Source organism: Telmatherina bonti, assembly GCF_933228915.1.
Source record: "Telmatherina bonti genome assembly, chromosome: 22".
Classification (NCBI taxonomy): Eukaryota; Metazoa; Chordata; class Actinopteri; order Atheriniformes; family Telmatherinidae; genus Telmatherina; species Telmatherina bonti.
The window spans coordinates 2128832-2365831 of NC_136631.1; the positions used below are offsets into that span (position 1 = coordinate 2128832).

General features: G+C 44.8%; 5 protein-coding genes and 1 long non-coding RNA gene across 6 annotated transcripts; 3 read left to right on the forward strand and 3 right to left on the reverse strand.

The window, feature by feature from the left end:
• Window positions 1-31585: 31585 nt before the first annotated feature.
• On the forward strand, window positions 31586-35369 carry gabrg1 (gamma-aminobutyric acid type A receptor subunit gamma1; the record flags this gene model as incomplete). Its single annotated transcript, XM_079261763.1, has 6 exons — window positions 31586-31713; window positions 31902-31984; window positions 33596-33733; window positions 33818-33970; window positions 34812-35011; window positions 35088-35369. 6 exons carry the CDS (start codon window positions 31586-31588, stop codon window positions 35367-35369), a joined length of 984 nt encoding a protein of 327 aa, XP_079117889.1.
• Window positions 35370-55259: 19890 nt separating this feature from the next.
• LOC306772480 (glucosamine-6-phosphate deaminase 2) lies at window positions 55260-62567 on the reverse strand. Its single transcript, XM_079261968.1, has 6 exons — window positions 62354-62567; window positions 62187-62288; window positions 60117-60299; window positions 59473-59657; window positions 59203-59377; window positions 55260-55511 (listed from the first exon to the last, which is right to left on the reverse strand). Exons 1-6 carry the CDS (start codon window positions 62475-62477, stop codon window positions 55453-55455), a joined length of 828 nt encoding a protein of 275 aa, XP_079118094.1. The 5' UTR covers window positions 62478-62567; the 3' UTR covers window positions 55260-55452.
• A 1386-nt stretch (window positions 62568-63953) lies between these two features.
• LOC306772750 lies at window positions 63954-72822 on the reverse strand. Its single transcript, XR_013771780.1, has 2 exons — window positions 72616-72822; window positions 63954-64268 (listed from the first exon to the last, which is right to left on the reverse strand). It is a non-coding gene; the product is annotated as an uncharacterized lncRNA (long non-coding RNA).
• A 276-nt stretch (window positions 72823-73098) lies between these two features.
• rrh (retinal pigment epithelium-derived rhodopsin homolog) lies at window positions 73099-143576 on the forward strand (the record flags this gene model as incomplete). Its single annotated transcript, XM_079262299.1, has 7 exons — window positions 73099-73190; window positions 126596-126786; window positions 138718-138817; window positions 141581-141734; window positions 141801-141969; window positions 143210-143388; window positions 143471-143576. The coding sequence occupies exons 2-7, from the start codon at window positions 126634-126636 to the stop codon at window positions 143574-143576; spliced, it is 861 nt and encodes a 286-aa protein (XP_079118425.1). The 5' UTR covers window positions 73099-73190; window positions 126596-126633.
• A 1171-nt stretch (window positions 143577-144747) lies between these two features.
• enpep (glutamyl aminopeptidase) lies at window positions 144748-194836 on the reverse strand (the record flags this gene model as incomplete). The annotated part of the gene is made up of 20 exons (XM_079262784.1): window positions 144748-144989; window positions 145090-145171; window positions 159670-159810; window positions 160074-160247; window positions 169649-169753; window positions 169825-169898; window positions 170463-170613; window positions 170686-170741; window positions 170900-171036; window positions 175687-175769; window positions 176275-176435; window positions 179405-179470; window positions 179558-179623; window positions 179693-179827; window positions 180025-180138; window positions 184141-184295; window positions 191980-192100; window positions 192193-192327; window positions 192784-192925; window positions 194223-194836. 20 exons carry the CDS (start codon window positions 194834-194836, stop codon window positions 144825-144827), a joined length of 2877 nt encoding a protein of 958 aa, XP_079118910.1. The 3' UTR covers window positions 144748-144824.
• Window positions 194837-212526: 17690 nt separating this feature from the next.
• On the forward strand, window positions 212527-225416 carry hhipl1 (HHIP-like 1). Its single transcript, XM_079262468.1, has 9 exons — window positions 212527-212894; window positions 217145-217791; window positions 217869-218012; window positions 218082-218410; window positions 222576-222702; window positions 223688-223833; window positions 223910-223991; window positions 224661-224743; window positions 224834-225416. The coding sequence occupies exons 1-9, from the start codon at window positions 212604-212606 to the stop codon at window positions 225400-225402; spliced, it is 2418 nt and encodes an 805-aa protein (XP_079118594.1). The 5' UTR covers window positions 212527-212603; the 3' UTR covers window positions 225403-225416.
• The last annotated feature ends 11584 nt before the right edge of the window (window positions 225417-237000 follow it).

The window sequence follows — 237000 nt, forward strand, 5'->3', positions numbered from 1 at the left end:
CACCAGGACTTCTGCAGATAACAGACCAGATGACTACATGCTGTATGATCCTGTTCACCAGGACTTCTGCAGATAACAGACCAGATGACTACATGCTGTATGGTCCTGTTCACCAGGACTTCTGCAGATAACAGACCAGATGACTACATGCTGTATGATCCTGTTCACCAGGACTTCTGCAGATAACAGACCAGATGACTACATGCTGTATGGTCTGTTCACCAGGACTTCTGCAGATAACAGACCAGATGACTACATGCTGTATGGTCCTGTTCACCAGGACTTCTGCAGATAACAGACCAGATGACTACATGCTGTAGATCCTGTTCACCAGGACTTCTGCAGATAACAGACCAGATGACTACATGCTGTATGATCCTGTTCACCAGGACTTCTGCAGATAACAGACCAGATGACTACATGCTGTATGGTCCTGTTCACCAGGACTTCTGCAGATATCAGACCAGATGACCACATGCTGTATGGTCCTGTTCACCAGGACTTCTGCAGATAACAGACCAGATGACTACATGCTGTATGATCCTGTTCACCAGGACTTCTGCAGATAACAGACCAGATGACTACATGCTGTCTGGTCCTGTTCACCAGGACTTCTGCAGATAACAGACCAGATGACTACATGCTGTATGGTCCTGTTCACCAGGACTTCTGCAGATAACAGACCAGATGACCACATGCTGTATGGTCCTGTTCACCAGGACTTCTGCAGATAACAGACCAGATGACCACATGCTGTATGGTCCTGTTCACCAGGACTTCTGCAGATAACAGACCAGATGACTACATGCTGTATGGTCCTGTTCACCAGGACTTCTGTAGATAACAGACCAGATGACTACATGCTGTATGGTCCTGTTCACCAGGACTTCTGCAGATAACAGACCAGATGACCACATGCTGTATGATCCTGTTCACCAGGACTTCTGCAGATAACAGACCAGATGACCACATGCTGTATGGTCCTGTTCACCAGACTTCTGCAGATAACAGACCAGATGACTACATGCTGTATGGTCCTGTTCACCAGGACTTCTGCAGATAACAGACCAGATGACCACATGCTGTATGGTCCTGTTCACCAGGACTTCTGCAGATAACAGACCAGATGACTACATGCTGTATGGTCCTGTTCACCAGGACTTCTGCAGATAACAGACCAGATGACTACATGCTGTATGGTCCTGTTCACCAGGACTTCTGCAGATAACAGACCAGATGACTACATGCTGTATGGTCCTGTTCACCAGGACTTCTGCAGATAACAGACCAGATGACTACATGCTGTATGGTCCTGTTCACCAGGACTTCTGCAGATAACAGACCAGATGACTACATGCTGTATGGTCCTGTTCACCAGGACTTCTGCAGATAACAGACCAGATGACCACATGCTGTATGATCCTGTTCACCAGGACTTCTGTAGATACAGACCAGATGACTACATGCTGTATGGGTCCTGTTCACCAGGACTTCTGCAGATAACAGACCAGATGACTACATGCTGTATGATCCTGTTCACCAGGACCTTCTGTAGATAACAGACCAGATGACTACATGCTGTATGGTCCTGTTCACCAGGACTTCTGCAGATAACAGACCAGATGACTACATGCTGTATGGTCCTGTTCACCAGGACTTCTGCAGATAACAGACCAGATGACTCACATGCTGTATGGTCCTGTTCACCAGGACTTCTGCAGATAACAGACCAGATGACCACATGCTGTATGGTCCTGTTCACCAGGACTTCTGCAGATAACAGACCAGATGACCACATGCTGTATGGTCCTGTTCACCAGGACTTCTGCAGATAACAGACCAGATGACTACATGCTGTATGGTCCTGTTCACCAGGACTTCTGCAGATAACAGACCAGATGACCACATGCTGTATGGTCCTGTTCACCAGGACTTCTGCAGATAACAGACCAGATGACCTACATGCTGTATGGTCCTGTTCACCAGGACTTCTGTAGATAACAGACCAGATGACTACATGCTGTATGATCCTGTTCACCAGGACTTCTGCAGATAACAGACCAGATGACTACATGCTGTATGTCCTGTTCACCAGGACTTCTGCAGATAACAGACCAGATGACTACATGCTGTATGGTCCTGTTCACCAGGACTTCTGTAGATAACAGACCAGATGACTACATGCTGTATGGTCCTGTTCACCAGGACTTCTGCAGATAACAGACCAGATGACTACATGCTGTATGTCCTGTTCACCAGGACTTCTGCAGATAACAGACCAGATGACTACATGCTGTATGGTCCTGTTCACCAGGACTTCTGCAGATAACAGACCAGATGACACATGCTGTATGGTCCTGTTTCACCAGGACTTCTGCAGATAACAGACCAGATGACTACATGCTGTATGGTCCTGTTCACCAGGACTTCTGCAGATAACAGACCAGATGACTACATGCTGTATGGTCCTGTTCACCAGGACTTCTGTAGATAACAGACCAGATGACCACATGCTGTATGGTCCTGTTCACCAGGACTTCTGCAGATAACAGACCAGATGACTACATGCTGTATGGTCCTGTTCACCAGGACTTCTGCTGATAACAGACCAGATGACTACATGCTGTATGGTCCTGTTCACCAGGACTTCTGTAGATAACAGACCAGATGACTACATGCTGTATGGTCCTGTTCACCAGGACTTCTGCAGATAACAGACCAGATGACTACATGCTGTATGGTCCTGTTCACCAGGACTTCTGCAGATAACAGACCAGATGACTACATGCTGTATGGTCCTGTTCACCAGGACTTCTGCAGATAACAGACCAGATGACTACATGCTGTATGATCCTGTTCACCAGGACTTCTGCAGATAACAGACCAGATGACTACATGCTGTATGGTCCTGTTCACCAGGACTTCTGCAGATAACAGACCAGATGACTACATGCTGTATGGTCCTGTTCACCAGGACTTCTGCAGATAACAGACCAGATGACTACATGCTGTATGATCCTGTTCACCAGGACTTCTGCAGATAACAGACCAGATGACTACATGCTGTATGATCCTGTTCACCAGGACTTCTGCAGATAACAGACCAGATGACTACATGCTGTATGGTCCTGTTCACCAGGACTTCTGAGATAACAGACCAGATGACTACATGCTGTATGATCCTGTTCACCAGGACTTCTGCAGATAACAGACCAGATGACTACATGCTGTATGATCCCTGTTCACCAGGACTTCTGTAGATAACAGACCAGATGACCACATGCTGTATGATCCTGTTCACCAGGACTTCTGTAGATAACAGACCAGATGACTACATGCTGTATGGTCCTGTTCACCAGGACTTCTGTAGATAACAGACCAGATGACTACATGCTGTATGGTCCTGTTCACCAGGACTTCTGTAGATAACAGACCAGATGACTACATGCTGTATGGTCCTGTTCACCAGGACTTCTGTAGATAACAGACCAGATGACTACATGCTGTATGGTCCTGTTCACCAGGACTTCTGCAGATAACAGACCAGATGACTACATGCTGTATGGTCCTGTTCACCAGGACTTCTGTAGATAACAGACCAGATGACTACATGCTGTATGGTCCTGTTCACCAGGACTTCTGCAGATAACAGACCAGATGACTACATGCTGTATGGTCCTGTTCACCAGGACTTCTGCAGATAACAGACCAGATGACTACATGCTGTATGGTCCTGTTCACCAGGACTTCTGCAGATAACAGACCAGATGACTACATGCTGTATGGTCCTGTTCACCAGGACTTCTGCAGATAACAGACCAATGACTACATGCTGTATGGTCCTGTTCACCAGGACTTCTGCAGATAACAGACCAGATGACTACATGCTGTATGGTCCTGTTCACCAGGACTTCTGCAGATAACAGACCAGATGACTACATGCTGTATGATCCTGTTCACCAGGACTTCTGCAGATAACAGACCAGATGACTACATGCTGTATGGTCCTGTTCACCAGGACTTCTGCAGATAACAGACAGATGACCACATGCTGTATGATCCTGTTCACCAGGACTTCTGCAGATAACAGACCAGATGACACATGCTGTATGTCCTGTTCACCAGGACTTCTGCAGATAACAGACCAGATGACACATGCTGTATGATCCTGTTCACCAGGACTTCTGCAGATAACAGACCAGATGACCTACATGCTGTATGATCCTGTTCACCAGGACTTCTGAGATAACAGACCAGATGACTACATGCTGTATGATCCTGTTCACCAGGACTTCTGTAGATAACAGACCAGATGACTACATGCTGTATGTCCTGTTCACCAGGACTTCTGCAGATAACAGACCAGATGACTACATGCTGTATGGTCCTGTTCACCAGGACTTCTGCAGATAACAGACCAGATGACTACATGCTGTATGATCCTGTTCACCAGGACTTCTGCAGATAACAGACCAGATGACTACATGCTGTATGATCCTGTTCACCAGGACTTCTGCAGATAACAGACCAGATGACTACATGCTGTATGGTCCTGTTCACCAGGACTTCTGCAGATAACAGACCAGATGACTACATGCTGTAGGTCCTGTTCACCAGGACTTCTGCAGATAACAGACCAGATGACTACATGCTGTATGGTCCTGTTCACCAGGACTTCTGCAGATAACAGACCAGATGACTACATGCTGTATGGTCCTGTTCACCAGGACTTCTGCAGATAACAGACCAGATGACTACATGCTGTATGGTCCTGTTCACCAGGACTTCTGCAGATAACAGACCAGATGACTACATGCTGTATGTCCTGTTCACCAGGACTTCTGCAGATAACAGACCAGATGACTACATGCTGTATGGTCCTGTTCACCAGGACTTCTGCAGATACAGACCAGATGACTACATGCTGTATGGTCCTGTTCACCAGGACTTCTGCAGATACAGACCAGATGACACATGCTGTATGGTCCTGTTCACCAGGACTTCTGCAGATAACAGACCAGATGACTACATGCTGTATGGTCCTGTTCACCAGACTTCTGCAGATAACAGACCAGATGACTACATGCTGTATGGTCCTGTTCACCAGGACTTCTGCAGATAACAGACCAGATGACTACATGCTGTATGGTCCTGTTCACCAGGACTTCTGCAGATAACAGACCAGATGACTACATGCTGTATGTCCTGTCACCAGGACTTCTGTAGATATCAGACCAGATGACTACATGCTGTATGGTCCTGTTCACCAGGACTTCTGCAGATAACAGACCAGATGACTACATGCTGTATGGTCCTGTTCACCAGGACTTCTGCAGATAACAGACCAGATGACTACATGCTGTATGGTCCTGTTCACCAGGACTTCTGCAGATAACAGACCAGATGACTACATGCTGTATGGTCCTGTTCACCAGGACTTCTGTAGATAACAGACCAGATGACTACATGCTGTATGGTCCTGTTCACCAGGACTTCTGCAGATAACAGACCAGATGACTACATGCTGTATGGTCCTGTTCACCAGGACTTCTGCAGATAACAGACCAGATGACTACATGCTGTATGGTCCTGTTCACCAGGACTTCTGCAGATAACAGACCAGATGACTACATGCTGTATGAGTCCTGTTCACCAGGACTTCTGCAGATACAGACAGATGACCACATGCTGTATGGTCCTGTTCACCAGGACTTCTGCAGATAACAGACCAGATGACTACATGCTGTATGGGTCCTGTTCACCAGGACTTCTGCAGATAACAGACCAGATGACTACATGCTGTATGTTCCTGTTCACCAGGACTTCTGCAGATAACAGACCAGATGACTACATGCTGTATGGTCCTGTTCACCAGGACTTCTGCAGATAACAGACCAGATGACCACATGCTGTATGTCCTGTTCACCAGACTTCTGCAGATAACAGACCAGATGACTACATGCTGTATGGTCCTGTTCACCAGGACTTCTGCAGATAACAGACCAGATGACTCACATGCTGTATGGTCCTGTTTCACCAGGACTTCTGCAGATAACAGACCAGATGACCACATGCTGTATGATCCTGTTCACCAGGACTTCTGCAGATAACAGACCAGATGACTACATGCTGTATGGTCCTGTTCACCAGGACTTCTGCAGATACAGACCAGATGACTACATGCTGTATGGTCCTGTTCACCAGGACTTCTGCAGATAACAGACCAGATGACTACATGCTGTATGGTCCTGTTCACCAGGACTTCTGCAGATAACAGACCAGATGACTACATGCTGTATGGTCCTGTTCACCAGGACTTCTGCAGATAACAGACCAGATGACTACATGCTGTATGGTCCTGTTCACCAGGACTTCTGCAGATAACAGACCAATGACTACATGCTGTATGGTCCTGTTCACCAGGACTTCTGCAGATAACAGACCAGATGACTACATGCTGTATGGTCCTGTTCACCAGGACTTCTGCAGATAACAGACCAGATGACTACATGCTGTATGTCCTGTCACCAGGACTTCTGCAGATAACAGACCAGATGACTACATGCTGTATGGTCCTGTTCACCAGGACTTCTGCAGATAACAGACCAGATGACTACATGCTGTATGGTCCTGTTCACCAGGACTTCTGCAGATAACAGACCAGATGACTACATGCTGTATGGTCCTGTTCACCAGGACTTCTGCAGATAACAGACCAGATGACCTACATGCTGTATGGTCCTGTTCACCAGGACTTCTGCAGATAACAGACCAGATGACTACATGCTGTATGGTCCTGTTCACAGGACTTCTGCAGATAACAACCAGATGACTACATGCTGTATGGTCCTGTTCACCAGGACTTCTGCAGATAACAGACCAGATGACTACATGCTGTATGATCCTGTTCACCAGGACTTCTGCAGATAACAGACCAGATGACTACATGCTGTATGATCCTGTTCACCAGGACTTCTGCAGATAACAGACCAGATGACTACATGCTGTATGGTCCTGTTCACCAGGACTTCTGCAGATAACAGACCAGATGACCACATGCTGTATGGTCCTGTTCACCAGGACTTCTGCAGATAACAGACCAGATGACACATGCTGTATGGTCCTGTTCACCAGGACTTCTGCAGATAACAGACCAGATGACTACATGCTGTATGGTCCTGTTCACCAGGACTTCTGCAGATAACAGACCAGATGACCACATGCTGTATGGTCCTGTTCACCAGGACTTCTGCAGATAACAGACCAGATGACAACATGCTGTATGGTCCTGTTCACCAGGACTTCTGCAGATAACAGACCAGATGACCACATGCTGTATGGTCCTGTTCACCAGGACTTCTGCAGATAACAGACCAGATGACCACATGCTGTATGGTCCTGTTCACCAGGACTTCTGCAGATAACAGACCAATGACTACAGCTGTATGGTCCTGTTCACCAGGACTTCTGCAGATAACAGACCAGATGACCACATGCTGTATGTCCTGTTCACCAGACTTCTGCAGATAACAGACCAGATGACTACATGCTGTATGATCCTGTTCACCAGGACTTCTGCAGATAACAGACCAGATGACTACATGCTGTATGATCCTGTTCACCAGGACTTCTGCAGATAACAGACCAGATGACTACATGCTGTATGGTCCTGTTCACCAGGACTTCTGCAGATAACAGACCAGATGACCACATGCTGTATGGTCCTGTTCACCAGGACTTCTGCAGATAACAGACCAGATGACTACATGCTGTATGGTCCTGTTCACCAGGACTTCTGTAGATAACAGACCAGATGACTACATGCTGTATGGTCCTGTTCACCAGGACTTCTGCAGATAACAGACCAGATGACTACATGCTGTATGATCCTGTTCACCAGGACTTCTGCAGATAACAGACCAGATGACTACATGCTGTATGGTCCTGTTCACCAGGACTTCTGCAGATAACAGACCAGATGACTACATGCTGTATGATCCTGTTCACCAGGACTTCTGCAGATAACAGACCAGATGACTACATGCTGTATGGTCCTGTTCACCAGGACTTCTGCAGATAACAGACCAGATGACTACATGCTGTATGGTCCTGTTCACCAGGACTTCTGCAGATAACAGACCAGATGACTACATGCTGTATGGTCCTGTTCACCAGGACTTCTGCAGATAACAGACCAGATGACTACATGCTGTATGGTCCTGTTCACCAGGACTTCTGTAGATAACAGACCAGATGACTACATGCTGTATGGTCCTGTTCACCAGGACTTCTGCAGATAACAGACCAGATGACTACATGCTGTATGGTCCTGTTCACCAGGACTTCTGCAGATAACAGACCAGATGACTACATGCTGTATGGTCCTGTTCACCAGGACTTCTGCAGATAACAGACCAGATGACTACATGCTGTATGGTCCTGTTCACCAGGACTTCTGCAGATATCAGACCAGATGACTACATGCTGTATGGTCCTGTTCACCAGGACTTCTGCAGATAACAGACCAGATGACCACATGCTGTATGGTCCTGTTCACCAGGACTTCTGCAGATAACAGACCAGATGACTACATGCTGTATGGTCCTGTTCACCAGGACTTCTGCAGATAACAGACCAGATGACTACATGCTGTATGATCCTGTTCACCAGGACTTCTGCAGATAACAGACCAGATGACTACATGCTGTATGTCCTGTTCACCAGGACTTCTGCAGATAACAGACCAGATGACTACATGCTGTATGGTCCTGTTCACCAGGACTTCTGCAGATAACAGACCAGATGACTACATGCTGTATGATCCTGTTCACCAGGACTTCTGCAGATAACAGACCAGATGACCACATGCTGTATGTCCTGTTCACCAGGACTTCTGCAGATAACAGACCAGATGACTACATGCTGTATGTCCTGTTCACCAGGACTTCTGTAGATAACAGACCAGATGACTACATGCTGTATGATCCGTTCACCAGGACTTCTGTAGATAACAGACCAGAATGACTACATGCTGTATGATCCTGTTCACCAGGACTTCTGTAGATAACAGACCAGATGACCACATGCTGTATGATCCTGTTCACCAGGACTTCTGTAGATAACAGACCAGATGACTACATGCTGTATGTATCCTGTTCACCAGGACTTCTGTAGATAACAGACCAGATGACCTACATGCTGTATGGTCCTGTTCACCAGGACTTCTGCAGATAACAGACCAGATGACTACATGCTGTATGATCCTGTTCACCAGGACTTCTGCAGATAACAGACCAGATGACCACATGCTGTATGGTCCTGTTCACCAGGACTTCTGTAGATAACAGACCAGATGACTACATGCTGTATGGTCCTGTTCACCAGGACTTCTGCAGATAACAGACCAGATGACCACATGCTGTATGGTCCTGTTCACCAGGACTTCTGCAGATAACAGACCAGATGACTACATGCTGTATGATCCTGTTCACCAGGACTTCTGCAGATAACAGACCAGATGACTACATGCTGTATGGTCCTGTTCACCAGGACTTCTGCAGATAACAGACCAGATGACTACATGCTGTATGGTCCTGTTCACCAGGACTTCTGCAGATAACAGACCAGATGACTACATGCTGTATGGTCCTGTTCACCAGGACTTCTGCAGATAACAGACCAGATGACTGCATGCTGTATGGTCCTGTTCACCAGGACTTCTGCAGATAACAGACCAGATGACTACATGCTGTATGATCCTGTTCACCAGGACTTCTGCAGATAACAGACCAGATGACTACATGCTGTATGGTCCTGTTCACCAGGACTTCTGCAGATAACAGACCAGATGACTACATGCTGTATGATCCTGTTCACCAGGACTTCTGCAGATAACAGACCAGATGACCACATGCTGTATGGTCCTGTTCACCAGGACTTCTGCAGATAACAGACCAGATGACCACATGCTGTATGGTCCTGTTCACCAGGACTTCTGCAGATAACAGACCAGATGACTACATGCTGTATGGTCCTGTTCACCAGGACTTCTGCAGATAACAGACCAGATGACTACATGCTGTATGGTCCTGTTCACCAGGACTTCTGCAGATATCAGACCAGATGACTACATGCTGTATGGTCCTGTTCACCAGGACTTCTGCAGATAACAGACCAGATGACTACATGCTGTATGATCCTGTTCACCAGGACTTCTGCAGATAACAGACCAGATGACCACATGCTGTATGGTCCTGTTCACCAGGACTTCTGCAGATAACAGACCAGATGACTACATGCTGTATGGTCCTGTTCACCAGGACTTCTGCAGATAACAGACCAGATGACTACATGCTGTATGGTCCTGTTCACCAGGACTTCTGCAGATAACAGACCAGATGACTACATGCTGTATGGTCCTGTTCACCAGGACTTCTGCAGATAACAGACCAGATGACTACATGCTGTATGATCCTGTTCACCAGGACTTCTGCAGATAACAGACCAGATGACTACATGCTGTATGGTCCTGTTCACCAGGACTTCTGCAGATAACAGACCAGATGACTACATGCTGTATGATCCTGTTCACCAGGACTTCTGCAGATAACAGACCAGATGACTACATGCTGTATGGTCCTGTTCACCAGGACTTCTGCAGATAACAGACCAGATGACTACATGCTGTATGGTCCTGTTCACCAGGACTTCTGCAGATAACAGACCAGATGACTACATGCTGTATGGTCCTGTTCACCAGGACTTCTGCAGATAACAGACCAGATGACTACATGCTGTATGGTCCTGTTCACCAGACTTCTGCAGATAACAGACCAGATGACTACATGCTGTATGATCCTGTTCACCAGGACTTCTGCAGATAACAGACCAGATGGACTACATGCTGTATGGTCCTGTTCACCAGGACTTCTGCAGATAACAGACCAGATGACTACATGCTGTATGGTCCTGTTCACCAGGACTTCTGCAGATAACAGACCAGATGACCACATGCTGTATGGTCCTGTTCACCAGACTTCTGCAGATAACAGACCAGATGACCACATGCTGTATGGTCCTGTTCACCAGGACTTCTGCAGATAACAGACCAGATGACTACATGCTGTATGATCCTGTTCACCAGGACTTCTGCAGATAACAGACCAGATGACTACATGCTGTATGGTCCTGTTCACCAGGACTTCTGCAGATAACAGACCAGATGACCACATGCTGTATGGTCCTGTTCACCAGGACTTCTGCAGATAACAGACCAGATGACTACATGCTGTATGGTCCTGTTCACCAGGACTTCTGCAGATACAGACCAGATGACTACATGCTGTATGGTCCTGTTCACCAGGACTTCTGCAGATAACAGACCAGATGACCACATGCTGTATGATCCTGTTCACCAGGACTTCTGCAGATAACAGACCAGATGACCACATGCTGTATGGTCCTGTTCACCAGGACTTCTGCAGATAACAGACCAGATGACCACATGCTGTATGATCCTGTTCACCAGGACTTCTGTAGATAACAGACCAGATGACTACATGCTGTATGGTCCTGTTCACCAGGACTTCTGCAGATAACAGACAGATGACTACATGCTGTATGGTCCTGTTCACCAGGACTTCTGTAGATAACAGACCAAATGACTACATGCTGTATGGTCCTGTTCACCAGGACTTCTGCAGATAACAGACCAGATGACTACATGCTGTATGGTCCTGTTCACCAGGACTTCTGCAGATAACAGACCAGATGACTACATGCTGTATGGTCCTGTTCACCAGGACTTCTGCAGATAACAGACCAGATGACTACATGCTGTATGGTCCTGTTCACCAGGACTTCTGTAGATAACAGACCAGATGACTACATGCTGTATGGTCCTGTTCACCAGGACTTCTGCAGATACAGACCAGATGACTACATGCTGTATGGTCCTGTTCACCAGGACTTCTGTAGATAACAGACCAGATGACTACATGCTGTATGGTCCTGTTCACCAGGACTTCTGTAGATAACAGACCAGATGACTACATGCTGTATGGTCCTGTTCACCAGGACTTCTGTAGATAACAGACAGATGACTACATGCTGTATGGTCCTGTTCACCAGGACTTCTGCAGATAACAGACCAGATGACTACATGCTGTATGGTCCTGTTCACCAGGACTTCTGTAGATAACAGACCAGATGACTACATGCTGTATGGTCCTGTTCACCAGGACTTCTGCAGATAACAGACCAGATGACTACATGCTGTATGGTCCTGTTCACCAGGACTTCTGTAGATAACAGACCAGATGACTACATGCTGTATGGTCCTGTTCACCAGGACTTCTGCAGATAACAGACCAGATGACTACATGCTGTATGGTCCTGTTCACCAGGACTTCTGCAGATAACAGACCACATGACTACATGCTGTATGGTCCTGTTCACCAGGACTTCTGCAGATATCAGACCAGATGACTACATGCTGTATGGTCCTGTTCACCAGGACTTCTGCAGATAACAGACCAGATGACCACATGCTGTATGATCCTGTTCACCAGGACTTCTGCAGATAACAGACCAGATGACTACATGCTGTATGGTCCTGTTCACCAGGACTTCTGTAGATAACAGACCAGATGACCACATGCTGTATGATCCTGTTCACCAGGACTTCTGCAGATAACAGACCAGATGACCACATGCTGTATGATCCTGTTCACCAGGACTTCTGCAGATAACAGACCAGATGACCACATGCTGTATGATCCTGTTCACCAGGACTTCTGCAGATAACAGACCAGATGACCACATGCTGTATGATCCTGTTCACCAGGACTTCTGTAGATAACAGACCAGATGACTACATGCTGTATGGTCCTGTTCACCAGGACTTCTGCAGATAACAGACCAGATGACTACATGCTGTATGGTCCTGTTCACCAGGACTTCTGCAGATAACAGACCAGATGACTACATGCTGTATGGTCCTGTTCACCAGGACTTCTGCAGATAACAGACCAGATGACTACATGCTGTATGGTCCTGTTCACCAGGACTTCTGCAGATAACAGACCAGATGACTACATGCTGTATGGTCCTGTTCACCAGGACTTCTGCAGATAACAGACCAGATGACTACATGCTGTATGGTCCTGTTCACCAGGACTTCTGTAGATAACAGACCAGATGACCACATGCTGTATGGTCCTGTTCACCAGGACTTCTGCAGATAACAGACCAGATGACCACATGCTGTATGGTCCTGTTCACCAGGACTTCTGCAGATAACAGACCAGATGACTACATGCTGTATGGTCCTGTTCACCAGGACTTCTGCAGATAACAGACCAGATGACTACATGCTGTATGGTCCTGTTCACCAGGACTTCTGCAGATAACAGACCAGATGACTACATGCTGTATGGTCCTGTTCACCAGGACTTCTGCAGATAACAGACCAGATGACTACATGCTGTATGGTCCTGTTCACCAGGACTTCTGCAGATAACAGACCAGATGACTACATGCTGTATGGTCCTGTTCACCAGGACTTCTGTAGATAACAGACCAGATGACTACATGCTGTATGGTCCTGTTCACCAGGACTTCTGCAGATAACAGACCAGATGACCACATGCTGTATGGTCCTGTTCACCAGGACTTCTGCAGATAACAGACCAGATGACTACATGCTGTATGGTCCTGTTCACCAGGACTTCTGCAGATAACAGACCAGATGACTACATGCTGTATGATCCTGTTCACCAGGACTTCTGCAGATATCAGACCAGATGACTACATGCTGTATGGTCCTGTTCACCAGGACTTCTGTAGATAACAGACCAGATGACTACATGCTGTATGGTCCTGTTCACCAGGACTTCTGTAGATAACAGACCAGATGACTACATGCTGTATGGTCCTGTTCACCAGGACTTCTGCAGATAACAGACCAGATGACCACATGCTGTATGGTCCTGTTCACCAGGACTTCTGTAGATAACAGACCAGATGACTACATGCTGTATGGTCCTGTTCACCAGGACTTCTGCAGATAACAGACCAGATGACTACATGCTGTATGATCCTGTTCACCAGGACTTCTGCAGATAACAGACCAGATGACTACATGCTGTATGGTCCTGTTCACCAGGACTTCTGTAGATAACAGACCAGATGACTACATGCTGTATGGTCCTGTTCACCAGGACTTCTGTAGATAACAGACCAGATGACTACATGCTGTATGGTCCTGTTCACCAGGACTTCTGCAGATAACAGACCAGATGACCACATGCTGTATGGTCCTGTTCACCAGGACTTCTGTAGATAACAGACCAGATGACTACATGCTGTATGGTCCTGTTCACCAGGACTTCTGCAGATAACAGACCAGATGACTACATGCTGTATGATCCTGTTCACCAGGACTTCTGCAGATATCAGACCAGATGACTACATGCTGTATGGTCCTGTTCACCAGGACTTCTGCAGATAACAGACCAGATGACTACATGCTGTATGGTCCTGTTCACCAGGACTTCTGCAGATAACAGACCAGATGACTACATGCTGTATGGTCCTGTTCACCAGGACTTCTGTAGATAACAGACCAGATGACTACATGCTGTATGATCCTGTTCACCAGGACTTCTGCAGATAACAGACCAGATGACTACATGCTGTATGGTCCTGTTCACCAGGACTTCTGCAGATAACAGACCAGATGACCACATGCTGTATGGTCCTGTTCACCAGGACTTCTGTAGATAACAGACCAGATGACTACATGCTGTATGATCCTGTTCACCAGGACTTCTGCAGATAACAGACCAGATGACCACATGCTGTATGATCCTGTTCACCAGGACTTCTGCAGATAACAGACCAGATGACCACATGCTGTATGGTCCTGTTCACCAGGACTTCTGTAGATAACAGACCAGATGACTACATGCTGTATGATCCTGTTCACCAGGACTTCTGTAGATAACAGACCAGATGACCACATGCTGTATGGTCCTGTTCACCAGGACTTCTGCAGATAACAGACCAGATGACTACATGCTGTATGGTCCTGTTCACCAGGACTTCTGCAGATAACAGACCAGATGACTACATGCTGTATGGTCCTGTTCACCAGGACTTCTGTAGATAACAGACCAGATGACTACATGCTGTATGATCCTGTTCACCAGGACTTCTGCAGATAACAGACCAGATGACTACATGCTGTATGATCCTGTTCACCAGGACTTCTGCAGATAACAGACCAGATGACTACATGCTGTATGGTCCTGTTCACCAGGACTTCTGCAGATAACAGACCAGATGACTACATGCTGTATGGTCCTGTTCACCAGGACTTCTGTAGATAACAGACCAGATGACTACATGCTGTATGATCCTGTTCACCAGGACTTCTGCAGATATCAGACCAGATGACCACATGCTGTATGATCCTGTTCACCAGGACTTCTGCAGATAACAGACCAGATGACTACATGCTGTATGGTCCTGTTCACCAGGACTTCTGTAGATAACAGACCAGATGACCACATGCTGTATGGTCCTGTTCACCAGGACTTCTGCAGATAACAGACCAGATGACTACATGCTGTATGATCCTGTTCACCAGGACTTCTGCAGATAACAGACCAGATGACTACATGCTGTATGGTCCTGTTCACCAGGACTTCTGCAGATAACAGACCAGATGACTACATGCTGTATGGTCCTGTTCACCAGGACTTCTGCAGATAACAGACCAGATGACTACATGCTGTATGGTCCTGTTCACCAGGACTTCTGCAGATAACAGACCAGATGACTACATGCTGTATGGTCCTGTTCACCAGGACTTCTGCAGATAACAGACCAGATGACTACATGCTGTATGGTCCTGTTCACCAGGACTTCTGCAGATATCAGACCAGATGACTACATGCTGTATGGTCCTGTTCACCAGGACTTCTGTAGATAACAGACCAGATGACTACATGCTGTATGGTCCTGTTCACCAGGACTTCTGTAGATATCAGACCAGATGACTACATGCTGTATGGTCCTGTTCACCAGGACTTCTGCAGATAACAGACCAGATGACTACATGCTGTATGGTCCTGTTCACCAGGACTTCTGCAGATATCAGACCAGATGACTACATGCTGTATGATCCTGTTCACCAGTGCAGAACTTCTGGCTGTGCAGAGATTTATCAACATGGCTCAGATGTACGATCCCAGCTTCTGCCTCTCTCTGCATGCTTGGTCACTTTGGTGATGTTAACATGGAAATGAACACTGCAGGTGTCGTCCTGACCGCCTTGTGTATCGCAAAGAAAACTATTCTCATGAATTATTCAGTTTAGAAATCTCCTTTCAGACCACATCGCTGATGAGACGATGTCTGCCTCCTCTAAACATCAGCTGGACAAACTGTGTTTTCTCTGGTCCCCTGTACTCAGCTCCATCACTTAGTGGGGGGGGGGACCTTGTTGCACCCTGAGGTTGGGAGATGGGGGGGGGGGGGGGGGGATCTCTGATGTCTGTGGTAGCCTCCTGGGTGGGGATCTTGGCTGCCCTGCTGCTGGCGGGGCTGTGTCTCCTGTCCTGGGGGGGCTTGGGTGGGTCAGCGGTTGGAGTTGCCTCGCGGCGGCGGGGTGAGGTCGCTGGAAGGGGGGGGGGATTGGCGGGTTGCCGTGCCGCTGCGGGGTGGACTGGGTGGGGGTCCCGAGCGCCGGTGCCCGGGGCTGTCCCCTGTCTCCCGTGGGGGGAGGGTCGGCGTGCACCGGGAGGGCTGGGCTGAACTTGCTGCTGTTGTGGTGGGGGGCCCGTGCCCTGGTGCTTGGTTGTGGCCCTGGGACCAAGGGAGAGGGTGGTCTCAGCATGGGGGGTAGGAGTGTGTGTATGGGGGAGTGTGAGGGTGTATTAGTGTGGGGGGGTAGGAGTGTGTGTATGGGGGAGTGTGAGGGTGTATTAGTGTGTGGGGGGGTAGGAGTGTGTGTATGGGGGAGTGTGAGGGTGTATTAGTGTGGGGGGGTAGGAGTGTGTGTATGGGGGAGTGTGAGGGTGTATTAGTGTGGGGGGGGGTAGGAGTGTGTGTATGGGGGAGTGTGAGGGTGTATTAGTGTGGGGGGGTAGGAGTGTGTGTATGGGGGAGTGTGAGGGTGTATTAGTGTGGGGGGGGGTAGGAGTGTGTGTATGGGGGAGTGTGAGGGTGTATTAGTGTGGGGGGGTAGGAGTGTGTGTATGGGGGAGTGTGAGGGTGTATTAGTGTGTGGGGGGGTAGGAGTGTGTGTATGGGGGAGTGTGAGGGTGTATTAGTGTGGGGGGGGTAGGAGTGTGTGTATGGGGGAGTGTGAGGGTGTATTAGTGTGTGGGGGGGTAGGAGTGTGTGTATGGGGGAGTGTGAGGGTGTATTAGTGTGGGGGGGGTAGGAGTGTGTGTATGGGGGAGTGTGAGGGTGTATTAGTGTGTGGGGGGGTAGGGGTGTGTGTATGGGGGAGTGTGAGGGTGTATTAGTGTGGGGGGGTAGGAGTGTGTGTATGGGGGAGTGTGAGGGTGTATTAGTGTGGGGGGGGTAGGAGTGTGTGTATGGGGGAGTGTGAGGGTGTATTAGTGTGTGGGGGGGTAGGAGTGTGTGTATGGGGGAGTGTGAGGGTGTATTAGTGTGGGGGGGGTAGGAGTGTGTGTATGGGGGAGTGTGAGGGTGTATTAGTGTGTGGGGGGGTAGGAGTGTGTGTATGGGGGAGTGTGAGGGTGTATTAGTGTGGGGGGGTAGGAGTGTGTGTATGGGGGAGTGTGAGGGTGTATTAGTGTGTGGGGGGGTAGGGGTGTGTGTATGGGGGAGTGTGAGGGTGTATTAGTGTGTGGGGGGGTAGGAGTGTGTGTATGGGGGAGTGTGAGGGTGTATTAGTGTGTGGGGGGGTAGGGGTGTGTGTATGGGGGAGTGTGAGGGTGTATTAGTGTGTGGGGGGGTAGGAGTGTGTGTATGGGGGAGTGTGAGGGTGTATTAGTGTGGGGGGGGTAGGAGTGTGTGTATGGGGGAGTGTGAGGGTGTATTAGTGTGTGGGGGGGTAGGAGTGTGTGTATGGGGGAGTGTGAGGGTGTATTAGTGTGGGGGGGGTAGGAGTGTGTGTATGGGGGAGTGTGAGGGTGTATTAGTGTGGGGGGGGTAGGAGTGTGTGTATGGGGGAGTGTGAGGGTGTATTAGTGTGTGGGGGGGTAGGAGTGTGTGTATGGGGGAGTGTGAGGGTGTATTAGTGTGGGGGGGGTAGGAGTGTGTGTATGGGGGAGTGTGAGGGTGTATTAGTGTGTGGGGGGGTAGGAGTGTGTGTATGGGGGAGTGTGAGGGTGTATTAGTGTGGGGGGGGTAGGAGTGTGTGTATGGGGGAGTGTGAGGGTGTATTAGTGTGTGGGGGGGTAGGAGTGTGTGTATGGGGGAGTGTGAGGGTGTATTAGTGTGGGGGGGGTAGGAGTGTGTGTATGGGGGAGTGTGAGGGTGTATTAGTGTGTGGGGGGGTAGGAGTGTGTGTATGGGGGAGTGTGAGGGTGTATTAGTGTGTGGGGGGGTAGGAGTGTGTGTATGGGGGAGTGTGAGGGTGTATTAGTGTGGGGGGGGGTAGGAGTGTGTGTATGGGGGAGTGTGAGGGTGTATTAGTGTGGGGGGGGTAGGAGTGTGTGTATGGGGGAGTGTGAGGGTGTATTAGTGTGGGGGGGGGTAGGAGTGTGTGTATGGGGGAGTGTGAGGGTGTATTAGTGTGTGGGGGGGGTAGGGGTGTGTGTATGGGGGAGTGTGAGGGTGTATTAGTGTGGGGGGGGTAGGAGTGTGTGTATGGGGGAGTGTGAGGGTGTATTAGTGTGTGGGGGGGGTAGGAGTGTGTGTATGGGGGAGTGTGAGGGTGTATTAGTGTGGGGGGGGTAGGAGTGTGTATGGGGGAGTGTGAGGGTGTATTAGTGTGTGGGGGGGTAGGAGTGTGTGTATGGGGGAGTGTGAGGGTGTATTAGTGTGGGGGGGGGGTAGGAGTGTGTGTATGGGGGAGTGTGAGGGTGTATTAGTGTGTGGGGGGGGTAGGAGTGTGTGTATGGGGTATGGGGAGTGTGAGGGTGTATTAGTGTGGGGGGGGTAGGAGTGTGTGTATGGGGGAGTGTGAGGGTGTATTAGTGTGGGGGGGGTAGGAGTGTGTGTATGGGGGAGTGTGAGGGTGTATTAGTGTGGGGGGGGTAGGAGTGTGTGTATGGGGGAGTGTGAGGGTGTATTAGTGTGGGGGGGGTAGGAGTGTGTGTATGGGGGAGTGTGAGGGTGTATTAGTGTGGGGGGGGTAGGAGTGTGTGTATGGGGGAGTGTGAGGGTGTATTAGTGTGTGGGGGGGTAGGAGTGTGTGTATGGGGGAGTGTGAGGGTGTATTAGTGTGGGGGGGGTAGGAGTGTGTGTATGGGGGAGTGTGAGGGTGTATTAGTGTGTGGGGGGGTAGGAGTGTGTGTATGGGGGAGTGTGAGGGTGTATTAGTGTGGGGGGGGTAGGAGTGTGTGTATGGGGGAGTGTGAGGGTGTATTAGTGTGGGGGGGGTAGGAGTGTGTGTATGGGGGAGTGTGAGGGTGTATTAGTGTGGGGGGGGTAGGAGTGTGTGTATGGGGGAGTGTGAGGGTGTATTAGTGTGGGGGGGTAGGAGTGTGTGTATGGGGGAGTGTGAGGGTGTATTAGTGTGGGGGGGGTAGGAGTGTGTGTATGGGGGAGTGTGAGGGTGTATTAGTGTGGGGGGGGGTAGGAGTGTGTGTATGGGGGAGTGTGAGGGTGTATTAGTGTGGGGGGGGTAGGAGTGTGTGTATGGGGGAGTGTGAGGGTGTATTAGTGTGGGGGGGGGTAGGAGTGTGTGTATGGGGGAGTGTGAGGGTGTATTAGTGTGGGGGGGTAGGAGTGTGTGTATGGGGGAGTGTGAGGGTGTATTAGTGTGGGGGGGGTAGGAGTGTGTGTATGGGGGAGTGTGAGGGTGTATTAGTGTGGGGGGGTAGGAGTGTGTGTATGGGGGAGTGTGAGGGTGTATTAGTGTGGGGGGGGTAGGAGTGTGTGTATGGGGGAGTGTGAGGGTGTATTAGTGTGGGGGGGGTAGGAGGTGTGTGTATGGGGGAGTGTGAGGGTGTATTAGTAGTGTGGGGGGGGGTAGGAGTGTGTGTATGGGGGAGTGTGAGGGTGTATTAGTGTGGGGGGGGTAGGAGTGTGTGTATGGGGGAGTGTGAGGGTGTATTAGTGTGGGGGGGGTAGGAGTGTGTGTATGGGGGAGTGTGAGGGTGTATTTAGTGTGGGGGGGTAGGAGTGTGTGTATGGGGGAGTGTGAGGGTGTATTAGTGTGGGGGGGTAGGAGTGTGTGTATGGGGGAGTGTGAGGGTGTATTAGTGTGGGGGGGTAGGAGTGTGTGTATGGGGGAGTGTGAGGGTGTATTAGTGTGGGGGGGGTAGGAGTGTGTGTATGGGGGAGTGTGAGGGTGTATTAGTGTGGGGGGGGGTAGGAGTGTGTGTATGGGGGAGTGTGAGGGTGTATTAGTGTGGGGGGGGTAGGAGTGTGTGTATGGGGGAGTGTGAGGGTGTATTAGTGTGTGGGGGGGGTAGGAGTGTGTGTATGGGGGAGTGTGAGGGTGTATTAGTGTGGGGGGGGTAGGAGTGTGTGTATGGGGGAGTGTGAGGGTGTATTAGTGTGGGGGGGTAGGAGTGTGTGTATGGGGGAGTGTGAGGGGTATTAGTGTGGGGGGGGTAGGAGTGTGTGTATGGGGGAGTGTGAGGGTGTATTAGTGTGTGGGGGGGGTAGGAGTGTGTGTATGGGGGAGTGTGAGGGTGTATTAGTGTGGGGGGGGGGTAGGAGTGTGTGTATGGGGGAGTGTGAGGGTGTATTAGTGTGGGGGGGGGTGTGGGTGTGTGTGGGAGTGTGAGGGTGTATTAGTGTGGGGGGGGTAGGAGTGTGTGTATGGGGGAGTGTGAGGGTGTATTAGTGTGGGGGGTAGGAGTGTGTGTATGGGGGAGTGTGAGGGTGTATTAGTGTGGGGGGGTAGGAGTGTGTGTATGGGGGAGTGTGAGGGTGTATTAGTGTGGGGGGGGTAGGAGTGTGTGTATGGGGGAGTGTGAGGGTGTATTAGTGTGGGGGGGTAGGAGTGTGTGTATGGGGGAGTGTGAGGGTGTATTAGTGTGGGGGGGTAGGAGTGTGTGTATGGGGGAGTGTGAGGGTGTATTAGTGTGTGGGGGGGTAGGAGTGTGTGTATGGGGGAGTGTGAGGGTGTATTAGTGTGTGGGGGGGTAGGAGTGTGTGTATGGGGGAGTGTGAGGGTGTATTAGTGTGGGGGGGGTAGGAGTGTGTGTATGGGGGAGTGTGAGGGTGTATTAGTGTGGGGGGGTAGGAGTGTGTGTATGGGGGAGTGTGAGGGTGTATTTGTGTGGGGGGGGGGGGGTAGGAGTGTGTGTATGGGGGAGTGTGAGGGTGTATTAGTGTGGGGGGGTAGGAGTGTGTGTATGGGGGAGTGTGAGGGTGTATTAGTGTGTGGGGGGGTAGGAGTGTGTGTATGGGGGAGTGTGAGGGTGTATTAGTGTGGGGGGGGGTAGGAGTGTGTGTATGGGGGAGTGTGAGGGTGTATTAGTGTGGGGGGGGGGGTAGGAGTGTGTGTATGGGGGAGTGTGAGGGTGTATTAGTGTGGGGGGGGGTAGGAGTGTGTGTATGGGGGAGTGTGAGGGTGTATTAGTGTGGGGGGGTAGGAGTGTGTGTATGGGGGAGTGTGAGGGTGTATTAGTGTGTGGGGGGGGGTAGGAGTGTGTGTATGGGGGAGTGTGAGGGTGTATTAGTGTGGGGGGGGTAGGAGTGTGTGTATGGGGGAGTGTGAGGGTGTATTAGTGTGGGGGGGGGGGTAGGAGTGTGTGTATGGGGGAGTGTGAGGGTGTATTAGTGTGGGGGGGGGTAGGAGTGTGTGTATGGGGGAGTGTCAGGGTGTATTAGTGTGGGGGGGGGGGTAGGAGTGTGTGTATGGGGGAGTGTGAGGGTGTATTAGTGTGGGGGGGGTAGGGGTGTGTGTATGGGGGAGTGTGAGGGTGTATTAGTGTGGGGGGGGGTAGGAGTGTGTGTATGGGGGAGTGTCAGGGTGTATTAGTGTGGGGGGGGGGTAGGAGTGTGTGTATGGGGGAGTGTGAGGGTGTATTAGTGTGGGGGGGTAGGGGTGTGTGTATGGGGGAGTGTGAGGGTGTATTAGTGTGGGGGGGGTAGGGGTGTGTGTATGGGGGAGTGTGAGGGTGTATTAGTGTGGGGGGGGTAGGAGTGTGTGTATGGGGGAGTGTGAGGGTGTATTAGTGTGGGGGGGTAGGAGTGTGTGTATGGGGGAGTGTGAGGGTGTATTAGTGTGGGGGGGTAGGAGTGTGTGTATGGGGGAGTGTGAGGGTGTATTAGTGTGGGGGGGGTAGGAGTGTGTGTATGGGGGAGTGTGAGGGTGTATTAGTGTGGGGGGGTAGGAGTGTGTGTATGGGGGAGTGTGAGGGTGTATTAGTGTGTGGGGGGGTAGGAGTGTGTGTATGGGGGAGTGTGAGGGTGTATTAGTGTGTGGGGGGGTAGGAGTGTGTGTATGGGGGAGTGTGAGGGTGTATTAGTGTGGGGGGGGTAGGAGTGTGTGTATGGGGGAGTGTGAGGGTTTATTAGTGTGGGGGGGGGTAGGGGTGTGTGTATGGGGGAGTGTGAGGGTGTATTAGTGTGGGGGGGGTAGGAGTGTGTGTATGGGGGAGTGTGAGGGTGTATTAGTGTGGGGGGGGTAGGAGTGTGTGTATGGGGGAGTGTGAGGGTGTATTAGTGTGGGGGGGGTAGGGGTGTGTGTATGGGGGAGTGTGAGGGTGTATTAGTGTGGGGGGGGTAGGAGTGTGTGTATGGGGGCTTTGTTCTGGGGTCTCCGTCCGCCTCTCCTTCCCTGCCTTCCCGCCCCCTTTGCGTGTGGTTGGTACCGCCGGTGGCGGCTCCCTGGTCTGGCTTGCTGGGAGCTCTGGTTGTTAGGGCGGCTACCCCGGTTTGTCCTGGTCCTTCCAGGCCCCGGAGATGGGGGGCGTGCCTAGTGCCGCTGGCGGCCCATCTTCTGGAGGAAGAACCCACTTCCCTCTGGACAAAAATCCCCGGTCCCTTCTCCTTCCCCGCTCTCCATCACACACAGGTAGGGCGTTGGGCGGTGTGCACGGTGCGCGGGTGGTGAGAAAGGCCATCTAGGTGGTCCTGATCACTGCACCCAGTATCTGCTCACCTCTTAGTTTTAATCACATTTAGTCACCACAACACAAAACACTGACGACTCATGGTCAAGTTTTGGGGGGCGGGACATGCAGTGTACGGTGGGTGGGGCCGCTTAGGCGGTTCCTCCCCCGACACGGTGCGATTACCCCGCTTAATTTTAATTGCAATTAACAGACTTCACAATCATTCATTGGTGGGGAGGGAGGGGCATCGGGGTCCTATCATGCCCCCCATTTCCGGGTACTTGCCGGAGGGGTTCGGGCGGGGGGGAAGGGGGTGGTGTCCGACAGACCTGGGCCCCCGGCTGGCTTGGCTGGGAGTGGGCGCTGCTGGCCCTGAGGGGGTGCTGGTCGGCTGCATCTGTGGGGGATGGGGGGGGGGGGCACTGGGGGTGGTGGGCGGTGGCCATGGGGGCCTTTGTCGGGGCCTGCCTGCCCTCTGTCCCCATGGGGCGTCGCACTCGGGGCATGTTGGGAAGGAGAGAGGAGGGCGACTGTGAGCGAACGGGTGAAGTTGTGTGTGTTTATGGGTGGGGGGGGGGGGGGGGGGGTGCCGGGGAGGGGAGAAATAAGGGGGAAATAATTCAGGTAAGTGGGTGGGCAATGGGACGCAGATGAGGATGGGTGGGGTTAGGGAAGGGGCGTGTTAGGGGGGACACAATGAGATGGATGTGTGTATGATGTAGTGTGTAAAAGGAATATGAGGCCAGATGGAAGGGGCGTTGGGGGGGTGTATGTGTGTAGAGTGGAGTATGTGATGGGGGGTGTGTGTAGAGTGGAGTATGTGATGGGGGGTGTGTGGGTGTAGAGTGGAGTATGTGATGGGGGGGGTGTATGTGTGTAGAGTGGAGTATGTGATGGGGGGGGTGTGGGTGTGTAGAGTGGAGTATGTGATGGGGGGGGTGTATGTGTGTAGAGTGGAGTATGTGATGGGGGGTGTGTATGTGTGTAGAGTGGAGTATGTGATGGGGGTGTGTATGTGTGTAGAGTGGAGTATGTGATGGGGGGTGTGTATGTGTGTAGAGTGGAGTATGTGATGGGGGTGTGTATGTGTGTAGAGTGGAGTATGTGATGGGGGGGTGTGGGTGTGTAGAGTGGAGTATGTGATGGTGGTGTGTATGTGTGTAGAGTGGAGTATGTGATGGGGGTGTGTATGTGTGTAGAGTGGAGTATGTGATGGGGGGTGTGGGTGTGTAGAGTGGAGTATGTGATGGGGGGTGTGTGGGTGTGTAGAGTGGAGTATGTGATGGGGGTGTGTGGGTGTGTAGAGTGGAGTATGTGATGGGGGGTGTGTATGTGTGTAGAGTGGAGTATGTGATGGGGGGGTGTGGGTGTGTAGAGTGGAGTATGTGATGGGGGTGTGTGGGTGTGTAGAGTGGAGTATGTGATGGGGGGTGTGTATGTGTGTAGAGTGGAGTATGTGATGGGGGGTGTGTATGTGTGTAGAGTGGAGTATGTGATGGGGGGTGTGTATGTGTGTAGAGTGGAGTATGTGATGGGGGGGTGTATGTGTGTAGAGTGGAGTATGTGATGGGGGGGTGTGTATGTGTGTAGAGTGGAGTATGTGATGGGGGGGTGTATGTGTGTAGAGTGGAGTATGTGATGGGGGGGTGTGTATGTGTGTAGAGTGGAGTATGTGATGGGAGGGTGTATGTGTGTAGAGTGGAGTATGTGATGGGGGGGTGTGTATGTGTGTAGAGTGGAGTATGTGATGGGGGGGTGTGTATGTGTGTAGAGTGGAGTATGTGATGGGGGGGTGTATGTGTGTAGAGTGGAGTATGTGATGGGGGGGGGTGTATGTGTGTAGAGTGGAGTATGTGATGGGGGGGTGTGTATGTGTGTAGAGTGGAGTATGTGATGGGAGGGTGTATGTGTGTAGAGTGGAGTATGTGATGGGGGGGTGTGTATGTGTGTAGAGTGGAGTATGTGATGGGGGGTGTGTGGGTGTATAGAGGTGGAGCGAGGTGGAGGGATGGGGTCGGAGTGTGGGCATGTATAGGGGGCCAGTGTATAAGGGGAACGGGGGTAAAGCAGAAGTGTGTGTGGATGGGGGCTGAGTAGGGGGCGTGTGATGAGTGTGAGGGTGTGTCGAGGGGAGCGTGTGAGGTGGGGTGTTATGGGGTGTGTGTGTGAATGGGGAGGGGGGCAGAGGAGCGAGATGGGGTGTCTGTAAGCAACAGGATAGTGTATGGATGTGTGTATAAATAAGTGGGTGTGTATGTGTGCTTATATACACACATATGTCTGTAGGTTGTTCTCTTTTTCAATCTTTTTTTTCCTTTCTTTCTACAAGGTGTTTTCTGTTTTCTCTTCTTTTCAATTCTCTTTCTGTCCCTCTTCTGTCCTCTCCGGTCCGGTCCAGCAGTACACACGTTGTAATACAAACGATTATGCAAAATAAATAGAAAAATAAAATTAAAATCCAGAATATCAGGGGGAGCATTATATCTATGATGCTTCCCAGCAGAATTCAGCATCCAGAAAATCCATTTTGCCTTCTTAAATGCTGGACAAGACAAGAAAAAAAAAGTAATGCAGACTCTGCGCCGGTCTGTCGTGGTGAAGAAGGAGCTGAGCCAGAAGGTGAAGCTCTCGATTTACCAGTCGATCTACGTTCCTACCCTCACCTATGGTCATGAGCTGTGGGTCGTGACCGAAAGAAGGAGATCTCGTATACAGGCGGCTGAAATGAGTTTCCTCCGCAGGGTGGCCGGGCTCTCCCTTAGAGATAGGGTGAGGAGCTCGGTCATCTGGGAGGAGATCAGAGTAGAGCCGCTGCTCCTCCGCATCGAGAGGAACCAGTTGAGGTGGCTCGGGCATCTGGTCAGGATGCCTCCTGGACCTCCCTGGTGAGGTGTTCCAGGCACGTCCCTCTGGGAGGAGACCCCGGGGAAGACCCAGGACACACTGGAGGGATTATATCTCTCAGCTGGCCTGGGAACGCCTCGGGATCCCCCCGCAGAGTTGGCAAATGTGGCTGGGGAGAGGGAAGTCTGGGCTTCCCTGCTTAGGCTGCTGCCCCCGCGACCCGACCCTGGATAGACGGCATGAAGATGAAGATAGTACACGTGTAATTGGCATGTGTAATGAGTGAGAACTTTATTTTGAGTTTAACCCCTTAACAGCCACCCCCCAAAATGCCAAACACACCTGAAAAAGACATACCGTAATTAAATTAGATGCTGTTCTTGAACCCTTTGGAGTAGATTCAAAAGCATGGTCTCTTTATAAAGAAAACACTCTACAGTTTTACCCTGAGCTTTCAGATGGATTGTAACTGCAAGCAGCATAAAGTTATTGAAGTTGGAACACAAGGAAATTTCAGGTTTTTTTCAGTTGTCTGAGTTTCTCTTCTACTGTGTCAACATGCTGCTCATGGAGAGATGGAGATATGGACTGGAAAATCAGATGGAGCTGTAGCCTGAAGCCTTTCCTATGACCAGTTAAAATCTGGTGACAATAACAGCCACAATTATTATTCTATGAGGGCTTTACTGTAAGTATGTTCATGCGCTCCTCAAATAAGTACTCCAACTTCAATAAGCTCTAACTCCAGAACACTTCAACATACAGTCATCAATGAGACTCTAATGAAAGGTGGCATCAAGAGGAATCTTGTTATATATTCATATATATTATCAGTATTATTGAAATTCACCAGGTGATGCATAAACACACTAAAAGCTTATTTTTTCTACGGTGCATTATAATAAAAGAGTCAGAATAAGTTTTAAGGTCATCATTTTTATATATGTAAACAATATAATGTTATGTAAACAAAATGTAATAATAAAAACACCAGAACACAATACAATTTACATATTTACATTAGATTTGAACTATTGTCTGATAAAGAGTGTTTGTAAAAGTAAAGTAAAAAGCAGGAGAGCAGAATATGTAGCTGTTATGATGAGCAGGGGTCCTGGTGGTCTGAAGGGCAGGAATGTAGTCTTCCTCTGGAAGGAGCTGGTCCTTCTTCATCTGAAGAGCTGCTGGGTTTCCATCACAATCACATGACAGACTAATAAAGACAAACAAGAAGTTTTTATCCCACATTAGTCCTGCGACTGTAATAAGTGTATGTTCTAACAGACACGCATCGCTGCACGCATGCACACACAGAGTATGGAAGCGGTCCACACACACGCAGATAAATCAGCAGCAGCTTATTTTCTTTCTATTTATGAACAAATGTTTCCAACTGGAGGGAAATAGAGGTGTTGAACCGCTGCGTCTCTTTCATCGCTGCTCTTTCTGCTTCACGCACACTCGGACTGAACGACATGGCTGTCTCATGTAGGCTACTATATCATTCACAAATGGAGCCAGTTTGTGCTCGGTGCCTCCCATCTCCACCCCTTGATGGTCTGGTCCCGCCTCATTGCCTGAGCAAGTGGCTCGATAAGATATCAAAAAGTGTTGGAGATAGACACCATCCCTGTCTTGTTGACCTCTCTAATTTAATCCGACCAGTCAGATTCACCTTCACTCTTGTTGTCGGCTCTTCATACAGTGATTGAATACTTTTGACAGAGTCCTCATTAAAACCAAACTTTCTTAAAACCTGATACAGGTAAGTCCATCTCCCACTGTCCAAAGCTTCTCGGCGTCCATACTCACTAATAGAACACTCTCATTCTTCTTTTTGGCCTCTACTATGTGTAATGTTTTCCTTATGTTATCCTGTGTCCTCTTATAAAACCTGTCTGCTCCTCCTCTATAATTTCAGGCTTAAATGCCTCAAATCTTTTAGAGATTATGGATGTATACATTAGGTGGTAGCTACTGCACAGCTCCTTACCCTTGCCTTCTTTAGGGATTATAGAGATTATTATCTTTCCAGGATGGAGGAATTTTTCCTTCCTTCATGTTTAAATGAAGCCAACATGAGTGGACTTAGCTAGTTTTTAAATACCTTATAAAATTCCAATGGGAACCCGTCGCTACCTGCTGATTTGTTATATTTTGTTCTACTTATCTCATCTAGCATCTGTTTTTCTGTGATGTCTGGGTTTAACATTCTTTTCTGGTGTTCCCTGATTGTTGGTAAGTCCAGATTTTCTAGGAATGTCTCAGTTTTGTCTTCATCTACTGCATCTGGTGTCATGATTTGGGTTTTTCCCTTTGCTTTGTTTTCGGGCTTCCTGTTTTATTTTGTAGTTTTTCCTGTTTAGTTCCCTTGGTTCTTGTTTAGCTTCATAGATTTCCTATTGGTTTAGTTCACCTGGGTTCATTTAGTTAATGTGTTTCACCTGTGTCTCGTTTTGTTCTGTGTATTTATGTCCCTCAGTTTCATTCCTTGGTTGCTGGATCATTTTGTTACTTAGTTCGTTGTGTTAGTTCCTTGAGTTTGTCCTCCAAGTTCCTGGTTAAAATAAATTAGTCTTGAACCTGCATCCCTGTTCCGTCGTCTCTGCGTTTGGGTCCACTCCTTCACCATCTCCACCGCCCGCCGTGACATCTGGTTGTGCACATAGTGTCTTATAATACTCTCTCCACTGGTTGACCAACTACTTCACTATTTTGGACGTTTTTAATTTCATGAATGGTGTTTGATACTTGCTGGTTGTGGATCTTTGTGGCCAGTAGTTTATTTGCTTTGGATCCCCTTCATTGTAAGTCTGCTTCACAAACCTGCCTTTCCTCTCCACCTCTGTCAGTGAGATCAATCCTTCCTCTGGTTCCTTTAACTTTTTAAGTGTCTCTGGGTCGTTATTATATTTTAATGCTGTCTCTCTAATTCCTTTAGTTTAATGTTCAAATTGTGATACTGTTCCTGTTTGTTTTCCTTTATGAATGCTGCTTGTGCAGTTAGTTTCAGTGCGTCCCAAAGAATGGCGGGGTCCACTTCACCAGTATCATTTTCTTCTTCGTACCTGATCATGTCTTCCACTACTTTTTCATTATTCAATATGCTGACATTCAACCTCCAGGTGGTGTTCCTCTTCTCACTAGTCAGGTGAAATATATTGCACTATGGTCAGACAGATCTATTACACCTATTCTACAGTCCCCTACCCTGTGTACGTCTTCTTTTGCTATTGAGTAGTAGTCTATTCTAGAATAGTTTGAGTGTGGATGAGAATAATGTGTGTAGTCCCTGTATGTTCCTCCAAATTCCTAGATTTTTTTAGTTGATAGATCAGATACCTTTAGATGTGGGGTCCGAGTCTTTTTTCTACCTGTTGTGTCCAGATCATAGTTTAATATCACATTAAAATCCCTCAAACAAATAAACATTCCTTCCATTTCTGTCACACAGATAAACAGGGCTTCCAAGAATTTCTACTTGCTGTCAGGCGGTGCATGAACACTTCTTAGTGTGACCATTTGTCCCTCCATTTTCCCCTAGACCACCACATACCTTCCCTCTTTGTCATACTTTTCCTGCCACCCCTCTCCTACGACGGCTGGAATGAGCGATGGAATCCATGACTGTATCTGGACCTTTTCATTTTTTCATGTTCTTGAGATGACGTGAGTTTCTTGTAAGAAAATGACCTGCATGTCCTCTTTTCTACATTTTGTTAACATTTTCCCCCTTTTGACTGGGTTATTTATCCCATTGATATTTAATGACACCATTTTAATACACCCATGTAGCATCATATTTTACTTTAGCATTTTTTCTAATTTCTCCCATGTAACAAAAAGAAATAAGTTGAACATCAGCAACGGCTGAACTAAACAAGTAAACAAAGTAACTATGAACATGGTCTTCCAAGGCATTTGAGGGTACCGAAACTAACCCCCTTTTCCCTACTGGTGGGTGGGAGGAGAATCCCCTCCTGGTGAGCCCCCCCCCCCCCCAGTAGCAGAGAGCTCCTTGTCGGGTGTCCAGCATTTTTAATATATCCAGGGCTCCCGGTCAAAGCCTTTCCACAGTATCATTTTTAGATTTTCACCATTCTTCATTATGTGTGCGTCACATGTGCTATAATGGACACCTCATCCTCCACCTTTCTTAAGAGGAGTAAGGGAAAAAAACTTCAACATTACTGGGATTCTCAACAGAACAGGTTCATCTTCACCATATTTGACTTTGAGGAATGTGCAATTAAGATTTTTCATCGTGTTTATGTCTTACTCACCAACTGGGTGTTCAGTGTCAATCTAGAGTATGACGTTATAATAGAATAATATGGTAAAGTGTTTCTTCCCATTACTAATCAGTCCTGCATCGGCGTGTCGCTCCTCTCGCCTTTATTTGCCCGCTCTGGTCTATTTGCGCGCTGCTTCCAGTCTCTACATTGCTGTCGGCTCCTCGTCTCCTGGCTCCGGCTCCTGCCATCCTCTCTGTCGCATCGTCCCGGCTGCGTCTCGTGCACTGTGGTAAACCTGAGCTCCTTCAGGCCAATGGATGTGTCCATCAGAGAGTGGAACCGGATTCTCTTTAGCACCGCATATTTCTGCCGTTTGGCTGCCACTTCGGCTGCATAATCCTGATCCAAAGTCACTCTCTGTCCCTCTGCTTTCACCTCTTGTTTCCATGCCAACCTGAGGATGCTCTGTTTGATCTCGTATCTCAGAAAGTTCACAATAATCTCCCTTGGAGGCTTCAGGACTAAGGCTCTGTGTGCCCTTTGTATTTCCAGCTTAACATCCTCCGTCAGTCCAAGCTCGGTGTGAATAAGTTTATCTACATGTTTTTTTTGACTGGATGTTGTATTTTCAGTGTTTTCTTTTCTTTTCTTTTGATTAAGTGTTGATGTGACCGACATGTGTAGGTTGTTGGAAAGTTATGAAAATATGGAACAAAGTGCATCTTGTATTGATTCAATCCAGGATGCAATATTTGTCTTTTCCTTATATAGGCTGGTATGAATTGGCCTTCATGATGTTTTCCTCTCTGTCTGTAAAGCGTCTTGAGATGGCCTTGCCGTGATTTGACGCTATATAAATAAAGTTGAGTTGAGAGTTGTCTGTCAATTAAAGAACGATTCCGAATTTTACGGGACGGATGGAGACCCTAACTCTAATATCAGCATCTAATGGCTGTAACATCAGTAGCTAACAGCTCTAACATCAAGAAATATCATTTCCATCTGACCTTCTAGCAGTTAGCTTTTACACAATAGCATAGTCAGGTGATATTAACTTCTGTTAGCCAACAGACACCAGGTGTAGTGATGATCTGGTGATGACGCTAGCTGGGATTGCTAATGTGAATGTGGTACATGTCTCAGATGTGTACTGAATTATCTGTGCATTAATAGCTCCTGTCGACGTCATTCCTGCAGGAATACACCATCGACATCTTCTTTGCTCAGACGTGGTACGATAGCCGACTGAAGTTCAACAGCACAATGAAGCTACTCATGCTTAACAGCAACATGGTAGGAAAAATCTGGATCCCTGACACCTTCTTCAGGAATTCCCGGAAATCTGATGCTCACTGGATCACAACTCCCAACCGTCTCCTGCGGCTGTGGGGCAATGGTAGAGTCATGTACACGCTGAGGTAGGACTGTACCACATGCTCATTTAAACATTAACTTTGTTGTTTGTGCAGCTTTATTATTTTAGTACTGTTCTCTGAGCTGATCCCACCAGAGCATGAAGCCCTGGTTTGTTCCTACAGAGAGGACAGGAAGTGCATTGTCTACCTTCACACTTGATTTTTCTCTGTCACCATTCTGTTTCTATCAGGCTGACTATAAATGCGGAGTGCTACCTTAAGCTGCATAACTTTCCTATGGATGAGCACTCGTGTCCACTGGAGTTTTCAAGCTGTAGGTGGTCTAATCTACGCCCCAGCCCCACCCCCACCCCACCCCACACTCCTCATTTCTGAACCTGCCATCTCGACTTAAGCTTCCGTCTTTTGCCCAGAAAGAACAGCTTCTTTGTGGGCTAGCATAGCCTATATTCTTTCTCCTCACCGAAGGCTCATCAGCTTGTGGCTGTACCGATCTGTCAACTGCTCCACCAGCAGAAAGATGAGGTCATCCAGTCCCATTTTCTCTGACAGACTTTATGAATTATGCACCTCTATCAGTTTGATTCATGCTGTCTGCGTCATCCTTCATTCGTCTTCCATTGTGCTTTTTGCCTCCCACTGCAGTGGAAAACAGACCATTACAGGGAGGTGAGGACATGAAGCTGTGCTGTCGAACAAAATGTCATCAAATGAGCAGATATTTTTAGTGAAAAATCTTCTAAATGAGTTTTCTCCCTAGAAATTAGTCATTTTCTTGTCCTTTCAAACATATTCTGAGAATCAGAAGAGATTTTGTTGACCCATAACAACATGGCTACCAAGGTTCCCACAAACTTAAAGAAAACAGTTTTATTTGTCTGAAGTCTGAAGGGCAAAGACTCCAGCACCCAATGATGCCATTTATCACCAAGTATGACATCATGGATGGGCTGCACGGTGACATGGTGGTTAGCACTGTGGCCTCAAGCAAGAAGGTCACTGGTTCGATCCTCAGCTGGGGCGAGGTTTGGACAGTGGCCTTTCTGTGTGGAGTTTGCACGTTCTCCCCTTGTATGCGTGGGTTCTCTCATATTTCCTCCCACAGTCCAAAGACATGCATGTTAGGTTAATTGGTTACTCTAAATTGCCCAGGAGTGGTTGTGGCCCTGGGATGGACTGCCAAGGTGTACCCTGCCTTTTACCCAAAGACTGCAGGGATTCATTGGACCAAGCAGTTGGGATGATGACTGAATGACATCATGGAGGTGTGGCCACGCCCACAAATGCAGCCAAACCTCTACTACGTAGCTGAAGCATTTCTAATTATTTTGTTTTTCCATCTCTGTAATGAGCAGAATATCTGCCATCAGACTTTTGCTCATTTGAGGACATTTTCTGGGGATGTCCAGCTGTGTCACATCTGGTTGATGTCCTCATTGTCATGCTGTGACCCGCAGGCACAGACTGTGTAAATGTGGATGTATTGTTTGGTGCTCCAAATAACCTCTGTTTATAAATTAGAAGTGATCTGTTTGGACGATCATCTGCAATGTAACATAGTTAGCTTGATGCTAATGGTCACTACATTTCTAGACAACAAGTGGTCTCTTGGATAGATTTAAACAAGGATGCCAGAATAAAAAACTTTAACTAGACCAGAGTATGGACTCAGAGTCCCTCCAGAGACCAGTTGTCCATCCAAACAGCCACATAATGACTGATAAAACCCAGCTAAATCTCATTAATATGAGCGAATGGAGATTCATGAAGCCCCAAATGAAACCTGTGTGGAAGGATTTCCTACTGTCAGACTGATGGGAAAAGAGGATGCAAACACAACATTTACAGCTACATCCTGACCTGCTGGTACATGTTGAAGATATCAGGGAGACCCATCATTGACCCTGTCTGTACTGGGCTGCAGATGGTTATCCCAAGAATGAGATCATGTATCGGTGGCAGAGGCGGGCGGTGGAGGTGGCCGACCAACGCTACTGGAGACTCTACCAGTTTGCCTTCGTAGGGATGAGGAACACCTCAGATGTGGCCCACACCCAGTCAGGTTAGAGAACCTTGTCCTTCCTCCGTCACAGAAATGACAACATCTCTGCACGTCATGTGTTTCTGTGCTGCGTTTAACTTTCAGGGGAGTACGTGATCATGACCATCTTTTTCGACCTGAGTCGGAGGATGGGCTACTTCACCATCCAGACCTATATCCCCTGCAGCATGATCGTAGTCTTGTCCTGGGTCTCCTTCTGGATTAATAAGGATGCCGTCCCAGCTCGCACCTCTCTCGGTTTGATCTTTTATCCCTTCTTTGCAACAACTTTCCACCTGACTCCCCATTTACATTACTGCTCTACAGTCCAGGTCCAGCATGACTATTGTGGGCTACTGTAGTAACCCAAAGGAGTTATATCACCATCTTTTACTCTCAAATAATCTTTTTAAAGTTAATAAATATTTAAGATGTATTCTGATAGACACATTTCTAATCATCACATCACACTTCTGTTAGTAAATCTTGCAGTTTTCTGTCCAAAGTCAACGTGAGCCTAACCCTAACCCAACGCCGGTAAATCCATTAGAGCCGATAGATCCAGTAGATCCAGTAGATCCAGTAGATCCATTAGAGCCGATAGATCTGGTAGATCCAGTAGATCCGGTGGATCCAGTAGATCCAGTAGATCCAGTAGATCCATTAGAGCCGATAGATCTGGTAGATCCAGTAGATCCGGTGGATCCATTAGATCCAGTAGATCCAGTAGATCCAGTAGATCCGGTGGATCCAGTAGATCCAGTAGATCCGGTGGATCCAGTAGATCCATACATATAAAAGCAGTTTGTTGTGATTTACATGACAAAGACAAACTATTTAAAACAGAATTAAAATGTGTGTAAAAGTCTTCATAAAATCATGATAAAATATGTTGAGTCGCAGCAAGTTTCAGCGGATGGAGGTCCACCTCTCAGTCCAGCTGGTCCAGATCTATGGACCAGGTTTGACCCAAACATAGCCCACATATGTTGTTAGAGGTATTCCTCCATTCACACCATGGACTAGACTCACAACTTTGCGTGTTGTGTATCTTGTGAGATGCAGAAATGCAGGTGTTTAAAAGTTTCTCTGCTTCCAGGTATCACTACCGTGCTCACCATGACGACCCTGAGCACCATCTCCAGGAAGTCACTACCGAAGGTTTCTTACATCACCGCCATGGACCTGTTTGTCTCGGTCTGCTTTATCTTCACCTTCGCTGCTCTCATGGAGTACGGCACTCTGCACTACTTCACCAGCAACCGGCAGACCAAGAAGGGAAAGTCCAACGCCGCCGCTGTGCAGGTAACCGCCGTCCCTTCCCCCGTCTGCTTCCCGCTGTCTCTGCGGGAAAATAACCGTCTTCCCTCTGCAGCAGAAGGCTCCCAGCATGGTGAACATCCGACCCGGAACGTCGCTGCTGCAGATGAACAACATCGTTCCCTACCACGAGGATGACGACTACGCTTACGACTGCTTGGACGGAAAAGACTGCGCCAGCTTCTTCTGCTGCTTTGACGACTGCCGTTCGGGTGCTTGGCGAGAAAACCGGATGCACGTTCGAGTTTCCAAGATTGATTCTTACTCTCGAATCTTCTTCCCCACTGCGTTTGGCCTTTTCAACCTGGTTTACTGGATCGGCTATCTGTATTTATAGAAGCATGGAGAGCAAACGAAGCCCAAGTTTGATGTCTGCAAACAGCTGCAGTCAAAAAGTGAAACGTCCACACAAAGTAAACTCCAGCTGCACACGGGAGACACCGCCATGTTTACTCCGCCGCCGTGCTACAGATGTTGTCCAACAGCTGGAGCAGATCCACACCCGCGTTAACAGCACACAACCGGATGTTTAACCTTTCTGTCACATTTTAAATAAAAACTTTCCGTTTCTCCATCTGACGTCAAACTCAGCATGAACAGTTTAAACTGACGTCCAGACGTACGTCGTCGCGGCGACAGTTTCCCTCCGTTTGACTCGTCCTGCAGAAAGACGCCGCGTCTACGCATCAACGTCATTTCAACTTCATGTCATCGTTGAGAAACATCCTTCAGATGCTGTCCTCGCCGTGTTCATCCAGGTGTTCATCCAGATGTTTCATCCAGATGTTTCATCCAGAGGTTTCATCCAGATGTTTCATCCAGAGGTTCATCCAGAGGTTTCATCCAGATGTTTCATCCAGAGGTTCATCCAGAGGTTCATCCAGATGTTTCATCCAGGTGTTCATCCAGAGGTTAATCCAGATGTTTCATCCAGAGGTTCATCCAGAGGTTCATCCAGAGGTTTCATCCAGAGGTTCATCCAGATGTTTCATCCAGAGGTTCATCCAGAGGTTTCATCCAGAGTTTCATCCAGAGGTTCATCCAGAGTTTCATCCAGAGGTTCATCCAGATGTTTCATCCAGAGGTTCATCCAGAGGTTTCATCCAGAGGTTTCATCCAGAGGGTCATCCAGAGTTTCATCCAGAGTTTCATCCAGATGGTTCATCCAGAGGTTCATCCAGATGGTTCATCCAGAGGTTCATCCAGATGTTTCATCCAGAGGTTCATCCAGAGGGTCATCCAGAGGTTCATCCAGATGGTTCATCCAGATGTTTCATCCAGAGGTTCATCCAGATGTTTCATCCAGAGGTTCATCCAGATGGTTCATCCAGAGGTTCATCCAGATGTTTCATCCAGAGGTTCATCCAGAGGGTCATCCAGAGGTTCATCCAGATGGTTCATCCAGATGGTTCATCCAGAGGTTCATCCAGATGTTTCATCCAGAGGTTCATCCAGATGTTTCATCCAGATGTTTCATCCAGAGGTTCATCCAGATGTTTCATCCAGATGTTTCATCCAGAGGTTCATCCAGAGGTTCATCCAGATGTTTCATCCAGAGGTTCATCCAGATGTTTCATCCAGAGGTTTCATCCAGAGGGTCATCCAGAGGTTTCATCCAGAGGGTCATCCAGAGTTTCATCCAGATGGTTCATCCAGAGGTTCATCCAGATGTTTCATCCAGAGGTTCATCCAGAGGTTCATCCAGAGGTTTCATCCAGAGGTTTCATCCAGAGGTTCATCCAGAGGTTTCATCCAGAGGTTCATCCAGATGTTTCATCCAGAGGTTCATCCAGAGTTTCATCCAGAGTTTCATCCAGATGGTTCATCCAGAGGTTCATCCAGAGGTTTCATCCAGAGGTTTCATCCAGAGGTTCATCCAGAGGTTTCATCCAGAGTTTCATCCAGAGGTTTCATCCAGAGGTTTCATCCAGAGGTTTCATCCAGAGGTTTCATCCAGAGGTTTCATCCAGAGGTTCATCCAGAGGTTTCATCCAGAGGTTCATCCAGAGGTTCATCCAGAGGTTTCATCCAGAGGTTCATCCAGAGGTTTCATCCAGAGGTTTCATCCAGAGGTTCATCCAGAGGTTTCATCCAGAGGTTCATCCAGAGGTTCATCCAGAGGTTTCATCCAGAGGTTCATCCAGAGGTTTCATCCAGATGTTTCATCCAGATGTTTCATCCAGAGGTTCATCCAGAGGTTCATCCAGAGGTTCATCCAGATGTTTCATCCAGATGTTTCATCCAGATGTTTCATCCAGAGGTTCATCCAGAGGTTCATCCAGATGTTTCATCCAGATGTTTCATCCAGATGTTTCATCCAGATGTTTCATCCAGATGTTTCATCCAGATGTTTCATCCAGATGTTTCATCCAGAGGTTCATCCAGAGGTTCATCCAGATGTTTCATCCAGAGGTTCATCCAGAGGTTCATCCAGATGTTTCATCCAGAGGTTCATCCGGAGGTTTCATCCAGAGGTTCATCCGGAGGTTTCATCCAGAGGTTCATCCGGAGGTTTCATCCAGATGTTTCTCACGGAGGTTCATCCAGATGTTTCTCACGGAGGTTCATCCAGATGTTTCATCCAGAGGTTCATCCAGATGTTTCATCCAGAGGTTCATCCAGATGTTTCATCCAGAGGTTCATCCAGATGTTTCATCCAGAGGTTCATCCAGATGTTTCATCCAGAGGTTCATCCAGATGTTTCACCCAGAGGTTCATCCAGATGTTTCATCCAGATGTTTCATCCAGAGGTTCATCCAGATGTTTCATCCAGATGTTTCATCCAGAGGTTCATCCAGAGGTTTCATCCAGAGGTTCATCCAGATGTTTCATCCAGAGGTTCATCCAGAGGTTCATCCAGAGGTTCATCCAGAGGTTCATCCAGAGGTTCATCCAGAGGTTCATCCAGATGTTTCATCCAGAGGTTCATCCAGAGGTTTAATCCAGAGGTTCATCCAGAGGTTCATCCAGAGGTTCATCTGATGTTCATCAGAGGTTCATCCAGAGGTTCATCCAGAGGTTCATCCAGATGTTTCATCCAGAGGTTCATCCAGAGGTTCATCCAGATGTTTCATCCAGAGGTTCATCCAGATGTTTCATCCAGAGGTTCATCCAGATGTTTCATCCAGAGGTTCATCCAGATGTTTCATCCAGAGGTTCATCCAGATGTTTCATCCAGAGGTTCATCCAGATGTTTCATCCAGAGGTTCATCCAGAGGTTCATCCAGATGTTTCATCCAGAGGTTCATCCAGATGTTTCATCCAGAGGTTCATCCAGATGTTTCATCCAGAGGTTCATCCAGATGTTTCATCCAGAGGTTCATCCAGATGTTTCATCCAGAGGTTCATCCAGACGTTCATCCAGATGTTTCATCCAGACGTTCATCCAGAGGTTCATCCAGAGGTTCATCCAGATGTTCATCCAGAGGTTCATCCAGATGTTCATCCAGAGTTCCACAGAGGTTCATCCAGATGTTTCACACAGATGTTCATCCAGATGTTTCACCCAGAGGTTCATCCAGATGGTTCATCCAGAGGTTCATCCAGATGGTTCATCCAGAGGTTTCATCCAGAGGTTCATCCAGAGGTTTCATCCAGAGGTTCATCCAGAGGTTTCATCCAGAGGTTCATCCAGAGGTTTCATCCAGATGTTTCACGCAGAGGTTCATCCAGATGTTTCACGCAGAGGTTCATCCAGATGTTTCACGCAGAGGTTCATCCAGATGTTTCACGCAGAGGTTCATCCAGATGTTTCTCACGCAGAGGTTCATCCAGAGGTTCATCCAGAGGTTCATCCAGATGTTTCATCCAGAGGTTCATCCAGATGTTTCATCCAGAGGTTCATCCAGATGTTTCATCCAGAGGTTTCATCCAGAGTTTCATCCAGAGGTTTCATCCAGAGGTTCATCCAGAGTTTCATCCAGAGGTTCATCCAGAGTTTCATCCAGAGGTTCATCCAGAGGTTCATCCAGATGTTTCATCCAGAGGTTTCATCCAGAGGTTCATCCAGAGGTTCATCCAGAGGTTCATCCAGATGGTTCATCCAGAGGTTCATCCAGATGGTTCATCCAGAGGTTCATCCAGATGGTTCATCCAGAGGTTCATCCAGAGGTTCATCCAGAGGTTCATCCAGAGGTTCATCCAGATGTTTCATCCAGAGGTTCATCCAGAGGTTCATCCAGAGGTTTCATCCAGAGGTTTCATCCAGAGGTTCATCCAGAGGTTTCATCCAGAGGTTCATCCAGAGGTTTCATCCAGAGGTTCATCCAGATGTTTCATCCAGAGGTTCATCCAGAGGTTTCATCCAGAGGTTCATCCAGAGGTTTCATCCAGAGGTTCATCCAGAGGTTTCATCCAGAGGTTCATCCAGAGGTTTCATCCAGAGGTTCATCCAGAGGTTTCATCCAGAGGTTCATCCAGAGGTTTCACGCAGAGGTTCATCCAGATGTTTCACGCAGAGGTTCATCCAGATGTTTCTCACGCAGAGGTTCATCCAGAGGTTCATCCAGAGGTTCATCCAGAGGTTCATCCAGATGTTTCATCCAGAGGTTCATCCAGATGTTTCATCCAGAGGTTTCATCCAGAGTTTCATCCAGAGGTTTCATCCAGAGGTTCATCCAGAGTTTCATCCAGAGGTTCATCCAGAGGTTCATCCAGATGGTTCATCCAGATGGTTCATCCAGAGGTTCATCCAGATGGTTCATCCAGAGGTTCATCCAGATGGTTCATCCAGAGGTTCATCCAGAGGTTCATCCAGATGGTTCATCCAGAGGTTCATCCAGATGGTTCATCCAGAGGTTCATCCAGATGGTTCATCCAGAGGTTCATCCAGATGGTTCATCCAGAGGTTCATCCAGAGGTTCATCCAGAGGTTCATCCAGAGGTTTCATCCAGAGGTTTCATCCAGAGGTTCATCCAGAGGTTTCATCCAGAGGTTCATCCAGAGGTTTCATCCAGAGGTTTCATCCAGATGTTTCATCCAGAGGTTCATCCAGAGGTTTCATCCAGAGGTTCATCCAGAGGTTTCATCCAGAGGTTCATCCAGATGTTTCATCCAGAGGTTCATCCAGAGGTTCATCCAGATGGTTCATCCAGAGGTTCATCCAGAGGTTCATCCAGAGGTTCATCCAGATGTTTCATCCAGAGGTTCATCCAGAGGTTCATCCAGAGGTTCATCCAGAGGTTTCATCCAGAGGTTCATCCAGAGGTTTCATCCAGAGGTTCATCCAGAGGTTTCATCCAGAGGTTCATCCAGAGGTTTCACGCAGAGGTTCATCCAGATGTTTCACGCAGAGGTTCATCCAGAGGTTCATCCAGAGGTTCATCCAGAGGTTCATCCAGAGGTTTCATCCAGAGGTTCATCCAGAGGTTTCATCCAGAGGTTCATCCAGATGTTTCATCCAGAGGTTCATCCAGAGGTTCATCCAGAGGTTCATCCAGAGGTTTCATCCAGAGGTTTCATCCAGAGGTTCATCCAGAGGTTTCATCCAGAGGTTCATCCAGAGGTTTCATCCAGAGGTTCATCCAGAGGTTTCATCCAGAGGTTCATCCAGAGGTTTCATCCAGAGGTTTCATCCAGAGGTTCATCCAGAGGTTCATCCAGAGGTTCATCCAGATGTTTCATCCAGAGGTTCATCCAGAGTTTCATCCAGAGTTTCATCCAGAGGTTTCATCCAGAGGTTCATCCAGAGGTTCATCCAGAGGTTTCATCCAGAGGTTCATCCAGATGTTTCATCCAGATGTTTCATCCAGAGGTTCATCCAGAGGTTCATCCAGATGTTTCATCCAGAGGTTCATCCAGATGTTTCATCCAGAGGTTCATCCAGAGGTTCATCCAGAGGTTCATCCAGATGTTTCATCCAGAGGTTCATCCAGATGTTTCATCCAGATGTTTCATCCAGATGTTTCATCCAGATGTTTCATCCAGATGTTTCATCCAGATGTTTCATCCAGATGTTTCATCCAGATGTTTCATCCAGAGGTTCATCCAGATGTTTATCCAGATGTTTCATCCAGAGGTTCATCCAGAGGTTCATCCAGATGTTTCATCCAGCGGTTCATCCAGAGGTTCATCCAGAGGTTCATCCAGATGGTTCATCCAGAGGTTCATCCAGATGTTTCATCCAGAGGTTCATCCAGAGGTTTCATCCAGAGGTTTCATCCAGAGGTTTCATCCAGAGGTTCATCCAGAGGTTCATCCAGAGGTTTCATCCAGATGTTTCATCCAGAGGTTCATCCAGAGGTTCATCCAGATGTTTCATCCAGCGGTTCATCCAGAGGTTCATCCAGATGTTTCATCCAGAGGTTCATCCAGATGGTTCATCCAGAGGTTCATCCAGAGGTTCATCCAGATGTTCATCCAGATGTTTCATCCAGATGTTTCATCCAGAGGTTCATCCAGATGTTTCATCCAGAGGTTCATCCAGATGTTTCATCCAGAGGTTTCATCCAGATGTTTCATCCAGAGTTTCATCCAGATGTTCATCCAGAGTTTCATCCAGATGTTCATCCAGAGGTTCATCCAGAGGTTCATCCAGATGTTTCATCCAGCGGTTCATCCAGAGGTTCATCCAGAGGTTCATCCAGAGGTTCATCCAGAGGTTCATCCAAAGGTTCATCCAGAGGTTCATCCAGATGTTTCATCCAGAGGTTCATCCAGATGTTTCATCAAGAGGTTCATCCAGAGGTTTCATCCAGAGGTTTCTCACGGAGGTTCATCCAGATGTTTCTCACGGAGGTTCATCCAGATGTTTCATCCAGAGGTTCATCCAGATGTTTCTCACGGAGGTTCATCCAGATGTTTCATCCAGATGTTTCTCACGGAGGTTCATCCAGATGTTTCTCACGGAGGTTCATCCAGATGTTTCATCCAGAGTTTCATCCAGATGTTTCATCCAGAGGTTCATCCAGATGTTTCATCCAGATGTTTCATCCAGAGGTTCATCCAGATGTTTCATCCAGAGGTTCATCCAGAGGTTCATCCAGATGTTTCATCCAGAGGTTCATCCAGATGTTTCATCCAGAGGTTCATCCAGATGTTCATCCAGATGTTTCACGCGGAGGTTCATCCAGATGTTTCACGCAGAGGTTCATCCAGATGTTTCACGCAGAGGTTCATCCAGATGTTTCACGCAGAGGTTCATCCAGATGTTTCACGCAGAGGTTCATCCAGATGTTTCACGCAGAGGTTCATCCAGATGTTTCACGCAGAGGTTCATCCAGATGTTTCACCCAGAGGTTCATCCAGATGTTTCACCCAGAGGTTCATCCAGATGTTTCACCCAGAGGTTCATCCAGATGTTTCACCCAGAGGTTCATCCAGATGTTTCACCCAGAGGTTCATCCAGATGTTTCTCACCCAGAGGTTCATCCAGATGTTTCTCACCCAGAGGTTCATCCAGATGTTTCTCACGCAGAGGTTCATCCAGATGTTTCTCACGCAGAGGTTCATCCAGATGTTTCTCACGCAGAGGTTCATCCAGATGTTTCTCACACAGAGGTTCATCCAGATGTTTCTCACACAGAGGTTCATCCAGATGTTTCTCACAGAGGTTCATCCAGATGTTTCACACAGAGGTTCATCCAGATGTTTCTCACAGAGGTTCATCCAGATGTTCATCCAGAGGTTTCTCACACAGATGTTCATCCAGATGTTCATCCAGAGGTTCATCCAGATGTTTCTCACACAGATGTTCATCCAGATGTTTCTCACACAGATGTTCATCCAGATGTTTCTCACACAGATGTTCATCCAGATGTTTCTCACACAGAGGTTCATCCAGATGTTTCACACAGAGGTTCATCCAGATGTTTCACACAGAGGTTCATCCAGATGTTCAGCCAGAGGTTCATCCAGATGTTTCACACGGAGTTTCATCCAGATGTTTCACAGAGGTTCATCCAGATGTTTCACACGGAGTTTCATCCAGATGTTTCACACAGAGGTTCATCCAGATGTTTCACACAGAGGTTCATCCAGATGTTTCACACAGAGGTTCATCCAGAGGTTCATCCAGATGTTTCACACAGAGGTTCATCCAGATGTTTCACACAGAGGTTCATCCAGATGTTTCACACAGAGGTTCATCCAGATGTTTCACACAGAGGTTCATCCAGATGTTTCACACAGAGGTTCATCCAGATGTTTCATCCAGATGTTTCTCACACAGATGTTCATCCAGATGTTTCTCACACAGATGTTCATCCAGATGTTTCTCACACAGATGTTCATCCAGAGGTTCATCCAGATGTTTCATCCAGAGGTTCATCCAGATGTTTCATCCAGAGGTTCATCCAGATGTTTCACCCAGAGGTTCATCCAGATGTTTCACCCAGAGGTTCATCCAGATGTTTCACCCAGAGGTTCATCCAGATGTTTCACCCAGAGGTTCATCCAGATGTTTCACCCAGAGGTTCATCCAGATGTTTCACCCACGGAGGTTCATCCAGATGTTTCTCACACGGAGGTTCATCCAGATGTTTCACACACGGAGGTTCATCCAGATGTTTCACACACGGAGGTTCATCCAGATGTTTCACACACGGAGGTTCATCCAGATGTTTCTCACACAGAGGTTCATCCAGATGTTTCTCACACAGAGGTTCATCCAGAGGTTCATCCAGATGTTTCACACAGAGGTTCATCCAGATGTTTCTCACACAGAGGTTCATCCAGATGTTTCTCACACAGAGGTTCATCCAGAGGTTCATCCAGATGTTTCACCCAGAGGTTCATCCAGATGTTTCACACAGAGGTTCATCCAGATGTTTCACACAGAGGTTCATCCAGATGTTTCACACAGAGGTTCATCCAGATGTTTCACACAGAGGTTCATCCAGATGTTTCACACAGAGGTTCATCCAGATGGTTCACACGGAGGTTCATCCAGATGTTTCACACAGAGGTTCATCCAGATGTTTCACACAGAGGTTCATCCAGATGTTTCACACAGAGGTTCATCCAGATGTTTCACACAGAGGTTCATCCAGAGGTTCATCCAGATGTTTCACACACGGAGGTTCATCCAGATGTTTCACACACGGAGGTTCATCCAGATGTTTCTCACACGGAGGTTCATCCAGATGTTTCACACACGGAGGTTCATCCAGATGTTTCTCACACAGAGGTTCATCCAGATGTTTCACACAGAGGTTCATCCAGATGTTTCACACAGAGGTTCATCCAGATGTTTCACAGCGGTTCATCCAGATGTTTCACCCAGAGGTTCATCCAGATGTTTCTCACACAGAGGTTCATCCAGACGTTCATCCAGATGTTTCACACAGAGGTTCATCCAGATGTTCCACACAGAGGTTCATCCAGATGTTCCACACAGATATTCATCCAGATGTTCCACACAGATGTTCATCTAGATGTTCCACACAGATGTTCATCCAGATGTTCCACACAGATATTCATCCAGATGTTCCACACAGATGTTCATCTAGATGTTCCACACAGAGGTTCATCCAGAGGTTCATCCAGATGTTTCACACACGGAGGTTCATCCAGATGTTTCTCACACGGAGGTTCATCCAGATGTTTCTCACACGGAGGTTCATCCAGATGTTTCACACACGGAGGTTCATCCAGATGTTTCTCACACGGAGGTTCATCCAGATGTTTCTCACACGGAGGTTCATCCAGATGTTTCATCCAGAGGTTCACACGGAGGTTCATCCAGATGTTCACACGGAGGTTCATCCAGATGTTCATCCAGAGGTTCACACGGAGGTTCATCCAGATGTTTCACACGGAGGTTCATCCAGATGTTTCACACAGAGGTTCATCCAGATGTTTCTCACAGAGGTTCATCCAGATGTTTCACACAGAGGTTCATCCAGATGTTTCTCACACAGAGGTTCATCCAGATGTTTCTCACACAGAGGTTCATCCAGAGGTTCATCCAGATGTTTCACACAGAGGTTCATCCAGATGTTTCACACAGAGGTTCATCCAGATGTTTCACACAGAGGTTCATCCAGATGTTTCTCACAGAGGTTCATCCAGAGGTTCACACGGAGGTTCATCCAGATGTTTCACACAGAGGTTCATCCAGATGTTTCACAGCGGTTCATCCAGATGTTTCACCCAGAGGTTCATCCAGATGTTTCTCACACAGAGGTTCATCCAGACGTTCATCCAGATGTTTCACACAGAGGTTCATCCAGATGTTCCACACAGATATTCATCCAGATGTTCCACACAGATATTCATCCAGATGTTCCACACAGATATTCATCCAGATGTTCCACACAGATGTTCATCCAGATGTTCCACACAGATGTTCATCCAGATGTTCCACACAGATATTCATCCAGATGTTCCACACAGATATTCATCCAGATGTTCCACACAGATGTTCATCTAGATGTTCCACACAGATATTCATCCAGATGTTCCACACAGATGTTCATCTAGATGTTCCACACAGATGTTCATCTAGATGTTCCACACAGATGTTCATCTAGAGGTTCATCCAGATGTTTCACACAGAGGTTCACACAGAGGTTCATCCAGATGTTTCACACAGAGGTTCATCCAGATGTTTCACACAGAGGTTCATCCAGATGTTCCACACAGATGTTCATCCAGATGTTTCATCCAGATGTTTCACACACAGAGGTTCAGGAACAAAGAAATCCTTCGTTGACCTGATTGATGATTTCTGATGATCAGTGATGTCCTGAATAAATAAAAAAAAAACATAAAAACTGAATGTAAGAAATAAAACATCTGGATGAACATCTATCAAAATCGCCTTCTGGTCTGAAGGTGGATTTAATGGAGGTTCCTTCCGACCCAAATGTCCCCAGAGTCCTTCGTCCCTCCATCTGTCTGCTGTGGTTCCGTCAGTCCATTGTTGTCCCTCTGTCCGTCTTCATAACCTCAGCAGAAACCAGGAAGAGACTTGTCTGAATGAATCTGGGAGTAAAACTCTTTCTGGACGAATAGCAGGGCTGAAGACGTCTTCATGTTCGTCCTCGTCCCTCTGTTTGAGCTGAGCTTATAAACTGCGACATGAAGCAGCAGCTGGACGAGGCTGCAGTCGGAGTATTCTGGCGCGTACGTCGCTGTCCGCGGTCATGCCGGCTCTGGTAAATCGGTGGACCAGACGAAGCTTGTAGTATTTTCTCTAAATAGCATTTTAGGAACCAGATGAAGCTTTTGGCCAAAAGACTGAAGATGAATGCGTGAACCAGCAGCATCATCGTCGGCTTCATGAAGAAGTGGACATGCAACGAACATTTGCCTTCTAAACTCCACTCAACGGTTTTTAAACATCAGAAACACCAAAGAAACTACAGCCTGTTTCCGTCTCATTTCAGACATGTTAAACCTACACAGCATCATCGTGTTGCCTAGACAACCTGTCTCCAACAGAAACACCCGAACTGACCGTCAATGAACCAACATTTTAGTCGGAAATCGTTTGTATTGCGGGTTTCTATCCAGGAACTGACTGATAATAATCTATGCAAACATGGTTACTGTTGCTAAGGCGACGTCCAGTTCTTCAGCTTTCTGAATCTAGAGGTGAAAAAGTTCCACTGGAATGACATTAAAACCCAAGTTTCACACCTGAACTAGACTGTGGACCACACTGAAACCTGGTCCCCCTCCAGCCGGTCTGGTTCCTGCAGTCAGGATGAGGTCTGGACTCAGTCTGGACCGCTTTGGAGTTCCCAGACCCTGACCAGCACCTCTCCTGCAATCTTTCCAACAAGCCATACTGGTTGAGTCTGTTTCTGACCAGACCGTCGTTCACCGTAACATGTAACTGGGACGTTCCTGCTGGATGATGATCCGCTGTCTGGACTGCAGGATGATGGTGATGCTCTGGTGAATTCAGTCCTTTTTTCCAGCATTGAGCTGACTGGATTCTGACTTCATGAGAAGCAGAAATTATGGACTGTTCATCATTTTCAATCCCAAACCAATGTTGGAAATAAAACCCAGAAAACCTTCCAAATTAAGGAGGATGGAGGGTTTTTCCATGGCTCGGCTGAATTAGTCTTTTTCACATACATTTATGTAAAAAGCCTGAAATAGATGCATTTCACTGCTGTTCAGTAGCAACCAGGTAGACTTCAGGTGTAGTAGCATTAACAGCTACCTGTTGTTTCCGTTTGGTGAACAGCATCATGTTTTATAAGCAAGCGTTATGTTTACATGACTGAGTTATGTGACACCTTTACACAGCTTGTTTTCATGATCCCCGCTTGTCTGTTAATCTAGAATTATTCCACTAAAATGTCTTGTTGCATTTATGAGCTGAAACGCAGGCATTTTCTTGCTTTGGTGGGGTTGTAGACGAAGTAAAAATATAATGCTGTATTTTCAGCTGAACTACCTGGAAAATGTGACGCCAGATGGAGTAAAGCAGAGCCATAAGAAGAGTCAGTGCCCATCCTCTGTAAACGTTCGACTTCACTGTACGACACTGTGACACAATAAAGCCGTACCTAAACAAGTCTGCAATGTTGGTCTGATGTTGTGTGCAAGGCGAGAACAAAACCAGAACCAGAGTGAATAGATGGTTTTACTGCTGGAACTGATATTGATTGTTCTTGGATTTATTTTAAACAAGAAGATCTGACACAAACAAAGGTTTTATCTGGGCTGTAGACGCCTTGCAGAATACATTGATCTCCTCATGCATGAAAAAACCGACCAGCTCATGTTTCCGGTTCTTTTTAACATCATCTGGGTCATGTGATCCCAACCAGGTAGAAATCCGTCCAGTCATGTGGTGGAAGTGTGGACCCAAATGCAGCGAGGGGAGACAGGAAGCAGAACCGAGACGTTTTATTCCAACAAAAAGAAAAGAAGCTAAACTGAAGGCAAACTAACACGTAGAAGCAAACAATGAACCAGCGACGGCACTGGAAGGACTGGGAACAGAAACCAAGGCGCTGGAAGGACTGGGAACAGAAACCAAGGCGCTGGAAGGACTGGGAACAGAAACCAAGGCGCTGGAAGGACTGGGAACAGAAACCAAGGCACTGGAAGGACTGGGAACAGAAACCAAGGCACTGGAAGGACTGGGAACAGAAACCAAGGCGCTGGAAGGACTGGGAACAGAAACCAAGGCGCTGGAAGGACTGGGAACAGAAACCAAGGCACTGGAAGGACTGGGAACAGAAACCAAGACACTGGAAGGACTGGGAACAGAAACCAAGGCACTGGAAGGACTGGGAACAGAAACCAAGGCACTGGAAGGACTGGGAACAGAAACCAAGACACTGGAAGGACTGGGAACAGAAACCAAGGCACTGGAAGGACTGGGAACAGAAACCAAGGCACTGGAAGGACTGGGAACAGAAACCAAGACACTGGAAGGACTGGGAACAGAAACCAAGACGCTGGAAGGACTGGGAACAGAAACCAAGGCGCTGGAAGGACTGGGAACAGAAACCAAGACACTGGAAGGACTGGGAACAGAAACCAAGGCACTGGAAGGACTGGGAACAGAAACCAAGGCACTGGAAGGACTGGGAACAGAAACCAAGGCGCTGGAAGGACTGGGAACAGAAACCAAGACGCTGGAAGGACTGGGAACAGAAACCAAGGCGCTGGAAGGACTGGGAACAGAAACCAAGACACTGGAAGGACTGGGAACAGAAACCAAGGCGCTGGAAGGACTGGGAACAGAAACCAAGACACTGGAAGGACTGGGAACAGAAACCAAGACACTGGAAGGACTGGGAACAGAAACCAAGACACTGGAAGGACTGGGAACAGAAACCAAGGCACTGGAAGGACTGGGAACAGAAACCAAGGCGCTGGAAGGACTGGGAACAGAAACCAAGACACTGGAAGGACTGGGAACAGAAACCAAGACGCTGGAAGGACTGGGAACAGAAACCAAGGCGCTGGAAGGACTGGGAACAGAAACCAAGACACTGGAAGGACTGGGAACAGAAACCAAGGCGCTGGAAGGACTGGGAACAGAAACCAAGGCGCTGGAAGGACTGGGAACAGAAACCAAGGCGCTGGAAGGACTGGGAACAGAAACCAAGGCGCTGGAAGGACTGGGAACAGAAACCAAGGCACTGGAAGGACTGGGAACAGAAACCAAGGCACTGGAAGGACTGGGAACAGAAACCAAGGCACTGGAAGGACTGGGAACAGAAACCAAGGCGCTGGAAGGACTGGGAACAGAAACCAAGGCGCTGGAAGGACTGGGAACAGAAACCAAGGCACTGGAAGGACTGGGAACAGAAACCAAGGCGCTGGAAGGACTGGGAACAGAAACCAAGGCGCTGGAAGGACTGGGAACAGAAACCAAGGCACTGGAAGGACTGGGAACAGAAACCAAGGCACTGGAAGGACTGGGAACAGAAACCAAGACACTGGAAGGACTGGGAACAGAAACCAAGGCGCTGGAAGGACTGGGAACAGAAACCAAGGCACTGGAAGGACTGGGAACAGAAACCAAGGCGCTGGAAGGACTGGGAACAGAAACCAAGACACTGGAAGGACTGGGAACAGAAACCAAGGCACTGGAAGGACTGGGAACAGAAACCAAGGCGCTGGAAGGACTGGGAACAGAAACCAAGGCGCTGGAAGGACTGGGAACAGAAACCAAGGCGCTGGAAGGACTGGGAACAGAAACCAAGGCACTGGAAGGACTGGGAACAGAAACCAAGACACTGGAAGGACTGGGAACAGAAACCAAGGCGCTGGAAGGACTGGGAACAGAAACCAAGGCACTGGAAGGACTGGGAACAGAAACCAAGGCGCTGGAAGGACTGGGAACAGAAACCAAGACACTGGAAGGACTGGGAACAGAAACCAAGGCACTGGAAGGACTGGGAACAGAAACCAAGACACTGGAAGGACTGGGAACAGAAACCAAGGCGCTGGAAGGACTGGGAACAGAAACCAAGACACTGGAAGGACTGGGAACAGAAACCAAGGCGCTGGAAGGACTGGGAACAGAAACCAAGACACTGGAAGGACTGGGAACAGAAACCAAGACGCTGGAAGGACTGGGAACAGAAACCAAGGCGCTGGAAGGACTGGGAACAGAAACCAAGGCGCTGGAAGGACTGGGAACAGAAACCAAGACACTGGAAGGACTGGGAACAGAAACCAAGACACTGGAAGGACTGGGAACAGAAACCAAGACACTGGAAGGACTGGGAACAGAAACCAAGACACTGGAAGGACTGGGAACAGAAACCAAGGCGCTGGAAGGACTGGGAACAGAAACCAAGGCGCTGGAAGGACTGGGAACAGAAACCAAGACACTGGAAGGACTGGGAACAGAAACCAAGACGCTGGAAGGACTGGGAACAGAAACCAAGGCGCTGGAAGGACTGGGAACAGAAACCAAGACACTGGAAGGACTGGGAACAGAAACCAAGGCGCTGGAAGGACTGGGAACAGAAACCAAGGCGCTGGAAGGACTGGGAACAGAAACCAAGACACTGGAAGGACTGGGAACAGAAACCAAGGCACTGGAAGGACTGGGAACAGAAACCAAGGCGCTGGAAGGACTGGGAACAGAAACCAAGGCGCTGGAAGGACTGGGAACAGAAACCAAGGCACTGGAAGGTCTGGGAACAGAAACCAAGGCGCTGGAAGGACTGGGAACAGAAACCAAGGCGCTGGAAGGACTGGGAACAGAAACCAAGACACTGGAAGGACTGGGAACAGAAACCAAGACACTGGAAGGACTGGGAACAGAAACCAAGGCACTGGAAGGACTGGGAACAGAAACCAAGGCGCTGGAAGGACTGGGAACAGAAACCAAGGCGCTGGAAGGACTGGGAACAGAAACCAAGACACTGGAAGGACTGGGAACAGAAACCAAGGCACTGGAAGGACTGGGAACAGAAACCAAGGCGCTGGAAGGACTGGGAACAGAAACCAAGGCGCTGGAAGGACTGGGAACAGAAACCAAGACACTGGAAGGACTGGGAACAGAAACCAAGACACTGGAAGGACTGGGAACAGAAACCAAGGCACTGGAAGGACTGGGAACAGAAACCAAGGCGCTGGAAGGACTGGGAACAGAAACCAAGGCGCTGGAAGGACTGGGAACAGAAACCAAGACACTGGAAGGACTGGGAACAGAAACCAAGGCACTGGAAGGACTGGGAACAGAAACCAAGGCGCTGGAAGGACTGGGAACAGAAACCAAGGCACTGGAAGGACTGGGAACAGAAACCAAGGCGCTGGAAGGACTGGGAACAGAAACCAAGGCGCTGGAAGGACTGGGAACAGAAACCAAGGCACTGGAAGGTCTGGGAACAGAAACCAAGGCGCTGGAAGGACTGGGAACAGAAACCAAGGCGCTGGAAGGACTGGGAACAGAAACCAAGACACTGGAAGGACTGGGAACAGAAACCAAGACACTGGAAGGACTGGGAACAGAAACCAAGGCACTGGAAGGACTGGGAACAGAAACCAAGGCGCTGGAAGGACTGGGAACAGAAACCAAGGCGCTGGAAGGACTGGGAACAGAAACCAAGACACTGGAAGGACTGGGAACAGAAACCAAGGCACTGGAAGGACTGGGAACAGAAACCAAGGCGCTGGAAGGACTGGGAACAGAAACCAAGGCGCTGGAAGGACTGGGAACAGAAACCAAGGCGCTGGAAGGACTGGGAACAGAAACCAAGGCGCTGGAAGGACTGGGAACAGAAACCAAGGCACTGGAAGGACTGGGAACAGAAACCAAGGCGCTGGAAGGACTGGGAACAGAAACCAAGACGCTGGAAGGACTGGGAACAGAAACCAAGACGCTGGAAGGACTGGGAACAGAAACCAAGGCGCTGGAAGGACTGGGAACAGAAACCAAGGCGCTGGAAGGACTGGGAACAGAAACCAAGACACTGGAAGGACTGGGAACAGAAACCAAGGCGCTGGAAGGACTGGGAACAGAAACCAAGACACTGGAAGGACTGGGAACAGAAACCAAGGCACTGGAAGGACTGGGAACAGAAACCAAGACACTGGAAGGACTGGGAACAGAAACCAAGGCACTGGAAGGACTGGGAACAGAAACCAAGGCACTGGAAGGACTGGGAACAGAAACCAAGACACTGGAAGGACTGGGAACAGAAACCAAGGCGCTGGAAGGACTGGGAACAGAAACCAAGACACTGGAAGGACTGGGAACAGAAACCAAGGCGCTGGAAGGACTGGGAACAGAAACCAAGGCACTGGAAGGACTGGGAACAGAAACCAAGGCGCTGGAAGGACTGGGAACAGAAACCAAGGCGCTGGAAGGACTGGGAACAGAAACCAAGGCGCTGGAAGGACTGGGAACAGAAACCAAGGCACTGGAAGGACTGGGAACAGAAACCAAGGCGCTGGAAGGACTGGGAACAGAAACCAAGGCGCTGGAAGGACTGGGAACAGAAACCAAGACACTGGAAGGACTGGGAACAGAAACCAAGGCGCTGGAAGGACTGGGAACAGAAACCAAGGCACTGGAAGGACTGGGAACAGAAACCAAGGCGCTGGAAGGACTGGGAACAGAAACCAAGGCACTGGAAGGACTGGGAACAGAAACCAAGGCACTGGAAGAACTGGGAACAGAAACCAAGGCACTGGAAGGACTGGGAACAGAAACCAAGGCACTGGAAGGACTGGGAACAGAAACAAAGGCACTGGAAGGACTGGGAACAGAAACCAAGGCACTGGAAGGACTGGGAACAGAACAAGACAGCTGAAATGATCAAATATTTAATAAATGGAAAGGCAAAACAGGACAAAAGACAAATGGGAACTGAGGGAAAACCACAAAATAAAACACGAAAGGTCACATGAAGACAATTAGGACTTCCTGTGATAAACCTCTGGTCCCTCATCTAAAAACTGATCCATGTGCAGGTCTTTAGGTCAGCTGTCCAGCTGGAGAAACCAGGAAGCATTGTGTGCAATCAGCAACCTTCACACCAACCCTGGACGATGTAGTGTCCCTGCTGCGCTGAGTCAGCGTTTTGGATTGGTTGGAAAATATCAACAGCAGCAGGTCAGAGCCGTTTCAACATACCAGCTATGTCCTCTGGTGTCCTCGTCTCATCCTCACTTCAGATTCTCGACTTTTTCTTGCCGGATTTAAACTCAAAGCTTCCCTGAAGTCTGGCTGCAGAACACGACAGAACCCTAACCAGTGATTTATCCTCTTCAATAAATAATGGAGCTAATTTTAGCAGCCTGCGCTACCATCTGAAGATGTCCTCAAAAGTCTCTTACATCCTTCTCGATATGAGGCCAGCCTCTCAGGAAGGCCTCAGGAACAATACAGAACAATACGGTGGTCGTGCTCCGACACATGCTGAGAAACGTCCACCTGCCCAGTCTGCGAAGAACGTCCTGCAGGATACCTAGTTAGGATAACTAGTTATGATACCTAGTTAGGATACGTAGTCAGGATACCTAGTTAGGATACCTAGTTAGGATACGTAGTCAGGATACCTAGTTAGGATACGTAGTTATGATACCTAGTTAGGATACGTAGTCAGGATACCTAGTTAGGATAACTAGTTATGATACCTAGTTAGGATACGTAGTCAGGATACCTAGTTAGGATACCTAGTTAGGATACGTAGTCAGGATACCTAGTTAGGATACCTAGTTAGGATACGTAGTCAGGATACCTAGTTAGGATACCTAGTTAGGATACGTAGTCAGGATACCTAGTCAGGATACCTAGTTAGGATACCTAGTCAGGATACCTAGTTAGGATACGTAGTCAGGATACCTAGTTAGGATAACTAGTTATGATACCTAGTTAGGATACGTAGTCAGGATACCTAGTTAGGATACCTAGTTAGGATAACTAGTTATGATACCTAGTTAGGATACGTAGTCAGGATACCTAGTTAGGATAACTAGTTATGATATCTAGTTAGGATACGTAGTCAGGATACCTAGTTAGGATACGTAGTTATGATACCTAGTTAGGATACCTAGTTAGGATACGTAGTCAGGATACCTAGTTAGGATACCTAGTTAGGATACGTAGTCAGGATACCTAGTTAGGATACCTAGTTAGGATACCTAGTTAGGATACGTAGTCAGGATACCTAGTTAGGATACGTAGTCAGGATACCTAGTTAGGATACCTAGTTAGGATAACTAGTTATGATACCTAGTTAGGATACGTAGTCAGGATACCTAGTTAGGATAACTAGTTATGATACCTAGTTAGGATACGTAGTCAGGATACCTAGTTAGGATACGTAGTTATGATACCTAGTTAGGATACCTAGTTAGGATACGTAGTCAGGATACCTAGTTAGGATACCTAGTTAGGATACGTAGTCAGGATACCTAGTTAGGATACCTAGTTAGGATAACTAGTTATGATACCTAGTTAGGATACGTAGTCAGGATACCTAGTTAGGATACGTAGTCAGGATACCTAGTTAGGATACCTAGTTAGGATACGTAGTCAGGATACCTAGTTAGGATACCTAGTTAGGATACGTAGTCAGGATACCTAGTTAGGATACGTAGTCAGGATACCTAGTTAGGATAACTAGTTATGATACCTAGTTAGGATACGTAGTCAGGATACCTAGTTAGGATACCTAGTTAGGATAACTAGTTAGGATACCTAGTTAGGATACCTAGTTAGGACCCAAACCTGCTTTGTTCTTCTGCTTCATCTGCTTTCACACCAGAGTAAAGACCAGAGCCCAGACCAGAGTCCAGACCAGTACCCACAGCAGAAACCAGACCAGAGTCCAGAGGAGAAACCAGACCAGAGTCCCGACCAGAGTCCCGACCAGAACCCAGAGCAGAAACCAGACCAGTACCCCGACCAGAGGCAGCATTTAGCTGTAAACAAGTGGAACAAACTGGAGATGAAACTCACACCAAATGTAGAAACTTTAGCATCCAGGTTCAAAACGTTTCCTTCTCATGCGCTTGCATGAAATCTGCACAGTAACTTTAATCTTGTTTTTAATGATTTAAATATGATTGATGTTTTTGCTATTTATCTTTATGCTTTTTATACATGAAAGGTTCTGAACAAATAAACTTGCCTACTTTATACTGGTTCAGTCCAGGTACTGGACTGGAAGATGAAGACCCCCAGAAAGCTGTAGAACTGATGGTAAGGGCGACTTTAGAAAATTACAGCAGGTTTAAGTTTAAAATATTTTATTCACTTCGGCAAATAAAGAAGAACACCGATAAAAATACAGTAACAAGCATCTAAACAGACTAAAGAACCAGAACCAAAGAACATTGGTGTGAAATTGGTGATCAGCTGTCGGATAAATAAGACGCTCTTCTTCTGTGGTGTTAACTGATGTAAGAGTCTCGATGGAAACCAAACCCGGATCAGTACATCCTCTTATGTGGATTATCTGAATACAGCAGTCCCTTTCGATCCAGTAACTCCTTTATGTTCTGGTCCTTCAGAAGGGGGTCCGCGGCTCATTGCATTTCACTGGTTCTTAATGCTCAGAACCGGGTCGACTAGTTTATTATGAACGTGCATCAAACCTGCAGGGCAGAAAGAAACATGGGGCAAAGGTTAGGAGAACCGTGACTCGTCGTTCTTTCCTGCTAATGAGTAGGGCTGCAACTAACGGCGTCTTTAATAGTCGACTCGTCACTGACTATTGAAGCTTTCATTATGTGGCAAATGATAATAAACACAATAAAAATGGTACTGCAATAAAAAATGTCTCTTTTACTCAACTTTGCTGCTGAAAGGCTAACCCTTTCGGGGGGGGCGTGATGGGTTGGGTGTGTGTATGATGGAGTGTGCTTGTAAATAAGGAGGACTGAATGTAGAAGGAGGGGGTGTAGGAGTGTGTGTGTGTGTGTTTGTGTACAGTGCAGTGTATAAATGGGGACGGGGTGGGGTGGGCATGTGAGCATGTAAATGGAGCAGTGTATAAGTGGAGACGGAAGGGTGGGCTGGGGCGTGTGTGTGTGGCATAGACTGCATATAAAAGATGGACGGAGCCTCCGTGACGTCAACCATACGTTTCTGAAGAGCTGAATTGAAGCTCGGTGGGCGGTTCCTACCATCACCATCTTGGCAGGTGACTGAGTCGTCATTCTTTCCTGCGACTGAGTCGTCATTCTTTCCTGCGACTGAGTCGTCATTCTTTCCTGCGACTGAGTCCTCATTCTTTTCCTGCGACTGAGTCCTCATTCTTTCCTGCGACTGAGTCCTCATTCTTTTCCTGCGACTGAGTCGTCATTCTTTCCTACGACTGAGTCCTCATTCTTTCCTGCGACTGAGTCCTCATTCTTTTCCTGCGACTGAGTCCTCATTCTTTCCTGCGACTGAGTCGTCATTCTTTCCTGCGACTGAGTCCTCATTCTTTTCCTGCGACTGAGTCGTCATTCTTTTCCTGCGACTGAGTCGTCATTCTTTCCTGCGACTGAGTCGTCATTCTTTTCCTGTGACTGAGTCGTCATTCTTTTCCTGCGACTGAGTCGTCATTCTTTCCTGCGACTGAGTCGTCATTCTTTTCCTACGACTGAGTCGTCATTCTTTTCCTACGACTGAGTCGTCATTCTTTCCTGCGACTGAGTCGTCATTCTTTCCTGCGACTGAGTCGTCATTCTTTCCTGCGACTGAGTCGTCATTCTTTTCCTGCGACTGAGTCGTCATTCTTTTCCTGCGACTGAGTCGTCATTCTTTCCTGCGACTGAGTCGTCATTCTTTTCCTACGACTGAGTCGTCATTCTTTCCTACGACTGAGTCGTCATTCTTTCCTACGACTGAGTCGTCATTCTTTCCTGCGACTGAGTCGTCATTCTTTCCTGCGACTGAGTCGTCATTCTTTTCCTGCGACTGAGTCGTCATTCTTTCCTGCGACTGAGTCGTCATTCTTTCCTGCGACTGAGTCGTCATTCTTTTCCTGCGACTGAGTCGTCATTCTTTTCCTGCGACTGAGTCGTCATTCTTTCCTGCGACTGAGTCGTCATTCTTTCCTGCGACTGAGTTGTCATTCTTTCCCACGACTGAGTCGTCATTCTTTTCCCACGACTGAGTCGTCATTCTTTTCCCACGACTGAGTCGTCATTCTTTTCCCACGACTGAGTCGTCATTCTTTTCCCGCGACTGAGTCGTCATTCTTTCCCGCGACTGAGTCGTCATTCTTTCCCGCGACTGAGTCGTCATTCTTTTCCTACGACTGAGTCGTCATTCTTTCCTGCGACTGAGTCGTCATTCTTTCCTGCGACTGAGTCGTCATTCTTTTCCTGCGACTGAGTCGTCATTCTTTTCCTGCGACTGAGTCGTCATTCTTTCCTGCGACTGAGTCGTCATTCTTTTCCTACGACTGAGTCGTCATTCTTTTCCTGCGACTGAGTCGTTATTCTTTCCTGCGACTGAGTCGTCATTCTTTCCTGCGACTGAGTCGTCATTCTTTTCCTGCGACTGAGTCGTCATTCTTTTCCTGCGACTGAGTCGTCATTCTTTCCTGCGACTGAGTCGTCATTCTTTCCTGCGACTGAGTCGTCATTCTTTTCCTACGACTGAGTCGTCATTCTTTCCTGCGACTGAGTCGTCATTCTTTTCCTACGACTGAGTCGTCATTCTTTCCTGCGACTGAGTCGTCATTCTTTCCTGCGACTGAGTCGTCATTCTTTTCCTACGACTGAGTCGTCATTCTTTCCTGCGACTGAGTCGTCATTCTTTCCTGCGACTGAGTCGTCATTCTTTCCTGCGACAGTCGTCATTCTTTTCCTACGACTGAGTCGTCATTCTTTCCTGCGACTGAGTCGTCATTCTTTCCTGCGACTGAGTCGTCATTCTTTTCCTACGACTGAGTCGTCATTCTTTTCCTACGACTGAGTCGTCATTCTTTCCTGCGACTGAGTCGTCATTCTTTCCTGCGACTGAGTCGTCATTCTTTCCTGCGACAGTTGTCATTCTTTTCCTACGACTGAGTCGTCATTCTTTCCTGCGACTGAGTCGTCATTCTTTCCTGCGACTGAGTCGTCATTCTTTCCTGCGACTGAGTCGTCATTCTTTCCTGCGACTGAGTCGTCATTCTTTTCCTACGACTGAGTCGTCATTCTTTCCTGCGACTGAGTCGTCATTCTTTCCTGCGACTGAGTTGTCATTCTTTTCCTACGACTGAGTCGTCATTCTTTCCTGCGACTGAGTCGTCATTCTTTCCTGCGACTGAGTCGTCATTCTTTCCTGCGACTGAGTCGTCATTCTTTTCCTGCGACTGAGTCGTCATTCTTTCCTGCGACAGTCGTCATTCTTTCCTGCGACAGTCGTCATTCTTTCCTGCGACTGAGTCGTCATTCTTTCCTGCGACTGAGTCGTCATTCTTTCCTGCGACAGTTGTCATTCTTTTCCTACGACTGAGTCCTCATTCTTTTCCTGCGACTGAGTCGTCATTCTTTCCTGCGACTGAGTCGTCATTCTTTCCTGCGACTGAGTCGTCATTCTTTCCTGCGACTGAGTCGTCATTCTTTCCTGCGACTGAGTCGTCATTCTTTCCTGCGACTGAGTCGTCATTCTTTCCTGCGACTGAGTCGTCATTCTTTCCTGCGACTGAGTCGTCATTCTTTCCTGCGACTGAGTCGTCATTCTTTCCTGCGACTGAGTCGTCATTCTTTTCCTGCGACTGAGTCGTCATTCTTTTCCTGCGACTGAGTCGTCATTCTTTTCCTGCGACTGAGTCGTCATTCTTTTCCTGCGACTGAGTCGTCATTCTTTCCTTCGACTGACTTATCATTTATTCACGCATCTGACTTGTCGCCGTAGCAAGCAGAAAAGCCTAAGATGACGCTATGTAGCTGCCTTGCACAAGCTGCAATTCTACTAGGCGTATGCGTTCAACACCCGCAAATCACAATTGTTGTTTGTTGAAATTTAGAAATGTTGTTTTTATTTTGGAAAGGTTTAGTCTATAGCTATAGTCTCATAGATGCACACACAAACACACGGTAAAACCCCTGAACAGGTCTTTCAACTAAAAATGTATAAAAAAAACAATATTTATATCTGGATAAACATCTGGATGATGGTGCGTGTACATGATGTCTTGAAAATCCACCTTGGCCAGAAACCAGTCCAGAACTGGGGCGATGAGGACAATACTTTATGTAATTCAACTTGGTTGGAGGTGTTTGGAAAAGGGGACATTAGGAACTGGTATGAGAAAGAGAACCAGCACCATAACCACCAGGAAGGCTGTCTCCATTCAAGTCTTACCTTTGAAGTATTTCACGGTTTTGACTCGGAGCTCTAGTGTGGCATCCTCGTCACAGACAAAGATGGTGCGTGGATGCTGCTGGAAGGCTGACACTGTCCACATGTGGTTAACTCCATCCTCGATAGCCTTGTACAGGGCGAAGGCCTTGTGGGCTCCGGTGATCAGGATCATCACCTGGGGACAGACCAGAACCTTGACAAGACATAATGATCCAGGAACCTGGACCAACATCTGGGATCCGGGGCTGAAAAATGGACAGAAACACTGACCTCCTTGGCGTCCATCACTGTTCCCACGCCAACAGTCAGAGCCATTGTGGGAACCTTGGAGAGGTCATTCCCGAAAAAGCGAGCGTTTGCCACGATGGTGTCCTTGGCCAGCGTCTTCACTCTGGTCCTGGAGACAAGGCTGGAGCCAGGCTCGTTAAAGGCGATATGACCATCAGGCCCGATTCCTGCAGAGAGACTGTCCACGATTATGCCATGAAAAGATGGAAAACCTCCACTTCCTCACCCATCACGTCTCTGTCCACCATATCTCCGTCCTCCATGTTCCTGTCCACCATATCTCCGTCCTCCATGTCCCTGTCCCCCATTTCTCCTTCCTCCATGTCCCTGTCCACCATATCTCCATCCTCCATGCCCCTGTCCCCCATATCTCTGTCCTCCATGTGCCTGTCCCCCATATCTCCGTCCTCCATGTCCCTGTCCCCCATTTCTCTGTCTCCCAAGTCTTTGTCCCTCCTGTCCCTGTCCCTCCAGTCTGTCCCCATATCTATGTCCTCCACGTCCCCGTCTACCAAGTCTTTGCCCCTCCTGTCTCTGTCCCTCCAGTCTGTCCCCCATATCTCTGTCCTCTGTGTCTCCGTCCCCCATACCTTTTCATTACCATCTTTGTCCCCTATGTCTCTGACCTCCAACAAACAGCTGGATCCCTCCGGCCTCAGAGATCTTCTTCTCATAAGTGAGACACTCTGCATCCAGGTCTTGAGCATTTCCGTCCAGGATATGGACGTTGGCGGGATCAATGTCAATGTGCTTGAAGAAGTTGTTCCACATGTAAGAGTGATAACTCTCTGGATGGGAACGAGGAAGACCTGTGGGACAAAGTAGAGACTCAAGTCCTCAGAACCTCCTTTCAGAGCTTCATTAGACCAGGTTCTAATCGTCTGTAAGATGATTGCTAAACAGTTGACGTTATATAGTCTGATCGTCCTGAAGGACACGGTACAAGACTGGAACATCTGTCCAGATAAAATCAGTATTACGTCTTACTTTCTCTGGTAGACCAGCTGAAGAGCTGTTGGACTGTTAGTGATGGTGCAGAGATCAAAATGAAGATGTTAGCATGCTGCATCTGTAGCCTAGCAACATTCACAGGCTGTATTTGTTAACCAGCAACCACGAAGATGGTGTAATCACTGGCTGTTTGCAGCCGTATCAGGTGTGATATAAGACATTACCAGGAGAACTCAAGTTAATGATATGGAACTCCATATCCTGGCAGGAACTGAAACGAGTCCCCAATAGGACAGAGTCTAAAGGGCTATTGTTGCCCCCAACTGAACCATGTCCCTGATGGGACAGAGTCTACAGGACTATTGCTCCCCCCAACTGAACCATGTCCCTGATGGGATGGAATCTACAGGACAATTGCTGCCCCTGACTGAATCGAGTCCCTGACAGGACGGAGTCTACAGGACTATTGCTGTCCCCAACTGAACCTAGTATGGTACAGAGTCTACAGAACTATCCCTGCCCCCAACTGAACCGAGTCCCAGACGGGACACAGTTTACAGGACTATCCCTGCCCCCAACTGAACAATGTCCCTGATGGGACAGAGTTTCCAGGACTATTGCTGCCCCCTACTGAACCGAGTCCCTGACAGGACGAAATTTACAGGACTATCCCTTCCCCCAAATGAACCGAGTCCCTGACGGGACAGAGTTTACAGGACTATTGCTGCCCCCAACTGAACCGAGACCCTGACGGGACGGAGTCTACAGGACTATCCCTGCCCTCAACTGAACATAGTCCCTGACGGGATGGAGTCTACAGGACTATTCCTGCCCTCAACTGAACAATGTCCCTGATGGGACAGAATTTACAGGACTATTGCTGCCCCCAACTGAACCGAGTCTCTGACGGGACAGAGTTTACAGGACTATCCCTTCCCCCAAATGAACCAAGTCCCTGACGGGACAGAGTTTACAGGACTATTGCTGCCCCCAACTGAACAGAGTCTCTGACGGGACAGAGTTTACAGGACTATCCCTTCACCCAAATGAACCAAGTCCCTGACGGGACAGAGTTTACAGGACTATTGCTGCCCCCAACTGAACAATGTCCCTGATGGGACAGAGTCTACAGGACTATCCCTGCCCCCAACTTAACCTAGTCTCTGATGGGACGGAGTCTACAGGACTATCCCTGCCCTCAACTGAACAATGCCCCTGATGGGACAGAGTCTACAGGACTATCCCTGCCCCCAACTTAACCTAGTCTCTGATGGGACGGAGTCTACAGGACTATCCCTGCCCTCAACTGAACAATGCCCCTGATGGGACAGAGTCTACAGGACTATCCCTGCCCCCAACTTAACCTAGTCTCTGACGGGACGGAGTCTACAGGACTATCCCTGCCCTCAACTGAACAATGTCCCTGATGGGACAGAGTTTACAGGACTATTGCTGCCCCCAAATGAACCGAGACCCTGACGGGACGGAGTCTACAGGACGATCCCTTCCCCCAACTGAACCTAGTCTCTGATGGGACGGAGTCTACAGGACGATCCCTTCCCCCAACTGAACCGAGACCCCTGGAGCCTACAGGACTATACTGACATAAATGCAGAAATTCGCTGCACTTTGCTGCCACCTGGTGGCAGATCTTACAATGACAACATCATCATCATCGGTCCTCTTCCTCCCTTTCTTCTTAGTCACTATGGAAACTTGACGCGCATGACGACAATAAAACTCACCGACATACTCATCCATGTTGAAGGTCTTGACATGTCTGAAGGACAGGTCTCCGCTGCGGTAGAACTGGATCAGTTTCTGGTAGCATCCGAACGGAGTGCTGCCTGAAACGAGAGGCCGCCGTCAGAGCCGGTTCTACCCGGTTTCCCGTCGCTGCGCGCGGACTCACCTGTTGGCAGACCCAGGGTGAAGTACCGATCCGCTGACGGCTGGAATTGGATGATCCGGTTCCGGATATATTTGGCGGCCCACTCGCTGGCCGCCTCATAGCCGTCCAGGATCACGAGCCTCATGGTTTACAGGAAGCTACTGTTAGGGTTAAGACCGAGTTAGAACTTAACCAGTTGTTGGTTAACTAGCTCTACCACAACTAGATTTGTGTTTCTTTTCAGACGGCAGGACTGTTCAGTCACATGACCCACCGGTCAGGTGACAATGTAAAAATATGGAAGCCTGCAAGGTCCAAAGCAGGTAAAATAAACATTAGTTGCGGCCTTTTACTTCTTCATGTTTTATGTGAAACATTGAATCGTCCTGTTGATAAACTGAGGCCTAAACTGTCCAAAACAAAATCACACACGCTGTCAAGGAAACCCGTTTCCATGGACACCAGGAGGTCTATGGACACCAAGAGGTCCATGGACACCAAGAGGCCCATAGACAACAGGAGGTCCATGGACACCAAGAGGCCCATGGACACCAGGAGGTCCATGGACACCAGGAGGTCCATAGACAGCAGGAGGTCCATGGATACCAAAAGGCCCATGGATACCAGGAGGTCCATGAACACCAGGAGGCCCATGAACACCAGGGGGCCCATGGACACCAAGAGGCCCATGAACACCAGGAGGTCCATGGACACCAGGGGGCCCATGGATACCAGGAGGTCCACGAACACCAGGAGGCCCACGGACACCAGGAGGCCCACGGACACCAGGAGGCCCACGGACACCAGGAGGTCCACGGACACCAAGAGGTCCATGGACACCAGGAGGTCCATGGACACCGAGAGGCCCATGGACACCAGGAGGTCCACGGATACCAGGAGGTCCACGAACACCAGGAGGTCCACGGACACCAGGGGGCCCACGGATACCAGGAGGTCCACGAACACCAGGAGGCCCACGGACACCAGGAGGCCCACGGACACCAGGAGGCCCACGGACACCAGGAGGCCCACGGACACCAGGAGGCCCACGGACACCAGGAGGTCCATGGACACCAAGAGGTCCATGGACACCAGGAGGTCCATGGACACCGAGAGGCCCATGGACACCAGGAGGTCCACGGATACCAGGAGGTCCACGAACACCAGGAGGTCCACGGACACCAGGAGGCCCACGGACACCAGGAGGTCCATGGACACCAAGAGGTCCATGGACACCAGGAGGTCCATGGACACCGAGAGGCCCATGGACACCAGGAGGTCCATGGATACCAAGAGGCCCATGGAACCAAAGTCTGGTCCTGAAGATCCGCTATGCTGCTGGATTTTGATGCATCTCTTCTCTAACTCACCAGAAGTCCTCATGTCCTTCAGCTCTGCAGACACCAGGTAATAAGACTCAGGGGTGATGGAGAAGAGACCTAAAACCTGCAGGGCTGGACTTGGCCACCTCTGGTCCACATGTAATGGGAGATGATGGGACTCAGATTCAGAGACAATCATTTTGAACATCTCTTAAACTTATGGACATGCTGAGGACAGAGACGAGGTCTCAGGAGACCAGCAGAAACATGAGGACAAAATCTGCCAATCAACAACCAGAGACATGATGAACAATTTTATTCTGTAACGTATCCGTTTGGAGAAAATACACAAGTACACGGAGGGCCAGAGCCTCGGCTGGATCTGGGTCAGGAACTGGAACTGAGTCTGGGACAGGATCTGGGACAGGGACTGGAACTGTAGGAGGTGGAGATGTAAAACTGGTTCCACATTGTCCTCTACAGAGGACAGTTAAGATGTTCGCCCATGTGGGTCCCGATCACTCCTTCTTCTTGTAGTCCTCCAAGTGGGCCAGAATCCATCCCGATGGTCCCAGGATGGCCAGCGAGAACAAGCCCATCCCAACTGCAGTTTCCTGGAAAACAACCAATCAGCATGAAGAACCAGGGGAAGACAGAACAGAGCCAGAATACGTCCAAAAACCCCCAGAAAACCACAATCCAGACTTCCTGTGCAGAACCAGACCAGCTCAGACCTTCAGGATGGGAACATTTGTTCTACGCTGACTGGGCCGGACTTCCAGACATCCAACCAGTTGGAAGGTCTTTTAATCCCACGAGAGACGTGAACTCACAAACAACTAAACAAACAAACAACTAAAACATTTTGGTGAAACAAGTTCCTTTTCAATACTTGGAGTAAAAACTTGTGAGAAAATGTTTCAAGTTGCTGAAATCGGTCACAGTTCTGGACCAGCAGAGTTCTGGACCAGGAGAGTTCTGGTCCAGGGCCTAACCCGATCCAGGGCTGTTTATGGAAAAGCCCCAACAACCCGTCACTGGTCTTACTGGTCTGACTGGTCTGACTGGTCTGACTGGACTGACTGGTCTGACTGGTCTGACTGGAGTGACCGGGAGCCCAGACGGGTTTATTTAAGAGAAAAATATTCTGTTTGGAAAGAAAAGAGCAGTGAAGGTTCAGAGCGGTACGACATGTAAAAATTCACTTTAACATTTTCATTTCTTGCTTTTATTCTTTATTTCTGAAACTTGTAGCTCCTTCCTGTGTTTCCCTGTAAACCAGTTAACGAGTGAAACGCGGCTGGTTTAACCAGTTAACTAGTGTAACGCTGCAGCTTTAGCCAGTTAAACTAGTGTAACGCTGCTGCTTTAGCCAGTTAACTATTGAAACGCTGCTGCTTTAGCCCGTTAACTAGTCAAACATTGCTGATTTAACCAGTTAACTAGTGAAATGTTGCTGATTTAACCAGTTAACTAGTGAAACGCTGCCGCTTTAGCCAGTTAACTAGTGAAACACTGCTTATTTAACAAGTTAACTAGTGAAACGCTGCCGCTTTAGCCAGTTAACTAGTGAAGGCTTGCAGCTTTAGTCAGTTAAGTAGTGAAACGCTGCTGCTTTAACCAGTTAACTAGTGAAACATTGCTTATTTAACCAGTTAACTAGTGAAATGTTGCTGATTTAACCAGTTGACTAGTGAAACGCTGCTGCTTTAGCCAGTTAACTAGTGAAACTTTGCTTATTTAACCAGTTAACTAGTGAAACCTTGCAGCTTTTGCCAGTTAACTATTGAAATGCTGTCGCTTTAGCCAGTTAACTAGTTAAACCTTGCAGCTCTAGTCAGTTAACTAGTGAAACGCTGCCGCTTTAGCCAGTTAACTAGTAAAGCCTTGCAGCTTTAGTCAGTTAACTAGTGAAACGCTGCTACTTTAGTCAGTTAACTAGTGAAACGCTGTCGCTTTAGCCAGTTAACTAGTGAAACGCTGTCGCTTTAGCCAGTTAACTAGTGAAACTTTGCTTATTTAACCAGTTAACTAGTGAAACCTTGCAGCTTTTGCCAGTTAACTATTGAAATGCTGTCGCTTTAGCCAGTTAACTAGTTAAACCTTGCAGCTTTAGTCAGTTAACTAGTGAAACGCTGCCGCTTTAGCCAGTTAACTAGTAAAGCCTTGCAGCTTTAGTCAGTTAACTAGTGAAACGCTGCTACTTTAGTCAGTTAACTAGTGAAACGCTGTCGCTTTAGCCAGTTAACTAGTGAAACGCTGTCGCTTTAGCCAGTTAACTAGTGAAGCCTTGCAGCTTTAGCCAGTTAACCAGTGAAGCCTTGCAGCTTTAGCCAGTTAACTAGTAAAGCCTTGCAGCTTTAGTCAGTTAACTAGTGAAACGCTGCTACTTTAGTCAGTTAACTAGTGAAACGCTGTCGCTTTAGCCAGTTAACTAGTGAAACGCTGTCGCTTTAGCCAGTTAACTAGTGAAGCCTTGCAGCTTTAGCCAGTTAACCAGTGAAGCCTTGCAGCTTTAGCCAGTTAACTAGTGAAGCCTTGCAGCTTTAGTCAGTTAACTAGTGAAACGCTGCTACTTTAGTCAGTTAACTAGTGATACGCTGCTGCTTTAGCCAGTTAACTAGTGAAACGTTGCTGATTCAACCAGTTAACTAGTGAAACACTGCCACTTTAGTCAGTTAACTAATGAAACGTTGTTGATTCAACCAGGTAACTAGTGAAACACTGCTGCTTTAGTCAGTTAACTAGTAAAACACTGTCGCTTTAGCCAGTTAACTATTGAAACCTTGCAGCTTTAGTCAGTTAACTAGTGAAACGCTGTCGCTTTAGCCAGTTAACTAGTGAAACGTTGCTGATTCAACCAGTTAACTAGTGAAACGCTGCCACTTTAGTCAGTTAACTAGTGAAACACTGCCGCTTTAGTCAGTTAACTAGTGAAACACTGCCGCTTTAGTCAGTTAACTAGTAAAACACTGCCGCTTTAGCCAGTTAACTAGTGAAACGTTGCTGATTCAACCAGCTAACTAGTGAAACGCTGCAGCTTTAGTCAGTTACCTAGTGAAACGCTGTCGCTTTAGTCAGTTAACCAGTGAAACGTTGCTGATTCAACCAGTTAACTAGTGAAACACTGCTGCTTTTGCCAGTTAACTATTGAAACCTTGCAGCTTTAGCCAGTTAACTATTGAAACGCTGTCGCTTTAGCCAGTTAACTAGTGAAACCTTGCAGCTTTAGCCAGTTAACTAGTGAAACGTTGCTGATTCAACCAGTTAACTAGTGAAACGCTGCAGCTTTAGTCAGTTAACTAGTGAAACGCTGTCGCTTTAGTCAGTTAACCAGTGAAACGTTGCTGATTCAACCAGTTAACTAGTGAAACACTGCTGCTTTTGCCAGTTAACTAGTGAAACCTTGCAGCTTTAGCCAGTTAACTATTGAAACGCTGTCGCTTTAGCCAGTTAACTAGTGAAACGTTGCTGATTCAACCAGTTAACTAGTGAAACACTGCTGCTTTAGTCAGTTAACTAGTGAAACGCTGTCGCTTCAGCCAGTTAACTAGTGACACCTTGCAGCTTTAGTCACATAACTAGTAAAATGCTTCTGCTTTAGCCAGTTAACTAGTTAAACCTTGAAGCTTTTGCCAGTTAACTAGTGAAACCTTGCAGCTTTAGCCAGTTAACTATTGAAACGCTGTCGCTTTAGCCAGTTAACTAGTGAAACCTTGCAGCTTTAGTCAGTTAACTAGTGAAACGCTGCCGCTTTAGCCAGTTAACTAGTGAAACGTTGCTGATTCAACCAGTTAACTAGTGAAACACTGCTGCTTTAGCCAGTTAACTAGTGAAACCTTGCAGATTTAGTTAGTTAACTAGTGAAACGCTGCTGCTTTAGCCAGTTAACTAGTTAAACGCTGCAGCTTTAGCCAGTTAACTAGTTAAACACTGCTACTTTAGCCAGTTAACTAGTGAAATGCTGCCGCTTTAGCCAGTTAACTAGTGAAACGTTGCTGATTCAACCAGTTAACTAGTGAAACACTGCTGCTTTTGCCAGTTAACTAGTGAAACCTTGCAGCTTTAGCCAGTTAACTATTGAAACGCTGCAGCTTTAGCCAGTTAACTATTGAAACCTTGCAGCTTTAGTCAGTTAACTAGTAAAACGCTGCCGCTTTAGCCAGTTAACTAGTGAAACGTTGCTGATTCAACCAGTTAACTAATGAAACGTTGCTTATTCAACCAGTTAACTAATGAAACGTTGCTTATTCAACCAGTTAACTAGTGAAACGCTGCTGCTTTAGCCAATTAACTAGTGAAACGCTGCCGCTTTTGCCAGTTAACTAGAGAAACGTTGCTGATTCAACCAGTTAACTAGTGAAACACTGCTGCTTTTAGTCAGTTAACTAGTGAAACGCTGTCGCTTTAGCCAGTTAACTAGTTAAACGCTGCAGCTTTAGCCAGTTAACTATTGAAACCTTGCAGCTTTAGTCAGTTAACTAGTAAAACGTTGCTGATTCAACCAGTTAACTAGTGAAACGTTGTGGCTTTAGCCAGTTAACTAGTGACACCTTGAAGCTTTAGTCACTTAACTAGTCAAATGCTTCTGCTTTAGCCAGTTAACTAGTGAAACGTTGAAGCTTTTGCCAGTTAACTAGTGAAGCCTTGCAGCTTTTGCCAGTTAACTAGTGAAACCTTGCAGCTTTAGTCAGTTAACTAGCGAAACGCTGCCGCTTTAGCCAGTTAACTAGTGAAACCTTGCAGCTTTAGTCAGTTAACTAGTGAAACGCTGCCGCTTTAGCCAGTTAACTAGTGAAACGCTGCTGCTTTAGCCAGTTAACTAGTGAAACACTGCTGCTTTAGCCAGTTAACTGGTGAAACACTGCTGCTTTAGCCAGTTAACTAGTGAAACGCTGTCGCTTTAGCCAGTTAACTAGTGAAACCTTGCAGCTTTAGTCAGTTAACTAGTGAAACGCTGCCGCTTTAGCCAGTTAACTAGTGAAACGCTGCTGCATTAGCCAGTTAACTAGTGAAACACTGCTGCTTTAGCCAGTTAACTGGTGAAACACTGCTGCTTTAGCCAGTTAACTAGTGAAACCTTGCCGCTTTAGCCAGTTAACTAGTGAAACCTTGCCGCTTTAGCCAGTTAACTAGTGAAACCTTGCCGCTTTAGCCAGTTAACTAGTGAAACCTTGCAGCTTTAGTCAGTTAACTAGTGAAACGCTGCCGCTTTAGCCAGTTAACTAGTGAAACGCTGCTGCTTTAGCCAGTTAACTAGTGAAACGCTGCTGCTTTAGCCAGTTAACTAGTGAAACACTGCTGCTTTAGCCAGTTAACTAGTGAAACACTGTCGCTTTAGCCAGTTAACTAGTGAAACCTTGCAGCTTTAGTCAGTTAACTAGTGAAACGCTGCCGCTTTAGCCAGTTAACTAGTGAAACGCTGCTGCTTTAGCCAGTTAACTAGTGAAACACTGCTGCTTTAGCCAGTTAACTGGTGAAACACTGCTGCTTTAGCCAGTTAACTAGTGAAACGCTGTCGCTTTAGCCAGTTAACTAGTGAAACCTTGCAGCTTTAGTCAGTTAACTAGTGAAACGCTGCCGCTTTAGCCAGTTAACTAGTGAAACGCTGCTGCTTTAGCCAGTTAACTGGTGAAACACTGCTGCTTTAGCCAGTTAACTAGTGAAATGTTGCCGCTTTAACCCATTAACTAGTGAAACACTGCTGCTTTAGCCAGTTAACTGGTGAAACACTGCTGCTTTAGCCAGTTAACTAGTGAAACCTTGCAGCTTTAGTCAGTTAACTAGTGAAACGCTGCCGCTTTAGCCAGTTAACTAGTGAAACGCTGCTGCTTTAGCCAGTTAACTAGTGAAACACTGCTGCTTTAGCCAGTTAACTAGTGAAACGCTGTCGCTTTAGCCAGTTAACTAGTGAAACCTTGCAGCTTTAGTCAGTTAACTAGTGAAACGCTGCCGCTTTAGCCAGTTAACTAGTGAAACGCTGCTGCTTTAGCCAGTTAACTAGTGAAACGCTGCTGCTTTAGCCAGTTAACTGGTGAAACGCTGCTGCTTTAGCCAGTTAACTAGTGAAACGTTGCCGCTTTAACCCATTAACTAGTGAAACACTGCTGCTTTAGCCAGTTAACTAGTGAAACCTTGCCGCTTTAGCCAGTTAACTAGTGAAACCTTGCCGCTTTAGCCAGTTAACTAGTGAAACCTTGCAGCTTTAGTCAGTTAACTAGTGAAACGCTGCCGCTTTAGCCAGTTAACTAGTGAAACGCTGCTGCTTTAGCCAGTTAACTAGTGAAACGCTGCTGCTTTAGCCAGTTAACTAGTGAAACACTGCTGCTTTAGCCAGTTAACTAGTGAAACACTGTCGCTTTAGCCAGTTAACTAGTGAAACCTTGCAGCTTTAGTCAGTTAACTAGTGAAACGCTGCCGCTTTAGCCAGTTAACTAGTGAAACGCTGCTGCTTTAGCCAGTTAACTGGTGAAACGCTGCTGCTTTAGCCAGTTAACTAGTGAAACACTGCTGCTTTAGCCAGTTAACTGGTGAAACACTGCTGCTTTAGCCAGTTAACTAGTGAAACGCTGTCGCTTTAGCCAGTTAACTAGTGAAACCTTGCAGCTTTAGTCAGTTAACTAGTGAAACGCTGCCGCTTTAGCCAGTTAACTAGTGAAACGCTGCTGCTTTAGCCAGTTAACTGGTGAAACACTGCTGCTTTAGCCAGTTAACTAGTGAAATGTTGCTGCTTTAACCCATTAACTAGTGAAACACTGCTGCTTTAGCCAGTTAACTGGTGAAACACTGCTGCTTTAGCCAGTTAACTAGTGAAACCTTGCAGCTTTAGTCAGTTAACTAGTGAAACGCTGCCGCTTTAGCCAGTTAACTAGTGAAACGCTGCTGCTTTAGCCAGTTAACTAGTGAAACACTGCTGCTTTAGCCAGTTAACTAGTGAAACGCTGTCGCTTTAGCCAGTTAACTAGTGAAACCTTGCAGCTTTAGTCAGTTAACTAGTGAAACGCTGCCGCTTTAGCCAGTTAACTAGTGAAACGCTGCTGCTTTAGCCAGTTAACTGGTGAAACACTGCTGCTTTAGCCAGTTAACTAGTGAAATGTTGCCGCTTTAACCCATTAACTAGTGAAACACTGCTGCTTTAGCCAGTTAACTGGTGAAACACTGCTGCTTTAGCCAGTTAACTAGTGAAACCTTGCAGCTTTAGTCAGTTAACTAGTGAAACACTGCTGCTTTAGCCAGTTAACTAGTGAAACACTGCTGCTTTAGCCAGTTAACTAGTGAAACACTGCTGCTTTAGCCAGTTAACTGGTGAAACACTGCCGCTTTAGCCAGTTAACTAGTGAAACGCTGTCGCTTTAGCCAGTTAACTAGTGAAACCTTGCAGCTTTAGTCAGTTAACTAGTGAAACGCTGCCGCTTTAGCCAGTTAACTAGTGAAACGCTGCTGCTTTAGCCAGTTAACTGGTGAAACACTGCTGCTTTAGCCAGTTAACTAGTGAAACGTTGCCGCTTTAACCCATTAACTAGTGAAACACTGCTGCTTTAGCCAGTTAACTGGTGAAACACTGCTGCTTTAGCCAGTTAACTAGTGAAACGTTGCTGCTTTAACCCATTAACTAGTGAAACGCTGCTGCTTTAGCCAGTTAACTGGTGAAACACTGCTGCTTTAGCCAGTTAACTGGTGAAACACTGCTGCTTTAGCCAGTTAACTAGTGAAACGTTGCCGCTTTAACCCATTAACTAGTGAAACACTGCTGCTTTAGCCAGTTAACTGGTGAAACACTGCTGCTTTAGCCAGTTAACTGGTGAAACACTGCTGCTTTAGCCAGTTAACTAGTGAAACGTTGCTGCTTTAACCCATTAACTAGTGAAACACTGCTGCTTTAGCCAGTTAACTGGTGAAACACTGCTGCTTCAGCCAGTTAACTGGTGAAACACTGCTGCTTTAGCCAGTTAACTAGTGAAACGTTGCTGCTTTAACCCATTAACTAGTGAAACGCTGCAGCTTTAGCCAGTTAACTGGTGAAACACTGCTGCTTTAGCCAGTTAACTGGTGAAACACTGCTGCTTTAGCCAGTTAACTGGTGAAACGTTGCTGCTTTAACCCATTAACTAGTGAAACGCTGCTGCTTTAGCCAGTTAACTGGTGAAACACTGCTGCTTTAGCCAGTTAACTAGTGAAACGTTGCTGCTTTAACCCATTAACTAGTGAAACCTTGCTGATTTAATCGGGTAGCTAGTGAAACGACCAATGTGGATTAATCTGCAGGATCGTTTCCAATCATGTCGACGGATCATTAATTGACGATGATGCGCTTCCATCAAGAATCTTCAGAAATCCTCAAAGGTCAGCTGCCCCCCCGCCCCCCCCGCTCACAGCAGATCTTGGTTTTACAGGTTTTAGGCCGACTACCAAGCTTCAAAGGTGGAATCTGACCCCAGAGATGGAGTTTTATGTGGCAGGAGAATTTGGTTTGCTCCCCGTTATGTAGAATCTATTCGGGTTATTTTCACAGATTATGAACCCTAACATGTAGTTTATTGTATCTGATGGCAAAACCAGAATGAACTGCAAAGTTAGTGTCGAGCATCACATGAAATCAGGCTGTTTGAGGATTTATGAAGATTCCACATGTTGTTGACAGAAATGCACATGTTATTGACAGAAATGTATTGATTATTTGTGTTTAATGACAATAAAATATTATTTTTGTTAACGCTAGCTAGTGGCTAACGGCTAACACAGAAGCCGGGCCAAATAATACAGAAATATTACATTTAATATTTTATACCGCTGTGAAATATCCTATGTTAGTTTTACTAACAGTAAAACCTGATGCAGCTCGTACACATGATATAAAATCAGATTTATGGATGACGGTCAACTTGTGACCTCAAAGCCAAGGACAGCGGCTAGCTGTTAGCATCAGTTAGCACCCGCAGCTCCAGCAGCAACAAAACTTACAAAAACTCCGATTTTCTCCTTTGGCGGTCTGGTGTACACGCTGGCCTTCTGAAAGACGGTGTGTCCCCGTAAGACAGCCGCGGAGCGGGAAGCCACGGTCCTCAGGAGCCCCGACATGTTGATCTGAAGAGAAGCGGTCAATGCGGAGGAGAAGCAGGAAGTGATGCAACACCGGGTCGGCGGGCTGCTCATAGACATAAAACACATAGACGCTGCATAGTATCGCGCGAATAGACATAAAACACATAGACGCTGCATAGTATCGCGCGCATAGACATAAAACACATAGACGCTGCATATTATTCATAGACTGTATATAAAGAGATGGACGGAGCCTCCGTGACGTCACCCGTAGGTTTCTGAAGAGCTGAATTGAAGCTCGGTGGGCGGTTCCTACCGTCGCCATGTTGGCAACGTCTCTCCCGGAAAATACAAATATGGGCAAAGAGGGGGATCTGAGAGGGCAGCCGTGAGCGTCATGGTGGATGATTGACATCGAGCGAACTCCAAGCTTTCTGTAGCTAAGAGCTAACCGAGCTAACCCGGAGATAACAGGAGCTAATCAGCTAACGGAGGTAAGCGGGCTAAAGCTAAGTCACGTTGTTAACCGGCTAAAAACCGCGGTTGTTCTACGTTCTAATTACTTGAAGCCAGAGATTGGTACCTGTCAATCAAAAGGACACGCCCCTAAATATGCAGAATTTCGAGATTAAATTACTTTTAAACGGGCGAGTTAGAAAAAAATTCACTCCCCCTACAGTTGTCATGAAGGTAAACCTGACCTATTAAACCTAAAATGGATTTTTGTTCCAGGCTGTAAACATGTTTATTCCTGCTGTAAACATGTTTTTTCCTGCTGTAAACATGTTTATTCCTGCTGTAAACATGTTATTTCTGCTGTAAATGTGTTTATTCCTGCTGTAAACATGTTATTCCTGCAGTAAACATGTTTATTCCTGCAGTAAACATGTTTATATCTGCTGTAAACATGTTATTCCTGCTGTAAACGTGTTTATTTCTGCTGTAAACATGTTTATATCTGCTGTAAACATGTTATTTCTGCTGTAAACATGTTTATATCTGCTGTAAACATGTTATTTCTGCTGTAAACGTTATTCCTGCTATAAACATGTTTATTTCTGCTGTAAACATGTTTATTCCTGCTGTAAACATGTTTATATCTGCTGTAAACATGTTATTTCTGCTGTAAACATGTTTATATCTGCTGTAAACATGTTATTTCTGCTGTAAACATGTTTATTTCTGCTGTAAACATGTTTATTCCTGCTGTAAACATGTTTATATCTGCTGTAAACATGTTATTTCTGCTGTAAACATGTTATTCCTGCTGTAAACATCTTTATTTCTGCTGTGAAGTTGTTCTTTTTAACATGGGAGTCTATGGAGATTTGGTCTGTTTTGCAGCCCCTAGTGGATGAAGGGGGAACTGCAGTTTTATGGACTTCCGTTTAGGCTTCACTTTTAACCGCCGGAGGTTGCCGTTTGGTAGTATCACACTCATTGACATAATATATACATATACTGCATTGTATCACGCTCATAGACATAATGTATACATAGACTCATAGTTTGGTTCGTTACAAAGTACAGATATATTGTTATGGTACAGATCACTGTAAAACATTAAAAACTAGGTGCTGAAATATTTTTATAATGCTATTTAACAAAGACATAAGGCAGCTACAGTATAAATACATTCATTCATTCATTTTCCAAACTGCTTAATCCAATGAAGGGTCGCGGGGGAAGCTGAAGCCTATCCCAGCAGTCTTTGGGCGAAAGGCAGGGTGCACCCTGGACAGCTCGCCGGTCCATTGCAGGGCAATATAAATAAATGTATAAATGATTTGATACTAACATGTTTGATTGTTTATTGACTCATTTGGATTTATCTATTTTTATCTGGGCAAATAACAAATTATTATTCAACCTTGTGAAATGTAATTCCACACAATCTGCTTTCAATAATTCACCGGTTTTTGCAACCATATGTTGAACAAAATACGGGAATAGTTGCTGCTTTCTCTTGACTACAATTGACTTTTTCTTTTATTTACATTTATCAATCTGTTAATATAGAGATACAGCTGTACAAAGTCTGAAAATAAAGTATTTTATCAAAACCGTACAATTCAAAAGTTAACCAGAAAAACACTCAGAGAGCGTAAACCTCAAAGACCTTTAAAAAGTTCCAGTATCCAAACGATGGTCTAGATCACCACCAAAATGAAATCAGTTCTTCCTTTTCACATTTCAAACAAGTCCTGAAAATTTCATGAAAATCCATCTATAACCTTTAAAGTTGCCTTGAACACAAACACATAAGTAAGATAAGGAGTAAAATATACCATTTGCATTTACTAGATTATTCACTGTGTTAACATTATTTATAAACCAGTTATGTAGAAAGTGTTTTGTTTGTGTGTAAAATATATGCGTTGTTCCACATAACACAGTTATGTGGAGAAACTACATTGACTATGCAGCAAGACTCGAAAGCAGAGACCCATCCAATATGGTGGAGGCGCTGGGTGCTTCTCAACTCAGGTTGTGCACACCTCTGAGTCTAAAAACAACATAGACTACCAGGTGTTCTACAGACTACGTAGACTACCAGGTCTAAAGACTACATAGACTACCAGGACTACAGACTACATAGACTACCAAGTCTACAGACTACATAGACTACCAGGTGTTCTACAGACCACATAGACTACAACGTGTTCTACAGACTAAATAGACTACCAGGTCTAAAGACTACATAGACTACCAGGTGTTCTACAGATTACATAGACAACAGGTGTGAAACAGACTACATAGACTACAAGGTCTACAGACTACATAGACGACCAGGTGTTCCACAGACTTCCTAGAAAACCAGGTCTACAGACTACATAAACTACCAGGTGTTCTACAGGCTACATAGACTACCAGGCGGTCTACAGACTACATAGACTACCAGGTGGTCTAGACACTACATAGACTACCAGGTCTACAGACTACATAGACTACCAGGTGTTCTACAGAATACATAGACTACCAGGTGTTCTAAAGACTACATAGACTACCAGGTGTTCTACAGAATACATAGACTACCAGGTGTTCTACAGACTAAATAAACGACCAGGTGTTCTTCGGACTACATAGACTACCAGGTGATATACAGACTACACAGACTACCTGGTGTTCTACAGACTGCAGAGACTACCAGGTGTTCTACAGACTACATAGACTACCAGGTGGTCTAAAGACTACATAGACTACCAGGTGATATACAGACTACACAGACTACCTGGTGTTCTACAGACTACATAGACTACCAGCTGTTCTACAGACTACATAGACTACCAGGTGTTCTACAGACTACATAGACTACCAGGTGTTCTAAAGACTACATAGACTACCAGGTGGTCTACAGACTACATAGACTACCAGGTGTTCTACAGACTACAGAGACTACCAGGTGTACAGACTACATAGACTACTGAGTCGTCTACAGACTACATAGACGACCAGGTCTACAGACTACATAGACTACCAGGTCTACAGACTACATAGACTACCAGGTGATCTACAGACTACATAGACTACCAGGTCTATAGACTACATAGACTACCAGGTGTTCTACAGACTACATAGACTACCGAGCGGTCGACAGACTATATAGACTACCAGGTCAAAAGACTACATACAATACCAGGTGATATACAGACTACATAGACCACCAGGTGTTCTACAGACTACATAGACTACCAGGTGTTCTACAGACTACCTAAACTACCAGGTCCACAGACTACATAGTCTACCAGGTGTTCTACAGACTACATAGACTACCAGGTCTAAAGGCAACATAGATTACCAGGTCTAGAGACTACATAGACTAGTAGGTGTTCTACAGACTACATAGACCACCAGGTCTACAGACTACATAGACTACCAGGTGTTCCAAAGTATACATAGACAACCAGGTCTACAGACTACATAGACTACCACGTGTTCTAAAGACTACATAGACTACCAGGCGTTCTACAGACTACATAGACCACCAGGTCTACAGACTAAATAGACTACCAGGTGTTCCAAAGAATACATAGACTACCAGGCGTTCTACAGACTACATAGGCCACCAGGTCTACAGACTACATAGACTACCAGGTGTTCCAAAGTATACATAGACAACCAGGTCTACAGACTACATAGACTACCAGGTGTTCTAAAGACTACATAGACTACCAGGCGTTCTACAGACTACATAGGCCACCAGGTCTACAGACTACATAGACTACCAGGTGTTCCAAAGTATACATAGACAACCAGGTCTACAGACTACATAGACTACCAGGTGTTCTAAAGACTACATAGACTACCAGGCGTTCTACAGACTACATAGACCACCAGGTCTACAGACTACATAGACTACCAGGTGTTCTACAGACTACCTAAACTACCAGGTCCACAGACTACATAGTCTACCAGGTGTTCTACAGACTACATAGACTACCAGGTCTAAAGACAACATAGATTACCAGGTCTAGAGACAACATAGACTACCAGGTGTTCCAAAGTATACATAGACAACCAGGTCTACAGACTACATAGACTACCAGGTGTTCTAAAGACTACATAGACTACCAGGCGTTCTACAGACTACATAGACAACCAGGTCTACAGACTACATAGACTACCAGGTGTTCTACAGACTATATAGACTACCAGTTGTTCTATAGACTACATAGACTACCAGGTGTTCTACAGACTACATAGACTACCAGGTGTTCTACAGACTAAATAGACGACCAGGTGTTCTACAGACTACGTAGACTACCAGGTCTACAGACTACACAGACTACAGAGTGGTCTACAGACTACATTGGCTACCAGGTGTTCTACAGACTACATAGACTACCAGGTGGTCTACAGACTACATAGTCTACCAGGTGTTCTACAGACTACGTAGACTACCAGGTGTTCTACAGAATACATAGACTACCAGGTGGTCTACAGACTACATAGACTACCAGGTGATATACAGACTACACAGACTACCTGGTGTTCTACAGACTACATAGACTACCAGCTGTTCTACAGACTACATAGACTACCAGGTGTTCTACAGACTACATAGACTACCAGGTGTTCTAAAGACTACATAGACTACCAGGTGGTCTACAGACTACATAGACTACCAGGTGTTCTACAGACTACAGAGACTACCAGGTGTACAGACTACATAGACTACTGAGTCGTCTACAGACTACATAGACGACCAGGTCTACAGACTACATAGACTACCAGGTCTACAGACTACATAGACTACCAGGTGATCTACAGACTACATAGACTACCAGGTCTATAGACTACATAGACTACCAGGTGTTCTACAGACTACATAGACTACCGAGCGGTCGACAGACTATATAGACTACCAGGTCAACAGACTACATACAATACCAGGTGATATACAGACTACATAGACCACCAGGTGTTCTACAGACTACATAGACTACCAGGTGTTCTACAGACTACATAGACTACCAGGTCTAAAGACAACATAGATTACCAGGTCTAGAGACTACATAGACTAGTAGGTGTTCTACAGACTACATAGACCACCAGGTCTACAGACTACATAGACTACCAGGTGTTCCAAAGTATACATAGACAACCAGGTCTACAGACTACATAGACTACCAGGTGTTCTAAAGACTACATAGACTACCAGGCGTTCTACAGACTACATAGACCACCAGGTCTACAGACTAAATAGACTACCAGGTGTTCCAAAGAATACATAGACTACCAGGCGTTCTACAGACTACATAGGCCACCAGGTCTACAGACTACATAGACTACCAGGTGTTCCAAAGTATACACAGACAACCAGGTCTACAGACTACATAGACTACCAGGTGTTCTAAAGACTACATAGACTACCAGGCGTTCTACAGACTACATAGGCCACCAGGTCTACAGACTACATAGACTACCAGGTGTTCCAAAGTATACATAGACAACCAGGTCTACAGACTACATAGACTACCAGGTGTTCTAAAGACTACATAGACTACCAGGCGTTCTACAGACTACATAGACCACCAGGTCTACAGACTACATAGACTACCAGGTGTTCTACAGACTACCTAAACTACCAGGTCCACAGACTACATAGTCTACCAGGTGTTCTACAGACTACATAGACTACCAGGTCTAAAGACAACATAGATTACCAGGTCTAGAGACAACATAGACTACCAGGTGTTCCAAAGTATACATAGACAACCAGGTCTACAGACTACATAGACTACCAGGTGTTCTAAAGACTACATAGACTACCAGGCGTTCTACAGACTACATAGACAACCAGGTCTACAGACTACATAGACTACCAGGTGTTCTACAGACTATATAGACTACCTGGTGTTCTACAGACTACATAGACTACCAGCTGTTCTACAGACTACATAGACTACCAGGTGTTCTACAGACTACATAGACTACCAGGTGTTCTAAAGACTACATAGACTACCAGGTGGTCTACAGACTACATAGACTACCAGGTGTTCTACAGACTACAGAGACTACCAGGTGTACAGACTACATAGACTACCAGGTGATCTACAGACTACATAGACTACCAGGTCTATAGACTACATAGACTACCAGGTGTTCTACAGACTACATAGACTACGGAGCGGTCGACAGACTATATAGACTACCAGATATACAGACTACATAGACCACCAGGTGTTCTACAGACTACATAGACTACCAGGTGTTCTACAGACTACATAGACTACCAGGTGATATACAGACTACACAGACTACCTGGTGTTCTACAGACTGCAGAGACTACCAGGTGTACAGACTACATAGACTACTGAGTCGTTTACAGACTACATAGACTACCGGGTGGTCTACAGACCACATAGACTACCAGATCTACAGACTACATAGACTACCAGGTGTTCTATAGACTACATAGACGACCAGGTCTACAGACTACATAGACTACCAGATATACAGACTACATAGACCACCAGGTGTTCTACAGACTACATAGACTACCAGGTGTTCTACAGACTACCTAAACTACCAGGTCCACAGACTACATAGTCTACCAGGTGTTCTACAGACTACATAGACTACCAGGTCTAAAGACAACATAGATTACCAGGTCTAGAGACTACATAGACTAGTAGGTGTTCTACAGACTACATAGACCACCAGGTCTACAGACTACATAGACTACCAGGTGTTCCAAAGTATACATAGACAACCAGGTCTACAGACTACATAGACTACCACGTGTTCTAAAGACTACATAGACTACCAGGCGTTCTACAGACTACATAGACCACCAGGTCTACAGACTAAATAGACTACCAGGTGTTCCAAAGAATACATAGACTACCAGGCGTTCTACAGACTACATAGGCCACCAGGTCTACAGACTACATAGACTACCAGGTGTTCCAAAGTATACATAGACAACCAGGTCTACAGACTACATAGACTACCAGGTGTTCTAAAGACTACATAGACTACCAGGCGTTCTACAGACTACATAGGCCACCAGGTCTACAGACTACATATACTACCAGGTGTTCCAAAGTATACATAGACAACCAGGTCTACAGACTACATAGACTACCAGGTGTTCTAAAGACTACATAGACTACCAGGCGTTCTACAGACTACATAGACCACCAGGTCTACAGACTACATAGACTACCAGGTGTTCTACAGACTACCTAAACTACCAGGTCCACAGACTACATAGTCTACCAGGTGTTCTACAGACTACATAGACTACCAGGTCTAAAGACAACATAGATTACCAGGTCTAGAGACAACATAGACTACCAGGTGTTCCAAAGTATACATAGACAACCAGGTCTACAGACTACATAGACTACCAGGTGTTCTAAAGACTACATAGACTACCAGGCGTTCTACAGACTACATAGACAACCAGGTCTACAGACTACATAGACTACCAGGTGTTCTACAGACTATATAGACTACCAGTTGTTCTATAGACTACATAGACTACCAGGTGTTCTACAGACTACATAGACTACCAGGTGTTCTACAGACTAAATAGACGACCAGGTGTTCTACAGACTACGTAGACTACCAGGTCTACAGACTACACAGACTACAGAGTGGTCTACAGACTACATTGGCTACCAGGTGTTCTACAGACTACATAGACTACCAGGTGGTCTACAGACTACATAGTCTACCAGGTGTTCTACAGACTACGTAGACTACCAGGTGTTCTACAGAATACATAGACTACCAGGTGGTCTACAGACTACATAGACTACCAGGTGATATACAGACTACACAGACTACCTGGTGTTCTACAGACTACATAGACTACCAGCTGTTCTACAGACTACATAGACTACCAGGTGTTCTACAGACTACATAGACTACCAGGTGTTCTAAAGACTACATAGACTACCAGGTGGTCTACAGACTACATAGACTACCAGGTGTTCTACAGACTACAGAGACTACCAGGTGTACAGACTACATAGACTACTGAGTCGTCTACAGACTACATAGACGACCAGGTCTACAGACTACATAGACTACCAGGTCTACAGACTACATAGACTACCAGGTGATCTACAGACTACATAGACTACCAGGTCTATAGACTACATAGACTACCAGGTGTTCTACAGACTACATAGACTACCGAGCGGTCGACAGACTATATAGACTACCAGGTCAACAGACTACATACAATACCAGGTGATATACAGACTACATAGACCACCAGGTGTTCTACAGACTACATAGACTACCAGGTGTTCTACAGACTACATAGACTACCAGGTCTAAAGACAACATAGATTACCAGGTCTAGAGACTACATAGACTAGTAGGTGTTCTACAGACTACATAGACCACCAGGTCTACAGACTACATAGACTACCAGGTGTTCCAAAGTATACATAGACAACCAGGTCTACAGACTACATAGACTACCAGGTGTTCTAAAGACTACATAGACTACCAGGCGTTCTACAGACTACATAGACCACCAGGTCTACAGACTAAATAGACTACCAGGTGTTCCAAAGAATACATAGACTACCAGGCGTTCTACAGACTACATAGGCCACCAGGTCTACAGACTACATAGACTACCAGGTGTTCCAAAGTATACACAGACAACCAGGTCTACAGACTACATAGACTACCAGGTGTTCTAAAGACTACATAGACTACCAGGCGTTCTACAGACTACATAGGCCACCAGGTCTACAGACTACATAGACTACCAGGTGTTCCAAAGTATACATAGACAACCAGGTCTACAGACTACATAGACTACCAGGTGTTCTAAAGACTACATAGACTACCAGGCGTTCTACAGACTACATAGACCACCAGGTCTACAGACTACATAGACTACCAGGTGTTCTACAGACTACCTAAACTACCAGGTCCACAGACTACATAGTCTACCAGGTGTTCTACAGACTACATAGACTACCAGGTCTAAAGACAACATAGATTACCAGGTCTAGAGACAACATAGACTACCAGGTGTTCCAAAGTATACATAGACAACCAGGTCTACAGACTACATAGACTACCAGGTGTTCTAAAGACTACATAGACTACCAGGCGTTCTACAGACTACATAGACAACCAGGTCTACAGACTACATAGACTACCAGGTGTTCTACAGACTATATAGACTACCTGGTGTTCTACAGACTACATAGACTACCAGCTGTTCTACAGACTACATAGACTACCAGGTGTTCTACAGACTACATAGACTACCAGGTGTTCTAAAGACTACATAGACTACCAGGTGGTCTACAGACTACATAGACTACCAGGTGTTCTACAGACTACAGAGACTACCAGGTGTACAGACTACATAGACTACCAGGTGATCTACAGACTACATAGACTACCAGGTCTATAGACTACATAGACTACCAGGTGTTCTACAGACTACATAGACTACGGAGCGGTCGACAGACTATATAGACTACCAGGTCAACAGACTACATAGACTACCAGATATACAGACTACATAGACCACCAGGTGTTCTACAGACTACATAGACTACCAGGTGTTCTACAGACTACATAGACTACCAGGTGATATACAGACTACACAGACTACCTGGTGTTCTACAGACTGCAGAGACTACCAGGTGTACAGACTACATAGACTACTGAGTCGTTTACAGACTACATAGACTACCGGGTGGTCTACAGACCACATAGACTACCAGATCTACAGACTACATAGACTACCAGGTGTTCTATAGACTACATAGACGACCAGGTCTACAGACTACATAGACTACCAGATATACAGACTACATAGACCACCAGGTGTTCTACAGACTACATAGACTACCAGGTGTTCTACAGACTACCTAAACTACCAGGTCCACAGACTACATAGTCTACCAGGTGTTCTACAGACTACATAGACTACCAGGTCTAAAGACAACATAGATTACCAGGTCTAGAGACTACATAGACTAGTAGGTGTTCTACAGACTACATAGACCACCAGGTCTACAGACTACATAGACTACCAGGTGTTCCAAAGTATACATAGACAACCAGGTCTACAGACTACATAGACTACCAGGTGTTCTATAGACTACATAGACTACCAGGCGTTCTATAGACTACATAGACCACCAGGTCTACAGACTAAATAGACTACCAGGTGTTCCAAAGAATACATAGACTACCAGGCGTTCTACAGACTACATAGGCCACCAGGTCTACAGACTACATAGACTACCAGGTGTTCCAAAGTATACATAGACAACCAGGTCTACAGACTACATAGACTACCAGGTGTTCTAAAGACTACATAGACTACCAGGCGTTCTACAGACTACATAGGCCACCAGGTCTACAGACTACATAGACTACCAGGTGTTCCAAAGTATACATAGACAACCAGGTCTACAGACTACATAGACTACCAGGTGTTCTAAAGACTACATAGACTACCAGGCGTTCTACAGACTACATAGACCACCAGGTCTACAGACTACATAGACTACCAGGTGTTCTACAGACTACCTAAACTACCAGGTCCACAGACTACATAGTCTACCAGGTGTTCTACAGACTACATAGACTACCAGGTCTAAAGACAACATAGATTACCAGGTCTAGAGACAACATAGACTACCAGGTGTTCCAAAGTATACATAGACAACCAGGTCTACAGACTACATAGACTACCAGGTGTTCTAAAGACTACATAGACTACCAGGCGTTCTACAGACTACATAGACTACCAGGTCTACAGACTACATAGACTACCAGGTGTTCTACAGACTATATAGACTACCAGTTGTTCTATAGACTACATAGACTACCAGGTGTTCTACAGACTACATAGACTACCAGGTGTTCTACAGACTAAATAGACGACCAGGTGTTCTACAGACTACGTAGACTACCAGGTCTACAGACTACACAGACTACAGAGTGGTCTACAGACTACATTGGCTACCAGGTGTTCTACAGACTACATAGACTACCAGGTGGTCTACAGACTACATAGTCTACCAGGTGTTCTACAGACTACGTAGACTACCAGGTGTTCTACAGAATACATAGACCACCAGGTGGTCTACAGACTACATAGACTACCAGGTGATATACAGACTACACAGACTACCTGGTGTTCTACAGACTACATAGACTACCAGCTGTTCTACAGACTACATAGACTACCAGGTGTTCTACAGACTACATAGACTACCAGGTGTTCTAAAGACTACATAGACTACCAGGTGGTCTACAGACTACATAGACTACCAGGTGTTCTACAGACTACAGAGACTACCAGGTGTACAGACTACATAGACTACCAGGTCTACAGACTACATAGACTACCAGGTGATCTACAGACTACATAGACTACCAGGTCTACAGACTACATAGACTACCAGGTCTACAGACTACATAGACTACCAGGTGATCTAAAGACTACATAGACTACCAGGTCTATAGACTACATAGACTACCAGGTGTTCTACAGACTACATAGACTACCGAGCGGTCGACAGACTATATAGACTACCAGGTCAACAGACTACATACAATACCAGGTGATATACAGACTACATAGACCACCAGGTGTTCTACAGACTACATAGACTACCAGGTGTTCTACAGACTACCTAAACTACCAGGTCCACAGACTACATAGTCTACCAGGTGTTCTACAGACTACATAGACTACCAGGTCTAAAGACAACATAGATTACCAGGTCTAGAGACTACATAGACTAGTAGGTGTTCTACAGACTACATAGACCACCAGGTCTACAGACTACATAGACTACCAGGTGTTCCAAAGTATACATAGACAACCAGGTCTACAGACTACATAGACTACCAGGTGTTCTAAAGACTACATAGACTACCAGGCGTTCTACAGACTACATAGACCACCAGGTCTACAGACTAAATAGACTACCAGGTGTTCCAAAGAATACATAGACTACCAGGCGTTCTACAGACTACATAGGCCACCAGGTCTACAGACTACATAGACTACCAGGTGTTCCAAAGTATACATAGACAACCAGGTCTACAGACTACATAGACTACCAGGTGTTCTAAAGACTACATAGACTACCAGGCGTTCTACAGACTACATAGGCCACCAGGTCTACAGACTACATAGACTACCAGGTGTTCCAAAGTATACATAGACAACCAGGTCTACAGACTACATAGACTACCAGGTGTTCTAAAGACTACATAGACTACCAGGCGTTCTACAGACTACATAGACCACCAGGTCTACAGACTACATAGACTACCAGGTGTTCTACAGACTACCTAAACTACCAGGTCCACAGACTACATAGTCTACCAGGTGTTCTACAGACTACATAGACTACCAGGTCTAAAGACAACATAGATTACCAGGTCTAGAGACAACATAGACTACCAGGTGTTCCAAAGTATACATAGACAACCAGGTCTACAGACTACATAGACTACCAGGTGTTCTAAAGACTACATAGACTACCAGGCGTTCTACAGACTACATAGACAACCAGGTCTACAGACTACATAGACTACCAGGTGTTCTACAGACTATATAGACTACCAGTTGTTCTATAGACTACATAGACTACCAGGTGTTCTACAGACTACATAGACGACCAGGTGTTCTACAGACTACGTAGACTACCAGGTCTACAGACTACACAGACTACAGAGTGGTCTACAGACTACATTGGCTACCAGGTGTTCTACAGACTACATAGACTACCAGGTGGTCTACAGACTACATAGTCTACCAGGTGTTCTACAGACTACGTAGACTACCAGGTGTTCTACAGAATACATAGACTACCAGGTGGTCTACAGACTACATAGACTACCAGGTGATATACAGACTACACAGACTACCTGGTGTTCTACAGACTGCAGAGACTACCAGGTGTACAGACTACATAGACTACTGAGTCGTTTACAGACTACATAGACTACCGGGTGGTCTACAGACCACATAGACTACCAGATCTACAGACTACATAGACTACCAGGTGTTCTATAGACTACATAGACGACCAGGTCTACAGACTACATAGACTACCAGGTCTACAGACTACATAGACTACCAGGTGATCTACAGACTACATAGACTACCAGGTCTATAGACTACATAGACTACCAGGTGTTCTACAGACTACATAGACTACCGAGCGGTCTACAGACTATATAGACTACCAGGTCAACAGACTACATACAATACCAGGTGATATACAGACTACATAGACCACCAGGTGTTCTACAGACTACATAGACTACCAGGTGTTCTACAGACTACCTAAACTACCAGGTCCACAGACTACATAGTCTACCAGGTGTTCTACAGACTACATAGACTACCAGGTCTAAAGACAACATAGACTACCAGGTCTAGAGACTACATAGACTAGTAGGTGCTCTACAGACTACATAGGCCACCAGGTCTACAGACTACATAGACTACCAGGTGTTCTAAAGACTACATAGACTACCAGGTGTTCTACAGGCTACATAGACTACCAGGCGTTCTACAGACTACATAGACCACCAGGTCTACAGACTAAATAGACTACCAGGTGTTCCAAAGAATACATAGACAACCAGGTCTACAGACTACATAGACTACCAGGTGTTCTACAGACTATATAGACTACCAGTTGTTCTATAGACTACATAGACTACCAGGTGTTCTACAGACTACATAGACTACCAGGTGTTCTACAGACTAAATAGACTACCAGGTGTTCTACAGACTAAATAGACGACCAGGTGTTCCACGGACTACATAGACGACCAGTGCTACAGGCTACATAAACTACCAGGTCTACAGACTACATAGAGTACCAGGTGTTCTACAGACGACATAGACTAAAATGTCTACAGACTACATAGACTACCAGGTGTTCCTCAGACTACATAGAATACCAGGTGTTCTACAGACTACATAGACTACCAGGTGTTCTAAAGACTAAATAGACGACCAGGTGTTCCACGGACTACATAGACGACCAGTACTACAGGCTACATAAACTACCAGGTCTACAGACTACATAGACTACCAGTTGTTCTATAGACTACATAGACTACCAGGTGTTCTACAGACTACATAGACTACCAGGTGTTCTACAGACTAAATAGACGACCAGGTGTTCCACGGACTACATAGACGACCAGTGCTACAGGCTACATAAACTACCAGGTGTTCTACAGACTACATAGACTAAAAGGTCTACAGACTACATAGACTACCAGGTGTTCCTCAGACTACATAGAATACCAGGTGTTCTACAGACTACATAGACTACCAGGTGTTCTAAAGACTAAATAGACAACCAGCTGTTCCACGGACTACATAGACTACCAGGTGTTCTTCAGACTACATAGAATACCATTTGTTCTACAGACTATATAGACTACCAGGTGTTCTACAGTCTACATAGACTACCAGGTCTACAGATTACATAGACTAGTAGGTGTTCTACAGATTACATAGACTACCAGGTGTTCTACAGACTACATAGACTACCAGGTGTTCTACAGACTACATAGTCTACCAGGTGTTCTACAGACTATATAGACTACCAGGTGTTCTACAGTCTACATAGACTACCAGGTCTACAGATTACATAGACTAGTAGGTGTTCTACAGACTACATAGACTACCAGGTGTTCTACAGACTACATAGACTACCAGGTCTACAGATTACATAGACTAGTAGGTGTTCTACAGACTGCATAGACTACCTGGTGTTCTACAGACTGTATAGAGTACCAGCTGATCTACATAATACATTGACTACCAGGTCTACAGACTACATAGACTACCAGGTGTTTTACGGACTACATAGACTACCAGGTCTACAGACTACATAGACTACCAGTTGTTCTACTGACTACATAGACTACCCGGTTTACAAACTACATAGTCTACATGGTGTTCTACAGACTACATAGACTACCAGGTGTTCTACAGACTACATAGACTACCAGGTGTCCTAAAGACTACATAGACTACCAGGTGGTCTACAGACTACATAGACTACCAGGTGGTCTACAGACTAAATAAACGACCAGGTGTTCTTCGGACTACATAGACTACCAGGTCTACAGACTACATAGACTGCCAGGTGTTCTATAGACTACATAGACTACCAGGTGTTCTACAGACTACATAGACTACCAGGTGTTCTACAGACTAAATAGACGACCAGGTGTTCCACGGACTACATAGACGACCAGTGCTACAGGCTACATAAACTACCAGGTCTACAGACTACATAGAGTACCAGGTGTTCTACAGACTACATAGACTAAAAGGTCTACAGACTACATAGACTACCAGGTGTTCCTCAGACTACATAGAATACCAGGTGTTCTACAGACTACATAGACTACCAGGTGTTCTAAAGACTAAATAGACGACCAGGTGTTCCACGGACTACATAGACGACCAGTACTACAGGCTACATAAACTACCAGGTCTACAGACTACATATAGTACCAGGTGTTCCACAGACTACATAGACGAAAATGTCTACAGACTACATAGACTACCAGGTGTTCTACGGACTACATAGTCTACCAGGCGTTCTACAGACTACATAGACTACCAGGTGTTCTACAGACTACCAGGTGTTCTACAGTCTACATAGACTACCAGGTCTACAGACTACATAGACTACCAGCATTTCTACAGACTACATAGACTACCAGGTGTGCTACAGACTACATAGACTACCTGGTGTTCTACAGACTGTATAGAGTACCAACTGATCTACATAATACATTGACTACCAGGTCTACAGACTACATTGACTACCAGGTGTTCTACAGACTACATAGACTACCAGGTGTTCTACAGACTACATAGACTACCAGGTGGTCTACAGACTACATAGTCTACCAGGTGTTCTACAGACTACATAGTCTACCAGGTTTTCTACAGACTACATTGACTACCAGGTGTTCTACAGACTACATAGACTACCAGGTGTTCTACAGACTACATAGACTACCAGGTGGTCTACAGACTACATAGTCTACCAGGTGTTCTACAGACTACATAGACTACCAGGTGGTCTACAGACTACATAGACTACCAGGTCTACAGACTACATAGACTACCAGGTGTTACTCAGACTACATAGAATACCAGGTGTTCTACAGACTACATAGACTACCAGGTGTTCTAAAGACTAAATAGACGACCAGGTGTTCCACGGACTACACAGACGACCAGTACTACAGGCTACATAAACTACCAGGTCTACAGACTACATATAGTACCAGGTGTTCCACAGACTACATAGACGAAAAGGTCTACAGACTACATAGACTACCAGGTGTTCTACGGACTACATAGTCTACCAGGCGTTCTACAGACTACATAGACTACCAGGTGTTCTACAGACTACCATGTATTCTACAGTCTACATAGACTACCAGGTCTACAGACTACATAGACTACCAGCTGTTCTACAGACTACATAGACTACCAGGTGTGCTACAGACTACATAGACTACCTGGTGTTCTACAGACTGTATAGAGTACCAACTGATCTACATAATACATTGACTACCAGGTCTAAAGACTACATTGACTACCAGGTGTTCTACAGACTACATAGACTACCAGGTGTTCTACAGACTACATAGACTACCAGGTGGTCTACAGACTACATAGTCTACCACGTGTTCTACAGACTACATAGTCTACCAGGTTTTCTACAGACTACATTGACTACCAGGTGTTCTACAGACTACATAGACTACCAGGTGTTCTACAGACTACATAGACTACCAGGTGGTCTACAGACTACATAGTCTACCAGGTGTTCTACAGACTACATAGACTACCAGGTGTTCTACAGACTACATAGACTACCAGGGTTTTCTACAGACTACATAGACTACCAGGTGTTCTACAGACTACATAGACTACCAGGTGTTCTACAGACTACATAGACTACCAGGTGGTCTACAGACTACATAGTCTACCAGGTTTTCTACAGACTACATAGACTACCAGGTGGTCTACAGACTACATAGACTACCAGGTCTACAGACTACATAGACTACCAGGTGTTACTCAGACTACATAGAATACCAGGTGGTCTACAGACTACATAGTCTACCAGGTGTTCTACAGTCTACATAGAATACCAGGTGTTCTACAGACTACATAGACTACCAGGTGTTCTAAAGACTAAATAGACGACCAGGTGTTCCACGGACTACATAGACGACCAGTACTACAGGCTACATAAACTACCAGATCTACAGACTACATATAGTACCAGGTGTTCCACAGACTACATAGACGAAAAGGTCTACAGACTACATAGACTACCAGGTGTTCTACGGACTACATAGTCTACCAGGCGTTCTACAGACTACATAGACTACCAGGTGTTCTACAGTCTACATAGACTACCAGGTCTACAGACTACATAGACTACCAGCTGTTCTACAGACTACATAGACTACCAGGTGTGCTACAGACTACATAGACTACCTGGTGTTCTACAGACTGTATAGAGTACCAACTGATCTACATAATACATTGACTACCAGGTCTACAGACTACATAGTCTACCAGGTTTTCTACAGACTACATAGACTACCAGGTGTTCTACAGACCACATAGACTACCAGGTGTTCTACAGACTACATAGACTACCAGGTGGTCTACAGACTACATAGTCTACCAGGTGTTCTACAGACTACATAGACTACCAGGTGTTCTACAGACTACATAGACTACCAGGTGTTCTACAGACTACATAGACTACCAGGTGGTCTACAGACTACATAGTCTACCAGGTGTTCTACAGACTACATAGACTACCAGGTGGTCTACAGACTACATAGACTACCAGGTCTACAGACTACATAGACTACCAGCTGTTCTACAGACTACATAGACTACCAGGTGTTCTACAGACTACATAGACTACCAGGTGTTCTACAGACTACATAGACTACCAGGTGTTCTACAGACTACATAGACTACCAGGTGGTCTACAGACTACATAGTCTACCAGGTGTTCTACAGACTAAATAGACGACCAGGTGTTCCACGGACTACATAGACGACCAGTGCTACAGGCTAAATAAACTACCAGGTCTACAGACTACATAGAGTACCAGGTGTTCTACAGACTACATAGACTAAAATGTCTACAGACTACATAGACTACCAGGTGTTCCTCAGACTACATAGACTACCAGGTGTTCTAAAGACTAAATAGACGACCAGGTGTTCCACGGACTACATAGACGACCAGTACTACAGGCTACATAAACTACCAGGTCTACAGACTACATAGACTACCAGTTGTTCTATAGACTACATAGACTACCAGGTGTTCTACAGACTACATAGACTACCAGGTGTTCTACAGACTAAATAGACGACCAGGTGTTCCACGGACTACATAGACGACCAGTGCTACAGGCTACATAAACTACCAGGTGTTCTACAGACTACATAGACAAAAAGGTCTACAGACTACATAGACTACCAGGTGTTCCTCAGACTACATAGAATACCAGGTGTTCTACAGACTACATAGACTACCAGGTGTTCTAAAGACTAAATAGACGACCAGGTGTTCCACGGACTACATAGACTACCAGGTGTTCTTCAGACTACATAGACTACCAGGTGTTCTACAGTCTACATAGACTACCAGGTGTTCTACAGTCTACATAGACTACCAGGTCTACAGATTACATCGACTAGTAGGTGTTCTACAGATTACATAGACTACCAGGTGTTCTACAGACTACATAGACTACCAGGTGTTCTTCAGACTACATAGACTACCAGGTGTTCTTCAGACTACATAGACTACCAGGTGTTCTACAGTCTACATAGACTACCAGGTCTACAGATTACATAGACTAGTAGGTGTTCTACAGATTACATAGACTACCAGGTGTTCTACAGACTACATAGACTACCAGGTGTTCTACAGACTACATCGTCTACCAGGTGTTCTAAAGACTACATAGACTACCAGGTGTTCTACAGGCTACATAGACTACCAGGCGTTCTACAGACTACATAGACCACCAGGTCTACAGACTAAATAGACTACCAGGTGTTCCAAAGAATACATAGACTACCAGGTGTTCTACAGACTATATAGACTACCAGTTGTTCTATAGACTACATAGACTACCAGGTGTTCTACAGACTACATAGACTACCAGGTGTTCTACAGACTAAATAGACGACCAGGTGTTCCACGGACTACATAGACGACCAGTGCTACAGGCTACATAAACTACCAGGTCTACAGACTACATAGAGTACCAGGTGTTCTACAGACTACATAGACTAAAATGTCTACAGACTACATAGACTACCAGGTGTTCCTCAGACTACATAGAATACCAGGTGTTCTACAGACTACATAGACTACCAGGTGTTCTAAAGACTAAATAGACGACCAGGTGTTCCACGGACTACATAGACGACCAGTACTACAGGCTACATAAACTACCAGGTCTACAGACTACATAGACTACCAGTTGTTCTATAGACTACATAGACTACCAGGTGTTCTACAGACTACATAGACTACCAGGTGTTCTACAGATTAAATAGACGACCAGGTGTTCCACGGACTACATAGATGACCAGTGCTACAGGCTACATAAACTACCAGGTGTTCTACAGACTACATAGACTAAAAGGTCTACAGACTACATAGACTACCAGGTGTTCCTCAGACTACATAGAATACCAGGTGTTCTACAGACTACATAGACTACCAGGTGTTCTAAAGACTAAATAGACGACCAGCTGTTCCACGGACTACATAGACTACCAGGTGTTCTTCAGACTACATAGAATACCATTTGTTCTACAGACTATATAGACTACCAGGTGTTCTACAGTCTACATAGACTACCAGGTCTACAGATTACATAGACTAGTAGGTGTTCTACAGATTAAATAGACTACCAGGTGTTCTACAGACTACATAGACTACCAGGTGTTCTACAGACTACATAGTCTACCAGGTGTTCTACAGACTATATAGACTACCAGGTGTTCTACAGTCTACATAGACTACCAGGTCTACAGATTACATAGACTAGTAGGTGTTCTACAGACTACATAGACGACCAGGTGTTCTACAGACTACATAGACTACCAGGTCTACAGATTACATAGACCAGTAGGTGTTCTACAGACTGCATAGACTACCTGGTGTTCTACAGACTGTATAGAGTACCAGCTGATCTACATAATACATTGACTACCAGGTCTACAGACTACATAGACTACCAGGTGTTTTACGGACTACATAGACTACCAGGTCTACAGACTACATAGACTACCAGGTGTTCTACAGACTACATAGACTACCAGGTGTCCTAAAGACTACATAGACTACCAGGTGGTCTACAGACTACATAGACTACCAGGTGGTCTACAGACTACATAGAATACCAGGTGTTCCACGGACTACATAGACGACCAGTGCTACAGGCTACATAAACTACCAGGTCTACAGACTACATAGAGTACCAGGTGTTCTACAGACTACATAGACTAAAAGGTCTACAGACTACATAGACTACCAGGTGTTCCTCAGACTACATAGAATACCAGGTGTTCTACAGACTACATAGACTACCAGGTGTTCTAAAGACTAAATAGACGACCAGGTGTTCCACGGACTACATAGACGACCAGTACTACAGGCTACATAAACTACCAGGTCTACAGACTACATATAGTACCAGGTGTTCCACAGACTACATAGACGAAAATGTCTACAGACTACATAGACTACCAGGTGTTCTACGGACTACATAGTCTACCAGGCGTTCTACAGACTACATAGACTACCAGGTGTTCTACAGACTACCAGGTGTTCTACAGTCTACATAGACTACCAGGTCTACAGACTACATAGACTACCAGCATTTCTACAGACTACATAGACTACCAGGTGTGCTACAGACTACATAGACTACCTGGTGTTCTACAGACTGTATAGAGTACCAACTGATCTACATAATACATTGACTACCAGGTCTACAGACTACATTGACTACCAGGTGTTCTACAGACTACATAGACTACCAGGTGTTCTACAGACTACATAGACTACCAGGTGTTCTACAGACTACATAGTCTACCAGGTGTTCTACAGACTACATAGTCTACCAGGTTTTCTACAGACTACATTGACTACCAGGTGTTCTACAGACTACATAGACTACCAGGTGGTCTACAGACTACATAGACTACCAGGTGGTCTACAGACTACATAGTCTACCAGGTGTTCTACAGACTACATAGACTACCAGGTGGTCTACAGACTACATAGACTACCAGGTCTACAGACTACATAGACTACCAGGTGTTACTCAGACTACATAGAATACCAGGTGTTCTACAGACTACATAGACTACCAGGTGTTCTAAAGACTAAATAGACGACCAGGTGTTCCACGGACTACACAGACGACCAGTACTACAGGCTACATAAACTACCAGGTCTACAGACTACATATAGTACCAGGTGTTCCACAGACTACATAGACGAAAAGGTCTACAGACTACATAGACTACCAGGTGTTCTACGGACTACATAGTCTACCAGGTGTTCTACAGACTACATAGACTACCAGGTGTTCTACAGACTACCAGGTGTTCTACAGTCTACATAGACTACCAGGTCTACAGACTACATAGACTACCAGCTGTTCTACAGACTACATAGACTACCAGGTGTGCTACAGACTACATAGACTACCTGGTGTTCTACAGACTGTATAGAGTACCAACTGATCTACATAATACATTGACTACCAGGTCTACAGACTACATTGACTACCAGGTGTTCTACAGACTACATAGACTACCAGGTGTTCTACAGACTACATAGACTACCAGGTGGTCTACAGACTACATTGACTACCAGGTGTTCTACAGACTACATAGACTACCAGGTGTTCTACAGACTACATAGTCTACCAGGTGTTCTACAGACTACATAGACTACCAGGTGTTCTACAGACTACATAGACTACCAGGTGTTCTACAGACTACATAGACTACCAGGTGGTCTACAGACTACATAGTCTACCAGGTGTTCTACAGACTACATAGACTACCAGGTGGTCTACAGACTACATAGACTACCAGGTCTACAGACTACATAGACTACCAGCTGTTCTACAGACTACATAGACTACCAGGTGTTCTACAGACTACATAGACTACCAGGTGTTCTACAGACTACATAGACTACCAGGTGTTCTACAGACTACATAGACTACCAGGTGGTCTACAGACTACATAGTCTACCAGGTGTTCTACAGACTACATAGACTACCAGGTGGTCTACAGACTACATAGACTACCAGGTCTACAGACTACATAGACTACCAGGTCTACAGACTACATTGACTACCAGGTGTTCTAAAGACTATATAGACTACCAGGTGTTCTACAGAATACATAGACTACCAGGTGTTCTACAGACTAAATAAACGACCAGGTGTTCTTCGGACTACCTAGACTACCAGGCCTACAGACTACATTGACTACCAGGTGTTCTACAGACTACATACACTACCAGGTGTTCTACAGACTACATACACTACCAGGTGTTCTACAGACTACATAGACTACCAGTTCTACAGACTACCACATGTGCTAATTAATTTAGCACATTTAATTACTGTTCCTTATTCCAGTCTCCAGTTATCTGAGTGACTGGAATAAATTCAGTCTTTTCTTTAATGAAAGGGGAAAAAGACATCTGAGGACGACTGGAATGAAATCCATTGTGGTTATTGGACACAATGTCCTCCCAGCTTGTCTGCTGGGACAGATTTGTGTGTTTATACATAAAAATAAATAAATAAACAGTCTGGCTGGTGTGGTACCTACACCGGCACTCGGCTGCTCATTCTGTTCTATCAGGAATGCAATGAATTCTGGGATAGGAGAGGGTGCTTAGGATGCATCTCAGGTAGCCTTCGTTTTAAGCTAATCTGGAGCCAAACGAAGGGCGGACTGGGAGGACTGGGTGGACTGGAAGGAGCACTTGGCGCCACCGTGACGTATGCAGCCGATGGATCAGTACTTGGAGGTGCCCGGGGCTGTTTGTGGAGTCGTTTTTCTGAGCTTCTGGCTAACTTCATCGAAGAGATGAAACACCCAAGATAAAACATAATACAGACAGTAAGTTAAAGTCATATGTCCCGGGGTATGCTGTCGAACCAACAGACATCGTCATCCTTGAATATTTCTTCATGGGAAAAACCAAAAGAAAAGGAGGGAAAAGTATCAATGCTAACATGCTTGGGTCCGAGGAAGCTATACTAACTGTCAAGGCTAACCCTAACCCTGTTAACACTACTGGCCAGTTGCAGACTGACTTAGTCAGCGATCTTGATGTTGGTGGTACTACTGGACAGACTGACTCCAGTTCAGATCCCGCAAAGAATTCCGGATCCATTCCATCAGCTGTGATTGATTCTCCGGAGAAACCGCAGTATAAGAAAAAGAAACGGGAGCTAACAACAACCAACGAAAACAAGGAAATGAATCTGGATATACTTTCAGCTATCCGTGAGCTTGCTGCGAAACAAATTTCTACTTTTGAGAAAACCACAGACTCCACTTTGAAACTGATTGAAAACCTCTCCACAACTGTACAACAACTTGTGCCTGATGTAAGTGGACACAAAGAAATGATAACTCTTCTGCAGTCTGAAATCCACCAAAGAAGCAAAATATGACTTAAAAGTTAACTGGGAGGAGGGTCGACGCTACAGCTGGAAATCCTTTCGAAAACTGCATGGTCTGAAAGAAACAGTCTACCAAGATGTGCAATGGGGCAAACGAACATATTTCAGTCATGGGAGTAACCATTCAGCAGGGGTGGCTACCCTATTACATACATTCCAAGGAGAAGTCCTGGAAGCTTGTATGTCAGGAGAAGGTAGTACACGGTTATAAAACAAAACAACTGTATATTTATTGTAATACTACTAACAAAACACTTTTTTCTTTAGTTGGTCGTAAGATTCTGAATCTCTATGAAAAATGCGGATTGGTTTTTAATGTCATTCTCAGCTTTACAATTTGTTCATGATATCTCTCATTCAACAGCTCCGCTCTCTGATCACAAACACGTTTTGATCAAACTTAATGGTCACCAAAATCCTTCAAGAGGATATTGGAAATTTAATAACTGTTTATTAAAAGATCAAGCATTTAATATCAATGTTAAAGAGCTTATTGATGAAATATTTGTGTACATATATATATATATATATATATATATATATGAAATAGTTGTGCATATATATATATATATATATATATAATATATATATATATTTTTATACATATATATATATATATATATATATATATATATATATATATATATATATATATATATGTATATATATATATATATAGATGAAATATTTGTGCATATATATATATATATATATATATAAAAAGCGCCTTTGGCCAGTTCTATCTCTCTCTCTCTCTCTCTCTCTCTCTCTCTCTCTCTCTCTATATATATATATATATATATATATATATATATATATATATATAAATATATATATATATATATATATATATATATATATATATATATATATGTATATAAATATATATATATATATATATATATATATATATATATATATATATAGAGAGAGAGAGAGAGAGAGAGAGAGAGAGAGATAGAACTGGCCAAAGGTGCTTTTATTAGATCAAGAGCCAAATGGCTGAAGAAATGCGACAAGAACTCAAATGACTTCTTTTCATTAGAAAAACGCAACGAGAAGAAAACTTTGCCATCTCTTAATTTTTTTTTCTTTTTTTTGTCTTGTCCAGCATTTAAGCAAGCAGACTGATGTTCTGGATGTTCTGCTGAGCAAATTTATTTTGCCAAGGGGAACTTTTATAGATGTAATGATCCCCTTATATTTCTTGATTCTTATTTTATTTTTCTATTTGCTTTGGATAATAGTTTGTATTACAGAGTTTATGCTGCTGGACCTGACCGGAAAGGACAGAAAGGGCAGAAAGAGAACAGAAAAGAGAACATAAAAAACAGAAAGAAAGAGATCAATGCATACACGTATATGCACATACATACCCACCTACATATATATGTATATACACTCGCACATACAGTATATACATATACATATATACATACATACATACATACATACATATATATAGATAGATATACATACATACATACAAATATATACACACATACATACATATATATACATACATATACACATACATATCCATGCACATACATACAGACATATACATACATACATATGTACACACACATAACCACCCACACACATAAATATATACACCCACACAAGCCAACTCTAGATTCGTGGAGAACAGAACCATTGACAATCAGGAGGACCAGAAACTAGCAAGTTAAATCAGAAAGACAGAAAGAGAGGTACCTGCTGTTAGTGAATAAACTTGCTGGATGACTCAGTGACTGTGACACATGCAGAACATTCATGCAGAACATTTAGAGTGGAACGTGTTCAGAGAAGAGAGATCATGCCAATGTGACCCCGCCCACCTAGGGCTAGAGGCAGGGCAGGAGAACCCAGAGACCCGGGTAACCGACAGTCACCCCCAGGCACAGACCCCAACCACCCCACTCCAGAGCCAGCCATGCATCCGCCCAGGAGGTGGCGAAGGAGGTGCCCAACCAGAGTCCCCCGCAGTCAGGGGGAACAGGCCCCAGCAGGCCCAGGCCGGCAAGGGCCGATCCCGCCGGGCACCGGCCACCTAGGGCAGACAGAGCGCAGGCCCCAGGGCTCCAAGAGCCCGAGAGCAGCCGCCCACACCGACGGAGGACCAGGATCCCCAGCGGCCACCTAGCGGCAGCCAGGTCGCACCCCAGAGCACCAGCTGCGCTCCCCGGGTACAGGACACCACCCCCCCACCACCAAACCACACACACATATACATGCATACCCTCCCTCCCCCAACACGCACTCCCCTCTCAGCCCCTACCCACCCATATCCCCAACCCTAATCCCCCCCCAGCCACCGCACCATCCATCTGTAATCCCATACACCCACTCCCACACATCCTCACCTCACCCCTCCATCATGTCCCATGTGAGATGCCCCAGAGGGGGCAGAGGACAGGATGGCCCCGATCAGGGCCCCCATAATTACTGCCCACCACTCCCAGCGACCCCCCCACCACTCCACAGATGCAGCTGACCCAGCACCCCCCCCAGGGCCGGCGACAACCCTCCTACAGCCAGGCCAGCCCAGACTCAGGTCTAATGGATGGCACTCTTCCCCCACCCGTACCCCCCCCCCCCAGCAAAGCCCCGAGAATAGGGGCATGAGAAGACCCTATCGTCCCTGTCTCCCCCCCGCTTATGACTGATTGTGAAGTATGTATTAGTTGCAATTAAAATTCAGGGAAGTGCCACGCGGTGTTGGGAGAGGGACCACCTAAGCAGCCCCGCCCACCATACACCTCACGCCCCCCCCCCCCTCCCCCTAATCATGTGAGTCGTCAGTGTTTTGGTGTTTTGATGTCTAAGTATAATTAAAACTGGGGGGTGAGCCGAGGCTGGGTGCAGCGATCAAGACCACCTTGATGGCCTTTCTCACCACCCAGCGCCACGTGCACACCTCCCAATACCCTGCCTGTGTGTGATGGGGAGCGGGGAGGAAGAGGGGTCGAGGGATTTAAGTCTGGAGGAAAGTGAGCTTTCCTCCAGAAGGTGAGCCGCCCGCAGCACTAGGCATGCCCCCCCCCCCCCCCCCCCCCCCAGGGCCTCCCAAGGACCAGGACAAGCCAGGGGCAGCCATCCCGGTAACCAAAGCCTTCGGCGACCCCAGAGGGACCAACTCACCACACGCAGAAGGGGGGCATGAGGACAGAGAAGAGGAGGGGCGGCAGAAGGGGAATCCCAGACCGATGGTCCACCGCCCCCTCACTCACAGAGGACACCCCCACATGAAGCCCCCCCTTGTCCACACATCGGCACTTTCACACACATCCGCCACTGTCTCAGCACACACACCTACACCCACACACACACACTTCCCGACACATACAGGTCCACCCAGCCACACATTCAGCCCACCCTCAAAACCATTCTCCTGACCCCCCCGTCACATCCAAATCTCCCCCACCCCCCCATCCATCACATCTACACTTATCCACCAACCCGCCACACACATGCACCACCCACTCCCCCATACATACACCCCAGCCCCATCGCCCCCCCCCCCACACCTGTATACATGCACCACCGCCACTCCCCACATACACGCATCACCCCACTCCCCCACACACACGGCACTACCCCCCCCACAGACACCACAACACCCCCCCACAAACACACCCACGCACACCCGTATACATGCACCACCGCCACTCCCCCCCACACACGCATCATCACACTTCCCCACCCACACACATCCACACACCTATGTACCGCCACCAGTCCTCAACACACACCCCTCCACACACACACACATCCCATCCACACTATCAAAAACCCCCCACTCAACAAGTCCCAGGGTCGCAACCAGGCACCAGAGCATGTACCTGCCCGCCGCCGCAGCGGCAGGTCCAGGTCAGCCCAGCCCCCCCACCGGCACAAGCCGACCCCCCACCCCCAAGAGACAAGGGACAACCCTGGGCACCGGAGCCCGGGACCCCGCCCAGCCCACCCCACGGCGGCACAGGCGCCCGTTACGGAGTCACGCCCGCCAACCCATCCCCCGCCAGCGACCTCGCCCCGCCGCCGCGTGGCAACTCCAGCCGCTGGCCCATCCAGGTCCACAGTAGGGCTAGAAACCTAGCCACTCCAGCAATGGAGCAGTCAAAATCCCCCCCCAGGAGCCCACCACAGACCCACAGCCTCCAGAGACCCCCAACCGGCCACCAACCCCGAGCGCAATAAGGTCACATTCTCCCCCCATACTAAGTGATGGAGCTGATCACAGGGGACCAGAGGGAATAGAGTTCAGCTGACTGATCTCTTGAGGAGGCAGACATCATCTCGACACTGATGTGATCTAATAAGAGATTTCTGAACTGCTGGATACACAGACTTTGTTTGCTTTTCCAGTTTAGAAGGATAGTTTTCTTTGCGATACATAAACTGGTGAGGATTAAGTTTGCAGAATTAAATTCTATGTTAATTTCACCCAAGTAACCCAGTAGGCCCAGTTTGGGGTTTGTAGGGATGTTACATTTGAACCAGTCTGACAGATCTTTACATACCTGAAACCAGAATTCCTGGACAGGTGGGCAAGACCACAAAGCATGGTAGTAGCTGTCAGTCGTGTTGCCAGTGCAGTGTGGACAGATGTTTGATTGTGACAGACCCATCCTGAACATCCTGTGTCCTGTATAATGAGTTCTATGCAGAATGTTAAATTGTATTAGTTGCATGTTTGAATTCTTAGTCATTGTAAATGTATCTGAACAGATCTGTGACCATTCATTTTGGTCAAAGTTACTGGATAAGTCTGCTTCCCATTTAGAAGTTGGGAGACAGATGGAATCGTCTAGCTTTGATAGTAATCTATATATTTTGGATAACAGTTTCGGGGCATTGAGATTTAAGAATTCTGCAGCCCTGATAGGTAGCTGCAAGTTTAATTGATCAGGGGTGTATTTCTTACCTATAATAGAGTTAAGTTGGTGGTATTCTAAGAATTTTGTGCTGCTGATTTCATATCGTGAAGTAATTGTATCAAAAGGGAAAAAGTTCCCGTTTTCTATTAAATGTTCTGTTTTATTCCTTTATTCTTCCACTGAGGGAAGTTTATCATCTTCCGGTTTTGCTGGATGTCGGGATTGTTCCAAATAGGTGTAAGTTTGCATGGAATAAGCAAGGATTTGGTTAGTTTAAGAAATTCCCACCAGGCCATTAGTGAGGAGCTGATATTAATGCTTTTAAAGCATTTTTGGCGTTTGACAGCTGTGCTGATAAATGGCAGGTCTGAAATTGCCATATCCTCACACATAGCTTCTTCTATATTAAGCCATGGTTCATCTAGATAGCTAGGTTTAAGCCATTTAGAGATGTATTGTAGTCTGTTGCTTATAAAGTCATTCTGGAAATTAGGCAAGTCTAAGCCACCGCTATCTTTAGTCTTCTGGAGTGTTTTTAGACTAATTCGTGGTGGTTTGTCTTTCCAGAGAAATCTAGTAACATTAGAGTCCAGCGATTTAAACCAGGTGGAGGGAGGTTTAATGGGGATCATTGAAAACAGATAATTGATTTTAGGTAGAATCATCATTTTTATAGTTGCAACTCTTCCCATTAGTGATATGGGTAAAGATTTCCACCGTGTGAGATCGTCCTCAATTGTTTTTAGTAGAGGGACATAATTTAGCTTTATAAGGTCTGACAGTCTGGGTGAGATGTTTATTCCCAAGTATCTAATATCTCCTGACTGTAAAGCAGTGTCAGGAGTATTATGGAAGGAACAGTTGATGGGTAGAACGGTGGTTTTAGACCAATTAATGGAATATTCAGAAATTGATGAGAATTTATTGATGAGTGTGATTGTCTGACAGATCGATGATTGTGAATTTTGAAGGAAAAGTAAAACATCATCAGCATAAAGACTGGTCTTATGCTCCATATTTCTAGTTAATGCCTTTAATGTCTTTGTTTTGTCTAATGCTAGCTGCTAAGGGTTCAATAAAGATTGCAAAAAGTGAGGGGGAGAGTGGACAGCCTTGTCTGGCGCCTCTCTGCAATCTGAAGCTGTGAGAAGTTTGATCATTTGTCCTGACGCCGTTGTAGTGTAGGACAAACAAGGACCCAAGTGCAGATTGGATGTGGATACTAGGACAGGTTTATTGTTCTCCTGGGCAGAATGGTAGGTGGCCAGGCAGGCAGGTTGGCGGCCAGGCAGGCAGGTTGGCGGCCAGGCAGGCAGGTTGATGGGCAGGCAGGCAGGTTGGCGGCCAGGCAGGCAGGTTGGCGGCCAGGCAGGCAGGTTGATGGGCAGGCAGGCAGGTTGGCAGGCAGGTTGGCGGGCAGGCAGGCAGGTTGGCGGGCAGGCAGGCAGGTTGGCGGCCAGGCAGGCAGGTTGATGGGCAGGCAGGCAGGTTGGCAGGCAGGTTGGCGGGCAGGCAGGCAGGTTGGCGGGCAGGCAGGCAGGTTGGCGGGCAGGCAGGCAGGTTGGCGGGCAGGCAGGCAAGAATCATGCACTGGTGACAGAACAGACAGTTGTGAAACAAGCAGTTTAAATTCTTAAGCAGAAATGCTGCAATGGCCGAGAGCTGTTACCACAGATGAAACAACAATCAGGCGATGACTGGTGAACTGAGCTGGCCTTTTATCTTGCTGCTGCTGATTTCCCGATGAGAACCTGGTGTGGACTTGATTGCCAGGGAAACAGGCACACCCACTGCAGCACAGGACAGAGCAGGAACCACAACAGACGCATGCATTTGGATTGCTATACAGTATCTTTATCCAGTCGATAAACGATGAGCCAAACCCCAATTTTCTTAATGTTGCAAATAAGAATTTCCAGTTCACCCTGTCAAATGCTTTTTCAGCATCTAGAGAGATTATTGTAGTTTCCAGGTTATGTATGGTGGCATAATCAATTAGATTTATTAGTCTGCGCGTATTAGTGGTGGAATGTCGTCCCTTGATAAATCCTGTTTGATCAGGATGTATGATAAGTGGAGTTATTTTTTCTAGTCTTGTAGCAAGCACTTTACTGATTATTTTAAGATCTACGTTCATTAGTGATATTGGACGATAACTAGATGGGAGTTTGGGGTCTTTTCCTGGTTTTAGTATTACTGTAATACGAGCCAAATTCATGTTTTGGAATATTTGGCCTTTTTCCTTAATTTCTGAAACCATTTTATAAAAAGTGGGTGCTAGTATAGACCAGAATTCTTTATAATATTCAACTGGAAAACTGTCTGGTCCTGGAGCTTTATTGCTGGGCATGTGTTTTAAAGCTTCATGTAGTTCCCCTACTGAAATGGGTGCGTCCAAAACCATTTCCTGATCCTGTTGTAACTTTGGAAGATTGAGGTAGCTGAGAAATTCCTCAATGCTGTTGTCTGATGGATCTGTTTCTGAGGAATATAATGTTTTATAGAAATCCCTAAACGTGTGTCATTTATTCCATCAAGATCATGGAGGATATTTCCTCTTGAATCTTTAACAGAGGAGATGGTTGTTTTCTCCTTGTTTGCTTTTGATTGATTTGCGAGAAATCTTCCAGATTTGTTGCTATGTTCAAAATTCTCTAAGCGAAGTCTTTGTAGCAAAAACTGGGTTTTTTTGGTTAATTATTTCATTCAGCTCTAGTTTAGCCTTTCTTATGTGATTCAGAACTTGCTCTTCTGGAGAAGCCTTGTAGGCATCTTCTAGTGATTTTATTTTAAGCTCTAGTTCAGATATTTTTGAACTCTCCTTCTTTTTCTTATGTGATGAAAATGAAATTATTTTCCCTCTCATGACTGCTTTTCCTGCCTCCCAAAGAACACATGCTGATGTTCCTGGTATGTCATTGTTTTCTATATACAAAGACCACTCCCGTTTGAAGTAACTGATAAAATCAGGATCTTTAAGTAATGATTATTAAGTCTCCATTTGCTATAAGATGGTTTAGTTTTCTTATTCATTAGGGTAAATGATACTGGTGCGTGATCACTGATAGTGATGGAATGGATTTTAGTTTCTGAGATACTGTTCATCATAGAGCTGTTAGTGAGGAAGTCATCTATTCTGGAGTATGAGTGGTGGACAGATGAAAAGTAAGTGTACTCTCTAGCAGTGAGGTGTTGTGAGCGCCAGACATCACAAAGACCAAAATCCTCCATATATTGTTTAACAACTCTTGCTGACTGCCAGACCCTGTGTTTCCCTGCTCCGCCCCCCTTGTCCATCCCAGAGTTTAAGGTCATGTTGAGGTCGCCCCCAATGATAAGTGTATTATCAAGGTGATCATATAGTAAGGAGAAGAAGGAATGAAAAAAGGAGGGGTCATCAGTGTTTGGGCCATAAATATTTGCGATGCATAACTTCATGTTTTGGATAGATAATGTCATTATTATGAATCTTCCACCTGGGTCTAAAATTATATTATTAGCAGTAAAATGAATTTTCCTGTTTATCAGAATGGCTACTCCTCTTTGTCTTGAGTTGAAGCAGGCTGAGCACACGTGAGGGAACTGTGCTGTAGAGAGTACGTTAGCTGTTGTTTTTAATAAATGAGTCTCCTGTAGCAGGACAATGTCTGCCTGTAGATCATTCAATCCGCTAAACACCTTCAACCTCTTCTCCCTGGAACCAGCTCCCCGTATATTCCACGTAACAAACCTCAGGGTGGTCATGCTCAAGCTACTGAAGTGTTTCTATAAAAGTATGTGTGTGTTTGTGTGTGTGCAAGCCCACATTAATGCATGCATGCTGCGTGTAGATTGTGTGCGTATATAAGTTCATCTGTGTGTACAATGTTCCTATATGTCTGTCCACATGCTTAGAGTGTGTGTGAGAGTTGGGGGTGAGTGTTGATGTGATTAAACGTGCTCTGTGTTGTAGGTGTGTTATGTGCATGACATTTAGTGTCTGTGTCATGTGGATGTACGTGCGTACCCTACCTATTATTGTTGGTTTGGCATAATAGAATGAAAGAGCAGCTAGAAAGGAAAGGAGTGAGAAAAGCAAACAACTACAACTACACATAAAAAGAAAGAAATAGCACAAACAAAAGAGCAAAAACAAAACCCTAAAAGGGAGGGAAAAAAGAGAGAAAAAAAGTCGAAAAAACAAAAAACAAAACAAAACGAAAGCAACAACAACAGTAAATTTATAAAGACTGGCAGTAAATGTATAGTTCTGAATTACCATAATTAATATGCTAATAGCAGATTAACATGTAAATTTAACAATAATTAGCTGTATGAGTGATAGATATTACCTGAGGTTAGTAGAGCCAGGGGGTGGTATTTTTGTCACGGTAAAGCTGTCCATTGACGAACAATTTGTCCACGGCGATGACTGCACGGGATCCTTCGTCTCTGAGCTTCTTCCGGATGGGAAACAGGACCCTGCGTCTCTCCAGAATCTCTTTGGGAAACTGATCATTTACACTAAAATCGGTCCCGCGGAGTTCCGGACCTCGATCCCTCACCTGCTCTTTCTGCTTGTAGCTCACGAACTTGGCTACAATCGGTCTGGGTCTGCGGCTGTCCGGTCTTTTCCCACCTAAGCGATGAACTCGGTGAAATGAGATGTTCCTCACCGCGTCTTCGGGTAGCTTCAGCTTGGTTTGGATAAAGGATCTGATTGTTTGCTCTGGATCCTCTTCTTGTTGCTCCGGGATTCTTGCGAAGACCAGGTTGTCCCTCATGCTGCGCGCCTGGAGATCGATCACAGTTTCCTTTATTTTCTTATTTTCCTCTGTGAGTCGGATCATCCCCTCGTTGAGAGAAGTCACCGTCTCCCTGAGGCTGGCGTTCTCTGCGGCCAGAGACTCCACCTGCTTCTGGCTGAATTCCAGCGACTCCCGCAGCGACTGAAACTCCCGGTGGAGAACTTCCAACAGGCCCAGACGAGCGTCGAAGCTGGAGAGATTTTTGTCAATGGACATCAGGATGTCCGAGGTGTCGTCCCCGTTAGAGGACGTCGCTCCGGGTGAGTCTTCTTTCCGGCTTCTCTTGGAGGTTGAAGCGGATCTGAGCGCAGACGGAGTCGGTGTTTGCCTTGTCTTGCCCATGACGATGCGGTTGAAACACTCGTCAATAAACTCCGACAAGCTGGTGAGATCCTCCTCGCTTTGCTCCAGAGTTTACCTTAAACAAGACTTTTTAATTGTTTGCTTCCAGAAACAGTTTTAAGATTATATTGGCAAGAATATGATGTAGAATGAATATTTGTTTTAACGTGCCTTGACTAAATCTGCCGTCTTGCAAAATTTACGTCACTGCCGCATCACTTACCTGCGCCTCTCTCTCAAAAACCGAAGTCCCTCGTACAGGTGTCTCACGTGCACACACACACCTGCTTCACTGCCACCCTTTACTCCCATACCCACAACTCCGTCTCTTAATATTGATGGAGTAATCTGTACTGACCCCCCCAAAAATATCTCAACATGTTTATAAATTTTATGATGATCTCTACTTTTCTAGATTTAACCAAGGCAGCTGAAACTCCTCTTTTAGTAAATTTGAAAATAAAATCCCTACAATTTGTGACAATTCTAAAAATAGTTGTGATTTTAATTTAACTTTAAATGAAATAGAAAAACCTTTGCAGTCAATGAAGAAAGGAAAAGCTCCACGTATGGATGGACTTTCTGTTGAATTCTTTTTGGATTTTTGGGATTAGATTAAAAATCCTCTGTTTTATATGTACAAACGATGTGTAGAACAAAAGGAAGTGACAATGAAACAGAGAATTATCTCCCTTATCCCTAAGTCTGGAAAACATGTGCATACAGTTGACAGTTGGCGTCCAATTACCGTTCTGACCATTGACTACAAAATTTTATCTCTAGTTCTTGCAAATAAATTAAAATTAGGCTTAGATGACATAATCCCAGAAACAGTCAGGCCTCCTAAAGAATCGTCATATAACAAACAATATTCGACTAATACTTGACCTACTTGATAGGCCATAGAACATCCATTCCTACTACAAACTCCTAAATCATTTGGTTTCTGTACCTCTTTTATGAACTCAACTCAACTTTATTTATAAAGCAGTTTCACACAACACCAGCTGCAACAAAGTGCTGAACATTAAAGACATGCAGTGAGATTATAACAATAAAAGTTAAAGGAATAAAAGATATAACAATAAAAGCAATCAAGGTAAAAGAAATTAAAACAATAAAACAAAGAAACAATAAAGCAGAACATAAGAGTGAATAAAAAGCAGAATCTCAAACTGGATAAAATGCCAGATCATGGCAAGTATTGGGTGAGCAGCTCAGAGAGGTACGGACGTGCCAGACCATGATAACAAATAAAAGAACTTTAAATTGAACTCTAAAATGTACGGGGAGCCAGTAAAGTGATGCTAAAATAGGTGTAATGTGTTCCCTCTTATGTTCTCCAACCAAGAGATGAGAAGTGGCATTTTGGACCAGTTGGAGACGAGAGAGAAACGACTGGCCGACCCCCAGATAAAGTGTTACAGTAATCCGGCTGGGAGGTAATGAAGACATGGATTAGTGTCTCAAAATGTGAAGTGGTTATAAATGACTTTATCTTTGTGAGTTGACGAAGGTTAAAAAAGCTTGACTTTACCACTGATTTAATTTGCCTATCCCCTTTAAAATCACTGTCCAATTTAAAGCCCAGTTTTAGACAACAACACTTATTGGTGCATATTGGTGTCAATTGTTGTTTTTAACTTATTTATTAACTGACATGTTGAGTTGTGTGTGTGGACATGTCTTTTTATTTTATTTGTCATGGTTGTGCTCTACACGCAAATGAAGTTCCTAACGGATAAATAAAGTGAATTTGATTTGATTTGATTTGATTAGACAGCAGGTTTTAAAAAGCTGGACAAGGGACCCAGATCAACTGGGGAGGAGCCCATTAACTCAGTTGAAATGCTTTAAAAAGGAATGAACAGTTCTGTAATAATTATTTATAACACATCTCAAAGATTTGCGGTTAAATGTTGTCAGACTGGCTTTTCCAATCTCTCCCTTTTTAGCTTTGCTTGCCACAGAATTATTTGCACTTTACATTTTAAATTAATCTGACTTTGAAGGAATTTCTATCTTTAAAAGGAATATTAAAATAGCTCAACTGGCAGATGATACCACTTTATTTAAAAAAAAAACCAAATCACGTTTAGGCTCTTAAACTGATGAAAGTAGTTTCTGCTGCTTCTGGTCTTAATCTTGACCTTTGATTGCTATAAGACCCCTGTAGAAAAACTGTAAGCACAATATCTTCCCAAACCACTGTTCTATATATTGCATTTATTTTTGGGATCTTTGGCTTTCTGTTTACTGACTTAAACAGCTCAAGCACTCGGTTTTAGCATGGCTGCTAGCTCTCTTCCCACACCCCGGTCCCCCGCCTTTTCTTGCTCGGTGTGTCTGATGTTTAGCTACTCCTCCGCCTCCTTTAGTCATAACGGTAGGTGTATTAAGTGTAGCAGCTTGGCAGCCTTGGAGGCGAGGCTCTGTGAGTTAGAAGCCCAGCTTCGCACTCAGTTAGGGAAGCAGTTAGTCAGCAAGCCCCCATTAGCCAGTGCGGAGCTACCAGCCAGGGCAGCTAGCCCACCTAGCGGTCCCTCAGCAGTTCCCGCGCAGCCGGGAGCCGAGGCAGGCTGGACGACGGTCAGGCGGAAGCGTAGCCCCAAACCAAAACCCACTGGCCACCACCGACCTGTTCACGTTTTGTTTTTTTTTGTTTTTTTGTCTTGTCCAGCATTTAGGCAAACAGAATGATGGTCTGGATGCTGTATTCTGCTGAGAAAATTTTCTTTGTCAAGGGAAGCTTTATAGATATAATGATCCCCTTGACTTTCTGAATTTTTATTTTATTTTTATTTTATTTCTATTTATTTTGTATTATTGTTTGAATTATAGAGTTTGTACTGCTGGACCGGAGAGGACAGACGAAAGACAGAAAGAGAAAGAAAAGAAAACACCTCATAAGAAAAGTGAAAGAGATAAAGGGAGAGAAAAGGGAAAAAAAGAAAAAAAACAAAACTAAAAAAAACCCAAAAACAAAAAGAAAAAAACCAACCTACAGATGTATATATATACACACACAGACATATACATAAACATACATATATATATATATATATATATATATATATATATATATATATATATATATATATATATATATATATATATACACATACATATACACATATACACACACACACACACACATATATATATATATATATATATATATATATATACACACCTCTATGCACGCACACACACACACACATACATACGTACAAACATATACACACTTGCCAGTATGAACACATATACATACACATACAAGCCAACTTTAGATCATAGTAACTAAACTATTAATCTAAAAAGTTAAATATAAATGAGAAACAAACAGAAATGAGAAAACCAGCTGCTGTTAGTGAATAAACCTGCAGACGACTCGGTGACTGTGTCACATGCAGAACATGCAGAGTGGAACGTGTTCAGAGAAGATCATGCCAGTGTGACCCCTCCCACACAAAGGCAAGAGGCACGCCAGGAGGACCCCCGAGACCGGGGCCATCGGCAGCCACCCCCAGGCGCAGACCCCAACCGACACCCCCTCCCTCCCAGCTAATGAATGATTGTGAAGTGTGTGTTGTTTGCAGTTAAAATTGGGAAGAAGTAACCACATCATGTTGGGAGCGGGACCACCAAAGCAGCCCCGCCCACCGTACACTGCATGGCCCGCCCCCCAAAATATGTCCATGTGTTGTCAGTGTGTGTTTTTTTTGTGTTATGTTGAATAAGTGTAATTAAAACTGGGAGGTGAACCGATGCTGGGTGCAGCGATGGAGACCACCTTGATGGCCTCTCTCACCATCCAGATCAACGTGTCCATCTCCCAACACCCTGCCTGTGTGGTGGAAGAAGGGAAGGAGGGGGGTCCGGGGATTTAGGTCCCGAGGGAAGCGCGCCTCCCTCAAGAAAATGAGCCACCTGCGGCACGAGGCATGTCCCCCATTCCTGGGGCCCCCGAAGGCCGGGACAGGCCAAGGGCAGCTGCCCCAACAACCAGGGCCCTCAGCAACACCAACAAAAGAGCCGCCACCGGCCCCAGAAGGGACCAACAAAAGAACCGCCACCGGCGGGGTGTGTCTGTGTGTAACCTGCTACTTGTGCACCTGTCAGCTGTTGTGTCCGATGTTTAATCTTGTGCGTGCGCCATGAAACATATCAATATAGAAGTAGGTGACATTACTGATAAAAGTGAAAGGGTTCAAACAAAGAAAAGTGAAAAAAGTGACCGTGAAAAAGGAAGAAAATAATGTAAAAGAAACATCTGTGATGAGAACAGTGTAGCAGAGACGGGTGGAGAAAATACTGATAATTATTTTTAAACCACAGTATTACAAATATGGCATAACTTAGTTAAGATTTAAGATTATTAAGGAACATACCAACAAGTCAGTAGAGCCACTGAGTGAAGTTTGGGTCGCGGTACAACTGTCCATTCATAAATAATTTATCTACGGCGATGACAGCGCGAGCTCCTCCGGCGATGGATTTCCTCCTGATAGGGAACAGGACTCTCCGCCGATCCAGGATCTCTCTTGGAAACTGGTCATTAACTGCATAATGGAGGCCCCGAAGTTCACGACCCCGACTCTTCACCTGCTCCTTTTGTTTGGAGTTAACAGACTTGGCTACGATGGGCCGTGGCCGGCCGGCTCCGGGTTTCCTTCCGCCCAGATGGTGAACTCGGTGAAAGGCGATGTTCCCCACTGTTTCTTCCGGGAGCTTTAGATGAGTCTAGATGAAGTTTCTTTTCACGTTTCTAACAGATTTTCACCGCTCGGCGACACACCTGCTGAGGCAGAAACCCTGATTATAGGTAGTTCCATAGTCAGAAACGTGGCTCTAGAGACACCGGGGACCATAGTCAAATGCATTCCTGGGGCCAGAGCGGGCCACGTCGAATCGTATTTGAAACTGCTGACTAAGGCTAAACGTAAATACCGTAAGATTGTAATTCACGTCGGCGGTAACGACACCCGATTACGCCAATCGGAGGTCACTAAAATGAATGTTGCTTCGGTGTGTAACTTTGCCAAGAGCATGTCGGACTCCGTAGTTTTCTCTGGTCCCTTGCCAAATTTAATCAGCGATGACATGTTTAGCCGCATGTCATCCTTCAACCGCTGGTTGTCTAGGTGGTGTCCCGATAACAACGTGGGTTTTATAGATAATTGGAGCGCTTTTTGGGGAAAGCCTGGTCTTATTAGGAGAGATGGCATCCATCCCACGTTGGATGGAGCCGCTCTCTTATCCAGCAATATGGACTCTTTTATTAGTCAGCTAAACTGACAACTCAGGGCTGGGACCAGGAGGCAGAATTGTAGTCCTACACACTTTTCTGCAGCTTCCCACCTGCCGCCGCCCACCCAAAACCCCATTCCGACCTTATACAACTTCCCAGCAGTAAGAATTAAACAACACAAAAACACTTCTGGGGTTAATCGTGAAAACCTCATAAAAATAAAAACAATGGATCTAATAAAATCTGAAAATAAGACAATAAAGTGTGGCCTACTGAATATCAGATCCCTCCCAAATAAGTCTTTATTAGTCAGTGACTTGATAGGTGATCACCACATTGATTTATTCTGTCTTACGGAAACCTGGTTACAGCAAGAGGATTATGTTAGTATTAATGAAGCTACGCCAGCTAACTATTTAAACTTTCACATTCCTAGAACTACAGGCAGAGGAGGAGGTGTTGCAGCTATTTTTCAGTCAGAATTATTAATTAATCCTAAGCACAAAACTAACTATAAATCCTTTGAATTCCTGACATTAAATTTATCTCATCCAAAATGGAATCCAGAGAAACCGCTCCTTTTAGCATTAGTGTATCGCCCACCTGGACCTTACTCCGAGTTTCTGACCGAATTCTCTGATCTCTTGTCTGAGTTAGTGCTGACTACTGATAAGGTCATTGTACTAGGTGATTTTAATATTCATGTTGACCATGAAAATGATAGTTTAAACATTTCCTTTAGCTCTATTCTAAACTCAATTGGGTTTTCACAAAATTACCATGGAGCCAGTCACTCTCATGGTCATACTCTTGATCTTGTTTTAACATCTGGTATTGAGACTGATAAGCTCAAAGTTTTTCCTCCAAACCCTGTCTTGTCCGATCACTTCTTATTAACCTTTGAATTCACTTTATTGGATTACTCACTGACCAAAAATAAATTCTACTATAGTAGATGTTTATCAGACAATATTATTACAAAATTTAAACAATCAATTGAATCAATTTTTTCACCTCTACCATGTGTTAGCATGACTGAGAGTCCCCCTTTAAGCCTTACTCCTGCTCAGATTGATCAGCATGCTGATACTATAACAGCTTCAATGCGTACAACCTTGGATAATGTTGCTCCCCTAAATAAGAAGAAATTAGGTAAGATTATGAAGGCTCCCTGGTTTAATTCCCATCTTCGAGCTCTAAAACAGGCGTCAAGGCGTTTGGAAAACAAATGGCGATCATCAGGACCAGAGGAGTGTCGCTTAACCTGGAAAGAAAGTTTAATTGTATACAAAAAAGCCTTACGTACGGCAAGAACAGCTTATTATTCATCATTGATAGAGGAAAACAAAAACAACCCTCGGTTTCTTTTCAGCACTGTAGCTAGGCTTACTAGGAGCCGGAGCGCTGTGGAGCCATGTATTCCTTTCTCACTTAGCTGTGATGATTTCATGTATTTTTTCAGGAATAAAATTGATACTATTAGAGATCAAATTGACAATACTCTTCCTTCTACCTATAATGTTGAGCCTGTTGTGGTCTCCGAAGCATCCTTAGAACCAGGATCTGACTTGTGTCTAAATAGTTTCTGTCCTGTCCAACCCTCTGCATTAACTAAAATAATAGCTTCATCTAAACCATCCACCTGTATCTTAGACCCTCTCCCAACGAGCCTCTTTAAGGACATTTTCCCTTTAATTAATACATCACTACTAAATCTTATCAATATGTCTTTAGTGACAGGATATGTACCACAATCATTTAAAACTGCTGTAATCAAGCCTTTACTTAAAAAGCAATGTCTGGATCCAGAGGTGATAGCAAATTATAGACCTATATCTAACCTCCCGTTTATGTCCAAAATTCTGGAGAAAATAGTTTCAGCTCAGCTACATGCCCACCTGAGCAGAAATAATTTATGCGAGGAGTTTCAGTCAGGATTTAGAGCTCATCATAGCACTGAGACGGCATTGGTGAAAGTTACTAATGACCTTCTTATGGCCTCAGACAAAGGACTTGTGTCCGTACTTATCTTGCTTGATCTTAGTGCTGCATTTGATACAGTCGATCATAACATTCTGTTACAGAGACTAGAACAGGTGGTTGGAATTACAGGTACAGCGTTAAGCTGGTTTAAATCATATTTATCTGATAGACTTCAGTTTGTTCATGTAAATGACAAGTCCTCCTCCCAAACTACAGTAAGTCATGGAGTTCCTCAAGGTTCTGTACTTGGACCAATACTCTTCACGCTATATATGCTCCCTTTAGGCAAAATTATTAGACAGCATGGAATAAACTTTCATTGTTATGCAGATGATACTCAACTATACTTATCCTTTAAACCAGATGAAACAAATCAGCCCAATAGGCTACAAAATTGTCTCATAGACATAAAGACTTGGATGTCTAGAAATTTTCTCCTCTTAAACTCAGATAAGACTGAAGTAATTCTCGTTGGATCTGAAAAACTCAGAGCTAAATTTTCCAGTTTTGTAATGAACCTGGATGGCATTACTTTGGCTTCCAGTGCTACAGTGAGAAACCTTGGAGTAATATTTGACCCTGACCTGTCCTTTGGCCCACATATTAAGCAGGTTACTAAAACAGCCTTCTTTCATTTATGTAATATAGCCAAAATTAGGGACATTCTGTCTCAGAGTGATGCAGAAAAACTGGTTCACGCTTTTGTTACTTCGAGACTAGATTACTGTAACTCTCTATTACTGGGCTGTCCTAAATATGCCCTGAAAAGCCTTCAGCTGATCCAGAATTCTGCAGCCAGAGTCCTGACCAGAACCAGCAGGAGAGATCATATTTCTCCAGTTTTAGCCTCTCTTCATTGGCTGCCTGTTGAATCTAGAATAGAATTTAAAATCCTTCTCCTTACATATAAAGCCCTCCACAACCAGGCACCACTATATATCAAAGACCTCATTGTTCCTTATATACCAAGCAGAGTACTTCGTTCGCAGACTGCAGGCTTACTTGTGGTTCCTAGAGTCTCAAAGAGCCGAGCAGGAGGCAGAGCCTTTGGTTATCAGGCCCCTCTCTTATGGAATAAGCTCCCAGTTAGTGTTAGGGAAGCAGACACCCTCCCCACCTTTAAGACTAGGCTGAAGACTTATCTTTTTGATAAGTCCTATAGCTAGGGATGGTTAGCATCCCTTAGTTATGCTGCTATAGGTTTAGACTGCTGAGGGACATTTCCTGATACACTGAGCTTCTTTCTTTTTCTCTCTCTCTTTTATCATTAACATGTATGTCTCCTGCCTCAGCAGGTCTCCCTGGCCGGGAGTAGCAGTTCCTGTTGTCTGTTGTCTTTCTGTCCTCTTCCCCCCACACAGCAGAGGCAGATGGCTGCCTGTCCTGAGCCGGGTTCTGCCGGAGGTTTCCTTCCTGTTAAAAGGGAGTTTTTTCCTTCCCACTGTCGCCAGTGTGCTTGCTCAGGATGGGAGATTGAGTTGGACTCAACTCAATCTGTTGGTTTCCTTATATAGGCTGTTATGAATTGGCTTTCATGATGTTTTCCCCTCTGTCTGTAAATAATAATAATAAATAAATAATAATAGTAAACAATGCAACATTTTTTTAAATACAGTATTTGTTGTGGAGGGGTTTGTGCGTCCCAAAGATCCTAGCAGCTATGTTGTCGGGGGCTTTATGCCCCTGGTAGGGTCACCATGGCAAACAGGTGTCTAGGGGAGGGACCAGACCAAGCACGGCTCATAGACCCCTATGATGACGATGAACATGGGCATGAATGTTCCCTTGGCCGGACACGGGTTACGAGAACCCCGCTCTGGAGTCAGGCCTGGGGGTGGAGTACGAAAGCAAGCGTCTGGTGGCCGGGCCTTTGCCCATGGGGCCCAGCCGGGTTCAGCCTGAAAGGGTTACATGGACCCCACCTCCCGTGGGCTCACCATCTGCAGGAGGAGCCATAGGGCTCGGGACCTGGAGGGGAGTGATTGGGAGGCCCCCTCTGAACCCAAATGGTGTTTTGTTATTGGACTTCTGTGCTCGTCATGGATTGTCTATAACGAACACCATGTTCCAACATAAGAGTGTCCATTTGTACACCTGGCATCAGGACTCCCTGGGCCGCAGTTCCATGATGGATTTTGTAGTTGTATCGTCGGACCTGCGGCCACATGCCTTGGACACTCGGGTGAAGAGGGGGGCGGAGCTTCAACTGATCACCACCTGGTGGTGAGTTGGCTCAGATGGTGGGGGAGGAAGCCGGTCAGAGCTGGCAGACCCAAACGTGTTGTGAGGGTCTGCTGGGAACATCTGGCTGAGTCCCCCGTCAGAGCGAGCTTCAACTCCCACCTTCAGCAGAGCTTCAACCATGTCCCGAGTGAGGCGGGGGACATTGAGTCCGAATGGGCTGTGTTCCGTGCCTCTATTGCTGAGGCGGCCGGCCGGAGCTGTGGCTGTAAGGTCGTTGGTGCCTGTCGTGGCGGTAATCCCAGGACTCGTTGGTGGACATCAGTAGTGAGGGATGCTGTCAAGCTGAAGAAGGAGTCCTATCGGGCCTTCTTGGCCTGTGGGACTCTGGAGGCAGCTGATGGGTACCGGCGGGCTAAGCGGCGTGCGGCTTCGGCTGTCGTCAAGGCAAAAACTCGGGCGTGGGAGGAGTTTGGCGAGGCCATGGAGAAAGACTTCCGGACGGCTTTGAGGCGATTCTGGTCCACCATCCGGCGGCTCAGGAGGGGGGAAGCAGTGCTCCATCAACACTGTGTACAGTGGAGATGGGAGCTGCTGACCTCAACTCAGGATGTTGTGGGTCGGTGGAGGGAATAGTTCGAAGACCTCCTCAATCCTACCAACACGTCTTCCAATGAGGAAGCAGAGCTGGGGGACTCAGGGGTGGACTCTCCCATCTCTGGGGCTGAAGTCGCTGAGGTGGTCAAAAAGCTCCTTGGCGGCAAGGCCCCGGGGGTGGATGAGATCCGCCCGGAGTTCCTTAAGGCTCTGGATGCTGTGGGGCTGTCTTGGCTGACACACCTCTGCAGCATCGCGTGGACATCAGGGGCAGTACCGCTGGACTGGCAGACTGGGGTGGTGGTCCCCCTTTTTAAGAAGGGGGACCGGAGGGTGTGTTCCAATTACAGGGGAATCACACTCCTCAGCCTCCCTGGTAAGGTCTATTCAGGGGTCCTGGAGAGGAGGGTCCGCCGGATAGTCGAATCCTGGATTGAGGAGGAGCAGTGTGGTTTTCGTCCTGGTCGCGGAACAGTGGACCAGCTCTATACCCTCTTTGGGGTCCTGGAGGGGGGCATGGGAGTTTGCCCAACCAGTCTACATGTGTTTTGTGGACCTGGAGAAGGAGTTCGACCGTGTCCCCCGGGGGCTCCTGTGGAGGATACTCCGGGAGTATGGGGTACCGGACCCCCTTGTATGAGCTGTCCGGTCCCTGTACGACAGGTGTCAGAGCTTGGTCCGCATTGCCGGTAGTAAGTCGGATCCGTTTCCGGTGAGGGTTGGACTCCGCCAAGGCTGCCCTTTATCACCGATTCTGTTCATAACTTATATGGACAGAATTTCTAGGTGCAGCCGAGGTGTTGAGGGGATCCGACTTGGTGGCCTCAGGATTGGGTCCCTGCTTTTTGCAGATGACGTGGTCCTGTTGGCTTCATCTGGTCGTGATCTCCAGCTCTCGCTTGAGCGATTCGCGGCCGAGTGTGAAGCGGCTGGGATGAGAATCAGCACCTCCAAATCTGAGACCATGGTCCTCAGCCGGAATAGGGTGGATTGCCCTCTCCGGGTCGGGAGTCAGGTCCTGCCTCAAGTGGAGGAGTTTAAATATCTCGGGGTCTTGTTCACGAGTGAGGGAAGGATGGAGCGTGAGATTGACAGACGGATCGGTGTGGTGTCATGCCTTTTGGCCAAGGACCGTACTAATTCTATTTTGTTCATGATGTACATAAATAAGGTTAAAAAACAAGAGTTCATAGTTAATAAATATTAAGAATGAGTCCATGCTTAAAAGGGTTAAATATGTTAAGATCGAAAATTAGACAGCGTAAGACATCTGTATTGCAAACAATCTTTGTGATATCGATCATACCGTTACCTGAGCGAGTGAGCGCTCTTAACATAGAAAAGGTCTTTGACGTATTTTGCCTGGTACGATGAAAGTAAAGCAGCAGCTCATATACACGCTAAATGTACCCTCATACTCTTGTACCTTGGAAAACTTTCGTCTTTGTAAGTATTAATGTTAAGAAAACACTGGCATATGTGTTTGTATTATTTTTGTTGCTAGAAATATGTTGGTAATGTGATATGCACATGAGGTTTGAGCTAGGCCACCAACTTCCACTGTAGCATTGATTTGTGTGTGTCAGCCAGTAATTTGTTCTTCTTTTCTGTATGTTTCAGTTACAAAAGAAAAAGTGGAAATGCAAATATAATTCATAAAAATCTTCAATAAGAAACAAGAAAAGCAAGCCTTGTGTGGAGAACTTTTTTTTAATATTTGCTGCTTTGTTCGCTGGCTGTCTAACTTCACATAGGCATGTGTTGTGAGGACAGCACATGCGGCGTCTGCAGTAATGCGGACTCTGCGCCGGTCTGTCGTGGTGAAGAAGGAGCTGAGCCAGAAGACGGAGCTCTCCATTTACCAGTCGATCTACGTTCCTACCCTCACCTATGGTCATGAGCTGTGGGTCGTGACCGAAAGAAGGAGATCTCATATACAGGCGGCTGAAATGAGTTTCCTCCGCAGGGTGGCCGGGCTCTCCCTTAGAGATAGGGTGAGGAGCTCGGTCATCCGGGAGGAGATCAGAGTAGAGCCGCTGCTCCTCCGCATCGAGAGGAACCAGTTGAGGTGGCTCGGGCATCTGGTCAGGATGCCTCCTGGACCTCCCTGGTGAGGTGTTCCAGACATGTCCCTCTGGGAGGAGACCCCGGGGAAGACCCAGGACACGCTGGAGGGATTACATCTCTCGGCTGGCCTGGGAACGCCTCGGGATCCCTCCCGCAGAGTTGGCAAATGTGGCTGGGGAGAGGGAAGTCTGGGCTTCCCTGCTTAGGCTGCTGCCCCCGCGACCCGGCAGAAGATGAAGAAGTAATCTATAAAATATTTATAAAATAATATATAATCATGATTATATCATGTAAATCTCCTATAAAGTATAGCTGCATCATTTTCTTTTCCTATTTATCACAAAGACAAACTTGTGAAATTATGTTAACTCTATCATATATTAGTTTATTCTCCAGTGAGTGGAAACATGTTGCATGACCCACTAACATCCACTGAAGTGGTTTAGTTAAAAAAAATCTCATCGTCATTCATGAATATGCAAGAAAAAAGCTGTAAATAGGTGCCCATTACTGGGCCACCATGCATGACAGGGTTAGAGTAAAATAAATTACATGCGCTCCTCAAACTTATGTATTCGGATATTTGGACTTTAGGTCCACTGAAGAGGCCGCCGTCATCACACGCCACTCAGCGCCGAGTCACCGGGAATGAAAAAAGGGCCACATCAAGTTGCTCTTCATTGCCTTCAGCTTCAACAGCAGACATTCGGAGCCCAGCTAACCTGGCCCCCCACCACCCACCTGCTCCTGGATAAAAGACTTCCTGCAGGTGAAACGGGATCCTCACCTCTCATCAGCCCATGACTCCCCCTACATACGGAAACTTGGTGAGCATCAAACAACTTCAGACTGAACCTCACCAAGACCAAAGAAGTCCTCCTGGACTTCAGGTGTAACAGAGCAGTCCGTTCCCATTTGGTACATCAACGTTAAACGGAGCGACTTGGTGCAGACCTCTTCTGGTTGGTCCACACCGCAGGACCCTAACCCTAACCCTAACCACACTGCAGAAGGCCCAGATGCAGGCCGACAGGAGGAAGGATTACTGGCTGGCCCCTGTACTCCCTGGCAGGAACAGAAATAGTTTCTTTCCCAGGCTGCCACCATACTGGCCGCGAGTTTGCACCGACCACCTTCCACTTGCCGCTTCATTCTTTTTATTCTTTTTTTCTACATATGTGTATAATGCTGGCTCTTTCTTTATTAATTTATTTTAGCCTGATTTAAATTAAACTCCCGGCTTTAGCTCAGGAATACAGCCGTCGTCTTTCAACTGGAATGTTGGGAGGTTGATTCAGGCTTCCGCTGAGTGTGTGCCGACGTGTCCTTGGGCAAGGCACTGAACCCCCCATGTGCTTATGGGGGAGGAATGTGTTGTTCTTGCTCTCATATGTAAGTCTGCAAATAAACAGAATAATCTCATCTACTGTGTGTGAGATTAGAATCAGATCAAGTAGATTCAGAGAAACAGGATTTAATGATCGATCCCAGTTTTTATTGGTTTTTCATGGACGTCGCGATTCATCTTTGCAATTTTGTGTCGATATAGGGACGTCACCCCATAGGTGTGTCTCCCTGTCTGTCAGAGCAGAGCCCCTCCCTCACCTGCAGGACCTTTGCTGTTAGCATGGTGTTGGTAAAATAGCTGCTGGACCCTGGTTCAGGGGGTTCAGGGGGCTTGTCTTGTGTAAAGGGGGCTCCAGCAGCAATAAACCAGTTTCCTGTGAATTTGTCAGTTTTCGCTTCTTGTTTGGAGGAAAGTCTGCAGTGAATCTGTCGTTGTTCATGCTGCTTGTCGGACAAATCGGCGCTGATGGTTGTTTTCTGTCAGCTTGGTTCTGTGCAGAACTTACATTGCCAAACACACAAACCAGCTTTGTGAGCAGTAATCCTGCCAAGAAGTGGAGGTATGTAATAATCCTCCTCATCCTCTCTGCAGCCTTCCTCCCTCTGCATACCAACAGCAGGTTCACGTCGTCCAGACGTTTCTGTTCTTGTAAAACAGTGAAAATGGGTTTTTCCTCTGCAGCCAACGTGTCTGACGATGCAGGTTATGGAGGGAAAAGTGCTTTCAGTCAGCTGGAGCACAACATCGTGGCCGTGTACCTCATCACAGCAGGTAGGAACTCCTGGAATATCGGAAAATCTCTGTCATGGAAGAAGATGCTGCAATGTGCAAAAGTTTGGGCACCCTGGAACATCAGGACTGCAAAATCCTTTAACTTCCTCCTTTTATCGTCTGCTGTAACTCTTCCAAACCCAATCAGAACCAGAACTCTTACTGGTCTCTTGGTATACTGGTCTGCCAGTCCTTCGTACCTGTCTCATGTCCACCTGCCGTCTGGTCCGTTTCTACACAACAGGTGACCCTGATCCACAATCGGTTATACTTCCTAACTGCTGGACAAGTCAGCATCCCAGAACCGGGCCGGACTCCTCAGTAGTAGGCTTAATGTTCCAGTCCAGCACTGGTACCGGACCAGTTCCGGTTTGTCCATAATGTTGATGCTCGTTGTTTATGCGTGATGTTTATGCTCGTTGTTTATGTGTGTTGTTGATGCTCGTTGTTTATGTGTGTTGTTTATGCTCATTGTTTATGCTCGTTGTTTATGCATGATGTTTATGCTCGTTGTTTATGCGTGTTGTTGATGCTCGTTGTTTATGCGTGATGTTTATGCTCGTTGTTTATGTGTGTTGTTGATGCTCGTTGTTTATGTGTGTTGTTTATGCTCATTGTTTATGCGTGTTGTTTATGCTCGTTGTTTATGCTCGTTGTTTATGCGTGTTGTTTATGCTCGTTGTTTATGCGTGATGTTTATGCTCGTTGTTTATGCATTATGTTTATGCTCGTTGTTTATGCATTATGTTTATGCTCGTTGTTTATGCATTATGTTTATGCTCGTTGTTTATGCTCGTTGTTTATGCGTGTTGTTTATGCTCGTTGTTTATGCTCGTTGTTTATGCTCGTTGTTTATGCATTATGTTTATGCTCGTTGTTTATGCATTATGTTTATGCTCGTTGTTTATGCATTATGTTTATGCTCGTTGTTTATGCTCATTGTTTATGCTCGTTGTTGATGCTCGTTGTTTATGCATTATGTTTATGCTCGTTTATGCATTATGTTTATGCTCGTTGTTTATGCATTATGTTTATGCTCGTTGTTTATCTGTGTTGTTTATGCTCGTTGTTTATCTGTGTTGTTGATGCTCGTTGTTTATGTGTGTTGTTTATGCTCGTTGTTTATGCTCGTTGTTTATCTGTGTTGTTTATGCGTGATGTTTATGCTCGTTGTTTATCTGTGTTGTTGATGCTCGTTGTTTATGCGTGATGTTTATGCTCGTTGTTTATGCTCATTGTTTATGCTCGTTGTTGATGCTCGTTGTTTATGCTAGTTGTTTATGCGTGATGTTTATGCTCGTTGTTTATGCGTGATGTTTATGCTCGTTGTTTATGCGTGATGTTTATGCTCGTTGTTTATGCGTGATGTTTATGCTCGTTGTTTATCCGTGTTGTTTATGCTCGTTGTTTATGCGTGATGTTTATGCTCGTTGTTTATGCGTGATGTTTATGCTCGTTGTTTATGCGTGATGTTTATGCTCGTTTATGCGTGATGTTTATGCTCGTTGTTTATGCTCATTGTTTATGCTAGTTGTTTATGCGTTACGTGTATGCTAGTTGTTTATGCGTTTGGTTTATGCTCGTTGTTTATGCGTGTTGTTTATGCTCGTTGTTTATGCGTGTTGTTTATGCTCGTTGTTTATGCGTGTTGTTTATGCTCGTTGTTTATGTTCGTTGTTTATGCTTGTTGTTTATGCGTGATGTTTATGCTCGTTGTTTATGCGTGTTGTTTATGCTCGTTGTTTATGTTCGTTGTTTATGCTTGTTGTTTATGCGTGATGTTTATGCTCGTTGTTTATGCGTGATGTTTATGCTCGTTGTTTATGCGTGATGTTTATGCTCGTTGTTTATGCTCGTTGTTTATGCGTGATGTTTATGCTCGTTGTTTATGCGTGATGTTTATGCTCGTTGTTTATGCGTGATGTTTATGCTCGTTGTTTATGCTCGTTGTTTATGCGTGATGTTTATGCTCGTTGTTTATGCGTGATGTTTATGCTCGTTGTTTATGCGTGATGTTTATGCTCGTTGTTTATGCGTGATGTTTATGCTCGTTGCTTATGCGCGATGTTTATGCTCATTGTTTATGCGTGATGTTTATGCTCGTTGTTTATGCGTGATGTTTATGCTCGTTGTTTATGCTCGTTGTTTATGCGTGATGTTTATGCTCGTTGTTTATGCGTGATGTTTATGCTCGTTGTTTATGCTCATTGTCTATGCTAGTTGTTTATGCGTTATGTTTATGCTCGTTGTTTATGCGTTTGGTTTATGCTCGTTGTTTATGCGTGATGTTTATGCTAGTTGTTTATGCGTTTGGTTTATGCTCGTTGTTTATCCGTGTTGTTTATGCTCGTTGTTTATGCGTGATGTTTATGCTAGTTGTTTATGCGTTTGGTTTATGCTCGTTGTTTATCTGTGTTGTTTATGCTCACTGTTTATGTGTGATTTTTATGCTCGTTGTTTATGCGTGATGTTTATGCTCGTTGTTTATGCGTGATGTTTATATTTGTTGTTTATGCTCGTTGTTTATGCGTGATGTTTATGCTAGTTGTTTATGCGTTTGGTTTATGCTCGTTGTTTATGCGTGATGTTTATGCTCGTTGTTTATGCGTGATGTTTATGCTCGTTGTTTATGCGTGATGTTTATGCTCGTTGTTTATGCGTGATGTTTATATTTGTTGTTTATGCTCGTTGTTTATGCGTGATGTTTATGCTCGTTGTTTATGCGTGATGTTTATGCTCGTTGTTTATGCGTGATGTTTATATTTGTTGTTTATGCTCGTTGTTTATGCGTGATGTTTATGCTCGTTGTTTATGCGTGATGTTTATATTTGTTGTTTATGCTCGTTGTTTATCCGTGTTGTTTATGCTCGTTGTTCATCCGTGTTGTTTATGCTCTTTGTTTATGCATGTTGTTTATGCTCGTTTATGCTCATTGTTTATGCGTTATGTTTATGCGTTATGTTTATGCTAGTTGTTTATGCGTTTGGTTTATGCTCGTTGTTTATGCGTGTTGTTTATGCTCATTGTTTATGCGTGTTGTTTATGCTCATTGTTTATGCATGTTGTTTATGCTCGTTTATGCTCGTTGTTTATGCGTTATGTTTATGCTCATTGTTTATGCATGTTGTTTATGCTCGTTTATGCTCGTTGTTTATGCGTTATGTTTATGCGTTATGTTTATGCTAGTTGTTTATGTGTTTGGTTTATGCTCGTTGTTTATGCGTGTTGTTTATGCTCATTGTTTATGCGTGTTGTTTATGTTCGTTGTTTATGCTCGTTGTTTATCTGTGTTGTTTATGTGTGTTGTTTATGTTCGTTGTTTATGCTCGTTGTTTAATTCAATTCAATTTCAATTCAACTTTATTTATATAGCGTCAAATCACGGCAATGCCATCTGAAGACGCTTTACAGACAGAGAGGAAAACATAATGAAAGCCAATTCATAACAGCCTATATAAGGAAACCAACAGATTGAGTTGAGTCCAACTCAATCTCCCATCCTGAGCAAGCACACTGGCGACAGTGGGAAGGAAAAAACTCCCTTTTAACAGGAAGGAAACCTCCGGCAGAACCCGGCTCAGGACAGGCAGCCATCTGCCTCTGCTGTGTGGGGGGAAGAGGACAGAAAGACAACAGACAACAGGAACTGCTACTCCCGGCCAGGGAGACCTGCTGAGACAGGAGACATACATGTTAATGATGCAACACTGTTATGGGGGGGGGGGTAAAAGAAAGAGATAAAGAGAGAAAGAAAGAAGCTCAGTGTATCAGGAAATGTCCCTCAGCAGTCTAAACCCATAGCAGCATAACTAAGGGATGCTAACCATCCCTAGCTATAGGACTTATCAAAAAGATAAGTCTTCAGCCTAGTCTTAAAGGTGGGGAGGGTGTCTGCTTCCCTAACACTAACTGGGAGCTTATTCCATAAGAGAGGGGCCTGATAACCAAAGGCTCTGCCTCCTGCTCGGCTCTTTGAGACTCTAGGAACCACAAGTAAGCCTGCAGTCTGCGAACGAAGTACTCTGCTTGGTATATAAGGAACAATGAGGTCTTTGATATATAGTGGTGCCTGGTTGTGGAGGGCTTTATATGTAAGGACAAGGATTTTAAATTCTATTCTAGATTCAACAGGCAGCCAATGAAGAGAGGCTAAAACTGGAGAAATATGATCTCTCCTGCTGGTTCTGGTCAGGACTCTGGCTGCAGAATTCTGGATCAGCTGAAGGCTTTTCAGGGCATATTTAGGACAGCCCAGTAATAGAGAGTTACAGTAATCTAGTCTCAAAGTAACAAAAGCATGAACCAGTTTTTCTGCATCACTCTGAGACAGAATGTCCCTAATTTTGGCTATATTACGTAAATGAAAGAAGGCTGTTTTAGTAACCTGCTTAATATGTGGACCAAAGGACAGGTCAGGGTCAAATATTACTCCAAGGTTTCTCACTGTAGCACTGGAAGCTAAAGTAATGCCATCCAGGTTCATTACAAAACTGGAAAATTTGGCTCTGAGTTTTTCAGATCCAACGAGAATTACTTCAGTCTTATCTGAGTTTAAGAGGAGAAAAATTTCTAGACATCCAAGTCTTTATGTCTATGAGACAATTTTGTAGCCTATTGGGCTGAAGACTTATCTTTTTGATAAGTCCTATAGCTAGGGATGGTTAGCATCCCTTAGTTATGCTGCTATAGGTTTAGACTGCTGAGGGACATTTCCTGATACACTGAGCTTCTTTCTTTTTATCTCTTTCTTTTATCCCCCCCCCATAACAGTGTTGCATCATTAACATGTATGTCTCCTGCCTCAGCAGGTCTCCCTGGCCGGGAGTAGCAGTTCCTGTTGTCTGTTGTCTTTCTGTCCTCTTCCCCCCACACAGCAGAGGCAGATGGCTGCCTGTCCTGAGCCGGGTTCTGCCGGAGGTTTCCTTCCTGTTAAAAGGGAGTTTTTTCCTTCCCACTGTCGCCAGTGTGCTTGCTCAGGATGGGAGATTGAGTTGGACTCAACTCAATCTGTTGGTTTCCTTATATAGGCTGTTATGAATTGGCCTTCATTATGTTTTCCCCTCTGTCTGTAAAGCGTCTTGAGATGGCATTGCCGTGATTTGACGCTATATAAATAAAGTTGAATTGAATTAAACTGAATTGAATAGAAAATTTACTTTTTCTCAGATTGACATGTCGTTTATCCGTGATGCAACAGCGTCTCTTTCAGCAGAAAGTAAAACTTTTTTTCATCATGAAAACCAGTTTTCAGGGGAAACTATTTATTTTTCTTTTATGCACACAAATATGCAAATTAATGTGCGAATCAGAGAAATTCTTCCTGTTTGTTTCTTCAGGTTTTCTGAATGAAACACTAGAATTATGTAAATGAAGTCTGAATCTCTTCTTCCTCCAGGTGTCATCAGCCTGGCCAGCAACATCGTGGTGTTGCTAATGTTTGTAAAGTTCAGGGAGCTTCGGACTGCCACCAACTTCATCATCATCAACCTGGCCTTCACCGACGTCGGCGTGGCTGGCATCGGCTACCCCATGTCGGCTGCCTCCGACCTGCACGGCAGCTGGAAATTTGGCTACAGCGGTTGTCAGGTAAAGCTGTCCTGCCTGATGGTGAGACCCACAACTCCGCTCATAGCGGGAAAGAAATTCTTGTTAATATAACATCTGAGCTGTTTGACGACAAGGACCACAATCCTCTGCAGGTGTTAGACAGATATTTCTCAATCCTGGTCTTCTTAACCCACCTTAAGACCCCCTGGTCTGCAGGTTTGACAGGGACCAGTTCTGGATGTACTGAAGGCCTTTCCTCCCTAAAGTCCACCAGACAGCTACGGTTAGTCCAGAACGCTGCTGACCCAGTCCCCACTAACACCAGGACCTGCACTATCGAAGTCCAGTTCTCTGATTTTATTCTTCTTTATCTAAAGTAACTTACATATGAGAGTGAGAACAACACAAGCAGGCAATCCAACAGTAGAGGACGTGATAGGAAGGTGCTGGTGGACGGCTGGAGTCCAGGTGTTGATGTGTCGTTCTACAGGCTGTTTTTTCACCAAAAAATACAAAACAAATAACAGTCACATCTTTTTTTTCATGTCATGACAAATATGTGCTTCTCTGACGTTTAAATAAATATGTAAATGAATGTAACCTACCACTACGTTTATAAAAATTACTGCATGTTCACAATGCAATCTGTTAATTCTATAGAACTGTATCAAACAAACTTAATGAAATCAGATTAATCCGCTTAAAAATCCATAATCCTTGAATTGAACAGTAACTCACTCCATGTATGAAGATGCATATGAAAGTTGTTGTAATTGGTGTTACCACTAGGGGTCGCGTGTGTAGTTTAGCCTTCTGAATAAGGCAGCAGCAAAGAAGAAGAGTTGTTGTTGACCAGTTAACACATTATACAGGAAGCTAAAAGAAGATGCTAGAGAAATAAAACGTTCATTGTATTATACAGCAAGCCTCTTTCATCGTTCAAAGCACAAACACAACATGGTACCAGGAGTGAACTGAGTATACCAAGCGACCACTAAAGGGGCAAGAATGGATCTGAAGCCACCAGAAAGCCTGAAACTTTTGGGGAATGTCAATGATTCAGACAACGGTTCAACTTGTATATGACGGCCATGGGACTGGAAACAAAGCCGGACGTGAGGAAGGTAGCGCTTTTGCGAACCTTAGCAGGACCACAGGCCATTAAAGTTTACCATACGTTCGTGTTTGATGCATCCGAGGATAAGAAAAAGTTGTATTTTATTCTATTCTACAGTCAATTAGCAGACGCTTTTATCCAAAGCGACTTACATATGAGTGAGAACACCACAAGCAGGAAATCAAACAGTAGAGGACATCGTTGGAAGATGCTAGTGGACTGTCTAGTTGGACACAGGTCCTTCCATGAAGTGCTACAGGCTTTTTTGTTTGTTTGTCTGTTTGTTTACTCCCTTCCCACCCCATAATATCACCTATGATATAATACAAAGAATTAATACCATAAAGTTTGTTACAAAGAACTGGGCTAAGTTCTCCAACTTTCCAATAAATACAGCTAAACTAAGTGTTGAAGTTCTCTTTGAAGAGCTGAGTCTTCAGCTGGGTCTTAAAAGTAGACAGGGACTCTGCAGAGCGGACAGAGTTTGGGAGATCATTCCACCATCGTGGAACAACAGAGGAAAAGAGTCTGGCTGGTGATTTAGTCCCACGTATTGGTGGTAACACGAGGCGTCTTTCACTGGTGGAACGTAGCTGTGGAGAGGGAGTGTAGGTCTGGATTAGGGAGTGAAGGGAGACGGGAGACGTTTCAGTTATTGCTTTGTAAACCAGAAGCAAAGCTTTAAATTTGATGCGTGCTGCAACCGGAAGCCAGTGAAGAGCAATTAGCTCTGGAGTGACATGAGCTCATTTGGGCTGGTTGAAGACCAGACGTGGTGCTGGTTCTGGATCATCTGCAGAGGTTTAACCAGCATGCAGGCAGACCTGCCAGTAGGGAACTGCAGTAATCCATGTGTGAGATGACCAGAGCTGAACCAACGGCTGAGTCGTGTGTTCTGTCAGGTACATCTGATTCTCTTGATGTTGTAGAGAGCATATCAGCAGGTCCGAGGCAACCGAGGCAACATGGACCTTAAAGGTCAACTGGTCATCCACCATGACACCCAGATTCCAGGCAGCAGACGTAGGAACAAGAGTGATAGAGTGGAGCTTCACACTTTTTGTGCTAAGTTTGGTGCTCACTGTACGCCAAAGAAGAACAAGACATATGAGAGATACATATTTAGATCTCATGTACAGCTGCTAAATGAGACATTTGACATTTTTCGCTTAGAAAAGCGATCCACGATAGTGAGGATGGTGGAGTTTTGTCAAGACTTAGGCAAGCCAGTGACAAAATCCAGGGCGATGTGAGACCAGGGACAACTGGGAACAGGTAAAGGGTGAAGGAGTCCGGCGGGTGGCCGATGAGAAGCCTTACTGTGCGCACAGGTGGAGCAGGCAGCCACAAACTCCCTGACATCCTTCTCCATAGTGGGCCACCAGAAACGCCGTTTTAATAGAGAGAGTGTATGCAGGACCCCAGGATGACACACAACGCTGGAAGGATGTCCCCACCGGAGAACCAGGGACCGTACCATGTCAGGCACAAACAGGCGGTCACGGGGACCAGTACCAGGGTCGGACTGCGACTGCTGGGCCTCTCTCCCCCCTTGTCCTCCACCTCCCAGGAGACAGCAGCAATGACACAAGTTGCAGGCAGGATGGTGTCGGGGAAGCCGTAGGCAGAGGTGAGAACTGGCGGGAGAGGGAATCAGGTTTCAGGTTCTCAGACCCAGGTCTGTAGGACAAAGTAAAGTGAAAGTGGTTAAAGAAGAGTGACCAATGAGGGTTCAGCTGTTTGGCAGATTGTAGGTACTCCAGATTCTTGTGGTCTGTCCAGATTAGAAACGGTACTTTTGATCCCTCCAACCAATGTTGCCATTGCTCGAGGGCTAGTTTAATTGGCAAAAGTTCCCGGTCAACAACATGATAGTTCCTCTCTGCAGGTGTGAGACGCCTGGAAAAGAAGGCACAGGGGTGTAATTTTTGAGTCACAGGAGATCTCTGGGACAAAACAGCTCCAACTCCAGTGTCGGAAGCATCGACTTCAACCACGAACTGACAATTGAGATCTGGATGGAGGAGGATGGGAGCTGTAGTGAAAAGGGCCTTTAATTTCGAAAAAGCCTGAGCTGCTGCCTCGGACCAAAAAAACGGAACCGAAGGAGATGTAAGTTGTGTCAGGGGTGCTGCAATGTGACTGTAATTGCGGATGAACCGTCGGTAAAAGTTGGCAAAACCAAATGCTTGCCCTTGTGAAAATCACATTTCTCAGCTTTAACGAACAACCGGTATTCCAGTAGTCTCTGGAGGACCTGACGGACGTGTAGGACATGTTCAGAATGGTTTCGGGAGAAAATGAGGATGTCATCCAGGTAAATAAAGACAAAGCGGTTAAGAAAATCTCTTAGTATGTTGTTCACCAATGCCTGGAAAACAGCAGAGGAGGTTACAGAGCCCAAAAGGTATAACTCAATATTCAAAATGTCCCAGAGGTGTCTTGAAGGCTGTCTTCCACTCATCCCCCTCTTTTGTTTGTTTGTTTATTCATTTGTTTCAAACCAAATTCACAATTTGCAAAAACAATTTTACAAAAACAATTTTACAAACTTTTTTTTACAATTTTGGTTTGAAAAGGGGGATGGGAGAAGCAATGCTTATTTTAGTCCACCCCCTTCACACACCACGCAGCATAACACAAAACAAAATTACAAAATTTACACAATAATAAACACAGACAAGACAAGACAAGACAATGACAAAGACAGGCCCAACGCACTCCCGACCGCCCCCCGCTCTTCCCGATCACATGACTTCAATACATTTTAACATGTTGTTATCAACCATGTGTTTTACACAGCAAACATAATCAGGTAATACACTTCTAACAGAAATTTGACACTCACTGCCTCATCTCCTCCTGGTACTCACTCATTACCTTCCTTTTAAACATACTTTTAAACAACAAAAGATTTTTACAAGTTTTCATTTCCTCAGATAAGTTGTTCCATAGAGTGACTCCCCTCACAGAAATACACATAGCCTTTAGAGTTGTCCTTACTTTTGTCTGATATAGTTTATGACTTCCTCTCAAATTATATGCATGAATGAGATGATAAGCGTTAAATGAATGAGATGATAAGCGTTGCACAGGTCCAGTTTAGTAAAGATCACTGAACCGTGGAGAGAGTTGAAGGAGGACTCCAAAAGAGGCAGTGGATACTTGTTTTTAATCGTTATGGCATTCAACCGACAGTAGTCTATGCAGGGACGTAGAGATCCGTCCTTCTTTGAGACAAAGAAAAATCCTGGAGCTACAGGAGACGAAGAGGGTCTGATTAAACCGGTGGCCAGAGAGTCCGTGATGGTTTTCTCCATAGCTTCGGTTTCGAGTTTGGAAAGATTGTACAAACGACTCGCGGGTAACGGAGCACCAGGAAGCAGATCTATGGCACAGTCGTATGGCCAGTGAGGTGGTAGAGAAAGGGCTCTGTCCTTACTGAAAACCTCTGCAAGGTCGTGGTAGTCCTGTGGGATGTTTAATAGGTCGGGAGAATCCTGAAGAGTAGGGGAGGAAGAATTAACAGGGACGGCAGAACATAGACAATTGGCATGACAAAACGTACTCCAATTGATGATTCTTCCCGTCCTCCTATCCAGATGGGGGTTGTGTAAGGTGAGCCAGGGGTGTCCAAGGACTAGGACTGTACAACAAAGAAGCGAATCGTTTCTTGGTGATTACCTGAAACCGTCTGTTTGACAGAGATGGATTATTGAGTGATGGAGTAAATAACGCTGCCATCCAGGGCCCGGGCTGACACTGCAGGAATGAGAGGTTCCACATCCAACTCAATGTCCTCGGCCAATCCTCTGTCAATAAAGTGCGCCTCAGCTCCAGAATCCAGTAGCGCTTGAACAGAATGGGAGAGACCATTAACACACAGAGAAACAGGGATGAGTGCCTTGGTATGGGGGATTTCCGGGGGAGTTGTGGTCGTCAGCACTCCCGCCACTACTGACGACCCAGATCTTTTAGCTGTTCGGGGCAGGTAATTCTTCTGTGTCCCAATACCCCACAATAAAGACAAGCTCCGGTCTCCAACCTCCTTTGTCGTTCCTCTGGAGACAGATGGGCTCTTCTCAACTGCATGGGCTCTTCTGAAGACGACGTAGAGCAGGAAGGGTTGCCCTGGGGACGGAGCCAGAAAAACTTGTGTCAAAATGGGTTCTCTGCTCTCTATCTCTCTGCCGTAGACGATTGTCCACCCTGATAGCGAGGGAGATCAGATTGTCGAGGGAATTAGGTGAATCACGAGTGGCGAGCTCGTTCTTCAGCCGGCTGTTCAGCCCATTGGAGAAAATTCCCTGAAGAGCCTTGTCATTCCAACCGGAATTGGCAGCCACAGTCCTAAAATCCACAGCGAAATCGGCAACGCTTTGTTTTCTCTGGCGGAGATGGACAAGTCGTTGGACTCGGTCCTCGGACTGGATGATCGAACACCTTCTTCATCTCCTCTATGAAGGAAAAATATTAAAGGTCTCTGAAGCCCTGCTGTTCATAAGCCGCCTCTGCCCATGCTAATGCTTTCCCTTCTAAGAGTCCAATGAACTATGAGATCTTAGACCTGTCGCTGGCATAAGTGAGGGGTGGGAGTTCTGACCTGAGAGAGCTTGTTGTAGTAGGTTGGAAGGCGTTCTCTGGATTGGCGTTTGCTGAATCCATCCTCTTGGCCAGATTGTTCTGTTATGCTGAAGTCTGATAAGAAGGATTCACATGCAGACTAAGATCAGACTTCCAAAGACGATTTTATTTGGCCTCCCTGGATCCGGATATTTTCCGAGAGGAATATGGAAGACAGGTTGGCAGGCAGACTGGCAGGCAAGCAGGGAGGCCAACTGACAGGCCGAAAACAGGCTGGTGGGCAGGAAGAAGGGCAGCAATTAGGCAAGCAGGCAGACAGAACGACATGATTTCTAACGGGGAAAAAAACACAAACAGGTTATCAACTTGAAAATGTCACTGAGAGGAATTCTCAAGGCCGAGAGTTGTACCACAGGGTGAAACAACAATCTGGCGAAGACTGGTAGGCTGAGCCGTCCTTAAGTAGTCTGCCGCTGATTGTCTGAACGAAGACCAGGTGTAATCCATCGTAATGAGCACAAGGCATGCCTACCACTGCCACACAAGAGAGGGCACCATAACAGGAACGGGAGACGTCACCGACGGACCATGACTGCAAAGTGGACCAGGGAAGCCATATTTTCCTGCAAGTGCTGTGCGACGCAGCACAAGTCAAGGCAATGTCCAGTGTTTGGCAAATATGCTCCAACTGTCACGGGAAGAATAATTTTGCTAAACAATGTTTCACTAAGGAGGAAAACAGGCAAGAATGTAAATGTAGCGGAGGACACAGATTTAAGTGACACTTCTTTGCTGACCTCGTTAACTGTGAAAATGATGAAGGAAAAGTGAACAGCATTACAAATGATGATAAATGGATCACTCCTCTACTGATTAACAGCCTCTTTGTCACTATGAGACTGGATTCAGGTACAAAAACAAATCTCATTAGCATGTCGGATGTAAGACAAATGCTGCTCATTTGTGGCTGAAAGACACCAGTTCTGAATGTGACACTAATGCTATGGTGCAAAACTTTCCTGATGTGTTCAAAGGGTTTGGCGCTTTGCCCTTTACATACAAAATCCAGTTGAAGGAAGGTGCCCAGCCAGTTGTGCATGCCCGTCGGAGAGTTCCAGCTCCACTACGTGAAGCTCTCAAATGAGAATTGGACAGGATGTCTCACTTGGGTGTGACCAAAAAGGTCCAAGAACCTACAGAATGGATCAACTCCATAGTTGTCACCGAAAAGAAGAATGGCGAGTTGAGAGTATGCATGGACCCAAAAGATCTAAATGAAAGCATGAAGCTGGAATATTATCCAATAACCACTAGAAAGGAAATCACAAGTGAAAATGCAGGTGTAAACTACTTCACAAAACTTGATGCATCACAAGGTTTCTGGCAGTTGCGGCTGGATGAGAGCAGCACGAAGTACTGTACTTTTAATAAACCTTTCAGGAGGTACTGTTTTCTTAAACTGCCATTGGGAATAAAATCTGCTCCAGAAATATTCCACAGAGTAATGGAGTAGATCACTGAAGGCTTAGGAAGAGTCAGAGTCTACATCAATGACATCATAGTATGGGGCTCATCCCTTCAAGAACACAACCAGAGGCTTTACAAAGTGATGGAGCGCATACAAAAGTACGGACTGAAACTCTATTGAGTTTCAGTCCGTACTCAAGAGTGAGTTTGCAGTGCAAGAGATCGTCTTCCTTTGGAAACAAACTTACAGCTGACGGCATACAACCAGATGAAGAGAAAATAAAGCCACTATTGAACATGCCAAGACCAACAGCAGAGGTGCTCCTGGCTAGTTTTGCGCCCTGAGCGAATCACCCACATGAAAGAGCAAGTGTAATCTGAAACCTGACTTTTCTGACCTTGATCCTTGATGATCCAAAATCATCATTTACATCATCATATAATATCTGTTGTGCAATTGTATGATTGATGCTGATGACAAGTCCAGAGAGACACTCCTGTGACATATTGGACATATTTGTCCAGTACGAGCTGCTCTAATATATTTCAGAAGGGCCTGAATTTACAATTAAGTTACAATATGTAAATGAGACCTGCGATGGAGTGGTGAGGTGTCCAGGGTGTACCCTGCCTTTGCCCAAAGCCAGCTGGGATAGGCTCCAGCTTCCCCGCGACCCTGAATTGGATAAAGCGGTTTAGAAAATGAATGAATGAAAATGAAACCATTCGTAACATGCATCAGTTACCCAAAAAAAAAAAAAAAAAAAAAAAAAACAACATAATAATGCACAAACATCCTATTATTAACTAAGCATAACACACTACAAATTAATTTAAAAAGCATCATAAGCTTCTAAAATTTCATGTCAATGTATCCTGGCATCACATGAATGTCATATAAGTTACTTAAGTTAGCATAGGCCCATATAGAGCATTAAACACTCCAGTCAGGACGTACTATTGTTTACCACATTCCCAGACTAACATGTGAACTTGTGTTGCAAACACAAACGAATATATTCTGTGGCTAAGTAGCAACATATTAGCAAGAGGATAATAAAAATTGTTTCATTACATATACAATAATCACTAGTAGGGACCTGCAGACCTTTATCTTTAGAGCGTTTCTCTTCTTCCCTTCTCTTTCTGAACTGGGTGCCTCATGGTTTCTTTGGTCCAGTTTACCAGCCTTTGACTCAACTAAACATCACCTTTCCATCCGTCAAACACCCAGAGACTGATGTGAACAAATTCATGTTGATGCAGGCAGATCCTTTTCTTTTTCTTTTTTTCCCTTTTTTGTAAAAAACATTTTCACGCGATGAATGTAACATTATACACACGTGTTAATTTTATGAATGAAATATATATATATATATATATATATATATATATATATCTATATATATATATGGATGCAGTAGTGTGTGATAATTAGAATTCAGTCTACCCCCCGCCCCTCCTCGCTTTTCCTCTGTGAGACGAACCTGCTCACAACCTCTACAGTTGCCAATAGTTTTAAAATGACAGAAAATGGTAGCAGTAGTTTTTCTTCAGTAGATTTCTTTCCCTTTGTGTGTAAATGAGCAACATGAGGCGGTTTAGACGAGCTCTCCTCTGGCTGACGGCTCATCCTGTCAAGCTGACGTTAACTTCAGTGGAAAATAATCCTTGTTAGACACATATACAGTCGTCCTCATATGTATTCATACCCTCCCATTAAAGAAGGAGAAAAACTGAAACTGACTAAAGTCAGAATAAATAAATGTTTGATGAAAATCATGACACTATTTTCTAATTCTGGTTCAACAGAAAGATTTTTTAAAAAGCAAACAAACATGATAAAATAATACATGTTCCATCAGTCATAAACTAATATTTAGTGGAAGAATCCTGTGATGTTTCCAGTCCAGTCAGGTGTTTTCTGTTCCTCCCAGTCAGACTTCTGCACCTGTTGACAGGTATTTTGTCCCACTGTTCATCAGAAAAATGCTCTGATTTGTCCAGGACACGTTTGTTTGTTTGTTTGTTTGTTTGTTTAACTCATTAAATGACAGCGTCTTATATGACTGGATTATAATTTAGCACGTTTAATTACTGTTCCTTATTCCAGTCTCCAGTTATCTGAGTGACTGGAATAAATTCAGTCTTTTCTTTAATGAAAGGAGACGAAGACATCTGAGGACGACTGGAATGAAATCCATTGTGGTTATTGGACACAATGTCCTCCCAGCTTGTCTACTGGGACAGATATGTGTGTGTGTAACCCCTGGGTTTTTCTATAAATGGGTTTTGCACATTTTCCTTGTTTGGTTGTAATTTTATTGATATGTATTGTTAAGGATGTTAATTTGATTTGTAAATGTGAGTTGTCTGTTTTCCAATTACATTGAATGTTACATGAAAATGTGGGAAACAATGTGGTGAAGGGAGAGACAATCTAAATTTATATGTCATTATTTTACGGGGTAGTTTCCCCCGAAAACTACCAGGACTTTATTGGTGTGGAGTCAGGACAAACACGCTCCAGTTGGAACACGTTGAGAGAAGAAGAAACGGCTTGCTCCCTTTAACTTTTCACTGTCCATGGCTCCGACGTTCCGTCACAACGAGAAGCGGCAAAACCAAGTAAGATAAGATGTTCTGCAGCACGATGTTGCATTGGACCTGCTGTTAATCAGCCTGGCAGGAGAGAAGAGGCTGGTAAGCTGAAACAGCAGTCATTTCATGGGACATTTTCATGCTTATAACTGTGAGGAGCGGCGCCACATGGTCGCTGACGAGGATGTACGGCTGCTGTTTGCCTTGCGGACTGTGAAAGTCTGGCTTAGGGTATTCCAACTCTCTGGAAACGGTAAAAGAAGCGCCTGTCTTTGTTTGGGAAAAAGTGGAACCAAACAACTGCGCCTTCATACAGGACGCATAACTGTGGTGGCATGAGTAAACCCGCCCAGTTTTGATTGCATCTCTTCTTGCTGTCCACTGGTGGACCTATTGGCGCCACCATCTCAGGCCTGCAACGATCACCATTGGTGCCGGCTATTTTTTGTTTTGGTTACTTTACTTGTCACGTGGTTATAAAGTGGGCCCACTACAGTTATGTGTTTTGCTAATGCTACTCAGGTCATGATGTTACAAACCATTGTTCATTAAACAGGAGCATCTTGTTAATTCAATTTAATTCAACTTTATTTGTATAGCTTTACAACTTCACTTCACACTTCACTTCACAACAATGTTGCCACAGGACACTTTATATCCACACCATTTCGAGCCAATTCATACATATCCTATAATAGAAACCAACTGATTGCATCCATTCATGACTTGGATCCAATCCCCAATCCTGAGCTGCACGAGGCGACAGTGGGAAGGAAAAAACTCCCCTTTAACAGGAAGAAAACCTCCGGCAGAACCCGGCTCAGGGAGGGCAGCCATCTGCCTCGACTGGTTGGGGTGGAGAGGACAGGAAAGACAGATCAACATGTACAACTGCACTTATTCAGGAAGACCTGCTGAAAAAAGGAGAAATATGTTAGAGACGGCAATATTGTCATATATTTATACATTAATATATTAGAGAAATAGAGCGAGGTACTTCTCAGTGCATCAGGTAACATCCCCATTGCTACATAAGTAATGGATGGCTAGACTACCCATAACTATAAGAGCAATGAGCAGAACCTGGACAGTTGGGTCCCGTACATGCAGACTCCAACTCAGGAGATGCTCATATCCTAACTATAAGAATCATGGAAAAGGAAGGTTTTCAGCTCCATCTTAAAGGTGTGGAGGGAGTCTGCCTCCTGAACCCACGGTGGGAGCTGGTTCCATAAGAGAGGAGCCTGATAGCTAAAGGCCCTTCCTCCCATAGGACTCTTTGAGACTCTGGGAACCACCAGTAAACCTGCAGTCTGAGAGCCAAGTGCTCTATTTGGAATATATGGAACTATAAGATCTTTTATGTACAATGGAGCTTTGTCATGGTACTAGTACAGCGCCATCTTTGGTGGGAATGGGGATACATTAAGCTTGTTCCATCCTCCACAGGAAACAATAACTTTTTTCTTGTTCTTGAGGCTCTGAGAAGAAAATGATGTCATTTTGTTCTGGCGGACGTGTTTGAAGACAGTTCTCGACACATTGGGCTGGCAGAACTTTTTTCTTGTGTGGCTCTGAGAAGTATGGACGAGGATGGATGGACCTGAAAAAAAAAGACGTTTTTTCTTGTTCTTGCAGCCTCGAGAGCAAGAATTCAGTTCTTGCTTCTTGTGGAGGATGTAACAAGCTTTATTCTAATGGTTTGACTTGTTTGACCAAAGTGCAGTGTGAACAAGATCTCGGTTCGCATGGATACATCCCCCTACAACTGAGTCGAGTCCCCAACCGGACTGAGTGTTGCAGACTATCCTGATGGGAATGCCCCCCTAATCAGCTAGGGTTCACTGCAGTCTTATCTGGCTACCTTCCTGGCTGTCTGGCCTCCTCTTCAGAGTGCCTGCTCGGCTGTCGCTTCATGTTAGATGCCTGGTTGAGATTTCAGTCTCTTTTATAATACTGTGTGTAAATGGAAATAAAAAATGGATTAAACTGACAAAACAGAGGTGAGAAGACTCATTTGAGATATGTAAAAACAATGAGTTTGACCCAATAGGACTAATTTCCATCACCCACTGAAAGTCTAGATCAAAAACCCAGTGTGAACCAGACTAAAGGATGTTTCTGGAACAGGTTTGTCACAGACTTCCTGCAAATAAATCAGAGGAGAATTTCTTCTGGCTGATCTTTGTTTGTTTCTCCAGATCTATGCAGCTCTCAACATCTTCTTTGGGATGGCGAGTATCGGCCTGCTGACTGTCGTGGCCATCGATCGTTACCTCACAATTTGCAGACCGGATATAGGTACGCAACCCTTCTTAGATCTACAAGCACCAAGCATGTTCTATTTGTCGGCTTGAGGTCCTAAATCTGGTCCAGCTCCAAATGAAAGTTTTACACTTAAGCCTGTTCCATCCTCCACGAGAAGCAAGAACTGAGTTCTTGTTCTCGAGGCTGCAAGAACAAGAAAAAACATCTTGTTCGGCAGGTACATCCATCCTCCAGGAGAAGCAGGTCTGCAGCGGGGAGGGATCACTGCAGGGGGGCGATGTCTGCTTTATGTGCAATGAACCCGGTTGTTACCTCCGCCGAGGGGGTTGTTTTCCCCGGTGTCTTTTTGCTCAAGATAACTTAAAAGGTTACGGAGGGATTTTTATAAATATTTCAAGAGTTGTTGCAAATGTAAAAATGAAGAAATGATTAAATGTTGGTGGTGATCCAGATCAGGAATGTTTTAAAAGGATTCTTTAACATTGTGCTTGGCGAAGGTTTCCGCTCCCCGAGTGCTTTACTAGTGTCATATTTAACAACCAACTTCGTCCGCGGCGGGGCGGGTCGTGCACGTGGCGGGGCGGGTCGTGCACGCGGCGGGGCGGGTCGTGCACGCGGCGGGGCGGGTCGTTTACGCGGCAGGGCGGGTCGTGCACGCAGCTGGGTCCGAGTGTTTTATTGCCACATGTAAAAATGTTGGTACTTTCTCACCACCTCGATCAGCTGTTTTATCAAAACAATCCATTTTGCCGGCAACAGCAAACACACGGAAGCAGCAACTCCACTTCATGCTCTCTCCGTGTTAACCACGCCCACCTCACATGTCCGACCAATCACACGATACTTCTCGCAGCCCCGCAAGAAAAAAGTTCTGCAGCCCGGTGTGTCAAGAACTGTCCTCAAACACGTCCGCGAGAACAAAATTACGTCATTTTCTTCTCGGAGCCTCGAGAACAAGAAAAAAGTTCTTGCTTCTTGTGGAGGATGGAACAGGCTTTAGTCAGGACCCAGCTGTAGGTCCTGAACTTATTCCAAATCCAGCTTAAATGCTAAAACCAGGATCAGAAAAACATTGTGTATGAACTGGAGGACCTGGTGTAGGTCCAGGGTGAACCAGTGTAGAACCAGAAGATCCTGGCGTGGGACTATGAGAACCTGGTGATGGACTGTCAGAACCAGGTGTAAGACCAAGAGAACATAGTGTAGGACCATGACAACCTAGTCTAAGAAGACAAACTGTAGGGCATAAAAAAAACCTGGTGTAAGACTGGGAGAACCTGGGGTAGGACAACAGGGATCCAGTGTAGGACCATTGCAATGCAGGAAAGCCAGGCATATGACTAACATAACTTGGTGTAGAACCATTAGATTCTGGTCTAAGACCATGACAAGCTGGTGTAGGACCATAAAACTTGGTGCAAGACCAGAAGAACCTGGTGTAGGACCAAAAAAGGCTAGACTAGGAACACCTGGCGTGGTACCACAAAATCAAGAGTAGGACCAATAAAAGCTAGTGTGGGATCTGGAGGACCTAGAGTAATACCAGAAGGATCTGGTATCGTACTAGGAGAACCAGGTATGAGACCATGAGTGATCATATAGGACCACAAGTAACTGGTGTAAGAATATCAAAACTCCCTGTAAAACCATGAAACTTGGCCTATGTCCAGAAGAACCAGTTTTTGGACTAGCAAAATCCAGTTTAAGACCAGAAGAACCTGATGCATCAAAGCATGGAGTATGCACCAGACACTCACTCTCTTGCCCCACCCCCAGGCCTGGCACCAGAGGGGGACCCCGGTGATCTGCATCTGGGCAAGGGTACATTTCTGCCAATGGTAGTCATCATCATGGGGGTCGCTAAACCACACTTATTCTGGTCCCTCCCCTAGACACCTGTTTGCCATGGGTGACCCTACCAGGGGCATAAAGCTCCCGACAACATAGCTGCTAGGATCTTCAGAACACACAGACCCCTCCACCACAATAAGGTGGCGGCTCAAGGTGGGGAGAAAATGGTGTAGGAAAATTAGAAATCTGTGGATGATCCAGGAAAAAATGGAATAATACATTGAGAATCTGGTGTAGGAACAGGACAACCTGGTGAAGGTCCATGAAAACCTTGTGCAGGCACAGGAGAACCTGGTGTAGGACCAAGAAAACAGTGTAAAACCATGAGAGTTGGTGTAGTACCAGGAGTACCTGGTGTAGGACCATGTATACACAGTGTAGAACTTGGAGAGCTGGATGTAGGACCAGGAGAACCCGGTGTAAGACCATGAGAGCCTGGTGTAGGAACAGGAAAACCCAGCGTAGGACCATGCAAACACAGTGTAGGACCATGGGAGCCTGGGGAGGAACAGGAGAACCTGTTGTAGGACCAAAAGAGCCTGGTGTAGGACAATGAAAACTTGGTGTAGGACAAGGAGAACCTGGTGTAGGACAATGAAAACTTGGTGTAGGACAAGGAGAACCTGGTGTAGGACAATGAAAACTTGGTGTAGGACAAGGAGAACCTGGTGTAGGACAATGAAAACTTGGTGTAGGACAAGGAGAACCTGGTTTAGGACAATGAAAACCGTGGTTAGGACCAGGAGAGCCTGGTTTAGAACCATGTGAACTTGATAGAACCAAAAGAAGCTGGTGCATTTCTACTAAACCTGGTTTAAGACTAGAAGAACATTTTGTAGGACCAGATTGACCTGGTGCAACCCCAGGAAAGCTTGGAGTGGTGCCAGGAGAACTTGGTGCATTACCAGGAAAAGCAGTCTTCAGTCTTTGTTCTTATCTTTCCAGGTCAGAAGATGACGGTCCGTTCTTACAACCTCCTCATTTTGTCCGCCTGGTTTAATGCTATCTTCTGGTCCTCCATGCCCATGGTGGGCTGGGCTGGTTATGCCCCCGATCCAACCGGGGCCACGTGCACCATCAACTGGAGGCAGAATGACGCGTGAGTCTCCAGCCGTCACAGACGTCTCTGTGCTGGTGGTCTGGTCTAACAGTTCCTCTTCCTCAGATCGTTTATCTCCTACACCATGGCGGTGATCGCTGTCAACTTCCTGATTCCACTGTCTGTCATGTTCTACTGCTACTACAACGTGTCCCTCACCGTCCGCAGATACAAGGCCAGCAACAGTCTGGATGCCATCAATGTGGACTGGTCAGACCAGATGGATGTCACCAAGGTGAAGACCCAGCTTTGCTTTTTGAACATACAGATGTTCACCATCTGAAGCTTGGGACACATATGTTTGTTTTTTTAATCTGTTGGAGAACCCAGACATGGAGATAAAAATTCAGAAATTGATCAGTTTTGATCGTATTATATGTGCAATGCTCAAATAATCTCAGCACAGCACACAGGCAATCTAGAATCTAGACCTCCAAGCCAGAAATGTTGCGTGAGCAAATGTGATCTAGCAAAAACCAAGAAGACGAAACATAGTTACACCCAGAAAACACATCACCTGGATGGGAGAAGAAATACAAGAGTTGTGTTTTTGTGATGTTTCAATCAACTGCTTTAGACAGAACTTTTATTCTGAAAGATGATTCAGCAGAACAGGATGTGCATACTAAATTCTAACTGTGTGTCCCAATTCATGAAGTGTTCAACATAGTCTGCGACTCCAAAGTGAGCTTACCGTCGATGAAATGAGATGGCCTGTCTAGTGGACGAGAATTACCCATAGAGCTCCAGTTCTAGTTTATCTAAGTTTATCTAATTACTGATCCCATTCTTCACAAAAAACATGAAAATATGTTTAAAATGACAGAAAATGGTGGCAGTAATTTAAATAGATTTCTTTTCCTTTTCCTTTGTGTGTAAATGAGCAACATGAGGCGGTTTAGACGAGCTCTCCTCTGGCTGACAGATCATCCTGTCAAGCTGACGTTAACTTCAGTGGAAAATAATCCTTATTAGACGCATGGAATTAAATTTATTTGTGGTTATTGGACACGATGCCGCTGTCCTCCCAGCTTCTCTGCGGGGACAAATATGTGTGTTTATACATAAAAATAATGAAAATAAACAGTCTGGTGTGGTACCTACACCGGCGCTCTGCTGCTCATTCTGTTCTATCAGGAGTGCAATGAATTCTGGGATAGTGCTGAATGAAGTTGTAGGCTGAGCAGCAGTTCTGAGAGCATGTAAAAAAAATACAGTTACTGCACAGCTCCTAATGCCCAACGATTCTATAAAGCCACAGGATCATTTTATTGAGTAATCTTACAAGACTTCACATGATCTGGTGGTTGCCATCCTTGGTCAGTTTCTTTAACTCATTTCGTGTCAATAGGAAAATTGACACGAAAAAAGCCTGATAATCCTTGTGTATGTACCCAGCTTTACCTGGCAGACCCACCAAGCCATTGAGTCAGGAGGGGTTTGTATGTACTCTAACTCTGGTTTGCTGCCTTCAGATGTCCATCATAATGATCGTTATGTTCCTCATTGCCTGGTCTCCATACTCCATGGTGTGTTTGTGGGCCTCATTTGGTGACCCTAAAACCATCCCGGCCTCCATGGCCATCATTGCTCCCCTCTTCGCCAAGTCCTCGACCTTCTACAACCCCTGCATCTATGTAATCGCCAACAAAAAGTGAGTGTTACTGTTCTTCAGTTGTTAGCTAACATTTGAATAGCCATGATGTATTCAGGGACCTCACCGTTTTCTCTTGCAGATTCAGGCGAGCCATCATAGGAATGATTCGCTGTCAGACCAGACAGCGGATCACCATCAATACCCAGGTTGCCATGACGATCTCACAGCAGCCCCTGACCCAGTGACACAAGGCAGCATTGATTCTCCCACTGTTTTTGAGGATGCCACGTAATGCAGTGTGATGTTTACTGTGTAATCTCCATCTACTCCGTCCACCACAATAAACCATCTCACTCTGTTTGTACTCGTATATCCTGGGAATGTGTGTTCAGTGTACGCAGAACCAGATTAAAACATCCATCACTGAGTTTGATCGCTTTATTTATTCAGACTAAACCCAAGAGGAGCTGATCCAGGCCACCGTTCCACTTTCCTGCTGAACAATGGTGTTCTGAAGGTGTCGCAACATACATAAACAAATCTTTCCAGTCGATTATCAACTCTGAAGCCTCCATGTGGACTTCATTAAACCAGCACATCAGCTCATAAATAAGTCCAAACTAAAAACAAAAACTGTTGGATCTGTCTGTGTTTCAGTAAATGGAGACTCAAACTACAAGTCCTAAGCAGCCAGAACTGAGTTGCCACATGCCATGGAGGAAAGACATCTGAATGATCTGAAAGAACAATCTGTGTTTACCTGAATACAGCTCTTTCCAAACTACCTGGACTCCGGTATCCCACAGTCCAGAGAGTTGACATTGACTAGGATGGATGTCCCAGCAGGTCCAGAACCCCAAATAGATCAACATGTTAGACTTTACAGTTCTCAGTGTGGTCCAGTAAGAGTCCGGACCTTATCCTGGCTGGAGAAACCAGACCACCTGGAGGAAGACAGAGTCTCAGTGGGGTCCAGGATCTGCAGTAGGATCTTAAGAAGCTTTAGACCTGGCCGCAAAAATTATAGAAAGAGTGGAGCAGAATTCCTCTATCAGAGAGACTGATATTTTATACTGTAAAGAAGATATATTTTAAAATCTAATTTTAGATTTAGCCCAAATGAACGACAACATTGCTTAAATAAAAGTGTTTTCATTCCGGTTCATTTCACCAAACAGTGTACATGTGTCATACTGCACTGTACCCAAAGCAATAAGTGATAGACCACGCCTCCACACAAACTACATTTTTATTTAACCTTAAATTTAAGCCAATCTCATTATGTTTAGTGAATATTTGCAGATTTGATTTCAGACAAACAAAATAATTCATTTTATTCACAACTTAAGTCACATATTGTTTTAAAACAGTTAGATCAAAAAGTTTACGATGTTTTTATCTAAAAGATTGTCTGGGTCCCCTGCGGATCAGTTTAGCCCCGGCTCTCCTCCATCTCAGATCCAGCTCTGCAGTTCCACATCATCTGACACCCTTTAGAGTTTTGGATTGTCCTCAGGGACGTTGTTCTCCAGCCAGGTCTGGATCTCATTCTGGTTCCTACTAATCCATTGGATATTGTTTCTCACTGTCTCCAGGGCCTGCCGCCTCGGCATCTCCCCTGCTCCAGCTTCTGGAGTCAGTTTGAAGAAATTCTCCATCTAGTGAAACAACACAGGATGATGTTACTGGAACCCGACCGTTCATCCATGTAAAAGCAGTAAAGATGCTACAAGCCTCAACCGCAGAAGGGTTACTGACTTTCCAAAGGTGGAGTTCTGTGTTGTAGGTGGTGCTGATCTGATTCGGCAAACGTCCAAGGTTCCTGTCGTTAATGGTGTATCTGTTAAAAACAAAAAGTAAATGATCATCAGGAACACACTTATTCTATTCTATTCTATTCTATTCTAGTGCCGTGTAGCAGACACTTTTCTCCAAAGAGACTTACATCTACAAGTGAGAACAACACAAGTAAGAAATCAAACAGTTGGAACATGATAGATAAGTGCTGGTCAGACTGCTGTGAGTCCAGGTGGATACAGGTGTTGCCAGGTAGAGATACATTTGTCATGGGGGCATGATGGCAGCGGTGTGAAGGGAAGATATACCTGGCTGTCATCAGCATGTAGGTGGAAAGAGATGCCATGTTATCGCAGGACGGACCCTAATGGTAGCAGATATAACAAAAATAGGTGGAGCCCTAAAACTGAGCCTTGTGGAACCCCATAGGACTCCAGTGCACTTACAGATTCAAAGCTGGCAATACTCACACACATGGTTCTACCCTTTCAAGTAAGACCTGAACCATATGTAAGAGGCCGAACTGTAGCTATTCTCAAGGAGTGGACAGACAGATGATCAAGTCACCAAATTTATTGTTAATGTTGAACAGCTTGTGAAGACTACAAGGCAAACTAGGTGGCTGAGCGGAAAATATGAATAAGTGTGAATGTTCCATCTAACAAATCAAAACTTCCACTGAGGACTATCTTTCACTTCCAGGATAACAAAGGAGCAGCCAACAAAATAAAAGAAAAGAAACCAATGGCCTATACTACAGTATGACCCCCAACTAACAGGACATGTCCTGACACTTTCTAAGAAACTTAGTGTCACAAACTTTACAGGAGGCGAACACATTACAGTACTTCACATTCATTAATAATAGTTACAGATTTCCCCAAAGTCGCAACCACTCTGCATTTGATTTTTAGCAGAGATCTTGGGATAGCACTGCAAAACAAAATCACAATCAGCAATGCAATTTGTCCCAGAAATTAACCATCCAACAGTTCCTGAAGGAAGGCAGTTCCTTTAGTTCAAAGTGTGTCAACAAAATGAAGGTCTCATGTGGCAGGGAATTGATAACTATTCAGTCTCTGAAGAGGTCCACATGGGGGAAAGTGGGAAAGAATGACAAGAAAAGAGCCTTTCTCAAAGCGTCCCTGACTGATCTGTGACTCTTCAGTTGCAATAGCTTAATCCTGTCCAGGAGAAACACGCTGCCACACTCCGGGCCGATGATTTAACTCAGGCTCTTAAAAGATGCGGTGCCAACCGCCACGGACAAGGAGCGTGGTGTACTCCTTCACCGTGCAGCCAACAATGAGGACCGACTACAACCAACAAGACCAGGGAATCAGTCTTCTGGATGGTGGTCTTCCTCCTTTTGCTGCCAAACGGCTGAGCCAACACTCTTCAGGACCACCACGCTGTCATATCAAAGTTTTATAAATTCTACGAATGTCGACCAAAAAGGAAGAGACATCCTCTCTGCTTTCTCTTTCTGCCCTTCCTTCAAAAACTCCAGCTCACTCTCTGCTTTTTCTACTTGGCCCCTCCCTCTTTGTCTCAAACACTTTTCAGTGTTTATCCACATTCCCCCTTTCCAATCACTGCCACATCTGAGACCTTTACCATTTAGAAGGTACCACATATGACTCAAAGAACAATAAGTTAGGATGAAACAAACAAGAAAATAACTGTCCAGCCAAATAACATTTACAGCAAGTAGACCACATCATATCATATATATATATATATATATATATATATATATATATATATATATATATATATACATATATATATATATATATATATATATAGGCATCTGCATTATGCTCTCTGTACTGGACTCATCTGTTTCTTCTGATTGTTCTACCCCTTATGAACTATACCCCCCAGTCACTTAACCTCCACCCTCCAGAGCATGCTCATGACTCTGGCTCTCCGCCATATCATCTGGTGTTCTGCTACTAGTGTGGGTGAGATGATGCTGGGAAAGGTGTGGGCTACAATGAGGAACATGCACTAGTGTACAGGAGTCTGAATCAGAGTGCTGCGATGTGTCTCTAAGAGTAGGAAGGGAGTTTTGCTGGGCTGGCACTTGAAAAACACATGTCTTCAAGACAGGCGTGTCTGTGTGGTTCTGTGCAACAACAATGTAAAGATTAGGTCCCGTGAGATCTCGAACTTTGTTGGGACCCCATGATCTGTGATTTCTCAACAGCACTCGATCCCCGGGCTCAATGAGGGCATCCTTAGCACGACGATCATGTCATCTTTTCCTCCTTTTGGGAGCATCCCGTGCTGCTGTTCAAACTGCATTTACTGCTGTCTGGAAACGTTGGTGATGACTCAACACCCACTTGTCCATGTCCTCCACCCCACTTCACTCAAAATCCTTGCCCCCAAAGACATCCCTGGGTAGTTGGGGATCTCTTCCAAAGAAGTGAGCGTCTGGTGGCCTTTGTAATCAGCAGAATTGCAAAAAGATATGAAAGGTTGAACTGCTGTCAAGACGCAAAAGATTATTTTAAATAATTTGTAAATACAACTAAAATTCTAAAGTCAGTAGTTAAACTACATCAATCATTGCAGAAAATCACTGCAGAAAACCATTTAGAAGTGCTTGTGTAATCAGCTAAAGACATTGTTCAACATGAGCAATATTGTTTCATTTGAAGCACTTTAACAACAAAACTAATATTTAACTGTCATTTCTGCAGTTTATTTTTTATATTGAACTAACCTTTCGTATTAATTGGACAACTTTTAAGGACAGACATTGGACAGGATATCTTATTTGTGCAGACAGCCCACACTTTAATTGAACAGTTTTCAGCCAAAGCCAAAGCTCTTTCATCAGATCAGTCCACAGCAGTCTATGTGCAAAACTGACATACCATTACAGTGTACAATGTTCAAGACTGGATTTGAGCCCATCCCATGTACACCAATGTGTACCTCTGTACCGGTGTAGAAAATGGACCAATCGCTGAGCTGCATTTTGTTTTGTCCAATTACAGGAACAGATCTTAAAAATTAACAAAAACTTGAATAACTTGGAAAAGTTCAAATGTCACAAAGACCAAAAGTCATAGCACAAATATCCTGAATTGAAGAGTTTGATGCTTGAATGGCTAAAGTGATACTAAAGGCATAGCATTTCAAACATTTTGCAGGAAAAACAACTTCGTTCCATTTAAAGCACCTAAAAAAAAAAAAAAAAAAAAAAAAGTAACTATAATTGCCCAGACTTTGTTTAAACTTGAATCAATGCATTGTTTTAGTTGTACAACCCTTCAAGCATTGCATATTGTTATGTTACATGTGCAGACAATCCACACTTTAACTGCAAAGCTTGCAGTGAAATCTAAGCACTTTGATGGAACAGTATGCAGTACTGTATGTGCACCATCTGGCATATCCCCATCCCTTGTACACCAATGCGTTCTTGTGTACCGGTGCTCAAAATGGACCAATTGCTGAGCTGCATTTTCTGATTTGTCCAATCACAGGAAATGATTTGCAAATTTGACAAAAACCTGATCACTTGAAAAGTTTTACATGTTTCAAAGACCAAAAATCATAGCACATATCTCCTTAATGAGCTGAACAGTTTGACATTTGAATGATTGAAGTGAGGCAAAAGGTGTGGGAGGAGTAGAGTTTCAAACATTTTGCAGGAAAGATAAGTGTTTTATTTTAAGTATTTTAGGAACAACTTAATCAGTGTAAATGCAATTCATCGGGGTTGTGCCACTTCAGCCTATCAAATATTAAACTCTTCTCTACATTCATGAGAATGAAGCTATGACTTTTATCATAGCAAACGTTGATTTTGAGATATTTATCATTTTGTAAAAATAAATTCAGGCTTGGGATTGACTGAAAGCCCTTCAAACCAAATGCAGATTGGACACTGAAAAAATGTATCTCAGCTATTGGTCAGCTTTTGCATAATGAGCTGGAAATAGCTTGAACAGGGTTCAGAGCTCTGCACCCGTTTCCACTGGCCGGTACATGGCAGCCATACAAATATTGACAACTTCCATTTTATTACTGGTTTGGCAGAGTTTTAAAACAGTTCTGTACACATAGAGAGGTTTCTCAATATAAATCCAGCTTGTGCTTCTTAAAATCCAACAAGTTTTACATAAATTCAAGGTGGAATTTTACTTTTATTGAATCTGTTTTCATTCACAATGTGTCAAGTTAGATGATTGCTCCCAGCGGTGTTCTTCAACCAGCAGGGTCTGTTTGTTGCTATATAAATTAGCATAGTTAGTTTTTGCTCAGAGTTTTTGCAATAATTTCTTTTAAAAGTGGGCGTAACCTTGTGACATAAGGTCAACCCAGTTCTTCTATTTAGTCATTTTGGAACTTTATCCATTCAAATATTAAACTATTAACCTCATTCAGGAGATATGTTTAGCTTTTCCTCATTTAAACTTTTTCAGTTCTTTAGGTTTTTTAAATTTTTCAATTCTGTCTTGTGATTGAAAAAAACAGAAATTCAACTCAGCAATTGGTTTATTTTTTTGCATAATGAGCTGCGGACTGCTTTATCAGGGTGCACCGCAACACAAGTGTATAGTGGTGTACAAGGCCCAGGTTCTCATCCAGCATCTAACACAAAGCTTCTCAATGGTCAGTGTTTGAATATTATAAGGCTTATGCAGAGGCCTTTGATTGGTGCTGTTGTTCAGTTACCTTCAGCTGTGTGCTGCACAGACTACAAGTTATGGTATAAGAGGAGGCTTGAGTAGTACAATGCAAACTGCAATGTCATTATTGATGTGAAAAAATGAGGATGTTATAATTTGAGAATACAAGTCATTTGAAAAACCACATAAGCAGATTTAAGTGATTTACAATGATTTCAACAACCAAAAAACACAAATTTTACTGTGACTTTAAATTTATAGTTTGTCAAGTCAAACTTTAGCTTGTTCAAAGGTCTTCACCAGTTCTCACTGTCCGGTACATGGTGGTCCTGATTCCCATTTTCTTTGAAAAAATATCAAGTCAGCTCAGTACCTCTTGATAGTACCCATTCATAGCACCTAAAAAAGAAAAGTGCTCCTATACATGGCCACTAGATGGCACTCTAAGACCAGAAATGAAAAGAAACTCCATGCTTTTCAGTCCATGGTGTTTTTCAGTTGAGCAACAGCAGTTTAGTTCAACCTTTCCCTTTTTTTGTGATTGGCTTTTTTGTGTGATCAGCATAGCTAGTATCAGCTAGTATCAGTTAGTATCAGCTACTCATTTTTATGCCAATAGCAAAACTCTTCAATCATTCTGCCAGTACCTTAAACATCCTCTATTCAATAGAAATGTTTTACCTTTTTCCACACATGTATATCTTGGCAAAATGGTGGCCTAGTGGTTATGAGAATGGGCCTTCGCACTGAATGTTTTAGATTTAAATCCAAACAGTAACATTACACCAAATATTACCACACAGTACAACTTATCACCTCCTTCCACAACTGTATTAATCTGTCTTCAGATATTGCACAGACATTGACTTTTTGTGCAAGTAGTCCATATATTAACTGCACACCTTGCAGCTGAACACTCTGATGGAAAGGTATACAATATTCTGTGTGCAACTACTAGCATACCATCATGATGTACAATGTTCAAAAGTGGATTTAAACCTATCCCATGTATACCAATGTGTACCTGTGTATCGGTGCAGAAAATGGACCAATCGCTGAACTGCATTTATTGTTTTGTCCAATAACAGGAACAGATCTTAAAAATTGACAGAAACTTGAATAACTTGGAAAAGTTCAAATGTCACAAAGACCAAAAGTCATAGCACAAATCTCCTGAATTGGCTGAAGAGTTTGATGCTTGAATGGCTAAAGTGAAACTGAAGGTGTAGGAGGAGTAATATTTCAAACATCTTGCAGGAAAGACAACTTCGTTCTGTTTGACGCATTTTAACAATAAAAATTTAATGATCATTTCCCCACAGTTTTTTTTTTTTTAACTTGAATTCACACTTTGTATAAGTCGTGCAACTTCCCAAGACAAACATTGCACACTATTCTATTTATGTGAACAATCAACACTAACTACACAGTTTGTAGTTAAATTTAAGCGCTTTGATGAAACAATATACAATAGTTTGTGTGCAAAAACTAGCATAACATCATGGTGCCCAACCTTTAATGCTGGATTTGAACCCGTGCCTTGTATACCATTACGTACTTGTATACCGGTGCACAAAATGGACCAATCGCTGAGCTGAATTCCGTTTCGTCCAGTCACAGCAACGGATTTCAATACATTGACAAAAACTTGAATAACTTAAAAAGTTTAAATGTTACAAAGACCAAAATTCGTAGAACATATCTCCTGAATGGGCTGAAGAGTTTGATACTTGAATGGTTGAAGAGAGACAAATGGTGTCCGAAGAGTAGCGTTTCAAAGATTTTGCAAGAAAAGACAATGGAGATCGGGACAGAGATGAACCAAACACTGCAAACCGGTGCAGAGCTCTGAACCCCCGTTGAAGCTGAATTCAGCTCATTATGCAAAAGCCGACCAATCACCGGGCTGAATTTTTTCAAAGTCCAATCTGAATTGGGTTTGAAGGACTTTCATCCAATCACAAGGTTGAATTTATCTTTACAAAATGCTAAATATCTAAAAAAAAAAAAACTACAAAGAAAAAAAACTTCAAATAAAAAAAATGTAGCACACATGTCCTGAAGGATCTGCACAGTTTAAGATCAGAATGATTGAAGTGACTTGAATGGTGCAGGAGTAGTAGCACGGCAAAAATAATGTATAATAATAATAATAATAATAATAATAATAATAATAATAATAATAACTAGAACCAGCTATTATTGAAATAATAACAAATATGAATGCCCATTCATTGAACTATGTTGAATGATTGAAATGAAATTGCATAAGTATAAGAAATTGAAAAAAAAAATGCTCAACTGACATTTTTTCTAACTGGCCCTCACAAGGATTTGAATCCATGAACTGTATTGAAGCATACTGACTTAACCCAATACACAACTAGCACTCTTAGTTGCTTATAGGAAAAAAGCGTTGAAATTTTTCCAATTGGGATGGGAATTTCTTTTTTTTTTTTTTTTTTTTTTTTTTTATGAATTCCAGCAGGGTGTAATTAGCGGGATTGCACAAACATGTGCAAGGTTACACTAAACTCCAATAAAGATGTGACAGACTTTGTTCAATGTGAAAAACTTTGTTTAATGTGTGTAAGATTTATCAAAGTGTTGAAATGTTGCAGGGAGCATTGTTGGAACAAATCCTTCATATTTAACTGTAACATTTGCAAATAAATTCCTTTGCTCCTTGAAGTGTGCCTCTGAGATCAACTGTTCACATTGAGCAGCCTGCAGAAGTGCGTGTCATCGCAGAAGCAACAGCCGACAAATAACAATGGACTTATATGTTAAATGCTTCATTTGAACCAGTGCCTTGTATGTGTACCTGTGTACTGGTGCAGAAAATGGACCAAGCACTGAGCTGGTCTCTGTTTCATCCAATCACAGGAACGATGGGGCATTCTATGGGCATTCACATTATTAATAAGATATAAAGAACAGGAACTCAATAATGTGAATGTCCATGGGGCATTCACATTAATTAGAAGCTGTACTCTCAGCAGACCAGGAGGTGGAGCTGGATGCAGATGGAGCTGGGTTGATTGAGCAAAAGAAAGCTGATCTGAGCAAGACAGCAATTGAGTGTGACTTTATTCAGGAGACCCTCTAGATAAACTTTGGAGAGGCCGACCTCTCAACTGTGCTGCACGTAGGAGAAAGAAAGTGCTAATATGCCAGTGAGGTAAAGTCCAGTGGGAATTTGGAAGCAAATGAGTTCATGCTCGATCATCTACAAAAATTGGTGACGATGGCAAAGGAGGCACAAAGCCAGTGGAAGTGATGGATCCCTAAGACTAAGCAGAAAGATACACACAGTTGCATTGAAGAGCTGGATCTTGCTCTTCCTGCTTTGGTTTCCAGAAAAGCCTTCTTTATCCAAGAAAAAGTGTAAATGTCTAAAGGGTCAATGTCACCAGGAGCTCCTTTTGATTATTCAGCACCAGGCATCAGGATAAAGGCAACATTCTTACCCAAGTTTACTGGTGTTAAACGGTATTTCCACAGATGGAGGAAGGATTGTGAGGTATTGCAGGAACAAGGAGAGCCAACAGGCTCAAAAGAGGTAAGGAAATATCAACTGCTAGACAGTCTGGATGTAAGAATCATCAAAGATCTTCGACTTACTGCACACAATACAGCAAAATTGCTATGGAAACTGAACCTCCATCGCTACAGAAATAGTGGAAGAATTACAAAAACTGCCAGCAGTGAGGAATCATCAGTCAGGGAGGATTGTGGAACACATTCAAGCTGATGAGAAGGCCCTTCAAGATTTAAGTGACCTGGGGGATACTGGAACCATTAAAAATCCATTGGTAACAAAATCAATGGAAATTAGGCTTCCGGAGTCACTTAAGAATAAGTGGCTTATCTATGCAGCTGATGGACTGAATGCAGTTGGCCAACTATAGTAGTTCTAGTGTTGTATTGCTAGTGCCCACTAGTGAACAATATAGAGTAAGAGCCATGGTTGTTCAGAGCTCAATGACTGTAAAAGAAGAGTAGCATGTTGTTGCCTGTGTGCTTAAAAATAGCTCAGTAAAAGATAATTATAAACAATGTCCTGTTGTCTGCAATCCTTTCAAGACAAGGATGTTACATATTGGCGACAATACAATAGATTTGACAGCCTGCTGAATTTCCTCATAGAGCAAGAAAATATATTTGAACAGTTTGAGCAACTGAGGGATGAGGATCAGAGCAGGAAAGACAAGGTATGCCAGAACTGGGGTAGCCAAGGCAGAAAATGATCAAGTGGGGTGCGTAGTGTGTGGGTTAGAAAACACAGAAAGAAGTTCTTCTTCTGCAAGCAGTTTAAAGCTTTAAAGTTATCAGACAACAGGATCACAGTTCGGAGGCTAGAGGCATGTGAAAAGTGTCTTCAGGTTCATGACCCACAAGCACGTTGCAAAGTGACCTACTTGTTTAGATGACAGGATTGTGAAGATGAACATAACCCTGATCATTATTATCTGTGCCCCAATGCTGAGAAAGGGAAAAACAGTGCCACACAGATGGTGAACAGGCATGGTCCAGCACAGAAAGAATGCAAAAAGAATTACACAGACGAACAGGAACAATTTCTGGGTAAACTTTCAATAGAACTGGCAAAGCTATATCTAGATGCCTTTTCAAACACTGCAGCATAGACACTCAGTATTGCAAAAGAGCAGTCAAGCCTCCTGATAGAAAGCGGTCTAGAGGAGTTTCCAGTAATCATGATGCTGCTTGAAATGACTGAACGCTGGTCAGCAGATTGGCACTTTGAATGTGGATCCTCGAACCAGTGACCTTCTTGCTGTGAGGCCACAGTGCTAACCACTGCGCCACCGTGCAGCCCTAGCATTATTCTATTAAACTGATATTTACATATTGTAGTAAGTTTAAAAAAAAAGTGTTTGCATAATATTTGATATCATGTGAATGTGAACAGCAAGTTATTGGGTATTCTTTGTTGAAGGTTTTTTTTCACAGACAAGGCAAAGAAGTGTCCAGTATTCTACCTTCTAAAACTTAAATAAATGGAAAAGAGGAAGAAAGATGGAAAGAAAACAAGTGGTTACTGCTTGGTCATTTGAGTGAAATCCAGTTAAAAGCTACAAGTTGCTGTCAATCTCCCTTTCATGTATGGACAAATTTCAAGGCAAAGAAAAGAACTTGACAATTCTTATTTTTAATGTAATGAAATAAATATTTTCACTCCTTGTTATTGATTCTGTTAACACAGTAGCTGAGTTTTCTGAGATTATTGTGGTTAAATGTGGTGTCTTGTGGTTCTGTAGCCTTCATCTTCCTCCAGACTGAGTTGAGGCTTCTTCAGGGATGGCTGTTAGGACCAGGGATATCTGCAACCACGGTATCAAGAGATGTGCAGACTCCTACATCATCTTCACTGCTGTTGCCTCGGTTCCTTTTTCCACAGAACCAGATACTGACATCAAAACAAGCAACGACAAACCTGGACTTTTGAAGTGAGGCTGGAAGGTCCCTGATGTCAGCTGTGTTCCAGTTGTTGCCTGCATTGCCAGGTCAGTCTATCAGCCAACATCTACTTGTAGACCGCTGGTGCTGTGCATAGCATGAGATGTGCTGGACTAAAATCTGCAAATATCAGATCATCTCATGAATATATTGTAGGCGTAAATAGCTGCAGTTTATGAGTCACCGAAATATTGTAATATCAATAGATGAAATCAAACTTTAAAAAGAACTTTAATGCCAAAGGCAACACAAAGTTTTTTGCATTATTTAAAAAAAGAATACTAAATAAAACAGGCTTTTGTACACCAAAATATACAACATAGAATATTAAAAAGACAGACAATGTTTTGCCCCCCACAAACATGACTCCTAACCTTTGTCTCTTCACTTCATGTAGATAAAAATAAATAGAATAGATCTAAAAATAAAAGTAATTAATATCTGACTTGATGTGAATGTGAGGAAACATATATTTCAGATCCATCCACATGTTTAGTTTAGTTTATTAGTTTAGTCAGGGACATGTGAAAAACATTATCAAAAGATATTTAGCCTTAGCTAGTTTAAACCATGAGTCAGACCCCCATTTCCACAGAGACTGTAGCTGTATATGTTAATTATCCACAGCTCCCGTTTTACATACATAACACATCAAATGTGGGCAGTGGAGATGGTGAAGGTGTGGACCCAAACGCAGAGATGAACAAAACAGGGATGATGATTCCAGAAGGTTTACTCCCAAAAAAAACACTCAAGGGACTAACGATAACTAGGTAAGGCAACAAAATGATCCAGCGACCAAGGAATGAAACTGAGGGGTATAAATACACAGAACAAAACGAGACACTGGTGTTTTTGATAGCAAATTATAGACCTATATCTAACCTCCCGTTTATGTCCAAAATTCTGGAGAAAATAGTTTCAGCTCAGCTACATGCCCACCTGAGCAGAAATAATTTATGCGAGGAGTTTCAGTCAGGATTTAGAGCTCATCATAGCACTGAGACGGCATTGGTGAAAGTTACTAATGACCTTCTTATGGCCTCAGACAAAGGACTTGTGTCCGTACTTATCTTGCTTGATCTTAGTGCTGCATTTGATACAGTCGATCATAACATTCTGTTACAAAGACTAGAACAGGTGATTGGAATTACAGGTACAGCGTTAAGCTGGTTTAAATCATATTTATCTGATAGACTTCAGTTTGTTCATGTAAATGACAAGTCCTCCTCCCAAACTACAGTAAGTCATGGAGTTCCTCAAGGTTCTGTACTTGGACCAATACTCTTCACGCTATATATGCTCCCTTTAGGCAAAATTATTAGACAGCATGGAATAAACTTTCATTGTTATGCAGATGATACTCAGATATACTTATCCTTTAAACCAGATGAAACAAATCAGCCCAATAGGCTACAAAATTGTCTCATAGACATAAAGACTTGGATGTCTAGAAATTTTCTCCTCTTAAACTCAGATAAGACTGAAGTAATTCTCGTTGGATCTGAAAAACTCGGAGCTAAATTTTCTGGTTTTGTAATGAACCTGGATGGTATTACTTTAGCTTCCAGTGCTACAGTGAGAAACCTTGGAGTAATATTTGACCCTGACCTGTCCTTTGGCCCACATATTAAGCAGGTTACTAAAACAGCCTTCTTTCATTTACGTAATATAGCCAAAATTAGGGACATTCTGTCTCAGAGTGATGCAGAAAAACTGGTTCATGCTTTTGTTACTTCGAGACTAGATTACTGTAACTCTCTATTACTGGGCTGTCCTAAATATGCCCTGAAAAGCCTTCAGCTGATCCAGAATTCTGCAGCCAGAGTCCTGACCAGAACCAGCAGGAGAGATCATATTTCTCCAGTTTTAGCCTCTCTTCATTGGCTGCCTGTTGAATCTAGAATAGAATTTAAAATCCTTCTCCTTACATATAAAGCCCTCCACAACCAGGCACCACTATATATCAAAGACCTCATTGTTCCTTATATACCAAGCAGAGTACTTCGTTCGCAGACTGCAGGCTTACTTGTGGTTCCTAGAGTCTCAAAGAGCCGAGCAGGAGGCAGAGCCTTTGGTTATCAGGCCCCTCTCTTATGGAATAAGCTCCCAGTTAGTGTTAGGGAAGCAGACACCCTCCCCACCTTTAAGACTAGGCTGAAGACTTATCTTTTTGATAAGTCCTATAGCTAGGGATGGTTAGCATCCCTTAGTTATGCTGCTGTAGGTTTAGACTGCTGAGGGACATTTCCTGATACACTGAGCTTCTTTCTCTTTATCTCTTTCTTTTATCCCCCCCTCAAATAACAGTGTAGCATCATTAACATGTATGTCTCCTGCCTCAGCAGGTCTCCCTAGCCGGGAGTAGCAGTTCCTGTTGTCTGTTGTCTTTCTGTCCTCTTCCCCCCACACAGCAGAGGCAGATGGCTGCCTGTCCTGAGCCGGGTTCTGCCGGAGGTTTCCTTCCTGTTAAAAGGGAGTTTTTTCCTTCCCACTGTCGCCAGTGTGCTTGCTCAGGATGGGAGATTGAGTTGGACTCAACTCAATCTGTTGGTTTCCTTATATAGGCTGTTATGAATTGGCCTTCATTATGTTTTCCTCTCTGTCTGTAAAGCGTCTTGAGATGGCATTGCCGTGATTTGACGCTATATAAATAAAGTTGAATTAAATTGAATTGAATCACTTATTCTAAAAAATACGGATACATCGCCTCCCTGATGAAATTATGGCAGCATCCAACTATGTGATGGTCATTGTGTTAGATTAAATGACAACAACTGCCATGTCGTGGTAGAAAAGTCTTACAAACATTTAAGTGGCAGAGCATGAGATAGATGTAAGAAAACAAAACACAGAACTCATTTATACACAGCAGGAGGTTAAACCTTTAGACTTGTCCCGTTAGCATTATGGTTAGCATTAGCATTATCAAGTTAAGTCACGTCTCAGTCACGGCAAAAAATAATTATGCGAGTAGCAAAACTTACCAACTGCATTGATGTTGAGCTGCTTAAAGTTGCAAATACCCCTCTTTCCAACCGCAGCAGGGTTGATGCTGTCTTCACCTGGTTTTCTCCCAAATGTTTGCAAAATGCACAAGCAGGCCGCAGCCGGCAGAGATACAGGTGCATTATTAGCAAAAAATAATGTAATTCATCTGTTCCTGGTAGTTTGGTCGCTCATGAAGGGAGAGGAAGAATATCTTGGTGTTGGTTTTGGCAACAGACAAGCGAGCAGTGGACATGGGGCCGCTGTTTCCACGTCTTCTCACAGCTTGTTGATAACATGGACTGAGGCCAACCCAGCAAGTGTATTTAGGCCTAGAACAGGGGTGGGTTTAGGTCGAGAACAGGGGTGGGTTTAGGCCTAGAACAGGGGTGAGTTATGCAATTGGCTAACAAAAAATCATGTATTTGCATGATACTTCAGCCTTGTGGACAGTTGTGTTGTGAACAACGCGCCTAGACTGAGAAACTTACTGTCTCCAAAAGAGAGGCTTCTGGGGATGTTAACACTTCAGGTCAATGCCAATACACACATTTTAACTGGAAAAAGTGCAATTTATGGGTGATGACACTTTTAACAAACAACCATCAAACCAATGTACACATCTATGCAGTTTTTCAGGTTGGTATTTTAAAGGATGATCATTTAAATGAGATCACAATAAACTCACATGACACATAAGGTCATGTTGCTTGGTACCAACATAATTTGGCATAATTAGAGGCGTGTGCTTTTAATGGACAGGTACCTGATATCCCGTTGCAAATAGGCAGAATTTAGAACAACAGAGGGTTTTAGCTGGCTAAAAGCCTGACTTAGCTTTAGCCTGCTTACCTCTGAGCTGGTTAGCTCCTGTTAGCAGCAGGTTAGCTCAGTTAGCTCTTAGCTATGGGCAGGTCAAAGTTCACTTGATGTCAATCATCCACCACCAGGCTCACAGGCCCCCTCTCAGCTCCACCTCTTTGCCCATTTTTGTATTTTCTGGGTGAGACGACACGCATGATGCTGCCAAGATGGCGACGGTAGGAACCGCCCACTGTACTTCAAGTCAGTTCTTCAGAAACCTGCAGATTACATCTTGGAGGCTCTGCCCATCTTTATATACAGTCTATGGTTGGTGCTGTTAATGGTTAAAGCCCGCCTACTGGACACTTCTGTATCCAAACGCAAACCTCATCACTTATAACGGTTAATCTCATAAACCAATTTGTTAAAGTTTTGTCTCGTCTATAGGCTTGGAGGAAGCCCTAAATAAATAAAACACAGCTACAATGAACACCACAAAACTAGATTTATTTCGTGAAATTTTACTGAAATGTGAGAAGAACCTGCTTTACTTTCCAGTTGGACACATGGTGTCTGACAGAGATCAACATCATGGATTCCACCTGTCAATACTTACCTATTGACCAGGTAGTCCCAGTTTAGAGTGGTCCAGTCCCAGGCCATGCTCTGACCCAGCGGGTTGTACGACACGTATCTCACCACGGTGAACAAATCCTGACTCCTCACCACAGTTTCATCTTTAGTCGCCTCCAGAAGCCTGTTGCACCAAACAAATTAACATCATAAAGGTCCATATTTTATCACAGAACAGAACTGGATAATTCTCTTCTTCAGACCAATTCAGCTTCATTTGTATGCACTGCTTCACAACAGTGCCGTCTAATGGCACTTACACTCACATCAAATCATAAAATAGCAGGGATAAAAAAAATCCCAACAACACTGCAGAAAATACATCTTGTTGGAGATCTACCTGCGTTATTTACCTGTACAAATGAGTTACCTGTAAGGTCTAGTTACCTGCTGAGAAGCTCCACGTTGTTGACGGATGCCAACCCATACAGCAGCTTGTCCTTTTCCTGGGCAAGAGTGGTCTCCTTGTATCTCTGCAACATCTTCTCCCACTTACCCACCGTCCCAGAGGTCTTCATGCCATAGCGATAGACCAGCAACCTGATGTTCACCGCCACGCTGCTGCAGGTCACACAGGTCAGAGTTAGCAGCCATCACACATCCACCAGGGTGGAGAAACCCACTTGGTGAGGTGGAGAGAGTCAGAGAGACGGGGAGAGAGAGAGAAGGAGAGAGAGTTTTGAGTTTTAAAAGGTCCTTTATTTCAGCCTACCCAAACAAAAGAGAAGAGGGTTAGGGGGAGGAGGGGATCAAAAATTGAAAACCAAACAATTCTCCGTAACTGAACACAGAACATTTTGCAGACCCCAAAGATCCACAAATTCCTTTAACCTGTTTGTGAGCTTAATAAAAATAAAATTCCACCCTGAGCCGAGCTGCAAGTAGCCTGGTGAAAACCAGGAGAGCATCTTCTGACCCTTGTCCTTTGATCTTGTTCCTTCTGGTATTCCAAATGGCCAACTTAGCCTCACCAAAGATCAGGTTTAACAGTGAGTGAACAGATTGTCTGGACGCTGTGTACTGAAGACCAAAAATAAAAATAACAGAGAAAACTGTTCCCCAAACCTCTGAACCAAACTGTTTAGAAGTTTGAACAAACCTGTCAGCCGTGAACACTGAACAAAAAGATGGTGAACCGTTTCTGACTGGGAACAAAAAGGACACCCAGGCCTTGTGTTTGGATGGAGGTGTGCCAGGTACCTGTTAGTGGCAATGGCCCCTCCACTGAAAGTCTCCAGACCGTTTATCAAAGGGGTGTTTGTACAGAGACTGCCAGCATACCACAAGGGACGCCCCAGGGCCAAAAAAAACTCAGTCCACCTCAACCCCCTGACAACCGCCAGAGTGCGTAGGTTTGAAACCTTCATGCTGATGAGATAGAGGGTCCTCTTTCCCAACCCCTCAAACTCCCCCAGCTCTGTTGTCTGAAAAGTCAGTAGAAGTTCCTGGTTCTCCTGCCACTGCTCTATAGCAGGAGAAACTACCAAATAAACACCCAAAACCTTTAGCCCCTGGTTTCCCCATCTGAGGCATTCAGGCAGAATAGCAGTGGGATTGTCAGCCCAGTATCCAACCTGTACAATCTCTTGCTCCAGTTAACCTTAGCTGAAGAAGCCTGAGCGTATAAGTCCAGACTGCTCTTAAGATAATCCACATCCCATCGTCATCTGCATAAGCGTAGAGAACCAGCGAAGGGCGATGAGATAAACCCGGTAACAAGAGACCCGATAACAGAGTGTAACCCCTGTAGTAGTGGTTCAATAGAGATAGTGTACAGGTGTCCAGACAGCGGACAGCCCTGTCTGATACCTCTCTGAACCTTGACTGGACAGCTCAGCCCCCCACCCACTTTGATCAAACAAAAAGCATCTTTGTACATCAAGGTCAGTAAAGAGACAGAACCATCCCCAAAACCAAATGCTCTTAAAGTAGAAAAAAGAAAACCATGATCGACTCAATCAAAGGCCTTCTCCTGATCTGGAGAAATAAGACCTACATCCAAGCCAAACAATTTACCAGCATCAAACAAGTTCCTTATCAGAAAAACATTATCCATAATTGATCTGTCCGGTATTCCATATGACTGGTCTCTGTTAGCAAGAACTTTGGATAAAAGTTTATACTGTGTGCACAGCAAAGCAACAGGTCTCCAGTTTATAATCAAAGTCAAGTCACCTTTCTTAGGTAGCAGTGAAAGAACGGCGTGGCGGCAGGAAAAAGGAAGAAGTCCATTCTGTGAACATTCCTCTAACACCTCCCACAAATCTGTTCCCAGTGTGGTGAGGAAGGCTTCTCTTTCCCACACCAATCTGCACTGACCAGGTGTAAGCCATTGAGGCCAATCAAGGGGCCTTCTAGATGGGCAGTTGTGTATGCTCTTCAGTCTGTCTCCTGGTTCTATCCTGCTGCAGCTTAGCAGCAAGCATGGTCAGTTCTACCCATTGACAAATTTGTGGGAGCTTGCTAGCTGTGGCTGCCGGATGAGCTGAGCCATCCAATTTTCCAGCATCTGTTGGCCGTAAATCTGTTTGTGAGTAGGCTGCACTTGCCTTCCAGGCATACTGGGAGGTGTGCACCACAACGTGCCATTGCTCCAGGTCCCTTGGAGACACTGCTGTCCTGTCTGGCTCACAACAAGCACTGGAGGGGACCTGCTTCGCCCTGGAGAAAGAGTCCTAGCGGCTGTGGTTTCTGGCATCTAACCATTTCTGCCCTCCCATAGCTGGGTGTTTTTGGGCACGGTGTAGACTTTTCAGTTCAGAGGCAACCTGCCTTCAATGTTTTGTATGGTTTGTTTAAGTTTTCATATATTTGATTGTGATTATTTTGATTTTCTGTTTTGCATGTTTGAGTTGGCAGGTTGCTCTCTTCTGCAGGCCCACCCCTGTGCTCATCTCCAGACTGTGGACTCACAGGGTTTTATGTGTTTTTAATTTAAATTTTTAACTATTTGTTGTATTAAATAGACTTTGTTTTTATTGTGAAACCCACAATTTCTGTCCGTGCTTTTATCAAACTTGTGGCCATGATGGCCGATCTAGGGAGTCACCCCTAGCTAGTCGGACTCGTCCTCCTCTCTCCACTCGCCACACCAGGAAACTCCAAAAATATTTATAAAAGTCCACAGGTAATCCATCCAACCCTGGAGCCCGGCCAGAAGTATCTGGCCAACCGCAGTAGTCAGTTCCTCCAGAGAGATGGGACCTCAAGAGTTTTGTCTGCAGAGCTCAGCTGAGGAAGCCCCTCCAGCAGTTCCTCCATACGGTCCTTCTTACAGTCCTCCTGGCTGTAGAGGGCGCTGTAGAAGGACACGGCATGCTGCCTCATCATCATCGGGTCGGTGGTCGAGGAGCCGTCAGAGAGGCGGAGACTGGTCATCTGCTTACTCTGAGAGATAGATCTCTCCAGGTTGAAGGAGGAGGTGGGAGCCTCCATGTCTCTAACTGTGGTGAACCTGTACCTGACCAGAGCTCCCTTAACTCTCTCATGGAGGAAAGAACCCAGCTCCTTCCTCTTCTGATGAAGGTTATCACTGCCAGTCGAGTTTGAAGCTAAAACACCGTCTTCCAGACCCTGAATTTCTTTTTCTAACTCACTGATGACCTTTTTAATTCTAGCTGTAGAGTGACTACTGTACTGTTGACAGAAGACCCTGATCTGGGCTTTACCCACTTCCCACCACTAAGGGACTGGAAATCTCCCTTCTTCCCCCTCCAAATCCCACAGAAGTCCTGGAAACTCGGGCAGAAGGAACTATCCTGCAGCCACTTGATATTAAAGTGCCAGTAAGAGCTGCACCTGGAGAAACCTGGAGGTCCAGGGTAACTAAGGGATGGTCAGTAAAACCTACAGGATAGATAAAACCGGTAAGTAACCTGTTTCTGGAACTGTCTGTTTGGTAAAACCTATCCAGCCTAGCTGCACTCCCAACCCCGCGGACAACCCTGACCCAGGTAAACTGCTTCTTCTGTGGGTTCTTAACCCTCCAGGCGTCTACCAGGCTCTGCTCTGATAACAACCTGGATGGAGCCGTGGATGACTGGAGGTTCTAGTCCCTTCCTGTCCAGAATGAAATGGACAGTTCCAGTCTCCCCCTATCACTACACACTCACTCTGATCACACTGCTTCAGGACAGTTCTGATTAAAAATGACCAGCCTGTTTGGAGCGTATACGTTAAGGAAACACAAAGAGATATTCTGAATTTCTGCCCTAACTACTGAAACTCTGCCTGGAACCAGCTCTGTGGTGGAGATGATGTTGACACTAAGAGCTGGAGAGAAAAGAACAGTGACTCCAGCCGAGAGGTTTGTTCCATGAGACAGAACGTACTGCCCTTTCCTCCACAAACCCCAGTCCACCTCCTTCTCTGCATCACCATGAGTTTCCTGCAGAAAATCTACATCTGAGCCCTTCTGGGTGTTTCTAAAACAACCGCTCTTCTCTGACCATCCCTCCATTTATGTTCAGGGAGCCCATCCTCACCTTCTGCATACGGGGGAGAGAGGAAAACATGACAGAAGTAGAAAGCAACAGAGGAAACATCACCCGGAGAGTTACCATGATTCTACTTAGGCAGTTTCAGTTGTTTGGTACCTTGGTCTTTACCGACTTTTAACTGTTTTCCAAAACTTGTCAAATGTTTACTCAGACGGAACCGTTTCTTTTCATCCAACAAGTCCACAGCAGCGTCCTCACGCTCTTACCAAACTTCTCCCCATCAGGGAAAGACTCAGACACTCGCACAGACTTCACAAAGGTTTCCTCCAGGAAATCATTCATTTCCTCCAAAGTAGAAAGATCCCCACTGGAAGATTGTGTTACAGATGTACAATCAGAGTCAGCATCATAATCCATGTTTTCTCCAGCATCAGTCAGAGGCTGCTTCAGTGACAGCAGAGAGCTGCTCATCCCTCCTGTCTTCATCTGGAACTTACCGTCCGAGTGACCGCTGTCCAGTTTGTTCCACCCTCTGCTGGGTTATCTCCCCTTCCTGACACCCAATGGGGTCTGCAGGAACCTCCACCTGTTGCTCCATCACACCCTGCTCCACCACACCCTGCTCCATCACACCCTGCTCCATTACACCCTGCTCCATCACACCCTGCTCTACCACAGGTTGCTCCATCACACCCTGCTCCACCACAGGTTGCTCCATCACAGGTTGCTCCATCACAGGTTGCTCCATCACAGGTTGCTCCATCACACCCTGCTACACCACACCCTGCTCCACCACACCCTGCTCCACCACAGGTTGCTCCACCACACCCTGCTCCATCACACCCTGCTCCACCACACCCTGCTCCACCACACCCTGCTCCACCACACCCTGCTCCACCACAGGTTGCTCCATCACACCCTGCTCCATCACACCCTGCTCCACCACAGGTTGCTCCATCACACCCTGCTCCACCACACCCTGCTCCACCACACCCTGCTCCATCACGCCCTGCTCCACCACACCCTGCTCCAACACGCCCTGCTCCATCACGCCCTGCTCCACCACACCCTGCTCCAACACACCCTGCTCCATTACACCCTGCTCCAACACACCCTGCTCCATCACACCCTGCTCCATCACGCCCTGCTCCACCACACCCTGCTCCATCACACCCTGCTCCATCACACCCTGCTCCATCACGCCCTGCTCCACCACACCCTGCTCCAACACACCCTGCTCCACCACACCCTGCTCCATTACACCCTGCTCCACCACACCCTGCTCCATCACGCCCTGCTCCACCACACCCTGCTCCAACACGCCCTGCTCCACCACACCCTGCTCCATCACGCCCTGCTCCATCACGCCCTGCTCCACCACGCCCTGCTCCACCACACCCTGCTCCAACACGCCCTGCTCCACCACACCCTGCTCCATCACGCCCTGCTCCATCACGCCCTGCTCCACCACGCCCTGCTCCACCACACCCTGCTCCACCACACCCTGCTCCACCACACCCTGCTCCATCACGCCCTGCTCCATTACACCCTGCTCCACCACACCCTGCTCCATCACGCCCTGCTCCACCACACCCTGCTCCATCACACCCTGCTCCATCACGCCCTGCTCCACCACACCCTGCTCCATCACACCCTGCTCCAACACGCCCTGCTCCACCACACCCTGCTCCACCACACCCTGCTCCATCACAGGTTGCTCCACCACACCCTGCTCCACCACACCCTGCTCCATCACACCCTGCTCCATCACACCCTGCTCCACCACGCCCTGCTCCACCACGCCCTGCTCCACCACACCCTGCTCCACCACACCCTGCTCCATCACAGGTTGCTCCACCACACCCTGCTCCACCACACCCTGCTCCATTACACCCTGCTCCATCACAGGTTGCTCCACCACACCCTGCTCCATCACACCCTGCTCCACCACACCCTGCTCCATCACACCCTGCTCCACCACACCCTGCTCCATCACAGGTTGCTCCACCACACCCTGCTCCATCACGCCCTGCTCCACCACACCCTGCTCCATCACAGGTTGCTCCACCACACCCTGCTCCATCACACCCTGCTCCACCACACCATGCTCCATCACACCCTGCTCCACCACACCCTGCTCCATCACGCCCTGCTCCACCACGCCCTGCTCCACCACACCCTGCTCCATCACACCCTGCTCCATCACACCCTGCTCCACCACACCCTGCTCCATCACGCCCTGCTCCACCACGCCCTGCTCCACCACACCCTGCTCCATCACGCCCTGCTCCACCACACCCTGCTCCAACACGCCCTGCTCCATCACGCCCTGCTCCACCACACCCTGCTCCAACACACCCTGCTCCACCACACCCTGCTCCATTACACCCTGCTCCACCACACCCTGCTCCATCACGCCCTGCTCCACCACACCCTGCTCCATCACACCCTGCTCCATCACGCCCTGCTCCACCACACCCTGCTCCATCACGCCCTGCTCCACCACACCCTGCTCCAACACGCCCTGCTCCATCACGCCCTGCTCCACCACACCCTGCTCCAACACACCCTGCTCCACCACACCCTGCTCCATTACACCCTGCTCCACCACACCCTGCTCCATCACGCCCTGCTCCACCACACCCTGCTCCATCACACCCTGCTCCATCACGCCCTGCTCCACCACACCCTGCTCCAACACGCCCTGCTCCACCACAGGTTGCTCACGATCCACAGCTGGCTCTTCAGCTGACTTCTTTGGGCAGAAAGATCCCCACACTTAAAACATTTCATGCTCCATGTACTAACATAGACCATGTAACGACATAGACATGTACCGACATAGACATGTACCGACATAGACATGTACCGACATAGTCATGTACCGACATAGACCTGTACTAACATAGACCATGTACCGACATAGTCATGTACCGACATAGACCTGTACTAACATAGACCATGTAACGACATAGACATGTACCGACATAGACATGTACCGACATAGACATGTACCGACATAGTCATGTACCGACATAGACCTGTACTAACATAGACCATGTACCGACATAGACATGTACCGACATAGTCATGTACCGACATAGACCTGTACTAACATAGACCATGTACCGACATAGACATGTACCGACATAGACATGTACCGACATAGACATGTACCGACATAGACCATGTACCGACATAGACATGTACCGACATAGACATGTACCGACATAGACCTGTACCGACATAGACATGTACCGACATAGACATGTACTAACATAGACCATGTACCGACATAGACATGTACCGACATAGACATGTACCGACATAGACATGTACCGACATAGACCTGTACCGACATAGTCATGTACCGACATAGACCTGCACTAACATAGACCATGTACCGACATAGACCTGTACCGACATAGACCTGCACTAACATAGACCATGTACCGACATAGACCTGTACCGACATAGTCATGTACCGACATAGACATGTACCGACATAGACATGTACCGACATAGACATGTACCGACATAGACCATGTACCGACATAGACATGTACCGACATAGACATGTACCGACATAGACCTGTACTAACATAGACCATGTACCGACATAGACCATGTACCGACATAGACATGTACCGACATAGACATGTACCGACATAGACATGTACCGACATAGACATGTACCGACATAGACCTGCACTAACATAGACCATGTACCGACATAGACATGTACCGACATAGACATGTACCGACATAGACATGTACCGACATAGACCATGTACCGACATAGACATGTACCGACATAGACATGTACCGACATAGACCTGTACTAACATAGACCATGTACCGACATAGACCATGTACCGACATAGACATGTACCGACATAGACATGTACCGACATAGACATGTACCGACATAGACATGTACCGACATAGACCTGCACTAACATAGACCATGTACCGACATAGACATGTACCGACATAGACATGTACCGACATAGACATGTACCGACATAGACCATGTACCGACATAGACATGTACCGACATAGACATGTACCGACATAGACCTGTACTAACATAGACCATGTACCGACATAGACCATGTACCGACATAGACATGTACCGACATAGACCTGTACTAACATAGACCATGTACCGACATAGACATGTACCGACATAGATCTGTACTAACATAGACCATGTACCGACATAGACCTGTACTAACATAGACCATGTACTAACATAGACCTGTACTAACATAGACATGTACTAACATAGACCATGTACCGACATAGACATGTACCGACATAGACATGTACCGACATAGACCTGTACTAACATAGACCATGTACTAACATAGACATGTACTAACATAGACCTGTACTAACATAGACCTGTACCAACATAGACCATGTACGAACATAGACCATGTACTAACATAGACCATGTACTAACATAGACCTGTACTAACATAGACCATGTACCGACATAGACATGTACCGACATAGACATGTACCGACATAGACATGTACTGACATAGACCTGTACTAACATAGACCATGTACTAACATAGACATGTACTAACATAGACCTGTACTAACATAGACCATGTACGAACATAGACCATGTACTAACATAGACCATGTACTAACATAGACATGTACAGACAGACATGTACCAACATAGACCTGTACTAACATAGACCATGTACTAACATAGACATGTACTAACATAGACCTGTACTAACATAGACCATTTACCGACATAGACATGTACCGACATAGACATGTACCGACATAGACCTGTACTAACATAGACCATGTACCGACATAGACATGTACCGACATAGACATGTACCGACATAGACCTGTACTAACATAGACCATGTACCGACATAGACATGTACTAACATAGACCTCTACTAACATAGACCATGTACCGACATAGACATGTACCGACATAGACATGTACTAACATAGACCTGTACTAACATAGACCATGTACCGACATAGACATGTACCGACATAGACCTGTACTAACATAGACCTGTACTAACATAGACCATGTACTAACATAGACATGTACTAACATAGACCTGTACTAACATAGACATATACTAACATAGACCATGTAATGACCGTCACCGTGCTTAACTCTGAAGGAAACCTCCAGAGACTGTGATGGAGAGGTTAGGAACATGAACACCTGCCTTCTTAGAGACTGAACATGTTTCAGCTTCTCTCTCTTACAGCCCAGACCGACCGAACGGAAAACATTTGCTATTTTACCGAAACGCTCCGGTGTCTCGTTAGGAATGAAGGGGGGAACCACGGAGATCGGGACCCGGCTCGACCCAGCCAAACCTGCAGGGAAAACCCCTCTGAGCGTGACGCCACTAACTATTAGATCAGTAACAAGCTGCTCTTCCTTCAGGAAAACCGCCACACCTTTATTCATTCTGGAGACAGAGAGACATGGAGAGAGAGAGATGGAGAGAGACGGAGAGAGACCTGAGACTTCCATTAATCCACTGGTTGAAGATGCGAGCAGCGTTACTCAGAGCAACGGGATCGTCCATCTGACAGGCGATGCCGAGCACCGTCTCCCTCAGCAGCCTGAAACCGGATTAACGTGGTGAGAGGATGAAGAGGATGAAGGAGATGATGGTTTGAGGCGTGTTTCAGACCTTTCCGTCTGCGTTCCTGTGTCCGTCCATCCCAGCTCGGACGAGATCTTCTGAACATGATCCCGAAACAGTTTCTGGAGAAGAATATTTTACGGGATGAAAAAATAAATCTGTTTATTTAAATGTTTTAGATGAAAAACAGAAAACAAATCCTTCCGTCCTCTGAACCATTTCGTCTAGTTCAGGGTGGCGGGACACTGGTCTCTCTCCCAGCAGTCACTGGGTCACAGGCCGTACACCTGGACCGGTCGCCGGTCCCTCACAACGCCACAGAACAAAATCAATCAGTCAAATAAAGAACTAAACAGAGAGAAATTAATTGTATGAAAGTAGAATATTTTAACATATTTGCGTGTGTATAAATATTTCTGTTCATTCGGTTTTCAATTTTTTTTTGTTTATTTAGAAAACTTTCAGCAGTCGGTTGATTCTTTTGAATAACTAAAAAAATTCTGCAAAAAAAGTTCCAGAATTACCTTTCACAATGAAAAATACAACTTTGAGAATAAATTCAGGTTTAAATAAAATTTGAAATTTTCGAAAATCTTTTAAAGATGATTTTACAGCAAAATCAACACTTTTTAAACTGAAACATGAATGACTTTATTTATTAACACAAAAGTGGGTTTTATGATCACCTGAAACTTCCTGTACACGTCCTCTGTGTTGGACAGCATGTCCCGAACGTAGGCGATGGAGGACGCCACGCGGTCCCACACGATGTAGTCTGATTCGTTGTTCAGGTACATGGTGAGATTGAAGGCGTTGCCATAATCCACAATGTCCGCCCTGATTGGTGCAGAGAAGACATCTAATCAACACATGAACATTCAGATGAGTTGTTTATGGGTAAATATTTACCTCGCAAGAGCAAAAACATCATCAATGAAGCTTGTTCGATCAGCTGCATCAAACTCCTGTTGAAGAAAGACAAACGTCCTCAGATCGTCTGTCCTGCAGGGTGATCTGCTCTAACATCAGCACACAAAGATTCTGCTCGCTGGTTAGTTAACAGCTTAGTGGTCCTGGTTTAACTGTCGGGGTCTTCAGCGTGTGGAGACGAGCATGGCTGTACCAGGCGGTTTGTCTGAAGGTGCTGGCTGATCATAGTCCACATCTGGTCGTCATGGTTGACTCTGTAGAAGCCGATGTGATCATTGTTGATCTTCAGCAGCCCGTCAGATGAAGGCAAGTAGTCCACGATGACTTGTTCTGAAAGGCGACATGAGAGCATCAGGGCGAGGTGCAGAGCAGAGAGGAAGACTTCAGTGTTCATGAAGACTTTAATGGTTTAAACAGTTGTTGAGTTGTTTGTACTTGGGGATAAACAAAGTGGTTTGTTGAGAGATTCAGTTTGAGGAGTTCCAGATGCTCTGCAGTGCAGCGTTCGCTGTGTGTCCAAAGCAACAGAAACTGGATCATCATGAAGTCTGCCTGAAACATGTTAAGTCAATGAAACATGAGGAAACTGTGCTTACACGATGTCTGGGCCAAAGTGTAAACGGGATGCCGTCTACCACATTGTGACACCTGATTGATCGGTTGATCGATCGATCATTTCTAAAGCTGTCACTCAAAACCTGCCATACGCCGGTTCTAGTCCACTTCTGGGGTTTCTAAAAACACGACTTGGCGGTAAAACGTCCCGACCTCCGCGCCAACTCTGACCCCGGCGTACGACAACATCTGGAGAAACGGGAAACGGCGACACCAAAGGCAGAAAATAAAAAGAAATCTGAGCCATTTGTTCCAAATGAAACGTAAACTTTCCCCCAGAATGTTGGACATTAACAGCATCTGCAGAAGAAGAGAAAAAGTTCCTCCAGCACGTAAAACGTCCAGCAGTAAAATGTTCTGAAACCAAGCAGTTCTACATGTTAGAAAAGCCACATCACACAGTTAATAAGTCGTACAGAAGCTGCCGTACTAATAAAGCTCTACATGAAGACCTGCAGGTAAAAGGAGGCGGTCGCCATGACAACAGCCCATCATCAGGCTGCTCAGGTGTTTCCTCCACCTGCAGATACAGAACATGAAGTGATGGTTGGATATAAAATGCTCCCCAACGTGGCTTATCTGTCCCTGCTGGTGGACATGGAACATGGAGACTCTGGACTCCAGTCCAGCACCTTCCAAAGGGAAGGGACTGACAGGTCGGGTCCGCTCCTTTTCCCAACCCAGAGCAGAGGAACAGAACGATGTTCTCCACAGCCAGACGTGGTGTAGCGGCCATCGGGCAGATGGAGGCAGGTGGAGGTGCCTCCATGCCCAGGAGGAAACCTGTTGTACAGCTGCAGATGTCTGCAGATAGTGGAGACGCTACATAACATGCTACTAAATGGTAACGTGTCCCGTTCAGCTGCGACCAGCGCTGTTGTCCCCGACCTCCAACCATCATGTTGGAACCAAACTGCTGACAAACGTCTAGAAGTGATGCAACACATCAGAGGTGGACAATTCTCATGTCTCCGTCTCCTGCACCTCCTCCTCTGCCAGGACACGCCTGCTGGGGGGACAAGGTGGACCAAGATGTCCTCTCTCCCTACATTTTATTGTCTGACGACTTTATTTGTCCTTCCTGGATAAGTCCGGTGGTCTGATGAGACGCTGACAGCATCTGTCCCCTGCTGACCTCCTCTGTCTTTCTGCTGGTGCTGATGTCCATCCCGTCTCCACCAGATAAAATACTTTTACATTTTACAACTTTATCTGTTGGAATTTCTTCCTCATTTTCCAGAAAATTCCTCTTTTTTCCTGCAGAACCGTCATGGAAATGAGATGGGTTCATATTTATCAGGGCGTCGGCCTGACCTTTTATGGCCAACATGTGGGCGTGGCCAGATGTTTCCTCACCGTGTTAAACTTCCTGTTGATCCTGATTTATGGAGGAAACAGGCGGGGGACGTGCTGCTGTAGAAACGTGGAAGGTTCTCTGTTCTCCGTACGGACGCTACCTGGAGGTATGTTGCAGGTTTATAAATGGGGCCCAGGTCTGGGTCCAGGTTCTAGTCTAGATCCAGATACCTTAGCTTACTTTGACAAAGATGCACCAACCAAAGTCATTGCAGATACAGACCCAGTATGTTTGGTGCAGTGCTGGTTCAGAAACAGGAAGAAGAAGTGCCAGTGTGTTATGGGAGTCTTAGCCTGACATCCTGACAGCGCAGGTACTCTCAGACAGAAAGAGAAGCCCTAGCACTAGTGTGTGTCATGTGAAAGACTATATTTATACGTATATGGTTGAAAGTTTGACTTAATCACAGACCACAAGCTGCTAGAGGTCATATACAGTCAGAGGTCGCAACCATGTGCACAGGGGTGAGTTCTCAGATTGCAACCGTATGACTTTATGGTAACACATGTTTCTGGATAATTTAACATTCATTGTCAAGACTGTTGTCAGACATATTGTCAGGGGAGATACACAAACATGACTCAGAGAAGTACGTGAGATTCATTGCAAAAAATGCAACTCCAAAAGCTCTCACCACCATAAAGGTTGAAGAAGCCTCTTCTTCTGACTTAGAGGTAGCAGAAGTATGCGGAGCGATGGAAAATGGACATTTTGACAGATGCAAAACATATGAATCCATTGAAAAGGACTTGTGTCTGATAGGATACATAGTTTTATGGGGAACTCACATTGCATTGCCAGGAAAACTTAGTGCTTTCACTAACTCATGAAGGACACTTAGGAATAGTGGGAAAACCTCTCAGAATAAAAGTATGGTGGCCTGGCATGGACAAAGCTGCAGAGGAACACTGTAAAGCAGTGTTTCTCAATTCTGGTCCGCAGGCCTGCCTTGTATGTTTTATAGACAACTCTACTTTAACACACCTGAATGAAATAAAAGCTCATTACTTAAGCTCAGAACTTAATAAGGAAGTTCAATAATCTTACTCAGGTTCTTTGGAGGAGGAACGGGTCTAAAACATGCAGGGCAGGGGGGACTGAGGACTGGATTTGAGAAACACTGTAAAGCATGTCATGGACTTTAAATAGTAGCCAGACCTGATCCACCCAAACAGCTGAGGAGTACATGCTTGCTGGTGGGAACTTGGAAAGATGTTGCTGTAGCCATACTTGGACCACTGCCTTTGAATCATTCCATGCTCATACTGGTAGATATTACAGTAGGTATTATGAGTATGATGTAACAACGTCCACAACAGCAGAAAAAGTCGTTGACTCCACCGACTGTATGTTCAGGACACATGAACTGCCGGTTACCATCAGATCAGATAATGGTCCGCAGTTCAAATCGATCTTGTTCAGAGAATACTGTGAAACTAAGAAAAACTGTGGCTAGACCCCAGACGGTGAGGAAAACACCAAAGAAGTTCCATAATTTTGTGGTGAAAAAAATCAAACTGAAAAAAATGAGTGGTGTTATAAAAATTAATAATGAATAAAATGGATGACTAAAAATGAATTGGTTGGGAAAAAGGGAAAAAGAGGATGTAAACAAAACAAAATTATGTCAAGGTAAACTTTAATTCTAAGTAAAAGAGGGATGCCATGTGATGTAACGTGACTACGTGATGACTAATGAGCGGGAATGTGATGAGAACATTGATGTTGCAGTGTGTTGTTCAGCTGCACTGTTCATAAAACAAGGAAAAGGAGACGGTTTATGTCCTGATTGTCCTGATGTGGCTGACCTAATTAAATAGTAAAGTTGGTTCACATCAGTAGGAACACTGAAACTGTGGCCATGTCCTGAACCCTCCAACTTTAATGCAACTACCAACATTCTGGATGTGGTATCATGTTTTATGAACAATTGTGAGAGATGCAGTGGTGTGTATTTGTAATTTTCCAATCATTTGCATTGTTTATTATCCACTCTGAAAGTTGAAGCTGCCGTGTAGGACCACCATATCCCTTACCTGCTGTATTAGATGTGAAATGCGGCCAGACTGGGATTGACGAAGCAGCAAGACTATGATGTCACACTCCTGTGCCGCTCAGGATTGCCAATTCAAAGTGAACTTTGCACCACTTTTTGATGTGAAACAGCAATGTCCTTTTTATTTTGTTTTTATATATTTCATAGCACAGGCAGTGTTGATGGTAAAAATGAAATGCCGCTTCGATGATCTATTATTTTTATTTATGAATCAAAAATGCAGGTACGTTCTGACAATGGAAAAGCATTTCCTCGATTGCATTTTCATTTGGATTATAGTATGCATCGCTTCCATACTTTCTTCACAGGAATTCATAGCTAAAATACATTAGGCTAACAAGTTTGTCACATTTCAACTTTTGTATTCAATGATGGTGATGCAACATGGCAGCCGTCTGTTGGGTGTGCCGCCTCCTGTGTATTTATAAATAACCACTCTAAGGTACAAGGGTTAGTCTTTGCTAGTAAATCGCCAAATGAGTTCAAAACTGGATTTTTAAAGTTTCTGAGACAAACTTTAAATGAGAAAAAATGTAGAATAATAACCAGGTGATGGCTGTAAAATTACTTGTCTAAGTTTTATTTTGTGGCAAAAGTATTTACAACTTTCATTCATTCATTCATTTTCTGAACCGCTTAATCGAATTCAGGGTGGCGGGGAAGCTGGAGCCTATCCCAGCTGGCTTCGGGCGACAGGCAGGGTACACCCTGGACAGCTCGCCAGTCCATCGCAGGGTATTTACAACTTCTACAATGAATATTGGCTTTTTATATTAGTATGATTGGGGGTGTGGGTGGGGGATGTGCGTCTTGGGTTAAAGTTGACTCAGAAATTAAGTGTTTCTGGAACATCTTGAAAGGGCGATAACAAATCTAAAGAGGGTTAACCTCCAATAAACAAAAGTGAAATGCTTTGAAATGTGCAGATTATTATAAATAAATAATATTTTACCTGCAGAGTTCCTATCAAACATGGTCAGCATGGTTTTGTCATTATGAGTCGAGTGCCACTGTACGGGAATTGTCCACTTGTATCTGTAAAATAAACAGTCTTCATCAATAACAATACTGGTTTACACTAAAATACACACAAAAGCAGGTATTCACCATTTTCAAGTAGAAATGGTTAATTCTACTAAAACGGGGTAAAATATGACTAGCCTGTTAGAAAAACCAGCATAGACCAGATACAGCGATGCTGGTCTAAGCTGGATTTTCTAGCATGGTTGACGGGATGAATGAGATCTCATGAAACCATAAAACATCCCAACAAGTTTAAAGTGAAATGAATGGATGTAAGTGGTGTTTTACATCCATTCTAACCTCAAACTGAGCAACAGTCAGTGGACGACATGCTCACTGAACCACTGAACACATCTGAAATAAAAACAGCACCAGGTCAGCAGACAGAATTCTGCTTGTTGTTTCAGCATAAGGAGCTAGCTGACCTTTGAACTTCTGGTTCCATTTGATGGATAATGTGTTTTTTTTTCACTCTGAGGATGCAACCAAATGAACCAGTCTTTCTGACGTCACTTACGCAAAGGGTGAAGGAGGATGTGTGGCATCACCATTGGGGTCCAGGAGGAAACGCTTTTGTTTAATTTTAGCGTCTGTTGTGGAGACTGACAGATCTATGACAGGATAACCCATCTGTTTGGTCCATGTGTCCATTACATCTGCAACAGGTAGGCCACTCACCTGAAGACAGGACAGACACATATGCAGCTATATTACAGGTGGATTGTTTCTACTTGTTTCATGTTGCGTTGGCATCAGGCTTTCTGGCTTTATACATCAGTACAACTGTGTTCCGATCCAACAACATGAATTTTACCGGTTTTGACTGAAAAAAATATTAAATTGGTGTAATCATGAAGGCCAGCTTTATTGTGTATTGTTATTGCTCTTTTCTGCAAAGTGAAAACTGTGTGTTATGTGGTTTTGCAGGCATTACCCAGATCTCATCACAGAAGGGGAAAATCAGTGTGCAGCACAGATTATTCATAGATGTAAAGTTAAAGTGTCTGAATTTGATCAAGACTACAATGCTTTGAGATATTTTAGATCTTGGTTCGCCTGTAGTTTCCAAATAATTTTTTTTTTCTATTATTACTCCCCCGAAAGGTGTTTTCATACACTCCAAGTTAGGGGTCAGTAACCAATGGTTTTTGAGCCAGAAATGGTTCTTTTGATGACTGCATATGGCTCTCAGATCAATCCTCTAAAAAAAAGTAACATATATATTAAAAACACAAAACATTCACATGCATTTTGATACATCCATCCTTTTCCACAATTCGTTGTCATTGTTGTGAGCCTCCTGATACAGGATGCTCTTTTTTATTGGAGAATGCAAGAAATATACATTGTGACGTCAAGGAGTAAACTTCCTTCCTTTTAATTTACGTTCTCTAGCTAACTAATGCAGAGCAAAACCTTTTAACAAAGAAGATAGCTGAAAGAAAAAAAACAACCCTACCCTAACCCATTCACATGTGGCAAGTTTGCCAAAACATTCATACCTGATGTCTCCAATTAACTTTTTGATGATTTTTATAATGAAGATAAGATAATCAAATGAATCAAAGACGTGCCTGTAAACAAATTCATTCACAATTTTATCGTGATGGCAAATCAAGTGGAGGACCTAAATTCAGGCATTCTGCTCCCTCACTTTGGATGAGTTGACAGACGTAATTTATTCCAGTTTAGTGTGACTGCAAGGTATGCTGCCGGTGACACGCTGTGGGAGGAAGCCATAAATGGTAAATGGTAAATGGACTTGTACTTCTATAGCGCTTTTCTAGTCATACAGACCACTCAAAGTGCTTTACACTACTTGTCACATTCACCCATTCACACACACACTCACTCACTCAACACACTCATACCCCGATAGGCACATCGGGGGGCAGTTTGGGGTTCAGTGTCTTGCCCTAGGACACTTCGGCATTTCAGGAGAAGCCTGGAATCAATCCCCCAACTTACCAGTTGAAGGACAACTGCTCTTCCTCCTGAGCTACAGCCGCCCCATAGACTGTATATGGATGGATGGAGCCTCCGTGACATCACCCGTAGGTTTCTGAAGAGCCGTCTTGGCAGGGGCATGCAAGTTGTCTAGTCCAAAAAATACAACAGCGGCTGTAGCTCAGGAGGAAGAGCAGTTCAACTTGAAAGTTGGGGTACAACTTTATACTGATGTATAAAGCATTGAGTCGACTACAGTACATTAGACTAGTCTAGATGAGACTAGGCAACACAAGACTAGACCAGACAAAACTACAGTCAGACTTGACGAGATGAGACTAGACTAACCAGACTAGACAAAACATTTGACTAAACTAGACCGGAGTAAACTACATTAAACTAGATGACATACGCCCAGACTAGACTACATTACAGTAGACAAGAACATATTACACTAGACCAGACGAGATTAAATTAGACGAGACAAGACTGCCTTAGACTACACTACACTAAAATGCATTAGACTAGACTAGACCAGAGTAGACTACATCAGACTAGAACAGACCAGACTACACTACATAAAACTAGTCTAGACGAGACTAGATAGGGCAAGATCACAATACATTAGACCAGACTAAACCAGAAGAGACTAGACTACATTAGACTTGATTAAATGAGAGTACACTACACTACTGTAGGCAAGACCATGTTAAACTAAACTAGACCAGACAAGACTACATCAGAGTAGACTAGACCAGACAAGACTGGACAGAAGTAGAGTACATTAGACAAAACCAGATGGGTAGACTACACTAGACTAGAAACAAAAACATATTAGACTTAACTAGACTGGACTAGACTACCTTAAACTAGGTGAGACAAGACCAGACTAGACTACATTAGAATAGAAAAGGCAAGACTAGATTAGACTAGTGCAGAATACAATAAACAAGACTAAGCCATACAAGACTAATTTTCATTGGATTGCGCTGTCTGATGGCAACAAACTGTAGTAGCTCTGGCTTGCTATCTTGATTTGTTTTTAAAAGTACAAACTATCTTGGAGTTCAGCTGGACAACAAACTGGACTGGAAATGCAACACTGACTACATCTACAAGAAAGGTCAGAGCAGACTGTACTTCTTAAGGAAGCTGAGATAGTTTAACGTCTGCACCAAGATGTTGCATATCTTCTATAAGTCTGTTGTGGAGAGTGCAGTCAGCTTTGCAGCATCTGCTGGGGTAGTAGCATCAGAACCAGAGACTTGAAGAGAATCAACAAACTGATCCAGAAAGCTGCTTCTGTGCTTGGAGTAACTCTGGAGCCGCTGGAGCTGATTGTCCAAAGAAGAATGCTGCACAAGCTGATGAAGATGATGGAGGATTCTTCACACCCTCTCCACAACACAGTGATGAAACAACAAAGTGTGTTCAGTGAGAGGCTTCTTCAGGTCCGATGTAAGACTGAAAGATACAGAAGATCATTCCTGCCAGCAGCCATCAGCCTCCAGAACAAGACCTCCTCTAGTTATTATTATTATATACTACAGTATTTCCCTTTGGGGATTAATAAAGTATTTTTAATTTCATTAGACTAGACTACAGTAGACTAGACTAGATGAGACTAGACTACGTCAGACTAGACCATCTTCATTATGTTAAAGGATCTTGTAGAACATCGAGGAAGTGTGTAAACGTACTTCAGTTAGAGAAGCCCAGAAGTCGGCGGTCTTGGCGTTTTGGAAATAAAAGTCCTTCAGATATTTCTGGTGAGAAAAAACAAAAGTCATGTGGTTACATGACTGAGAGAAAAAGCTATATGGCTGACATCTACTGCCATCCTCTCTACTCACCCGACAGCCGTCCCTGAAGGCGTCTCTACCCATCCAGGCCTCCAGCATCCTGAGAACTGAGGCTCCCTGGACAACAGATTAAATTACACACTGTTCCCTTGAGGCTCAGATGATGCTGCATTTCCCATTTCCTACCTTGCTGTATGAGATTGCATCGAAAACCGATGTGATTTCTGCTGGGCTCGACACATCCACAATGATTGGATGAGAGGAGAGGAGGGCGTCGTTGACCATGACTGGAAGCACATCTCCGATGATCATAATGTCTCGCTGAAAACCAAAGAAAATCTCAGTGATGGTTTTAATTTTCCGGGTAAAATATTGGAAAACCATGTCTAAGTTTCAAACACGAGTTCTCAGTAGAGGGAAACCTAACATGCAGAATCACAAAAAAAGAAAAAAAACCAAAAAACATACCAAACCCTGTAAAACACGGATGGTACATATTTATCTGCTTAAAAACCCACCATGGTCCAGGACGGTTCGGCCTTCTCCACACCGATGTACTCAAAGAAACTGGCAAAGCCTTCGTTCAGCCAGAGATCATCCCACCAGTCCATGGTGACAATGTTGCCAAACCACTAGAAAAAGTCAAACATGAAGGTTTTAACCAGACTGAATTCCTCAGTCTGGTTGATCAGATTGACAGCGAAATAACATTTAGTTTAGTTTCCTCAGAGGAGTGGGGGCTGCTGTAGGTCCTGCCCCCAACCAGGGGCTCTCTCTATAGTCTCACACAGCATTAGTCATAGCATCAATCCCAATATCAGTTTCAGCACCGGTCCCTGTATAAGTCCAGTATCAGCTATAGACCCAGCCTCAGTCCCGCCATCAGTCCCAGTATCATTTCCAGCATCAGTGCCAGTATCATTCCCAGCATCAATCCCAGACCCGGTATCATTCCCAGTATCAGTACCAGCATCAATCCCAGTATCATTCCCAGCATCAATCCCAGTATCAGTCCCAGCATCAATCCTAGACCCAGTATCATTCCCAGTATCAGTACCAGTATCATTTCCAGCATCAGTTCAAGTATCATTCCCAGCATCAATCCCAGTATCATTCCCAGCATCAATCCCAGACCCAGTATCATTCCCAGCATCAATCCCAGACCCAGTATCATTCCCAGCATCAATCCCAGCATCAATCCCAGACCCAGTATCATTCCCAGCATCAATCCCAGTATCATTCCCAGCATCAATCCCAGACCCAGTATCATTCCCAGCATCAATCCCAGCATCAATCCCAGACCCAGTATCATTCCCAGCATCAATCCCAGACCCAGTATCATTCCCAGCATCAATCCCAGTATCATTCCCAGCATCAATCCCAGACCCAGTATCATTCCCAGCATCAATCCCAGCATCAATCCCAGACCCAGTATCATTCCCAGTATCAGTACCAGTATCATTTCCAGCATCAGTTCAAGTATCATTCCCAGCATCAATCCCAGTATCATTCCCAGCATCAATCCCAGACCCAGTATCATTCCCAGCATCAATCCCAGACCCAGTATCATTCCCAGCATCAATCCCAGCATCAATCCCAGACCCAGTATCATTCCCAGCATCAATCCCAGTATCATTCCCAGCATCAATCCCAGACCCAGTATCATTCCCAGCATCAATCCCAGCATCAATCCCAGACCCAGTATCATTCCCAGCATCAATCCCAGACCCAGTATCATTCCCAGCATCATTCCCAGCATCATTCCCAGCATCAATCCCAGACCCAGTATCATTCCCAGCATCAATCCCAGCATCAATCCCAGTATCATTCCCAGCATCAATCCCAGACCCAGTATCATTCCCAGCATCAATCCCAGCATCAATCCCAGACCCAGTATCATTCCCAGCATCAATCCCAGACCCAGTATCATTCCCAGCATCAATCCCAGTATCATTCCCAGCATCAATCCCAGACCCAGTATCATTCCCAGCATCAATCCCAGACCCAGTATCATTCCCAGCATCAATCCCAGCATCAATCCCAGACCCAGTATCATTCCCAGCATCAATCCCAGCATCAATCCCAGACCCAGTATCATTCCCAGCATCAATCCCAGTATCATTCCCAGCATCAATCCCAGACCCAGTATCATTCCCAGCATCAATCCCAGTATCATTCCCAGCATCAATCCCAGACCCAGTATCATTCCCAGCATCAATCCCAGCATCAATCCCAGACCCAGTATAATTCCCAGCATCAATCCCAGACCCAGTATCATTCCCAGCATCAGTACCAGTATCATTTCCAGCATCAGTTCAAGTATCATTCCCAGCATCAATCCCAGTATCATTCCCAGCATCAATCCCAGACCCAGTATCATTCCCAGCATCAATCCCAGCATCAATCCCAGACCCAGTATCATTCCCAGCATCAGTACCAGTATCATTCCCAGCATCAGTGCTAGTATCATTCCCAGCATCAGTGCTAGTATCATTCCCAGAGGGATAACCAGCAGGACCATCAGGAACTGGACTGGTCCATCCTTCCTGGAATCTTATCAGGTCATAAAACTTTACAGAGCAGACGTCGTATCTTAGCAGGAAATATCTGATGAAGCGAATGGAACATCTCCTCATAAAACCTTGAACAGACACGGGAAATGTTTATTAACCCTTCTGGAGTGATTGTTCCAGTATGGAAGGCTGGAATGTGAGTTAAATACCATCCAGCCACCAATGCTTCCTATATTGCATCAATAATAATTCTAATAGTTATCAATTGGAATGTGACATACAACAAACACGTCATCGTGTAAAGAAACAGGATTAAAAAAAAAAAAAAAAAACCTCATCTATTGGAATAAAGTCTTAATAAGCAAACGCTGGCGCTTGTGTCATCTCATCACAGCTGATGAAATGATGAATTAAAGGCACAGTCCACCTGTTATACCATTCCTATGAAACTTTTTATCCAAGTCATCAGAAACACGGAAACCTGGAATATTGCAGAAACAAGCGGGACTCAGTATTTAATCAGGAAAGATTTTATTGACCCAGACGTCAGTAAATTTGCTACAGTTTAACCAGAACTAGTCATACACCCAGTACACCCAGATTACCTGGTGTACTGGATGAACAAAACCGATAAGATGTCACTATAAGTCTCTTGTAAAAACCAACCTCCAAAAGTCAGGCTCCAGGAGCCCGGCATATCTGATAGGGCAAGCAACACAAATAAACAAACAAAACAAATAAACAAAAGTAGTTAGTCCTTCCAGCTGATACTCCATATGCCCTGTAAGGCCAAACAGAATAACTCCTAAAGACAAAACTAAAACCTAAACCCAAAACCAGCACAGCAGGAAATGGTGACAAAGACCATCCAGCAACTGGAACATAAAAACACTTACCATGCTCACTGTCAGTATGAGGTTTACCTCATCACCAGCCTCAAAAACACCTGGCACCTCCTCTCACCTCCTCCTTTATAAACCCAGAGTGGCAGCTCCAACCACCAGGTGGAGCTGTTGTTCAAAACTGAGCTGTTTGTTCCAAAAATTCATGTTTAAAGTTCATACTGGTTAAAATGTCACATATTAACTGTGAGATAGTGTGTAATTACTGATTAAACAAATAAATATTGCAGTGACACACGTGTGTCATAGTTGGTTTAGGAATCGGTGAGGTTTTAGGGACCAGGAAGATTTCCTGATAATGATTGGCTGGTTTAGATCCATTACAGCTGCTCTTACTCTTATTAAATTGGGTCCAGTGTTAGATGAAGGGGCCCGCCGGAACCGTGTGATCCCGGCACGTCTACAGCTGTTGGACAGTATCATTAAAATGAAAACCCAGTACACAAAGTTTCCTGCACTGTATGGGACGTTAAAAGGCAGTTTGCAGGAATCTTCACATAGAATCACTGCGAATGACTGCACTTATACTGCTGGAAGGGCACTGTTGTGTTTGTTACCATAAACCTGTATTCTATTCATATGCAAGTCATATGCGACACTGACATGTACATGTTATAATGACTCATCTCGTCTAAATCTGCTCTTCTTCCTCACCTCTTCATCTTTCTGCTTGTTTCTTAAAGCTCATCTGACATCAAGTTGTTTTTTCTCCCATTTGTATCCCGTAAAGATGGAAAATCTGGCTTTTAATCCAGACTAGCCTCTTCATATCCATACTGTACCTGTTTCTACCTCATCTGTCACCAATGGACCATTAGATAACCCTGAATTGAAACTTCTTTAACAACAGACTGCTAGCGAGAACACTCAGAAATATGAGCACATTTTCTAGAGCTGCACTCCTCAAACTGACTCTGTAACCTATAGAAATTCATTTACTGCGACGCTGCTGATAATCTGGGCAACCAGAAACAAGTCTAGGAAAGTGGCAATGAACCATCAATGAGCCAATGTCGTTAAACCTCACAGAGGTTTCAGTATGAAGATGAAAACCTTCCGTTCATAATTTAACGGCCAAAACTTGTTCAGTGATTATGGTTGAATGTGGCTGCAACCAGAAAGATGCCAGCGCTTCATAATCTGCTCCTTGTGGTGGATTCAAGGAAATAAATCCTCCAGAAAAAGCAGTTTGTCATGTAATAATTCAGATGAGTTTTACCTGATGGACCAGCTCGTGGGCGATGACACTGGCAACTCGCTGCTTGTTGTAGGAAGATGACTCGTTCTCGTCATACAGCAGGTTGGTCTCTCTGTAGGTGATGAGACCCCAGTTCTCCATGGCACCAGTGCCAAAGTCAGGGATGGCTATCTTATCTGGATCAGAGCAGAGTTATTACCAATCTGCCTTTTATTCCAGCGCTACCTCAGACCACAACAGACTCCATGCCAAGTTTCTCCAAGAAGATTTTAAGACCCTAAAGCGTTTTATGGGTTAGAAATTCTGATACATCATAATGTAGACCAGCATTTGAATTACAAACCAAGCCTTGTGCTTACACCACCTGTACACACATAAACAATAATGTAGGATTAATGTTTTTCAAACTAGTAATGATAATAAAAGCATGATCGTAATTAGATATATAGTCCAAGCTTGTAATTGTATAAGATTATTAATGGAAGCCTTAGACCTCATATTAGCATTCAGTTAGAAACAACTAGATGCTGCCTGTGTGTTTGTGTAGACATATTACTAAAAAGATACAGAATGCATCATGTGAAGAATTTAAGATACTGAATGAAAATAGATGGATGGACGAACAACCACACAGCATTTTAATATTATTTTCGGGGGATCTCGCTGGATCCCCAACATTTAAGGACTTTGCTACAGTTTTAGCTCCCAGATCTCCTTTATACCACCTTATGCAGTAAATATTGTACTCCCCCTTTCCAACACACCATAATGCAGACACTGAGGGATGCTTTTTCCTCTTCTGTGTTGCCTCGCAATAAGAGCTCATCTGACAGATATCTAAGCCATTTTGCTGAGTTTCTTTAGATTAGGGGTCACCAACTCCAGTCCTTGAGGGCTACCATCCTGCAGGTTTTAGTGTTTCCCTTGTACAACACAATTGATTCAAGTGAAAATGTTCTCCAAGAACTTGTCATCTTCTGCACCTGCCTGTTAATGAGCCATTGGTTGGGGTCAGGTGTGTTGTACCTGGAAAACACTCAAACTTGCAGGATGGTAGCCCTTCAGGACCATAGTTGGTGACCCCTGCTTTCAATGTTTCTGGTCTGCAACTCTCCCTCTTAGTATCAAGTCAACATGACATGGACCTGATGTTAACAGAGAAAGTATGTTGTAGTGATTTAACACAGTGGTTCAGATTATTACCATAGATGAAAAGGGGGCCCTGCATTAAAAGTTTGGGAACCATTGCTATAGCAAATTAATTATCCTACAAGTGTAAATGAAGAGGTTTGCTGGTAACAGGAATGGTCCCAACTTTGTTGCTGCTTGACTGCTTTGACAATTAAGATGCTGTGGCAGCTCTGGGGGCTCTGATGGCTCTGGAGGTTCTGAAGGCACTGGTGGGGATAGTGGCTCTGGTGGTACTGATGGCTCTGGGGGCTCTCGTTGCTCTGGTGGCTATGGTGGCTCTGGGAGCTCTGATGGCTCTGGAGGTTCTGAAGGCCCTGGTGGCTCTAGGGGCTTTTTTGGCTCTGGTGCAGACTTACAGACTGAGGAAGACCTACAGACTGTGGAAGACTTACAAACTGAGGAAGACTGCACCAAAGTCTGGGTGCAGCCACAGCAAAGGCTCTGTCCCCTCAGGTCCTCACCCTGGCTTTGGGAACAACCAACAAGAGCTGATGGGCTGACCTCAGGGCTCTGGGAGGGGCATAAAGCTGGAGTTTAAGTTTAATTAAAATGAGAAAGGAATTTATCCAGAGTGGGATCTTGCCCATCATACTGATATTAGTCACTAAAAGTACAAGTAAACAAGAAGGCTGTGTGAATTTACCGTGCGGATCTGGCATACCGGGGCGCAGGAACTGACCACACCCCAGGGCAGAATGACAGAAAATAGAAGTGAAAAATTATCAGAAAAGTACGTTTCACATATCTCAATCAAGTTTACATGTGTTGAAAGGCCGACCAGGAGATTGTGTCAGGAGCTTCTCCTTTGACCTATTGAGGAGAAGCTCCTCCATAAAAGAGTTACTCTGAAATCATAAATTCACTGCAGATTCACAAATGTTTTTACATGATTATCACAAGCTTTAACACTATATGTATTTTTGTTTCTAACGCAGTAGTTGATTAGTTTTATTATAACCTTTTTTAGTAACTTTTAAAACTTTAGAAATTAATGTTTGTAGATTGTGGAGCAGTGGTGAGAGCGGGACCCCCCTCCCTCTCCAGGCCCTGTATGCAGCTGTGGGGGGGAGACGAGAGGAATCTCCCCTCATAGTTGACCTTGGATGGCAGAGTGGAGAGGATAACATAGAGATGTTTTATGCTGTTTGTAAAAGAATAGTTCAATTAACTGTAGTAAACTTTTATAAACCTTTGGTTTTTAGTAGTAGTAATTTTTGTGAAATTATATTTACCATATAAAGGGTTGTAGAGTAGTATTATAGACGGTGTGTTAAAGGAGTTAGTAGGAGAGAATTCACCTCTATTCAACCCTCCTCTTTGCAGCGCTCTTACTTTAAGATAAGAAGCTGCATTGAGACTTGACAACACCCTATCTCTCCAGAACCTGCCTCAGTGCAGGCCTTTAACACCTGAGACAGAAGGATTCTTAGCTCATTAAAACAGAGTTTCTTTGTATAACTGTCCCCCCTCCCACTCGGGAAAATGCATGCTTCTTGAAGGAGGGGATGAGTAGTTTTGTGTGTAATTTGTTTTGCAGTAAATGAGAAATGTATGTGTGTTCTAGAAGGTGGAGTTTAAAGTTTAATATAAAAACAGTGGACAAAGACAGAGAGACAGCTTTGCAGCTTAGCCGCAGCCCGAAACGGGGCTTTTGCAGCTCCGCTGCGGCCCCAACGCATCCTTCTAAGAAATTGGACTGAATTGGAAAGGACCGTGGAGAACTTATCATTGTGTGGGATCTGTAACTCTTTGGAGATTTTAGCCCTGCAGAAAAGATAGCTCTTTCCGGACGGAAAGAGTGGTCTTTCTGAAAAGGAAGATAGGATTTTTAGCAAAAAATACTGAGGAGATTTTAGTCCTGCAGAAAAGGTGGTTCTTTCTGAACAGAAAGCCCTTTTTTCTGAAAAGGAAGATATAATAGTATTGAGGAAAAAAAAAACTCTTTAGAGATTTAGACATGCCAAGAAACAGAATTCTTTTAAAAGAGGGATTGTCTTTCTTGAAGAGGAAGTAAAGAATTTTTATAGAAAAAAAAAGATACCTTTTTGGGAATTAGCCCTGCCAAAAAGGAGAATTTTTCTAGAAAGACAAAATATTCTTTTTTATAGTAGAAGACAGATTATATGTAAAAACAATACTCTTCTGAGATTTCTACCCTGCCAAAAAGAATTTTTCAAGAAAGGAAAATTATTCTTTCTTGTAGAGGAAGATAGCATATAGAAAAAAAAAAAATTGGGAATTTTAGCCCTTGGTGAGGAAAAATAGTTTTTTTCTGAAAAGAGAAAACAGTTTTTCCTTAAAAGGAAGAATAGACTTTAACAAATAAATATTCGCATCTGAGACATTTCCTACACTTGGTTTGTGCCTCTATGGAGACTTTTCTGAATAAAGAAATATAACATTTTAGAGCCTTTCTCTGAATGAGGAAGATATTTCCTTACAGGGAAATTGAACAAAATTTAGTATGGGTTAAACCCTAAGGGGAAGTTTCTTTATTATTCTTTATTTGTATTAATCTCATTATTATAACCTGAAAAACTTCAATAAAAGGGGTAAGAGTTAAGATATAACCTTAACCTCCCAACAAAATTTAGCTTCTTCATTCTTCCAGTTTAAGGACAAGAAAGCGGGAAGGAGTCCTCAAACTCTCCAGGTAAGCCCCTTTACCCAGACGCCAGCAGAGGCAGAAGGTCTGGAACTATAATGCTGTTCTTATAACCTTCCGACCCCTGGCAGCGAAAAACTAGACTAAGCTCGGAGGGTACAAAGAACTGTTTAGTTAGGCTAATAGTTGGGACCTTTTTGTAGAGGATCAGTGTGAGAGACTATCCCCGGGGGGTCAGGGTGAGAGTCTGCCCCCCACGCCCTAACGAGTAAGAGATAGGCTTCGGCAATATTCTCTGAAGGGTTTTATGAAAATAACTAGTGCGAAATTAGCTTCAATAACAGTTTCTCACTAGGGTCTAGTAATATTATATAAAATAACTGGTGGGAAACTAACGTCAGCAACAGTTTCTGATTGGATATTAAAATGAATTCAGAGAACTAGTCTTATGCTGGGCGGACACTGTACGATTTCAAGGGGATTTCACCACGATTTTGCTGTCGCAGACCACGCTGCGTCATCGTGAAAACATGTCCGGTCGGGAGGTCGTGAGCCGTACAGTGTGAGAACACTCACGAGGAAGGATTAATTGCTGCTACGTTCTAACGATGATGCTGCGACCTCCCGATCAAACTTCTGACATGTCAGAAATGTTCGCCGCCGCTCGTACAGTGTGAGTGGTGTTACGTTGCGATTCTACGTTCGCACCTGTGCAGAAGACACCGGTGGAGCTTTAAACAATGATGGGCAACCCCAACTTCAGACGTGTGCGGTGGACACAGCTGCTAGAAAAGAGATTTGTAGAGCTATGGAGAGAAGACGAGGTTTTCTTTTGTTTTTCGTTTCAGTGCACAAGACAGCGCACACAACTGCAACAACTGGCAGCCTGCTCGCCATCCTGTTGTCAGGCTTGCTGTGGTTGTCATAGGAACTAGGAACCTTTGTTTTTCGTTGTTCACACTCGAGCACGTCTTGCTCATGCCGACTGACGCCGACAAGTAGTCGTGGTTGTCAATAATTGTGGCTAACAGCAGTCGTACAGTATGAGTACACATGTCGTAGGGTCAAATAGAGTATGAGGGACAAACCCGGTCGTGCAGTGGGAGCATTTCCCCGACAGTCAGATTTCTAAAATTGCACAGTGTCCACCTGGCATAAGGGATACTTCTTGAGAGTTCAATCTTCATAACCAGACTCTCGCTGGTTATAAAAAATATTAAAAGAGAAACCCCTCGACCGGAGTCTTTCCAGTCGAAGAAAAGATCAAAGAGAGGAACTGGAGAGGGAAATGTTTAGCAGTTTTCTTCGAGGGTTCAACACATGAAGCCCAAAAGACAGCACCAGGTCCAGGGTGTGCCCTTTTTTTATATGTAAGACACGACACCAACTGTGGCAAGAGAAGCAATCGAGTTCAAACACTCTTTGGTCAGGGGCCTGGATATTGAATATTGAAATCACCAACAATCATAAACTGATCATAGGTCAGCAGCAGGCCTGTCACAAAGTCTGTAAAGTCGGTATACCAGAGCACACAGGACTGGGTTGTTGAGATTGATCACAAATGTCTTCAGCTCAAAGCTGGAAAATGAATTTGTTGGTACCTGCTGATGGATTTGCTACTCCCCCGCCTCTGCCTGTCATTCGAGCCGAGTTCAGGTAGAGGCATTAGGGAGGTAGAATTTCTGAAAAAAGCGCAGAGTCACCAACTTGGAGCCACATCTTTGTGAGCAGCATAACATCCAATTTTTGAGAAGTGAAAAAATCATTCAGGAGAAACATTTTATTGGCTAGTGATCTACACTGCCAAAAAGATAAAATGAACACTAAAGTAGACGATGTAGATCTGAATGAATGAAATATTATTATTAATTATTAAATACTTTTTTCTTTCCATAGTTGAATGTGCTGACAACAAAATCACTTAAAAATTATCAATAAAAATCAAACATATCAACCCATGGAGGTCTGGATTTGGAGTTCTACTCCAAATGAAAGTGGAAAAACACACTACAGGCTGATCCAACTTTGATGTAATGTCCTTTAAACAAGTCAGAATGAGGCTCAGTAGTGTGTGTGGCCTCCGCGTGCCTGTATGACCTCCCTACAACGCCTGGGCATGCTCCTGATGAGGCGGTGGATGTTCTCCTGAGGGATCTCCTCCCAGACCTGGACTAAAGCATCCACCAACTCCTGGACAGTCTGTGGTGCAACTTGGCGTTGGTGGATGGAGCGAGACATGATGTCCCAGATGTGCTCAGCTGGATTCAGGTCTGGGGAACGGGCGGGCCGGTCCATAACATCAATACCTTGGTGTTGCAGGAACTGCTGACACACTCCAGCCACATGAGGTCTAGCATTGTCTTGCATTAGGAGGAACCCAGGGCCAACCGCACCAGCATATGGTCCCACAAGGGGTCTGAGGATCTCATCTCGGTACCTAATGGCAGTCAGGCTACCTCTGGCGAGCACATGGAGGGCTGTGTGTCCCTCCAAAGAAATGCCCCCCCACACCATTACTGACCCACTGCCAAACCGGTCCTGCTGGAGGATGTTGCAGGCAGCAGAACGTTCTCCACGGCGTCTCCAGACTCTGTCACGTCTGCCACATGTGCTCAGTGTGAACCTGCTTCCATCTGTGAAGAGCTCAGGGCGCCGGTGGAGAATTTACCAATCTTGGTGTTCTCTGGCAAACGCCAAACGTCCTGCACGGTGTTGGGCTGGAAGCACAACCCCCACCTGTGGACGTCGGGCCCTCATACCACCTTCATGGAGTCTGTTTCTGACTGTTGGAGCAGACACATGCACATTTGTGTCCTGCTGGAGCTCATTCTGCAGGGCTCTGGCAGTGCTCCTCCTGTTCCTCCTTGCACAAAGAAGGAGGTAGCGGTCCTGCTGCTGGGTTGTTGTCCTCCCACGGCCTCCTCCACGTCTCCTGATGTACTGGCCTGTCTCCTGGTAGCGCCTCCATGCTCTGGACACTACGCTGACAGACACAGCAAACCTTCTTGCCACAGCTGGCACTGATGTGCCATCCTGGATGAGCTGCACTACCTGAGCCACTTGTGTGGGTTGTAGACTCCGTCTCATGCTACCACTAGAGTGAAAGCACCGCCAGAATTCAGACCAAAACATCAGCCAGAAAGCATTGGAACCGAGAAGTGGTCTGTGGTCTCCACCTGCAGAACCACTCCTTTATTGGGGGTGTCTTGCCAGTTGCCTATAATTTCCACCTGTTGTCTATTCCATTTGCACAACAGCAGGTGGAACTGATTGTCAATCAGTGTTGCTTCCTAAGTGGACAGTTTGTGGACAAAGTCCACAGTGCGGTGATTAATAAACTGCTTGCACAGCGGTCCCCATAGCAGCAGATGGCGTAGGCCGGTGTCCAGGTGTATGAGAGCCAAAAGCGGAATCCACTGCAAACCCTGCATTCCTTGGAGAGCTTCTAAACCAGGTGTAGTAGGGAGGCAAGTGGTTCAGGAAGAAGACCTCCAGTATGCTGCAAGTTTCACCAGGCCACCTCCATGTTTTCCACATTGTCTGGCACGTTTCCTGCGCCTAGAGATGGGTTTGCACCACAGTTGAGCTGGTCCTGAGGCTAGATGGGGAGGAAGTCTGTAAGATTCATCCTCAAATTACAGGTTGAAAGGGATCCTATGAGCTTGATTAGGATCAATAAGAGCCTGTCAATCTTACACTAGCGGTCCAGACATACCTTGGCTTAGTATAACGGTGTAGCTATAATCAGCAACTTAAACAGGGCAGGTAGACCACTGCCTGTACACACTGCACCATCTTGCCACACCCCCCTCAAAAATAGGGGGTTTTAAAGATTGTAAGAGCTTTTTATCCGGCAACTGATGGTATTACCTGTAAATTGAGTTCCGATTGGCTGAAAGTTATTTGGAGTCAAAACAGCTGATTTCATTTGGAAGGACATAAAGATCACAGAGTTATTAAGCAACCTCATGCTCTGATATTAGTAATACTGCCCCCCAGTGGCAATAAAGCACAATGACATGTATACATGCGTGTCTTATAGACAGAAGAGTCGGTAGACTCACCCAGTTTAGAGATGGAGTACGACATGTTGAAATACTTCTCAAAGTAGTCAAAGATGATCTTGGTCGTGTTTGCGGCATATTCTGCAGTTTTTAACTGACTTGGCTGAGTGTAGATTCTCAGCTGTAGAAGCAGAAAAAGCAGAGTAAGGGGACATCTTTTATCTTATAAATTCACATAATTTCTTTTTCAAGGATAAGCAACTGGAGACTTACTGGAATTCCACTGGAAGAAATTCTTTCCACAAAGCCAAACTGGTGCACAGCAAAGCAAACCAAGTAGGTGCTCATTGGAACGGACTTCTGGAAAGACGTCTTCTTCTTGTTTCCCGGTAGCTCTTCCGGGAGACCCTGGAGAGTCAAGACAGAAGGCTAAGTTTATGTTGATTAATGACCAGTGCATAAATTCATTGGTTGTTCACTCCTGATCTGGCTAGTGTCCAGTCCTGCAGGATGTAAATCTTTCCTGCTGCAGCACTTAAATCATGTTAATGAGTTAAGATGATTGGCCAGAAATTTACAACAAGCTGTTGATAAGACACTGAATTTGAATCAGGTGTGTTGGAGCAGGAGCCATCTAAAACCTGCAGGTCCATGGTCTTAGAGGACTGGAACTGGACATCCATGTTCTGGGGAAGTTAGGTTTTGACATGTTGTTTGATGCTGAAGCCTAATATTTAACTTTTTTTCTTATAACTCCTGAACAAAGACAATAAAGTCACATTCAGGATGAATCTTTAACAAGAACTTTCCATGAGATGATGGACGAATGTCCATGATCCAGTTTTGTCTCTCCTGGGCTCATACCTCTGGTGGCATGTTGGACAGAGCTTGGTAACTGGCATCATGAGTAATGGAGATTTTGTAGGTGGCTTTCTTATTGGGTTCATCGAAGCAGGGGAATGATTTGCGGGCGTCTGTTGGCTCGTGATCTGTGGCAGCAATCTTCCTGGTGATCACATGAAAGGCTTGTTACAGCAGATGTTAAACAGGTGAGTATTTAATTAACATCGCAGTGTTTGCAATCCGAGAAAGGATGAGTGAGTTTATGACATCTCTGCAGGGATCATTTATCTGTTTTAAACTCTGATAAAAGCCTCTACATGTCAATGCAGAACATCGGCTCTAATATACAACTTGAACAAGGAAACAGCAGCCAGTTATTCATTAATCATCTTCCTGAGAAATTCTAGCTACACTAAGTCACAACAGACCTGTCATCATTATTTTCTCCCAGTTTTGTGTCAAAACAAATGTAAACAGTGATTTTTTTATGCAGTACCAGAATGAGAAGAGTTCGTCTGTCAGAAAACACTTAAGTGTCTGCTGTCACCAGTAACATCTCTGGTATATTGAAAGTCTTACAAGACACAAGTAAAATCAGGTTTCTGGGACGTTGAAGATGCAGAGCTCCTCTCAGAGGAAGTTCCGTTGAAGGGGAAATGATGTTCTGAAGACCTGATGGTGTGGCCAACTTGCACAAGCTCCAGAAGGAGCTAGCTAAGGCTACTGATGCTAACAAGAGACAGGTCCCTGGTTTACTTCTCCATGTGGGGACTAACATCTCATTTCATGACAGACAGAGATGTGGGTGGGGCCAAATTAGCACATGCATAGCATACAGCATAAAAGTCTTAGTTGACCTATCAGCTCAGTCTTCATCAAAGGTTTCACACATTTCTGAAGGTTTTCAGAAGGTTTCTACTTTTCCCTTTTACCAACCACTGCCAGGACTGGACCATTTCTAGTCCAGTCATGGCACTAGACCATGGAGAGATATCTCATGACCCAAGAACTGGACTGAAGAAACAGTTCTGATGGAGGGATGGATCCTCCCCAGAACCTGGACCTCAGCATCATTGCAGTAGTGTGGATCATCTGGACAGAGACCAGAAAAATGTCCTTCCAGGATCCTGGAGAACTACTCCTGAACACCACTGAAATGACAGAATACTTCTCTATGAAGGTTCAGCCTGGGATGGAAAATAACTCCTGAGAACTGGACCTGGACCTGGTTCTGGGTTTGACTGGATTCAGAGTTACATTGGGTCCTGCTTCACTACCAGCAGATGTGGATCAGCTGTGCTGCTGGATTGCTGGCGGTGATCAGGAAGTTCTAAACCAGAAACAGCTTTTTCTTGGAGTCAAACTGCAGTAAATCAGAGTAAATTGATGATAAACTGAATAGAGATCAATCATTGTCGTCACTTTCAGGATTTTCTCTTCAAGGTCTTCGAGGGTCTTACTTGGTGACGCCCTCCTCTGTATAGATGACCCGGTAGAACCCCACCACAGAACCGTTCAGCCAGCCCTGGAAGTCCAGACTTAGTAGGTAGACCTGTCCCTGGCTGGTGGGGGGGATTTCCTCGGTGGCCTCCACCACCACGTACTGCTCAGCTTTGTACTCAAAGCAGCTTTTCACCCCCAGCTCTGTCTGCCGTCCCCGGCTGTCCAGCAGCTTCAGCCTGGGCATGGCGCTGACGTACGTCTCTCTGATGTGCAGCCACAGGTGACGGGTTGATTGACCAACCTCCACCTGGATGTCCACCGTCCCCCTGTAGGTGTCCTCCACCAGGTCAGGCTCCAGGTGCAGGTCGTAGTGAACCGGCTTCACGTAGTCTGGCAGGCGGAAGTTTGTCCAGTCCCCGCTGGAGTCTTCAGACACCAAGCAAGGCCCTCTGCCAGGTGGGGGGGGTGGAGTGGGCTGCGGCGTGGGGTCCGATGTGCTGGAGGTGGAGGTGCCGAGGCCCACCCCCAGACCCACCGCCAGGGAGCAAACCAACACCGTCACGCAGATGAAGACCACATGTTTCCCTCGGATGCAGTAACGCTTCTCCTGATAGTCCATGTTGTTCACCATCCTGGGCCAGAACCAGAACTGCTAGAGAGCAGAGGCAGACTTTCAGAACGACACTGGACAGGATGCAAACCAGTCTTTCAGAAATAGACCAGAACTGGACTCTAGCTGGATCTGGATCCGAGCTGAAGTGTTGAGCTCCACCAGGATACAGATCTGCTGCAGGGGATCTGAAGTAAGGTGTTAAATGTGGAGAGAAGGATGTGAGAGTCTCAGATGGCCAGAGAGTTTTACTCTGTTCTGACTTCCTTTGAGGGCAGGTCAACACGCCTCCTCCTGTTACACGTCAACACGCCTCCTCCTGTTACATGTCACGTTAGGCTGTAAATCACAGAGCTTAAGTTTGATAGTGCTTCAGAGTGAGCTGGACAGGGTTTGCACTGGAACTGGATCTTACTGGATCTGGACCATCAGGGCTGTAGAGCTGGAGGGGCGGTCCTGTTGTTCAACACACTGACTTCAGCTCAGAAACGTGACTTGAGCTGGACTGTGTGGTGGATTATCTTGGTTTTAGAGAGACAAGTTTAATGAGACGTTTCAGAGTTCAGGGTCCATAATCTCTGCTCTGATGCTTTTAATTGTCCTGGTCTGGCAGGGAAATGTCAAGTCACATGTTTCAGGATAAAGTCCACAAAGAATGCAGATGAAGCAAGTTTTCTAAAGGTTTCTGTGTCGAGTTGGACCGGCAGCCTGACTGACCCTTCATCATGATGGGGGGTGGGGTTAACCCCTAACCCCCCGTTGTTCTCTCAGATGTTCTCTGGAGAAAATGTGTAATTACACAACCTACATCACACTCACCTATAGAAACAATATAAAAGTTTATTCTTCATTTACACACACATACATCTACACACACACACACACACACACACACATGGTGCTATTTGTAAACAAATCAAAATTGTACCCATTTATAAATAGTACTATGTGTGTGTGTGTATTGGTGTGTATGTGTGTGTGTGTCAGTGTGTGTGTTCATGTAGATGTGTGTGTGTCAGTGTGTGTGTGTGTGTGTCAGTGTGTGTGAGTCTGAGTTTCAGGTAGGGATGAGCAGGTTGTTGTGGGAACTCAGGGTGGAGTCAGAAGCTTCAATTATCAGCAGCTGCAACTCATCATCTGGCTCATCATCCTGGTCTACACCCTGCTCTGTAAGGACAAGCAGGAGCTCCAGACTTTGACAGATTGCCTCACTTTGCTGTGTGGTAATCATGGCAGTTTCAGTAACTTTTTGTGACTCTTTTCTAGTGATCTCTCCTTACTTTTTCTTTGTCTCCTCGGCGCTTCTGGACAACTCTTAAAGTAATTCTGAATTGGGCCCCACTACGCCTGCTGTGTATGTCTGCCTGTTCATCCTGCCTTCCACCAGACTTGTTACCTCATTTGGAGCTCTCCCCTCAGCTACCCTTCTTCACCATCTGACTACTTGGTAATCCAAGAAAGTTTTCCGTTGCCTAAGACCAATCCATGATCTGTGTTTTAAAATAAAACATCATTCATTCTTTTCTCCACCCTTTTGAGTTCTATTTTTGGGACCACCTCTTCACCCCGGTCTCTGACCATGACAGCTTAAACTGGATCTTTAGGCCCTGTGTAACAAAGACTTGTCATTTACTCCCCTTTCACATGAAAACCTGCAAAGATCAGATTTTAGACCTCAACTAAGATCTGAGAGATCTATGTGGACCTTCAGTTGAGCCACATGTTGTTTATAACGCTTAATTTGTATTAGTTTCATGTAGACAATAATACAGTTTGGATCAGATGAGTCAGTTTGTATTCAGGTAAAACTGATGGACTAGGGGTAATTTAATCAGAAGACCTAATTCACTCCAGGAGGTTGCAGACCAATATAAACAACAAAGAAAAAGAGAGGGGGGGTGTATTTGCAGCTCCTCCTCACACCAGATGTTCGCTTGCCATCAGGGTATTTACTGGGATCACAAAGAAAACCTGGCCAATTCCAGGTGATCTAAATGCATCACACTCACTCTGAACAGCGGCATCGGCTCAGTAACAGTCTGCTGGAGCCCTTTCAGGTGTTTCACTCGTGCTTGCCAGAATGCATACACCGCCATGTTAAGAAGAATTCAGTCACATGACCACATGTTGCACAAATTACCACAAGTCGGCGCCAAAATATTGAACTCAAAAGGTGTGCAGGTAAATAGAAGGCAGATTCAAAAAGGAGTAATCATATTAATGGATTATATGATCGCCAAAGCTTCATTAGAAATGGTCTCCATGGAAACGTGGCTTCAAGAAGCCAGAAAAGGCTGAGATCCCATGACCCAAGATGGTCTGAAGGTCAGTGGAAAAAGGTCAAATGGGAGGATGGATCCTCTCCAGAACCTGGACCTGTATAAGTTCGATGGGAGGAAAGATCTTCTGCAGAATTTTTTTTTTTTTTAAATGCAGTTTAACATCAGCTGTGGCTACACAAAGTGCTGTACAATAAATTAAATGGCAACAAAAACACATAAAACACTAAATAAAAACTCAGTACTAACAAAAAAAGAAATAAAAGCAAATCGAAGCAAATAAGATCAGCTCACAGATGGATAAAAGCTGATGTGTATAAAGCTAAGTTTTAAAACTGGACAGTGAGGACAATCTCTGGCTACCCCGGCCCAGACTGGACCTCAAGCTCATTCCAGTATTTAGAGTTTTATTACAGCCTCCGAACAAGATAAAACTCAAATCAACAATAGACTCACCAGAGCACGGGCATCTCTCGATCAGCTGAGATCCCATCAACCAGGCCTGGCGGCTGTGAGCTAGCTGCTAACATTTACAGGACGCTTAAATGGGTCCCTCACCTCTCTGTCTCCCTCCGGTTGTGTCAGTTGTGTGTGCCCGGCTGAAAAACTAGCTGAACTGGAGTCACGGATATCCAATCTGCATTGGAGCCGAGAAACTGAGATCACAATGAACACCATTATCATCCGTGATCCAAAAACGGATTCCCAGGTTCCTGATGTCCTTGCTCCCAGGCGTGAAGCTGTGGATGTCGGAGCAGTGTTCCTTGATTAGCCTAATATTGATGGCCATCCTGCCGTTGAGGCACTTCCACAGTTCACAGATCCAGAGACCTGGCTGGATCTCGGAGTGAGCTCCACACCGAGCCAACAGGAGTCCCGGTTCCCTGTCTCTCCACGGAGGCAAAGAGGAAGCTGTCGCAGCGCACCTCCACCAAACGACATCCCATGCTACAAATTCAAAGTACCATGGAGACACTTTTATGACATTCAAGCCTCATTGCTGGACATTAAAAATAACACTGAAAAGTAAATACATAAACCTAAAGTTCATTAACCCTGCTGCTTTGAGTTCATTAACCCTTTCATGCATGACACATTACACATTTTTGTAAAAAAAAAAAACATTGAAGTGGTTTATTTTACAGAAATACCCTTATTCATGAATATGCAAGAAAAAAAGCTTGTAAATAGGTTTCCCTACAGGGTCACCATGCATAAAAGGGTTAAAAACAAAAAAAAAAAAAAAGCATTTAGACTTTTTTAGCTTATTACCAGACTAATTCAACAATGTAGTACTACTTTTACTATTATTATTATTATTATTATTATTGTAGTACTATTACACTTTTCCTCTGTAAAATATGTTTCCCAGCATCAGGCCTGGTCCATAATACTTAGTAATATTATCTTTAATCTAGAAATAATTTTCATAAATACTGGCCAGCCGTACACTTAGTTTGCAGCATCTGACCTTCATTGTCTGGTGTAGCATATGACTGTTAAGTAGTACTACTGTAGTAAATGACTGTTAGTAGTACGAACAGAATGTAAATACAGAAGCGAGTGAACGACATAACAAGCGGCGTGACGTTGTGGGCTACAGCTAGTGTTGTGCATCTAAACCGGTCTTAACAATACATTTCTTTTGAGGTGACTTTTTTTAAAAAAAATTTTTAATTAAAATCAACAAATATAAGTTGTAAGATGTGGGGAGGTTGTAGGAGGGTATACTGGTTGCTGAAGAAAGCCAGTAAAAGTCAAGGTATGCACTATATGTTGTAAAAAAGTTCCGGCACACAAAGGGATAGCATTTAAAACTGCCAGTACTGCGTACCGCTGGATACTGGCCCACCTAAAGCCCTGGTTCTGGGGGATTTTAACATTCATGTTGATGATGAACATGACAGTTTAAACATTGCCTTTAACTCTATATTAAATTCAATTGGATTTTCCCAAAATGTCCACAGACCGACTCATTCTCATCATCACACTCTGGATTTTGTTCTGACATATAGCATCAAAAGTGATCAACTAACAATTTTTCCTTTGATGGGTCAGGTTGACAGATAAAATAAATTCATGATGCACTCGAACAAAGTACCATGACATAATTATATAAATAGTGAAATAATTATATATATATATATATATATATATATATATATATATATATATATATATATATATACAGATATATATATATATATATATATATATATATATATATATATATATATATATATATATATATATATATATATAATTATTTCACTATTTATATAATTATGTCATGGTACTTTGTTCGAGTGCATCATGAATTTATTTTATCTGTATATATATATATATATATATATATATATATATATATATATATATATATATATATATATATATATATATATATATATATATATATACAGCCTTGTTTGGGCTGAATGAAACCAACAGATTTGGTTTCCTTATATAGGAACACTTATATGTATTATTATACACACAATAATACACAGATCACAGAACAGGTCATAAACTGAGGCCTCATAGCCAGCTTTATCCGGTGCCGCCTTTAACAGAGTAGGAAGAAACAACATGAGGTAAACATGGGTTGGAGGAGAAAAAAAAGGAAGTTTCTCTGTACCGCCCTTACAGGGCAGTCTAGAGATTCAACAAAAAAACCCTCAAAACAGAAAGAGCACATATTCAGACAATCACAACATGAGGAAAACAATATGGGAGGGCGTGGTCGGGGTGGGATCTCTCAGCACAGCCAGTCACTTCGCAGCCGAAAGGGCGCATCCATCCAACTCGCTGTCCGTGAGTGGAGGGAGGGACAAGGACCGGAGAAGACGGTGAAAAATAGGAGTGTGTGTCTGTAACAGTGAGTGTGAGTGTGTGTGTGTTCAGTGAGGTAGTCTGTGAACTTTCCCCAGTTCATCTGTTCCACCTGATGTTGACGTGGCCTCGAGAACTGAGTTCAGTTTGAGTTCCACAGGCCTGAGAAGAGAGTGGGGTGGATACGGACTGAGCGTCAGACATTACAGTCCAGAAGACATGATAACCAGCCTGCAAGGCCAGTGCAGGGAGCCAGGTTCAGATAACAGCTTTGTTTTGGGTCAGGCTGAGCGTCGTTTGGCTCTTCCTTAAGTCCTCAGTGGTCTCAGTCGGACTCCGAAACAGCCGAATTGGGTCAGGTTCCATAAAACCGAGCATCAGCTTCTTCATGATGTTTCCCACCCACCAATGAGCTCCAGATTACAACCAGCCTGCCAGTTCGGGCCAGACTGGCATCCAGTTCACGGTTCAGCTCTATCACCGCATGAGTTTGAGTGCTGCTAGTTCCTCGGCATCGTCCATCACAGATCTTCCAGACTCAGTGACATACCAGAAAACTGCACACACCAACCAGCAGTTATCATAAATCCAGTTGTGTAGAAATCCTCCACAGAAAGAAGCGACAGACACATGACCTTCATCACGTCTCCAGCAGCAGGACTCTGTCAGGACATGCAGCTACACTTCGCTTGTTCTTTGGGAAAAAAAAGATTTGATCAATTGAATTGAGAGACCAGCTGATCAGATCCATGATTTAAATTTAGAAGGAAATGGAGAAAGAGGCTCAGATAGATAGATTGACAATAGATGGAAGCAGCAGGGCAGAGTGGGGACAGGAGGGAATGAAAAAGTTACTTAGAAAACCAACTTTGGATCCAGGAGTTTTTGCTAATTATAGACCAATATCTAATCTCCCCTTCAAGTTTTTTGACAGTGGCCTTTCTGTGTGGAGTGTGCATGTTCTCCCTGTGTATGTGTGGGTTCGAGTACTTCCTGGAGCTCCCGTCCAAAGACAGTCATGTTAGGTTAATTGGTTACTCTAAATTTCCCTTAGGAATGAGTGTGAGCATGAGTGGTTATTTGTCTCTGTGTGGCCCTGCGATTGAATGGCGAGCTGTCCAAGATGTACCCTGCCTCTTGCCCAGAGACTGCTGGGTGGGATAGGCTCCAGCTTCCCCGCGACCCTTCATTGAATTAAGCGGTAAAGATAATGAATGAATGAATGCAATTAATCTGGATGGCATTAATCTGGCCTTCAGTACCACTGTAAGAAACGTTGGAGTTATTCTTGACCAGGATTTGTCCTTTAGCTCACATTTAAAACAGGTTTCTGGAACCGCCTTCTTCCACCTGCGTAATATTGCAAAAATTAGGAGCATCTTGTCTCAGAAAGATGCAGAAAAATGAGTCCATGCCTTTATTACTTCCAGACTGGATTACTACAATTCCTTATTTATTAGTTGTCCCAAATATGCCCTGAAAAGTCTCCATCTGATCCAAAATGCTGCAGCGAGGGTTCTGATGAGGACTAGCAGGAGAGATCATATTTCACCAGTTTTAGCCTCTCTACACTGGCTCCCTGTTAAATCCAGGAGAAAGTTTAAAATTCTTCTCCTCACATATAAAGCTCTCCATGACCAAGCTCCCTTGTACATAAAAGATCTTATAGTTCCATATATTCCAAATAGAGCACTTGGCTCTCAGACTGCAGGTTTACTGGTGGTTCCCAGAGTCTCAAAGAGTACTATGGGAGGAAGGGCCTTTAGCTATCAGGCTCCTCTCTTATGGAACCAGCTCCCACCGTGGGTTCAGGAGGCAGACTCCCTCCACACCTTTAAGATGGAGCTGAAAACCTTCCTTTTCCATGATTCTTATAGTTAGGATATGAGCATCTCCTGAGTTGGAGTCTGCATGTACGGGACCCAACTGTCCAGGTTCTGCTCATTGCTCTTATAGTTATGGGTAGTCTAGCCATCCATTACTTATGTAGCAATGGAGATGTTACCTGATGCACTGAGAAGTACCTCGCTCTATTTCTCTAATATATTAATGTATAAATATATGCCAATATTGCGGTCTCTAACTTATTTCTCAGTTTTTCCACAGGTCTTCCTGAATAAGTGCAGTTGTACATGTTGATCTGTCTTTCCTGTCGTCTCCACCCCAACCAGTCGAGGCAGATGGCTGCCCTCCCTGAGCCGGGTTCTGGTGGAGGTTTTCTTCCTGTTAAAGGGGAGTTTTTTCCTTCCCACTGTCACCTCGTGCAGCTCAGGATGGGGAATTGGATCCAAGTCATGACTTGATAAAATCAGTTGGTTTCTATTATAGGATCTATATGAACTGGCTTGAAATGATGTGTATGTAAAGTGTCCTGTGGCAACATTGTTGTGAAGTGGCGCTGTACAAATAAAGAATTAAAAATGAATTAAAATTGAACTGAGGGAGACTGGTGGACAAGTCACGCTTAGTTGCTCCACAGTTTAGATGCACTTACAGAGAAGGCCCTGTCCACTTTGAGCTGCTTCTTTGCTTTGGGGTGACCAAGAGCAGCTGGTCAGCTGACCTGAGGGACTGATTTGGAATGTGGCAAAGAAGAAGCTCCGATGGTAAAATAAAAACATGTAAAAATGAAGAGAAGAAATTTAAAATAAAGACTGCAGTGAACGGGCAGCCAATGTAGCGAAGCCAAAATGGGGTGATGTGTTTTTGTTTCTTATTTCCTGTTAAAAGTCATGCAGTTCTGGACCAGCTGCAGTGAGGATTGGCTCACTCCAAAGTACAGAGTTCCAGTAATCCAGCCACTGTTGTGTTTGTTGTGTGGGTTCTTAAATTTTATTTTATTTTATTTTTTTTTGCTTGTTTCTTTTTTTTTTTCTCTCTAACTTTTATTTTTTATAGTGAACATAGTTACATCAGACATTATAATCATGCTCCATCTGACATTACTTACATAACAAAAGGAAACATAAATATCAATATTTTTTTATTTGATGAAGGATCTTCAGGGACCTACTAACTATAAAATTATGACAAAATAATTTATGAGAAAACTGTGTTTTAGAAAAGAGCGATGCTAAGAGAGAAATCTCTGATACTGACAAGGATTCAATTCTAAACGACTTTGGGGAGGCGGACAACCAGTCATTCTCCAAGGAGCCCCCTTGCCAGAAAGTGAGAACCCTTGCATTTGCAGCCCAGTAATAGTGCTTAAAAAAAGCTAGACCAAGGCCGCTTATGTTCACACTTTTGTGCCGGTGGGCTTTGGAAATGCCAGGGGATTTGTCTGCCCAAACGAGTGAAAGAATTATTGAGTCCAATTGTTTAAAGAAAGATAACTGTATATAAATTGGGAGGTTCTGAAATATACACTATTCACAAAAAGTTAGGGATATTCAGCTTTTGGGTGAAATTTCACAACAAGCCTAAAATGCATTGAAACCTGTACAGGTGAACTTAATGTGATCTTCTCTAAGCTTTTAAATGCACATGTCCAACTGTTAAATGTTTCAATAAATTTTGCACAAGTTGCTGTTCTCTAACAAGGAGCTTAACGGCAAAAATCACGGCAGGTGTGTGATCTTTGAATTGACCAATAAATGTCCTGGTTCAATTAGAGCTGGTGTTTAAACAGTTGTCCTCATCATGCTGTTCACATTTTGACATCATGAGACCAAGACGACACCTAACAATGGAACAACAGTCCCTTGCCATTGCCATGCTTCAAACAGGACGTTCTCAGACAGAAGTGGCCACTGAGCTTGGAGTGTCACAGAGTGTCATCAGCAGGTTGCAACAGAGATATGGAGAGACTGGAAGAGTCACAGAAAGGCCTAGAAGTGGACGTCCTTTGGCCACATCCCGTGCTGATGACCGCTACATTGTGAACACTGCCCTGAGAAACCGGATGATGAATGCCACTCAACTCCAGGCACGTTTAAGAGAGGTGAGAGGCACCCAAGTGTCACGTCAGACCATTCCAAACCGTTTCCATCAGCGTGGTCTGCGTGCTAGACGACCTGCACGGGTACCTGACCACACCACCAGGCACAGGCATCATCGCCTTGCATGGGCCAGGGAGCATTTACGCTGGACGAGGAACCAGTGGGCCTCAGTGCTGTTCTCTGATGAAAGTCGATTCACACTGAGCAGAAATGATGGCCGGCAACGATGTTGGAGACGTCAGGGAGAGCGCTATGCATCAGCCACTGTTGTCACCAGGCCAGCTTTTGGTGGTGGCGGTGTTACAGTGTGGGCAGGGGTGTCCACTTGGTACAGAACTGCCCTACACTTTGTGAATGGTACAGTGACAAGCCCATACTACCTGAATAACATCATTAATCCAGTGATTGTGCCCCTACATGAACAGCACAGGCCTAATTTCATCTTCATGGACGACAATGCTCCTGCTCATCGAGGCCGCATCATCAGGGAACGGCTGTTGGAGACTGGTGGACCTCAAATGGAACGGCCTGCACTCTCTCCAGACCTGAATCCCATTGAAAACCTGTGGGATCAGCTGAGCCGTCGTGTAGAGGCTCGAGACCCTGCACCCCAGAACCTCAATGACCTGAGGGCTGCCCTTCAAGAAGAGTGGGATGCCATGCCTCAGCAGGCAATAAGTTGCCTTGTGAACAGCATGAGACGTCGTTGTCAAGCTGTAATTGATGCTCAAGGGCACATGACCAGATATTGAGACGTTCACATTTTTTGTTGTGGTGTAACTACCATTGTTGTTACCTTTTGTGTTGAATGAATTTTTTTGAGATGAGGAAATCAGTAGTGCATCCTTCTACTTAAATGTCTTACTTTTATGATATTATATCACTGTAGCATGAACATATTGCATTTTCCATAAATTTCACCTGAAAGCCAAATATCCCTAACTTTTTGTGAGTAGTGTATATAGGAATCTTGGAAGTGTAACCATCTCAATTGCATTTATGCGGCCAATCATTGAAAGAGGAACACACTTCCAATTCCTAATACTAGCCCTTAATTTGTCCAACATATTCAGAAAATTCAATTTAAAAACAAGCTTGGGGTTCCTGGGAATCTTAATTCGAAGATAATTAAAATGCGTAGTAACTATTTTAAATGGCAATGAGTTCAGAAAGGAGGGACCCAGATTATCTGTTAAGGGCATAAACTCGCATTTATCCCAGTTAATTGTATACCCTGAGAGTTTACTAAACAATTTAATATATTTAAGATGATTGGGGACTGAGGTTACTGGGTCTGACAAGCAGACCAACATATCATCAGCGTTTAAATTAACCAGACTTTCAGTATCATAAAGTTTTATACCATTGATAGCAGGATGATTCCGATACCTAATGCAAGGGGTTCCAATGTTAAGTCAAAAAGTAGGGGAGAAAGAGGGTCACCCTGTCTCATGCCACACTGCAACTCAAAGGACTTGGACCTATCCAAATTGGTGAGAATAAAGGAAACCGGTTTCAAATAAATTATTTTCACCCAGTTAATAAATTTCTCTCCAAAACCAAATCGTTCTAATGTCTTGAGCATATTAACCCATTTAATCTGGTTAAATGCCTTTGGGGAGGCGGACAACCAGTCATCCTCCAAGGAGCCCCCTTGCCAGAAAGTGAGAACTCTTGCATTTGCAGCCCAGTAATAGTGATTTAAAAAAGGTAGACCAAGGCCGCCTATGTTCACACTTTTGTGCAGGTGGGCTTTGGAAATGCCAAGATACAATTTAAGATACAATTTAAAACAATTTAAAAGAGCAATGGGTCTGAAGTTTACAGGGTCGGAATCTTCTCTTTCTTTTTTCAAGATCAAGCAGATGTTAGCTTCATACAGTGAACTAGGAGGTTTTCTATTCTTCACTGAGTCATTTATTATATATCTCTTCAAGTATGGCAAGGATTCTCTCAATTTCCTTAAGACTACAATTAAGTTCCTTTTTCTTAGCTGACTCAAAAGAAATCACATGACCTCTCATCACTACTTTGAAGGTCTCCCATAAAGCAGAATCAGATACTTCTCCATTATCATTTATGGCTAGAAACTCATCTACGTATGCAGTCATATACGCCTTGAAAGAGTGGTCTTCAAGAAGGCTGGAGTTAAAATGTCAATGATATTGTGGTTTAGACAGAGTAATTTCAAGCATAAGAGAAACTGGACTATGATCAGATATTATTATGTTATGGTAAGTGGACTTGTCAACCACAGAAAGTAATTCAAAAGAAATAAAAAAAAAAAAAAAGTCAATTCTAGTGTAAGATCTATGAACATGTGAGTAAAATGAAAAGTCTTTACCAGTAGGGTGAAGCAATCTCCAAATCTCTACTATATTTCTAGTTTTAATCAAATCGTTTAAGGTTTGGACGGAGGCTATGACAGGAGGTGGTTTTACAGAAAATCTATCTAAGATCAGATCAGGATAACAATTGAAGTCCCCTGCAATGATAACATTGGGGGTAGAAGGTGGTACCAAATCAAATACTTTGTGAAAAAAGTTAGGATTATCATCATTTGGACCATATAAGTTAAGTAACGTTATTGGGAGCGAATTTACATTTCCAGATATTATCAAATATCTACCATATGGGTCTGCTGTCATGTAATCTAGATAAAATGGTAAATTCGTTCTAAAGAGAATAGCCACCCCTCTAGATTTAAGAGTAAATGGTGCTTGGTAAACCTGGGATATCCAATTAGCCCTCAGTCTACGTTGTTCATTTACACTGACACGTGTTTCCTGAAGAAAAATAATGGTCTGGCTTCAGAGATTTAAGGTGTGAAAAGACCCGACTTCTTTTAATTATATGACCTAAGCCTTTTACATTCCATGAGACCAACTTTAGATTACCATCTGTATTGGTATGTATGATAGTATCCTGTAGGGACATTAAATGTAATAGAGCCAACCAAATATCCTCTCAGAAAAATACAAACAAAACTTCGTGCGATACTTCTTCATCTTCTTCTTCATCTTTATCTTCGTGCCGCTTATCCAGGGTCGGGTCGCGGGGGCAGCAGCCTAAGCAGGGAACCCCAGACTTCCCTCTCCCCAGCCACATTTGCCAACTCTGCGGGGGGGATCCCGAGGTGTTCCCAGGCCAGCCGAGAGATATAATCCCTCCAGCGTGTCCTGGGTCTTCCCCGGGGTCTCCTCCCAGAGGGACGTGCCTGGAACACCTCACCAGGGAGGTCCAGGAGGCATCCTGACCAGATGCCCGAGCCACCTCAACTGGTTCCTCTCCATGCGGAGGAGCAGCAGCTGTACTCTGATCTCCTCCTGGATGACCGAGCTCCTCACCCTATCTCTAAGGGAGAGCCCGGCCACCCTGCGGAGAAAACTCATTTCAGCCACCTATATACGAGATCTCCTTCTTTCGGTCACGACCCACAGCTCATGACCATAGGTGAGGGTAGGAACGTAGATCGACTGGTAAATCGAGAGCTTCGCCTTCTGGTTCAGCTCCTTCTTCACCACGACAGACCGGCGCAGAGTCCGCATTACTGCAGACGCCGCACTGATCCGTCTGTCGATCTCGCGCTCCATCCTTCCCTCACTCGTGAACAAGACCCCGAGATATTTAAACTCCTCCACTTGAGGCAGGACCTGACTCCCGACCCGGAGAGGGCAATCCACCCTATTCTGGCTGAGGACCATGGTCTCAGATTTGGAGGTGCTGATTCTCATCCCAGCCGCTTCACACTCGGCCGCGAATCGCTCAAGTGAGAGCTGGAGATCACGACCAGATGAAGCCAACAGGACCACGTCATCTGCAAAAAGCAGGGACCCAATCCTGAGGCCACCAAGTCGGATCCCCTCAACACCTCGGCTGCACCTAGAAATTCTGTCCATATAAGTTATGAACAGAATCGGTGATAAAGGGCAGCCTTGGTGGAGTCCAACCGCAAACGAATCCGACTTACTACCGGCAATGTGGACCAAGCTCTGACACCTGTCGTACAGGGACCGGACAGCTCGTACAAGGGGGTCCGGTACCCCATACTCCCGGAGTATCCTCCACAGGAGCCCCCGGGGGACACGGTCGAACGCCTTCTCCAGGTCCACAAAGCACATGTAGACTGGTTGGGCAAACTCCCATGCCCCCTCCAGGACCCCAAAGAGGGTATAGAGCTGGTCCACTGTTCCGCGACCAGGACGAAAACCACACTGCTCCTCCTCAATCCGGGATTCGACTATCCGGCGGACCCTCCTCTCCAGGACCCCTGAATAGGCCTTACCAGGGAGGCTGAGGAGTGTGATTCCCCTGTAATTGGAACACACCCTCCGGTCCCCCTTCTTAAAAAGGGGGACCACCACCCCAGTCTGCCAATCCAGTGGTACTGCCCCCGATGTCCAGGTTTATTTATCAGAAAGGTCCCTGTGGCATGTTTGATATCTGCAGGAACTATACCAGAGGACAGACTCCTGTTAATAATAGAAAATAACATTTCACCAGTGGCAAAAACTACTCGACAGTCATGGTGGGAGAGCATTGTAAGGGGAGTCGGGGGGGGGGGGGCTTAATGTGAGCACTACATCCCCTAGAAAAGATGGAGTCACAAGCTCTAACTGATTAAAGTTAACAGAGGCAGAGACCCAGAGAGACAGATTGGAGTTGGGATGAGCAATAAGAGGCCTTGTGGTGACAAGCTTATCAATTAAAAAACTGCATAAACCTATCAAACAATTCAGTTGAGGCTTCCAAAACAACAGTCTGTGAAGAATTAAAAAGAGAATCGGTGGTGCTGACAAGCACTCGTGGGTTCTGATTGTGAGACAAGATTATATTTGACAAGTACTTTTTTTTTGGGCTACTTGAGTACAAAGTACTTTTAGTTTTGCCTGCATCCTGTTGGTAGACACCTGACGTCTGTCCTTACTGGCAAAATGTACAAACTAGCAGCTGTTTGCATAAATAAATAAAACAAGAAGAATTTAGATAGCACAATACAATTAATGTCATGAGTGGTTTCTCCAAATTCAGCAGAAAATGTCCCTTTCAATAACCCCTGCAGTCTCAACACGATTCAACCCCCTCATGAGAAGCAGTTTTAGTACTTTGTTATTAACCTTCTGCTTTTATGACCTTGGCAGACGCACTGCATTTCCAGACTTCTTTTGTGTTTCTGGAAACTGGAGGGGAGTGAAGGTCATAACCATGACATCGGGAGATTCCTCCGTCCTACAAAAAAACCTACTGACGTCATCCTCCCTTTACGCCTGAAAAGGTGTGATTTAAATAAATTAACTTTCAATTTAAACAAACCCAAATCTTCTTGGAAATTTTGCAGTTAATGTGAACATAAATTTCATTTTAGAAAAGACACTGAGATAAAACAAGTGAATGAAATTTAATTTCTTGGAATTATTATGCAAAATCATCTCAGGTGGAAACCTCACATGAACCACAGTCAAGCAAAGATGTGAATCAATCACAATAGTTTCCAAAGTCAAAATGATTTTAGTGAAAAAACAATACTGTTGTGTTGTTTTCTGGTTCTCCTGTACATGACTTACAGTGTGAGGAAATACATAGCAGCCTGTCGGAGACATAAAAACCATGTGGAAGGGTTAAAGTTTAAAGACTTGCTAGACTTTAAAACAGCACAACTATGACATGGAGAATAATAAAAGACTTATTCATCCTCAGCGGTTGTGTAAGAAGAGATTTGTTTTTTTATTATGTGAAACTAATCCAAAGCAGTTGTTAGGTTTATGTTTGGAGGAAGTCAGACTAGTTAGAAGACTGTTCAACATTACTTCAGTTAAAAATGTTAGGAACATTTTATTAGATTTACATTGAGGCTCATTGTAGCTGAAAAATGACAATGCATATTGTTTGCATCCTGTGATTTGAGTATAAGAGTTTGTGATTTCCAGCTTTAACTTTCTAATCCTGGGAAGATTCTGGTGGTGAAAGAATCTTCATTTTCTGCCTTTTCCTTTTTACACATTCATGTGATGTTTTCTTTATTTCTCTTCATGTTCAGGATGTCTGACTGAAGACTGAAAATGAAGTGAAGTCCTGTTGAATCCAGTTTCCTGTCCTGCCTGATGCTGGATCAGAGGTCTTTACTGACCCTGAGTTTATCTTTACAGGATGATTGAGTTGATAAGATAATGTTATAAGTCACTCATCTTTTACACACTGTTCATCTGCTGACTTTACAGCCTCCTTTTATGGGGTGTTGACCAGACCAGGACAGAACTGGTCTTTGTGAGGACAGGAGCAGCAGCATCAGGGATTTAGAGTCTTGTAAAAACTCTACAGTAATGAAGACAACTGAAAGCATATGGGAAAAAAAACCCAAAACATTTTCCTAGTTCTGCATCTCTTTTTCAGTTAAAAAACAGTTGATGAAGCTATCAGGCATTTCACCATCTGTGGTTCCCATGTGCCTTAAATCAGAGCCTGACCAACATCCCGGTTTTCCTGACCCTCATTAAACCTGCCATTATGGACATGGACCTAGATCCACATCAGTTTGTGCAATGAGCAGCGCTCCACACTAAGGAACATTGATGTGAGGATACTGTCTCTGGAGTTCAGTTCCACCTTATATAGAGATCAACTCAGGAACTGGTTCAGACTGGGCAACCTGTCTCTGGGCAGGCCTCAGAATGTCAGCATGGAAGACTCCACCTCCTCACAGGGACATGTCCTGAGCCTCCTCCTCTTCTTCTTTCTTGATGAACAGAATGAAAGGCACAAACATGCAAACAAGGACTTTAGAAAGTCCTTAAGTCCTGGAAAGTCCTTTGCAGGATCCTGGTGAACCATTCCATGAAGATGACTGAAGGGTCCAGACTATATTTTAGTTAAAGAATAAATTATATTGACTTTATGACCCTTAGAATTGGACCTGCTTCTGGTTTGGACTGGGTTTAGACTAGAAACATACATAAAAAAAAATCAGCTTTTTTCCTGGAGTCCTGAAGCTGTTTTTATCAAATCAAATCAAAATGTATTTCTAAAGCAGTTTTCATGCACAGAGCAACAAAAAAGTGCTTTATATGATGAAAACAATTCATAGGAATTTCTTTTTGACACATAATCACACAAACGCAGTGCTGACCCCAGGTCAGGGCAGGCCTGGGGTCCACAGCACAGCCACAAGGCTGCAGCGCAGGGCCCCACAGCCACCCAGACCAGGGCAGTCACCACAGCAACAACCCCACAGACTGAACAGGCAAAGCAACTGGTGTGAAGAATCCCCACGAAAAAAATTACTGGAGTTAAAAAGCAAAACCAAGATGAAATAGTAAAATAAATTAAAGAAGTTAGTAAAAACAATGTGCTTGAGTAAATAAAATAAAAAAAAAACAACAAAAAACATAAACGTAGGTGGTATTTCAGATAACTAGAAAAACATATAACTGGATCAAATAAATCAAGAACTCCCAACGTCACCCAAACAAACAACTGAGAGCATTTTCATTCATTTTTACTGAGGAAGAGGTTGTTGAGAGGATGTGAGGAGTTTTAGCATCACTGATACTCTGGCTGTGTCTCAATCCAATCTGCACACCTCAGAATTAGAAAATAATGTCAAGCTGGTTTTAGGCTAGATGAGGCCGCCATCTGCTGGAGGGATGCGGATGGCTTCCAGATATCTCCAGGTGTTTCTCAATTCTGGTCTGCACACTTCCAAGATGAAACTGACTAGAGTCAGAATAAATAAACGTTTTATGAAAATCATGACATTATTTTCTAATTCTGGTTCAACAGAAAGATTTTTTAAAAAGCAAACAAACATGATAAAATAATAAATGTTACATCAGCCATAAACTAATATTTAGTGGAAGAATCCTGTGATGTTTCCAGTCCAGTCAGGTGTTTTCTGTTCCTCCCAGTCAGACTTCTGCACCTGTTGACAGGTATTTTGTCCCACTGTTCATCAGAAAAATGCTCTCATTTGTCCAGGACACGTTTGTTTGTTTGTTTGTTTGTTTAACTCATTAAATGACAGCGTCTTATATGACTGGATTATAATTTAGCACGTTTAATTATTGTTCCTTATTCCAGTCTCCAGTTATCTGAGTGACTGGAATAAATTCAGTCTTTTCTTTAATGAAAGGGGAAAAAGACATCTGAGGACGACTGGAATGAAATCCATTGTGGTTATTGGACACAATGTCCTCCCAGCTTGTCTGCTGGGACAGATATGTGTGTTTATACATAAAAATAAATAAATAAACAGTCTGGCTGGTGTGGTACCTACACCGGCGCTCTGCTGCTCATTCTGTTCTATCAGGAACGCAATGAATTCTGGGATAGGAGAGGGCGCTTAGGATGAATCTCAGGTAGCCTTCGTTTTAAGCTGATCTGGAGCCAAACGAAGGGCGGACTGGGAGAACTGGGAGAACTGGGAGGACTGGAAGGAGCACTTGAACTGGGACAGCACTTGGCGCCACTAGCCGACGGATCCGGACTTGGAGATCTGCAGAACGTGAACTGAGAAACACCCTCTGAATATGTTGATACCCACAATGCACTGCGTGCTGCAAATCATTACAGAGGATGGACACAGCTGCAGGAAATCTGCACGTGCACGCGCACAGCAGCTGGACCCGCAGCCAGAGTTGACGGAGGTCACGCGCGTCAGAGTCGCAACTGACGCAGACTGGGAGCAAAGTCCGCAACGCAACTTTCCGCGCAGCTTTCCTTCCACGTCTCCCAGCGCACGCCGTCATGCAGCGGATTGCTGAGCGGTGGTCGTGGCCGTGCGCGTGGTCCGCAGGGTTTCTGTGCGTGTTGTCGCTGTGTTGGAACCCCGCAGCTCTTCACCCGCAGTGTCTGGACTTCAAGCCTCCGTTCCGTCCTCTGAGGGAGCTGCAGTTCTGCAGGATCTACAAGGAGTTCGGCTGCTGCGACTATGCGCGAGACCAGGAGCTGATGGCCAGATATTACCAGATTACAGCTCGTTATGATCCATCAGAATATGCAAACTGCGCGGCATACCTGCTGGATCTGCTCTGCCAGGTAAGCACGCGCGCGCGCGCGCAAAGGTCGCTGCGCTCCAACGCGTTATATAAAAACTGGAGACAAGTTTGTGGAAGTAAACAGGCTTTAATTCACATGAAGATCAGTTAACAGGAAAGAAACAGAAATGTTTCTTCATACAAGTTTTAAAATAATCAATAATGTGATTTAGCTCTTGAGAGGAGACTAAAGATGGACCTCCTTATTTACTGAACAACGATCCAGTTCTTCACTGCATGAGGGTCGGGACCAGCTAGTAGAGGCTGGTCACTGCACTTGTCAGTGGTGGTCTAGAGGTTACAGAGGCAGATTTGGTCTAAAGAACCCAGATTTCAGTTCTGTGTCCCAGACTGGAGTGGGAGGAGGTCTCAGAGTGGTCCAGAATCTATGGTGGGACTTTCAGTTGCTGCAAACCTGCATGAGGGGCAGCAACAATGAAAATGCAATGCAACTTTATTTATAACCACTTTTAAATCAACAAATGTGACCAAAGTTTCATGATGTGTTGTTAAAACAAAATAGCATAAATAAAATATAAGAGGACATTAAAATGTAAAATACTAGAAAGAAGAGCAAAATAATTACAATCAACTAAAATCTGATCAAAATGTCAACTTGTGTAGAAAAACCAGAGTGAACAGATAGAGAGGAGGCCTGTCTGCAAAGCCGCCTTAATGCACCGGCTTACATGGGCTGAAGCCCAGGAGTTTAGGGACAAATTTACCTAAAAAGTTTCATTGTTATGTAACTATAAGTTCTGCTGTCAATCAACATCTTATGCACATCTGAGAGTGCTGATTGGTCCAAATGAACGCGTTGCCACCATGCCAAATCCTGCTCCCTGTGTGCAAACTCAAAATGTAAAGCCCAACATGGACACGCGACGGTGCATGTAGTCATACAGCCGAAGCCGGATCTGTTAGGTTCCCAGTCTGCGTGTCAACCTGGAACTCTCCGTGGGGCTGAACCAGTTTTCGGGGGATTTACAGAGAGTGATTGTGTAGCTAAATGGGCGGCAGGTGCAAACGTTTTGCAGACTGTTTTTCAGATATCAGGGTTAATGCTTGACGGGGTTTGCAGCATGGCGAGTTAGAAGACAAAACACCATCTAGTAAAGAAATCTGATTGACACACAAATAAAGGCTGTTTGGGAGCAAATTTCTGAAAAAGTTAATGATGACGATTAAATGCGAACAGGGGATGAAGGAAAAAGACAGATAAAGACATGAGAGTGTGAATAAAAGAGAAATAAGAACTAAAAAACCTTTTAGGTTCCAGTTAACGATGCCGCGTGCGTGGAAAGCTAATAACCGTAAGCATCCGGCGACACATGACATGCAGGACAGAACATCTGGGATCCCGGCTGAAACACGCAACATCTGCAGGTGTGTGTGACTCCTCTCCACATCCAACACAAGTTCCTCCAACATGCTGGATAAGCCAGATGTTTGGATTGTTTCCTCATTTATCCCACAAATCTTCACACAGTGATGAAGAACGTCTCTGCGTCTCCTTGCTTTGTTTCAACATCTCCTTCTGGAAACAATAACAGCCATGTGTGCAAAAACACACACACACTGTCTGCACGTCCTTCTGAAACATGTTAAATATAGACGCAGTTTCTATCAGCAGCATTGATCTCAGGTTTAATAAATCATATTGTTTTATATTATTATATTTACATTTTCTCCTCCCAACAGACAGAACGGGCCGTGAATATTAAACATTACGTTGACGGACCAATAAAGACAAGACCCTCAATGTTGTTAATAAACCAGCTTGTAATGTTTTGTTGTGTGAAATCACTTTGCACACGTTTTAGTTTGTGCAAACCTCGAGTAGATCCGGGCAAAAGAGTTCCACTGCAGCATAAACCCACTTTTTAATCATATATTCATTTTCATTAGAACGGGCCCCTGGGGGACTTAGACTGGTCCAGTACCAACTTACTGGGCCGAAATGGGAATGATGGTTTGTCAAAAATAAAAATTATATGTCTGCTTCGGAGTACATAAACAGCAGAAACTGTCTTAGATCATATTTCAGCCTCAAAATGGGCGATACATAGTAATATGTACTTTTTTGGGACATGATGAATGTTTGTGTGCAGAGAGACCAGAAGAAAACACTCCTAAAAGGACAGATTAGTGAAAACATCTGCAGGTTATCGCATGTTGTGTCTGAAAAGTCATGTTATTAAACTATTTATGTTTTGGAAGCTTCATGGGATTATTTGATCTGTTGCTGCTGTTATTTATTCATTATTGTATTCAGTGTCGTTCATCATGGTCACATAAAAAAATATGTTAATACAACTAAAAAAAGAAAAACGTCGGTGTAAACCTGGATATTATCTTCTGTAATGAGACTTGGTACATGTGGAGGACGAGACGGGGTCTGCAGAACTTCTCAGCCCAGGGGCCCAGCTGCAGGAAAAGGCGGCCCTGCCTGTCTGATATATAAAGGCAGGTCATTCCATAGTTTCAGTGCTGCCTCTGCAAAGGCCCGGTCCCCTCTGAGCTTCCAGTTATTCCTGGTACAGTCAGGAGAAGTTGGTCAGCCATCCTGAGAGACCGAGATGTAGGGATCAAGGAGCTCATAGAGGTACTGCACCATTCAAACATTTAAAAACAAATAACAGCAAATTATTAGATCCTGAAGTGCACAGACAGCCAGTGAAGAGATGATAGTGCCAAGCTTTAATTCTGAATTTATCTTAAAACCCAAGTTTACAATCTCTGGTTTGTAAAATAAATTAAAAGGATTCAGATCTATCGGGGTACATCAGCAGACTCAGAACCAAACACCACCTCCTCTGTTTTGGAGTCATTAGGATTAAGATAATTCAGTGTTATCCAAGACTTGGTTTCCTTCAGACATGTTTGGAGAGAACTGACAGAAGACCCATAGTTCTCTTTGAGGGGAAGATAAATCTGGCAGTTCTCTGCATAACAATGAAAGAAGATGCCAAGTCTCCAAAGAATTGAACCCAAAGGGAGTAAATATAAAGAAAACAGAACTGCGCCCTGAACGGATCCCTCCATGTTAGTTGAACCCAGGAAGACTCACAGTCCCCAAGACAATCTGAAAAGGTTCTGTATATTAAATAGGACCTGAATCAATTCAGCGCCACGCCTTTAATGCCAACACAATGTTCCAAACGTGAGACTAAAACATCATGATCGAACGTATCAAGTGCAGCAGTAAAGTCCCGTAAAATAAGAACCACATAGTCACTGGAGTCACATGATTAAGAATATCACTAAAAAGTCAGGAGTGCTGATTCAGTACTGTGCATTGCTTTAAAGCCCGGCTAATAAGTCGCAAGAACATCATGCTCACTTTGGTGTGTGAATATCTAGTTGTAAACTATTCTTTTCAAGGCTTTAGATAAAAAAGACAACTTGGAAATCAGCCTAAAGTTTGCAGAAACATTTATATCAGCATCATGCAGAGAACCTGACAGCTTCAGGTGAGACATCACTTCCTGTAGCTGAGCAAGAGTGACATGTTACCAACCTGTTCCCAGTTAAGCTTCTACAGATGAGGACTATGATGATGGATAGGGAACACGTTCAGAAAATAAAAACCCTTTACCCTAGCATTCCGCTAGAATAAAGCGGAATACTCTTTTATTTATTAAAAATCATCATGCCATGTTATTGTATTAGAATAATAATAGATTTTACTGTTAACTGAGTTACTCTGTACTGAGAATGAGGAAAGAATTGTTACCAGAAACAGATTTTTTTTTCTTGCTGAGTGGTTTAAAGCAGTGGTTTAAACTGGTTGTCTGTTATGTGCTGACACAACTCTGGGTCATCTCTTGAGTTTGGAACCTTTTCTGTCAAGAAAGATTCTGACTTTATTGGGTTGATAAAGAAAAAAACTTTTTTTCTATTTAACAGAAAAAAAATCCTGTTTGAAGGAGTTTTGGTTTGAGACAGGGATCATCAAATTCACAAAAAATAAAAAACACAGAAAATATCCCTTAAAACACACATAATATGATCAAATAAAATTACATCAGTTAGCGCGGGGAACCCAGCTAGTCTCCATGCAGGGAACCCGGTTAGCCTCTAGTCTCTTTTCAACAAGCAAACTTTAGAGTGAATAAAAACCTTTTACCAGATCCAGACTGAGCATAGGAAGCAGGAAACAACTTATTATGCAATTGAAGAGATTGAGTCTCCCCAAGTCTCAGAGTAGGCTTTAACAAATCATCCTAATTTCCGTCTGTCTGATCTCAGGAGTGCTCTCCATATGCAGCTCACCTTTTTGATGCAGAAGACCCTAGCACCCCAGTCAGAACCATCCCGGGCCTCTGTCCAGACTACTGTTCCCAGATCTGGACCAAGTGTCCCTTTCTGATCCCAACTTTGACTGATGACCCCCGTCTGATTAACGTTAAAGATGACCAAACTAGTCTGTGCCGGTACCTGGACCTGGACGATGCAGACTACTGCTTCCCCCATCTACTCAGCAATCAGAAGCTCACCAAGAACCTGGGTCTGGTCCAGACAGACGGGGAAGGCTGTCTGAACCTCTGTCTGGAGGAAGTCGCCAATGGACTGCACAACCCACTCGCCATGGTCCATGCCAATGACGGCACCCATCGGTTCTTTGTGGCGGAGCAGGTAGGGTTGGTGTGGACTTTCCTTTCTGACCGGTCCAAGCTGGACAAACCATTCCTGAACATAACTAAGGCAGTGCTGACATCGTCCTGGGAGGGTGATGAGAGAGGCTTTCTTGGAATCACCTTTCACCCTAAATACAAATACAATAGGAAGCTGTACGTGTATTATTCTGTGGAAGTCGGTTTTGACGAGAGAATTCGGATCAGTGAGTTCAAGGTATCAACCAGCGACATGAATATGGTGGATCACACTTCTGAGCGGTAGGTATGGCCTGCCTCAGTCAGCAGTTCTCATTGTTAGAACTTGGGATGATATTTGTTTGATATTTCCCTGGCAGAGTTATTCTGGAAGTTGACGAGCCAGCATCCAACCACAACGGAGGGCAGCTGTTGTTTGGAGATGATGGGTACCTCTATGTTTTCACAGGGGATGGTGGAATGGCAGGAGACCCATTTGGGAAATATGGAAATGCCCAGAACAAGTAAGAACATCACACATGGAGATTAACTGAAAAGCATTTCAGAGTGTTGTGTCACAAATGTTTTTCCAGGTCCACTCTATTGGGGAAAGTTCTTCGTATTGATGTGGACCATAATGAGAGAGGCCCATTGTATCGGATCCCTCCAGATAACCCCTTCCTACACGATAGCAGAGCACGACCTGAGGTTTATGCCTATGGCGTTCGTAACATGTGGAGATGTTCAGTGGACCGCGGTGACCCATGGACCAAAGAAGGAAAAGGACGAATCTTCTGTGGAGATGTGGGCCAGAATAAGTTTGAGGAGATTGACATAATCGAGAAAGGCCAGAACTATGGTTGGAGGGCTAAAGAGGGTTTCTCATGCTACGATAAGAAGCTGTGCACCAACAGCTCTCTAGGTACTGACTACAATTCAAATTCATTTATATTCTAACACGCTTCTGAACAAAATGTAAATAAAACCAGAATCTGATGAATCCATCTTTCATTTCAATAGATGATAAACATCATATGAAATGATTAAACTGGGACATTTTAAAATTTCATGGAAAATATGTGCTGATTGTAAATCTGATGGGAACAACACATCTGTTCAAAGCTGTTCCGGGGTGATATTAGCCATGTTAGCGGTTGTTAGAAGATGTTACAATGCGTAAAAATAGGTTCCAGGGTGATCTTTAGCATTGTTATTTATTCTTTTTTTCTTTTTAACTTGTCATGTCCAGCATTATTTAAAGCAAGCAGAGTAGTGGTCAGACTGCTGTGTTGTGCTGAGAAAATGTGCTTTTTAAAGAGAAGATTCGTATAAATAAACATTCCCTTGACATTTTTCAATTCAAATGTCTATTATACAAATGTTTGTTGTACGAAGTTTACATAGTGCTGTTGGACCTAACTACAGATGTTTAGCATGTTAGCAGGTGTTAGCATGTGCAAAAGGAAGTTCCAGGATTATGTTTAACATTGTTAGCAGTTCTTCCCCTTCCAAAAAAGTAGTTCTAGGGTGACGTTTAGTATTTTTAGCGGGTGTTAGCATGTGTTTGCATGTATAAAAAGAGGTTCTAAGATAATGTTTAACATTATTCGCAGTTATTAGCATGTGTGAAAAAAAAATCATGCATGTAATAATGTGTGACGTTTTGCATTGTCAGCATCACCTCTTTAACATTTGTCTATGAATGTCTGGGAAGTGAGTAGACCCGTTTCTGGGGTTTCAGGAGAGAAATGTTTTTCCATTCTGGTCGGATGCAGGATTTTTGCTGCTTTACAGTCCTGGGCCTTGTTGCTAGAATGCTACTTTTATTATGGTTTCTTATTGGAAAAAGGTCTGAACTGCTGGCACACCATTGGGATCGATGCAGTGTATGGCTTAGTATTTTCTTGCTGAAATCTGCAAGGCCTTCCCAGAAAGAGAGGTTGTCTGGATGGAAGCAGATGTTATGATGCAGAGAATCCCAATTGTCTGACTCCGTTGGTAATAACATGAAGATAGCGGATCTTCATGGATTTAGGATACACTTTCTTTTCATTGATTGATGAAGTTCTGTCCATCTTCCCATCTGAGACTTTCCATCCATCCATTTTCCACTGCTTTATCCGGAGTCGTGTCGCAGTGGCAGCTGCCTAAGCAGGGAACCCCAGACTTCCCTCTCCCCAGCCACATTTGGCAGCTCAGTGGAAGGGATCCCAAGGCGTTCCCAGGCCAGCCGAGACATATAATCCCTCCAGCGTGTCCTGGGTCTTCCCCGGGGTCTCCTCCCAGAGGGACGTGCCTGGAACACCTCACCAGGGAGGTCCAGGAGGCATCCTGACCAGATGCCCGAGCCACCTCAACTGGTTCCTCTCCATGCGGAAGAGCAGCGGCTCTACTCTGATCTCCTCCCAGATGACTGAGCTCCTCACCCTATCTCTAAGGGAGAGCCCGGCCACCCTGCGGAGGAAACCCATTTCAGCCGCCTGTATATGAGATCTCCTTCTTTCGGTCACGACCCACAGCTCATGACCATAGGTGAGGGTAGGAACGTAGATCGACTGGTAAATCGAGAGCTTTGCCTTCTGGCTCAGCTCCTTCTTCACCACGACAGACCGGCGCAGAGTCCGCATTACTGCAGACGCCGCACCGATCCGTCTGTCCATCTCACGCTCCATCCTTCCCTCACTCGTGAACAAGACCCCGAGATATTTAAACTCCTCCACTTGAGGCAGGACCTGACTCCCGACCCGGAGAGGGCAATCCACCCTATTCCGGCTGAGGACCATGGTCTCAGATTTGGAGGTGCTGATTCTCATCCCAGCCGCTTCACACTCGGCCGCGAATCACTCAAGTGAGAGCTGCAGATCATGACCAAATGAAGCCAACGGGCAGGAACTGACTGTCGGGAGTCAGGTCCTGCTGACCTGTTCCCAGTTCAACTGGTCATGTTAATTCAATTTTCAAGTCAATTTAATTCAAATTTATTTATAAAGCTTCAAATCACGGCAGTGCCATCTCGAGATGCTCTACAGACAGAGAAGAAAACATAATGAAAGCCAATTCATAACAGCCTATATAAGGAAACCAACAGATTGAGTTGAGTCCAACTCAATCTCCCATCCTGAGCAAGCACACTGGCGACAGTGGGAAGGAAAAAACTCCCTTTTAACAGGAAGGAAACCTCCGGCAGAACCCGGCTCAGGACAGGCAGCCATCTGCCTCTGCTGTGTGGGGGGAAGAGGACAGAAAGACAACAGACAACAGGAACTGCTACTCCCGGCCAGGGAGACCTGCTGAGGCAGGAGACATACATGTTAATGATAAAAGAGAGAGATAAAAAGAAAGAAGCTCAGTTTATCAGGAAATGTCCCTCAGCAGTCTAAACCTATAGCAGCATAACTAAGGGATGCTAACCATCCCTAGCTATAGGACTTATCAAAAAGATAAGTCTTCAGCCTAGTCTTAAAGGTGGGGAGGGTGTCTGCTTCCCTAACACTAACTGGGAGCTTATTCCATAAGAGAGGGGCCTGATAACCAAAGGCTCTGCCTCCTGCTCGGCTCTTTGAGACTCTAGGAACCACAAGTAAGCCTGCAGTCTGGGAACGAAGTACTCTGCTTGGTATATAAGGAACTATGAGGTCTTTGATATATAGTGGTGCCTGGTTGTGGAGGGCTTTATATGTAAGGAGAAGGATTTTAAATTCTATTCTAGATTCAACAGGCAGCCAATGAAGAGAGGCTAAAACTGGAGAAATATGATCTCTCCTGCTGGTTCTGGTCAGGACTCTGGCTGCAGAATTCTGGATCAGCTGAAGGCTTTTCAGGGCATATTTAGGACAGCCCAGTAATAGAGAGTTACAGTAATCTAGTCTCGAAGTAACAAAAGCGTGAAGCAGTTTTTCATTACAAAACTGGAAAATTTAGCTCTGAGTTTTTCAGATCCAACGAGAATTACTTCAGTCTTATCTGAGTTTAAGAGGAGAAAATTTCTAGACATCCAAGTCTTTATGTCTATGAGACAATTTTGTAGCCTATTGGGCTGATTTGTTTCATCTGGTTTAAAGGACAAGTATATCTGAGTATCATCTGCATAACAATGAAAGTTTATTTCATGCTGTCTAATAATTTTGCCTAAAGGGAGCACATATAGTGTGAAGAGTATTGGTCCAAGTACAGAACCTTGAGGAACTCCATGACTTACTGTAGTTTGTGAGGAGGACTTGTCATTTACATGAACAAACTGAAGTCTATCAGATAAATATGATTTAAACCAGCTTAACGCTGTACCTGTAATTCCAACCACCTGTTCTAGTCTCTGTAACAGAATGTTATGATCGACTGTATCAAATGCAGCACTAAGATCAAGCAAGATAAGTACGGACACAAGTCCTTTGTCTGAGGCCATAAGAAGGTCATTAGTAACTTTCACCAATGCTGTCTCAGTGCTATGATGAGCTCTAAATCCTGACTGAAACTCCTCGCATAAATGATTTCTGCTCAGGTGGGCATGTAGCTGAGCGGAAACTATTTTCTCCAGAATTTTGGACATAAACGGGAGGTTAGATATAGGTCTATAATTTGCTATCACCTCTGGATCCAGAGATTGCTTTTTAAGTAAAGGCTTGATTACAGCAGTTTTAAATGATTGTGGTACATATCCTGTCACTAAAGACATATTGATAAGATTTAGTAGTGATGTATTAATTAAAGGGAAAATGTCCTTAAAGAGGCTCGTTGGGAGAGGGTCTAAGATACAGGTGGATGGTTTAGATGAAGCTATTATTTTAGTTAATTCAGAGGGTTGGACAGGACAGAAACTATTTAGACACAAGTCAGATCCTGGTTCTAAGGATGCTTCGGAGACCACAACAGGCTCAACATTATAGGTAGAAGGAAGAGTATTGTGGATTTGATCTCTAATAGTATCAATTTTATTCCCAGTTTTATTATTGATGTTACCAACCTGTTCCCAGTTTCTGGCTGTTCTTGTGTTCTACTGTGAGTAAAATGTGACCTGGTGGATTCTGGTTTGGTTTTAGGTTGAATTCTGACTTCCTGTCAGCGAATCGCTGATGATGTTTTCTCCACAGATGACGTTCTGCCTATCTACGCTTATCCTCACAAGATGGGAAAGTCAGTGACGGGTGGCTACGTGTACCGTGGTTGCCAGTATCCAAACCTGAACGGCATGTACATATTTGGAGACTTCATGAGTGGGTAGGTTTTATCTGAACATCAGACTCTTGTCATCTAAAAAAAAAAACCTCATGGAATAGAAAGATTCTGATAGTAGTGCAACAAATGCAGATAAAGTTTGGTGCCTGCATTACTCAGGGTTACAGTTTGTTTACCCACATCAGCAGGAAGTTGATGTTTACCCACATCCTGTTGATGTGGGTAAGTTAAATTCCACCTTGAAGCTTCCTGAGTAGAAGAAACCTCTTTATGCGGGTAGAACTTTAGTCGTGTTGGTCTCTGAATCCAAACAAACACGTCAACTTTTAAAAGAAAACAGTGACAAAAAATACACAAATCCCAAACCGAAAAGCCAAAACTAAAATATTTCATCTTTCTACATCCACTTTTATTTCTCACACCTGCAGCATTACAGTTTTTCCCACTCTGAAGCATTCTCAGTCCTTTTCCTGAAGCTTCCAAGTTTTACTGAAACTGAGTCCCAGACACCTGGACCAGGTGGCTGGACTTTTGTGGCGGAGCCCCAGAAGAATTAACCTTGTTACCATACTTTCTTCATCCCCCGAAGGGAAATTCAAGGTCCAAATACAACCCGTCCAAGATTTTACAGACAAACGTAGAACCGTCACACAGAACACAGGTCCGGGCAGTCAGGCGCTGCCTTTAACAGAGTAGAAAGAAACAACATGAGGTAAACATGGGTTGGAGGAGAAAATAAGAAAGTTTCTCTGTACCGCCCTTACAGGGCAGTCTAGAGATTCAACAAAAAAACCCTCAAAACAAAAAGAGCACATATTCAGACAATCACAACATGAGGAAAACAATATGGGAGGGCGTGGTCGGGGTGGGATCTCTCAGCACAGCCAGTCACTTCGCAGCCGAAAGGGCGCATCCATCCAACTCGCTGTCCGTGAGTGGAGGGAGGGACAAGGACCGGAGAAGACGGTGAAAAATAAGAGGTGGAAATGTGGCTGCTGTTTGAAAATCCTCTCTGTGTGTTCTGCAGACGTTTGATGAGCCTGAAGGAGGACAGAGGCTCGGGACATTGGACGTATAATGAGATCTGTATGGGGACAAGTCTGACTTGTGCCTTCCCTGGACTCATCAACAACTACCATCAGTACATCATATCATTTGCTGAGGATGAATCTGGTAACAACTTAACTTCCAGCCCATCTTCATCCACAGTATTCCTCACTTCACTCAGGTGTGTTTTGTTTTTCTGCAGGTGAGCTGTACTTCATGTCCACAGGGATACCAAGCACAACGTCCCCGTCTGGAGTCATATATAAAGTGGTGGATCCGTCCAGGTGAGCCATGCTGTCAGAAAAAGCAGAAACCTGATTCTGCTTGGAGACACATCTGTTCTTCATCACACGTGTGTCGGTCTGGGACACGCATCAGATCAGAGTGTTGGATGGAAAATGTCTCTCAGCCCTGCTTTAGCAGGAAGCACAGCTTCATAGAGATGAAGTATTTCTGAGACTCGGAGTGACCACCGTTAACCTTCTATCTCTGACAGCATTCCAGACAAGTTGGTTTTCCTTTCAGCAACAGATGGTTTGCTGAGCGGGTCAGTTCCCAGCATCCAAACTATCCTGAGAAAAGACTTGAACACAAAGCAGATCACCACAAAGCCTTCCAGAACTGTGTTTTTAGTCTGGATCTACAAAATTAAAGCCGTAGATTATGAGATAAATGCAATCCTATTCCTTATCAAAACAGAGATGTAATGTTTAACCTATCCTCCTCAAGAACACAGAACTTTTTTCTGATTCTTGATCTGCGACAACGTTCTGGTTTTTGGCAGAGGATGGGACAGACTTAGGTCCAAGAGAAAAAAACTGGTCCTCAGACCTATAGAAAAAAAACTTGAGGTGCTTCCTGCAAGTCGTTTTAAGACATGAGGGGGAACCACTGACTGTTCTCAAACAAATACCATCCACAAAACATATAATTTCATTTTCACTGTTTTTCAGACGTGCTCCTCCACGACACTGTCACTATGACCCACTACCTGTCAGAGTAAAAAGTAATCTCATCAAGTTTGTTCCCCAACAATGTGAGTCCACCTATAAAGCCTGAATCTCATTAAAACCTGTTGAATGTGCTTCAGCCATGTGGTTTGCTTATATTTCTGTTCTTTCATCAGCTTCTATCGATGTGGAGCCACTGAGCAAGAACAAGCCTGATCCACATCCCACACAGTCACACAACTGGCTCCAACAACTCATTGATCTTTTTGATAAGATGGAACTGAACTTCACCACGCCTATGCCAACAACAACAACCACCAAACCAGCCCGGAGTTCCCGGCGGAAAGGCCGCCGCCGAAAGGGGAAACACAGGACGGGCGGCGCTTTGGAGATCATGAACGGAACCGTCAGGCTGGTGGGGGACCAACATGGACACAGTGATCGTGGACGGGTGGAGATCTATGTTAACGGGGAGTGGGGAACCGTGTGTGATGATTTATGGACCATTAAGAGTGCTCAGGTAGTTTGTCGGCAGCTGGGCTTCCCAAACGCTCAGAAAGCTTCCAGGAATTCCGAGTTTGGTGAGGGGAAGGACCTGCGGATACTTCTGGATGATGTGCAGTGTGAGGGGATCGAGTCCACCCTCCTGGACTGCACACATGCTGGTGTTGGAACACACAACTGCGCCCATTATGAAGATGCTGGAGTGATCTGTAGTATCTCTGACGTGGTTGTTGAAGCCTAAAAATAGTTTAATAAACTCTGGATAGTTATGATGGACTGAAATCTGTTGACTAATAACAAATAAACAGTAAATTTAACACAACAGAAGAAGTTGTTTCTCAGACCAGATGAATGGTTTTTGTATAGAACATAGAAATGGTGAGGTCATCAGAACATTCCAGATGTCATAACTATCAAAGAATGCATCACTGGATGCATGCTGAGATGGGAACGCCATCTTGAATGGAATTCTGTTTGTGTGAAGTTGTGGGTTAATGTGGAGTTATGTGATTTCAACTTTATTCATAAATATGTTTTATTTTGGAACTAATTCAGAATATATATTTTATTGTGAACACGTTTTTGTAATATTTTGTCATGGGATTGAAAACAGACTAACATTGTTTTGGAGAACACCTACAGAACAAGCGGGGATATGGCACCTCCAAATCAAATCAAATCAAACTTCATTTCTTGAGCACTTTTCATGCCATGGGCAACACAAAGTGCTTTACAAGATAAAATCAAGTCATAAGGATTAAAACAAACAGTGGATAAAAAGGCATTTAAAAATAATAAAGACACAAGCTTTTTCCACACACTCACACAAGGACATAGAGCAAACAACACCCCCCCCCCCCCCCCCCCCCCCCCGCACCACCCACACTTGGGTGGCATCAGCACCAAATTCTGACTTGGTGCTGATGTGAGGAAACGATACCGAGGGATCCATCCTCACCAGGAGCCAGTCCCCCGCATGCTCATATGTTGTGTGGTTGCCACAGCAACCACACAACTCCCAGGCAGCAACGGGGCCACCCCGCAGCCGTGAAGCTGCAGTACTGGACCCTGCGCCACCCAAACAGCAGCAGTCGTCATGACAACAGCCCCCAGACCAAACAGGCAGGGCCCCATAAGGAACAAACTGGAGTTAAAACCAGAAGTTAAATAACCTTAAGAAACAGTAAGAAAAAGTAAGAGCAACAATAAAAGAAAATATAAATACATACATAAAGGACTTCACAATAATGTATTAGAAATAAGAAATCTAATAAAACAATTTAAAAATAAATAAAATAATAATTGAAGTAAATTAAGATAAGTAAATAAAGTAAAATAAAAATCAGTTAAATTATAAGCTAAAAAGGTCTTGAACCTCTTAAAAACATCAAGGGTTAGGGTTAGGGTTCTCTGGCAGGCTGGTCCACAGTCCAGGACCAGAATAATGGAAAGAGGCGTCACCGTATGTCTTAGTTCTGACTTTAGGAACCACTAAAAGGCCGGTACCATAGGACCTCAGGGTCCGTGAAGGCTCATCGTTAATAAGAAGGACAGATCAATAAGAAGGCCCAAGACCATTAAGACATTTATAAACAAGTAAAAGATTCAGTCCTGAAGCACACAAGAAGCTGATACAGCGATTTTAAAACTGGTGTAAGGCGTTCCCGCCCTCTGGTCCTTGACAGAACTCATGCCGCTGAATTCTGTAGTAATTGTAGGCTGGAAAGAGACTTTTGAGGAAGACCAGAGAGCAGGGCGTTACAGTAATCTAATCTACTGGAAGTAAAAGCTTCAGCACCTCTGTGCTGGCAGGAGAGAGAAATGGGCGACTCTGGCAATATTTTTTAGATGATAAAATCCTGTTTTTGTTCCATTTTAAATGTGTGGAATAAAATCCAGCTCAGAGTCAAGAAGAAGACCCAGATTTCTCCCATACTGGGAGGAATTAAAATGTTGTAATTTTGATAAAAGGATCTCTTTCTTGTTTTCAGGACCGATAATTAAAACTTCAGTTTTGGCCTGGTTGAGCTGTAAAAAGTTTGATGCCATCCATGACTTTAAATCTGAAATACAGTTTAATAGAACATTAAATGGCTCTAATCAGGGGGACCAGAACCCTACACGTGACGTCACCACGTTGACGTACATCTCGCGGAACTGTCATAGTAAATAAGTGGTTTGATTTTGTGACAGATCGATCTCAAAGTCGTTTTAGTGGAACAAATTTAAAAGTTTTGTGTTTGACCCTGCTGAATTAATCGCTAAATAAGTCCTTCCTGCAGAATAAATCGCTAAATAAGTCCTTGTCAGTCGTTGCCATTTTTTCCGAAAATGAAAACAAAAAATCGGAAATTTTCAGGGCAACACGATTCACAATTTATCAGCATCAGAAGATAGCAGAACGTACGGAGTAGTGGTCAAATATGATCATACCATCCCATTTCAGTGATGTTGGCTCCATAGCTCAGTGGTTAGAGCACTGGTCTTGTAAACCAGGGGTCGCGAGTTCGATCCTCGCTGGGGCCTGATGGAAATCGTTAATATTTTTAATTCCTGTTGAATCTGTTGCATCTATTATAAAGACAAATGTGGTGATCACACAATGATTTCTTTGTCTTTACTACAGTTTCCTACAAAGGACGCTTTCTTCCCAGTTAGATTCAGTAAAGCCTGCTTTCAGATCACAGAACACAGCGAATCAATCAGTGACGCTGGGAATTTAATAACTAAAATAAAACCTAGCTTTCCACTTAAACAACACATTGATGCAATGCAATGCCTCCAGCTGTTAGGAATAAAACTAAATAAAATCTAAAGAGGTTGAAAAGAACTGAAAAAACTGCAAAAATTAAACAAATTTGCTCTGTTGTGGAGCCCCTAGTGGATGAAGGGGAAACTGCAGGTTTTGGTATTTTAGCTTCGACAACAAACAGCGACCTCCGGGTAACATTCCTAGAATGTTCCCTTATGGTTACAAGCTGGGGCCCCCAGGGGACGTCCTGTGAATGTTGCCTAGAAGTCAACTAAGGGTTGAATAAATCCACCTTTAGGGAAGGTTCGGCGAACGTTCCATGAACATCTTTTTAAGGTTGCCTGAAGTGACCCTTAACTAACATTGCCTAAACATTCACACAACGTTCCGCCAACATACCCTAAAGGTTACAATACAACCTTTAGAAAATGTTCATTGAAAGTCACTTTAAGGTTTCTGTGGGCTTGCTCTGTGAGCTAAAGCGAAAACTTTAATGTTTAAAGAATTGACTTGAATTCCTTGAGTTTTTTTTTTTTTTTTTGGTTCCTGTACAGGTTTTATCCTCGCTCTAACCAGGTAATCCTTCAGATTGTGGTTTTTCCTGAAAGCACCTATCATCTGGAGGTCTTCCAGGATGTCGTTCTCCAGGAGCAGGACCGTGAAGTTGTTCCTGAGCACCCGGACGAGTTGCACTGTGGGGGGAGAATATGTGATGACCAGAGGTAAGATTGGGGTGACATTACTGGGCCTTGTCTGCAGGAAGGACTTCAGGCTCCCTCTAAGGAAAGAGCGAGAGTACCCCCTGCTGGACAAAGCCCGAAACAGCACTCTTGTGGCTGCAACAAAGTCACTCTGCTGTGTGCAGATTCTGTGGAATCTGAGCAGTTGTGACTTGACCAGGCCAGCAAATGTGTGTTTGGGATGGAAGCTGTGTTTGTGGAGGAGTGCATGGGTGTCTGTGGGTTTAAAATAGACTTTAACGTCCAGTTTATGTGTTTGTGGGAAATTTGGTCCTTTATAAGTGGTTGTATCCAGAAAATCAATGGAGTGTGTGTGTTGAGTGGATTTTAGTGAGATGGATGCATTGTGGTTATTAAGGGTGCCCAGGAAGACCCCAAAGTCCTGCTCCGAGTGTGGCCACACCCCCCAGATGTCATCCAGGAACCTGTAATAGAAGAGAGGCTTCTTTTCACAACTCTGGAGGGCAGAAGTCTCCCAGTCCGCCATAAATATGTTGGCGTAGGCTGGAGCAAACTTCTTCCCCATCGCCGTTCCCTTTATTTGCAGGTAAAACTCAACATTAAATTCAAAGTCATTCCTGGTCAGGTTGATTTCCAGCAGCTGCAGCAGTTCCTCGTCTGGTCTCTTTTGGTTTGGATATTTTTGAAAAATTCTTTTTACAGCTTCTAGTCCTTCTTTTGTATCAATGTTTGTGTATAAACTATCTATATCAATTGTGAATAAAAATGAATTTTCAGGTATCTGAATGTGTTTAATTTTTATCAATAAAGTCATATGTATCTTTAATATAGCTATCATGTTTAGTGGAAAGAGGATTAAGGAAGTGGTCTATATATTCAGCAGTATAATATGTTTCACTATTACAATCTGATACGATGGGACGTCCGGGAGGGACTTTAAAGGGAACAGACCACGTACAAGGCTCCTTGTGAACTTTAGGCAGCATGTAGAAACGCCTCGCCCTCGGTTCCGTGGAGCCCTGCAGGTAAGTCTTTTGTTTGGAGTTAATGAACTTTTTCAGATATAAATTATTAATTATTTTATCAATCATAGGTATAGTTTCTAAATAGATGGGTTGTTTTAATTTCATATAATAAGTTTTATCCTTAAGTTGTCTGTATCCTTCATTTAAATATTGTTCTCTATCTAAAATTACGATGCCACTTCCCTTATCCGCAGGTTTTATAATAATATCTGTGTTCTTTGCAAGCTCCTTAAGAGCTTTGGCTTCTTCAGGAGCTAGGTTAGGTGCCAGGGGACTTATCTTAAAGGATTCCTCAAAATATTTCATGTCAGATTCTATGAGATCGCGTACAGGTGCTGGAAGCTGACCAACCGGGGGAGCCCAATCTGACTTGGGAGTGAAAGGCTGAGGCTCAGACTCATCCTTCCCTCTGTAATGTACAGCCAGCTTGATCCTCCTGTGGTACTGTGCAATGTCAAACTTACATTGAAACCATGAGTTCCTGCTGTGTCCCGCAGTGGGGATGAAATTCAGACCTCTACTGAGCAAGGTAAGTTGTGCTGAGGATGGTTGGAAACATTCAGACAGGTTAAAAACACTACTAGTCCCCTCCCGTTTAACCGGGCTTATGGGGATACCCCATTTACATATTCAGACCAGTGCTGAAGCATAGCCAGACCTGTACCAAAAGTCCAGTGGATGTCATCCTTCTCTGTGGAGAAGGATTTGCTGGGAAGTGCTGGGATGTGGCAGTCCAGGCTCTGGATGTAGCTGTTCAGGTGCTCCAGGATCATCCTCTCTCTGTAGGGAAGGAGGTTAGAAAAGTTAATGACTGGGACAAACACCTGAGCCCTGGGGAATTCTTCCTGAACTGTCTTCAGGGTTTTCCTCAGTTCAGCCACCGCCGTTTTCTTGTCCTTGTGGGACCTGTTATTGAGGCCAAAAGAGAGGATCAGCGTGTCCACCTTCACGTCATAGGTGGCCTCTTTCAGGAGGTGGTCAGCATGATACCACTTGGCCCCTGGGAAGCCGTCCATCTGGATGCCCGTTGCATAGATGGTGGGGAGTCTGGCCACATTCGAGTCCCCCAGGATGACGCGTTTCTTGCTGATGTGGAGGCTCCAGTCCTGCAGCTTTCTGGGCGTGTTGGGGTGTCTGATCGGGGAGCACTTTTGCAGGGCTGGTTGTGGCTCTGCAGGTGGATGCTGACGGGTCGGGGAGCAGGAAGGTTCTGCTCTCTCTACAAAGAGCCGGGTCTACCCGCTGGATTTCAGCTTGGACAGGTAAGTGGGTCGTTTTGGGGGGTTGTGGGAGGGACCGGGTCCAGGGGCTCCTTCCGGCTGGAGACATTCTGCCCCAGTGAGGTCGATGAGCTGCAGCAGGTCGTCCAGATTGGTTTCAGCAGAGTGGGAGGAAGGAGGAATGTCCTTCCTGGTTGCTGGCTGAGAGGGAGGGATCATTTCCTCCGCGGCTGCAGGTTGGGGGGGAGGAGTGATGTCCTCGGTGGCAGCAGGTAAGTACTGGTGTGTGGGTTCTCGTCTGGTGCGTTGTTCCTTTGGCTCAGGTGTCCTCGGTTTCCTGGCCGGCGGTGAGGTGGGCGGGGTGACGAGCTGCTGTTCCTCGTCGCTGCTGGAAGAGTGGGAGGATGCTGCAGGGGAGCCATGAGTGGACCAGTCTCCAGGTAGGGGGTCCGTCATGGTGGAGACGGTGGTCCTGCTGGATCTGCTGGGACCTGAGGTGACCTCCGGGTTGGGGGATGCAGGTGGAGGTGGAGGTACTGGTGGTGGTGTGTGCTGCTTGGTCCTGGCAGCTCTCTGTGTGCCCGGTGCTGGGTCTGGTGCTGGCTCATCTGGACGAGCTGGTGCCGACTCTAGTTCAGCCATTTTCGCCACTATGATGGCCTGAGCCTGGTCCAGGCTTTCTGCCTTGAGGCGGCAACCCAGGTTCCTCCTGGCCCAGGATGCCGCGATCTCAAATGGCCCCTGCCAGTCATGTGGGGGCGAATCTGATAAAGTCTGTGCCTCGAATTCTATGTTCTCCAAGTAGTGGTCTCGGAGGATCCGCACAGTGTTCTGGGCCCACTGGTCCGCATTTTCCACAATCAGAGACTCAGTTTTTCTGTTTGGGGTGGCTGGTTTCACCACTGTAGCCAGATTGCGAGCGATCTTGTCCAAGGATGGAGGAAGATCTTTTTGCGAAATGTTTTTCAGGTGGTGCACAGCTTTAATTAATCTGTGGATAATACGGACCTTATGGGAGAAGTCGGGATCATCAGACTGGATTCTGTGGACCTGGGGGGCTCCGGTGCGTCCCCGTGGAAGGTAAGTGTCCCGTTGCTGTCTGTTGTCAGGTTTCCTGCGGTTGTTATGGTAACGGACAGAGCGTCCCTCGTAGCGGGTGGGTGGGAGGGGCCAAGATGGCGGCCCCGTGTTTTGGTTCCGTAGCGGCTGGGGGTGGGTGTTTCCTGACCTGTCTCTGCCTCTGACCACTGATGCGTAGGTCCTGCGTCCGTTTCTGGTGGGTTAGGGTTAGGGTTAGGGTTAGAGTTGGATTAGGATTAGGGGTTAGGTTAGGGTTAGGTTTAGACACAGGGTTAGGGTTAGGGTTAGACACTTAGGGTTAGGTTTAAACACAAGATTATGGTTAGGGTTAGGGTTTTTAGGATTAGGTTTAAACACAGGGTCAGGTTTATAGTAGGATTAATGTAAAGTTAGTCCTAGTCCGGAGGTTAGGTTTGGGAATGAAATGATACTCTCTAACCCCAATAAAGCTAATTGATTAACCATATAAATTGTTGTCTAATTTCTTTTCAAATTAAGGCCAAATGGTTGTCTAGTCCCCAATGAAAAAATCCACCATCTTTCCCTCTTCTTTCGTTCCCAATCCGACCAACGAACCTCTGCTTGCAACCCTGCTATCCTCAACGATTCCAATCCATGCTTCAAAAAATGTGAAACCAAAGGCGTATCCACTTCTTTTTTGTTTTGAACGTTGTACCTGTGCTGGTACAGCCTTGTGGACAGATTATTTCCAGTCTCTCCCACATACTTTTTACCACATTTTAAACAAAAAATAAGATATATGCAATTTTGTGATTTTAAACTAAATTTTTGTGTGATCTTGATGAGTTTTTTGTCTTGTGTGCTTCTAACTGAGCTAAGTATTGTAAAATGAGAATCAGATATTTTTGGTTTATGCCATTTTAAGTTTGGGAGCTTTGCACGGATCAAATAATCAGATAAATTTTTGTTTTTTCGGTATGCTGAGATTACCTTGGAATTAGGGATAATGTGTCTTAGGCCAATAGTTTCTTCAAAATTCTTTTTAATGTGTGTGTTAAAATATTTGCTATTAGTAGAAAATGTTGTAATTAATGGAATCAAATCCCCTTGGATATTCTGTCCTTCAGTTTGAAAAGTCCTAAGACATCTCCTTAGGAAGGATCGGGAATATCCTCTCTTACGTAGTGCTTTAAACAAAGTTTTAACTGCCACTCGGAAATCCTCAAATCTAGTACAAATTCGTTTGAATCTGAGAAGCTGTGACTTTACAATACCTCGAAACGTATGTTTTGGGTGAAAACTTTGTTTATGCAGCAAAGCATGCGTATCCGTAGCTTTAAAGAATACCTTAATGTCCAGCTTACGGTGCAAATTGAATCCAGGTCCCTTAAAAACTGTGGTATCCAAAAAGTCTATTGAGTTTTCATTAATTTCAAATTTTAATTGAATCGACGGGTCGTGTGAGTTCAATATTTGCACAAAGTCTTTAAATTCCAATACTGTTCCTGTCCAAATCCCCCAAATATCATCAAGGTATCTCAAGTAATGGGATGGTCTTTTGTTACATTTTTGTAATGCTTCTTCCTCCCAATATGACATAAATATATTTGCATATGCAGGCGCAAATTTCTTCCCCATTGCCGTTCCCTTAACTTGCAAATAAAATTGGTCATCAAAAATAAAATCATTTCTAGTAAGGTTTATTTCCAATAACTTAAGTAGTTCCTGATCTGGGCGTTTCGGGTCTGGGAACTTCTTGAAAATTTCCGCCACTCTCGCAATTCCTGCCTGAATGGGAATATTTGTATATAAGTTGTCAACATCCATGGAAAACAAATAAAAGTCCTCTGAAATGATTAACTTAGTAACAATATCAATAAAATGATAGGTGTCTTTAACATACGCCGGATGTCTGACTGATAATGGGTTTAAATAAAAGTCTAAGAATTCTGCTACCCGGTAAGTCTCACTTTGACAATCCGAGACAATTGGCCTTCCAGGAGGTAGTTCAAATGGAATAGTCCATTTCTCTGGGTCCTTATGAATTTTGGGTAAAATATAAAACCTCCTTTCCCTTGGTTGTCCATCCCCTAGGAGGTACTTATATTGTCTGTGATTAATAAATTTTTTATTTTTTAATATTTTAACTATATCTGAAACCATGGGAGTTGTTTCCAAAAACATTGGCTGGTCCAATTTTTTATAATATGTTTTGTCCTGTAATTGCCGATTAACTTCAAATATATATTGTTCCCGATTCAAGATAACTATCCCCGCTCCTTTGTCAGCTGGTTTGATGACTATGTGTTTTAGATTTTTAAGCTCCCTTAATGCTCTGATTTCAATTAGTGAAATGTTTGATTTCTCTTTAATATCTTTGTAGCTCTTTTTAAACTTCCTTATATCCCCATGAATTAAATCCGTCACTTCCCGTGGAAGTGCACTCAAGGGGGGTGTCCAGTCTGAGGGACCAACAAATGGTAATTTGTCCTTTTTCTTAGAATTTTTAAAAAAAAGTTGCCAATTTAATTTTCCTATGGTATTCCTGTATATCAAATTCCAATTTCCTTTTTTGATTTTTACCTATGTTGATAGTTGGAATAAACTGTAGTCCCTTATTTAGGAGGTCTTGTTGCGGTTTAGTGAGTGTAAAGTTCTTTGCCAAATTTACCACCCCTTCTGCTCCAACAATTGGTGCCCGATCACCCCCATGCAATCTCAGGCTCTGGGGGTGTGTAAGTTTAAACAAGACATCCAATGATCGAACATTGCAATGCCTGTATCTGTTGTCCAATGAATATCATCATCCTCCGTGGAAAACAGATCGTCCGCCAAGACTGGGATGTATTTCCTGTTCTTTTTTATATAATCATTCAGGACCTGGAGGTTAACCTTCTCCTCTTGTGGGAGGTTATCAGAGAAGTTGATTTGGGGGAGCCAAATATCCGCATAAGGAAAGCGGTTTCTTGCAGCTCTAGTGGCTGCTTGCAGGTTCCTGATAGTGGTTTCCTTTGGCTTATTTGCCCTACTATTAATCCCAAAGGATAGAACCACCTTTTCCACCACCAAATTGGGTGGTAATACCGCTTTTTTCATTAGGGCTTCTGCGTGGCGGAAGTCTGCCCCAGGAAAACTCTCAATTTGCAAATCCCCATTGAAAAAGTGTGGGAATTTGCAAAGATTTGAGTCTCCTAAAATAAGCCATTTGCCTTTTATCTCTAGATTCCAATCTACCAGTTTCCTAGTGGTGTTCTGGTGCCGATGTACTCTGAAACGAGGCTCATCTACCTCTCCCGAGTGGATAGAAGAAAGATCAAAACTTCCCTCTTCCCTCCAGGATTGATGCATTTGAGCTTCTACATTTCGTGTAGGGGTGTGGGAAGATTGTCCCACCCTCTCATCCTCGGATGCAACTGATGCATTCATTTCAGCCTCTAATGCAGCCCTTGCTTCAGCCTCCTCCTCTTCGGCTTGCATTTCATCAAAAAGGGCTTCTAAGCGGAGATCCGATTCCGTTCGGGCTGGGATCTCGAGGACCTGGTTGTCCTCAGGATTTTCCTCCCTCTCCCTGTGTAGGTCACTATCACAGGTTAATACCACACCCCTAGACCTCCTGCCTAACCTCCGGGCTTCTCTTGCCTCCAGAGGAGATGGGGTCCACCCTGGCCCCGGAGATCCTGCATACCAAGTGGGCTCTTGTGGAATCTGGGATGTCATAGTGGCCACGGAAGTCATTATCTTTTTTCTATGACCTCCCATTGGCCTCCCAGGTCTAGGGTGCTGTTGAACTTCTGTAGCCCGATCTGTCATCACTGTGCTATGATCTCTCATGGAGGAAGAGTCATCCCTCGTTGTTGGTTGTAGGACTGACTCCCCCTCCAGACTGTCAACAATAAGGGCCTCAGCATGGTCAATGACACTCTGGGATATACGTCGCAAATTCCTTTTTGCCCAACGGGCTGCGACCTCAAAGGCTTTTTTCCAGTCACGAGTGTCCATTGTAGAGAGCTCCACCAAAAATGTCTGCAAACCCTCCTCATAATGTTCCATCAAAATCTGGAGTGTCACCTGGCCCCAGTTCTTTGCATTACCCACAATCTGATCTGTGGTGTGTTGTCTCGGATAAGCAGGTTTGATCATTCCTGCCAAAATGTCAACCATCCTGGTAATCATCCGGGGCTCTGGTCGATCTGGCTTAAGAGCCACATTTTGCAGATGGTGAACCATTTTAATAATGCCATGCAACTTCCGAATCAGTCGTCCAAATTCCGGACTCGCCGCTTCTCTCCTGACCCCATCATCTCTGGACCTGGAGGTGCTTCCTCCACGGGTCCGGTCAGGGAGTCCTTGTCTTACCACATAGGCATAAGAGCGGGTGGAGTTGAAAAATCTAGGGTTCCTGGAATAGGCATTTGGGTAGCGGGGGTACCTGGGGGGAGGCGCTGGCCGGTTAGGGACAAAGGATTGAACCCTCCTCCCGAAGGAGAAGGAGCGTGCCTGGTCCATCCAAGCCCCGGGTCCCCCGCGCCTCTCAAAGTTGCGGTTGCGTGCACGGCCGTGCCGCACCGTAGTCCAGCCATCCTCCATGGCTGGGACAGTATCGTTTTATTTAAATATTGTTTTTGTTATTTTTATTTTTTTGTTTTTAAATTAAAATTCCAACAAAAAGCGCTTTCCAAAAAAGAGGAAAGGAAAAAACAAAACAACTAAGGAAGGTGTGCAAAAGGAATATGTAAACAAAATTAAATAAATACGACGTTTCGGCCTTTGCCGGCCTTCCTCAGGTATAAATTGCACACAAAAAAACTGTCTGCAGATTGGTTGGCAGCTGTCAGTTCCAAGCAGAGATGTGCTTTCCTTGAAGGTCGAGTGTAAAATGAATTGTGTAGTCTTTTGCCTTTTATACTCGCCTTTTTAATCAGTCATCGTCTTTTTAGTTCTTTGTCTAAAATAAATTGAGTTGTCTTCTTGAGTTATTTTTTATACAGAATAAATTTCCCCTTTAGTTTTTTCATGGTAAGTTGTTTTTAACTAATGTATTTAACCAAATGAAATGTATATAAAATGAATTTAGAGGGTTAGGGCTTACTACAAAATAAG

Bases quoted from the DNA above. Each gene is read 5' to 3' on its own strand.
- hhipl1 (XM_079262468.1), top strand. From the start codon at position 212,604: ATGCAGCGGATTGCTGAGCGGTGGTCGTGGCCGTGCGCGTGGTCCGCA. The intron at 217,792-217,868 runs GTAGGTATGGCC...TTTCCCTGGCAG, and splicing joins GTGGATCACACTTCTGAGCG to AGTTATTCTGGAAGTTGACG. The intron at 222,703-223,687 runs GTAGGTTTTATC...TGTGTTCTGCAG, and splicing joins TTTGGAGACTTCATGAGTGG to ACGTTTGATGAGCCTGAAGG.
- LOC306772480 (XM_079261968.1), bottom strand. From the start codon at position 62,477: ATGAGGCTCGTGATCCTGGACGGCTATGAGGCGGCCAGCGAGTGGGCC. The intron at 59,378-59,472 runs GTCAGTGTTTCT...GTCTGTCCCCAG, and splicing joins CAGTGATGGACGCCAAGGAG to GTGATGATCCTGATCACCGG. The intron at 55,512-59,202 runs GTAAGACTTGAA...TCTGCCCTGCAG, and splicing joins AACCGTGAAATACTTCAAAG to GTTTGATGCACGTTCATAAT.